This window comes from Aplidium turbinatum, chromosome 10 (genome assembly GCF_918807975.1).
Source record: "Aplidium turbinatum chromosome 10, kaAplTurb1.1, whole genome shotgun sequence".
Classification (NCBI taxonomy): Eukaryota; Metazoa; Chordata; class Ascidiacea; order Aplousobranchia; family Polyclinidae; genus Aplidium; species Aplidium turbinatum.
In genome coordinates this window covers 23628563-23916920 of record NC_137481.1, presented here as the reverse complement: position 1 = coordinate 23916920, position 288358 = coordinate 23628563, and the positions used below count along the sequence as shown (strand labels likewise).

At 38.2% G+C, this 288358-nt stretch overlaps 7 protein-coding genes across 17 annotated transcripts; 4 read left to right on the top strand and 3 right to left on the bottom strand.

Annotated features, from left to right (window-relative positions):
* Positions 1 to 32619: 32619 nt before the first annotated feature.
* On the bottom strand, positions 32620 to 54589 carry LOC145778166 (trafficking protein particle complex subunit 5-like). Of its 2 annotated transcripts, none has more exons than XM_082589597.1 (6): positions 54570 to 54589; positions 49001 to 49161; positions 37312 to 37428; positions 35662 to 35793; positions 35295 to 35369; positions 32620 to 34096 (listed from the first exon to the last, which is right to left on the bottom strand). In XM_082589597.1, exons 2-6 carry the CDS (start codon positions 49154 to 49156, stop codon positions 34013 to 34015), a joined length of 564 nt encoding a protein of 187 aa, XP_082445723.1. In that variant the 5' UTR covers positions 49157 to 49161; positions 54570 to 54589; the 3' UTR covers positions 32620 to 34012. The 2 variants fall into 2 exon arrangements, with proteins under 2 accessions (XP_082445723.1, XP_082445722.1); XM_082589596.1 differs by lacking the exon at positions 54570 to 54589 and adding an exon at positions 49652 to 49691.
* Positions 54590 to 84524: 29935 nt separating this feature from the next.
* On the top strand, positions 84525 to 106291 carry LOC145778618 (FAS-associated factor 1-like). Its single transcript, XM_082590145.1, has 13 exons — positions 84525 to 84660; positions 85403 to 85640; positions 85905 to 86142; positions 86983 to 87193; positions 92842 to 93103; positions 94827 to 94982; positions 95520 to 95661; positions 96087 to 96223; positions 97495 to 97583; positions 98040 to 98120; positions 98266 to 98406; positions 98815 to 98967; positions 103999 to 106291. Exons 1-13 carry the CDS (start codon positions 84628 to 84630, stop codon positions 104089 to 104091), a joined length of 1974 nt encoding a protein of 657 aa, XP_082446271.1. The 5' UTR covers positions 84525 to 84627; the 3' UTR covers positions 104092 to 106291.
* Positions 106292 to 108685: 2394 nt separating this feature from the next.
* On the top strand, positions 108686 to 148947 carry LOC145778712 (uncharacterized). Of its 3 annotated transcripts, XM_082590268.1 has the most exons (32): positions 108686 to 108803; positions 109133 to 109196; positions 110269 to 110437; positions 114213 to 114378; positions 115445 to 115632; positions 116296 to 116448; positions 116898 to 117044; positions 117798 to 117975; positions 118517 to 118640; positions 119667 to 119856; positions 122901 to 123137; positions 123268 to 123442; positions 124409 to 124550; positions 124762 to 124900; positions 125232 to 125437; positions 126063 to 126226; positions 127168 to 127291; positions 127665 to 127828; positions 129819 to 129952; positions 130209 to 130365; positions 130504 to 130701; positions 135172 to 135274; positions 137073 to 137186; positions 141286 to 141488; positions 142057 to 142214; positions 143266 to 143403; positions 143683 to 143745; positions 144485 to 144602; positions 146257 to 146379; positions 146572 to 146852; positions 147616 to 147825; positions 148329 to 148947. In XM_082590268.1, the coding sequence occupies exons 3-32, from the start codon at positions 110277 to 110279 to the stop codon at positions 148801 to 148803; spliced, it is 5133 nt and encodes a 1710-aa protein (XP_082446394.1). In that variant the 5' UTR covers positions 108686 to 108803; positions 109133 to 109196; positions 110269 to 110276; the 3' UTR covers positions 148804 to 148947. The 3 variants fall into 3 exon arrangements, with proteins under 3 accessions (XP_082446394.1, XP_082446395.1, XP_082446393.1); XM_082590269.1 differs by lacking the exon at positions 109133 to 109196 and having other exon boundaries at positions 108761 to 108803; XM_082590267.1 differs by lacking the exons at positions 108686 to 108803; positions 109133 to 109196 and adding an exon at positions 109285 to 109381.
* A 3170-nt stretch (positions 148948 to 152117) lies between these two features.
* LOC145778010 (uncharacterized) lies at positions 152118 to 185255 on the bottom strand. Of its 3 annotated transcripts, XM_082589394.1 has the most exons (8): positions 185092 to 185255; positions 174125 to 174310; positions 168781 to 168919; positions 163698 to 163820; positions 161416 to 161517; positions 160811 to 160908; positions 154258 to 154749; positions 153845 to 153971 (listed from the first exon to the last, which is right to left on the bottom strand). In XM_082589394.1, coding segments are annotated over exons 1-8 (1173 nt in total). In that variant the 5' UTR covers positions 185124 to 185255; the 3' UTR covers positions 153845 to 153970. The 3 variants fall into 3 exon arrangements, with proteins under 3 accessions (XP_082445518.1, XP_082445519.1, XP_082445520.1); XM_082589392.1 differs by having other exon boundaries at positions 152118 to 154749; XM_082589393.1 differs by lacking the exon at positions 185092 to 185255 and adding an exon at positions 173335 to 173690 and having other exon boundaries at positions 152118 to 154749; positions 174125 to 174222.
* Positions 185256 to 185283: 28 nt separating this feature from the next.
* Positions 185284 to 214980, bottom strand: LOC145778011 (uncharacterized). 4 transcript variants are annotated; one of them, XM_082589396.1, is made up of 6 exons: positions 213783 to 213981; positions 212574 to 212712; positions 199179 to 199301; positions 188963 to 189073; positions 187916 to 188013; positions 186834 to 186963 (listed from the first exon to the last, which is right to left on the bottom strand). In XM_082589396.1, the coding sequence occupies exons 1-5, from the start codon at positions 213878 to 213880 to the stop codon at positions 187921 to 187923; spliced, it is 564 nt and encodes a 187-aa protein (XP_082445522.1). In that variant the 5' UTR covers positions 213881 to 213981; the 3' UTR covers positions 186834 to 186963; positions 187916 to 187920. The 4 variants fall into 4 exon arrangements, 2 of the variants coding, with proteins under 2 accessions (XP_082445521.1, XP_082445522.1); XR_014290404.1 differs by lacking the exon at positions 186834 to 186963 and adding an exon at positions 188125 to 188342 and having other exon boundaries at positions 187933 to 188013; XM_082589395.1 differs by lacking the exons at positions 187916 to 188013; positions 188963 to 189073; positions 199179 to 199301; positions 212574 to 212712; positions 213783 to 213981 and adding an exon at positions 188125 to 188276 and having other exon boundaries at positions 185284 to 186963.
* LOC145778741 (uncharacterized) lies at positions 206477 to 211280 on the top strand. 3 transcript variants are annotated; one of them, XM_082590303.1, is made up of 10 exons: positions 206480 to 206635; positions 206891 to 207010; positions 207175 to 207303; positions 208198 to 208296; positions 208382 to 208435; positions 208957 to 209025; positions 209337 to 209440; positions 209994 to 210153; positions 210850 to 210941; positions 211069 to 211280. In XM_082590303.1, the coding sequence occupies exons 2-10, from the start codon at positions 206974 to 206976 to the stop codon at positions 211153 to 211155; spliced, it is 831 nt and encodes a 276-aa protein (XP_082446429.1). In that variant the 5' UTR covers positions 206480 to 206635; positions 206891 to 206973; the 3' UTR covers positions 211156 to 211280. The 3 variants fall into 3 exon arrangements, with proteins under 3 accessions (XP_082446430.1, XP_082446429.1, XP_082446428.1); XM_082590302.1 differs by having other exon boundaries at positions 209196 to 209440; XM_082590304.1 differs by lacking the exon at positions 210850 to 210941 and having other exon boundaries at positions 206477 to 206635; positions 209196 to 209440.
* A 314-nt stretch (positions 214981 to 215294) lies between the features above and the next one.
* Positions 215295 to 229255, top strand: LOC145778012 (uncharacterized). Its single transcript, XM_082589397.1, has 3 exons — positions 215295 to 223041; positions 227933 to 228142; positions 228591 to 229255. Exon 3 carries the CDS (start codon positions 228717 to 228719, stop codon positions 229125 to 229127), a length of 411 nt encoding a protein of 136 aa, XP_082445523.1. The 5' UTR covers positions 215295 to 223041; positions 227933 to 228142; positions 228591 to 228716; the 3' UTR covers positions 229128 to 229255.
* The last annotated feature ends 59103 nt before the right edge of the window (positions 229256 to 288358 follow it).

Below are 288358 nucleotides of genomic sequence, written 5' to 3'. Positions count from 1 at the left end.
TAATTAACCAAATCGATTAGTTTTCACATAAAATCTCAAAAACACACTAAATTATTTGGTCAAGTTTTTGTTAGGTTAATAAGGTCATTTTTACATTTTTAAAGTAAATTGTTTTGAGTTTTCAGGTTGATGAAAACTTGCTCGAGTTGTAAGGAATGGGCTACATCAAATTTTGACAATCTTTTTTTACTCCAAGCACAAGCATGGTCTGAAATTGAACAAACGATGGATTGCGTGTAAATTAAATGTGATTAAATCCAAAACGTCTATTACGAGATAATTTATTTTTTGTGGCCCGGCAGCAAATGCATCGCAAACTTGTGGTCGCTGACCTCTTCTGTACATCACTGTTAAGTTTAAGCGTTGAATGAACATGGACGTCGCCAGTGTTTTTTTTGAGGTGTTTTGGGGGACCGAAACGGTCCCCCAAATTTCTCCAGCGGTTTTCCAAAATTTGGACTTGCAACTACAGTAGAAAAGTAATGGTTGTTTCTCGCTATGTCTTAAGCAAATATGGCTATTTTTTGATATTTAAATGAAACACTTGCGGTCTCTTAAAACTACTTAGCGGTCGCCCAAACCAAACCTTAAAAAAAACCTGGACGTCGCTATTATAACATCACGGACAGGAAGCTAAAAGCTGCCGTGCAAGATGAGGCTCAACAAGATTGTCATATTGGAGTTTTTAATGCCAAGTTTGAGAAATTTGGCGTTTTTTTTAATGCATTTTTTCTTTTTCAGTTTGGCCTTTTGACATATTTTTGGCGTTTTTGGAATTTTTTTAGCATTCTAAATAGAAGTTTAAAAAACTTCGGTAGTAAAAATTGAAAAATGATAGAAATCATGCTGTTGACAAAATCAGCTAGCTCAAAATGTAATAGGATAATGAAAAGCATTATCAGGATGCGGGCTTTTCAAACCTGATGTTGTATAATTAATCACTGCGAATTGGTAAAACAGAGTTTTTTACACTTCTATTTCAAATGTTAAAACAATTCAAAAAACGCCAATATGGCAATCCTGTTCGAGCCTGATCTTGCACGGCAGCGTTTGGCTTTCTGTCCATGATGCCAGGCGCGGATCTAGGATTTTATTTTGGGGGGGGCCAGAAAATTAAAAAATGAATTAAAAAGTAAGAAAAAGATAAAACAGATATGAACAATCAGTGGCGTAGCCAGAAATTTGGGGGTTTTGACGGCCGGCGGGCGAAGCCTGACGGCGTGTTTTCCCCGAAGGCGACACCCAGCGGCGGGGGGTCTGGGGGGCCTCCGCCAGAAAATTTTGAAAAATTACTTTGAATTTGGTGCATTCTGAGAGCATTTTCAACAAAAATATGGGTATAAATATTCCTGTAAAATGGTGCTGTCCGGTGGCATAGCAAAAGGATAAGATCATGTTTTCTTCGGTATTTTTTCGGTAATAAAGCTAATTGATCTCTATGTTTTCTTGGGTGTCCGACAAATTGTTCGTAAGCAATTGTTCGTAAAATTAATTCTTCGTAAAACAATTCTTCCTAAAGCATTTTTTCGTGCATGCAGTTAAAATTTGATGTATACGAAGAAATGCTTTACGAAGAATTGTTTTACGGATTTCATTTTACGAAAAACAGTTTACGAACAATTGTTTTATGAACAATTGCTTACGAACAATTGCTTTACCAACAATTGCTTACGAACAATTTGCCTATAACCGTTTTCTTATTGTTAATTCCTGGCTGAGATGTTTGAATGTTTGGTATTGGCAAAACTCGCTCTTTTTATGCAGTTTCGCTTAAAATTAGGCAAACTTTGGTTTAGAGACATACAGTAGAGAGACTGAAAGCATCATTCTCAATATCGTGACGTCACACGCGTGCCAAAAGAGGGGTTGTAAGCCCGCTGTGGGACTAATATAAGCTGTTTAGAAGCATATCAAACCATTCAACAATTTTTCACAAAATTTCGGGGGGGGCCCGGGCCCCTTGGGCCCCCCCCCATAGATCCGCGCCTGCATGATGCTATTCAACCTTCGAATTTGGTGTCGGCAATTGTCGAGGTAAATGCTGAAGTAATCTGACAAAGTATGAATTGCGTCGGCAAAAATAGTGCGGACGCAAATTTTGAACTCGTGTTGCATACAGAAACCCAATCAGCAAATCAACCTTTTGCACACTGATTCAACGCCTGCAGACGTTGAATCAATGCAAAAAAGGGCTGATGTTCGCCAGCAATTGCTTAACTTGGTGAAAAAGCGTGTCCAGTAGAGCGAAGGGAAAACTATAACTCCTGCGTGAGCGGTGGCTAGTAAGATCAAAACCATTGAATTTAAACAAAACTAAGTCAGTAAAATATGCGATGAAGACTACCCATGACGTTCTTCAAGCAAAGATACTCGTAATGTGTGAGAATTGAATTGAAAAATGATACAAAATAAGAGGTTTCATGGCTTTGGTCGCAATTATAAATATTACCCCTTTGACGTTCTCAACATTTGCTTGTTCGATTTTCGTGCTGAAAACGTCACACAATTTGAAAATGGTAATGCAAGTTACTGTTTAACGATGAAGATTTAATATTGCCGTTGGTGGTGGGTGTCTCGCTTTCGACTTTTCGAGCATTTTTACTTAATTTTTCTGTGTTTTTATTCTGTTAAAGTTGTTTTTCTTGTGTAATCAGTTGCCTGCATTAGCGACGTCTATTACCATTATCATTACCTAGCCAACCTTACATCATTATTTTATGCGGTCGCTGAAGTTTGAGGTTGAATGCAACGATCATGGAATGTTACGTATTATTAAGAACCATTTTACACACAAAAGTCAAAAAATTGATCGCCTAAAACAGTTCTTTTTGCACTCTTGAGCAGGGAATACTATTTTCTAAAATGTAGTTATTTTGTCTCGTGAGCTGTGCTTATTGCTTGACAAGGGCATAAAGTTGTAGAATCGATAGGAAATCATTAACTTTAAAAATGCGGTTTAAATTATGGCAAATAAACGTATTCAAAGTTTTTACTTCAGCAATTGAGGACGCCATTTCGTAATTTTACGCCGGCAATGATTTTGCTGGAGTAAAAATAAGCTGATTTTGAACCTTGGCTATTATAACGACGCCCACGAATTGAGCAACCAATGAATTTGACATCTCTTCAATGTTGGTATGTCGAATTATTTTTCACGTGGCCGGTAACACTGATACCTGTTTTAAAAATAGGTTTTTGTTCGTATAGTTGTGTTTTTAAAAAAGTAAAATTTCATAATTAATGATGCCTAAAGAGAAACTACACAAACTATTGTCATCACGTACAATAAGCCTACGCCGCAATGCAATAATGCAAATGCGCCAGCATTTTGAAGATTTGTCGCAACAACGCTGTATCTGGCCCCAGTCATTCAAAACGAAGTAATGGAAAAAACTGATTTTTCCAGTAAATTTGGTGAGATTTCTAGCCGTAATAAATAAAAGCCAAGAGAGTCAGACTTCGAATATTTTTTCTCAAAAGTTAGTCAGTTATGTTTCAATCCATCGCAACATAGTCTTTCTATTATTCCTGTTTATAAGCTGTTTTCAAGAAATATAATTTATTTTATTGATGCATCTTACTATATTAAATGTTGAAGCTGTAAAAATTTTCAATTGTTTTTCAGGTCTCCAAACAGATGTTTTGCAAGATGTAAATGTCATTGATGAGGATATGTCTCTGTCAAGATTTGAAATTAAAGGTAAATCTAAAAATCTATTGCATTACTTTCTTTAGTGAGTTAAGCTGTCATATGTTGCTAGTTCCCTAAACTTATTTTGTAAAAAACCTTTATACCTAATGGCGGTGGGGTGGCGTAACGGATAAGGTGTGCGCTCTCCAATGATGCAATCCTTGTTCGATCTAGTTGTTGAAAAACACCGCTAACTTCCACCTTGGGTGCAATAAATTGGGTGGGCGTAGTTTCTGCATGGAAGGCGGCCGAAGTCTCGTCAGTGCCAAAGGTTTAACTGTCACGGGCTCTTTAAAGAGCCCAAGCCCTAAAAAATAATCACTTTTTGCAATCACCATTACTCTGGTGTTTGTTTTCCAAACTGCATGGGTCTTACTTTCTTAGAAAGAGGAACCTTGTATTGTTTAAAAGTTGAAAAAAATTACTTGGTTTGTATTTGAACTTTTTCTTCAATTTTCAATCAGTTACAGAGAATTTTTATTTTTTTGTGCAAAGTGAAGTTTATGCGGCTCTTTCTTCGCATAACACATAAACATTATCATGACAACGTCGCCTGCAAAGCTTGACACTTGCCTGACGTTTAGCGGTGACGTTTACCGCAGTTTAAATGTTTTTTTTTACATATCTAAACGGAAACAAAAAAGTCAAAAAACACAAAATTTTTGTAGTTTGTCAGAAATTTTAGTCATTTGAGGCATCTTTTTAAACGAAATACACAAAATTTGTAAACATATTGTAAAAAACTGTTGAAAATGCAACAACTGTAATGTTTTGATTTTTTTTTCTGGCAATTACCGTTCTCAAAATACGGCAGTACAAAATCAAAGCCTTGCTCGAGCTAAATTCTGAAAAATGCATCAACGAAAGGGTGGCAGTTAAAGGGTTAGCCTAATGTGAACCTTTTTTTCTCAATATTGCCCAAATCTTAGAATCGAGAATGGAACCACCTTTACTTTTACCCCTTTACCTAATGTTTCTTTTTCAACAAACTCTCAGTTTTTAGTGAATAAGCCTCTGTTTCGGCCTTTTGGGCCTCACCAGTGCCGTTATGACTCTTTATTGAGTGCTTTCAGTTTTATTTTAAAATTTAGCAAAAAAACACCATTCAGTTGCAGTAAAATGTATTTTAGGTTTGCGACAAAAGCATTGACTGGCATCGAGGTACAAAAAATGCAGCAAGCCAAGACCCACATGTTACTTGATTCTCTGGTGAAAGCACAAGATGATCATCAGCAGTGTCTAAGCGAGCCTCCTAGTGATCTTGTGCTTCCACTCAACAGCCAGGATGATGTGCTGTGCAGAACATAGAAACATTTCTAGAAGATAAAGATATAAGAAAACAGTTGGTGAGTTACTTCTAAAATATCAAGTTCCAGCTGCAGAAGGCCATTTTGTCTGTTTTTGTAGTTGTTAAGATCGTCTTGTTTAAAATAGGCAACATCTAAAATTATAATATTTTACAGGTTATGTTCTTTGGATGCATTGGAGGAAAAGATGTCTTCAGCACTGTTCAGAGGCTCATGAGCCATGTCATGACGAATACATTGGCAAGAGAGTTCAACATGACTGGAAGAAATTTTAAGCGTTCGTTTCGAAAATTAAGCCTTCTCGAAATGATCCAGGGTGAGGAGATTTAATGCAATATTGCATGAAAAAGGTTTTTATTACAGTGACGAAAAAAATCACAATTTTGTATTTGTAACAGAAGTAATTCGCAAAAACTTTGAAGAAATGATTTCAAAGTTTATTTGTAGCAGGATAATTCCCATTTTCTTTTCCAGATTGTTGTAATCAACGTAACTCTGAGTTTATCAAGCATGGAAGATGCTTTCAGAGCTTTCTTCAGTGCGATTAGTTTATTACTTTACGGGAAAAAGTTGCTTGTTACGTGGCTTTAGCAACCGACCTTTTCCACAAGACATATTGGTTTGGACCAGCTATTTGCAAATTATCCGAATGACATTATTATTTTTAGATGGAGTACGAAGAACCCACAACTTGTCCACAGCAACAAATTCAAATATCGATGCCGCTATTTCAGACTGGTTGAAATACGCAAGAGATTGGGATAGTGGGCGTTTGAGAAGAGGAAGACAGGAAATTTGATTTCAATTTGCCTCTTATGCCCTTTTCTGGACCGCTGTTATATTTAGCATGTTTTTTGTTTTTGCTGTGATGGTTAGAAATAAAAACAAACTTAACTGCCATCTGTCCTACTTTTTGCTTGTATGAATGCCTTTTCTAGCAATGTTGTACCGAGTGGAATGCTAGTATGCTAGTATGATAGGTGATAAGGTTTACTGCGAATTGAGGCCTCGATCCCACGTCTTCGTGGTCATCATTATCAGCACAGATGAACTCGAAAAAAGTGAGTTAACTACACGCCACCATGTGGTCAAAGTTTAGAAACTTTTTCGGTTTGGTAAGGTCGTTCTGTCTATCCTTTGTCAAAGTAGAATGTGAGCGTTTGATCGTAGATTAACAAATGGATGGCCAACGCTAGGCCCACGAGTAACCAAATCGTTTTCGCCACAGAGGAGATGATTGTAAATTGCGTCATTGATTCCACGTCGACCCAACGAAAGCGTTTGGTCATAGGTTGTGCAACAGTGCACCAACGTTGGTTCTACGATAAAACAACTCTTTTTTGCCACAGTGAGGATAGTTGTAAATTACGTCGTGGATCCCACGTCGACCCAACGAAAGCGTTTGGTCGTCAGGTTGGCCACCAGTGCACCAACGTTGGTTCTACGATTAAACAACTCTTTTTCGCCACAGTGAGTTAGTTGTAAATTGCGTCGTGGATCCCACGTTGAACCAACGGAAGTGTTTGGTCGTCAGGTTAGTCGCAGGTGGCAAATGGTTGTCCAACAATGCAACAACGTTGGGTCTACGATTAGGCAAGCCTTTTTTCGCCACAGTGAGGATAGTTGTAAATTGCGTCGTGGATCCCACGTCGAACCAACGAAAGCGTTTGGTCGTCAGGTTGGTCACAGGTGGCAAATGGTTGGGAAAGGGTTGGCCACCAGTGCGCCACCGTGGGATCGACGTTTAGCCAACCGATTTTTGTGACTGACAATTCGCCCACGTTGGACCGCTGGCCAAATATCTTACGCGCCAACGTCGGAAACCAACGGAGGGCCCACGGAACGTTTCCGATGGTCCAACGTTGGGCCAACGACACGTTGTTGTGCGGGGAAGGACACACGAGATGGCAGGATTTTGGCAACCAAGCATGCCCCAATTATAGTTCCAGTTCCAGTAAATCGACCTTCTCCTAGCACCGATCCCAATCAACCTTCCACAAGCATCAACACGAATCAACCCACCAACAATGCACAATCCAAGTCAGAATTCAACCGCTAATAGGCCTAGAAGAAGACGTAACTTAAATCAAGAAGAGCCACTGAAAAACCGTTGCCAGTTTTAGCCTATGATAAAGGCAAAGACGGAATAGATTTAGCACATCAGATGGCTTCTTATGTGACAACTATGAGAAAAATCGTAAAATGATACCGAAAACTTGGCATTGAGCTTTTGTTAGGTGTAGCTGTGGCAAACGCGTAGCCTATGTGGTAGCCTATACAAAAAGGTATCTCAAATAAAACTAAAAATACCGGCGTTCAAAGAGGAATTGGTTGCCATGCTTCTGCAAATGGATAGTCTTGGTCAACCTGCATCTCGTACGTCCATTAGACAAGTTCACCTTCTCGTCCAAATATACAAAGAAAATGCAACACATGTTATGCAAAGATCAGCAAGGAATGTGGTCGTGGTGAAGCGCGAAACGAGCGAAGATGACATTTACCTACTGTATAGGCCTAATAAATGTCCTGAAGAACCCCAAATCTGCCAGGAATGCTTTAATTTACATCAAAATTGATGACACAACAAATCATCGAACTCCAGTAGGCTAAATAGTTCATTGTTGATATTGTGTTGAAATAAACCCTGTAGCATATGTTCTTATTTCAGTAAAAAAGTGAATTTTTGCAATATTCTCACACCAAGCATACTAGCACTTTCAGCAGAGGCCACGCTTCCAGATGTTCATTAGGATAGCACGTAGTGGCCTGTAGGCCTATATGTGAATGACTCGGGTTCCACTGAAACACAAGTGTCATTCTTATATGAAAGCCATGGCAGTCAAAGTGTTTTAAAAGACCGCTGAATTCGTCGTTATAAGCTTAACTACTTTGGTTTTCTCTATCCATTAAATTTTTATCATTTTTCTGAAAATTTGCACCTATGCAGCTTTTAAACTTTTTTTTGTATTTTGTTGTTCATATTGCAGCATTCGAATCGGCAGGTTACAATTACTCCCCATAGCCTATGATTTTAAAACTTTAATGTTAGTTTTCATTGTCTTTTTTCAATTCTTAAAAACTGGGCTCTGTTTGAAAGTGTTTTTAGCTTACTATAACGACCTTCACCCAGTGCCATGCCCCCCAGGACTGGAACTGCTCCAACATACTTGACAGCTTCTTATGCCATTTAGAGTCTAATTTGAATGAAGTAAATCCGCCCCGATAGCTTAATTGGTTAGCGCGTCACTTCTGGAACGAAGAAACTTTAAGATCAAGCGGCGCTGGTTCGACTCTCGGGGTGTGCGCTTGAGCAACGCACGTTAAGGACTGCTCTCCATTCAGCGGCATCTAATGGATGGAATAGTTCCCCGGCAACAAGACTTCAACAATCGGAAACTTCACTCTGTCAATCTCGGTGACCGGGCCTGCGTCAGTGATCCGAAGCCTCTACAAGTATGCGAAACTGCCAGGATTAAGCTCTGCAAGAAGCTTTCCCAGTCCGAGGATAAAGATTTAATCAATCAATCAATCAAATACTGATTGTGATGATGCAGACAACTTGATGCACTCTTTTATTATGTGATTTCAAGTAACACTAGATAAACATGCACCTCTTAGAAACATGTCGAGAACTGAAATTAAGCTCTCTAACAAACCATGGATAACAAAAGGCATTCATAAATCTTTTAAAACAAAAAACAGACTATTTAGATATTGGATAAAAAATAAAAATGAATCAGCAAAGAGGAAATACAAAGCATATTGCAATAAGCTGAATCATTTGAAACAATCACTGAAAAATCAACATTATAAAAAAAGTTTGAAGAAACAAGAAGTGACTCCAAGAAAACATGGAAGATCATTCATGAGATGATAGAGGGGAAAAGAAATTCGAATAATAAAAAGCTTCCTTCAAATATGACTATAAATGATAAAAGCTATAAAACAGATTCTAATGAATTCATTAATTTATTAAATAATTACTTCACAAATATTGGAACTTCAATGGCAGCTAAAAATCCAAATTCAAATGTAAATTTTGAATCATTCATGTTAAACAGAAAATGTTCTTCTTTTGCCTTTCCTGATATAAATGAGATAGAAGTATCTGATGCTATAAGGAGCCTCAAAGCAAATAAAGCTTCAGGCATTTTTGAAATACCTTCTAAATTTATCAAAATGGTTAATGTAATTATATGCCTTTTTTTAACAAAAGTACTGAATAAATGTATCTTGCAAGAAATCTTTCCTGATGTACTCAAAAAGAGTCTGATAATACCTGTACCAAAAGTTAGTTCACCTTTACACTTTACAGATTTGCGACCAATTTCTTTATTGCCAACTTTTGCCAAAATTTTCGAAAAAATTCTATATAAACGGATGATGAATTTTATTGACAAATATAATATTTTAACCCCAGCTCAACATGGTTTTCGTGAAAATGATTCAACAAGCTTAGCATTGACAAAAATTTATGATGATTTACTTTCTAACTTGAATGGTCATAAATACACATGCTCGGTTTTTGTTGATTTAAGTAAAGCTTTCGATACAGTTGATCATGGCATACTTTTAAAAAAAACTTTACCATTATGGCTTTCGTGGCAAGTTTTTAAACGTTTTAACATCTTATCTAACAAATAGAATGCAAAGTACAAAAATTAACGGTAAGAATTCTAATTTCAATGTTGTTAAATGTGGTGTCCCACAGGGGTCAATCCTTGGTCCGTTGCTTTTTCTTCTTTATGTGAATGATCTTCCAAATGCATTTTCTTTTTCAACTACACTTTTTGCTGATGACTCAAACTTTCATATGTCAGATAAATGCCTGTCATCTCTCCAAAAAAATGTCAATAGAGAAATAGAAAAAATTGATGTGTGGATGAAATCCAATAAACTTTCATTAAATTATAGTAAAACTACTTATATGATCCTCTGCAACAAAAAAAGTGCAGCAGAAAATTTTAGTCTGTCCATCAGTGGCCGATCCATCGAAAGGAAGAAATGTATAAACTATCTAGGTGTAACTTTGGATGAGCGATTGACATGGGATAGTCATATTATTAATCTTAGAAAGCAGCTTGCAAAGGTCTGCGGCATAGCATTTAAGCTGAGATACATTGCCCCTTTAACAGTATTACGGGCTTTATATTATGCTTTGTTTCAATCCAAGATCCAATACTCGATTATAAATTGGGGACGAGCAAACTCTACATTGCTTGCTCCACTACAAGTGTTACAAAACAAGTTCATTCGATCCTGCTTATTTTTGCCGAGGTCAACAAATACAACTGTTCTTTATCACCAATTTAATGTGCTCAGAATTGACGATATTATTTAATTAGAAACTGCAAAATTTATGTACAAATATGTGCACAAAATGCTGCCCCGGGTCTTTGCTGGCTGCTTTATTTTTGTAAATGAAATTCACCATCATAAAACCCGTCAGAACCAAAAAAATGATTTATATTTGCCTTCTACAACGTCAAACTCTGGTAAGAAGATGCTATGTTTTAATGGAGTGAAACTATGGAATCAAGTACCAAAAGAAATAAAAGAAAAGTCTTACAATGTTTTTAAATTTAAATATAAATGTTTATTAAAGAGTTTGTACAATGATCACTCCTGAAACGTATCATCCGCTTATTTCTCTACACAATGTTTTTTTATGTTGCCCTGTGTTATTCCATTGTTAATTTTTACAAATTAAAGTGCTAGTATTGTGCTATATATTATATACCGTATGTGTTAATGTTCTTAATTTTAGGTCTTTTGTTTAAATGTTTGAGTGGCAGCTGAATTTGGTGACCTTTTGGTCTTTCGCTGCCATCCTTGTTGTGCGAAATATTTGTGTTTATTGTGTTTTTGCTTTTTGTGTCTTTCTTTTTCGCCAACAAAACAAAAATAAACTGAACTGAACTACTTGGGTCAAGCTTAATTTAGGTTTAAGCTTAATTTAAACAGTACCGTACGTGGCCGCTTCCATGTCCGCCCCGTTAGGTCAGTGGTTACGCGCCCGGCTCAAGATCACGCGGCGCTGGTTTGACTCTCGGGATGTGCGCTTGAGCAACGCATTTCAGGACTGCTCTCCATTCAGCAGCACCTAGTGAATGAAATAATTCTCCGACAACAATACTTCAACAATCGGAAACTTCACTCTGCCAATCTCGGTAACCGGCCCTGCGTCAAGAGCCACTACAAGTCTGCGAAACTACCAGAAATAACCAATCAAGGCTTTGTCAGTCCAAGGATAAAGATTCAAAACCAACCAATCCATTCCAGTAAATTATTGGCTATAGAAGAAAAACTTGAGTGTATAGGTCGTATGTAAATAAATAGACTAAGAAAGAAAAAAATCAACAAACTGCTGACCAATGAGTGATCATGTGCCATTCTTGAGTGTCCCTTCTACAAAATCTTGCTAATAATGTATGAAATAGTTGAACCAAGCACGTTGAGCGGTTAATTTGGGCTCGGTTCCAATGAAATTCACGACCCTCAAATCAAGACACTTCAGAGAAAAACGCTATATCTTAAGAATACAGGGTAACTTCTTCGTTTCCGTGTCCCTTGGAAAGTTTGCGGGCCCCTAAAGTCATCATGAGTTCAAAAGTAGGGGAGAGGCAGGTTAGTTGATACGTTTTTTGGTTGTGATGAACTAAAAATAAAAGTTATGTGTTTTGAGGAAAATTTTATTTTTTATACCCTGCATTATCATATTGAGGATCATTCTGTAGCAAATTATTTATGCTAAAGTTGATACATTATTATTGACTGCCTTTCAAAAAATCTTATTCAAACGTATCAACTAACCTGACCAAGCAGGTTAGTTGATACGGTCAGGTAGGTTAGTTGATACACTTTACATTCTTTTCAGTTTTACATGTAATTTTATTGAACATAATAACGAAATAAGTAGGTTATCCAACAGTAAGTGTCAAACAACCTAAATCAAATGAAAATTCACATAGACTACACAAAGTAGGTTAGAAGAGTCGTCTAGGGACACTTTTATAAACACACAAATAATTTAGAGTATCGGTTTTTGTCATGAAAATGAGTCAATGAAACAGGCAGAACAACATTTTGTATTCAATACTGCTACACAAAGCATTCAAATGGCAAAGAAAAATTAAGGTAGCCTATAGGTGATGATGTAGGCCTACAATGGTATCGTAATTAGAGTACATCCGCGATTTCAGCAAAGCAAATAACTGCCTCAATTGCAGCTCCACTACTTTCAAGAGGTTCAGCGAAAGTTGCTACAGTAAGCTACTACGGTACCTTAACAAATCAATAGAAGTGCCGTACGGCAGGCTACTGGTAAAAATGTAAACCGAAGTCATTCAATTCAGAATGATAAAGACAGAAAAATGACGTTTTAGTTTAAGTCCCATTGGGTTAAGTCGCAAGGAAACTTGAATTGGTTGGACCTACGAGCGGATCCTCCTACATTTGTTGGTTGAGGCAACTTGTGCACAACATCACTTGCTGAAAAAGAAGCATCATCAGCTGCATTCATAACAAACACTACGTCGCCAACGTGTTCAGTGCTCACTCGCCCACACACCTTTTGAAGAAAAATACCTTCGTATTCATCACCATCTATTACATCAATGCGGGCAACGTAGGGCAACAATCTTGCCTTGCCTGGAACATTTACAATGACGTAGTCTCCTTCTATGATTTGATCATCAATGGATTCATCAGAATCATCGTCATACGGGATGACGAAGTCTTCTTCATCTTCTGACATGCTAATCGTTTTTTGGAGAGCTGAGGCAGCTTTTCTAGTTTTCTTCTCAAAAAGAGTTTTTCTGGCGTTTTTTGATGGTTTAGTTTTCCTTTTCTTTTTTTCCTTTTCTTCTTTTTCTGCTATAATTTGATCTCTAGTAGGTGTTGATGTCAAAACCATAGACTTTCGTTTCCTTCTTGAATGTTTTGATTTTCTTGGAGCAGCTTTTGGCACACAGTGGATATCATTTGGAGAGATGTAAGTGTTTTGTGACGGTAACGTTGTTTTATTGAAGTTTGGTGTGTGTTCGTTTTGACTGTCTGATACATCTTTTCTACATGATAATCTGTTGTCGGCCACAGACGTATCACAGTGGTCTGTAGATGTATTAGAATTAGCGTTCTGCCTACCAACCTCTTGTGAATTGGCCAAAGATCCTACAGAACTGTTGACCTCCAACTGAATTGGAACAGTGCAGTCAGTTGACTGAGATGCATCAGCTGCAACGATTTCACGATCTGTTACAGTAGCCGGAACAAAATCTGCATCTCCAAAGATATCGGAGTTGTAGGGGCATATTCCTGCGCCATGAAATCCTGACAAAATATTCCGTGGTGTCATTGCGGATATTTGAGCTTCATTGACTACAGTGGGAATGTCGTAAATGCTTACTGTTTGTGCAGGATTGTTTCTTACCCAGTTGTCCAGTGCTCTGTTATAACAAGTCTTGAATGGACCAAACACTGACACATCAAGAGGTTGTAAACGATGGGAAGTGTGAGGTGGGATCGTCAACATGACGATTCCATTTAGTCTGGCTTTTTCGATGGCCTGCAGAGAAATATGAGCCTCGTGGTTATCAAAAATTAAAAGAATTTTTCGTTCCAAAGAACAGCGAGTATGTTGAACAAGGTGATCAAGGTAAGTTATAAACAATCCTTCGTTTATCCAACCAGATTTGTTGGCTTGGCCAATACATCCCTGTGGTCCTCCCTTAATAAAGTGGTTGCGATAATGCACTCGAGGAAATATAAACATCGGAGGTATCACAACACCGGAAGCGCTTATTGTATACACAAGGGTGACCAATTCACCTCGTTCTGCGGATGTGGTTGAACCGACTTGTTTTTTTCCTTTAGCAGTAACTACATCTCTTGGGTTCTGAACAGTGGTACATCCTGTTTCATCTAAATTGTAAATTTCATTGGGTCTAAAAGAATTTCCATCCATAACCTGAGCAAGATTTTTAAAGAACTCACCGACAGTGAATCGGTTAAACGCAGTCGCTCTTCCAAGTGACGTTGCTTCTGGAGAGCGTATGGCCAAGTTGTGACGTTTTTTAAACCCTAACCACCATGCTTTTCCGGCTTTTTTGTTTTCGGTCCAAGACTGTGGTATTTTCAGGTTGTTTTCTTGAGCAAAATTGTATGCAAGCTGACGGCATTTCTCAAGAGATAGCCCATGAAACATGTCCGCCAATACTTTCACGTGTTCTCCTAAATCGTTTTCCATTCTGGGTGGAAATATAAAGTGAGAACTAGAAACAGCAGCATATCCTGTGGGTGCTTGGGGATCTTTTCTTTGTTTTGCTATGAAGCGAGACAAAGTCATTTTGTCTATATTGAAGTCTTGTGCTACACTTCGAAGAGATTTGCCTTGACCTACATCATCAGCTGCTCTTTTCATCACATCTGGGGGGGGTTCTTCCGGCTCTTTCTGTTTTTCTGACATAAAACTGAGGCATTTTGTGAATTTTGGTTAACTGTGGGAACTACATAAATCTCTTTTGAACGTGAAAAGCAATTGTAATGTAATATAAACCTGCAATAACATGACATGATAATTTTTGTTTTAGTCAGTAACAGTAAGGTTAGTTGATACATGTGTATCAACTAACCTTTGGCCACTGTATCAACTAACCTTCCAACCACCATTTTTCTTCAAGTCCTATTTACTGTCCTAACTTCACTGGTTTAACATTCTAAACACTTTGAGCTGCAATTCATATTAACATACTATCATTTGAACTTTCAACCTCGTTAAAAATCCTCACAGTAAGAAAGTATAAAGACACTTTTGTCAGTCTACTACTTTTACTCAAAAGGGCAAAAAAACGACTTTAAAAAAAAAAAGTAACTGTTGCTTTTCCAACACGTGCAGTTTCTTTGCAAATACGAGAACACCAAACAGTGCAGTGCTAGAGAGCAGGACTTCTAAAAAATGTTTTAGGAAATCTCAAGGAGCGACGGTGTATCAACTAACCTTGCGTATCAACTAACCTGCCTCTCCCCTACCTCCTGAACCCTCGTTTTAACGCTATTGAGCAGAAATAAGCTACACTGACTCAGCTTTTCAACATACGTGCCCAGAAATTTAAACAATGTGTTTTCTACAAAATAAATAAGCAATGTAACCGCCAAAGACAGCTTATGTAGCCCAGCCGATAGCTTATGTACGCTACCTTGATTTGCTGCAACGGCCACACCTATAGCACAGTTGGTTCGTTGAGCCATCGGACTTTAAAGAAATAAACTGCAAGACCAAGAAACGCTGGTTCGACTCTTGGGGTGTGCGATTGAGCAACTGGTCTTCAAGAACCTCTTTCTATTTAGCGACACCTAATGGATAGAATAATTCAAAGACATCCAAATTGTGTGGTACGGAGCAGAAAACGTCATTCTGCCAATCGAAAATAGGCTACTAACATCATAATCTTATCAAAGTATAATCTCTGCCACATTCGTATTCCATTTGTTGTATCAGAACAGTTATAGTAGGCCTACCACATTTCTGGTACTTGCAGTCAACAAAGGACAATATTTATTTCATCGATGTATCCAGGAACGAAGTAACAAAGTTCCGGCAACAATAGCTATTTGTTTGTCGGCTAGGCGATTGTTACTACCATGAATAATTTTGGCCACTATTTATAACAGACGACTGAAGTGTCAAATCTAAACGATTTTGCAGTCAAAGCTTTGAATCACATTAGAGCAAAATATTACGCAATGCGAGTTAAACACGTTAGGCCTGGTTGGTACAGTTAATTTTGTGATGGAAGTTTAAATTTTCCTTTAAATTAGGCCTCAGCTTGTTTGAGCCCGCTGTTTAATTTGTTGGAGCAGACCATCTGTGTTGATATGTAGCCTAGCCTAAATGATTTGACATTTGCCGAAAAATACTCAAGTTGTTTCTTTTTACGGAAAAAAATTCAAGTATCTTTTATTTTGATTCCACATTGACGATAGACACGATACGTAGCCAATAACTTCCACATGACACAGGGACACATTTGAAACATTAAAACAATCGACGCAATACAAGAACTTTCTAAGATGTATCGCTAAAAGGTGTCTTGAGGGCCGTTGAGAAAATAATTTGACCTCGGTACCAATGAAATCTTAGGACCCCAAGTCAAGATACTTCTCAACGGCCTTTTGGAAATGCTACGTACCCCTAAAACTACCCAAGACCCGGGTCTAAAAGTGCGCCTTGGATTTTCGTTTCAACGCTACTGGCCATGCCCTTCCATTAAAATGGTTTTGACAATCAAATTTCAAACTATTGATTTGGCTGGCTTGAACTAACAAAGTCGCCAAGATTCTTTTCCCCATTTGCCATCCTATCATTCGTCTTCAGTCCACAATTGCACAGTCCAACTGAAGTAGGCCTATCCCAAGATTGAACTTGACCCAAATCAGTTGAGGCAGGTCAATTCCTGGGTACCACGGTAATGAGTGGTATGTCAAATCGTGAAGAGCAATTTCGGTGACACGCTTGCGACAGTGTCATATTTTCAAGTTTTATCAAACCGTGTTTCATACCAGAGACGTAGCTCAGGGGGGATGGGGGACCCTAAATTTGATCTTGGCCCCAAAATCATTTTTCCATGCTATTACAACGTTTTTAGCCATTCGAATTCATGTTGGATGACGTTTGCCCCTCCAACAGTTTCTTTTGCCCTCTCCTCTCAAAAAAAAAAAGATTTGTTACTGCTTCATACTATTGATGTCTTCATGCTATTTTCGTTGAAAATACAAATGTCATTGTAAGAATGGGTTTGGATTCCAGAATCGGCTTTTATGGATTGTGTCATTTCAATATTATTTCTTGTGCTTTCCCGAGGCTTGATACTCTTTAAGCTATTTGCCATCAATACATTGTCACTGGAACGCATCGAATTAGAAGAAGTGGATCTTTGTGCTTCATCAGAAATATAAAAGCTCTTTCCGAATTTTTCTTCAGAGTTTCCAGTCGTGTTATGGTAAAATGATGCATTATCTGTCAACTTTGTCACGCCTCTGAAACACAAACATCCATTCGTTAGTGTATGAGAAGTCTCAGGCTCACACATCCCTCTTTCACAGAAGAAGGAGAGTCACATCGAATCCAACTGGGAGGCGTTAACTTTTTTACAGACGTTAACACAAACTTTCCAAATTATCATTACAAGAAGGGGTTTAGGTAAAGAATTAATCTGAAAGAGGTGAGCTTTAGATTGAGTGCACGTTTCTCTGACGTTTGTAAATTTTGTCTTGTTAATAAAGTTTTTTCTCAATTATAAGCCAAGCGCCGCTTCCTTTAAGATCAGTTACTGATTAGGGATAGGCTACGTTTAATTATGTGAGCTGCAATTTGACAACAGACTCATTCCCTTGGCCGTTCTCCTCCACCTTACGTTCCATTCCAGCACCATTGCGTATTATTTTATATTGAAGCAAGTAAATTTAAGTGATAGCCTGTCATTAACATATGTGGCCTGCATTTCAGTACTATTAGAAATAACTTAGCCTATTCATTGTACAGTTTCCTTTTGGCAATTTGAGGCTGTCCCTTTAGTTATTTTTATAATTTAAGTTTTTTTTAAATTTATTCCACAAAAGCACTCTCTTTGGTCATGAAGGAAAAACAACAACATTGTTTTTGACGGCAATTTCAACAATTTTGTAATAAAGAAATCACATTGTTCAACTCAGTTGACAAGGCTTGTTTTCACGTTGATAAAACATTTATTTACTGATGAGTTGACGTAAAAAGAATAGTTTTTCGGAAGAGAAAGCGTACAGAGAATAACAAAGCATGAATTATTTAAATTCCAGAAGAAACAACAGAGGAGAGATTACATCACGTTTGACAAATATTAGTGTTGCAAGATTGCTGGCAAGACATTGCTTCGAATTTAAACAAATAAAATAATGGGAATGTTTTAACCAGCTAAAAACAAAGATGGTTGCTCCCAAATAATGTCAACTGCAATTAAGAATAGATAAAATCTTTCAAAAATTTAAAATCAGTTCTTTATTTTTTATTCCAGGCATCAGTTCCCCTTTCCTGTCATTGACTGTTCCCCTGTCATTGACAACTTAGCTAACATACCTTATCCCAGTGGTTCCCAACAGTGGCGTAGGCTGCATAAATATTTGAGAGGGGCCGAAAGTTTTAATTGAAAATTTTATCTATTTTAACGAAAAATGCTGAATTGGCAAAATAATGAATAAGATAGCTGAATAGGTAGGCCTAGCTAGATTTTATCAATAAAAAATTCACTTTTTCAAACTTTTTTTACTAAAACATATCAAATATTAGCAACATTATTAGCAAATACCACCACAATTAAAAGTCCATTCATCGCTTTTACTAACTAAGCCAGTTGCCTAACAACTATATTTATCTTCCTCATCAGGCGAGATTCACACCGAACATACAAAACTGTCTTCACTCTTCAGCCTACAAAACATCGCACGATAAATGGCGCATGTTTGTTTATTTTACCATTCACACCAAAATACAATTCCTGGTGTGAACTGAATTTCTGAGAAGCACACAAACACCCAGCTCGCGTGTCAAATTCCTAACCATGACACACTTGAATTAAAGCGAAACTACAGGGACTAAAGGCCTTCAGGTTTTCACGATATCAATAATACACAAGGGAACACAATAATGCCGCAAAGAAAAACCCGCAGGAGTTCCAACTTTAATCAATAGCAGTTTGAGTTACAAAAATTGGAGAAATTCATAACTTTTTATCGTTTAGGCTGCTTATTACAGTAAAATGTTGAGCAAGGGGCGTAGAAATTGAAGTTCGCCTAAGGTGGAAAATGATCATGCGCCGGCCCTGCTTGCACAGCATTGACTTATTGAACTACAATCGACATTCAGCACAACTTGTAGGCTGCAGACATGAACTGTGACGTCTCAAAGCCACCACAATAGAAGGGTGCCACACAAGAATTTGCGACTACGAGACAAAAATACGGTGTAACAAAAACAGGTCACATGCGGTGAAACAAAAACAATCGTACATGAAAATTTTTATCAACAACAAAAGTCTTAGCTAACCATTTGAAGACAGGTAAAAATGAGTATAAGAAAAATCGTGTGGCACTCCAGAGTAGGACAGTTTGATTGTAAAGTTCAGTAAAGTACGGTAAGTTCAATTGTAATATTGGCACCCCGAATCACTGCGTTAGCCTATCATTTTGATATTGCTTTGTGTTTCACACAAAAAGCAAGGGCATCATTTATATTTTAAGTAACATATTTTGCGGACTTTCCTTGTAATTTTGTTTTGCACTTAACATTATTGGCCCACGAAAAACTGTTTCTCTTTCTATCCGGTACTTTCTATACCTGTCTGCCTGATTACTGTATGCGATTAGGAGGCACAAAAATTGCAAATATTTTTTTGGTAAGTTTAAAAATCCCAAAATGTCACTGACTTTTTTATTGTTGTGTTGGTTGTGATAAAATATCTTCTGAGCACATTGCTTATGCAGATTCCAGTATCAGTGTATATCTTTCATCATTTTTTAATATGTGCCTTGTTCATGGGTATGTGCCAAATGCTTGTCTTAAAACTGAATTAGTTCCCATTGTTAAAAACAAATCTGGTGACGTAAGAGACATCGCAAACTACAGACCTATTGCTCTTGCTACTGTCATTTCTAAACTATTTGAGCATGTTGTACTTTTTTTCATTAATGACTATCTCACAACAAATGATAATCAATTTGGCTTTAAACCTAAGCATAGCACAGATATGTGCATTTTTGTACTTAAGCAAGCTGTGTCTTACTACAGAAAACGTGGAAGTCCAGTTTTCTCTGTATTTTTAGATGCTTCGAAAGCATTTGATAAGGTAAACCACAACCTCCTATTCAAGAAACTAATTCAACGAGGAGTACCGATATGTCTTGTTCGTCTAATAGTTTATTGGTATACCCATCAGCGGATGTACATACGCTGGGGTTGTCATTACTAACAGTCTTTTTCTGTCAGCAATGGTGTCAAACAGGGTGGTGTCTTCAGTCCTTATTTATTTGCCGTGTATATGGATCTATTATTATTAGGTTCATTAGGTAACAAAATCTCATGCACAAAATCTCATTAATGACGAATCTTTTGTGAGATCGTACCCGAACGCTATTGGTTTTAATTTGCAAGCACGGCATACAGGTAGCCTACCTTAATACCTTCCTAGTTAGCAAATCAAGCTCTCTTTATATTGATTTAATAAAGTTTGTAGAGGTTAAAAGTTGAAACAATGTAAAAAGAGCCGAAGTTGGGACTGACAAATAGACACAATGTAGGGGAAGGTCGAGACCTGCGAGCCACTTTTTTCTTTTAGATGCATATCTTCTACGCTTCTCAATATTTTTTTCTAAAAATTGGTTTTGCAATGCCTTGTAGTGCTACCTACTCTACAGCAAAAGCACAAGTTATTATTTCTGCGAATGTTTAATTTACGCTCAAAAACGTAAACACGCGCCAAGCGGCTTATCGCACCCCACATGTGGGGAGCGATAAGCCAAAAAATGTAGTAGTTTAGCAAAGAAATCACTTCGCCATATCAAAAATGCAATTCTAAAACATAGTTGTATTATTTATGTGTGAAATCAATCTTTTAGCCAGATTCCTAAGCTTTAAATTTTGAAATAAGCGATGAAGAATTTTCAAACGATTCCTTGGGATGAGTTGTCAGAATTTTCATGTGAAATAGCATAATTAACAGTTGCAAACGAAACAAAAGTCAAAATTGTGATATATCCTAATGGAAAGGTTTGAAAAGAAAAAAATGATGTCATATGACACTTTAACATCTACTATCACAGGCACTTGTCATGGCTTGTAGGTCCCAACACAAGGTGTCTCAAGGCTCCCTACCTGATCGTTCAGAAATGAAACAACAGCTGAAAAAAAACTAACATTGCTATCGAAAAAACTTTCAGCTTAATCTCATCATAAATACATCACCTACCACTACAAAAAAGTTCATGAACATTTCTTGCATAACAAATGAGTTATTTTAAAACACATTCAGCCATAAAAATTTACTTTTTTAACCCAAAACCTATAAATCCTCTTTGCACCTTCATTTTTAGTACAACTTTGACCAAAGGATTGTGGAAAAGTTATCCAAGCATAAAAAATATAATGACGTCAAAAAATGCAAAAAGAGTACTGTATATTAAAAAAAACGGGGGTGGATTATGGCTCCCACCATGATCATGGGTCCCGACCTTCCCCTACATAGGCCTACACCTCTACATAGATACTTTACCACATTACCAAGTGATCATACATAATTTTAAACATTTGCGATACCGGTAAGCGGTATGCTTGATTTATATAAGCTTGATTAACTCTGGTAAAATGCTAGCTATGTTAACCACAGGGGGCACCTTTCATTGAGACATCCTTCCACACTGGATGGGCGGATTTCTTTCATCAATCTTGGTCGTTTAAACCCTGGTCGTTTGACATAATCATTGTAATACTGTTGGTACCTTGCCTCCACATTTTCGCTCTGAAAGTGCATGCAATGTAGCATTGATAGCGTCAATTGTTTTAAAAACGCTTCGTTCTATTTCACTATTTCAACAACACTTAGGCTGATCAGTAGGGGAAGGCGGGGCAAGTTGTGCAACGGGGTAAGTTGTGCAAGTCCCCGTTTGAAAGGAAATAAAGAGCGTAATGAATCTTTAACGCCATTATTATATTTTACCTATAATGCCTTTGAAGCACGTGAATTGCAGTTATCAGTTTTTTGGGCAGGTTAGGCTTGATCAACGATATAAGGTGTTTAGGTCTTAGGATCTAAATTCGAATGCAAACGAAATTTTGATTTTTTGGATGCACAATAGAACTAGTCAAACTTTAGCAGTAGGGGTCAGTAGACATGTGATGTAGTTGTATTTTCGCAGGTAACATTTTTTTGTACATTTGTTAGTTTTCTTGAAATTTTTTGTTCTAAAAAGTGTGAATGGGGCAAGTTGTGCAATTAATGACGGGGCAAGTTATGTAACTGTAATATGGTCGTAAATATGTTGCTCAACTTGCCCCTGGCACTAGTGTTGCTCAATTTACCCGATGCTGCTACACACTACACAGCTTGCCCACCATGGTGTTGCACAACTTGCCTCGGAAAAATAATCCGGGGCAAGTTGCGCAATCGTTACTTAAACTTCAATACAGTGCAAAAGAATAAATAAAACCAACCAGTTTTTCTCTTAAAACTTGGCTTATTAGCATGTTTTTGAAATGCAATACTTGAGTCTTCAAAAAAGTTAGTAAAAAAAAAATAGATTTAAAAAAAAAAACTGCTCAACTTGCCCCGGTCTCCCCTACGGTAACTATTAACTGGAGAAATGGGTGCCGAAGTATTTTTTTTGGTAATTTTTAGTTTTACTCCATCTACTGTAAAATGCGATCGTCGGACCACTCGGCATGCGACGCCTAAGCAAGTGCTTCAACTCAGCAAGTACATTTCAGCTATTGCCTAAGTCAGCCAAATGAAATTTACGTCCTCACGTCGGACTTGCTTGGTCATCGCTTGTCAAACTCATTTTGCTGAATTAGGACATTCCAAGTTTTGGCTTGCTGAGTTGTTACTTGCTCAGTTTCATTTACCAACTTCAGCTATTTGCTCAAATGTTGCTACGTCTGTTGTCACTTGCAACTGCTGACTTGTAAGAGACTCGTAAAATACAATGCGACAGGTTTTCTGCTTTTACGCTGCGGTAGGTTACCACCACGTTTACAGTTGGCAGTATCGCACCTATAATTAATTCATTTCACAAACTGGTCAGTTCGAGTGTGACGATCAACTTTCAGCGCAGTCAACCTTTCACAGTCAGCTGCAACGTCTGGCGATGTTAAATCAATGCAACATTAAGAACGTCTGTCAATCGGAGTGTTGGGCTAAATGAGGTCAAAATGCTGTATTTCGTCCCTTGGCTTGGAGCATTTGGAACGCTGTGGACTCCGTGACATTGCGAGCTTGCGACGCGGTTGCAGTAATTGTGTCACTAAAAGTCTACATCAAGTAGGCTACATTGTATAAGGGTTGGCTGTAGCCTACAACAAAACCACGAAACTATAAAAAAGAAACTTTGTAACAGTTTTTATCGACAATGCTGAAAACTTGATTGTTTGTAGACTTGCTCAGGCTACAACAACCTAAGCGAAAAAAGTAGTCAACCAGTTTGAAACCGTATTTCGAAAAAGTCTCGCTTACCTGAATGTACTTTATAATGAGAACAGTCAGTCCTCCCATGTAAAACAGTAGGACAATGCATATGTAATGAATAGGCTGAAGGATTTGATCGTTTGAGTTTGTGCCTTGTGACGTCGGATTGTGAGCTGACGTCATGCCAATTGTAGAAGTCATGTTCACGGTCGCATTCCCTCGAGATAGAAATATTCAGATAATTCAGTACAATAGACTTCAGTCTTGGCACTCTTAGAAACAGATACTTCAATGTGCTATTAGACGTTAGACTAGCCTACACTCAAAACACGGTATAGGCGACAACTAAACTACGAATACAGTTTTTTTGTACCGTGAGTTAAAAGATTTTACTTGATTTCTGTGTTCATTCACAAGTCCTTCTTGCTAATCATAAACTGTAATACTGTATTAGATGCAGGCCTACAAGATTCTTCTTCGTTCCTTTATGGCTTGAATTAAAATCCAATATTGGCATTGACATACCTGGCCAGCAGACTCTTTAATACAAACAATTAACCCATTGTTAACCAGCATTGACCAAACAAAACAATCGATTAAATAGAATAAAAAATATAGGCTACAACGCCACTGCACTTTTTGCCACATTTCAACGTGAAAGTTTAAGCTGCAACTCAGACAAACAGAAAATACGTTTGTTCCATCGCAGCAGACTTTACTTCGACAATCTCATCTATGATAAGACGGACAACTCAAAGCCGTGTCTGTTCTGTGGTGACACTTCTGATCGATCAGGCGTGGATGCGAGCAAACAAGCTCGTTAGATATGTGGCCGGTGTTACAGACAATTTTTAAATCAAACGTCACATAGAACCGTTGTCTACTGAACCTGACGTCTTACGTCATGGACTGTTGCTAGAAATAAGCAAAGATTGCATCACCCTTGTCACACCTGTGAAACATTAGGCTACATCAGCGTGGTCCAACTACTTTTGACTTACGGGCCACTTTACAAAAACGTGACAACTTGCGGGCCATTTCCAATAAAATGATAGTGAGTGCGTAATCGAAATTGCTAAACAATACCAAATAGAAATTTATTGTAAATCTCTATCAGTGAGATGCCTAGGTCGAGGTTTCTCTGATACTATCGTTTCTACATCAATTTCAATGTTAGTGGTAGCAAGTCGGAGACTATCTTCCAGTGTTTCGTCTATCATTCGATTTCTGTTTTTAGACTTGATTCGCTTCATTCTAGAAAATGTAGGCTACTCTCACACATATACGTGTGGTCACAGCGGTAAACCATAATCTCTTCGTGGGAAAATTGTAACATAAGATTCCCGAATCCGTTCGTCTGCATGTAATGACCGAAAAAGAAACACTCCTTTGAAACGTCTATTCAAAATTGTATTTCTGTAAAATTAGCCACCTGGCTGTCGAAAATGGGATGCAACGCCGTACACCACTAAAACTTGTCACTACAGAACAGATTACTTGGATAAAAGACGGAAATTTTCGTCCAGCTGACAAGCACTAAGCAAAACAGTTAAACATGCGACCAACCTCTTCAAGCAACAATATTAAAATGACTAGAATAATATCAATATCTCAAACTCACGTACGCAGTACTGTGACGTAATAGTGAAAGACATTGTCACGCAATTCAAACAGGTGTTCAAAGGTGGTGATGCCATGTTTCATGTTTAAACAGGTTTGACACAAGTCTTACGAACGATGGTGCAATTTTGGCTCATTTTTAGGAAAAATTCCATGACGTAATACGCTAAGATTCAGTAGACCTGAACGGTTTCTATATGACGTTTGATTAGGTGAACAATTGTCTGGAACAACGTACTTCCAAACATTGAGTGCATTTTTAATGCAAAATTTTTCAGTTTGGGAAACCTATCCTTGCTGATTAATTTTCAGAAGCACTCTGAGGTTTCATTTTTCCTTGACAGCAAGAATTGGTTGCACTGAAGCTCGCAGAGTTCGAGCTGAAGTTCTGGTAGCTGTGTTTCCACATTAACATCCATAGGATTGTTATACAAATGGAGATTAGGTTTCAATCTGTCAAAATTTTTAAATCTATTCTCAAATTCACAAGATAAATCCTTAATATCTTTCACAAAACGGGAGCATTCCACTTCATAATCATCCACCACAAGTGCCTGCAAAGAATTAAAGTGTGAAAGATCGTTATTTTTCAAGCATAGGCCCTAGCAAAAAGGCGCAGTTTCTTCTGGAAAGCTTCAATGTGTCCAACTAAATGTGAAACAGTTTGCTTTCGCCCCTGCAAATTTAGGTTTAACACATTCAAGTGCATTGTCATGTATGTAAGGAAAGCAAAATTGCACAGGAAGTTTTTGTCGCATAACTGAGTTTGGTACATTTGTGTTTCGCCCAATTGTTCTGTTTGAAGAAATGATAGTAGGGGAAACTCGTGTAATTTGGACCCCTTAAGCAAAATCTGTGATAATAGCGAAAGTCCTTGATCGATTTCTTCCAAACTTCACTTGTTTATTTACATACATGAAAGGTACAACATAACGAAGCATCGGGCTTAAATCATTTAAACTGCAGGTAGCACTGCCACATTTAATTTTTTCATGCGAGGGTCCAATTTACACAACTGTTGGGTAAAATGGACCCCTTCCATACTTGGCCAAAACATACAGCTATATATACAATTTTATTCGGATAGCATCTAACATCACTCTATAAGTTTCTAATTCAATGGCACTGCAGGTAAATAGTCAATTTCATTTTTTTCAAATAAGGGGTCCAATTTACACAATGTGTGATTGTACAAACTGGACCCATCGATAATTCACAGAAATAGAACATCCCATGCACAAGTTTTTGTTGCAAAAACAGAAACACATTTATGAACAGTTGTCGCAGTAATAATGCTTGAAATCTTGAACATCAGCACACGCTTCATGGGCCCATTTTCCTTGCATTTTTTACACTGAATCCAGTCTTCATCTGTGGAATTTCCACACACCAGGCAGATGGAATTTTGTTTGTTCTTTGCTTTCCTTCCGCTCTTCTGCTTAGTTTTTTGCGCACCACCTCCTTTCCTTTTAGGTGTTGAAATTGTCATATGTCTCTTGTTTTCAAAGTGTTTTTATGAGGAGAACTTGTCAAAATTGTGGCTTTTGATGATTTTCGTCGTTTAGTACCAGGATTCATAGATCGGAATCACTTTGGTAGAGTGCTGATATCTGTTACAGTTACAACAACCTTTTTTTCCTTAGAATAAAAACTGGATGAGGGTAGCCTACAGGGCTTGCTCGCATGTCAGAAAGATTGTTGCTTTCTGCTGTTTTGTTGATGCAAGCAGGAGTGTCAGTTATAACTGAAGTTGGCTCTTCTACAGTAAATAAAAAATCATTTGTGCTGATTTTTGGGAGAGCGTAGGTCCAACCAAACTGGGGCTTGTGTTGGCAATTAGAATAGAGTTTGCAGTGATGACTGGAGTCAATATTGTTGTGGTGACAGGAGATGATATTGCGTTGGCAATTGGAGTCGTAATTGTGGTGTTAACTGCAGCTCCAGTCTGCGCTGAGTAGCCTACTGCACACCAGTCTGGTGTCGTAGTTCTCACACCCACCACATTGATACCGCCATCAATGACGCACTGCGTATGTGACTGGATGCCTGCGTCCCACTCCGACGGACTGCCTACCCATCCTAGCAGGCATCCAACCCGCTGAGCTACGCCGTAAAGGAGCCACAATTTGTCTCGCTCGCCGCGCTCTAGACCCCGACCATTCCCTCCATGCAACATTCAAGCGACCACACCCCTTATAAAGCAGCGGCTGAAATCAAGACACCCTTTTGTGCCTGCCACACAACAACTACTTAAGAACGCAGAAGAAATTGGTTTAAGTGCGGAACACTGGACAAACCACATGTGGAACACGGAGTTGCAAAACCACACCTCCACGCTCCGTGACTTCATACCCGACACCGATCCCCGTCCACCGGTAATGTCTCTCGCGTGGCTTGCGTGGGTCAGGCTTAACCGCCTGCAAACTGGCATCGGCCGCTTTCGTTCGGACATGCACAAGTAGGGCCTGGCTCCTTCATCAGAATGCAAGTGTGGTGCCACTGGACGACCGCAGACCATGTCATCCACCACTGCCTAACTCACCGGCCTCCACACGGTGCGAATGGTCTGAGCGGGTCCTGGACGACGAGACTGCTGAGTGGCTGATGATTTCCTGCCCTCCAATCTAGCCTGGAAAGTTCTGCTCACACGCCAATGAACTCCAGCTGAACTTGCATTTTCCACTAGAGCCGAGCTGGTGGTGGCGATTGGATCATCTGAATTCTCATATTTGCTAGTAGGCCTATATCTAAAGTTTAATACCCCAAGAAAACAGTTTATGTTATCTGCCTTCACGTATAATTTGGACCTCTGGGTCCAAATTACACGAATCAGCTCATAACACCAAAGCTTTAAAAAAGTAATTACAGCAACTTGGGCTGTTCTATAAACTCAAATCAGCTGGGGTCCATTTTACACGAGGGTCCAATTTACACCACTTTTCCCTATTTCCTTCCGAAGACCAAATAAATGTTGCAGTACCGGTACTTTTCCAGGACTAAGCCATCTGACATTTGTATAAAGTGGTAAATCACTGAATTCTACGTCCGGAACACTATAGGTACATATCAGCCTTTAAGAAGTCCAGTTGTACTGACGAGACCTAATAGGTTGAAACAGTATAGGCTCTGCTGTCTACAACTTTGAATTAAATTTTTGAGAATTTTTATCCACATGCTATACTTGTTCTAATTGAAATTACTTTCTGTAACATAAATTACAAATTAAATCAAAACTGTGAAAGCTCGCGGGCCGCAAAAATTCCATCCGCTGGCCGCATGCGTTCCGCGGGCCTGTAGTTGGACCACGCTGGGCTACATAATCGTTAAATCTTGAATTACGAGATATGGTGTAAGCCAATTTCAACAGGTGTTTGAATAGCTTCATAATGCTTATCATTATTACGTCACAGAAGCTGCTTACGTGTGTTTGAAATATTGCAATCTATTCTCGTCATTTTAAAATTGTTGCTTGAAAAGTTGGTCGCATATATTTAACTGTTTTGCTTAGTGCTTGCCAGCTGGACGAAATTTCCGTCTTTATCTCAGTAATTTTTGTATTGTAGTGACAAGTTTTAGTGGGTACGGTGTTGCCCCCATTCTTCGACAGCTTTGAGGCTATTTTTACAGAAATACAACTCTTGAATAGACGTTTTCAGAAGAGTGTTTCTTTCGGTCATTGCATACAGACGAACGGATCCGGCAATCTTATGTTACAATTTTCCCACAAAGAGATTATGGTTTACCGTTGTGACCAGCCGGCAACCTTGACTACGGCCGTGTAGCCTACGTGTAGAGCACCATCTTGATCCCCCTTTCCGAAATCCACTAGTGGGCTCCTATGTTTAGTGATTGCTCTTAAAAATAGGACCAAAAAGCGTTTAGGGCGGCAAACTTTTTCAATGTGAGGAAGAAATTTACATTCATCATTTTAGCAAAGAGTAAAAAATAACTTTTAAGATTTCATAGAAAAAAAAAGCTATGACGACAATGCAGAAGGGGATCTAGAAAAAAGTTGAGAAAAAAACAGAGTTTTACCAAAGTAAAAATTATAACAAACGAACAATGCAATGCAAAACTTACTGTTCACATAAAGCTTAACGAAACGGAAAAAAGGTGAAAGGGGCTTTTCCCCCAAGAAAATATTGACAATTATAATCACGTTTTGGCTACTTTTTGGGAATTTTTAGAAGCAAAATTTTTTTAACAAGATGCAACTTTGTATGTAAGCAAATTCATGAAATTCAAATTGAATTGGGTAGAAGTTTGTTTAAAATTTAAGTTAGCCTACCATTTCAAAATTTTATTAATCACAACCACAGAAGAATTTCAAAAATTTATTTCTTGAAAGTTTATATAGCCTAGTGTGTTGCAGCCTTTCAGCAGGTTAGAACTTCAAAAATTTTACCTGAGGTGCCTGGTGCGTGCTAAAATTTTACCACCTTCACAAAGAACATTTCACTTTATAACCTATCTCGATTCACATTAAACTCTATCAATTCAATTATTATTGATCAACTAGGCTATTTGGGTGAGCAATTTAGGCCTACCGTAAACCGGGGCTACATTGAACGCTTTTTGACTTCAAAATGAAGTGCATCAGCGGTTTCTTAACCTATCCGCACTAAATTGCAATATGTTAGGGGGACCAACTAGGTCTCTAAATAGCACAAACAACATTCAGTTTTAATCTCTATCTTAACCGCTTTTTTTAGAAAATTGTCGGTGTTCAAAGTAACCCCGATCACGGGGTTACTTTGAACAGACGTGAATTGTTTACGTTTGTTCAAATTTGGCTGTATATGAGGTTACTTTAAACACATTGAAAGTTTTTAAAAAGCCTTTTTGATATCGGTACCGTAGTATATTGACAATAAACAACATATTTCACTGAAGAGAACATATTTACACAAACTGGTACACGAATTGGCAATAGCAATTATTATGCTACAGGAAGACAAGGAATATGGCTCAAAACAGTTCATATTAACGTAGGTTTTGCAACTACTTTCCCCACATGTATTCGAAGTCAGGAAATCGAAGAATATTTCTGTTATTCAGAGGAATGGCTTTGGGCTGTACTTTGACAATATCATCCCACTCATAGAGCATCTCATCTTCGGTTTGGGGCCATCTCCATCCATTTCGATTGCACTTTGTCAATGTCGATACCACCGCTCCTTCGCTCTCAACACTTGTCACTTTACCGGGAAACTGTTGCTCTTCGTATTCAACAATTATGTACTCTCCAATTGCAATATATTTTTTGTTAGATTCTTCTGCTTCATTTTCTTCAATATCATCATCAGAAACCGTATCATCCTCTGAAGCACCATCTTCTATGCTTTCGTCCTCATACGACTCATCGCCTTCCGATTCATCTTCACCGTCCGTACCGGTAACTGCAGTTGCACTTTTAGATGTGCCTGCAAAAATATTTATCCAGAACAGCAGTGCAATGAAATCGAATGAAGTTAATGATGTGCTTTCATAGCAGAAATATATTAGACACCAATACCAGTACTGGTACATAAAATTAAGTTATTTAACCTTTGCAATAAAACTAACAAAACAGAGGATTCTAGAAATAAAAGAATGGTTACCGGTATGTGCTCTGGTGCTCACCTGCTTCTGCTATCTCATCACATGTGATGCTTTTCCCTGGAATGGTATTGATCTTCTTTCTTCTCTTCTTTGGTCTGTCCTCATCCACATCATTCTGAGCACTCCAAGAACTGCATCTGACACTCTGCGAGCTGTGTCGGTACCGGTACTGGCATCGCCATTTTCATTCAAATCATAGTCTGGAAGCCGTTCCAACACTTTTTGCGGATCGAAAGGATGAATACCGCATTTTCGAAATCCACTTTTGACGTTCAAAGTAACCCCAGAATACTGTTCAAAGTAACCCCATCTAGCATATGACTCAAGCTTTTCAAAACTACTACAAAAAAACTCGATGTGCATATTGATATAACTTGCTTATGACTTACCCTTCAATTGATAAAAAGGTCTTGGCCAAAAGCGTTAAAACCACTCAAACACACAGTGAAGTATTCTTACCTTGCCAAAACTGATTATTTCCCTCAAAATCGAGGTTGAAAGCAAACTAGTCTCAAAGCAGCAATCTTCTTTTTTTTCGAACAGAAAGGGTTTCCATAAATAGTTTACCATACACTATTTACAAATTGACTGCTAAACAGAAAAATAAAATAAGCGAAGATACGTTTTTAGGTAAACATACAATGAACAAACAAAATAAAAAAAAATGTTCAAAGTTACCCTGGCGTTCAAAGTAGCCCCGGTTTACGGTACTTCGAAATATTGCATCATTTTGTTATTTTTTTAAACACAAAAAACTTTTCACTTCCTTAGGCTAATCCCCAACTAGCCTATGCTTGCCCAATATCGCCAAGATGAACGACATGTAGTTAAGCGAATGAAGCGAGCGAATTTTCTTCTGTAGTATTTTTTTTATTTATTTAACAGTCAAAAAACTTTAGACGACTAAAATGAATGGGCCCCTAATCAGCCGTGGGCCCTTCCGGGAGGCGGTTAACACGGCCCTGGAGTCCAAGGGAACATTTGAAGGTTGGCTGGGCAGACGTTTGGAAAACAGAAACTTTTTTAATGGGCCCTGGCATTTGAACAAAACATTGCATGTTTTCTACTATCGTTTTTGCTATTCATTTTCATCTAATTTGTATTTTTTTTAAAACCAAGTTCTCGTCAAGCAGCGTGCGCTTTCCAGTATTAACGTTCAGCTTCCTCAGAACCGGGTCGCTTTAATGTAGGCTAACTGGGCCTAATTTGATCTTTATCCTCAGACTAAGAAAAGCTTCTTTTTGAGAGCTTAATCCTGGCAGTTTCGCATTCATATAGAGGTTTGAACCACTAACGCAGGCCCGGTCACCGAGATTGACAGAGTGAAGTTTCCGCTTGTGGTGATGTGTTGTTGTCAGGGACTTATTCCATGCACTAGGTGCCGCTGAAAGGAGGAGTCCTGAAATGCGTTACTCAAGCGCACATGAGCCGAACCAGCTCCGCTTGATTTTGAGTCGGGCTCGGAATCACTGAGCCAACAGGGCGGACTACCGGTACTAGTTTTATTGAGTTTGATCGATATTTTTTTCGTTTCTGACGCAGTGGCGTATGCTGGCTGATTACGTAAGTAGCCTAGCCTACTAAGTAACCTAAATGATTAATTAGTAGCTATCTTCAGAAACGAAGGTCAAACACCATCATCAGGTAGTCAACTTTTTTTAAATCCAGCCCCATGTGCAATGACTTTGCCTCGAAAACACAAAAATTTAGCGGCAGTGCTGATTAGAGTACCGTACACATTTAACCCTTTACATTGAAAGAAAACTGAAATTTAAGAACTAATTACGTTAACACTTTTTCTGCGTCTCTTTGAAGTGTCGATATAAGCGAATTCTAACTGTACAAAACAAGGATATCGAGTGTGAGAAAACTTCCCAAAAAGTAGGCTCCTTATATCCTGGCTGAATGAGATCGGCTAGGCTCACTGTGAAATTTCTGCAAGGACAAACCCTGCAAACATAGCCTATTATTAGCTCTCAGGCGAAAAAACAAACCATAGGCTACCGCAGATTTAGGGTAAAATTATTTAACTGTGACTGTGACTGTAATAAAATTATTTAACTCACTGTGAAATTTCTGCAAGGACAAACCCTGCAAACATAACATATTACTAGCTCTCAGACGAGAAAACAAACCATAGGCTACCGCAGATTTAGGGTAAAATTATTTAACACTGTCACTGGGCTGATTAAACAGAAGATAAGTTTATTGACAGTAAAAGTAGGCACAGGCTACTGTAGCCTACTTCAAATTCGATAAAATGCGACTGTAAAGATAAGTCACATAACCAAGAGTCAAAATGATTACGTGCTAATATGGAAATGTAATTTGTCGAAGAAACTATTTAACAATCACAAGAAGTCAAATTTTGTTTCTTTTAACGTCATCAAAACTTAGGGGAAGAGTTGGTCAGTTGATACACTTTTCACATTGCTAAGTACAAGTTTGCATTGTACCTTGCTTTGCTAAATTTCATAAAAAATAAACCAAGGTTGTGTGTTATTGAAATGAGTTCATGAACTTTTTGTTTTTCTTTGATTTAGCTTGTGTTTTCCTTGAAAACGAGCTAGCACAAACCGCAGACAGGGCAGTGAGAAAATATTCATATTAAGCTATAGGCAGTGGTAAGAATATTCCCGGGCGTTTTCTACATGAACCAACCTGAAAATGAAAAGTTTTGGCGCGGTTTTGATATTTTGGTATGTAACCAAGCTCAACAATATATACACATCTTTTCAAAAAAATATGTCATGTGATCACCGCCCATTAAAGCGGCCCACGACTACCACCCTCCATTCTGATAAGTTAAAACCTATCCCATTTTATCTGAAAAGCCTTCCGGTTTTTGCAAGACGATAAAAAATATTAAAACAATTTACTCACAGACTAAACATTTTGTTTTTATGAAATTACACCATAGTGTTTCAGGCAAAATCATTTATTTATGTTTTCACTGTGGTTATTTTAACATCAGCCGACCTTCCGTATCAACTCAACCGCCTTCCTCTATTTTCAAACTATGTGACGCAATCCAACCCACAAGGTTTGCTGGGGAGGTTTGAACAGCCCGTAAGTTTTAAAGTGAACACCAGTAACAGGGGACTGCTGGGGCGTTATCAGCCTCCTCCTGGTGAATCCAGTAACTGAGAAAACCAAGTTAATGACAACAAATAGAGACACATCAGGGTATCTCAGGGATGGTATAAGGATAAACCCTCGACTCCCAAGAACGAAGCGTTGCCAGGAAGGCTACACTGACTTGGCTTTGCATCACTTGAAGTGACATCTAAGCAATCATGTTTCATACCAAAGAAATGACAATATTTCTCGCATGGCGCCCAACATGTTGCTGAAGAAGTAAAACACTTTGCACTGTTCTGTTCAAAGGATACTTTTCCATATCATTAAATGAGTATCCTTAGAAGAGTAGTATAATCTTGAACAAGATAAATTACTCATCTACTCGAGTTCTTGACTCGCATGCAAAACATAAGTAGAAGCCACATTATTTGCTAAGTTATTACTGAGATTATAGCATCAAAATAATGTCAAAAAATAAATCAATTAAAATGGCGTCTTGTGGAATCTCAACTCAAAGATTTTTCTCTTAATATAACAGACTCATCGAATTTGATCATCAGGGTCGTTCCCTTGTGCCAGTGTGACGTCACCTGAGAACAGAACGTTGTTAAAATACAAAACTACCCGTTCATTGTCACAAGCGCGACAGGTTCTTCACAACCAGCAAGCCAATCATAGCAACACAAAACGTGGGACATTCAAGCTCTAACAGAGGAGCGTCTTGGGCAAGCCAACCCAGGCAATCCCAGGCACATTCTACCTTACTGATTTGATCTCATGAATGAAGCAACACGAGCTGTGGGATTTAAAGCTACGACTGACAGCACTTCTGTTGAGCTGTTGACAACACTTCTCATCGAATTTTTGTTTTTACAAATTCTAATAGTGAGTTTGTTTTTTAAATGGCAAGCCTCTGACTCTTTCCTAATATTCTAACAAAGAAGCTATTTATACTGTATTACATCAACAATGCAGCATTTATGGCACCACATGGCCAGGTGATCGGACCTCGTTTGGATTGATCGTGGAACATCATATGAATTTTTACTGATGACTATGTAGGTTATTTTCGCTCATTTTTACGATGTCTGATCCTCTAGTGCAGGGTTTTGGCTATCTAATTGTGGCATTATTTTTTATAAAAGGAAAATAAAAAGGATAATTTAAAGAATATTGAGAGACTCTAAGTCTCTAATTAAAAAGGATTACAAAAAGGATAATTTAGGCTTCTGGCTGTCTAGTCTAGGGGTATGACTTCCTACAAAAAAGAAAACGAATTAAATAGAATTAATCATTTTTTATTAAATCAAAGTTTCAAATTTGCTATTCGGGAATTGAAAAATATCTCTAATCAATATAATTTAGTGCGACCGGTGTCAGAAGAGCGACATTCCCCAGTCGTGAATTTTACCTTCTTGTTCTAAAATCCAGTCCGTTCGTTTTGCTAGTCAAATTTCGAATGCCTGTCTTTTTCAATTCCCCGCTTACTTCATAATATACCGGTAGAGCCTTTTCATCAATAACAGCTATCGTAAGAATCAAGGGAAAAGCTGTACCGGTTTCATAGTTATGTCGCATTAGAAATACAGATGTGTTGAGCTAGATTCTGTGTGAGTGCCTGAGTGGCGTTTGTTAACAGGAAGCTTGACTTATGTTCTATGAGAACGTTAGGTTTTGAATTTGCAGCATTGAAATGCATTTTGCAATACTGATAATTTTCGGTTAAATGTTAAAATATAAATTTGTTATTTAAAAACATGGTACATGTTACAACTAATATAATCTTACCTTGGCAGGAAAGTTAGAAAAGTTGAGCACAGCCTCTACAATCCCAGCAGCAAATGATGCACAGTTCAATGAACCCTGAAATAAATAATAATAGCGGCAACTACCGTATTATTTCGTTCAAGTTCAATCAAACCTGATCTCACTGCTGTGCAATCATAGAAAGTCACATAACTAAGGGGCTGTAACTGAAAGAAACGAAAAAAAGTGTCGGACCAAAAAAAATTCATAACTTGCGATAGATATAATTGCAAGAATTGACGATGTAGTATATTGTCCCTGAATTTGTATTGTTCTATTCCATTGCATGCAACTTGCACCCTACGGCTTACGTGCTAACAAAAAGGACATTAATAAGTGTAAAACAAACCTTGTCTTTAGGCACACATATAAACGTGCTGATGATCGGCTCCTTTTCAATGATGTAATAAGTCTTTTCGTCATCACTAGCTTGTTCCAATTTGTCGGCCTCCTTGCCAAACAAAGCTTTCCATAAATTGACCTGAAATAAAGAAGGCTCATACAAATTTTCATTACTGCTACTGACTGTAATATGGTTGAAAAAAAATCAGGATTTCCTTGATCGAAATAAGAATTTGAATTTCATTGTCGGATTAAGGGAGTTATTTTAACAACAAGTTTACTTTTGATCCATTAATTACTTAGGCTATATTTTTCAATAGTGTTGTTTTACATGTAATCATCGGGATTGAGACCAGAACTAATCTTAATTAAAGCTAAAGTCAAGACCTTCTCTTACCCCTTGCCACACCCCAATTTCTATTTTGTCATTAAATACATACAACCAGACCTTTTGTAACAAAAGTTTCATAGTACTGAGTGTAACGCGGTACCAACAAAAAAATGTTCAGATGCACAAAATTAGCAGTTTATTTTGCATTGAGAAATTTAGAGCTTCGGTAGAGAGTTTGTCTTGTTGAACCATACGCATACGAAGCCGAGCAACGTGATCAAGTTTAACATCTTCAAGTTTATTACATTTACATAAACATAAAACTACGCAACAAATTAAGTATCAAACGTTTTCGACATCACAAGATGTCCTCTTCAGGATGTATATTATTTTGTATGTATGTATATTATTCCTGAAGAGGGCATCTTGTGATGTCGAAAACGTTCGATACTTAATTTGTTGCGTAGTTTTATGTTTATGTAAATGTAATAAACTTGAAGATGTTAAACTTGATTGAGAAATTTGTGCATAAATACAAGCTTGTTATCTTTAGCAGTGCCCAGTCGATTTTAAACTTCAGATTGAATCAGGCCGAAAGTAGAAATCACACACTCAAAATCTGCACTGGAAGATTTCACCCCTAAAACCCTTAAAGTCACTTGTCATTGCTGATTCTATCCGACTGGGATTTCTACCATGTCAAAAGTGTTATTGTTACTGTAGTGTACAGTGCCATTTTGAGCACATTTTCTTGAAATAAACATGGTTTAAAATGTCCAATTTTAGCATGATAGTTAAAAACTTCTTACAAAACGTTAGGACTAAACGTCACCAACAAATGCTATTGCTGCATTCCAAATTCTCATTTATAGATAGCTTTTGCCACCATATCACGTCCATATGATTAAAAAATCTAAAAAAAAAATTACCATCTTGTTAGACTTTTATTGTTTGATTTAAATAAACAACCGTGACTGACATTGTTTTCATCGTTGGATGCACCGTATTGGTTGTAAAATAGATACAAACACTATAAACACATCGAAAACAGGTGACTATATAATAAAACTAAGCTCAACAGTAACTACTAACTATGATTTGGTGAGCACCAATCACTTAAAATCTCATTTGATATTTGGGTTAGCTGAATCCATAACTGACTCTGCCAGACACCATGGTATCACTAGTAGCTTTAGTTTTGTAATGACCCTACTGTAGCCTACCATGAAATTGTATCATGTTGCAATGTAAATCATGCATTGATAGCTAAATACTTAACATAAAATTGTAACAGCTTTCATAAGAAAAAAAACATTTAAATCGTACCTTCACAAACATGAGAATGCTCAAAATTTTAACTTCTCTCTTTCCATTTTTTTCTCGCAGACAAAGCAGGTCGACCAACCTTGAGCCAACACTATATCCGAAATCAGAAAGCTTTGTCTGAAAGGGATCATAATAAGCTATGGATATTTTTTGTTAGTTTTATTTAATTGAAGCACCCTGTGATGCACAATGAGATTGTTCACTTGGCATTTAGTTATAAAATAATTTTCTTTTTCTGTGGTGACTGCAGGCTAGGCTACCACAAAAAGTTGAAGATGATAAATTTTGACATGTTTTCTGTCTGCTTTATTTAATGACTTCAGGAAAGCCGCTCAACTTTTGCTCAATGAAGCTGACGAACAAGATATCTCTGCGGCTAATTGGGCAGACCATAAATGGAATTTTGAATGGAAGTCAAGCACCACCTTACTCCACTCATTCATTTCCGTTCACCCATGCACCAATGGGGTGGCCATGACCTCTTCCTCTTCTTGTGAGTGTGGTGCTGAGGAACAGACCACATCATCAACGACTGCAACATTTTCAGCCTGTCTAATAGAGCCGAAGATCTGCGTGTCTAATGATGAAATCAAAGACTGGCTGCCCTCAAGTAGCCTTTCAGTGTAGTGCGGGAACATAGTAAATCTGGGGTAGTGAAAGAATAAACTCTTGGCCCTAGATGCTCATAGAACGACGACGAAGGAAGGAAATAGAGCTGGTTCTCATCTTTAACACCTTGTGTTAAGGTGGCTTAACTTACAGTACAGGTTTTATATACGGTCACCACTGTACTACCATACCAAAGTAATTTGAATACCACAACTGTAGATAATTTTCTTTTGGAATTCTGACCACACATTATGTTTAAAAAATGTGGTACTGCCAGCCAGCATTATAATGAGATTGTTTTAGCTCAAGAATTTCCTCGTCAAAATGTAGCTACAGCTCATGAGTTATTTGATGCAATTGCTCCAGCTTGTATTTAGTGTTATCTCAATGGGTGTCCCCAAGCATTGGCGACGATTTTTTACTGACAAGGAGTTCCCGCTAATTCCGATTTTTAAAAGTTGCGGATTTTTAGCCTAAATGACTACGGTAGCACTATTTGTGGACCCACATGTCAATCTGTCATGATTGTCGTGCAACATTCTTGGCTGTAATTGCGTAACGTTGACCGAACACCCTGGAAGACGTAGCCTTTGAATTTGGCGTCGACCGGCAATTGCCGAGGTAAATGTTAAAGTAAAGTAATTGAATATATAAAATATGAATTGAATCGGCAAAAACGTGCCAATGCAAATTTCAAAGACGGTGTTAAGTTACAGAAACCCAGTCAGCAAATCAACTCTTTTTACATTGATTCAAAGCCTGTAAATGTTGAATCAATGCAAACAAAGGGCTAATGTCTGCCAGCAATTGTTTAACTGAGTCGGAAAAACGTGTCCAATAGCGGAAAGGAAAGTTGTAACTTGCGATGTGAGCGTCGATATCATTGAAAACAGCTAGAGATGAGCAATTGTGCATCCTTGAAAGATCAAAACAATTGAGTTCAAACAAAGCTAGGTCAGTGAAGTGTGCGATGAACACTCCGTATGACGTTATTGAAGCAAAAATACTTGTAATACAGTAGAATTCGCCTATAACGGCACCTCTAGGGGATTTGCAAAAACTGACATTATAGCCGAATTGACGTTATAGACGAACTACCACAAACTATTCCACAACTGTCTTTTGATTAAAGAAAGAGGTGTATAATCCAATCAGGGTTACTGTGTACCACCAAACTGACAAAAGGCACGCAGAAAATACAATAAACAAAGAAATTGTTTAAAAAAAAATAACCTACAGCAACAGGTACAGGAAATTTGCGCAATACAGCTCGTTACAATTACATACAGTAGTAGAAAAGTTCATTGTTTATTAGCAAAAAAGGCATTGATCTTGAGCTGTTTCGGTTTTGACACGTATTTGACACAGCTGTAGAGCTGCTTTTTACACGTGATAGTTTTTCACGCGGGAAAAAAAAGTTAATTAGTTTATACAGTACTGCACGTACATTGTACAACTGTTGCTTTGAGTTGTTTAAAGGTCAGCTGTAGAGCTGCTTTTTACACGTGATAGTTTTTCACGCGGGAAAAAACTTAGGCTAATTTAGTTAAAGTCCCTGCTGAGAACGACGTAGCGAAATAAAGGGAAGACATTTTGCAAGCTGCAGCGCTAACTGGATTAAAAGACTGACCGTTCGTGGTAAAGGTGATGGCTTAAAGTGACGTTATAAACAAACAAAAGACGTCTGGGGACCAATAAAGGGTGCTGTTACATGCGAATTGACGCTATAGGCGATGCTGTTGTAGCCGAACTACAATGTATGTAAAAGATAGGAATTCTGCCGGGACCGAGCGAAATGTGACGTAATAGGCGAATTGACGTTATAAACGAAGCCGTTATAGGCGAATTCTACTGTATGTGAAATTTCAATAGAAAAAAAGAAGATAAGATGTTGAATGGTTTTGAGTCGCAAATATAAATATTGTGGCTTTGACACTATCATCGTTTGCTTTCTCAATTACTGTACTGAAAAGTGAAAAGGCCACGCAATTTAAAAATAGTTATGCAATTTACTGTAAACGATGAAGATGGAATATTGCTGTTGGTGGTGGATGCGGTACTGCTTTCACCCAAGGTTTGGGTCCTCGTCTTTTAGGCGCAGACAGTTAGGCGCTGGTCAAATGGGCGCGCACTCTGTGGCATCTGGATATTTAGGTGCGGAACACTGTGACGCCCGTTTATTGTGTTTACTGTGACGCCCGTAATGGCCCGTTTCGGCGATTCCGATTCGGCTAGTCCAATTCGGCGAGTTCCCTATTCGGCGAGAGCCTTTTTCGGCGAGTGCCCTATTCGGCAAGCTTTTGAAATTTTTTAAATAAAATTATCGGGCACCGTAGCCTAATTATAATTGCCGTTTTTACATCGTTTTAACGTCGCTAAACCTTGAAATCGTGCAGAAAGGTATAAAAATAAAATGTTTGAACTATTAAATTAAAATTCGTCATGTCAGTTCAGTTGTTTTTATTTCTAACCATCATATCAAAAACAATACACGTCAACATAGCAAAGGTAGAAGCGACAAAACGCAAACATTAAAACGTGCTTGAATTCGTCATGTCAGTAGAGTTGTGTTTATTTCTGATCATGATATCAAAAACAACACACGTCAACATAGCAAAGGTGTAGAAAAAGATAGAAGCGACACAACGTGATGGGAAAATAAAAAAAAGAAAATACAACAAACAAAATAAATAAATCATGTATAATAATGATTGATTAGTTTGGATCAACAAATGTGTGGCCTACAGCTTGGATTGAAAGGAAATTATCGGGTACCGTAGCCTAGTTATCCCGACCAGCAAAAATTTGTTCCAAGAACCCAGTTAGCTTAACAGTTCATTTTTACATTGTAGTAACATTAGGCTAACTGGGTTCTTGGAACAAATCGAAGGGCTTCTGTGAATGTTTCTCAGTTTCAACGTATCCTAGTCAGCAAAAGCTCCCTTTTCTACACGATTTCAACGTTTAGCGACGTTAAAACGATAGGCCACACATTTGGTTAGCCTTTTCATTCTGTTACTAACTAGGCCTACAATGTAAAAATGAACTGTTAGGCTAACTGGGTTCTTGGAACAAATTTTTGCTGGTCGGGATAAGTAGGCTACGGTACCCGATAATTTCCTTTCAATCCAAGCTGTAGGCCACACATTTGTTGATCCAAACTAATCATTTTAACTATTCAAAAGTACTAACTTATAGACATAAACATGATTTATTTATTTTGTTTGTAACATTTTATTTTTTTTATTTTCCCTTCATATCTTAAATTTTTCTGAAGGTGTTGCGACCGTGCCAAATTTCTTTCAACTCAATAACTTACTTCGTTCACAAGCACGTTATAACGTTCGTGTTTTGTCGCTTCTACCTTTTTTTACACCTTTGCTATGTTGACGTGTATTGTTTTTGATATCATGAACAGAAATAAAAACAACTCTACTGACATGACGAATTCAAGCACGTTTTAACGTTCGCGTTTTGTCGCTTCTACCTTTGCTATGTTGACGTGTATTGTTTTTGATATGATGGTCAGAAATAAAAACAACTGAACTGACATGACGAATTTTAATTTAATAGTTCAAACATTTTATTATTCCTTTCTGCACGATTTCAAGGTTTAGAGACGTTAAAACGATGTAAAAACGGCAATTATAATTAGGCTACGGTGCCCGATAATTTTATTTAAAAAATTTCAAAAACTTGCCAAATAGGGAACTCGCCGAATCGGACTAGCCGAATCGGACTAGCCAAATCAAACTCGCCGAATAGAAGCAGACCCACATTTGCTAATGCTATGCATCCTGAACCAGTGGCGGATTTAGGGCAAAATTTTAGGGGGCGCCAAAGAAGTATGGAACAACCTCGCCGCAAATGGCTTGGGAAATTTTTTTTTGTATTTTTATCAATAAAATTGCCTATCTAAGTCAGGTAGGCTACCAGTCATTCCCACATCACAAATCAACACCACAAGTGACAATCAGCTGTAAAGTTGAGGTAATGTCATAATGCCGCTCGTGACACTTAAAAGCAATAACGAACGTGAAATGATAATTTGGGTATTTTCCACTAAAACTTTAGGCTATACAACATTACAACAGTGATTGCTCCTAGTGAATGAAAAGGGGTAACTACCAAACTCCATTTCAATAAATCACCAATCTAGAGTGCCTGAAGCTCACTGGTGCATAGCCCAAAAAATGCATTATGTATAAAAAACATTCAAGCGGTGAGGCCTAGGTGTACTTAGTACAAGTGAGTGGTACTCAGTTAAGATATTGCAAATAAAAAAAAAATTCAAAGATGAACAAAGCGCTTGCAGCAATAAGAGTCTACAGTACTATTTCAATTTTGTAGAGTAAGTGAAATCGGGCCTATGCCCTATCAGCAAAACAAAATATTGTGAACTGACAATGATGCAATTGAGCAAAAGAACAATACGATTAAACTACTCATGCTGATAATGTTGCAAAACGTCTCAATACGTAATTGTAAGTTGTAACAACGTATAAAAATGACATTAGATTTCCTCAAACAAGTAATTCGATCATAAACATGTTTTGAATAAAATACGTAATAAATTTAGCAGAGATGTGTTCAAGACCAGATCCAGCTTTACTGTCCAAAAGGTCGATGTATGGCATTCCATCCTATCTCTCTGCCTAAACTGTCATAAAATCTGGATTGCTACCATGCATTATATTATTTAAACTTAAGTTAAAAAGAGTTTCTTTTTATGTATATATACACAAGTTTCTCGAAAACAAAATGGGATTAGCCGATCTATCAACGTTAAATAAAAAAACACAGTTTTGTTCATAACAACAGTTTTCTGTCACTTTTGCAAATTCGTCTTAGATTTCGTCTGACGTAGCCTAACCGATACATCTTTGTTGCAGTATATATGTGATCAATAAACTGGGCAGTGGACATCCTTCACGCATGCAACTACGTATTTTTGTTTTTAGCAATTTTCGGGCGGAAAACGATCTTTCAGCTGAGCAAGACGAAATTGGAATGGTAGAAAAAATTTTAAGACATAAAAAAATAAAATTCCAAAACAAAACTTTGTTCTTAAACTTTTCATCAAATTTTCCTATATATAATTCAACTGATGATTCACTGGGATGCACGGTGTGACAAAACATTTTAAATAAAGTAAACAATGTCACACCAAATCAGAAGAATCGGTATATTTAAATACTGAGCTTTTGCACACTTGTGTGGCGAAAGCTCTGTATTTAAATAAAAAAATAAATTGGATTTTACCTATGGCGCCCCGGCGCCATAGGTAAATCCGCCCTTGTCCTGAACATAGGTTGCAGCCAGATGGAGCCTTGCTTAATCTGTTATCTTTCGCACTTACTTCTACTCGGGATGGATTGGTCGTGAGGCGAGTACATATGAGACAACGTTCTACTACATGAATATATTTCTATAGGGCATAGAACCCTGGCTACAAGTTGCAAGCATAATGGTGCGACTTTGCTCGTTATTAAACCTAGTCGGGTTTTTGACGAAAAACTAAGTTACTCTTCACTCAAGCTTACTTCCCGCTTGCTTGAATATAGGCTACGGTATATTTTTACTGATGTTTTGTGTAGTCATTATTTGACTCACTAAAAGTTAACTTAGTCATGTTTGGAAACTTGAATAATTTATTGATAAAGCTTTCGCCGACGCAAACCTGAACTAGCAACAAATAAATGCCGAACACGCGCATTAAAACACAATATATTTTTCTGTTCAATATAACATTTTGTGTGAAAAGCATTGCCGGCTTAAGCAGCTTCACTCACGGAAGCCGGGAGCAAGTCTTTTAGGCGCTGACAGTTAGGCGCTGGTCTAATAGGCGCGCACACTGTGGCGTCTGGATATTTAGGTGCGGAGCACTGTGGCGCCCGGTCATTTAGGTGCTATTCCTAGTAAAGTATGTAGATTGTATCAGCATGGCAGCTTGCCAGAAAATTATATCATGGCTTCCGTGAGTGAAGCTGCTTAAACCGGCAATGCTTTTCACACAAAATGTTTCTCGATCAAAAAGACTGTAGGCTAAATTACGTAAACTTTTTGCTTAAAATTTTCCAAATTTTCTCCATAATCATTCTGCTGTACCTCCTAAAGCATTGCGCGCAGAAATGAAGTAAAATTTTTCTCATGTGCAGAATTGTTTTGGCATTCGATTAAACTACATATATTTTCAAATTATTTTATCATGCTTGGGTAGTAAAGATTATAATGAAGTACACTTTTCTGCCAACTTTTAATTTTTTTAGAAATTAGAAAAAACACCGTATGGAAAGTTGCTAGTTGTACATTGAATGTTTTAAATTTTATTGCAAAGCTTTGCATCTTCGGATAGCTGAAGATGTATGCTTTCATTTGATGTCAAGATTGTGCGTCTACGTCGATCACATGAGATGTTTTTACGGCGTAAATACAACAGATTTGTGTGAAAAATGTCTGGTTATTTAGATTAAACGTCTTGACCTCGGTGGTTGCGAAAGAGTTAAGTCAAATAATAACGACACTAAACATCAGTAACAAAAATCATACCTTAGTCTATATTGAAGCGGGTGGTTAAAATTTTGGTGTGCAGTGCCTGACTTTGCAAGTAGCCTAGGCTACAGCAAAGAACCCACAGCAAGCTCTTTTGTTTGAGAAGGTAGGCTACACGAGGTGGAAGGATGAAGATTTTTATTAAACAATTAATAAATACGAAAAATGCGCAATCAAACACTGCAACGTATACATGAAGCCATCAGCAGCAATTTTTTCAAGCATAATGGTTGTACTTCGCTCGTTATTAAACCTAGTCGGGGTTTTGACGGAAAACTAAGTTAGTCTTCACTTAAGCCTACCGCCCGGTTGAATACAGGCTACGATACATTTTTTACTGATGTTTAGTGTAGTTATTATTTGACCTAACTAAAAGTGAACTCATACATGTTCGGAAACTTGAATAATTTATTGATAAAGCTTTCGCCGACGCAAACCTGGACTAACAAGAAATAAATGCTGAACACGCGCATTAAAAAAAAAACATATTTTTCTGTTCAATATAACATTTTATGTGAAAATCATTGCCGGTTTAAGCAGCTTCACTCACGGAAGCCATAACATAGTTTTCTGTTCAATATAACATTTTGTGTGAAAATCATTGCCGGTTTAAGCAGCTTCACTCACTGAAGCCATGACATATTTTTCTCTTCAATATAACAACTTGTGTGAAAATCATTCCCGGTTTAAGCAGCTTCACCCATATATTTTTTCTGTTGAATATAACATTTTGTGTGAAAAAGCATTGGCGGATTAAGCAACTTCACTCACTGAAGCCATGACCAACAACGCACACGCATTAACAAAACAATATATTTTCCTGTTCAATATAATATTTTGTGTGAAAAGCATTGTCCTACGCCTCTACCTGCTAAGCTGATACAATCTACAGACTTTACTAGGAATAGCACCTAAATGAACAGGCGCCACAGTGCTCCGCACCTAAATATCCAGACGCCACAGTGTGCGCGCCTATTAGACCAGCGCCTAACTGTCAGCGCCTAAAAGACGTGGACCCCGGAAGCCATGACATATTTTTTTGTTCAACATAATATAACATTTTGTGTGAAAAGCATTACCCTACCTGCCAAGCTGATACAATCTGCAGACTTTACTAGGAATAGCACCTAAATGAACGGGCGCCACAGTGCTCCGCACCTAAATATCCAGATACCACACTGTGGCAGCCACAGTGTGCGACTGTGCGCGCCTATTTGACTGGCGCCTAACTGTCTGCACCTCTAAAAGACTTGCTCCCCAAGGTTTCGAGCATGTTTACTTTATTTTCTCGTGCCTTCTTCTGTAAAATGGCCGTTGTGAAATCATTTGACTGCATTAACGACGTTTATTACCATTATTATTATTATTACCTAGCCCAGAGTTTTGGAGCCCAGGAACACTTTATACATCAGGCCTTAAAACTCGTGTTTTTTTTCGGCAGCCATCGTGGCCTACCGAGAACCCCTTCTCGGCCAAATCTACGTGCTTAGAGGCCAAAATACAAATAACGATAGCACAAGTAAATAGAATTAAACTTGCAACAAGGCCAAAATGATCACTTGATGTTATTGAAGACTGGGCGACGTCCTGCTATAGAATCGTTGTACCACGCAATAACTGCTTTATCGGGATTGTAATCCAGTATTGCGGGACCATCTAATGACACTAAATTGTTTCAACTGCATACCGCCTTTCATAAAACCTGACCATTTATACCGTTATGATGTCACCATTGAGGGTGTGAACTGTGAAGTAACTAACCCACAGCGGGAACATTTCTCAACTATGAACATACGTGTTTTCCCTTTGGATGTCAACTAACCTATAGTAGTTCTCTTTTTTAACAACGATTCAATGTCCGACAACAACATCGAATCGACATAAAAACGACAATATTGCCAGCCGATGTAAATTAGCACTTCGGATTAACACTTTGTTAAAATAAACGTCGGGAATTACAAACAAGACTTATAGCTGGTGATCGCAGCTGGATATTTTCCATACAATGGCAATGTTTCCGCACAATACAACAGTGGTGATAATGACGCGCTGACCTAATTCTGCATCACTCTTTGATACTAGATATTTTCGACAGTTAATCCACGATCATTCTATTGTGAAATTAAATAATTGGCTAGAAGAAACCGGCAGCCAAACTTGGAAAACTGAGGAGGTAGCACACTGGCGGTCATTCAAGCACTACTTAGCGCAGGGATTCTTAACCGGGGGTAAATTTTACCTACCGAGGGGGTAAATTTACTGAATCATAAATTAAAGCAAACTTCAGTTTTTCAAATTTATTATTGTTGCAGTTTATACTGATGAAGCCACACTTGTGTGGCGAAAGCTCTGTATTTAAATAAACTGATTCTTCTGATTTGGTGTGATATTGTTTACTTTATTCATTTTTTCAGTTAGTAAAAAACTGGTAAGGCACCCAGGGGCGCAGGAAGCGGGGGGGCAGGGGGGGCGGATTTAGCTTTAGCCTAATAATAATATTTACGGCAGAAAATTTTGCAACACAGTAGCCTATCAGACCTTAAAACTCGTTTTTTTTTTCTAGAGCTCCTTCTCGGCGGCCAAATCTGCGTGCTTGGAGGCCAAAATACAAAATAAAAATAACGATAGCACAAGTAAATAAAATTAAACTTGCAACAATGCTAAAATGATCACTTAGCGTTGTTGAAATCTGGGCCTGGGCGACAATAACTGCTTTATCGGGATTGTAATCCAGTACTGCGGGACCATCTAACGACACTTGCACGAGTGTCTCCAATGTGGCTGATTTTAAAGAAGTTTGCCACTCCCCTAGAATTCTTTTTAGCAACGAAAAACAACGCTCGACATGATTGTGTTGACGATGACGACAAGGTAATAAAATAAGTATTTCAATGATGTGAAGGACACTACTAAAAGAAGCATAATTTTTGCAAAATATGATCAAAAAATGTTTTCCCCTTGGATGTCAACTAATCTAGTTCTCCTTTTTAACAACGATTCAATGTCCGACAACATCGAATCGACATAAAAATGACAATATTGCCAGCCGATGTAAATTAGCACTTCGGATTAAGACTTTGTTAAAATAAACGCCGAGAATTACAAACAAGACTTACAGCGTTGGTGATCGCAGATGGATATATTCCATCAATAACAAATATCCCCGCACAATGCAACAGTGGCGATTATGACACGCTGACCTAATTTTGCGTCACTCTTTGATACTACATATTTTCGACAGTTAATCCACGATCATTCTATTGCGAAATTAAATATTTGGCTAGAAGAGACCGGCGGCCAAACTTGGCCGATTGTGGAGGTAGCACCGGTGGTCATTTAAGCACTACTTAGCGGCCATGGCCGCAGGCTGCTTTAAGGCTTGACAGTAGGTTACATCATTATAACATATAGCATGATGCCCTTCTTTGTATACTGGACACTTGTAGGCTATTATTACTCAATACATAGTGAGCTGATAGATTACAGTAGCATTATCGCTAAATCTTATCTTAAAATTTGAAAAAAAAATTGCCTTTTAGTAAAAAAAAGTGCCCTTTTTTCGTAATCTTGCCCCCCCAGTCAAAAATCGTTCCGGCGCCCCTGAAGACACCTGCAGCTAATAAAGGCCCGGCCAGTAATAAGGCCCACCCCCTGGATCTCCGTTGTTACAAATCTTTTAAACAAAATTGGAAGCTCTGATTGCTGCTATGGTGAATTGAGACTAACTGGTAAAGTTTCACAGCCTAAATTTGAGAACTTTTTGAGTTACAGAAAGTTGAAGTTTGGGGGGACTGAAATTGAGTGGTTATATTAATTTTCACATATTTTAGACTGTTCTGCAGTTAACAAACCGCTTTGACTTCCGTTTTTTTGCATTTTATGTGAAAGATATGTGCATGCTGATGCAGTAAAACTAATAAATTTGAACTTTTTTCTAATTAAAGCAAGACTGATAATGATGATCAGACTAGACTAATTTTGGTAATGAGGCCCATGGGCCCCTGGGATAACGTTGTGCACCCCTGGTTAAGAAAGTGAGGGTTAAAGATTTGAGTGACCTAAACAATTCTTGTTACACCATTAATCCAATTTGTTATTGCAATGGAAATATCATAATTTCAGAATCAAAATACTTTATCATCCCTACCATATCTAAAAACACCATGTTGCTTTTTAAAAAATGGAGCATGGGGCGGGGGAGGGAATAGTTGTCTCTGTGTATTTAATTACCCAATAATTTTCAAAAAAAAGAATTCAAAAAATCTCCGAATAGGGAACTCTCCGAAAAAGGCTGTCTCCGAATAGGGAACTGTCTGAATCGGACTCTCCGAATCGGACTCACCGAAACGGGCCATTCCGACACAGCTCTTGCCATTTAAAACCATTATTTGCAAATCAAGGCATCAAATGATCTTGCATATTGCACATGTACTGACAAGATGAGGTAAGCAATGCAGAAATTTAAATAAATCATTGTAGGCCTATAGAATATAGATGCAACTCAAAATGCTTTGAATAACAGCTGTACCTGTAGTTCTGCAACGGATTTAACTCGGTTTTGAGAATATTGAATCATTTCACTGAAAAGCAGTGCAAAAGCACTTAAAGACACTTCTTGTTTCCCACGACTCAATGGCTTGTCTAGAATACTAGCAGACATTCGTGATTTTTTAACAGAATCCATGATGTCTAAAAACAAAACATACATAATAATACGGTGCGGTACCATATCTAATCATATACAGTAGCCTCATAACCTAGTTTTCTTGTTGCTGACTTTGACTTTGGTCAGTTAAAAAAACATGGCTTCCGTAGATTGGTTGTTTTTACATTGATTAAATGTCTGCGTGCGCACTGCGCTGTGTCAGTGTGGAAGAAAACTAGTTTGCTGCGAATGGTCTCAACCTATGTTCCACCTTTTTTAATTGCACAAGTTGTCTTCCTCTTCACTATGTATTGACTAATGACCATTGCTGCAATTTCTATATTTGGACATTTTTGCTACAGAGGCATGGCTATTTTTTGATCTGGAGATACAGTATTATAATATAAATAACTCCAGACAAACAAGAGTTAGGCATTATAGCTACATTTGTAATTCAGCATTTAGACTTTCAATCATTCAGATCATCGTTTTGATCAGATACCGATTAGGCTATGTTCTGACATTCAGTCGCACCGTTAGTCAATTCGCATCAGGGTTTGTTTGTCAAACACAGTCTCGTTTGACTTCTGAATTCTATGTCAATGCATTCAAGTATCATATGTTCTTCTGTTCATTCATCATCTATCAACAATCCAAACTGCTCCCGTCGTCTAAGGAATGGAGTTCCACAAGGATCTTGCTTAGCACCAATGTTATTCAATATTTATATTAGCAACATTCTCCAGACAAAGTCCAATCAGTAGCCTACAGCTATGCAGACGATTGTATTACCTACCGTTACTGTATACAAACAAAAATGGCTGTCTCCTGGACAAGATAGAGGATATCCTCACGAAGGGTATGAAGCTGATCTCACAATACCTAAAGGACTGGACACTATACGGTAACTCAGCATAGCTAAAACCACCATCACACCATTCCATCTCAACAAGGAAGCTGGCCGGCAGTTAAGAGTCCCTCTATACAGTAGTCTAGATGGAACCCTTATCCGACATGACCCAGCTTGCCCTAGATACCTGGGAGTGACCTTGGATCGGCAGCTCACAAATAAAAAACACTGTCGACTCAGTTTGTGCCAAAGCATCAGCAATAACAACCTTTGCAGATGTCTAGCCGGGTTGACTTAGGGATCCAAAACCCCAACACTGTGCACTAGCTGGGTTTTTTTTTTTGGTCATTTATCGGTCATTGACCGATTTTTTAGCAAAATGACCGAAAAAAATATAGTCAATTTGGTCAAAATGTCCGAAAAAATATATAGTCAATTGACTATATATGACCAAAAATGACTAAAAATGACCAAAATAAATAAAAATGACCAAATTTTTTCAAGTCATTTCGGACAAATGACCAAAAAGTCTCAGCGAAAAAATAAACCCAGTGCACTAGTGCCATAGGGGTACCTCTAAATACCCATTGTCAGGCATTGTCGGGCATTGTCGGCTTTTTGGGGGGTTTTGGAGCATTTCTAGGGGTTGTCGAGCATTTTCAGGGGTTGTCAGGCATTGTAGAGTAGCTACTTTCAGGCATTGTTGGGAATTTCCAGGCATTGTCTAGGATTTCCAGGCATTGTTGATCATTATCAGTGGTTAACGATTTGTTAGGCATTATAGAACATTTTCAGGCATTGTCGAACATTTTCAGGGGTTGTCGAGCATTTTCAGGGGTTGTCAGGCATTGTAGAGTAGCTACTTTCAGGCATTGTTGGGAATTTCCAGGCATTGTCCAGGATTTCCAGGCATTGTCGATCATTATCAGTGGTTGACAGGTTTGTTAGTCATTATAGAACATTTTCAGGCATTGTCGAACATTTTCAGGGATTATCGATCATTTTCAGGGGTTGTCAGGCATTGTAGAGTAGCTACTATCAGGTATTGTCGATCATTATCAGTGGTTGACAGGCTTGTGAGGCATTGTAGAACATTTTCAGGCATTGTCGAACATTTTCAGGGGTTGTCGAGCATTTTCAGGGGTTGTCAGGCATTGTAGAGTAGCTACTTTCAGGCATTGTTGGGAATTTCCAGGCATTGTCGATCAATATCAGTGGTTGACAGGTTTGGTAGTCATTATGGAACATTTTCAGGCGTTGTCGAACATTTTCAGGGATTGTCGAGCATTTTCAGGGGTTGTCAGGCATTGTAGAGTAGCTACTTTCAGGCATTGTCGATAATTTCCAGGCATTGTCTAGGATTTCCAGGCATTGTCGATCAGTATCAGTGGTTGACAGGCTTGTGAGGCATTATAGAACATTTTCAGGCATTGTCGAACATTTTCAGGCATTGTCGAACATTTTCAGGGGTTGTCGAGCATTTTCAGGGGTTGTCAGGCATTGTAGAGTAGCTACTTTCAGGCATTGTTGGATATTTCCATGCATTGTCTAGGATTTCCAGGCATTGTTGATCATTATTAGTGGTTGATAGGTTTGTCAGGCATTGTCGAACATTTTCAGGGGTTGTCTAGCATTTTCAGGGGTAGTCAGGCATTCTAGATTAAGCTACTTTCAGGCATTGTAGGGAATTTCCTAGCATTGTCTAGGATTTCCTGGCATTGTCGATCATTGTTGGTTTTTGACACGTTTGTCAGGCATTGTCGATCATTATTGGTTTTTGACACGTTTGTCAGGCATTGTCAAACATTTTCATGCATTTTCATTCCCAGCTTTGCATGCGCAGCAGAATGATCCCTTTCTATTTTGCGTAGGTTGTAAACATATTTACGGTATACACAAACACAGCAGCGTTTAAATGACCTGGCTATCATAAGTACTTATTGAGATCATGTGGAAGCCCTCGATCTCATCGAAACCGTAGATGAGTTTGTTTCCAGATGTCAAACCCGTCGCAACAAGTTTGGAACGAGTTTGTAACCTCATTTCACAGATAGAACGCAAAAACAATGCCTGAAAATGTTGTATAATGACTAAAAAATCTGTCAACCACTGATAATGATCGACAATGCCTTTAAAATATAGACAATGCCTGAAAGTAGCTACTCTACAATGCCTGACAACCCCTGAAAATGCTCGACAACCCCTGAAAATGTTCAACACTGCCTGAAAATGTTCTATAATGACTAAAAAATCTGTCAACCACTGATAATGATCGACAATGCCTGGAAATCCTAGACAATGCCTTTAGATTATAGACAATGCCTGAAAGTATAGCTACTCTACAATGCCTGACAACCTCTGAAAATGCTCGACAACCCCTGAAAATGCTGACAATGCCTGAAAATGTTCAATAATGCCTAACAAACCCGTCAACCACTGATAATGATCGACAATGCCTGGAAATCCTAGACAATGCCTGGAAATTCCCAACAATGCCTGAAAGTAGCTACCGGTACTCTACAATACCTGACAACCCCTGAAAATGCTCGACAACTCCTGAAAATGTTCGACAATGCCTGAAAATGTTCTATAATGACTAACAAGGGTGCAACCTAGTTCGTACCTTGAATCATTCGTACAGTCAGTTCGTACCCTGAAAAGATCGAGAAAAAAAATTAAAAAAAGCCGAAGTCGTTGATCGGAGTTTCCCCAAACAATTTGAAACAAACTAGAGGTTAGGATTAGCGGAAACTGCGGTTAGCGGAGACGACAAAACTGCGGAAAAATGTTTGCAAAAACTGCAAACAGCGAAGGTTAGGGTAGGGACGGTAGATTACATTACTCTATAGTTAGAATAAGGGTAACGGAAACTGCAGAAAAAAATGTGCGGAAACTGCGATCAGCGATTGTTAGGGTTAGAGCATAGATTACTCTATGGTTAGAGTTAGCGGAAACTGCGGAAAAATGTTTGCGGAAACTGCGATCAGCGGACTTCGGTTTTGAGCTATTTTTTCTCTCGATCTTTTCAGGGAGAAAATTTCAAAATGATTGCGGAAACTGCGATCAGCGACGTCGGCTTTTTTTAATTTTTTTTCTTGATCTTTTCAAGGTACGAACTGACAGTCCGAACTGTTCATGGTACGAACTAGGTTGCATCCGACTAACAAACCTGTCAACCATTGATAATGATCAACAATGCCTGGAAATCCTAGACAATGCCTTGAAATCCTAGACAATGCCTGGTAATTCCCAACAATGCCTGACAACCCCTGAAAATGCTCAACAACCCCTGAAAATGTTCGACAATGCCTGAAAATGTTCTATAATGCCTAACAAACCCGTCAACCTCTGATAATGATCGACAATGCCTGGAAATCCTAGACAATGCCTGGAAATTCCCAACAATGCCTGAAAGTAGCTACGGTACCGTATGCCTGACAACCCCTGAAAATGCTCGACAACCTCTAGAAATGCTCGACATCTCTAGAAATGCTCGACATCTCCTAGAAATGCTCCACAAACCCCAAAAAGCCGACAATGCCCGACAATGCCTGACAATGTCCGACAATGCCTACAATGCCTGACAATGGGTATTTAGAGGTACCGTGCCATAGCGCTTGTGTACAGTGCTGTCGAATATGCTCCTCCAGTCTCCAGTTTGGTGCCGCAGCACACATGCAGGAAAAGTAGATACCAGCTTTAACAACACCATGACCATAATCACTGGATGCCTGCGTTCAACCCTCACAGGCTTATTACGGTACCTGTGCTTTCAAGCATCGCCTCACCAAAACTTTAGAGAGAGAATTCCTCCATACGGCTCACATTAAAGGCAGAGGTCAATGATCGCCATCTCCTCTACACTGTACCGTAGCCTAGTTCTTGACGCACGACAGCTCACACATCAACGCCTGCCTTCCAGGAGCCCTATTTCTAGACAAATTGTGGCGCTTCATGATTGATTAATTAAACCTTTATCCTCGGACTGGGAAAGCTTCTTGCAGAGCTTAATCCTGGCAGTTTCGCATACTTGTAGAGGCTTTGAATCACTGACGCAGGCCCGGTCATCGAGATTGACAGAGTGAAGTTTCCGATTGTTGAAGTCTTGTTGCCGGGGATCTATTCCATCCATTAGATGCCGCTGAATGGATAGCAGTCCTTAACGTGCGTTGCTCAAGCGCACGCTCCGAGAGTCGAACCAGCGCCGCTTGATCTTGAAGCTTCTCCGTTCCAGAAGTGACGCACCAACCAATTGAGCTATCGGGGCGAACACTTGTTTGTTTGTTTGTTATATCTTTATCCTGCATTGCGGGAAAGCAGACTTGAGCGCTATGCATCGGTGTACGCCTTCCGACGTACACCTGACCCATGCTGCAGTCGACGCAATGTCTGTTTCCGGTTGTCTACTCTACTTATGACTTAAATTTGGTACTCCCCATTACTCGAAATCGATCACTGGGTAGAGGCAATTATCGTAAAGTTTCTTGCCCAGAGAAACAACAGCAAGTGCGGGTGGCTGGACTGGAGTCGAACATGCAGGCTCTCGACTGCGAGCACAACGCTTTATGAAGCCATGGAAAAACTTCTGGGAAACCATCTTACCATCTTATGGCCCAAACAGTTCCAATCCAAGTCACACCAGACCCTAAATTAAGCTACCACCTGGCTCAGACCTGCCAAGAAAAGAATGGGTGACTTTGAATCGCTTTCTTAGCATAGGCTACTGGTGTTAGTCGCTTCAAACGCACTATTTCTTCACGCCTTCAAGCACTAGCCAACTTGACACATCGGAACAAAAGAGAGTAAAACCGGTCTGACGAAATTAAGCCAACAACGGAGTGCAAAACTGATTCAAATTAACCTTAAAACTGAAGAACATAATGAGAGTTGCTTGTTTCTACAGTTTGATCAATGATCATAGTCATACTGCCAGGGCCTAGGGTTGCCAGAGGTTAATATAAAGAAGAGCCCAAGCTTATGCAAAAAGTACGGTACGGTAGCCTAAAAGTAGCCCAGTTTTTGGGGGAGTTTTAAAATGGAGCCCAAGCCAAGAGATAGGCTATTATACAAAAATACTTCCACAGCGCCTGATCATCAGTCTCAAATTATAAGTGTTTTTCCAGTTCTTCACAACTTTCAGACAGATTGGCAACCATGCATTCACTCAACTGTTTGTTCAGAGGTTTGTTAAAATAACTACCGTACAAACAAGCACTGGTACTGGTCACAGCGGTAAACCATAATCTCTTCGTGGGAAAATTTTAACATAAAGTTCCCGAATCCGTTCGTCTGTATATAATGACCGAAGAAACACACACTTGAACTTCTTTTCAAACAGTGTATTTCTGTAAAAGTAGCCCGCGGCTATCGAAATGGGGTTGCAATGCCTACACCTCTAAAACTGTCACTACGATACAGATTACTTGGATAAAAGACGGAGAATTTGTCCAGCTGGCAAGCACCAAATAAACCAGTTAAATGTGCGACCGACTTCCAACAAACAACTTCGAGAATGAATCAGAAAAATTTGTGATAACTCAAAGGCACGAGAGCAGTTCGTGACGCAATATTTCATGTCCAAACAGGTCTCAAACTGAAACAGGTTTAAACCGGTCTGACACGAGTCTTACGGACGATGGTGCAATTTTGGCTCATGTTTTAGGAATTTCCATGACGTAATATTCAGTAGACCCGAACGGTTTCTACATGACGTTTGACCAGGCGAACAACCGTCTGGAACATAGCGGCCCCTAGTTATGACAGTCTGACATGGCATAACTAAAAAAGAATTGACGACAATTGTGAGCCAATGAATAAAAACACATGATACACAAATTGTTTAAAACAAACTCACGTTTAAGTTAATACGCAAATACAAAGGGCATGCAAAGAATGAACAGCAATAAGAATAAACACGACGATACATGAAATTGGTACCATAGGTAGTAGGTACACGCAAAAAATGACGCTATATACCATGGTTGCGATAATAACCGACTGTTCCGGGCTCAGACAAGTGTCGGCCACCGCAGACAAAACCAGGCTCAAACCCTAACACTTAGGTGTTCTTTACGGGGGCGAGGCACGAAATATCCCTCAACACATAGTCTACTTTCACTTTCCCCGTACTCTCATCATAGTTGCAGACGGCAACTTTAGCTCTACGAACCACAGGCTTCCCTTTCCTAATTTGTGGAACTACCTCATGCACCCTCCCAAGTTGATACTTCCCACGTTTACCAATGTCCTGGAGAGAACCTACCACTACAAGTTGACCAGGCTCCGAATTCTCGGCCATTTTTAGCCATTTTTTCCGGCCCTGAAGACCTGGCAAGTAAAAATCGATCCATTTACTCCAAAACTGATGAGAAAGTGACAAATTGAACCGATAATCCCTTCTTAATTGGTCACGATCATGTGGTTGCCCAACAGCACAGTATGGGTCTAAGTATGGGGTCAAAAGTGAGGCAGGGGTGATGACAGTAAAATCCCTAGGGTCGTCACTCAAAGGTACTAAAGGGCGTTCGTTCACGATCCGAACGGCACTGCCAGAGTTTGCAAAATACCATCTCGGTAACAAAAAATCCTTAAGCAGGTCCAAAGAGCGAAGCCACGACTCCCACTCTTTAACAAAGCTATCAGGGACCTCGGTGACCCAATCAAACTTGTCTATCGCCAATTGCTGAAGTATAAGGCGTGCTTTTAGAAAAAATGGCGCTCCAAAGCCTAGCGGATCAAAATTTTGTCCAAGCTGACTGAGCATACTTCGGCGCGTGTGTTTAGCTAAGGGCTTTAAGGAACATGCGATACGCATCTCGTCAGACTCGGTTTGCCACACACAACCCAATGTCTTCGCTGATGGCAAAGTCATATTTTCAGTCTGAAAGTCAATGTCACGAATCAAAGGTGAAAGCATCTCATTATCCAAATTTGACAAGACAGTCATAGCCTCCTTGTTAGCACTCCACTTACCAAGTTTAAACCCACGGCTATCAAACAAAGCAATTGATTCATGAGTGATTTGCTGAGCTTCCTCTAAGCTATCAGCCGAAAATATAAAATCATCCATGTACATATTATTTGCAATATTGCAGAGAGTCAATTCACCAGCACTGCTGGGATTCTGCTCGATCATTTTCTTTATAGCCAAGCAAGCGATATACGGGCTACTCTTTATTCCCCAAGGGTGTACACAAAAACGAAATGGTACCATCCTACCATTTTCAAGGTCATCATCTTCAAACCACAATATACGAAACAAATCCCTTTGCGACTCAGGTAACTTTATTTGAAAGAAGCATTTAGTCACATCAGCCATGAGACCAAATCTACCAAGCCGAAATCTAGCCAAGACATCTACCAGAGGGTTTAACAAGTCAGGACCCGAAAACATTACATCATTAACACAAGTTCCTCGGAATTCAGACTTGCCATCGTAAACAATGCGCTTTTTTAATTGTGACGTAACAAAGTATGGTAAATACCATTCAAATCCCTTGACATTTCCTGCTTCACCAGTACGCTCAATATAGCCATTTGATTTAAGATCTTTCATGGTGTCAGTAAGGAAATCACGAAGTTCAGGTTGTTTTAAAGCTTTCTTTCTTAAAGCAGCAGCTCTATCTGACGCCAACACAAAATTGTTAGGTAGATCAATATGTTCCTTCAACGGAACAGGTATCTCAAATCGACCATCTTTCAACTCAATATTCGGTTCAACAAGTTCTCTAGCCAACTTATCATTGCGAGACAATTCACAGGTTTCATTTTGCAACGTCAAATCCTGAATGACTTTATTCAGGTCTGCTATTTCCATATCACGAGACTCAATTTTACGCTGAAAGCCAGAGATGACATCCGACTCTGAAGACGTCTGCACTCTGCACACTTTAGCAACGCTTTCATCTAAGGGTGACTTACCACCACAAGCCAACCAGCCGAGAGGAGTGAGCAAAGCATGTGGTTCACTACGATTTTCACCAACACGCTCTTTTTTTGCACACATCAAACAAGCGTTGTCGTTGCCAATCAGTACATCTACAGTACTACAATCATTCAAATGAAACATATTCACGTCATGAAAATGACGGAAACCATTTAAATCTTGTTTATGCGGTAAAGTTTTAACATCATCAGCCCAAGCTGGGTTAACCACCGAGGTTATATCACAAAACAGTTCATCTGTCTCTAACGACTGGATGTTGAGTTTGACAAGGTCAGCACAAGTAGCTTTCTGACCAGCCAGGGTATCCATTTTAAACGACGCTTTATCGTACGGTTTAACCCTTTGTCCTGTGGGGGGGGGGGTCGGGTGGGACTTGGCGCTTTTCAAAGCAATATCACTAAAGAACTACGCAATCCACACCTTTGAAATTTTTTGACTTTTCCTAAAAATTATTCAAGTATTTATTCCGCTTTAAATGGCATTGCTTTTGTCTATAGTTTTAGAGATATAACATGATTTTCATAACATACTCGGATATTTTAGCCTGCTACTAGCTAGTCCTTTTGTTTTCTAATTATACGGATTAATAGGATTACTGAGCTCCGTCGTGCGTGGAACTGCGACGCAGATATCTCGTGAGTTGGCTTTGTTGTAAAGCATTCGACCATAATGATTCTGCCTTTTGTTTGCAAACTCGAGTTTTGAGTTGCTTTGATTAATCTTTTAATTACATCTGGGTTTCTTTGAAATTATATCAGAGAGTAAGTATACGATAAGCCATGCTGAAAAAGATGTAATTTTACATAGTTTTCTATGGCCAATACATTTTGTTTCTAACTTATAACAAGAAGCCGTACGAAAATTTCTTGACAAAACTCAGTCTATCTCACAAAACAAACAAACTGATGTGGGAAGTTTTTTGTTGATTTCTTGTCGGAAAGCAACAAGGAGTGAGTTTTTGACCCGCCAATAAACTTCTGCATGTACCGGTACACTTATATTCACATAAATATTTATGGATGTTGTTAAAACGTTTTTATAAAAACGAGAGATTGAAGGATACTGAAAAGAACTTGACATCGTCTATCTAAACTGCTCTGCTTTTGTGGAAAAACACGCGCAGCGAAATTGTTGTGCTTTGACAAACATTGCACATACTGTATTGTCAGCAATGAATCTTTACCTAAATGGTAATTTTGCAGTTGCTTGAGAGATTACAAAATTATTTTTTCTCTACGAGGATTGAAAAGTTTTGATATATCTCAGCAGAAACACTATTAGGACCAACTCAATAATTTCAAACTTTGTTTTCAAATGTTGATCTTCAAAAGCTTATTTTCACAAAAGCTTACCTCAAAAAGGTATAGCCATATATCATTTTCTCAATAAATTTGGATGTTTATGTCATTTGGAGCAAAGTTGTTTGCTTGGTTGAAAGAATCTGAAATCAATGCCTTGATTTTGTAACGTATCGCAACGTAACCTATCAGTCAGCCGCTTTTGAGCCTTTTTGTTTTCGAATACATTTCCGTGACAAAAGATTGACTTTTGTAATAACGCCATCAACCGCGAAGTTGCATTCTCTGACTGCATCTAAAACGCGATACCATACTCAGCAATTTTTCTAAAAAATTGTTGCACGAAATACATATCTGACAAAATAAGGGAAATATGTTGAATTGAATTATTTTTTATGCGGATTGTTTTTCTTGTCTCCTAAAAGTAACTAAAAAAAAAATAAAAACGATTTTTATCGTTTGGCATAAAAATATGATATTGAGGTTCACCTTGGTTTGCATGATGAAAAATGAAAATCATAACAAACAATTGCTTGAAGTGATTTTCACAGCTATTTGATCCTTCGCGATGATATCAATTGTAGTTTCTATTACATGAAACCTGTTCAAACTATTTTTTTTAAAACTGTGGTTGATTCAAGAATATATTACTTTGTAAATATAACTTACTTCATTTTTGTGTTTTTACTTCGACTTTTTCACAAGCAAGACTTTACACAAAACAACTTTAGTGTGAGCCTACCCAATAATGTCGATAAGTTATTTGCAACGTGAGTCGATTGACCAGAGTAGCCTCAGTGGACCAGAAAGCTGTGGCCAAAACTTGATTACTTTTATCAAAATGTTTGCGCATTGGGAACAGCAATCACTTTGTTTCAAATCAGCAGATCACTTTTTGTCATTGGTTCAACGTCTGAACTAATATACAACAAAATTGGTTTTCTGGGTCTTTGGTTCGGAAAAACATCATTATGATGTATTGTTACGTGGTCTATCAGCCAGCAGTAGTTTATGCGCCTTTTGTTTTTGGTTATGTATCAATTACAAAAGATGGCTTTTGCAGTAATGCCGTCAACCGCAAACTGCATCTAAAATGTTATTTCAAAATTTGAAAAGAAAGAAATCTTCTAATGCGTAAGAAATAGCTTGACACAAAATGCATGTCCAACAAGTTAGAAAAACATGTAGAAATCCTTATCTTGCAAATCTGGTTGACAACATAAAAAAGCCGTTTCAATCGCTTAGACACAAACGTGCATTTTCAAAATATCAAAAGCCTTCAATTTTGCCGAAGAAAAAAGTCAAAATTTTAGTGATTTTTTTGTATGATAATAACAATCAGCCTAAAAAAGATTTTTTTTTCCAAGATTTGATATCTTGCTAAATGTATTTATTTTTCCTATCGTTATGCCACGACTTTGACTTTGTCACGCAGAACGGGAGTTCCCTTTGGCAATGTACAAACGACCTCTTCTATAGCCTACCAATACGATTTGACTAAACGATTATTGTCACTTCACTTTATCAAAATTGTTTGCAAAATTATTTCATTCAAAGTGATCATTGTTGGTAGGTATGGAATCAGTTTTGAAAGCAAATCACTAGCTAGAAAGCAAATCAGATACTTTTTACATCGATTCAACGTCTCTAGACGTTGAAACAATGTTAAAAACAAATAAATAGCTCCCTGGGATGTGCTGTAAACTGCAAAGTGTTTCTTGATCATGTATAACCAAATTGGACAGTATGAGTGTGAAAAGAAAACTGAACTGTTACAAATCAGTTGTTACACAATTGTTACAAATAAAATGTTTACTAAAGCTCATTGCTTGATTTAGTTTTAATATCAAGCGATGACAGTACATTTGAAAATGTGTAGACTATATATAACATATGGCTCAAAAATGACTTGAAACAGTTTATTTTGCCGTGATTTTGTCTCATTCTCTGCAAATGTTGAGACAAAGCGAAAGATTTTTGCAATGCCTCGGGCAAAACAACAAGCAAACGCAAGTCAGACGCCAATTACGATTTCATTGAAGCGTGGACGACGTCCACGCGTAAGAGATTAAAATCCAACACAATGGAATTATCCCGTCACACTCAATTATAAAGTAATTAAGAAACGATTTCTCAAGTCAAATAAAAAAATATGACCAACCATCAAATTATTTGATTTTTCAAGTTACGCTGTTGAACAAATTGCAAAAGATTTTCGATGCTATGTTGTCAGATAAATTATCTGCATCATGTGAAAATTTGATTGATCTATTTTGCGTAGTTTTTGAGTTACACGAGCTGAAAGTGATAGTGTCGAACCGACCCCCCCCTCCGCAAGTCAATTGGCCAAAATACGTCACAGGAAATAGGGTTAAGATCAAGTTCACACACCAAATCACTCGAAACAAACGTCAACTGCGAACCAGGATCATGCTGACAATACACCAACTTCGATTTGCCAGTCATTGGATTCAAAACACGAGCAGCAGTAACGCGGTTAAAAGCTGCTTTAACATTTCCAATCTTAACATTACGCACAGGAACTCTGGCACGAGCATCATCTTTCCCAACCGAATCCAGAGAATCACGTGACGTCACATAAAAATCATGCAGAAGAAAATAGTGTTTCCTATCGTTGTTAGGCCCACACTTACGACAGTTATTTGCATGAACGCAATCCCTAACCATATGCTGGCGCAAACAATTCAAGCATTTGCCAGCTTTCACAATGACATCTCTCCGATCTTTAGGTGTCAAGCGCAAAAATTCTTTACAATTAGACAAAAAATGATATTCAACTTGACCACGTGACGAACAACAAATGCATGCCGGTAGGTTTTTACGTCTGGCTTCACCACCGCGCGGTGCGCCAACAACAGTCGAGTACTGCGAACTCCCTGACATCACATCATCATGGGGTTTTACGGACGTCTGCCTAACCGGACATGAAGGCAATTTTCCTTTGCCAAACTTTTTAAATTGCTGCGACTCACCAGAATCGCCCATTAGCATAATGCTAAAATCAGTCGACTTACGCGTTTCCTCCCGTACTACAAATTCAAACAAACTCTGAAAAGTAGGCTCATCAGTGCCACCATACTGATCACCTAAAAAGTCAAGATAACGCTGCTTAGCGTCAAACGGGAGTCGCTTAGCCAAATCCAAAACAAAACGTCCTTCCAATTTATCACGCTGACCATAAGCTTGCGCGTAAAGCAAACACTGCGATAATTCATCTTTAAACTCTTTCAGATCACTGGAAGAGGTCGAAGTCAATTTGCTACCATAGAGATACTTTCTAATTTCTGGTTCTGCGAAAAGACCTCCACGAACTCCAAAACGTTGGGACAAGCGAGCTAACGACATTTCTATCCTGTCTTCCTCTGACAAGCCAGGAGTGTCGGAAACCAAATTAGCAATCGTTTGCGCAGCTGTCCTAACACAAGCTGCTTGTAACAAAGTCAAACGAGTCCCCTTAAAGGGCGAAGCTGCCATTAAGGCCGTAACACGATTTTTAAAGAAGATAAATGGCATATTATTACCATCGTAACCAATCAAGGCCGCCTTATCGAAAAACGCCCTACTATTTTGGTATTCAAAAAAAGCAATCCTGCTGTTGAGAACTCGATTTAGCGGGAGAAGACAAGCTATATCCCTTAAGGGGCTGAGTGGGCTCAGTCACATGCACAGCCCGATCACGATCCTCACACACGTTAAAATCAGGAGACGCGATACGCCTCTCACAACCACCCAAATTACGTGTAGCTGGGCGATCAAAACCTAGCGGCGCAGAAAACTGTGAAGGGGGCAAAGCATTACTACTAATGGCGGCCCCGTGACCTGTACGCTCTGGGGGAGGAGTTCGGTTGTAATTCGCAGACCTTAGCTCTACAGCATTCGGAAGACCCTTAGCCGCGGCCCCGAGACCTCCTGAAACAGCTGGAAAACGTGTGGATTGCCCTGGTCCACTCACAGGTTGAACGGGCGTTTGGAAAAGGTTATGTAAATTAAACTGCGATTGATGTTCATTTCTGGAATGCCTAGAAGAGCCCTTCTTAGAGCTACGCCGAGAGCCCACCTCTGATCGATATTCAGCTAAAACTACCTCTTTACGTTGTTCAGCCCTCAACTGAGCGTCTTTGAGTGCGAACTCAGCAGCTCTCGCGGCGGCCTCAGCTGATCTCGCTTCGGCCTCAGCTCTCGCGGCAGCCTCAGCTCGAATGGCCTCAGCTCTCGCGGCAGCCTCAGTTCGTATGGCCTCAGCTCGCGCGGCAGCCTCAGCAGCTCTCGCTTCGGCCTCAGCTCTCGCGGCAGCCTCAGCTCGAATGGCCTCAGCTCTCGCGGCAGCCTCAGCAGCTCTCGCTTCGGCCTCAGCTCTCGCGGCAGCCTCAGCAGCTCTCGCTTCGGCCTCAGCTTGTATCTGGAGCTCCTCTCGTCTTAGCTGCAGGTTAATTTGTGCCACTATCCGAGACGAAGTCATAGACATCCTAGTGCTTACATTTGAGGCGCTATCCTCAGGATGTAGGCTATGTCAGCATCCAACATATCTGAGAACTCACTTTCTTTTTGTTCAAAGTTATTTTTTAACGAGTTAAATTCGGGGTCTACCCTATCACGAAGTTCTGCCAAAATTGCAGAGTTAAAGATTTTAGTCAAAAGAGCATGGAAATGCCGTAATTCCTCTTCTAAAGTAGATAACTTAGATCTAAAAATTAACAGTTCCTGCTTATCACTCAAAGAACCTAGGGCTACAGAAAGTTTCCCAATTTGAGTCAAAATATCCCGTCTAAGATGCCGGGCCTCTCGAACTGACTTAGCCTCATCGTTAATGGGTCCCTCCCCAGAATGGCCTGCCCGACCGCAAAGAACATCATCAGGCTTAAACTCAGTCGAGTCTACGGCGGTCGAGTCCTTGTCGCCACCGAGTGTAGACATATTAAATGTTGGGGCTAAATTTAACAATTAAAAAAATTAAGTTACACAAACACACAAAATTATTAGGCTACAGTAGTTATAAAAAACTTAACTGCAAAGACAGTAAAAATACAAAAAAGAATTTAAATGCACGATACCGTAGCTGTACGAGTATGAAGTCCTAAAGTCCACAAAACTTGCTTGGATTCTTCCACTTGAATCTACAAGCACAGATGGATTGTCTTTTAATCTTCTTTCTTGCCAATGAATGTCAAAGTTATTTTTCTTCTGTACCAAACTGAGAAGAATTGTCTTTACTTTTCTTTGCTTCTGTAAGAGTGTAGACTACCAACCAACAAATCTTCTTTTATTATTTCTTGTACTTCTAAGTAGTTCTTCTGCACTAGCTGACAACAAACACGTCGTTTATTTTTATGCCTTCAAGTGCTTCTTGGCCTACCAGCTAACAAATCGTTTTTTTATTTTTCTTGCTTTAATTTCTTCTTGACCTACCAACTGACAAAAATCGTCTTTTATTTTTTATGGTCACAGCGGTAAACCATAATCTCTTCGTGGGAAAATTTTAACATAAAGTTCCCGAATCCGTTCGTCTGTATATAATGACCGAAGAAACACACACTTGAACTTCTTTTTAAACAGTGTATTTCTGTAAAAGTAGCCCGCGGCTATCGAAATGGGGTTGCAATGCCTACACCTCTAAAACTGTCACTACGATACAGATTACTTGGATAAAAGACGGAGAATTTGTCCAGCTAGCAAACACCAAATAAACCAGTTAAATGTGCGACCGACTTCCAACAAACAACTTCGAGAATGAATCAGAAAAATTTGTGATAACTCAAAGGCACGAGAGCAGTTCGTGACGCAATATTTCATGTCCAAACAGGTCTCAAACTGAAACAGGTTTAAACCGGTCTGACACGAGTCTTACGGACGATGGTGCAATTTTGGCTCATGTTTTAGGAATTTCCATGACGTAATATTCAGTAGACCCGAACGGTTTCTACATGACGTTTGACCAGGCGAACAACCGTCTGGAACAGGTACCTAAACATAAAAAATGGTTTAACTGCTTTTCGTGATGAGCTAACGCATCAAGAGTGTTCCCTCAACACCATCAACAGTTTTGATAACCCACCAAGGTCGGTCAACGACCGTGCCAAATTTTTTTTTTCAACTCAATAACTTACTTCGGTCACAAGCACGTTTTTAACGTTCGCGTTTTGTCGCTTCTACCTTTTTCTCGACCTTTGCTATGTTGACGTGTATTGTTTTGATATGATGGTCAGAAATAAAAAACAACTGAACTGAAGCTATCTTTTTGTCTTGTTTTTTTTTTTTTTTACACATATAAATTGTTAAAAAAAAGCACTAGCCCTTTCTTTTCATCTTTCTACATTTTGTAAAAACTTTATTGAGATGTTGCGACCATGCCATAACTGGTTGTCCTGCTTTGGCATCATGCACGAATAGCGTCAGTGTTTTGTCGCTTCTACCTTTTTCTAGACCCCTGTTATGTTTGACATATATTGTTTGTTTGTTTTTCATATCTTTATCCTGCATTGCGGGAAAGCGGACTTGAGCGCTATGCATCGGTGTGCGCCTTCCGACGTACACCTGACCCACGCTGCAGCCGACGGCAATGTCTGTTTCCGGTTGTCTACTCTACTTATGACTTAAATTTGGTACTACCCATTACTCGAAATCGATCACTGGGTAGAGGCAATTATCGTAAAGTTTCTTGCCCAGAGAAACAACAGCAAGTGCGGGTGGCTGGAGTCGAACATGCAGGTTCTCGACTGCAAGCCAAACGCGCTAACCACTCGGCCACTGCTGCCGAGTGGTTTGTGATTGATATATTGTTTTTCGTTGTGATGGACAGAAATAAAAACAATCTGAACTGATGTCCACTGCATTTTCATGAAAAGTTGGATCACTTAAGTTGCCAAGCTTGCCAGGTATCAAAGCCTAAACATGAACATTTTTGTAAATGGACCTTTTGCATAACAAACCAACAGAGCGTGACGTTGGAGTCGTGAACGACTAGCCGCTGTTCACAATGCTGTGCGATAGGGTTAGTGGCGTAGTTTGCAGGCGAATAAATTGTTTAACGTTTGCTTGAGCTGTTGTTTTGTGGTCTTTACAGGCGTGTATCGGTGTTTCAGTATAATTTGCCAGAAAATAAAACTCTTTTAAGTTGTAAACTTAGGCTACAGAAGTGTAAACCTTCGACCAGTTCTTTGCTGTATTGGAAGCGATCTTGCCAGGCCAAGATAGGAAGAATTTCTTGTATTATACAACTTCAAAAGCTAAGCATGCAAATCAAAAAATTGATGCAGAACTTAATGACGAGGCTACTTTCGAAATACCTCAAAATGCTACAGGAGCACTGCATCTACATAGATTAGCGGTGGAAGATTGAATTTTTGCTGGTGTTGAAGCTTCGCCTGGGTTTGTTTTATACAGACTTAAAGCACAAGGTTTGGTATTAGTTCTGCATTCGTACTGTTCTGTACTGTACTGTTCTGTACTAGTTCTGTACTGTACACCGTATTTTTCATTCATGAATGCACCTCATGTATTTAAGGTTGATTAGTTTGAACATATTCCCTCATCGTGACGTTATCATAGCAACCATGAAGCCAGACTTCAAAAAGGACTACCCAAGCACCATGATCATCATCGACTGCACTGAAGTAGGCCTACGTCTCGAAACACTGTCCTCACTTCACCGTCAGTCGCAAACGTACTCGAACTATAAAAGTACAAATACTGCAAAGGCATTAGTCATTAGTGGGAGTTGATCCAAATGGGGGTAATATGTTTGTATTTTAGTTGTACACTGGTAATGTGAGTGACAAAGAAATATATCAGAGGAGTGGATTTTTTCACCTTTTGAAGCAAAAAATAGCTGCTAATGAACTGCACTTCATGATGCTGTTATGGCCGATAAAGGGTTTCTTATAGAAAAAGACTTAGCCTACATGGTATTGGTCTACATTTGAATATCTCACCGTTCCTAGGTAGAAGGCCTCAAATGAGTGAGGACGAAGTGTTGAATAAACGAAGTCATTCATTAGGCTGTCATTCAATACTGCATGTGTGCTTCTCTGTTTTTGTTTTATTTTTTGCTATTTGTTTTTTTGAGGTTTTGTGGCCGTGCTAACTACTGATATATAGCCTACTAAATAATTTTTCATTCAGGCACGTTTTAAACCTTTCAAGGTTTTGCCATCTTTTCCCGTTCGTTAACGTGCTGGTAGGTATATATCGATTTTTGTAGTTATAGTATCTTTTTCGTCCCGGACGCGTTAATGACGAAAAATAAAATGATTGATTGATTGATATTGCACGCCATCGCATTCATGTAGAGAGGACCAGTGGTGGATTTCCAGAAGATTAGCTTCCGGAGCGCTAGTTTTTTACTTTCCGAATGCACTAGGTGCCGTAGAAGAAATTCAGAAATATGTCTTTATAGGCTATAAGACTTTGAAACAACACACTTGATGTACCGTACCTAAAACGTTGCTAAAGTAATTATCATGGTCTATAGATGGTACAGCTTTGTACAATGCAAATATTCATATTTTAGTGAAACAATAATACAAAAAAATACAAGTTATAGCCTAAAAAAAACGAAAAAAATTGTTTTTAGTTTTTTCCACTTTTGATTCTTGATATTTCAAGTTAGGCTATAGCCTACAATTTTTAAGACACTTATCGTAATCAAAATGATAAAACCTCTGGCGACTTCGGGTCTCAATTGCCGAGTTAAGTCCATGGCATAATCAGGATCCAACATAGGCTACTTCGCTGGTTAAAAATTTCTCAGTGGAAGACGGATTATTCGTATAAAGAGTAGGCTAAACTTGAAACAGTTAGCCTACAGTGTGTAGAGAAGCACAGTCAGATGTCAGTATGAGGTTCATTTGTGAAAATCCGCGCTCACACTCGCTCGATGAAATTGGAAGGGATTATAGTGACGTTATCAAATATTGAAGACTCTGGGATCTTCTTTTCGTAGTTATATATTCACGAAGTCCTGTCACAGCAGCTTCGCGTTCATCTAAGCGCAATCTCTTTGCCACTTCAATGATTTCGTTTTCTCCGTGTGTCATTAGGCTACTGTGTCCTCTGGCCAAATAGTTGAATCAAGTAGGCCTATTTTTCAGCTGTTAATAAATGACAAGTCTGTTGAATTCAACAAGCGATCTTGGATGGAATTTCCTAAGTGATTATACACCCTTCTCTGTTGGGTGGAAAATATCACCCTTTAGTAGGGTGGAAATGACCATATTTCCCAATAGGCTATGGGGTGGGAATGAAAAAGTAGGGGTGGTTTTTAGACCACCCCTAGAAGTGGTTACAAGTACAACTACACTTTTTGATTTACAGTGAGAAGATGCGGGGATTGAACGGGATATTTTTGCAATTGTTTACATGTAATTCTACACCTTTGAACACTAAGTTTGCTTCAGCATCCTTAGCAATGCCATAATGTCGTCCGGGTTCGTTCCTTCATGTTTCAAATAATTTTGCAAGATTATTAATTTTGTTATCTGCATCCCAAATAGTAGCCTACATGCTCTGTTTTACAATTCAAGGCTTAGACTATTTCGGATAATTCTTGCGAGTATTCGTACATCAAAGCACAGTCCAACAAGAAATCCGTGGATGTTATCTTCGACAAGAGTCTTTGATATTTCGCACGTTTCCGAGAATCTCTTGTGTCGCTAATAGCCCCCTTTTTGAAAAATTCGACAAGTGCTGGGAAATCATTCCAGACGGCACTAACTGTGCAGAAATTCGAGGCTACCCAACGTGTGTCCAGTAGGCCTATCCTTCCGATTTTCAACAACTGCACTTCAACAGCGCTGCACATTCACCCAATTCCCTGCTATTGTTAGGAGAAGCGTGGTAAAGGCTATAGCGTTTGTCCATAAAAAATCGAAATCGATTTGACTGATTTTACAGCATGACGAACCGATAGTTCCAATCTATGGTTGCACAATACCACACCACAATGTCTGGAAATTCATCACGAAGCAATTTTGCTACACCATTTTGCGACATATCATCACAGCCGCGCCATCACATACAACACCAATCAAACAAGAAGATAAAAATGTTGTAGACATGCCATATGATTTCAGGCAGCTCTTCAGGGAATCATAGATGCCATTCGCTGTAAGAATAGCGAGCTCAACAAGACCTACAAAATTAATACATTCACAGGTTCGCTTCCGTCAAGACTGAAACGAAGATATATTATCAGAGTGAATACCCGATTTAACGTGTTCGACTCATCAAGAATTATGGATATAGCCTACTTTTAATGAACAGGGCAAAGCTTAATACGAGTATAAAATATTTGAGCTTCCGGAACGCCGTTCCGGAGAAGCCAATTTTTTGATCGAGCTTCCGGAGCGGCGCTCCGGACCGCTCCGGCTGAAATCCAGCCCTGGAGAGGACCATAAAAAAATTCGTCAATTTCACATCTTCGACAGGAAAATACCAGTGACTATGCTTGGTATCATCAATAAAATGTGGTTGGTTCGTTGCATATTATGTTATGCAGAATGAAAATAAAATGTTGCAAGACAAGGTGCCACTATCGTGCATAGCCGTACGAGACCAAACCATTTTGGGGGGGCAGAACGTAAATTTGCCCAAATGTGCACGCTTTTATAGAAATTGCCCAAATATAATGTATGCGGTGCGTGATAACAATGAAAAACTAACATAACAAGATCACCAGCAGTGGCGTAGCCAGTAATTTTGAAAGGGAGGGGGTTGACGGTGTGTTTTGCTTATGGCGACACCCAGCAGTGGGGGGTCTGGGGGGCTTCCCCCAGAAAATTTTGAAAAATTACTTTGAATGTGGTGCATTCTGAGAGTATTTTCAACAAAAATGTGGTTATGAATATTCCTGTAAAAGGGTGCTGTCCGGTGGCATAGCAAAAGAATAAGATCATGTTTTCTTCAGCATGTTTCGGAAATAAAGCTACAAGTCTCTATGTTTTCTTGTTGCTGATTCCTGGCTGAGATATTTGAATGTTTGGTAATGGCAAAACTCGCTCTTTGCAATAGCCTACCCACCCACCCCCCTCTGGCTACGCCACTGATCACCAGCTAGCTAGAATTTCTTACCAAAGTAGGGTAATCAAGATAGAACAACTGAATTCATCTCTGAAGATACCTTGCTTGTGCATTGCTCGATGCTTCTGCACTTTGGCATAGTAAGTAGGAGTAACAAATATTGTTTTACACACCACAAATAATAAACAACGCCACTTAAATATTCAGTTGTGATGTCACAAAAGACTCAGAAAAATAAACATTGCAGGATACCGGCTCAGGGTGACCATGCAGATTCAGAAAAAACTACATAACAATAGATAAATTATAATTAAATGTAATAAAACACAGACATACTACTTCTGTTCAAATAAACTTTGTTCAATCAATTAAAGTAGTTTTGATGATACGAATTTTAGTAGAAAAATAAAAAGGTCTGGCAGCACTACTTCTAAAAAAATGGTTAGGCTAGGTAATTTGATGACAAAAATAACTAAGTTTAATAATATATTCTAAGTTTGCATACAGACGATGACGTAGGATTCAAAGAACCCAATTAGCCTAACAGTACGTATTTACATTGATTCAACAATGTCTGAATATTGAATAATATTCAATCATCGGATTTGCAGAAGGCGTCGTTGGATTTTCAAAAAATCGCCGAATAGGCAACTCGCCGAAAAAGGCTCTTGCCGAATAGGGAACTCGCCGAATAGTAACAGAACCTTTTATAAAAGTAAATAAACAAAGCTAAGCAACACCTTAACATTACTTTTAACAGGTATAACATGTTTTTGTTAAATGTTGTGGTGTTGCTTAGCTATGTCCGTTTATGGTTGAAAAAGTACAGTGACCTCCCCACCCGAATTGTTTTATAAAAGTAGGCTATTCACCGGATTTATATAAATTCATATTTTGTAGTTGCCCAAATCAAGATGATGCAATTATTGATATTATGAAAAAAATTAAAGACTTTGTAAATTTTGATGCCGAGGCAACTGCATCATGCCAATTTGGGCAGTTTTATAAATAGACTATGATCAGATATTTTCATATTTTTTTGTTGCCCAAATCTAATCGATACAGTTATGTAAATGGGAAAAATTAATGAATTTGTTCATTTTGGGGAAACTGCCTCACGCTAATTTGGGCAGTTGCATAAACAGACTAATCAGTTTCATCAAATAGCCTAATTTCATGTTTTCAGCTGCCCAAATCAACACGATGCATGTGTGAAAATTAATAAAATTAGCTTTAAAGGTCAAATTTTGCCATTTGATTTGTTCAGTTTCACAAAACTATTAGAGACATATTTTGGTGGCTGCCCAAATTGGCATGATGCAGTTGGTTAAATGCATTTCGTACTACAATTTGATCACCATGGAATACAATACATCAATACGGGTGTGCCAAATGACAATTTTGCGGCACATTTCTTGTGCAAATAAGAGGCTGTACTTAGTTTGATAGGTAAAAGTTACTAATTTATAGTTTTTCTTAATTCATGCAACTTTGTAGCATTTTATATAGCAATTTTTGCCCGAATTCGCGACGTTTTGAAACAACAGGGGGGCGGCTGCCCCCCTGGCTCGTACGGCTATGCTATCGTGGTCCATAATTCCCGGTCAAAATGCACACGCTTCACAATGGCGTCCTAAATTGCCTTTCCTAATCTGTTAGCCAGATTGTTAAATTACACTATGATTAAAACGAACAAGAATTGAAGTGTGCCGATAATAATCTACAACAATTCATAAACACAAAAAATTTACTTTCACCTGCCACCGACCTCACGCTTGCTTGCAATAACAAGAAACGCCTTCATAAACCGTAGTACACCAGCGATTCTCAACCCTCAGACTCCGCGTAACTCAAACGTCACGCTCTGGTGATTTTGAATGTGCAAAAGGTCTATTGGCATCTTTATACTAAATTCGTAACCCTATACCTGACAGAGGTCTCCAAAAACGCTGCTCCTCCATGAAATAACTACAAATTAGATAAAAATTATAAACATGATACAATTTTTACATAAAAAGTTACATTATATTAAAAAAAAAAATGTAGCCCAATTCGGCGCCAGCCAAAAAATTATGCCCAACATGAATTTTGGCGCCCGGAAAAATCAAAAGTAGCTCAATTGGTCGTAAAAGCGCCCAATCTGGCAACCCTACAAAGGCCGTGAGAGCACCCTCTTGGCCCCCTCCCGAAACCTACTAGTACTAGTGGGTCCCAATGTTTAGTGATTGCTTTTAAAAATAGGACCAGAAATCGTTTAGAGCAGCAAGCTCTTTCAATGTGGGGAAAAAAATTTACATTCATCATTTTAGCTAAAATAAACCAAAGACTTTATATTTAAGACTTTGTAGAAAAAAAAAATAGTTAGTTGACTACGCCGACAATGCAGAAAGGCATGTAGAAAAGACTAGGATCTTTTGTTTGTGCAAATTCATGCGTTTACTCTATGGTTCTTTTGACTGTAGCGCCAGCAATGAAAAATAAAATTGATTTGAAATAAAATCTGGAGAGGATAGCCCAGTTAGCCCACAGTCTCTATAGCCTACCACCTAAATTTAATATTTTTTTAAATTCTGTGGTTCTGCCACCTTTAAAGGTTGGGTATTAATCTTCAGTGCAGTATTCAAACATAAAATATTTTTTTGGTAGTAGAAATCCGTAGATTTAATTTGGATATAATGCTGAAGAATTTACCTTATGATGACAGAGGTTATGTGAAGTTTCTAAGTTCTGAAACTTTCCTGATTGTGTTCACTTTACAAGAAATAATGTTGGCAACACCGTTGCCAAACAAAATTGAAAGAAAATACAAAGAGATAAAGAAACGATTTGGATGGCTATGGGTCTTTTCATTAGCCCACAAGACCACTGGCGCCGACTTACAGGGTTACGGGGTGGCAGCCACCCCGTTTAGGTTACATTACTTACTGCAAATAAATGTAATTTGAACGGACGTTTAAATCTTTTTTGATCATTGGTTTTCGCTTTAAGTCAACGTAAAGCAAGAGGTGAACCAATACAGTATTGCGAAGAAAATGATTGTTTTTGTCACAAGCATGAGGTACTCGCGTAACAAGCAAGCTACATGAAGATTACGCAACACGTGGCCACGAGTTTTTTCCTTGTTGTTGTTGCGATCGTTTTATTTGTTACTTGTCATAAGTCATTGTTACACTTGTTAGGTTTACAATGGAATTTATTAATCAATAAAATATGATCTTTCTATTGCCTTTCTCAAAAATCTTTTTTGAAAATTTTTAACCTACTTGCGATCTACCATGATGCAACAGCGATTGAACCAGGTCCTAATTTTAAATGTTTATCAAGCTGAAGCTTCACGGTTACAACTTGACCAGTTGATTAACAGTTGGATTGACAGAGCTGCTGTTCGCAAAAATACTTTTGCCAAATGTTACGTGTCAGAGCAGCAACATAACAATAAAATTCACGACATACCTCCTGTGCTTTGTTTTAAAGTTGCTTTGTAAATTATCGAGCTACAAATCAGGTGTGAAAAGACAATTGCATCTACGAAACACGCTTAGTAAAAATCAAACAAAAACATGCAGTTTGAAAGTGTTTAGGTTGCCATATTGTGCTATCCGCCATCCCGTGCAAAAATAAAAGTCGGCGCCTATGCACAAGACCACAAGGAATAAGGATGACAGTAGTTTGGTCCAATGCTGAACCATCGGTTCAAAACAATTTCTTTTAATTTCATTTTTCTGTTGCAAGATTTACATCGAAAACAAGGGGTCTGCTACTATTCGGTGAGTCCGATTCGGTGGGTGAGTTCCTAACTTCTAACCCCTAACCCTAAAACGGCAATGATAATTAGGCTACGGTACCCGATAATTTAAAAAAAAAATGGAAAAAATCCCCCGTTAAGGGATCGGACTCACCGAATCGGACTAACCGAATCGGACTCACCGAAACAAGCCGTTCCGAAAACAAGCATGTCACAGTAAAAGTCAAGAAAAAGGTAGATTACGGTAGGGTACTACCAGTAAATGTGCAAGGAGTAGGGGTGAAGGCTGATAAGTCTCTAATGCAACATGGACTGCTATAGCTTGTACAAAAGCATGCAGGCTTCGCATTGAACAAAGTTTTTCTACCTTTTCCGACTCTAGTACTCCTGTAACAGGTGTAGACATTCTAATTCTTCAAGCTATTCCTTGCATCTGACTAAGTTAGGTACCGTACTACTACACTGCATGTTATTTTGATAAAGTTGATTCATGGTGGCGTTTTGACTGGATTTCTTAATACATCCTCAGGGGCCAGGGCATAATCTTGCAGGCCTTAAAACTCGTGTTTTTTTCCGGCAGCCATCGTGGCCTACCGAGAGCTCCTTCTCGGCGGCCAAATCTGCGTGCTTGAAGGCCAAAATACAATAACGATAGCACAAGTAAATAGCATTAAACTTGCAACAATGTTAAAATGATCACTTAGCGTTGTTGAAGTCTGGGCGACGTCCTGCAATAGAATCGTTGTACCACGCATTAAATGCTTTATCGGGATTGTAATCCGGTATTGCAGGACCATCTAACGACCCTAAATTGTTTTAACTGCTCGCGGCTCAGTAAATTGTTTCAACTGCATACCGCCTTTCATAAAACCTGACCATTTATACCGTTATGATGTCACCTTTGAGGGTGTGAAGTTACTAACCCACAGCGTTCTCAACTATTAAGTGTTTTACCCACGGATGTCAACTAACCTAGTTCTCCTTTTTAACAACGATTCAATGTCCGACAACATTGAATCGATATAAAAACGACAATATTGCCAGCCGATGTAAATTAGCACTTTGGATTAACACTTCGTTAAAATAAACATCGGGAATTACAAACAAGACTTACAGCACTGGTGATCGCAGCTGGATATATTCAATACAACAGTCGTGACTATGATGCGCTGACCTAATTCTGCGTCACTCTTTGATGCTACATATTTTCGACATTTAATCCACGATCATTCTATTGCGAAATTAAATAATTGGCTAGAAGAAACTGGCGGCCAAACTTGGCCGACGGAGGAGGTAGCACCGGCGGTCATTCAAACACTACTTAGCGGCCATGGCCGATTGGCCACGATGGCCGTCGGCTGCTTTAAGGCTTGATCTTGAGTCGCGCACTGACCTAACGTAGTGGACGTCATAAGCTACCAGGGCTCCTGTTGAATATTGTTGGAAAAAAATATCATTCAAGTTAATTAAATAAGTTGAGGTTCGCAAAAGTTAGTCCTTTGTGATATTTAGGATAGTCATCACTAATGTTGTAACTTAAGCCAAAAATAGCTGCTGCTTCAAAGGCAAATCTAACTGGGTGCAACCTATTTTGTTCCCTGAACACTTCGTACCTCCATTCGTACTCTGAAAAGATCGAGAAAAAAATACAACAGAGCCAAAGTCGCTGATAGGAGTTGCCGCAAAAACTTCAAAATTTCTCTCGATCTTTTCAGTGACGAATTAGGTTGCAGGCCTTAAAATTCGATTTTGTTGACAGCGGACAAACGCTTCCGGTCTGAGCAGCTATCTCGGCGAACAAATTAAGTCTCATGGCGGACACACCAGTTTTAACGTCGATTGTCATGCTTTATTACTTTATCTTGAACTATATCTAGGTTTAGAAGACTTTAAAATTTTAGCAAAGTCACTCTAAAAGGCTTTCATCAGACCAACGACCTGCGCTTTAAGAGTCAAACGTTTTATTAGGCTTTTTTCTTTAGGTTTGTTTTTGCGTGTCATGCGAGCGAAAGTGATGAAGAGCAAGTAGGTTCATCGTATTCATTGTCACTTATAAAATTTTGACTGGGCCTTTTCTTTCTTACTGTAATACCAAAAGTTAGCCTACTGGGTCATTCCATTATATTTCAGGTCATGAAAAAACCAATACTCTTGGAAATGTTTCATACTTTGGCAGTAAGTTCACAATCATTAACTGAGCACACCAAAAAATTTTTTTTTGAAATTGACCAAGTGGTTTAGAAGTTGTGGGGGTTTGAAATTCACCACCTGACTGGGGCATCGTGCCCCCCCAAATTCAAATTTTGCTAATATCTCGTAATTTATAGCTAAAAAAACAACCAAAATATGTAGAATATCATTTTTGGGGGCAAGGAATCTGAATTTCCAGTCAAAATTGGTGAAAAGATATCATTTATAGATGAAAACAACATTTCAAAAATTTTGGGGGGGATAACTTTGGGGGGTGCTTTGGCCATGTAGCCATGACCAAATTCAAAAAATTTTTTTCTGAAATTATTTACCTGTTTATGTTATGTCTTTATGATGAGTTATTTTAGTTGTTCCATGTGTTTTTTGAGAGGGACTGCAGTTTAAAACTGATACTCAGTTTGGCAAAATTCCAATTATTTTGACATGAAGTTTTGGCATTTTTGAAACAGCAAATTGTAATGTCTGTCATCTGACAGTGATTTGTTTCAATCCATATGATCAAAAAAGTTAAAAGTATAATTAACTCCCATAGGTACAGCTTAGAAATTATTGAGTCTGAGCATCAAGGAATAAAAAATACACCAAATTGCACATCAGTCTAGTTAAAAAGTTTTTCAAGTTTGTTCAGTTCTTGCGAGCTAAAAGTGTAACTTCTACCATTGGATGTAGAAGGTGGAGTTAGTTTCAAAAGTGCAGAAGTGGGTGGCATCCAGCATATATCGTCTTTTCCAAACCAAACTGTTTAACTCCTTTCCTGCTGAATAATAAAAACATCATAGCCAGGCAGTTTTCTACTTCAATGAAAAGTTAGTTCAGAAATGATAAGGGTGCAGGCAGGTGCTGGTTTGATAAGAAACGGTAGTAAAATCTTGATCAGACTAGCTGTGTGATATCAGTTGAATAATAAAACATTGGTAGTTTTACACATAAAACAATTCTTAAAGAAATAGACCATAATATGGCTGAACCCTGCAAATATTATGACAAAGCATCAGTTATGTTTCAATTATTTTCATTTTTTTGATATGTATGGGTTGATATTTTCTAAGTTGAATATTTTGGTTTATGCAAAACTTACATCAATCAAATTTCGTGAAAATATTATTCTTCAATTGCTTTGTTTGAAAAAAAATTTTTTTTTTGGGATCTTTTTCTCAGCGCTTCGAAATATTCCCCCAAACTTAGCGTATCAAAAATAAATTAAGAAAAACTTTAAACCTAAATTACCATTTGAAATGTTCATCTTAGCCATACGCGCCGACTTCCAGGGGGGCCGGGGGGGCGGCGCCCCCCGTAAATTTATGGTTGAGGGGCAAAAGATAAAACACTTCGCGAAAGAGATTTTGATCATTTAAACAGACTTAAAAAATGCCGAAAGCGAAATATAGCCTACGTTGCTCTTGCCCGCAAAACAGCAGCTGATCGCATGGCTTTCTCATACGGTATGGAAATTTCAAAGTAGAAGGTGGAGTAACTTACGCTGCTGGAATAGTCACGTAACTATTCACTGCAATATTAAGTAAACCAGCTAAATTAGACGCGCAATTTTCAATGACGTCTTCCCGCTGTGAGATCAATTATGATTCAACAGAACGCATTGTTTTTTTCACGATGTGTGAGAATTAAATCGAAAACCGATAAAAGAAAAGGTGTTTAACTTGGTCGCAGATATTGCTTGCATTAACAACGTCTCTTACCGCTATTGTCACCTAACTAACCTGACATCATTGTTTTATGCAGCCGCTAAGGTTTAAGATCGACTTCCACGATCATGGAATGTTACGTAATTAGAACGATTATATCCTACACGCAAAAATAAAAAAATTGATTTCTTAAAGCAGCTCTTTCTGTTTTGTCTTTTGAGCTTTGCATATTGCTCAACAAGTGCATAAAGTTTAAAATTGATAGAAATCATTACATTTGAAAATTAAGTTTGAGTCACTGCAAATAATCGTATTCAAAACTTTTAATTCCACCGATGCCATTGCACACTTCGTAATCTACGTTGGCAATGATTTTGCCACAGCAAAAATGTGTTCATTTTGAAAACTGCTCAGCTTGTCCCGGGTATAAGTTGAACCTGTCTTTTTGAGATGAAAATCACTTGTGAACATCTTGACCTATACTCGAGTATATACGGGATTCGATAAAAGACTATAAAACTTTAGATAAAAAACATAAGAGAAAACATTTCTCCATTGTTAACGCTTTGAAGGTAAGTAATTAGCAAAACGAAGCTAATAAAACTCATAGCGGGTTTCCACTCTGCTTGAGATCATGATTTTTTTGAGTTTTATTTCGTAATATATAACTTCACTGTCTTGATTGTTGTTATTCACTCCCACGAAAAGGAAATAAATCGGCTTGTTTTCCAACTGTTCCAATTATGAGCTAACATAATCAAAATTTTTACTAGACGTAGGCTACTGCATGCGTAAAACTAGTCGTTTCAAGCAGCAGTTCTAATAAATTCGGCTTGCGACCTAGGTGTCAATATAAACAAGACAGTAAGCTTAATCAAAGACTATTTTAATTGAGCAAAATAGCGTTATGGTTATGACGTCATCACCTTTCTCGCCCCCCAAGGTTTTTTGAAAAGTCGGCGCCTATGATCTTAGCATATTTTTAATTGCAATTTAAATTAGGGGCGGATCTACCGGGTGGGCCTGATTGGTACAGGCCCACCCAGATTGACAATGGGCCCACCCAAAATCAGATATGAAAAAAAACATATCAATGTTTAATACTAGAACAACCAAGTGGCACTGAATTGTCTGCGGCATCACTATTTCACAGCATTTGTAAGAGATATTCGGTAACACTAAGTTTTTGTGTGCTGGGCCGCCGTGGCATTATTGGTGAAGGCCCACCAAGATATTTCTTAGGCCTATCCATAAATTACGTTCTGAATCCGCCACTGATTTAAATGAATTGCTTGGATCTTAAATTGGTAAAATGCATGTTTTCAGTGCGAAAATCGTTCAAGGTAAAGAGTTATTGTCAAAAAATGAAGGCGCAAAATGAAAAAATAGCTGTGCTCAGCTTCCAAAATCCTACTAGTGGCCGAAAATTTAAAGTGCTCTATCTCGGCCCCCAATGAAGATACTTCAAAAAATTTTTTTGCTCCTTTCATCATTTTTTAGTATGTACAAAATATGTCAAAATAAGCAAAATCTGTGACTAGTGGTTACAAAATTTGAAAAAATCTGATGACAATAAATGGAATGCCCCACTGTACAATGTTAAAAAACATTTAAAATTTGCAAAATTTTAGAAAGAATTTTGACCGCCAGTCCAGGCAAGGAACCATATGGAACAACAAAATTGGAGTGTGTTTATCAAAATATAAGTCCAACTTAACATCCCCCCCAAAAAAAATGTTTTTTTTTTCTTCAGCTGCATGGGCAAATTTCTCCCCAAAATATACACCTCAAAAAATATTTACAATCAAATTACTCCAAAACTACATGTTTTTCTTATATTCTGTTTGCAAATTTGAATTCCTCATCCCCCAAAATGGTATTCTACATATTTTCATCAACTTCCTAGCTTCAGTATAACAGATATTGGGGCATTTTTACTTTTTGGAGCTGAAATACTGCCACCGTGCGGTTAAAATTGAAAATGGTGTAACTTTAAAACCCCTCGACCAATTTCGAAAAAATTTTTTTTGTTGAGCTCAGTGGGTTGCCATCTCTCACATATGTCAAAATCAACCAAATCGGAAAGTATGGGTGGCATTTCCTCTAATTTTGACCTGAAATATAATGGAATGACCCTACTCGACAAGCGCTAAGTTGTGTTGGCTACTGACATTGTACTGTATATTATTTGTTTTGCTCCAGGAAGAGAACTGATTATAACTGCAAACTGAGGATCGAAAAAGAGAAAAGCCCTTCAGGTAACCGCTAGTGTAACCTACTGCGTGATAGAGATTTCTTCCTTTGGCATCTTTTTAGTCTCCCTTAGTATGTAAACATACGCGCCGACTTCCGGGAGGCGGTGCCCCCTGTAAATTTATGGTTAAGGGGCAACGAAAATGGCAATTACAAGTGGTGTTTTAAAGATAAAATACTTCGAGAGAGATTTAGATCATTTAAACAGACTTAAAGAATGCCAAAAGCGAAAAACAGCAGCTGATTGCATGGCTTTTTCTGGAACGTGAAGTACACACTGCTTATCTTCCCGCGCAGGAGGAGCAACTTTAAAGTCGAAACGCGTGGTACTGTAGCGAATGCGAGGTTGAATGTTTAATTCTCATTTCATGAGTAATCCAAACCTCCGTTAGATTTTTTGTGACTTCAAACATGAAATCGATTTTAGCAAACTTTATCGAGTTGAAACTATGACACAACAAACAATTACGTGAATACAGCTTGGAAATCATACGGAATGGAAATTTCAAAGTAGAGCGTAGAGTAACTTACGCTGCTGGAATAGTCACGTAGCTATATTCATGGCAATATTAAATAAACTAGCTAAATTAGACAACCTATTTGTAACAAGGTCTTCCCGCTGTAAGGTCAATTATGATTCAACAGAACGCATTGTTTTGTTTGCAATGTGTGAGAATTAAATAGAAAACCGATAAAAGAAAAGGTGTTTAATGGTCTTGGTTGCAGATATTGCCTGCATTAACCTACCGTCTCCTACCGCTATTATCACCTAGCCAAATTTACATCATTGTTTTATGCGCCGCTAAGGTTTGACATCGACTTCAACGATCATGGAATGTTACGTAATAAGAACGATTATATCCTACACGCAAAAATAAAAAAATTGATCTCTTAAAACAGCTCTTTTTGCTGTTTTGTCTCGTGAGCTTTGTATATTGCTCAACAAGTGAATAAAGTTTAGAATTGACAAGGAATCATTAAATTTGAAAATTAAGTTTGAATCTTTGCGAATAAACGTATTCAAAACTTTTACTTCGGCCGACGTCATTTCACAATCCGTAATTTATGTCGGCAATGATTTTGACGCAGCAAAAATGTGTTAATTTTGAAAACTGCCGAGCTGGAGACAACAGCTTTTCCCGTGTATAAGTCGAACCTGTCTTCTTGAGGTGAAAATCACTTACGAAATGCAAACATCTCGACCTATGCTCGAGTATATGGGGTATTCGATAGAAGACTATAAAGACTTTAAGGTATTCGATAGAAGACGATAAAAAACAGAAGAGAAAACACTTCGCCGTTGTTACCGCTTTGAAGGTAAGTAATTAGCACAACAAGGTAAACTGATAGCGGGTTTCCACTCTGCTTTAGATTATGATTTTTTGCGTTCTATTTTGATAACTTCACTGTCTTGATCATTGTTATTCACTCGCACGAAAAGGAAATGAATCGGCTTGTTTTCCAACTGTTCCAATTATGAACTATTAATATCAAAATTTTTACGACTAGCCGTACTGCATGCGTGAAACTAATCGTTTCAAGCAGCGGTTCTAATAAATTCGGTTTGCGACCTAGGTGTCAATACAGTATAAACAAGACAGTAAGCTTAATCAAAGGCTATTTTAATTGAGTAAAATAGCGTTATGGTTATGACGTCATCACTTTTCTCGCCCCCCAAGGTTTTATGAAAAGTCGGCGCCTATGTACGCAAATGCTTATGCACGACGCACGTACCCACACTCAAACACAGTTAAGAGCGAAATATGCAAGTTATCAAGAAACACAGCAAAGATGAAGTGAAAAATGAACTGCAGATAAAAGAAAATGGAACGATAATACGAAACAACGGCATAATGTTACAGCGCTTGTTGAGGTGTGCCGAGATGGCAAACAAGACTTTTCGTCCAACATTGCAACAAACTAAGTGCAATCACCTACAGTAGCACAAGAACAAACTAATTAATAACAGAGAAAAGAACGAACATTAGTAACAAGACAAACGTTAATGTCAAGGCATGCTTGCTGCTAGAAGCTAGATCTTGATTTTGCTGCTTCTGTATGACTTTAAACCGGAGATTTCTGGTACTTTATTTTGACCATTTGGAAACAGGCAGTCAAGTGCTCTTTGCAACAATGCTTTTGTCAGTGAAATTGGTGCACCGCACATGCCAATGAATAGTTTATCTTAAATAGCTTCGTTAGACAGCGGCCTTAATCACAAGTCGTGCAGTGCGTAGCTGGAGCAGAAAGACTCAACGATACATTCATTGCAACAGCGCACCAGGTACTTTAAGCAGAAGTACATGAGCTTACTTAAATCCTTGTAAAAATTTTCCTTTGTAAGGACGTTGTACCACAAACTTTCAATCGAAGGAAACGGTTCTACCGATGTTACGCGCTGATGAAGTGTGCAGTAGCCTACAATGAAATGAGGCGTTCTTGGTTAACATTAACATTCGTACCCGACTACCCGTGGACTCTAGAAGACAGCGAAAACCAGAGCTCATCACTTTGTAGAGCGTGCATACTGCTGTTGCAATAAGTGTCTCACAGAGTCAATTTTGTTAATTGACTCATACATAGTAGTACGGTAGCAGTGCAGTTGTGATCCGGTGATGTCCCTGTTACCGAGGATGGCCGGATTCACCTCCAAGTGCTACAATCGCCTTCACACCCTGCCTCCACATCGATCTGTCTAAAGCGTCTTCTCTGTCAAGCCCACCTTGCTGCTTTCCTCCTCAACTTGCCTTTTCCACTTTTTCTTGGGTCTTTCTTGTTTTCTACGACCCTCCACTTGCAACTCCAGGGCTCTTCTCAAAACATCATCTTCATCCCTTCTCAAAACATGCCCATACCACTTCACTCCATTTGCTTTCGCCAACTTATCAACATTCTTATTCAATCCAAGCAAGTTCATAAGTTCTTCAGTATATATTCCTTTTGTCCATCAGCTTCACACCACACATTGCTCTCAGTCTCACCATCGCTCTGTCAGTTCTTCTTAAAATCGCCAATTCAACGGCCAATCCATGGGTCTGCTACTATTCGGTGAGTCCGATTCGGTGAGTCCGATTCGGTGAGTCTGATTCGGTGAGTTCCTAACTTCTAACCCCTAACCTTAACTCCTAACCCCTAACCCTAAAACGGCAATGATAATTAGACTATGGTACCTCATAATTAAAAAAAAAATTGAAAAAATCCCCCGTTAAGGGATCGAACTCACCGAATCGGACTAACCGAATCGGACTCACCGAATCGGACTCACCGAAACGGGCCATTCCGCCAATCCATACGGCGAAATACAAAGTGGCATAAATATTAACAACTAAAAGTAGCCTACTTCGGTTATTTTATCTATAAAAGAAACCTATTGTGTCGAATGTAGCACAAAACGTGTGTGACGAAATGTTTGATGCCATGCGTTTGAACTTCGATCAAAGCATTTTCTGGCAGTGTTCAAAATGTTCTTCTGGAAGAGAACTCCTTTCCATAAAAATAGTATTTTTTTCATCTGTATTTCTGAACATCTGGTCGGAAACTAGACTGTTTTCTAGATGTGAAAAACTTTCGTAACTAGTATCCAACAGAGTCATTTGAACAGAGCAATACTGTTAATTGGCTCATACGGCGAAATACAAACTGGCATAGACATTGACTGCTAAAAGTAGCCTAGGTTATTTCATCTATAAAGAAACCCGTTGTGTCGAATAGCACGAAACATGTGTGGCAAAATGTTTGATGCCAGGCATTAGAACTTTGGTCAAAGCATTTTCCAGCCGCCTTACAAATGGCGGCTCAGGCGCTTTGGGAATTTCTCACGTGAAGCATTGCTTTTAGGCCTTGCCTTGAAGTTCCTATCACAAGGAAATTTACTTAAGTCGGCACTCTTATGATTGCATCACGTGATGCTCCCCCCGATTGTCCATCAACCTGACTTGACGTCCTCTCTCAGTTTTTTTTTTTCTGTAAGACATGGCGTTTGTTCAATAGTGACGGCGTGTGTCGAGCGACATTGCCGCCGAAAAAGGCAAAAATCGCAGCCCTGCACACCACTACCATAGAAAATTTTGGATTTCAGTACAGTTATCGTGTCAGGTCTTAAACTATAAATGACTGTCCGAATTAAGGGTGCTTTGATTAACTGAAGAAAATCAGAAGAAGCCATACTTTGTGACAATCTGCTTTTGCCAGTTGCCACGTTTTTATGAAAATGATTTTAGTTCAGAATAAAAGCAAAGTGAGCCACATGGAATTATTTTGTGATTTTTGTGTAGTACACAAAGCAACATTTGAACTATCCTATTTTACTTTATTTTTGTTAGTCTAAGCAATAAGCATAATAAGGATTTGATCAATTTATTTTGTGGCAGGGGATGCAATGTTCTCTTTGTATGGTTCGGTTATTGAACAGTGCACTTATTTTCTCAGATCATTTAACACTTATAATAGCTTTTTAAAATCACGACATTTCAAGAATATTTTGTAAATCAAAGATATTGAGACGCACATTGTCCATCTGGACACATCAACAATGGACAGAAATGAAATACTGGCAAACTTTCAGGTACAGTATTTAAGTTTTGTTGTTAATAATTTTGTGCACAATCAGGACTATAATATTGTCACTTGTGTTTTTATTTATATACAAGTTTCAGAAAAAAAAAAAACGATTCTTGCAGGATATTATGACTAGAGTACAACCAAGTCTTTTTTATATGATATTTGTTATCAGTTCATGAAACACCTGTCCATATAATTTAAGAGCTTGCTGGTAAAACATTTCAAATGGTATAATTTCAAATCTTACTAATTTTAACAGTTCCACTACTGCTGTGTTGCAGCCAATTACATTTTTTCGATCATTTTTCTTGTTAGAGAACATGTCTGTTTATTTTGGCACCAGAATCAATGCAACTGAAGGACAAGTTTAGGAAAACAATCTAAGTAAATCTTAGAGGCATTTTAAACATCTGAATATTAAAGCATAAATATCGGATAGGTGGAAGAAAGTCAAAAGATTTTCATACTTTTAGTTTCAATGTTGATTACTTGTAATGTTTCTGACCAAGTAGAATACTTCAATCAAGAAAGGTTTGGATCTGAGTGAGACTCCACCACCCAAATATTGTAGTTTGTCTTCTCTGTACTGTAATTTAGATTAGTGATTTTGTTGTTTCTGTGAACAATTACATAGTACAGTATTGGAAGAGTAGCAACTTTTAATGTTTAACAAACTGCAAGAAAATGGTCTCAGTGGCAAGCTATTCCAGTTAGATATTGTATTTACTGTAATGTATTATATTTAGGCTTGCACAGGAATAGATGACATTGGTCAATGCATGACGGTTTTAGAGCAGTTCAGTTGGGATTTGCAAAGTGCTGTCACGGCTAACTTATCGGAGCAACAGAATGGCTCATTTAACATTGCAAATGGCAGAGCATTCCAAGGGGCAACTAATGGAAGACCTACGACCATGCTTACATTCTCCTGTCATCTTGGTGATGTGGCCAAAGATGTAGCCCTGGACGATTCCAGTACAGTGGGTATGCAGAGTTGGCACATTAGTTAGTGATCCTTTTGACTGTTTGTTTTCATGTATTATGCCAAATTTCAATTTTAAAGTACGGTAATGCTGTATATTTTGCTCCTCCTTCGCTTTAAGGAGGTTTATTGACATGTGCCATGATGAACGAAAGACTTAAGACAGCTTGATTTATTTTGTGTGTTTCTTTTATATTTTGGCAACAAGGTTATCAACTTTGATCTTGATTGAACAAGCGATGGAATTTCACTCATTAACATTGCAGGTGACTTGAAAGAAATAGCTGCTATTGAACACGGGATTCAATTAAGTGAGACACAATTTGAAAGATGGCCGGCTGAATCCGCCATTGCTAACCCTTCTGATAGCACAGTTCTTGGTTCATTAGGATTGCCACATTTTGTCAATCTTAAGATTAAGTCACGTGACTCTCTGCCTGGTGTTTCCATCGGTTTAGATTCCCATGACTTATCACCTTTTGAGATGCCGTGTTCAGCTTTGAAGTAAGATATGTTAAAATACAGTGCGGTAGATGTTTCAAGATTTATTTTTATATCAGTATCTGTGTTGAACTTTACTGTGCTTTGCTAATTTTCATATATATAGTAAGCGGTGGCTCGTCCATGGTGGCTACAGCCCCTGCAGTCCTTATGGAGAGTTTTAGTCTTTATGAATTGTTTCATTAGAAGGAAACAGTTTCCAGCTAAACTAATTAATTGGCTTACTCCAAGTCCAACAAAGTTTTGATTCTTTTGCTATTTCTTTAATTCAAAAGCAGCATTGGGTGTCAGCTCCTGTGTGTAACATTTGTTTTGTTGTGACATAACTTGAAACAAAAATATATAATATAGGAAACTGCAACTTGATAATCTGAAATTCAAACTGCCCTTCTCCTGTAAATATTATGAGAAATGTCAAATGTTATTGCAGTACATCTTTACAATAGTTCTTCTTTGTTGGGCTGAATAGTAAAGTATAATTATCCAGACTCGGACAAAAGCTTTTTTTTTACATCCGTTTAAAATTAACTTCCAATAAACTATGAAGACAATGCAGAAAATAGTTGGATCAGAACTCTTTACTCAGGCTGTTTAAATTTACATTTTAGAACTCAGGCTGTTTAAACTAGCATTTTTATCGTTATAATAGTTAGTTTTTTGAGATGTGAATTGAAAAGAAAAGTTTTTCACATCAATTTTTCAATCGATTTAAACTATTTTTGGCCAAGTTTGTTTTTTGGATTGAATCTCCAAACTTAAATAATCTGCTTAAACATCGGTGTCTGTTCTATTGTTTGAATCGCCATTGTCACTTACAAAATGACGTCACTCTTTGTTTTTCAGAATTGTATCAGAAGCTGCCATGATAAACAATTTATCTCGATTTTATACTTTGGTAATTAAAAATGCGGACAACAATACAGAGTCTAAATTGCGGATGGAAGGGATTAAAACTTTTTCTGAATTGAAAGGAGACACTGTTCATTTAACGGGGATACCTTTCAATCAACAGGAATGGAGCGGGTTTCCAGGGAAAAGCGTACCTGATGAAACTGTACGTGTTAACTATTCGCTTATTGTTTTTTGTCGACGCCCACAGAATGCGCATTACGTGCACTGTCAAGTTTGTATGATACGTTTAGGATTTAAGAAACTTCGTTGAAAACGTTTATTCCATGCAATGGCTAGAGATATATCGTCTTATGTTGTTACAATAGTTAAAAACAGCCCATTTTTGTAACCTTTGCTGAACTGTAAATCTTCTAAACCGTTTTAGGTTTTGTTCAGATTGTCAAAGGTAAATTATGTGAGTGTTGCCAGACCCCGCCAAATGAATTTTGCCACAGCTGCTTTGCAAATTCTACCACAGATCCATTTCATCTGCATTTTTCTACCACAAATTCACTGGAAATGTATGATTACTAATTCCAAGATGATCTCTAAAAATGTCCATCTCATTTTAAAGCTATTTTTTGCCACTTTTTGCATGATCTCTGGAACAATAATAATAACATCTATATAGCTACATATCGACAATGCAAACTATGTTCTGGGGCGCTGTACATGAGGATGATGATAAAATAATATGGCAATACGGCACTTTCAGTCATAATGTTCAGTGAAATAGAATGTTTTCAATAGAGTTCTGAATTCATTTAAGTTTTCAGCTTTTATGCAAATAGGAAAACAATTCCAGCAACTGGCTGCAATAACTAGAAAGGTGCAATTTCCTTATTGCGTCTAACAACAAAAAAACTATTTCCGCCCCTTCAAACACCAGATATGGCAAGATTCCGGTAAAGGTTTCAACTTCTGCTCATTCCTGAATTTCGAATTTTATCCCAACAACCTTCAAAATTCCTTGCTTGGCACCACTGGTTTATTTCATGTTTTTTGTTTAAAACAGTGGTTCTTAACCTGTGTGTAATTACCCTCGAAGGGATAACTTGACAATTTAGGATGTAATTTAGGTTATCGTTTTTTGGTTACAGTCCAATAAAATACAAGCATGTTTTCAAATTTGACAATGCTTTTGCAGTCTGATCCAAATATGAAATTCAGCTTTACCCATGGTATGGTTAGCCACTTGAATTTGATAGTTACAGCTATCGAAAAATACTTTCCTAGAATTGTAGGACGATACACTCGATACACTGGCGCCGACTTACGGGGTGGCCCCGCCACCCCGTAACCCTTGTGGCGGGGTGGCAGCCACCCCGTTTAGGTTACATTACTTGCTGCAAATAAATGTAATTTGAACGGACGTTTAAATCTTTTTTTGATCATTGGTTTTCGCTTCAAGTCAACGTAAAGCAAGAGGTGAACCAATATAGTATTACAAAGAAAATGATTGTTTTTGTCACAAGCATGATACTCGCGTAACATCAAGCAAGCTACGTGAAGATTACGCAACACGTGGCTACGAGTTTTTTTTCCTTGTTGTTGCGATCGTTTTATTTGTTACTTGTCATAAGTCATTGTTACATTTGTTAGGTTTACAATGGGATTTATTAATCAATAAAATACCATCTTTCCATTGCGTCCTTCAAAAATATTTTTTGAAAATTTTTAAACTGCTCATAATATCGCTATAAATTATGCCAGCTATAAAATACTTGGAAATAAAATTATCTCGATGATTGATAGCTTCACCCCCTAAATGAATATCTATTTTCAAATTTTATTAAAAAAGTGCAATTTTCGAAACTTTTTAAGTTTTATTTAAAAATTGCACTTAGTAAAGTAGCAGTTTTAACGTTCTGCAAATTTACACGTTTATATGATTCTATTCGAGGAAAGCTACACCCCCTGCCAATTCCCAATAATAAAAGCAACCTTTTTCAATTGCTCAAGATTTTGCATTTTGAATAATTTTCCGATTTCAATTGGAGTGTACTGTCATCTACTTCATGCTTTAATTTCTACTTTGTTATCTATTTCATGCAGTAATATTACGTGTCAATGCGTGACAAACTGTGAGGTGGGAATTTATTGGTCTGACATAGGAGTTGCTTGTTACATCATAGAAAAAGTTACGAAAAGTCGTCCTGTAAAAGTCTGAGGCGGGAATTTATTGGTCTGACATAGGAGTTGCTTGTTACATCATAGAAAAAATTACGAAAAGTCGTCCAGTAAAAGTTTTCGCCGACATTCCAGTTTTATTCTGCTTAAAGATGCCACCGAAAAAGCGTTCAAAATTGCAGCCCTCCATTGAGTCATTTTTTGTTGCGTCTAGTCAGGATTTCAGCCAGCATGAAAGTGATCAAACGCCTGAACGAAACGAAAGTGTGCCACTGCCAAAAGGCGTTAGCACGAGCAGGATAATCGCTGTTGAAGGGAGAAGCTATCAAAAATCGTGGGGAGCGAATTCCGGTGGCTACATTAGGATAGATGCAAAGGTAGAGCATTCTGTCCGATTTGCAACTGCTTGATCTATTTGCAAGCAATGAAACAATTTCATTAATGCTTCCAAACGTGGTCTGCATTGTGAAAATATACTTATCGTTGCCTTCCACCACCTGCAAGGCGGAGCGATCGTTTAGTGCACTCAGGCGCATAAAAACCTACTTGCGATCTACCATGACAACTTGACCAGTTGATTAACAGTTAGATTGACAGAGCTGCTGTTCGCAAAAATACTTTTGCCAAATGTTAATTGTCAGAGCAGCAACGCAACAATAAAATTCACGACATACCTCCTGTGCTTTGTTTTAAAGTTGCTTGGAAATTATCGAGCTACAAATCAGGTGTGAAAAGACAATTGCATCTACGAAACACGCTTAGTAAAAATCAAACAAAAACATGCAGTTTGAAAGTTTTTAGGTTGCCATATTGTGCTATCCGCCACCCCGTGCAAAAATAAAAGTCGGCGCCTATGACTCGATACAAGGACTAGTAGATTAGCAAGCCATTTTCGATTGAAGAAAGCTGCATGAGTGATGACAATATGGCAGCAAAAATTGATTTTCTTGGACTGTGTGAAAATACAAATCTAAAAACTCAATTCGTAAGGGAAGATATTGAAAACTTTTGGGTTGGTTTTCAGAATGAATATCCAATCCTTTCCAGAAAAGCATTAACTTTTTTGACCAATTTCCTTTAACATATTGCTGTGAAGTAGGATTTTCAGCAATGGCATCTACGAAAACGAAGTATCGAAACAAGCTTGCCATTGACAATGATATGAGATTCTGTCTGTCCACCACTCTGCCCAAATTTGACAGCTTGATAACAAAAAAGTATCAGCCTTTCTGTTAATCATACTTTTGATGGATTTTGAATGTAAATTATGACATTATTTTTGTGTGTTTTGGTTATTAATTGATCGCAAGCTGTAATTTGTTATTTTTTGAAAAGGGGGTAATTGAAATCCATGATGTTCTTCTCTGGAGTAACGATGTTAAAAAGGTCAAGAACCACTGGTTTAATCTTTTAAAATAGATAGACAACTGCTAGTGAGTATAGTTTTGCAACAACTACCGGTATTTCAAAATGCCAATTGCAAAAATGCAGTGAAGCATTGACCGGGATTCCGGGATCCAATTTTTTCTTATATTTTTTATCAAACATGGGTAAGATGTAATCGACAACCTCATCGTCGTGACTCGTGCTGGAATTGGTGTTAGCATCTCAGTATTTCTGGGACGTCTGCTGCTTAGCCGAGTGGTGAGAGCCATAGTTCGACGTTTGTAAGGCCGTCGGTTCGTCACCGCTCAAGAGCATGTGGCTGTGTCTTTGGCAAGGCACTTAAAGGCATGCCGTCGATTGCGAAGTGGCGCCCCTTCGACTATAGCCCTTAATTTTTCCCATGTATGAACAGTACCGTACCCTGCTCTGGAGAGAAATGGCTATAGCCTGCTGAACTGAAGTAAGGTTGACTTTGCGTGACTGTGACATAATAAAAGGTATTGGTGACGCTACAATAGACATTATGACATCACAATCAATATTACGACTTGCGTGAAAGCATGTAGAAGTTGCTGTTGGTGTCAATTTCAAGAAAACAATATGTACATGGTGTAACTACGTTTGCTGCTACAAAATGAAGCCCCATGCAAGAAAAAGAGCTACTAACTTTAGTGGGAGTGTACCTCCAAGTGAAGGCACAGCTCAAAATGATAAAAGAGAATTAAAAAGTTTTTCTGAAGAACCAAGGCGACAAAGTATAAAGAAGCGTCATGCTTCACATAGTCCAAGCCGACAGAGTGTGAGACTCAAACTCCAAAAACTACGAGGATTTTGTAAGTTAGATTGACACAAAAAGATATTCAATTGTTTGTTGAAGTTGCTATCTGGATGCTTGTGTTCACTAGTTGGTTGTAAAATATCTGCTTGTGAATGTGCTCCAGGAGCGAAATGTTGGGAACCCTTTGAAAGTATGAACAAGAGAGTCTAATGGCACGGTAGATACAGAAACTAATCTTATATTCAGCAAACATTTCAAAAGTTAAACTTCAGTCTAGAAGAATCACTTTTTAATTAATGCACGGTTAAATACCCTTAAATTTTAGCAGTAATAATAATAATAATGCTTGTTTTTATATAGCGCTGTATCCATCGCAGAATGCGTTGCTCCTCAGCGCTTTACAAAGCAGACAGTGTCAGTGCAGCCGTATAGAGGCGCAACTGAGTACAATCTTAAGTTTCCAACATGATTGTTGAATCAAAAGTCCATTTTCTTTATTTTGAGCTCTGATTTCTATCCACAACGTATTTCAACCACCGCCGTCGATCCTGAACCCTTTTAACTTTGGCAGCCCAAAAAAACTGACAACTTTAATTTCCAGCTTCACATTAGAGCTTTAGATTAGGCATGCAAAGTTTAGTATGAATTTGCCTTTTCAAGACCCCATTTAGCCCCATTTGAAAAGCAGCCTCACTTAGACGCATAATCGCTTTTTTATTAAAAAAATAATTTGCTTTTGTGGTGTGACGAACAGCAGCTATTGTTGATACGGTATTCTTAACGAAAATTTTTGTTGTATTTCTACTCTAGGTATAAATAAAGGCATCGTACCTGTGGGTTTAAAGTTTGTTACATCCTAGGGGGACTGTTGTTTATGTGTTAGCTTGGTCTTTACTTTCTTAAATCGCTTATTAGTGATATTAAATAGCGTGAATATGTCGCTTATTACATCTTCATCATGTTATGTCACTTGCACTTGGGGTGGGTGAAAACTTATTTGAGGAAAACGATTGATTAAGACCCAATAGTGTTGGACTTTGAGCTGTTCTTGAATTTGTGGCTGACAGTTTCTTTGAACTGGTGTTTTTATTTTAATTTGCATGAATTATATTCTATCTAAGTGATTCCATGATCAAAATACTTGACAGTGCTCATGGACGCTTTTCTCACTTTTTTTTTGAGTAGTTTAGTTCTTTGTGGCTTAAACAACATGGTAAAGATAAGCAAATTGGTTAATAAGCATAGGACGGAGTTTAAGTGTGGTTAATCTTTCTGTTCATCTTTTTTAATGCTTTCAGTTTTCGGTAAGTGTCAATCTGACAATCTTCTGAAGACATGTGAAAGTTCTGGAAAATAAAATGAGCTTGATTGAAGTAATTTGTTTGAACTTGATCTGTCAGGAATCTTATTTAAATCAACCGCTCGGAATTAGATATCAACACACCATGTTTGATTTGACATATTTATCTCAATTTTAGTTTGTTGCTACAATATTTACTTTGTAAATTTTCTTACAGTCGACGCTGGGAAGTTTGAATTTAACCCTACCTGTTCACACGTTAAATGTCAAATTTAAATCCTCTTCTATGGCACCCCTAAGCACCTCCAGTGCTTCTGCAAGTTTTCATGTGTCTCCTAATCCCTTCTTGGCTCTTATTCCTCAATCAAAATCACCTCACTCATCAACCAGCAGTGAAGTAGAAGAAGAGGATGGAATGGATGATGATCTCTCCTTTTTTGCCAGTAATTCTACATCCACAAAATCTTCTAATGATCTTAGTGAGTCGAATGTCATCTTGACTATTTTTTGCTGCCAATTTGTTGTTTCTGTCAAGAAAGCTGGATTCACGTTAACATCTTCCAGAAGTTTCAATTTTTGCACCAGACATTTACCGAATTGCTACTGTTGTTTTCACATTTCACATTTTAACAACAAAATGTTTTCAGAAAGTTTATATACTCATCAATATAGAGTATTTTCAAAATGGAGCAGGCGTCTTTAATCTCGCTTCTAGCGGGATAACAATGAATATCAACAAACTAGTAAAAATAATATCTTTAAGATGTTTTCAAGATTTTACTAGGCTATTTCATTTTAATAATACCATACGGTACGTTTTCTTAGTGATAATACTGTGTGTTTATACTGTGTACACTGTACAGCGCTGTATCCATCGCAGATATGCGTTGCTCTCAGCACTTTACAAAACAGACAGTCGTATGGAGGCGCAGCCGAATGTATTATTATCCAAATCCATTGCAAAGCAGGAATAAAATCCTCATTAAGTCTTTAGTATGACCCATCAGGCTATTGAACCCACGTCTTCCGGTTTAGAACACTCGAACCACTAAGCTTCTGACTCGGTGTTTTTATCTTTAATCACGCTTACTAAACCAGTTGTGTCAAGTCTTTGGTGTTAAACTTGTTAGATCTTTTTGACTTTACGACATGCATAAAAAGTAAAAACTTTCCATGATACTTTTAGCGCAGTAGGAAGTCTATTTTAAAAATATTCCATCACTGTGTTCGTTTTACAACAAAGTAACTTTTCCCTGGGGCATCCCCTTTCGGTGATAACTCATCAAAATATTCCAACTGAGCGTGTAGTTATAAACTTACTTCCGATTGAACTGACCGGCTTTGGAGTAGGCGATACAGCTTAAAACCAATGCAGATTTTTGTACAGTTGTTTTGTTGTCATAGATTGACACTTCTGTTTGTGGATGTTCCATACTGAGTGTGACGTTCTATTTGTTGTGAACGTTGTGGTATTTTAATTAGACAGACTTGTTGATGCTTTAATTTGTAAATGTAAAACGATTATAATTAAAGTAATTGTTAATTATTATGTTCATGATAGTTGGCTATTTGCTTAATCATACCCCAACATAATTGACTTGGACGTTTTTGCTTTTTTTTTCTATGTGTCTGTCCTGTTGGCAACTCTGCAGTTTTAATCTTTTTGCCCCCGCCCATATGTGCTGACAGTTTTGCATTTGCATTGGTTTCAAAAAGGACAATGGATTCATAGAACAAACGATATCATCAATCCCCTGATCAAGATTACGTATGCGACGTCGTGGGATGTATTATAGAGACGTGAGGATTTGTAGAAGTCATTAAGGACTCGACCGAACGAAAATGGAAGACGCCATACCCGAGTTTCATCCTTGTTTGGGACGTGGCGAGTGGTGGAGAACGACATGCTGGACACCGTTGTACCAACATGATGGAGGTTCGATTCCCAGTCAAGGACGTCCACAATTTCTATCAAGCCGGAAGTTTGATTCCCGTTCAAGACAACATGGATAAGCACCACTATGCCTCAGAGGCCAAAACGACGAAAGATTTATTTACATTTCAGTTGATGAAAGGTTTTTGAACTTTATGGTTCCAGCATGTGAATTGTTTGGTTCTTTCCACTAGGCTATCATTTGTAATACACGAAAACAATAATGTTCTGCTGTCGAATCTATCATCATGGTTCTGCTTTCTTTACAGTGCCAGAAAATGTCGAGGATGTGAAAGGTGCTTTGCTTCAGTTCCATCACGAGTTCTACACGAGGTACGGTGAGGGGCCGCAGTTTGTCGCCGATGAACTACAGGTGGCTGTACAAATGGCCTTTGGTGCTGAAGCAAGAAAAAGAAAGTTACTTGGTATGTGTTGACAGTTTCAACTGTTATTAGCACTCATTGGCATTGTACGAGTAGTGCTTGCACACCAAATATCAGTTCTGATATCACGAGATGTGCAACTATTGCTTAGCAAGGGGTGTAATGTGAATCCACCGAATCATAGACGCTTCCTTGAATTTGATGAGCTGATGTGTTGGTTTGGTATATTCGTTGCATCTGACAATACTCCCGTTATGATAGTGATATGATAGTCTTAGATTCAAGATCCACACCTTTTTATCAACAATAAAACAACCTCTCAGTATTTCAATTTCGTGTGAATGATGATGCTGCCGCATGTGGTACCGTAGCTATTGTTAGCCACTAGTGGAAACTATATTTTGCAATTACTTCTAGACTAACGACGTTCTCTTATTTCAAACTAAGTCGTTTTATTCCGAAAAGATTCAGTTGCACATTATGATTTTTGCTAGTAGGTATTGTACCATAGTATCATTGCAAGTCAAACAAGGATTGCCGTGTCATACTAATAGCTCTGTGTTTTTATTCCCTGAACAGCTGTGTACGTTCACCACGACAGAAGCATACAAAGCAACGTGTTTTGCAGCCAACTCCTCTGCAAGGAATCGATATCTTCCTATCTCAACCACAACTACGTATGCTGGGCCTGGGACGTCACGTCAGATTCGAACAGAACTAGGTCTGTCAATTAATTGTGCTGCTATATTATTTACTTCGTCATAATTGTTGTTTTCCTAAAAAGAACATAATTTGTTTACATTTACATTAACATCATTGTACTATTGCTACTATTGCTTGGATCAAGTATGGGACTCACCTTTTTTTACTATTGCTACAGAGACACCTTGTCCAGTTGTCCACCATGCTTCGCTTGTTCCAGATGTACCCAAATGTATATTTTATTGTATTTACCGTGTGTGACGATTAATCAATGTTTATGCTCATCAGTCACTTTTACATCCTTTCGATTTCAAGAATCTTTAGCCTACGTAAAAGTACGGAACATCAAGTTGGAAACAATTATTTGGAGTAGGTTTCATGTGATCGACTTGCAAGCACCACTGTTTGTCCACGGTCTCATTTTGCTGCATTTTAACGCTGTAGGTTCCTGAAACACTGCACCGAGTACATGGGTTCCGGGGTGACTGACACCATCAGAAGGTTGAAGAAAGACGAATTTCCAATCCTGATACTCGCCCAGGGCAAGGGAAGGTCGTGTGACGTCACTGCCATCATTCAAGGTAATTCGGTTAAGAAGATTTACGATACGCCCATCGCATTCCATGTCTGAACAAATGTGAAGTATTTGAGTGGCTAGAAAGCTGCAATTTCAAACTATTTAAAGCTTTGAAATAGCGTGTAAGTGTTGTAATGATTATCGTCCCGAAGTGTTGTAGGCAGACAGAAAGATTGAAGGGCGTGGTCTATGTTTTTAAACCCTCACCCTTCTGTATAGTGAAAGTCCCCAACTATCAAAAGATCATCCGATACCTACCCAATCAAGATGTATGCAGATGTTGAATCGATGAAAACCCACGTGCTTGCTGCGATCGTGGATTGCGAAAATCTTCCTTTATAGATCGATCAATGAATGCCCGACTTTGCAAGCAAAAAAGGCAAACAACGATGGCACCGTTCTCAGGGGTGTGCATTGAGCGGAAGGAAGCTTCAAGGGCTGCTCTTCACCCAATATCACCTATTGGATGAAGTACAATAGTTTACAGACAGCAACGAGAAATGAAAGCTGTCATTTTCCACCCTCACTGACGGAACATGCGTCACTGCCTCAAATACTCTGCGAGCATGGTAACTGTCTGGAAGCATTTGAAACTGATATCAAAAGGACGTTCTCAATCCGACATTAAGTTTGCTCTCATCATCGTTAGGTTCCTCGTGGAAGGTTGGAAGCAATGAAACGCCAAGTTTTTCTGTTTTGCGACATGTTAGTTGCAGTTTTGCAGTCGAACCCTGTCCAGTCTTTAATATCTTTAGCCTAAATTCTTAGTAACTTCCCCTATTTTGTTTTCCATTCATTTTTCCTTCTAATAGTTGTATTTGAAATAGAATTATTGCGAACCATGTAAGCAAAATTTTTTAGTTTTTTTTTGTTTTAATTGTTCATAGAATTTCCATGTTGGCTACATTCTACTGTAAATAGCAAACTTTTCTTTGTGATTTTTTCCATGCATGAAATTTTAAACCTTCTTTTATAAATCCACATTTCAAATGCTTTCAGTCGTTTTACCATTTGTGATAACAATGTCCACGTTTCGGCATTGTAAAGTGGCGTAGTCCACATATAGCATTTCATAATTCGTTTTCAAGTGTTTTCTTTATTGAATAAACTAAAAGATATCACAAACACAGAATCACGACGGCTAAACTGCCACTTTTATTCGTGACTTCAATAGTTGATTGGTGTATGGAGAGAATGCTTTAAATCCTTTTATGTTTATCGAAGTATCTGATTCTGTCAGTTTCCTTATTCAAATAGAATTTGCTGATTGTTTAGGAAACTCAGAACTGAACGAGTTGATGGCGAAACTGATAAAGGCTGTGGATGATTCCGAAGAGCAAAGACTGCAAGATATTAGAGAGGAGGTAAGCTTACCGCCATCTGGTCATCCACAGTTTCAGTTATACCTTAAATATTTGCCTGTCACTCAAAAGAATGGAGGAATAGTATGATGCGTTCGTATTTGAGATTGCAAACATGCAACCTATTTGAATTTTGCTTAATGTCAAGTTTAGTTTGACTTCAATGATCTGTTTTAATCCGCGAGGACAATGGTCTGGTCTTCAATCCATGCCTGACTCGAATGAATCATGCATCCTGCAACAAACATGTCTTTTCTCCTAACAATCGTAATCAATTTTTCGCCAACAAAACAAAAAAATAAACTAAATAGATTCGAATGCTTCCGCCTTTAGTAACCTTTGATTGTTTTCAGACTTTGTCCGTCAACCTGCCAAAAATTCACCGTTAATCTTTACCATTAATTTTTCGCTGTCAGAAGTATTACTTAACTTGTTTTAAGTAATTTCATTCTTACTCAGGATGCTCGTACAGCCCGGGAACAAATAAAATTGGAGCAGGAAGAAGCTTACATGGAGTCGCTTGCTCTGGATCGAGCTAAAGTGAGTTTGGGTCTTAAGGAGGCGGAAGATGTCTCTTTGCGTAGTTTGCCGTCGTGCGGTTTGGGCACTGAGTGCAGACTAAGGTTTGTACTCGTAGGTTAGAGTTGCAGTTGATGCTTGCTAATTAGGTTTGTTTCTCTTCTAGCTGTTAGCGGAGCAAGAAGAAATTTTGAAACAGGAGAACGAAGCTCGCCGGAAAAAGGAAGAGGAGAACAGAGAGCAAGAAAAGGCCGAACGACTACGTAGCTCCCTTCCTCCTGAGCCATCCGCTGACTGCGGATTGCCTGTAAGTCACTGATGTTATGAGGGAGCAAGCGCAGTCACCTTTACATTGATGCAATGTCGACAGAACGCTGTTTCAAATTGTAAACTAACTAATTTTTCCTCCTGAAAAGGAATGGTTTTGGATAGATATATCAAGTATATAGATGTATTAGGTATGTTTTGTGAAAGAGTTTATAGCGTTTTTGATAGATCAAGAAATGAAAAGTTTCTCTGTGGTGACTTGCGCATTCCTTTTATAATTTTGTCAGCACAATCACCACAACGAAACATTTTGTATCCTCTCGAAATGTTGCCGATTTAAATCTAGTGACTTCTTGAGAATTCGGTTTGGATACTTTGAGTTTTTATTGGTTAATTTTCAAACTACTTTGCATATTTTTCTCAATTAAGCTCTAGCTCCCTCTTACAGATCAGCCAAGTTCGGTTTCGTGCACCAGATGGCGCCACCATCAAGCGTTCTTTCCTGGCGTCTGAACCGTTGCAGACCCTCGTTAATTTCGTCGGTTCAAAAGGCTTCCCAACGGCCCAGTATCGTATATTGAAGCCATGGCCGAAGACTAACGTAAGCGAAGAGTTTAATACAGGGATTCATACTATAGGGATCGCCAACTCGGTTGAATATCCGACAACCGGAGTGTAAAAGTGTTGCCAGATAGTTTTTATATTTTTAGAAAAAATATTATTTTGGCATTGTGAAGTAGTAGTTGCCCAAAACTTGCCCGTAAATAAATATTTTAAAACTAATCTAGAGCAATTTTGTTGTTCACTTATCAAACTATCATATTTTTGGCAAATTTACCCTCTCTTGTACATAAAACATATTAAGCCTACTTGAAAAATAATTACCGGCTTCAACACTTAAAACATGAAGCTCTTTATTCCTGAGGTGTATTTTAATATAGCTTGGTAGAGAGGTACTTTTTAAAAACCATAGACAGACAATCGATAACAACTTAATAACATTGAATTTTTTTGTTCTTAACAGGTTTCTATTAATTTTTTTTACACCTGCAAGTTTTATGTTTGGTGCATAAATTTAGAACATTCTTATTGCAAAGTTACACAACTACAAACTACTTTAACTCAATCTTGTGCAACTTTAAACTTCAGGTTAGTTTTAAACGGACAAGCTTTGGGCGACCACTACTCTTTAAAAATGCCAAAATAATATTTTGTTCTAAAAATATAATAATATTTGGCAACACTTTTACACTCCGATTGTCGGATTTTCAGCCGAGTTGGCGATCCCTATACTATGAATCCCTGGTTTAATAGTTTGCCTACAGCAGAATTCGTTTAATTCGTTGGTTTGTCTTATTTGTCACCATTTTGTTAGTCCCAGCAGAAGTCGTTAGTTTTGACCTGGCTAGTAAAATTTATATGTTTTTGTGATCTAACCCAGCAAACTGTCCACTTAAAGCAGTTGACTATCTCGTATCATTAGTGTAAGCCTTGTTACTCACGCAACAAACAGTTTACCAGCCTTATTTTTTAATCATAAATCGATTTCGCTATTACAGCATCGTCAGTATGATCATTGATCATGTCAAAAGCAAAAATAATAATAAAATTCTTCAAAGATTTCAAGTTTAGGTATTGTGGGGTAACAATGCATGTTGCGCCACCATGGAAACAAACGAATTAAATAATCGATTACTTCGTAATTACTAATGAAGAAACGTGACATGTAACATTGAATAGAATGAAGAACAAAATACAGGGGTCCCACTCGGCATAAAATCATAAAAAATCATAAAATTTTGCTTGATTTGGTAAAAATCATAAAATAGCATAAAATTTAGACACAATCATAAAAAATCATAAAATTTAGTTGTGATGGAGAACTGAGCATGTAAAAATCAAAAAATTGATATAGTGTAATGTGTAACAGTTCCAACCATGATAACAGAATAATTATTCGTGCAACAATTGTGACGCCGTCTGTTGAATGCACTGATTTAGGATAACATGTGGTTGCGTAATCAAGTCCAGCGTTGCCTGTGGAGCTGGAATTAGAAAAGGATGGTAGCTAGATACTTTCATTGCATGTTTTAAACGTCATTAGACATAGGCTAGACAAGTAGACGCTGACAAGATTTCAAGACATTGCAGTTATTGTGGGAGAATGGTGAAAGGATAATTTGACAGCAATGTTTTGGGAAAAAGCGTAGGGTTAGGCAAAGAAACTATTGAGGCCATTTGCAAGCAATGTGTTACTCAGGCCTCGAAATTCATGGCGGACATGTCCTTAAATCTTGAATGGGACTTCTGACATTATTTCCTGCAGTTTTTGCCTAAGCAAAAAAACTTCAAGTCAAACATTGCATCCACCCAGAGATACAAAAGGATTTCAGAAGCATTAAAAGATCCTTTGATTGAATATATTTCATTTGTATCATTTGCTTCTGGTGACTTTGAACGGTTTTTAGTCCTATTCCAATGTGAAGAGCCACTTGATGTCACAAATGTCACAAAGAACTTCAGAAGCCGTTGAACTTGATTGATGCTGGAACACGAGCAAAAATTTTAGTCAGTGATATTGCAGTCCTTACTGAAGCTGACAAGAAATTTAAATCTGACTGTCTGAACTTTTTTGTGGTTGCTACAAGTTACCTTTTACATCATTTGTCATTCCATTCATCTGTTCTTAAGCAGGCACAATTTTTGGGATGCAATCTCGATCTTTTCAGGAGGAAAATTTTAAAATTGCTGATACTGCGATCAGCCACTTCGGCTTTTTTTAAATTTTTTCTCTTGATCTTTTCAGGGTACGAAATGAGGGTACGAAGTGTTTAGAGTACGAATTAGGTTGCACCCAATTTTTGTGCCCAGAAAAATGAAATAATGTTGGAGCTACAACTTCTATCGTCAATCTAACTTGGACAGTCTCCAATTGCCTTAAAAAGTGTCCTGCAAATGCTTTTGCAATTGATGTACATCTGTTTTAAGAGAAGAGCTTTATGATAAGGCAAGACTGCAGTGGTTATGGTATCAATCTAAGGATATTCTAGATGAGTTTTACAAAAAGACTGATCTTGAAAGTAACAAATAGCTACACCAATTCCCAATCTTCTTACTGGACTCAAGCACTAATCAAATATGGTTTAACAGTAACACCCCTACCAAAAGTGTCTTCCTACAAGAGAATTGACTATTATTGGACAAAAATTGGAGGCCTGTTAGATGATGCTGGGATAAAAAAAATATCCGCAACTATTTTGTCTTGCAAAATATGTTCTAACATTAAGTCATGGTAATGCCAGTCCTAAAAGAAGTTTCTCCATTAATAAACATTTGATTGATTCACATAGAAGTTCTCTTAAAGAAATCACAATTGTTGCACTGAGAATGGTGAAAGGTGAACTAAATCGGTATGATGATGAGGTAAACTTTCCCATTAACAGAACACTAGTTTCAGAACTAAAAGGGTGCTCATACAAAGTATATGGCTGACCTTGAGCAGGAAAGAGGTCTTGAAGAAAAATTGAGAAATGAGAAAGAAAGTGCTCAGGCTACTGTTGAAGCCAACAATATGGCAGAAAAAACAAAAGGAAATCGAAAAAATTGAAGATGAAATTAAAAAAAACTGAAGCAAGCATTAAAGCTGCTGATGAAATTATTGGAGATGGGCATGCAAAGCTTCAGGAGGCATTGTCAAACAAAGCGTTGGATCGAAAAGTTTTTCAAGCAGCTGAAGCAAGAATTGACATCGCCGTAATCGTAAAAGAAAATGTGAGAAAGTGCTTGCTAATGCTATAGGCTCCAAACTGAAATTAAAAAGAAAAGATCGTAAAAGGGAATTCTTTACCAATTAACTTTGTCTCAACAAGTTAAGTTGACTTTGAAATTGAACGAACGCCATTTTCAGTCTTATTTCTTTTATTTCTATTTTGTTCGTGTTTCAACTGCCTTGCTGTGAGTGTGAAGTAGCCTAAATTATGCTGACTTGCAATCGGTATCTCTCTTAGTTTTTGTTTGCATTTTCTTGATCTAGTATGGCTTAGGTTTTTTGTACTTCAGAATCAGAAATTTTATCATCATCATCCTATCAGAAATTTTATCATCATTATCCTATCATTTTTCAATTCAGTGTTGTGAAGAGGCTGCGCTATACTATGAATGGCCGCTATAGTTTTTCATAGGGTCACTTTGGCCACTAGTCGAGTAAGGATCATTGGTAATGATACCTATGGAGGTTTATTTTAAGTTTAGAGTTAAGCCTGAACTTATTTAAAGTAAGGTCATGACTCGGTTCGAGATCTGAAATAGGGCTAGATCAGCTTTGGGTTGCATTAACCATATATAGTGGCCACTCGTATTTTAGAAAAGCCCCTATTAGTGTTAAAATATAGGTCTGTAGCTATTTGAAACTAGGTATTCTACTGTTCTTGCATTTAATTAAGTGACATAGTAGCCAACTAGCCATGTTCTACACTATGGTATTGCAGCTTCCTGAACAGTTGTTTCGTTTATTGTAAAGCACTATTGCATCACATCTTTCACTTTCTTCACACATTACATATTCATTTTCTTTATTTTTTAGGCTGGTTGTAGTAAGAGTATAATAATATAATAACTGATTTACGGCACTCAGCAAAGCAGGGTGATCTAGACATTCAGTTTGACCATTTGAGTACCGGTAATGTTACTAAAAAGTTGGTTTACATGAGCCATGCTAGAAAGATCAAGCCACAGCAAATACTGATTAACAGGTCTGTTCCAAAGGAATTATGATAAGTTAGATTTCTGCAGAACCTAGAAGTAGCCTACTGGTTATTCCCAATGTCTTCGCAAGTCTGTTGTTGCGTTGATTTGATTTTTAAAGTGCAGCTTGCTCTGAACTGAGCTAAACAATTTAACCATATTGAAATAATGTAAAGAATAACAAGCTTACAGTATATTATTATATGTTTTGTACTTCCACTCAAAAGCTGTAGCCTTTGTTGGGTTTGACGTGATGACTTGCATTGATTGCTTTTCCGTAATCGCTTTTTATCCTTAAATTGTAAAAAGAAATACTTTAAAAAATTGAATATAACAAAACATCGAGCTCTGATGTATAATCATAAAAAAAGCATAAAATTTTGATGAAAAATCATAAAAAAATCATAAAATAACCAAAAAAATTCATAAAAAATCATAAAATTTTTGACTTTTGTGGCATAAAATCATAAAAAAATAGGAAACTTTTGAGTGGGACCCCTGAAAATAGTTTATAATTTTAATCAAGTGAAGTAAAATTTTGATTTAGTTGATAAACGTTATAGACTCTCTTGTTTTTTTACTCTATTTAATTTTAAAATAAATGAGGCTGGTAAACTGTTTGTCGCGTTGAGTAACAAGGCTTATAGTTTTGATCTGTTTGCGTAATTCGTCACTTTTGTAATCCCCTTGAGTTGCCGAATTAAGCGAATTCTTCTGTACCAGCTTCTAGTGTTTGCCTGAGTCACGTAGGTTACAGCTGCTCTTTGTATCAGGGTTGTTTGTCTGAAGGTTTGACAATGTCACGGCAACAACATTATAAACGCCACCAGGCATTGCCCTTTTTTCAATTTGCTTTGCTGATTGTTTACATTTTTTCATTTATTTTTAGCTCCTTGACTTGGACATGACAGTATCGCTGAAAGATCACAAGATTTTCCCTCAAGAGAGTTTAATTATTGAAGAAAGACCTGAGTTTGAGTAGTAATTTCTTATTTTTTGTTTTCGTGTTTAAATTACCACATTTACATCTCAAACCACATATTCTGTGTCGTGTCGCATCACTATGCAGTGGATGCATATTCTTTGCTCCAATTTTATGGAACACTAAAAAGTTTTGGCAGTCAGAATGAGAATTGCGCTTGTATGTGAGCTATAATTGCTTATACGTTCCCGGCCACAACATCTGCTCTGCAGATATTGAATCAATGTGGAAAAGACTGATTTGCTGGCTGGAAATTTTGCGCATCCTTGGTAAAATACTTTAAGGGTATGTGATGTCACGTGACGTGTGACGTGTTTGTATAAAGATGAAATTTGATCATTCACTTATTGCGCGTGTCGTTGTCTTTCGTTCCAATCTTTAACTGCTGGGATTTTAAGACTGATTGCCAGGAATACCAAACAAGACCGTCACTTTATATGTTTACCATTTTGTATTACCGCCTGTTACACAAGACCTCCATAACGTGAAAGGAAAGTCCATTTTTCTCCAAAGAAAATGGTTGAATTTACTAACGTAGAACTTCATTTCAAGTTTCAGGTCGTTATTTTTTCATCCTAGGTTGTTTATTGATGTTACATTATTCCGATATTGCATAGTTGTATTTTGTTATTTCAAACCAGCGATTTTTTAAATGCGGTACTGGATCTTGTTCCTGCTTGGCATTCAACAAAAGATCCAGGGTAACAATGTACTTGGCAACCCTTCTATACGGCTGCACTGACATTTGTAAGCTCTGAAAGCAACGCATACACCTGCAATGTATAAAAACACATTACTATTTTGCCAATAAGCATCACATAATTTTATGCTTTCCGTAAGCCTAACATCAGTCCTGGCAACACGCCATCGCCGATGCTGTGACGGACTGGAAGGGATGCTCAACTTCCGGCTACTTCCGACTCCTCTTGCGCACTCTCCCGCTTGAAACTGGATAAGTCGACGTGTATCAAGTTCATTTGTGAAAGTTGGTTTACAAAATCAATGGTAATAAGATACAGTATGCAATACCAACTTGATGGAAGATGATATTGAGTTTTGAATATTTTCTGGAGATAGGTTTAATTTTGCTTTATCACCATCGCTAAAAAATATTTTGTTTTATTTGTGTAATTTTATGTCTTCATACAGTTTGAGATTGAGTATGTTCATTGTTCAAGGCAATGATAGAGGCCTGCCATGCATGCGTTTGTATGGATTGCCCTTGCTTGTTGCTTCGCGAAAGTATAATAAACAGTTGGTGAGAATATTTAATTGTAGGCGCCAATCCAAGTTTCAGCTTTTATTACGTATAAGCTTTGTATACGACATTATCTGTGAACCAATATTGTATTGTTTCTTATCTTTCAGGACAAACTGTTCACACAGCAACCGTGGCTTACAAATTGCCATTGGCTGATACCATTTTATTGTATATTGGTTTATCATCTCGTTCTGACCGCGTGGTTGATTTGATTTTATGAACCTTTATCCTTGGGTTGACGAATCTTTGGAAGCAGTTTTGCATACTTGCAAAAACTTATAATCTGGTGGGACCGGTGAAAACTTTTAATCCCGAGATTAAACACGAGAAGTTTTTTGGTTGTTGATTGAGCGTTGTTGACAACAAATCGTTCCATCCACCATGTTCCACTGAATGTTGTCTCACCTTCGTTTACCCTTAGCAATGGAATTGGCCTCGTATTACAACATGAAGCCATCAAACAAGTATTTGGATGAACTTTTGATCTATTCACCGATCTTTCCTTTCTCTTTGTTCGTAATCGTTCTGTGCTCATTGTTTTGACGATCCTGATGCGTGTCGTTTATTTCTGGATGATCTGCTATGACGTCATCAAGCCTTTGATGTGAAAAACAATGAATAGTGCTGCTAGCCTCCTCCCCCGTGGCTCTGTTCAGCAAGTAGCCAAGAGCATGTTTTTTGAGAGGAGATTCGAAAAATCTCAAACTTTAAGTTACAATTTGTGTTGTATCTGATCTCTTAAGTGAAATGTCCTGCAACGCTTTCCCTTCTGCAAACGGAATGGAAGATTGGAATTCTTTCGCCCGAGCGGCTTTTTCATTTTCTTGTGGTCTTGTTCATACAGGTTACTTGTCGTAAACGTTGGTTTTGTTATTTTAGGCAATAAAAGCACATTGTTTCCATGTCGTGGTATGAATAAATACATTTCTCCTCGGACAATGTTTTGAAAAGATTTGCATGGTAAAACACATAGACCACTATTTACGTCGTGAATTTAGCTCGGGGTGGCTGCCCCCCGAAAATTACTTTTTAAAAATCTTAAATCTAATGTTTCTAAGTTCAGATTTGCATTAGTTTGACCTTCATTGCGGATCGATCTCAATTAAAAGATTTACTTGTTGCAACAAGAGCGCTGCTCCTAAGATGACAAAAGAAACAGAAGTACGGTAGCTGATAAACGCCAGCATGGTGCCGTTGAAGCATAGTAACAATGATTGAAAAACGTTTTTCTTGATTTCTTCCGCTTTGTTTTTTCTTGGCAGTGTCAATAACGAGGTGCAGGTTGCTCAGTTTACTATCTACGCGTATTAAGAGCTAAAGTGAACAGCATATAATTCGAAGTAGCCTACTGGCCTAGAAATTCGTTTTTGTTGACGGCGGACAAACGTGTCCGGTCGGAGCAGCTATCTCGGCGGACAAATTAAGTCTCACGGCAGACACACCAGTTTTAGCCGTCGATCGTCATGCTTAATCACTTTATCTTCATAATAATTCTTTGCCATTTCAGAACTATAACTAAAGGCTTTTTAAAAATTCAGTAAAGTCACTCTGAAAGGCTTTCATCAGACCAACGACTTGCGCTTGAAGAGTCAAAGCGCGGTGTAGCTAATCAATACGTCACATAACTGATTAACTTCCACCGAACGAGGTCGTGTGGCTTATTGCGTCACAATGCTCTGGGCAGGAGTCGGAAAAGTTCTACACCACACCAACGCTACTACTATTTTCTGCTGTGCAAAGTTTCTCAGGCTTTTTTCTTTACGTTTATTTTTGCGTGTCATGTGAGCAAAAGTGAATTTTCCTTGGGTCTTTTCTTTCTTACTGTAATACCCAAACTTTTTTATAATGCATTTTTTTGGGCTATGCACCAATGAGCTTCAGGCACTCTAGGTTGGTGATTTATTGAAATGGATTTTGGTAGTTAGGCCCTTTTTTATTCACTTGGAGCAATCACTGTTGTATAGCCTAAAGTTTTAGTGGAAAATACCCAAATTATCATTTCACGTTCGTTATTGCTTTTAGTTATCACGAGCGGCATTATGACATTGCCTCAACTTTACAACTGATTGTCACTTGTGGTGTTGATTTGTGATGTGGAAATGACTGGTAGCCTACCTGACTTAGATAAGCAATTTTATTGATAAAAACGCAAAAAAAATTCCCAAACCATTTGCGGCGAGGTTGTTCCATACTTCTTTGGCGCCCCCTAAAATGTTGCCCTAAATCCGCCACTGGCCCTCAGGCGGAGGTTTGGGAAACAGTAAATGCGGCTTCTGAATGATTTAAGTTATATCGAACTTCTGAAGCGGCTTTTTTTCTATTTTAAACAGTCAAAAAACATTTAGCAGACAAAAATAAGTGGAATCCTAACAGTAGGCTAGCCTATACCTCTCAGCCGGGAGGCACTGGAGATGGTTACACGGCTCTGGGTAAGACCAGAGATCAGGTAGGCCTATAGGCTATGACTAATCCTCAGATGCTTGTAATTGCATCATGGTGGTTCACCATGTGATTACTTAGTCTATATTACTGGAGCTTTTTTTGTAAAAAATATTTTTGTTGCGCATAGCCTATAGGCTACGCAGCGTCTCAAGTGATGTTTTGATCAAGTGATTTCATAAGAGCAATCACTTTTGCATGAGAGCAAAAGAGCAAAATCACTTTTGCATGAGAGCAAGTGATTTCATAAGAGCAATCATGCAAAAGTGATTGCTCTTATGAGATATATTTCCCTGGGGATTGTAGATCATAGGGATGCGAAACTTCATCCGCTTTTGGCTTATCCACAACACTAGAAGGGTTAGGCTACATTTTTTTCTTATTTACAAAGATAATGTAGCCTACTTTTTATGGATGAAGTTGGTTTTGAAGTAATTTAAGGTTTTTAGTTGGAAGCAAGCCAGCAGCAAAGCGTAAAAAATATCAGATTGGCAATGTAACACTAATGTAATCATAGGGATGCGAAACTTCATCCGCTTTTGGCTTATCCACAACCCTAGAAGGGTTACATTTTTTTCTTATTTACAAAGATAATGTACTTTTTATGGATTTATAAGAAGAGTGAAGTTGGTTTTGAAGTAATTTAAGGTTTTTAGTTGGAAGCAAGCCAGCAGCAAAGCGTAAAAAATATCAAATTGGCAATTGACCGTTCTAATGTTGGCGGAACAACGGAGTTACGCGTCTCGTAATGTACTGTCCCTAATTTTTCCTTACCTTTATTTTTACCAACAAGTGGCGCTAATACGCCGTAACTAAGCTACAAGTGAAGCCAAACCATGCGTGCAAAATATATAGAAGTGAAACAAAATCTAATTTGGCCGCTAAAATCAAATATGCTGAAATAAGCTTAGGCTACGCTTTTTGTAAGTTTTGTTGTTTTCCAAAGTGATAAAATTTTCAAGTTCAAAGATTTGGACACAATGCAGCTTTAAATTTCAGAGTTTGTCATTATGTCAGTGTCATACTCATTAGCCTAAACCTTTATATAACAGAGTGTGCACCAGTCTGCTGAGTGCGGAAAGTCGAGTTAGGCATAGACTACATACGTCTAACTGCATGATCACTGTTGGTGTACTTTATTTGTCAAACGGATCGCATAGGTCCCATAGATTGCTAATTTATCGCAATGAAAAATTACAAAGATTATTGTGTAGTCTATAAAAACAGTTTGTTAAAATCGGTAGCCTAGTTCGACAATATAGCCTACCGGTAGCCTACTTAACGTTTGGCCTACGATGATATTGGTAGCCTAATTATAAAAACAGTAATTTGTTTTCACAGATTTGTAGGCTACTTGTCTACTGGGTCGATCGAGCCTTAAATAAACCTTGAAAGAAACGATAAGGTTAAACTTATTTAATAATATTCTCAAATAGTTTTGTTTCAGTTTAGCGGTTTAGCCCATTCTGGCTTGTAGCCTAGGTAGGCCTATCACTGTCACATAGGCTATTATGGGTTAACCAAAAGCAACATTGACCAACTATATGTGGGAACTGGTCTCCTTTAGGTCTATCCTGCTAATTCCTGCAAGTATGTTTTAGTAGGTTATAGGTGGTCATCTCGTGAAACTGCAAACAGATACCTGATATGTGGCCTAGTCTGTTTTTTATTGACTTTGCATGTCTTAGCTGTAGGCCTAAGCTGTGTTAGGCCTAGACTAACCTATAGGCTTAAGTTGTGGCATAGAATTGACGTGACACTTTGACCTGAATAGCCTACAAGTCTGTATTCCAGTGACGAAACTAAAATGAAAATCTTTGGGGGCAAACATCATCCAACATGAGTCAAAATGGTCTTAAAACGTCCTAGGCCTAATAGTAGGCTATTGTTAAAATATGATTTTTTCGGGAGGGAGGCGATTGCCCTCTCCCATCACCACGTGGCTACGTTCCTGTTGTGCGCCAGTGAAATCTCAGAATGTGGCCTACCAGAAGCTTTCAAGCTTTTGGAAATGTTGCTTTGTTTAAAACGTGAAGGCCCAGTTAGCAGCTGCAATTTAAATCTTCAAGAAGGACTTCGTTTTAAATGTTAGCCTACTCTAGTAGGCTTAACAGAAAACTGTTAAAAACAAAATTTTCGATGTAGCCTAACTTTATAAACGAATAACTGAACATTCAAAAACACAAATAAGTTAGTAACGTAGGCTATGAAGTTACAAGATATTTTTACTTTCGTTTATTTATTACGACAAAAGAACGTCAAAACAAAGTAGGCTACAGAGGAAGATAGCCTTTTGGCTACAGCTCTTTTAGCTGAACCGAGTTGATAATCATAGGCCCATTCAACATTGAGTAAGATAACAGGCCAGTATTATCATCCATATTCTTGTGTTGTAGCAGAGAAATACAAAACCTTTCATGCTCTGCTGGGTTGGTTGGTTGCTATTAGGTTTTTGATACCACTAATTTATTTGTTAGTGATAACAATGCCAGGATTGGACGCTGAAAACGTAGCGAGTGAAGACAATGAAGAGAACGTGTCTGGTTACGATAACCTTTCATTTGGATTCCAGTTTAACAATCAATACAACCATTCCAAAAGGTTCACTAATATTCTCGACATCACGTACAACCCACGATTGAGCAAGTAAGCAGCCTGTAGCCTACAAACAAAAAAAGCTTGATTTTTTAAACTCTTTTGTCTTTCTGTCATTGCTGGGTGTTTCTACCAGGCTATGGGCACTAGGCTGAGCACTTTCAGACTACTGGTACAAAGTGGATTTTGCGAGTCACGTTGGAATAGCTCAGTGATGTTCGGTGGCTTAAATCGTTGGGAAAGCAATTTGGAAATATGCTGCAGCAAGGTAGTAGGCACGAAGGGCGTAACCGTCGGGCGAAACCCGAAGGCGTGTTGCCGAAGGCAACACTTCCAGCGGGGGGTCTGGGGGGCCTCCCCCAGAAATTTTTGAAAAACACTTCCAATTTGGTGCGCTCTAAGAGCATTTCCAAAACAAATCAAAAATAAAAATCTGTCAAATTGTGCTTCGCCTATGTCGTGATCATAGCCTACATCCATTTAATGTTTAGAAGTCATGAACAATCTTAATTTTAACGTTGCAGGACCAAAATCCAGTGTTAGACATTGTTCTATATGTAGCCGACCCCTGCAACACTGCTTTATTATTTTATTACGGTTGAATGCCTTCCACGTGTAGGCTATTCATTGAACTTGAGGTCACCTGACCAGCAGTTTGTCGGATGTAAGTGAATGACTACAAAAACTAACACTTATGCTTAAACATTACAACCGCAAGCAATTTGTACAAAAAGCTGGATAAGTTTGCCTCCTGCGTATACTATAGAAGCTTAACGAACTAAATATTGCATCCGCACCTGAACGTTCATTGGCGAAGTAACGTTATATCAATGCTGTAAAAAGGGCAAAGGCATGACTATGAAAGCTAGTAGGCTAAAGTACATGGCGAGGAGACATCAAAAAACAGCAATAATCTTTTCGCCTTTATGATGCTGTGCTGTGTACCGTGACGAGAGACCATTCTGACGAGTTAGTCTAGCCGCTCTAGCGAATGTACGCATTGACGTCACTGGGAAAGCAACTCTAACCATAACACATCTGATTGGCTAAGCAGCTGGTGACGTTTTGCAAAACGAGTGAGAATTGGATAAAACGAAGACGTTTTTTGACGTTTTTGAACGTGGGGAAATCAACTGTTAAAGTTGATTTCCCTGGAGAATCAGTGGTTGTTTCTGACAGGAGCGTTTGCGTTAGTTGGCATTTATAGGCAAGACATGCGGTTTGGTTGGGACTTAGACTACTCACAAGCGTTACCAGTAATTCTAGTCACGAACACAGTAGTTCTCAAGTTAAAATAGATGTGATAAAAATAATAAGAAGTTAAACCTAGAATTCAGTCATTATATTTTGCATAGTTTTCGCTCAGGTAAGCACTGCTTTCCTTGCTTTCTCTCACCGATCGTCACTGGAATAGCTCCATGCTATCCGTAAGACCTCCAATGGACAATTTTAACATTTGGTAGAGAGCAGTGACTAAGGCTGTGAAGCATGTAGTCTAGCCCTAAACAAATGAGGATGGGAATTCCTTTAACAATAGGATTTAAGTTTTTATTTGTTTTAATTGAAGTTGAAGTCTTAATTTGCATTGCCCCTTTTTTCCTAATGGTATCTCTCAAATCTCCTTCTGTTGTCTCATTTCACCCCGGAAAACTCGACCTGCAGAACATGTGGATCTCATAGACCCTGATATGAAGACATTACTCTGGTTACAACAATTGGGAGATATTGCCTGAATTGCTGCCTCATAAGCAAGAAGAAGATCCCGGCAAAGATACCTTTTTTGAAACTTGTTTAATTTTTTCGGTGATTTATATTCGAACATGATCTTGCATCATCCATCAATGACGATCATCTTCCAGCCACCTAACGGAGTGGAAGGTCTGCGCGTAATGGATAATGGAACCAAATACTGACTGGCTGACTGCTCTCCAGTAGCCTTCCAGTGTCGTCCGGGAACATCGGGAATCTGGAGTGGTAAATTGATAACCCTCGGCCCCAGAGACTCACACGACGACGATGATCTTGCAATGATCCAGTACCAAAGCACTCATACAAAACTAACAACAAGTTCTATGAAGAACAAAATGACTTTTACTGATTTTTTAAAAAAAGTTATGTCCCATTATTCTAGACTCCCTCAGGGTAATTTAACTCGATCGGACTTCCCGTTCATAAAACCGAATGTTTTTATTCTCAAAAGTTATAGGTAGGTATAATGCATATAGACGATAGGTTGTTGGTGGGACCACTATTGGGAGTAGACCTGATCACCTGACAAAACGTCTGGGCGTGGAATAAATTTTTTGTTCGACACAGGTTTGGACCTAAAATGCAAGACCCTTTTAACCTACAACACTGGGTTAAGGGTAATGTTTGTTTTTTTATACAAAGGTTTGCAATATGTGTTGAAAAAGCAGCAGGCCTACTTCAGCAAGGTGGTATGGCGGTGGCCTACAAAAATAATAGCTGGGCTAGACCATGCCATTGCCACATTAGTTGATATTTTATGCTCGGACTTGGAAAACTTCTTTGAGAGCTTATTTCTAGCAGTTTAGCATACTTGTAGAGGCTTTGAACCACTAACGCAGGCCCGGTCACCGAGATTGACAAAGTGAAGTTTCCGCTTGTAGTGATGTGTTGTTGTCGAGGAATTATTCCATGCACTAGGTGCCGCTGAACGGAGAGCAGTCTTGGAATGCGTTGCTCAAGCGCACTTGTAGACAAAAATGAAGATATTCTAAATCAAACGCGATACAGCACAGACCCATAATGAAGCAATCAAAGCACCAATTGAGCTACATATTGAGGACTAGGTAGCTGCACTTTGTTTAGCCTATTTATATTTGTCTAGCCCGTGGCTACCTAGACTCGACCTACAGGGGCGCCGGAACGATTTTTGACTAGGGGTCAAGATTATGAAAAAAGGGCACTTTTGTTGCTGAAAGGCCTTTTTTTAAGTTTTAAGATATACCGGTAGCGATAATGCTCAACTATCAGCTCATTATCGAGTAATGATATAATAAGTGTAGGCCTATACAAAGAACTAATGCACGAAAGGGCATCATGCTATGTTGTAGGCTACTACTGTGATACAGACTTTTGTGTCTTGAATATTATTTTGAGGTAATAATGAAAGATTGCAATTAGGCTAAAAGCAAATAGCAGAAATTTTTATATTGCAAAATGTGCAGTAGCTTACATAATTGGGCACCATTGCTCCCTCTGCCCCCCCCCCATCGACAGAAAATTGAGGGCATGGGGCATCCGTCCCCGCTTCCGGCGCCCCTGTCGACCTACAACTTAATTTATCACAGTGTAGACTTCAGATTTTTCTGATTGTTTCCAATTGTCTGATTCTCCTAAAAGCCATATTTCTACACCGTGCCTATTTTCTCTTCTTTCCCTCCATCCTCCTACAATACATGAAATGACATATTTGTGAAATTACCAAGCAATTCTGAAATTACCTGAAGAACAGATCGCAAATTACATCCTCAACGATTGTACCATTTTCAACCCACTTGACGGAGTGAAAAGTCTACGCGTCTTGGATAATGAATCCAAAGACTGCTTTCCAGTGTATTCCTGGAACATCGTGAGTCTGTGGTGGTAAAATGATAGACCTTCGGCCCCAGAGGCTCATACGCCGACGAAAAAGAAGATCAAACAGTTAAAAACAAGGAAATGTACCGCTTCATTGTTACAAAATTCAGTAAAACTGTTAGCAAATAGTAAAAAAGTATCAAAAGTGCCGTAAACAAGACCGTATCTCCAGGTGACCGATGTTGGACGTCTTCAAATATTTCATAATTTGCATTTCTCGCAGATTTGTGATACTGGACACACGAGGAGTGACGTCATGGTTGCACGAGGCCGACAGTCTGTCACGTGATCTGACGTACCCAAAGTACCAGACCAGGCTTCTGCGTTCCATTATATTTTGTGAGAAACATCATGTTTACTTTGCGATTTGCAGTGACTTTACTCTGCAGGTGAGCAACAAACTGAAATGTTTTGGGTTATTAGTTCCCAATGTTCTCGGATCGAACAAGACTTTCACAGTTTTTTTGTCAATTAAACAAAATATATTTGAATATCTTGCTTTTGTGTGAGCATATAAGTTTGTAAGTTGTAATATACGGTTGTAAGGCTTTTATATAGGAAATACAAAAATGTAAAAATTGTGGACTTTTTTTACGCAAGATTCTTGCTTCTTGTGTTGAGGCTAACTGCAGTTATTACAACATTCGTTTTAATTCCCAGATGCTTTGAACAGTCAAAATAGACTATGAAAAAATATCTCTTTAAATAAAACCAAGGTTTAAACGTACAACTTTTGTGCATCACGCGATTTGTTACTGAGGACTTTATGGACAGCTGGTCAATCAGCGGCACCTAGTGGATGATTGTTTATTATATCTTTATTCTGCATTGCGAGAAAGCGGACTTGAGCGCTATGCATCGGTGTACGCCTTTCGACGTACACCTGACCCACGCTGCAGCCGACGGCAATGTCTGTTTCTGGTTGTCTACTCTACTTATGACTTAAATTTGGTACCACCCATTACTCGAAATCGATCACTGGGTAGAGGCAGTTATCGTAAAGTTTCTTGCCCAGAGAAACAACAGCAAGTGCGGGTGGCTGGAGTCGAACATGCAGGCTCTCGACTGTAAGCCCAACGCTGTAACCACTCGGCCACTGCTGCCGGCTACTGCTGCCGATGAAATAATTTACAGACAATTAGACTCAAACGAAAACTTGACTCTGTCAATTTCAACGATCCGTCTTGCACAAGTTGTTTAAAGCCTCTTAATGTGTTGGAAATGGCCGGGGTTAAGTTCCAAAAAGGATTTCTCAACCCGAGGATAAAGATTGTCACAATCAATCAATAATTAACCTATTAATTTAAATCCAGCTAGCCAACGCTTACTTTTGAATCTTATAAAAAATATTTGTTTCACTTAAACATCTGTAAATCATTATTTAAAGTCTAAAACTTCTAGTCTAAATAGAGATGCAATGACTTTTAAAAGTTTCCATACTTTCTGTTGTATCAGGTGTTCAATAAAGAATTCCATCCCACTTGCAAGACAGAGAACCCAAACATGAGATCGATTCTTCACATGGTGTACAACACCAAGACTGATGAGTTAATCACAGCAGGAATAGGAGGGACAATTGTTTGGACTTACAGACAAACAACTCAAAACAAGTTTGATCAAATCAAATCCATGGCTAATTACAGGTGAACTGAATATGTGCATTCATTGATGTGTTAAGAAATTTGTTCTCAGCGTAAGCTGTTAAGGATGCAACAAAAGTACCAGGTGCTATGGTGCTATGTTGGGTCAATGGAAATCACTCATTTTCAATACGAATTAATATGTTTTTGTTGGCAGGAAACACTCACACTGTGTATTGTATTCCTAATGATATTAAAGATAGCGTTCCCTCAGTTTTTTTCTTGATCCGTCAAATCAGTGATCTACAGAATTATGAATGCCTTTGCCTAAACACACAAAAAAAATTAAAATTGTACGCCTACAGGTTAAATAGATCTGCGTTGCGTGGTGGTCGTGGGGTAGGGGTAAGCGTTGTGAAAGGGTTAATCAAGATTTCCATAGTTTTGATACCAATGCTGTGATTTTAACAGAAGATGTAAAGAAAACAAGAGCCAAATTTTAATACTTAGCAGGCTTGTCTCCGTTTAAGTTGCTCTTTTGTGCTCAAAACCGTGGTAAGAAGCTGACAAGAAACGTTTGTCATGGTTGCAACATCTTGCATTACCACACAAAAGACACTATCTAATATCTAATTAACCAACGTCACCAAAACTCTAAATGACGTTGATTAGTCGTTTTGATGGATATTAATTTACCTTTTCCCTTAATTTGTTTTTTTCACACAGATTAACAGAGAGTTCTCGTCATAAAGACGTAGGGGGCTCTTGGTGCACCAAGATAGTGCTGATATCCGATCTTCAACAAGTGTTCTTCTGCTCAGAAAACGATTTATATGTTTATTCTTTGAACGGATTGAAGCCGCTTTTTACCATCACTGAGTAAGTAAATGAGTCCATTATTTTTGGAAGAGATTTTTGTGGGTATTGTTTTCACGGCAAGAAAACAATGAGAATAGACGGTCTAAGGGACTAAGGGAGGATGTCTAGTTGTCCACCCCACAGGATATATTCTATATTTATATGCCAATGCATTTTATTTGTGAATAAGAACCATATGAAGATCTCACTTTTATGAGAAACAGACCGAAGGTTTCTTCGCCAGTGTATTTTTTATTTGCTTGAGTTGGCTCTGCTTGGCTCTTTTCTTAGCATTGATCTTCGTTTTTTCGATATGTTATTGCATATTGCTGGAGGTTGACAATGACAATGTCAAGCAATTAAGTTACGACAAGTCTCAAACGTGTGACTTGTGATTGAAGTTTTTTCGTAGTTTCGTTCATCTTTCTAACTTAGAAATCCCAAGAATCCAACTTTCTTATTTTCCACAGTGCTCACTCTGCATCTCTGACATGCGCCGGATGCTGCAAGACAACCAGAATGCTCATAACAGGGAGTATGGACTCGGAAGTGAAAGTATGGGGTTCCGGAGGCGGTCATATCGGTACATTTCGGGGTCATTCTCAACCAGTCACTAGGTGTGTATAGTAATGTTAATAGTGGGCCATGCTTAATTTCTATTTATTGTTTTGTAAAAAGTAGTGGAAAGGCTGCTGTTTGCTGCTGTTCAAAGCAACTCAAATGGCATATCCACATTTTCTTGTCAAAGTGCCAATCAAAAACTGCTTGCAAGCTGTCACCGGATACCTTCCGCCAACTCTAACCGACTGCTTGCTCCTCCTACAAGCATTGAGCCAGTACACTGCAGCGCCGATGTGCAGCAGTCCTCTCGCCAAATCCTAAAACTAAAACCTCTACCTGTTACCTGCATTCACCTCGATAAAACTTCCAAATTAACGATTAATACCAAGGTAGTCATATGTACACACTGCACAGAACCTTCTAGCAATCTCTCGTTGATGTTAGCAAACAGTGATATCATATGGGGTGGTGTGAAGTAGTGGCTTACTGACAACCTAATATTTAGCGACAGTACAAAAGAAGAAGCATTAACGAAGAAACTTCATGTTCAAGCGATGTTGTTCGACTATGGGGGTATACGCTTGAGCAAGGCAGTTTAAGGGCAGCTCTCCATTCAGCGACACTTACTGGATGGAATAATTCACAGACAACACTTCAACAGCCAGAAACTTCACGTTGTCCATCTCGGTGACCGAGCCTGCGTCAGTGGTTTAAAGTTTTTCACTTTTATGAACTCATCAGATTTGAGGTGATGAAATAAGTTGCGTGGTTTGAAAAGCGAAATTGATTAAGGCCTTTTTTTCATCCAGCTTGGTCGTTCACTCGCGTCCCTCCGCTTTGGTCATCACTTCTTCATTGGATGGCACTGTCAAAGTGTGGTCACTGAACGTGATGGAATTGTTATGCAGTATAAACGTCTTCCCATCGGGAATCGATTGGATGGATGTCACTCATAGTGGGAAACTATGGTGCGCAACTGACCGAGAGGTAATTTATTCATAACTTGTATTTTGGCTCTGGCAGGCTATTTTGCTTGCTCTGATTATGTACTACTGTAGTACAATTCAAGGTGTAGGCGGAATCGGTAAATATTATTGGGAGTGAAATGCAAACGGTGGTCGCAGCAATTTTTCAAAGTTTTAGCAGGACCTTTTTTTAAATCAACAGAGAACCTGCTATCATGATATCGGAGCATTTTGTTGTTGAGATTATTCAACAGTTTAGCAATGTGCAGTTGGTACTTTTGTTAGTTTACAACTTGAACGAGTTTGTTTCAAACTCGGTTGCTACAAATAGAATATTTACCATGGCAGAAAGATTAAATCTATGTAACTTGCTTGTGGAATATCAGACATGTGCACATTATAAATGTATTTGTAAACACTAGATGACTAGAACATACCAAAATGTAATGATACAATGCCAGTAGATATCAACTACTATTATATTTGGTTTTACTTTCACTTCAAAATAGTAGTGTTTTTAACATTCTTTGGCTCAAAGGGAGATTATTGGTCGCTTTGCGCAGATTCTGATTTACAAGTTTAATTCGGTTGGTGAGTTTTGGGGGCACGCCAGATGCAAGATTACATCTTTGCGGCTCATCAGCGACACCGGAAAGTCGCACCGGGTGGTCGCTGTTGGAGAAGATGGTAAGCTAACGTTTTATTTCGATTGTAGCATAAATTTCAAGTTGTTGTGTGAAGTTGTTATGAAATCTGCTTTACCCACGAGATAGAACCAGCGGGGCAGTAGATTAATGATCGCTGCCAAATAGGAGCAAGCCCTTGGGTTCGGTCTTGATTAACGATGCCTCTTCTTCTATGTTGTGTTTGCGGAAAGTGGTAATTTTAGCAAGAGTTGCCTACTCGACTGCCAAAGTATTGAACTGCCTTCGAATGAAGGTTCATCGCTTTGTATTGTCCATATGAACGTTTGGCTGTTTCGCCTGGGAACCCAGCTTATCCTCTGTATCGGCTAACCATTTCCTCAAAGTTAAAATGACATGAGATCCACGTCAGCTAGAACGTTTTTGTTGAATGGTATCGGCGATGATTGATTGGGTGGAGAGGATTGAATGGTCCGAAGTAATTGGATTGCTTACAGTTTTCACCAGCGACTTGCAGTCGCAAGAGATAACTGCTGTTTATCATTCTTTCCTGTACTTTAACCAGTTTAAGGTATTTGCGAAGGCGACTTGTACTGCCTGGAACGAGCTGCTGTGGCTTTCGATGCATTAGTCAATTGATCTTTCTTTACCAATTAGAGTGGATGTGGTATCATTTTGACAGCCGGTGTATTTACGACTGGGGCTGATTGTTGGCAATTCCAGGGTGAAGGTTGTGATTTGAACGTTGATATGGGTAGGCAGCACGTCCATCTATACTGTAGTATGACACCGTCGTGGTTCATCTGATTATTTTAACATTATTATTATTATTCATTAGTGATTATTAGTGATTAGTGATTATTGTTTATTTTAACAGCTATTATTTTAATTAATTCTATTTCTTTGTCTTCCAGAACTCCTGCAGTTAAAAATTGCTAAATCATATACGCCACAAAGTAACCTCAAGCTTTTCGTTTTGTAAACACGTTTCCGACTGAACCTGTGTCATTATCCTCCTTTCCATTTTTGATTCGTTTTGCTGAAAAATGCACAACTGATTTATTTGCAGGAAGTGTTCGCATGTTTAATCCTAACGGGAAGAACTCGATAGCGATGTGCACCGCGCTCCCTCCACCAGTGGTGTCGCTAACAAGCACGGTTTTGAGCGTTGGTTACGGAAGACATAGTAATCTTATTTTCATGCTGATTGAGCCAGAAAAAATCTGGGTTTATACAGGAAAGACAGATCCCGCTTGCAGGTACGAGTGATTCATATTACACCGTGCAACAAATTTCCAACTTTGAAAAAATTCAAGAGCTAAAGTGACGTTGCACTTTATAAATTCAGGGGCGCTGATTACAAAAGGGGTTTGTTTTTTCCGATCAGGTCAAGATCTTTTGAAAAAATATTTTCAAGTTTTCCAGTGTTATGCTTAAAAGTCCAAAGCTAATCAACCAAATTTAAAACCAAACTAATGAAATCACTTGGTTATCGTTGCAAACCGGCATGATTTGCTTCAAAGAGAAGCATTGAGTACTGAGTAGTTTGCACTGAAAAGTGTGGATGTGATACAAGTAAAAATACCCTGGTACGCAGTAGCAGATCCAAGGGGGGCCCTTGGTCACGTGCCCCCCCCCACCAAAAAAACGAAAAAAATGTATTTTTTGTGAGTTTCTGCAAAACACTTTTTCGCTCGTTGCGATCGCTCAATTACGTTTCATCGACGTAATTAGCGGAATAGAAATCGCGTGTTTTAGCAATAGATACTGTATAAGAGGTGTGCATTTTTGTACCTCTCAAAACTGAGAAAAGAAAACAGTAGCCTATTTCATACTAAAGCACATTGCTCACTCAGCTAGTCAACAAATAAATTAATCTATTCCAGTGTTAATAAAAGTATGAGGTGAAATGTGCCTTGTGTATTTCCAGTGTGGTAAGGCCGGGCCACCGCGGATAGATATTTGAAATTTCTTTGAAATACTGTGTGATAGCCTATATACCTACTAGGCCTATAGCCTACAAGACAAGGCAAAACTTCTTTATAAAGTAAGTTATTGAAATTCTTCTGTAGCCATTAATAAAAAGATTAGCTACTTAACTTCGACTTTTAGGATTAGCTACTTAACTTCGACTTTTCAATCAAATCTTAATTGTGACTCAAACTCAGGGGTGTCCAACCTTTTTGGCCAAAGGGCCACATCTAGTTTACGAATGGTTGCGCGGGCCACTTGAGTATTTACTGCTAATTTGTAATCTTAAAAATGACTGTCTGATAATTTCTAATTAAAACCCTCAGGGTTGCACGCCCCTGCTCTAACTTCTACAGAAATCTACTTTTTGGTTGGATGGATTTAACCAAGTAGGCTACGAAGTGTGACTTTTAGGCAAAACAAAATAGCGTTGAAGCACGACGTTCGCAAAAGCAGGCCAAGACAATACGAAAAATTACCAATTGTTCTAGGAGCTTGCTCCTAGACCCCCTATCAGTCTTTTTGTTAATTTTTAACTACAACATTTACATTGCTCAATTCGCTAGAAATTTTTACATTGTTGAAATTCTAATGCCCCCCCCCACCCCTTTCCTAATTTTTTTTTCTTCTAGATCCGCTACTGCAGTGGTACGAGCAATAGCGGATTGTAAACATACAAAAAAACACGAAGTGGATATAGATTATAATGTAACACTACTACAGGAAAGCATGGTTGACAAAACTCTGTGTTATGCACAGTAACTTGTACTTCAAATGGTACATGATAGAGCCTGCAATAAGACAAATACACATTTTTGCAAATATTTAAAATCAAAATTATAAAAAAAATGGAGTTTGATGGAGAAAAACGAAGTTCACATTCCTGTTTAACGCACCGGAAATATCCAGATACAACTCTTTGATCTTTTAAATTTTTTTTGTGTTCTACCGTGTTATGTAACAGTGCACAACTAATTGATTGGCCAGGGATACATAGTTTGGTTAATCATGGCTCTCTCTAGCGTATCTTTCCCCCTTCTAGTGAGTCTGTTGTTTGACCATGGGCTAACTATATTTACATAAGTCAGGGGATTCCAACTTTTCAGTGCTGTAGCCTAGCCCTTCCCCTTCATGTCAAACTAACTATTATCAGTAATCACCGAGTACTGTAGGCTATGTAGCCCCACGGTCGCGAAATAAAACATAATTTATCATTTTGCCACAAATCTTGGTTTTCAACGATCAGTTTCCAAAAAGTTATATTAACCTTCTGTCTACCGAAAAAAAAAATTACAAGTTTTACCGTTGGGGTCCATTGGACCCCAAACTTCAAAGGACTTGTTTTGGACAAAAAAAAATCAGCTCCAATGATGAAATTAAAGCTCAATAGGAAAGGACGGAACAGACTACAAAATCATAACTTATAAACACTGTAGAAAAGCGAAAAATACTCGAAATTTTACAAATAAGTTATACAGTAGCCCATGCACAAACCAAATTGTTACGGAATTGGTCTATTCTTGAGCAATGGTGAAACTACTGAGAGAATTAGCATATTAGGCCTACATATTAGTTCACAAGAAATATTGTGAGTTTATATATTATCGCATTCATTATGATCAAATGATTTGCGAATGTTCTTGGCAAACGTTGAGTTTGCAAATAGTACAGAATTGTCTGCATTTTTGGTGTTTGTGTCTTTCGCAAAGATAGCATCTAGCCTTCTTTGATTTTGGCGCCTGATCTTCAACACTCAACAGCTGTTTCCTTTATTCTGTTACGGATTTAGATGTCTTGTTGGATTACCAGTCGAAGCTGGTAATCCAACAAGCTCTTTTCCTAGTTGGATCTAAAATGTTCTTCTTTTTCATGCTAAATGTTGTGCTGCTATTTTCGCCTTGCAATTGATGCCATATTACAAAAGCATTGACAGCAGTGACATCAATCATATTGTAAATTAGAGCTATCGGCAATCTTCTCGTGATTCTTTTGGAAGTGTATTTTCTAACTATTGTGACAACAGTGTCGACTCCCCTTTAGTGCTGTTGTAATACAAGATTACTTCGAATGCAGCAGGCATGTGGTCCATTGGACCCCACGGTACAAGATGCTATTATTTTTTTTATGCTACTAACGTTGGTTTGAGATAAATAATTATTATATTGTCCTAAAGATCAAGAAAAGCTGTGAAAAGTCAAGGTATATCAATATCGCATTTGCTATATCTCCTGAGAAATCGCAGAGCGAAATTTGTTTTGGGGTCCATTGGACCCCACGGTAGACAGAGGGTTAAATATTTTGTGCCAGTAAAGTAGGCCATGTTTGGTTACAGAGTAGCAGAATGGAACACTTCACGACTCTCTGACATAAAGACTGATGAAAAACAAGATGGCGCAAGAGGATCGTCAGCGCGATCGCGTACGTTACTCGTCAGAACAACAATGCACAAACCTATGGAGAGATTAGCCGGATTCGGAACACGCTATTTCTGCTGCTGTCTTGCGGTGTTGCATTCAAAGTCTGGTTTCCTATACCATGGAGAGTTTGGCATATGCAGTGCAAGACCTAGGTAAGTATCTAAAGTAGGAACAAGAGAATATGTCATGTCGGTTCCTTCCAGCTCCTTTATAGCCAAACAGTTCTTTCGTCAATGAAATATGTAACTTAACCATATGAAGCTTACATAACGCCATTCGCAGAGACTTGCTTCTTCTTGGCCTACAAGACGGTAGGATCATCTTCATGGATCAAGTTGTCAGAGGCAAGAAATACTTTGAAGTTGCCGTATCCAAGGACCCAGTTCGCGACATAAAGCAGGACACCCGTAAAGACAGAGTCTACACAGTTTCTGGAGTCGACGTTTTGGTCATTCAGGTGTTCGCTTGATGATATATCATACCTCGTAGTTCGTACATGTGAAAAGTTGGTCATCAACATCTGTTGGTGTTATTATCAGACTATATGCTTACTTATGTATCCGAAAAAAAACTACGTTTTTTTACTTGCCTCATACTAGATAAGATATCGTACTTTCATGATTTCTTTGTGTTCTAGCGTCATAGAAAGTTTTTTTTTTTTGTCATCAGCCTAAATTACATAAGCAGTACACCCCTGGCTCACTTGGCTCACTACCGGGTCGCTCCAACTACAAGGCCTCAACCTAAACCACCGAGTGGTACTGGTAGCCTAACATTAATTTCCTTCAACATTTCTCAATTCTTTTGTTGCTTATTTGAAGTTCGATGCATTAGAACCCAACAATGTGAGTTTCTTCATCGCTTGAATGTTTCAGTTGCTGCAGATCCACATCCGCCAGACAATGTTTTGCTCTGTTAACAAAGTTTTGTCATTGTCTGTCTATGACGTAATCCGCTTTCGCTAACAGTTCTTCGTAAAATAATTCTTCGTAAACAATTCTTCGTAAAATTAATTCTTTGTAAAACAATTTTTCCCAAAGCATTTCTTCGTGCATGCAATTGAGATTTGATGTATACGAAGATATGCTTTATGAAGAATTGTTTTACGGATTTCATTTCACCAACAACTGTTTACGAACAATTTTTTTACGAACAACTGTTTACGAAGAATTGTTTTACGAACAACTGTTTACGAACAATTGTTTTACGGACAACTGTTTACGAACAATTGTTTTACGAACAACTGTTTACGAACAATTTGCCTATAACCGTTTTACACACATTCATCCAAAGTTTATTTTTTCTGGAAAAGTAGCCACTAAGTTATGGCATGAATGTAAACCAGTAATAGGCTAACTTCTAGTAGTTTCAACTTTATATGTAGGTTGCATGTATTTGGATTACAAATCATTCTTTCTTACAGATTTGGAAGTTACCGGAGTTTTGTCTCCTCATGAAGCTGGAAGAGCTCACAGATCTTTCAGCCTATTCCTTGTTCAAGAACATCCTGATGACTGGCCACTCAGATGGGTCACTCATTGTTACGGATGCGCCCGAGGAAAGTGGTAAAAGCAAAGTTCTTGATTGTTCCAATGCGATCGCCAGAAAGTTGCGCCTGTGTCTTCACGTCATGTTGAAATGCATGCATCAAAACGGGCATAAAAAGAGTCTTGTGTTGTTGTCGTTACATTATTGCATAGATAATAGATATGGTTGTTTTGCCTTCTTCAGTTAAGATTATACTCAATGTGTCTTAAGAACAAACCTTTGTTTTAGATCAACCTTTCATGGGTGAATATGTTTCCAAAAGTCTAAGAGATTGCATCGCCGACCCCCACCACGTCCAGATGAGCCACAAGTCTGCTGTCATAGACATACAGCCCTGTGTTTCTCAATCTATATTTGCATCTTGCAGGTACGTTTTCTTATCAACAAAGCAATTGTGGCAAAGCAAGCTAAAAAATTCACCCGCCTTGGTTCTGAACGTAATACCTGAATAATATACACTTTGATGTCACTTTGCCACATTCTTCATGATTTCTTTCTTACTTAAATGTCATCATATCTCATCACAAGTAATTGTTTTGATTGGTTTTGCGTTTCATGATTGATGCATGTGTCATGCAAGTTATTACTTTTCACAACGCTTCAGTCATTAGCATGATTTTAATGTAAGTGATGCTTTTGATCCGAATTAATTTACTGGTCATTAATCAAGCATGCTCGAACAATTCATTTTTGATCAGCTCGGACGGGACAGTGAAGATATGGAATTTCGATAAAATTCTTCTCACTGAGATTATCTTGGACAAAACCCTGTCCAGTTGCTGCTTTCTGGGCCCCAAGGGAAACCTTCTGGTGGGGTGGATGAACCACATTTATGTCATTGACCAAAGAAACGTCTCTACCCATCTCTCCAAAGCAAATACAGAAGTGGAAGGCTCCGAGTGTGGTAGGAACCCCTTAGCTAGAAATTAACCACTTTTCTTACACAACGTGTAGCATATTTGTGTTAGCCTATGGCAGTAGCAGATCAAACAGAATTGGAGGTATCATAATCTGGTGAAAGTAAACAGTTTAAGAAAGGTTAGGCGATTCATAGGCAAGCCTCAAATGGGTGAAAACTTACACTGGGATCAGGAGGCAAGCCCGTTAGAAAACTTTGAAAAGTTTCATTTTGCTTTGGCCCCTTTTTGAACGTATTTTAGTTATTTTGTTGCTTCTTGATATCATTTTGTCACAATGTTGTTTACGATTTTTTCATTTTTTGTATACTACAGTTTTTCATCACAAGCAATTGTTTTGATTACTTGTTGCGTTTTTTAATTGTTGCATGCCTGATGCAAGTCTCATCGCTTTGCACACTGCTTCAATCATTAACATTGTTGTTTTGTAAATTATAATTTTAGTCCGAATTAATTAACTAGTTACTAACCAAGCATGCTCGAGCAATTAATTTATGATCAGCTCCAGCAGGACAATGGAGATCTGGAACTTCGATAAAATACTTCTCACTGAAGGTTAGCCTGGACAAACCCTGTCAAAAAGAATTACATTTTAAGCATATCTTTTTCTAGATTCAGTGATTTACGAAGATCCTGCCATGAGATACGATCATGATCATACCCACGAAGAGAAGGACATCACACTCGACAACTATCTTGTGCCGTATAGTTTCATTCTTGACGAGAATCCGGAATGGGAGCATGTACCACAGCAAGATGTGAAAGAAAGTTGTGTTGTAAGTTATAAGAAGTAAGGTGCCGTACTATAAACTATGAGGTAACTATTGAGACGACCATTTATTAGGTTTTAATGAACTAAGAAACGAAGTACATCTACAAGACACAAGCCATAAATACAATACGAACAAAGTAAGTCAGTCTCTCTTCTGAACATAGCAGGCATTTAACGATGAGGACTTCTAAAAACAAATGCATATAATTTGTTAATTGCGATGTCTTCTTTTTCATTTTTGCGGCTATGCATTGGCCAACACATACGCAAATAGTTCCTGCCTATCGCGTGGCTTACTTTGTATCGTAAACTTTTCTTTAGCCCTGTGCTCAAATAGTAAAAAATTTGAAACGAGCCATTTTGCGATTTCGTTTTTCAAAAACCTAGTTTATTTTGATCTTTCTACAAAACACATTAGCCTACTGGAAAAAATAATTTATAAACCTGAAAAAGGGTTAAACTATAAGTTTGTATATCTTGTTAGGCCTATAGGAAGTGGGTGGCCATGTGGGTGGTCAAAGGAAACATTTTAAAGACACTTTAAAAGCTTCCAAATTCGTTATCGACGTAGATTTGTGGAAAGACTTAGCCGCAGAACGACCAACACAACACAGTCTTATTTATAAAGGCGCGGAATCAGCTGAGAAAAAACGCACGTTATCTGCTGTCAAAAAACGAGAACAGCGCAAGGCCCGAGCCTCAAACAACCCTGGCCCTAGCCAACCATCCTTCCAATGTCCATCCTGCAGTAGAAGCTTCACTGCACAGATAGGCCTCATCAACCATCTCCGCCCTCATGTAGCCTACACTGACCATAGCCCACACTAAAAAAGCTTGATCTCAGTCTCATTGGTCATCTTCGAAAACGAAGGGCGAACATCATAGGAAGTACTCTTTGACTCTTTCGTACTTAAAATCTTTAGTCTTTAAATCTGTTTGCTTTAGGAACAGGAATCTACATCGAGCGAGGAGTCTGTCCATGCTCCTTCATCCTTGTATGAGTCGTCGGCGGAATCCGTCCGTTCTCAAATGGAATTTGACACCAACAATAGACTCGTTGAATACAACAGTAAGTTAGCTTAGGTTGAAAGCCAATATTGTGTTGTTACACAAAAAACGGTATTTAAGATACCGCTGTTTTATGACTACTGGCGTAGGTCACAGCTCAATAGAGTTGTGTTCTATTTATTCATGAAATCTGCATGAAATTGCTTAATTTCATTTCCAATGGAGGAAAGTAAGAGGTGTATTAGTGCTGACTTCTTGGTCAAATATTATAGTTTCAAAAATTTGAGATACAGTATTGTCGAAGAACTATTTATCTCTCTCTGGCCCGGTTAACCCAGCAACCCTTTCTCAATTGTTTGAAGTAGAACATTAATATGTTAATGCTCGCTTGATATGCAAATTCATGTCAACCCGATTATTGTTTACCATTTCAGGTTGGCTTTTTCCTCATTTCGGGACATCCCCCGGACCAACCCCATCATCTAGCGTTGAAAGCATTGTCGAGATTGTTGAAATGGAAGGACAAGATAAAGAAGAAGAAATAAATGATGAAGAAGAACCTTCTCCTGTCGTGGCCTTTCAAGAACCTCATCTCCAAGTTAGTTTTTCATCTGCACCTGCCTGAGATTTAATTGCACGCATGGAGCAGAACCAGCATCTACTTCTTAAAGACGCCCGCCGGTCGTTATTATGACGAGCATAATTGACCAACTACAGTTCGTAGCCTACTGTATTTTGATAGTTTCATAGCGAAGAAGTAACGGCAAAACAAACAACTCAGCAATTAGTCCCTATCTATCAACACAGTTTAACTGCCATACTTCAAATATTTCACCACGAGAGATCAAACTGTACTTGGCCCATTGTTGCGCACTTGCGCCACCGGCGGCATGTGTAGTGGAGGCATAGATCATATTCAACTGTACAGTCTTAGACATATAAACAAACGTCAATGGTTTTTTTTTTTATTTGTCACGCAAAAAATGCAAGTAAGTTGCATAACACAAATAAACAAGTGAAATATTTTCGAACGTTTGAATGTAAATTGCACAGACAAGAGTTGGTTGGTAATTCTCTGCGTAGTCAGATATGCTGAAAGTCAATCGTTTAGGATTCATTCAGACGTTTTAATTCCGTACCGTTACTGAGATTCAGAGAGTTGACAAACGCAGCCTATGGCGGCTCCTACAACCGCTCGGCCTATTGCATCACGTGAATCAGGGGTGGGCAACGTGCGACCCGCGGGCCGCATGGGGCCTTTTCCATTTTTTGTGCGGCCCTTCATCTTTCAGCTATTTTCATGTTGGAACTTTTGCTCTTTCGGTTTCCTGTTTGAAGTGCGATGTAACCCACGGGCTTCACCGTTACACAAATGCATTTGAACTCGAAAGGGAAGCATCTATTACAAAACAATCTTCATTCATAAAATTTTACTTGTGTCACGTTGTTAAGGTAAAGAATTGTTTTGCAACAATACACTTGTCTGGTACGATAAAGGTGCAGCAGACTTTTGCCACGCAGATTGACAGATGTTATATTTAACAGCTGGTTTTAGCTGTTAAATAAAATTTAGCTGTTGAAAGCTGAAAATATGAATTAGTGTTTATTTGATGTGCAACCATAGGTGTAGGAGCTGGGAGTGCAGGGGGTGCAATCGCACCCCCAAAGCTTTTGATTTGTCCAGAATTTGGGCAGAATTGCAGAAAATTCGGGCATAAAATTTTTGGATATTTTGTCGATTCATCAAAATTACATTTCGTTTTAGCTTCTTGCTTTAAAGAGCTGATTAAAACTGCATTTTGGTTTTAAAAAATGCGTTAATTGGCAAGTAATTCAACAATTTAGATGAAATATTTGCATGTCTAATGTCTAATCCAAAGCATTCTAGTAAACAAGATGTAAGTGTGACTGTGAGTTCAAGTAAAGAAGTGAATTTTAACGTAGGCTCCATCAATGAATGTATCTCAGAATCAACTTCTGAATGTCAGTGAGTGTGAGGCTGAGGAATGTATACTCGAGACTGTGGTAGAAGATTTAGGGTTAATGTTGTACCTACGTACAAAAAAGTGACATGTTTTGAGGTGAAGCCTATTTCATCGCAAAAATTTTTCGGGCACAATTTATCATATTTGGGCAGAATTTCTTTCGCACCCCCTAAAAATACGCTTCTCCTACACCTATGTGTGCAACACTCCTGTAAGCATTACATTTTCCTAACTGGCCCGAACTAACCGTGACGAACCTTGAAAGCTAGAATCATAGAAACAATTGTTGGTTGCTCTTGTCTTTGGTTCTTGTCTGTGGTAACGAAGATCAAAATAAAATATTTTGAATTAAATATAAGTTTGCTGTTGCTGTTCTTTAAATTAGGTGAAGATGTTTGTTTCTCCAAGATGTCTTTTGCGTGTTGCTGAGATACGTACTTGCTGGAGAGTAACTTAATATGTCTCTTTCATATATTAAAGAGCATTGTAAAACTAAAAGCGAGTTTTTCAAATTTTGCTTTTTCATTATTCCACTATTTTCAGTTAACAACAACAATCCACTATTTTCATTTGAAACAACAATAAACTTATGTAACATTTCAGGAACCTGAGACCAAGGATTCCTCCAAGCAACTGACAGCGGTGTTAAGTGTAACCAAGGCAATCTCACGAATGAAGCATCCTCTTCCGGAACCAATTTCTGTAACCATGCTGGATGAGACTCAGGAATCCAGCAGGTGAAAAAATAAAATAAAAATATATAGGCTATACCAATTAGGTGTCAAGAGAGGAAATGAAACCTAGAAAGATATCAGCAAGTAAGCAGAAACAAATACTGGAGTTAGATAAAGAAATGATATTTTATGAGTCCAGTTTGGAAATGTTCGATTAGGTAAGGGGAAAAAACCTGTGAGATCATAGCTCTTTTGTTGGTCCTAACACGTTCACAATGAAAACCGACAAAAACGTTGTGATTTGTTGTTTACTTTGCAGCGTTCAAGTCGACCTTAATGTCAAGACGCAATCGGTGCCGAAGAAAATGTTCCGTAAGGCCGCTACTGTTGTGGTGGCCGCTTCAAAATTGAAGAAAAATATTTCAATGAACAAAAAAGAGGAAGTTGAAGAGCGGCCAAAGCCGTCTTTTGCTAAGGTCGAGCATTTCTTATTTACAAAATTTTTGTGACAGTTTTTGCAGTGAATTTACAAGCGAAAGAGACTTTTGTGTGGTTACTTGAAAAGTTCCGAAGCTATTTGAAGAGTTTGGCCAATGTTTTATGTTATGATGCAGGTCATAAGACCTAAAAAGGTCCGAAAGAGTTCCAATGAAGTCCGACTCCGGGCTCAGCAAAGACGTGATTCACTTTCATTCTTGCGGCGTGATGATGACAACCATTCCGATTCTACAATATCATCTTCTCCAAGAGAAACATTGGAAGAAAGCAACTCGACGCATGTTAAAGCGAAGACTCTGGCATTCAGATCAACGGTACGTTGAATGAAATCTGTACAATATTGTTGAGTTTGTAGCGACGTAATTAAATTATTGTTACTGTACATTGTACAATAGGTTACAGATTGTACAGACTTTAACACTACACTATGTATGTTTGCGCTAAAAAAACTTTTTTCTTAAACAGTTGATAAGGCAGTATCCTAAACAATAAACATGCTTGCTTCATGAATTTGGAGGTTTTGAAATTTTTCTGATCTTACACTAAGGTATGACATATAGCTGCTCTAAGTATATTGTATATGGAAATGCTGGATGTTGCTTAAAGATTTAATTTTTCAAGAGTTGATTGGTGGTACAAAAGTTGAAAATTGCAAATAGAATATTCTAAATAAAGTGACTTGCGCTATTCTGGTGACTATAGACTATCAAGTTATCTCTTGCTGTTATGGATGAAACCTAGCTTTTATTACCGACGTTTCGTCAGTCAGTCAGCACGACTGACTTTATCAAGGGGGATGAAACAGGTAAACACAGCCTGTTCAGCAACAAATGGCACAATACAAAAACATACTGACGAAATGAAGAAAGTAGCAAGAATCAGAGTTAAAAAACGCAACAAGATTACCGCTCAGTTTAATTGATAACGCAGTGATGCCTAAAAGCAGTAGGCTACTATCTGGCAGCGTAAATTCATCTATCTCTATGGCCAACGTCAAGAAACGTTGAAATAAAATATGAGACAAAACAGAAATGGAATTAGCAATTACATCTATAGTGAAAAAGCTCTGAGCAAAGCAAAATGTGAATGTAAAGTTAAATTTTTTTTCCACAAAGGGAAAGCTCGTCTGACCATCATTCTGTTTAAGAACACGTCGTGCCTTTTGGCTTATGTACCCACTTTCTGTAAACAATCTTTTAGTATAATCCTTTTCAGTTCTAAGAATAGTAGCTTTGGTCCAAATAATTTTATGGTCTGAAGTTATAGAGTGTTTGCAAAGAGTGGGTTTCTCTGGACGTTGAAATTTAAAAGCGTTTTAGTGCTGATTGTTTCTTGATCTTGGCTAAAGACCCACTGAAAGTAGGTGAAGTTTATGGGTTGATCTACCAAGTTCCGTGTCATGACTGTGATTTAATCTACATAGGACAAGCTAAACGTGATCGGTAATAAAAGCTAGTTATCATCCCCAACATCAGGAGGTAATCTAGTAGCCTATGGTCACCAGAAGAACACACGTCATTCCCTGGTGAACAGTTTCACTCTGTTTTTAGAATATTCTAGGCCTACTCGCAAATTAATTTTTCCAAGAGACTTTTACTTGATTTAGTTTTTTGTCCCTCTGAGACTTTTGGAAGTACAATATGAGACATTTAGCATGTATGGCTGCCATTATGTCGTTTTATGACGAAATGTTCAAAAACTATATTTTCAATTACTTATCTACAACCTCATTCCTAAGACGTGCTATGAAATGGATTCCAGCAGGTGCTAGCTACAATTTAATGTTTTGGGTGAATAGCATTTGTTTGAGCCGTCAGTTTGTTTTTTCTTCGTATGATAGATAATATACAATCCAAAGCAAACAAAAGAAAAATATAAATGAATCCACTTTCTCTAACCTTTGCCACAATAGTAACAAGCCCACTTCCCTGTGCTTGAGCAAACACCGCAAGCTTTTTCAGCTGGTGTTGTCTGTTGTGTTGTTGTACGAAGAACACTGACGTTTTTTCACATTAATTTTACGTCTCCAACGGTTGAATCAATGTAATGAATGTCTAAAGTTATTGTTTGTGTACTGGGGCTGAAGTGCCAACTTGGAGAGTTCAATAAACGAAACTCCAGTAGCTTAGTTTCTTCCTTTGTAAACTCGTCTATCTTCTACAAATTGAAGAAGCAACACGAGTTTACAATTGCAGAGAGAATACGATTTGCTTTCAGTCTAAATATCTGATTGACACAATTGAATGTTTATTGAACCTATGCCTTCAGGGAGAGAAATGAAGAAGAGAAAGCTTTTAGAAAAATTTAGGAAAGATGTAATTTGTTGATACATATCCTAAAATGTTTTAATGAACTGAGAACGCGAGCTTAGCTAAACTGAGAACGCGACCTCTCTCTCCATTTTGCTTCAAAGCGATTTTGCTTGCAGGGCTCCATACAATCTTTTCGGATTTTCTTATCTTGATAATAGGCTTCCCTGGACTTGTAGAAAAAATAAATCTATGAAAAATCTCGAGAGATCTAGCCAGTCCAATTACATCATCCAATGGATTGATCTTCTTTGTAAGAAGAAAGTTCTCACTGAAGATCTAGCTTTGTGTTTTGTCAAACTCATAAAAAAATCAATCGAGCTAATGCCAGTGGTTCAACTGGTTCTACTTTGTAACTTGGACGTAATGAAATGGAGAGTCAAAGTTTTTAAAACGTTTGCCCAAAGTTGCATTAGAAAAAAGTAAAGTTTTAAATCCGTTGAGAGTAAGTGGCAGACTTACAATTAATTTGTGAACTGTAGGAAATAATCCTTGCTTGGACGTTTAAGCTAAATTTAATTAAAAATGGTGAACTGACACTTGTGCGTTGAGCAGAAGTGAAATGGATTCTTCCTTTCAGGGTGTGATGATGCTACAAATATGGCGCGAACGCCCGCCAAACTATTGATGATGTAGGAAATAAACAAAGCTTTTCAATTCTGGATTCCAAACGTTTTAGAAAATCACCATCTACAAACAGAACTAGAAGTCTTTCATTTTCGGAAAACAGAACAATGATTAGTTATGTTTTTCTAAAGTTAATTAGAACTAGGTAAAGTACCTGGTAAAGTAAAGCGAAGAACTTTTAAGATCTAAGGCAGATCATGAATTACAAACCGCCAATTTTCATATGTTTAAGAAAAAAACACTGGAATTGGACAGTTATCCTTGTTTTTCTGTTATTTCCCATTCTGCATGTTGGTTTCACATAAGAAGTTACAATTTTGGCTGAAGCAATGAGGATTGTGTGTTGACAAACTGTTTGCGAAGATTAGCGAAAAAATTAACTGCAATTCTCACAAAAAGTGGAGTTGTTAATTCAAATTTATTTGCAAAAGTTCTTGGTAGCCTACATTATGCAGTCAGTGGCAAGCGAAGGCTAATAACACCAATCCCTTCGGGCAGTGAAGGACTTGGAGCAGATGAGGTGGCTTCAGTCATGGACTTCTAAATAGTAGCACCTGGACTGGAAACTAACTGGACAACATGAGGCCAAACAGTTGGTACAACAGTTGGCCAACAGTGGGCCAACAGGGTTAGTTACTTGGCTGTTGGCCCACTGTTGGCCAACTGTTGTACCAACTGTTTGGCCTCATGTTGTCCAGTTAGTTTCCAGTCCAGATGCTACTATTTAGAAGTCCATGCTTCAGTGATAGCCATAATTATTAGCTTTTACTAGAGTTTCTTTTAATGAAACATAAACAATTCTTGTCAAACAGTGGTAAGCTTCTGTTGTTTAATTTTAAGGCAATAGTGAAAGCAACTTTAGCTTTCATCAATTGAATATTGGATTGTCTTTCATTGAAAGTGATAAATAGCCTTAATTTTGCGATATTGCTGATATGTCTATGGACAAATAAGCGGTTGTGGCAAAAGTTACATGAAGTTGACTGCAAATGGTGTTAAGGTTATTAGTATTCCATCCTGCTGTACTTTAGTTGGATACGAATCTACAACCGATAATTTTATCAGTTGGGCTTGTCCCTGTTTCAGAACACAGAACTCAATTTTACCTCTACTCCTGTTGACAGAGTTGATTTAGCAACGTGGTAATCGATTGCTTCGCAAACGTAATTTGTTCACTTTTTTTTCAACAGTATTAGGCTGTGGTTTAAGTTTTTAGTATAATTAAGGTTAGTGGAAAATATTGAACCGAGGCCATAGGTAACCACAGATATGAAGTCAGGCAGCTACAAACAAGTCAAATATTGTAAACTCTATAAATTGTTTGGAAAATCGAATTTAAAACTTCTTTCTCATCGTGTCATTCACTGCCCTGTACCTGACGATCTTCCAGAGGTTCAGGTGATGTCTACTTGGTGTTTCAACGTTTCATCTTAAGTTGTAATAAAAGTAATCTTGGCAAACACGTCATGTGAGCTACATCACTTGTCTAAGGAATTTTCAATACGCAAACTAAGCTTTTCCAATCTCTAAACATTTGAATAGACAATGAAGTGTGCGCAGGCTCCTTGTGCTATTTGCTAGAAACTAAAAATATTTATTAAAAAACCTGATGAATTATTTCGATCTAAAAATTCTGAGACTGTTGTGAAGCTTTTATGCGTGATATGCAATATATTGATGAGTTTAAGTTCTTCAAATTATGTTAAACAGTGATCGGTAGCGATTCTTATGTTTCCTCAGTTACACCACTGATGTCTTCATCGACCCAGGTCGTCCAGAAAATAAACACACAAACATGTTTTTGTAGTGAACAACTAAAACAAAAATGGTTCAATTGTGTTTCACCAGGGCGTTGAACTACCTTTAGGGAGAAGTGTCTCCATCCCGAGCAGATCCCCAAAGCAGAAGTACCAGCCTCCATCCATCAATCGTCCGTTCGAAACCCCTCAAGGTTAGTAAATTGCTGCGTGTTAATGAAGTTCATTGACGGATCGTAGAGTATAGCCTTCTGTGTCAGAACTTGTGAGTGTAATTGTCAGAACAATGTGTCAGAACTTATTGAAATGTGAGTGTCATCGAAGTCTGCTTGACCTTGAAAGGTCGAACGTAAAAGAAATATTAAAATAAAGTTTATATCAGTAGTTTTAAAAAAACAACGTTTGCAAAAGTGGAATTAATGCAGCACTGATGAGACCAGACTAAAGGATGAGGATCAGTGTCTAACGCTGTCAACTCTTGCGACAGTCTGTTTCCAAATCTAACGTTCTAGAAACTTAATTTGATATACGGTAGCCTCTGCAGAAGTCATCTCGTGTTTGTATCAAAGTCTTTGCTATCAAGTTTATTATTGATTCGAAGCCGGTTGCGTTCTGTTCGTTTCAATCAACTTGAGTTGAGGGTGCTTACGTCTGCTTCGAGTGGAGTCTTTAATTCTTCAAACGATACTTAACCGCTTGTTGTTCGACCAGTTTTTTCTGTTCGACTTCATTGTTTTGTAGCAGACAATAGGCGGCATTCGATGTCTTGGCTTCAAAATGGATACATTAGCTCCATTCATGAGACGAGATTTTCTATTCTCTGACAATGAAATGGCCTTGTTCGCTCAATCATAGTGTTGTTTGATTTGTAAAGATGTTGATTCAACAACAACAGCGCGTAATTTTGTGCTTGAAAAGCGTTTGTAGAATCGATGTAGCCTACTCCGGCTTTGTTAGTGACAGTGTAGCTGTTGTGTTATCAGATTGTTGTCCTATATAGTTTGTATTGTTGAATTAACTGATATTTAAACTTTAAAGTAGCTTTTGTATATCCTTGATATGTAAACACAACCCTAGCCTTTCGTATTGTTGAAACGAGGGCGAAAGGCTTCCAAAATATAGACAAGATTCTTTAAAGATAAATAAGTAGCATTTGTAACAGCAACGATTCAGATTTAAATGCGCCAAAAGGCCTGTATGTTGATCAGCTGAGAAAGTTCAACCTATGGAAGTGGCAGTACAGTAATATCATATGATATTATGGTAACTATGTGTTTTCATGGCGCCACATCTAGTAGAATTATACAGACAGCTAAAAGACAATAACGGAAGAGTGGAAGCTTTGCTTTTTTACGAAAGCGTTTTTAAATGTTAGCTAACACATCAGGAGAATGAGCTTCTAGCTGAGTCTGCGAGATCGTTGAATCGAAAGTTGAGATCTTTTTGAAACTAAGCCCTGTTATGAGGTGTTGTCAATTTTTAGTGTGTGTTTTGTCAACAAAAGATTGCCAATGGGATGCATCCCATATCTTTTATGCAATTTGCAATTCAAGAAAGTGGAAATGACTTAAACAGTTAAAACTCTTTTTTAGCTTTGACCAAAAAATAAACCATACCGAACCAACATTGGCTGTGTTAAACCGGGCATACTGTTTTAATTTGTTTGGTATTTCTTGACTAACGAATTAATCGGTGCATCATGGTCGATCTGTTTCTTTTCACTTTAGTTTTCTTATTTATTAGCTTGGGACAAAGCGAAATTTCAGTAGTCGATAGTTAAACTTTGACTTGTCTCGTTTTTTCTTGGATGATTCGTTGCATCGAAAAGCCAGTGAAAGGCATTAAATTAACCCTTTGTTAAAGTGAGTTTTTATGTACTTGTATTTTATAATTGTGTTCACATTTTTGTTGATAAAACGTGATATGGTAAATTTTTATTGTCGCGATAGTAGCAGTCTGCCTTGATTCAAGTAACGGTTTCTTTGACCTCAGCAACTGAAAAAGGTTTTTCCAAGAGCAGACTCAGGAGTAGAGCTGGTGGGAGGCAACGCCCAACACCAACGAGAAAGAGCAACCATTGCTTCTCAAGAAAAGTTTCTCTTGGCGGTGAGTAACTAACCAATAAAATCTCAATCAGATCCTGAAACATAACGTCTTCCCACGATCAAATTCAACCGTAATGACTGAACAATGTTATTGTTCATAAAATATTGACTAATGATTTTAGAGAAATAAGTAGCTCACATTGTAAATTAGTGCTTTGCTAGTCAAGGAACTACAGTTACTGCAATACCAAGGCCACGCATGCGATTTGTAAAGAACTCCACACTAGGCACAAGGAGTTTATGACAAGAAATTTGATCCTTTGTAGGTGGAAGGGAATACGTTTTCCTTTCACTTGTCAACGAGGTTGACAAAGTGAAGTTTCTGCTGTCATTGTAATCGTTCATTAGAAGCCACTTCTTTTTATTTTGTATGAGATGTTGTTTTTAGGCTACATTTCATTGGGGTCAGAGTGTTTGAAGCGGATAAATTTAGAGCTATGTTTGAAGCGTACTGATCACAGACGCTTTTCTATCTAAGTCAGTTCTCTTCAACCTTTTTGTTATGGTTGCACCCATGACCAAGTGGAGATGCACCCATGGCCACCTGGATATCTTTAGGCAGCGATGGTGCAGCCTTAAAAATGTTGTGAAGGACTCGTACACCCTTTTACAGTAGGTAAAGGATAAACAGAGGTAAAATAATCTTGCAAAGTGACCATTACACTATAGTATTATCAGAGGTGGGCAGTAACTAGTTACAAAAGTAACTAGTTACTGTAACTAGTTACTTTTTGAGTAACTGTAACGGTAACTTCGTTACTATTTTCCAAATGTAACGAAACGCGGTAACTAGTTCCTATTTTAGCACTTTTTCAACAGTTACAGTTACAAGTTACTTTTGTATTGAAATTTCTGTTTCTAATTGCCGTCCATTTTTCTGCACATGTTTGTGTCATGCTTTATGCGTGTTTGCTGCGCGTTGCGCAATAATGCATTCTTCTCGCAGCTGTATCGGAGCAGCACTGCCCATGCGCGGCGCTCTTGTTTTGTGATCTTCTGGAGCAGGATTGCCATATTGGCGAATTCATCGCCAAAATCCAGAAATCTAGCGATTTTTTAAGACGTTTGGCTTCATATTTATGGTTTGGCGATTTGGCTCTTTTTTGGCGCTTTTTGAGAACTGATTTGGCTAAATTAATTGCTTTTGGTGATTGATCAATATGTGACTTTCTATGCAATGTTTAGCAAAAGTGTTTGGCAACACTTGATAGCTCAGTTCATGCTTGTCCTATAGCTGCCAGAGGTGTACAGGAGCCGTATAGTTTTGGAGTATTTAGGACCCGGAGTCTTGGTGTTACGTTCACTGTTGACAACCTTATAACATCATTGTTTTCTCGATTCAAAATCAGAAGTCGATGTCTAAGTAACTTCGGGTCATAGCAGGGAAAACAAATTATTTCCTTTGTTTCGAGCATTTAAAGAGAATATAGTTTCGGGATAGAGTTTGTTTTTTTTGTACCAAAGACAGGCAAAACACAACAATACTACAGGGTTGAGCATTACTACAATATATTTTAAATGTTTACAAATAGTTTAACACTCAAACGTTTTCGGCTTAACTTAAGCCCTCATCAGGAATCTGAAAATATGTATAAACTGCAATAAATTTAAACTTTTTGAAAGTAACTAACTAACGGACTATAAGCATCAAGAAACACGCAACGATTATAAGCAATAGTGTGGAAAACAGACAGACGGAAAACAAATTACATTAGGAAAAGGCAACTGCGTAACTAGAAAAGAATTTGCACCAGTGGGTGCGTGATACATCTAATAAATGTTGAGGAGAATGGACGCGCCTCCCGCAAATAATTGTTTGTTTAAATTTGGATTGCAGCGTTTATGTTGAGATTTATGAGTAACTGAAAGTAACTAGTAACTGTAACTAGTAACTGTACCTAGTAACTGTAAATAGTAACTGTAACTAGTTACATTTTTGAAATCGGTAACTGTAACGGTAACTCAGTTACTATTTTGGCCAAGTAACTGTAACTGTAACTCAGTTACTTTTGAAAGTAACTTTGCCCACCTCTGAGTATTATATAAAACAAACAAAATCGAGAAAATAGCTTAGTAGGCTATTTAACGACTTTTTTGTTGTTGTACATTATGAGCCGACTGCTATCGAAGAACGATCTTTTTTTCAATTGCTTTCCTTGTCAATGCGTGAATGTGTGTAAATTTCTACTTCGAGATTTGATTTCACACTAGCAAGAATACTCCTTTCAGTAAAAATCCGTTGTTGGCATTTAAATAAGTATGGAAATTGCGTTTTTCTCTTGTGCTTTTGTATTTTGGCACATTCAACAAGTGCACGGAAAAGTCAGTGTACGGCGTTTTTAAATAAAGCTTTTGTGCTGAAATCCAATTGGAGATCAATTAAATCTTCGAGTTAGGCTATGTGGAAAGCCTTTCGTAAATGTAAAACTGTAATATCCAAGAATTGGCACTTAGTGTGGCATTCTGTTAACACAGAGCTATTTCTCAATTTTTTTGCAGCAAGTTAAGTTGGGCATCAATAAATGGACTTTAAAATTACTTCCATGTTTTTTTGTGAAATCAGCAAAAAGCGGAAAATCAGAAAAAATTATTTGATGCAACTCTTTTTTGTCTATTTTGACATCAGTGATAAATTAATTAGTCAATCAATTAAACTGAGACATTTTCGAAATTTTGAAGACAGTTCATGTAGGCTTACAGATTCTGTGAATTTGAGACCGACAGTAGCCTACATCCTTTGTCAGATACTTTAACGCCACATACCTTTATTTGTAACTTGCAGCCTAGGGTATATGAGATAACTGTGAAGCAACTATCATAATGCAATCACCTAGCTACACAAACAATTGGTCTGTTGCTTATGATCTAATTCGTACGCACCATGCTTCAAAATGTACAAAATCTTGGGCAAACCCTGAAAAAACTGATTGGTTGAAAATTCAATTTTGCTAACAGGAAATTTTTGTAAAAAGAATCTATTTGGTGTGACGAGTTTTTGATGCACCCTCATAAATACCTTTTCGTACTGGTGCAGGTGCACCCTATGCAAATTTTGATGCACCCTAGGTTGCACTGTGCACACCGGTTGAAGAGCATTGAGTATGCTACAAAATGTAAGAGATGTGTCAAATACCAGTTATGACATACAGTCAAAGTTCGATAACTCGAAGATCTTTAATACGAAACTCTCCGTACTTCGAGAGAGGTTGACTAGTCCCTGCAAAATGCCTATCAAATACATGCAAAAACTGTCCCTACCTCGAAGCTCTATAACTCGAAACTTTGGTTAACTCGAGGCATTTGTGGTGGCCCAAAAGTATATGCAGCGCTCTCTATCTTGACATTACTGATAACGTCAATGTTTTAGGAGGGTTGCACATGCTTGATAGAGCTTGGATATCAGTTGAAGCAAGAAGGAATTGTTCCAGACATACAAATTTCATTGCTATGACTCCTGACATTGAAGTTACAAAGGACACATCTGCTGACGAAGATGACAATCTAATTACTGAACTCATCAGACGTGCTGCAAATGCCGATGTAGTTTTTGACGAGAGGTACGAAGACTATGCAACAGCTGATAGTAGTGTTGCAACCACTACCCCTCTGAATGACAGTGCTATTCTTGAGGCAGTAACAGACAACACAAGACAGCTGACACTGCTGCAAGTGATGACGACGAGCCGGAAGCCAGACACATACCTTCAGTAAAAAGAACGTTTAATCAGTGCATGGGGATACGAGGCTTCTGCAAATGCTAGAAGATTCTGCTACTTTTGTCCATCTGAAGAAACGTGAACAATGCATTGCTCTGAAGAAAGTGAAGGCACTGAGACAAACTGCTGTTGACGACTAATTGTGCGTGTGTTCCTATAATACTGTATGGTACTTGTTGTTGCGTCATTGCAACGTGTTTTTTGCGAACTACGGATTCCAACTATGGATAACTCGAAGCAATTGGATCGCTCCTTTCAACTTCGATTTAACGAACTTAACGAACGAACTGTACAGTAACAATCATATTTGTACGCGAAGGAGACCCTGTAGTTAGTTATCGATTTTTTAATTATCGTTTAATTATATTTTTTCGAACTCTTTAGATCTTGTTCCATCAGAAGAAGAAAAAAAGCGTCGTTCTCAAACTATAGAACGCTCCTCCAGTGGACCTCCTCAAACCACAGAACGCTCTTCCAGTCGTCCTCCTCCTCAGATCACAGTACACTCTTCCAGTGCGCTCGAACGTCAGGAGCACTACATCCCCCGTACACATTCCTTTGTTTCTTCTCGAACCACTTCAAAAGAAGTAAGATTGAATTGACGTTGAATAAACATCAGTGGAGAGATATTATGGTTGATATCGCATTGAATGAAGATCAGTGGAAAGATATCAAATATTGAAATGATGTATATTACTGGCGTAATGCTTTAATTAACAAGCTGTGTAGGCCTACAATAGAACAGTCTTTGCTTTCTAGAGATACAATAGTTAGATACAACTTGTAGGCTACACATATATTGCAAGAGCGTAAAATTAACAGTAACCTATCCTTAACAAACATAGTGTTGTTATTTCGTTTGCCATTTGTGTAAGAGTCTCTTGCTACTCAGCAGTTGTGAACTCGGCACATTGCAGTTCAGCAAGTGGCTGAAATTGGTAAATGATGAACCTAAGTAAGCAAAAACTGACCAAGCCGATACTTGGCATGTCACAAGTCAACAAAGTACGATGCTAGGTGAAAATTTCCTTTGCTGACTTGGGCAGTAGCTGAAATGTACTTGCTGAGTTGAAGCACTTTCTGAGTTGTGGCATGCCGAGTGTTCCGACTACCTTTGTGTAAACAAGTTTGAGATATCTTAATATGTCACTCTAGAGCTTGGCAAGAGACGACAATAAGCCAGTAACTGAAGTGCATTTGGTGCACAAAAACCCTGAGCCCTACAAAAGCAAATATTGGAAGCCAGAGCAATCCGTTTGTGGCAATTCCAGCGAGTCTGCTGAGACGTTTCCAGACAATTCTGCTGAAAAAAGGTGAGTTTGTTTGTTTGTTTATCTTTATCCTGCATTGCGGGAAAGCGGACTTGAGCGCTATGCATCGGTGTACGCCTTCCGACGTACACCTGACCCACGCTGCAGCCGACTGCAATGTCTGATTTTCCGGTTGTCTACTCTATTTATGACTTAAATTTGGTACTACCCATTACTCGAAATCGATCACTGGGTAGAGGCAATTATCGTAAAGTTTCTTGCCCAGAGAAACAACAGCAAGTGCGGGTGGCTGGAGTCGAACACGCAGGCTCTCGACTGCGAGCCCAACGCACTAACCACTCGGCCATTGCTGCGGACTCACATGCAGACACCCTTTGCTATTGTTTTTAAGGGATAGGGCTAAATATGTTTTAACGAATAAATTTGGAGAATTGTCAGCGCATTTATCATAGAGTTCTTTAAGCATCTGTAAAATAACTTTGTAATTTCCAATTATTTTTCAATATTTTTTGAATTTTATTTCTGCTTGGCATTAACAAGGGAATTTAAGTTTCTTGTTGATCGTTAACATTTAAGTCCCGCTTTTTTTAAATTATTTCAAACTTTGCGGGCGATAATTTTTTATCTAGAAGTTGAATTTTCATTTTGCATGTTTAGTTGATTTCAGCAACGTGGTGCTGTGTTTTGCCATGCTAGACAGGTAGTCACTACCTGGTCTAGCCCCCTGAAGAAGTCAGTCGCGTCTGATTGACGAAACGACGGAATAAAAGCAGATTGTCACTGTATACATCTGGTGATAGTTTAGCTTAATTTGCACCAGTAAAACTCCTCATATGATTTAAACTTTAAAGGAATGGATCCATGGTAATAATATACTTGGCAACCCTTCTATGCGTCTGCATTGATAATAATAAATGTATGCTTTGTATAGTGTTGAGAGCAACACGTATCTGCGATGAACACAGTGGTATCTGAAAGCACACATTCTCATTTTCTGAATCGACAGCGTATCGCGGAATAACTGTATGGCATTATACCTTTTTTATTTACAGTTTTATGTGTCAGTGTTTGCAACTGAATTTTACTTCTGCAGACCCACGGCTGAAGAAGTGTTGAAGCAAATCCAACCTTCTCTTTTTTCCGTTAGAAGGTCATTGGATTCCACCAGAGACAGGATGGCCCAGCGTCCTGAAGATATCCAGTCAGCCACAAGGCCTGTGTCATGCATGGGGTAAGTCCTAGCACGACACGAAACGGGGATCCCCAGCCATAAACCAAAGCCTGAAAGATCAACATGAACCAACGTCAGAAAACGTTGTGCTACCTTTTTATTGTTGCTCGAAAAACATTTATTTTCGTTTAATTTGACTTTGATATTGATTTAAGCAATAATGTATTTTACCTAATTTCAATAAGACATTTCAAATTAATTTTTTTTTAATTAAGCGGACACTTTAACAGTGCTTGAACGAAGATTGTGTATTATATTCTGGACTTTTCATACTTTCAGTGAAGTTAGTCCCCACGACTGGCTGGCTATGAAGAAACGTCCAGTTACACATTGCGGAGAGAGGTATCATTTGTCGAATAGATATGAAGTATGTGACTTCCTTTTATGTTTTCAAACACAAATGCATTGTGTACCTGCGTTGTATCGAATGGAATATTTCACCCGAAACAGTTAAAAAGATTATTTATGTTCGATAAGTACCAACCAGATCCCTGAGTCCTCAAAACAAGACAATTGGTTAAAAAAAAACTAAGAAAGGGAAAACTATGAAAGCACTAGTAAAATTATCGATGCAAAGAGTAATTTTTCCCCAGAGGAACGAACTGAAATTGTTGACTTAAAAAAAGGTGTGATAGAAACGCACTTTTGCTAAAGTAGGCTACCACATCATGTGTTCTTCAAGTTTCCAGAAAAAAAGTAAAAAAAACCTTGTGTTCCTTTGGAAATATATCCGGTTGTTCCCGGCCCATCTCGTTTCGTTGTACGGCCCATCTCGTTCCGTTGTTCGGGCTATCTCATTCCGTTGTACGGCCCAGATTATGGACCCTCCCTATAAAAATCACTTCCCTATTCTACCTGGAGACCACACGGTGTATTGCAAGGCTTCAACACCAACATAATTGTTCAGTATAGTCAGAAACGTACGGCTTGTGCTATACTCGGGTTCTTTTGTAAATTTGTCTCTTTTGTGCTAAAATATACAAAGTAGGCTACTATCGTAACTTATTTCTTGTTGCTTCGAGTACTGTCTGTTTTGTTTGAGCTTTGGTAAACACAATTTTTACGTTGCTTTCACATTCAGATCCATTCAGTCTGATGATGGGTATGATGACGACATGAAAGTGCCAACTTTGGTCGACTATCGTCAGTTCCAGCCAATCTACAAAAACGACGGGTTGCAATTTGATGAGTCATGGCAGGTGAGACTTTGACTTATAAGGCAGAATACTGTCTTGGAACTTGCTGTGAAAACTCCTGAGAAGGTGCTATTGGTCAAAAGTTTTACGAGTGATCATTCATGAAGAACAACTATCAATAAGCCAAGTTTACTTTCAATTTACTTCGAAGTATTTTCGTGGACTAAAACTACAAACAGAAAATTGTTTTATAGTTCTGTTGCAAATACACTGTATATATCAACATGGTTCATCAGGGCTTGTTGCTCTACTAGAAATAACATAAGTATCGGTGTTTTAGAAGTTTACAATGTTGCCTGATCCGCAAAAAGTCAAGTGGCTAAAGCCTGGGTACTCAACGCAACAAACAGTGTACCAGCCTCATTTTTTAATCATAAATCGATTTCGCTATCACAGCATCCTCAGTATGATCATGTCAAGAGCCATGTCCATATAATTATATACTGTATATTCCAATTGAAGGTGGACGTCGATTTCTTATTTTTTAAATTTTGCTTTTCATTGCTATGAACTGACATTTGCAATGAATTTAATATATTTTTCTTGAGAAAGTTCTCATCTTGTCACGTGTCATGTTCGTAACTAAGCAGGCAGTGTTGCTGCGTGCACGAATGTAGTAGTTGTAATTTATCAATTATTGTCTTTTTATTTTAACCTTAGTTTCGGTAATGAGTAGGCTTAGGCTACTTTGGAGGAAAGAATTTGGAATTAGTCCATTTTTTTGTTCTATCGGATAAATTCTAAGAGGTGGTTGAAATGTAATTAAGCATTAAGGAGTAGGCTAATTAAGCAGTAAAGTTAAAATTAGTAAAACATAAAAATGTTATGTGCAATGTTAATAAAGTCATTGCCAGTGTAGGCCTAATTGTTTTACATTCGCCCTTTGAGTGTCAGTGTAAACTAGACTTCCATTGGACAAGTACAAGGGAAGCAACTGACTCGACGATTGATGAAGTCTTTCGCTGCTTGCCGTTGGTGGTGGAATTTGTTTTTTCATGGTGCTAGTTTTTTTCGTATTGTACACGGTATATTTGTACCTTAGTATTCTCACAACAGAGTGAAGCTTTTTCTCTCTCTTTCTCACATTGTCCCATAAAACCACCTAATTGGATGTCGGTTAAAATTAATAATAGTTAAATATTGATAAATCGATTTTTATGATTTGGTGTGATATTGTTTACTTCGTTTCAAATGTTTTGTCACACTGCGCATCCTGTTAGGTCATCAGTTGAATCATAAGAAAGTTTGATGAAAAATTCAGTAACGAAGTTTTGTTTTGGGATGTCGGTTACTTTGAAATTAAACAATTTTTGATATGAAATCTTTTTTATTGTTTGGGAGTTATTTGCAATATGTGAAGTCTTGGCATGCTGTTCAAGAGCATAAGTTTAAAACTCTGAACTTCTGATGGTCGGGCTACATGGGAGATGTTCTACCATAAAATTCGATGCGTTTGTATTTTTTATAGTGGGCTTGGGCTTTGAATTAAAAACTTAACTGGGATGCTATGTTTTGATTATACAAAAGATTGTTAAAAATTGAACAACAAAATCTGAATAGGTTGGCTCGTTTTTAAAGTTCCCAGGTGAATGAATTAACGATGTAACGATATGCCTCGTAGTGAGTTTGGGATCATAATTGCTGCATCTTCCTACAGGACAGAATGCTCGACCGATACCTCCAGTTGAAGAAACAGCGCGAGGAAAGACATGCTTCGTGTTTCCAAAGGCGGACCGAAATCGAACAAGACCGGAAGTACAAAATTCTCGCCAACAGACCGGTAGGAGACCAACGTTTAGATTTAGCTTACCTGAGATGTTGTATTAGCCCTCAGCCCACAGAAGAGGGGGGTTGTTAATAACCTGCAAATTCAAAAACCTGGCCTTTGAAGTGGTTCTTCAGTCATTTTTCTTAAATATTTAGCGTATTAATTTTGTCCCAAACAGCGTCTGTTACAGTGACTTTTCTACAGGAGTTGACCTACGGTGATGTATACGCCTGGTATCAAGACCACGCCAGACTGGCCGACTATATCCTCAGCTCCCCCTTGTTAAGTGGAAATCGCGACCGCACCGCCTTTGACGTCACACCTAGGCGGCCCCTCGCAACTCCTCGTGTTGCATTTCCAAAAAAAGACTCCCAACCCCCTGCTGGCAGACCCCCAAGCGCTATAGACCCGTCACTGGACTCCAGAGACAAGCAGCCAAGCATGGAGAATGACGCATCACATTTTGACCAGCCTAGGTCATACAGGTCAGCAGTATGACGTGTGGCAACAAACACAACTTTATGTTCTTTGTGTAGCACAATAGCTTTTGTCTTAGTTTAGTTTCTGCACTTTTGAAGGATTTGAAAAGCAACAAAATTAATGGTCCTACTTCAAAATGCGCTGATGTGCGGTGACGTAACTCTATCACCTAAATGGGACTTACATGAAATAGACCAAAGTAACCTAATCATCTTGTATGACTCAGAATAACCGATTTTTTGTACGTTCTGCTCACGATCCCTGACGCTGCAACATGAAGAGTTGATTTGATTATAAATTGCTTGTTGTTTACGCAGCAGTAGCCTACATTAGTTAAATACATAACTTATACAAACTATAGCTGCATCGCCAATAACATGTTTTTGACTTGTTTAGGAGTAGGGTACTTATGTGGCCACGTCTTAACCTATATTGATAAAAAAAAGTAGCTTACAATTCACATCGAAAAGCATGTTTTACTTGAGGCTGATACACTGATTGTGTTTTTATTAGCAATGCTCTTTTCCTGATGTAAGCCAGTTCACCGTTTCAACCAGGCAGTTAGTGTAGGTTAGAATTTCAAAAATAGAAAGGTTTTGTGAGATCATATTCAAATTACGTTGTTAAAATAGTATCACATATATTGGAAAAGCAGACGCTACTTACGGTTTTTTATTTAAAGAATCTTCAGGTGCTAAGTATCTATTATAGCTCAGAATAAACACACTTTTAAATCGTGAGATGTGATAATAATTCAATATTCCACAGACTTTCATTACGTCATGATGATCACGGCGACGGGAGAACACCGCGTCGTTTGTCGGCCAAACACACTGCAACAAAATCCCCCCTTTCCTCCCGCACGCGTATGAGGAACGATGACGCCTCCATGCGGCACAGACCTTTCTCTTCGAGGTCTCAACAGCTCCTCTTGCTCCAACGGCCAAGATCAAGTGCTTCCATTCCTGGAAAAACAAGGTGAAAAGAAGCAGAACTATTTTGGTCAACTTGTGATTGATGTCTATCTAGGAACTTTCAAAAGTGTACCGTGCGTTGTTGAGCTTGCTCCATCATACCGCTACCCTTTAAGCAATATCCCTTACCCTCCGTCCATTTCGTCCGTTACGATTTGTTACAGGAAGAGAAGAGGACTGTGGGAAAAAAAACGGTAATATAGTTCTAATTTTACCTCGACCTGGTATCGAACACAGGTATACTGCTACAAAACCTAAAGTTTTACCCATTATTCCGCTGACCAGACTATAGGAACCTCTTTGTAACATTTCTTAAGTTTTAAATTATTTTGTAGTCATGCAGAAGGCAGATGTTTACCGCTATTTATTGGACCACTGATGTATACAATATTCTACCTTATCTTACCCAAAAATGTATAGAGCGTAACTTGTATTTCCCAATCAGGTTCTTGAACAGTGTTTGGATTTGTTTGTTTGGTGATAATTCACAAAGTTGAAACGCTTTAGGTACATCCTGGTCAAAGATGAAGACTCGTTTAGTCATAAGCTGCATCCTCCCACTCCTAGCAAGATGGAGGAAAGTTTGTTAAGGAAGAGATTTCCCGCTCAACATCAGTCTGTGGTGAAAGCGATGAAAAAATTGAAAGTCAACGATTCGGAAGCGGATATTTTAGAGTTTGATGACTGGAATATCGTCGACTTTAATTATCCTTCAGATGATGAAGACCTTCCTCCAGAAGAAAAATCAAAGAGCTTGCAACCTCAAAAAAGTTTCACTGAACAGTCATCTCGATCTTCAACAGCTCTTCCACCTCATCGGACTTCATCAAGCAACAGCAGAATGAAAATTTCCACAAAGAAAACAAATCAATCAAGAGAGATATCTTCTCCTAAAACTAAGCCTACTCCTTATGGGTACTCCCCTATATCTGTGCTTCACCGCAAAACTTCCAACTACATTCCAACGTCTTTCAAAGTGTAATGCTTATTCCATCCCTCGTTTACAAAATTTTTAAATTGTAGGTTTTTGTGAAAATTAATACGTGAAATGCAGTTTGTCGTAGCTTAGTTTATGATATCAACCAATGTGTTATTGTCCCATTCTGGTTGAATAAAAAAAAATATTAAGACCGTTGTTGTTTCATTGATGTCCATCAATAACAATGTTCTATTGCTACAGTCTTGCTAACATACTCCAATGTTACATGCCAACTCTAGATGTATTTAAAGGTTGAATTGAAAGTTAATATTGATTTAAAAGCTTCTTGCAAATCGTTCAAACAAGCACAATGGGAGTCCAGAGGTACTTTTGGACCCGGTCCGGAATCATTTTAAAGGCCCGAATTCTTTGCAGGGGGCCTTGGAACGAAGAACACACCGCGTATTCTTTGGAGTTGCATTGGTTGGTTTAGATTAGAACACAGGTTTACAGCCTGGCGTGCCCGGACGCAACTTTACAAAAGGTACCATTAAAAAATCCCCTTTGAGCAACAAAAGAAAAAGGCATATAATAGCGAAATTAACTCATCGGTTTGCCACTGCCTGACTTGGCGCAGAGGGTTAGGGCGGTGGTAGGCCTAGTCATTGCATTGACGTGGGTTTGATTCTCACCGCTGCTATGCTTTTTTGTTTCTTCCGTAATTACCAAACAAAGTTCGAAGGGGATTTTTTAATGGTACCTTTTGAAAACTTGCTTCTCGGACGTGAAATGTTTTTCCCACGAACTTTCTGTCTCATTTGCATATTTTTACAAGTGTAGCCATTTACTGGTTACCGCGTGGCGCGCGTAACTGTTATTACCGATTCATTTTTTTCGCGCGGTTTTCAAAGTCAGTAGCCAATTTTCGCCCTCCAGGTCCAAATTTAAACATTAAACTTGAAAAGAAAAACCTTGAGACACACCTAGTTTAGTCAAGTTTAAAAAAGTTGTTCAAAGAAGTAAAAAATTGACTTCGATGGGCGTGGAACCGTTGTCCTCACTAACATAAGGCACAAGATGAAACCACTGAACTACACATGCCAACGCATTCACATAGCATTAGTACAAACTCTGTGCGAAGTAACAGAAAGTTTGTGGAAAAAAATCGCTGCTTGGACCCCATGGAGTCCGTATAGGATAATATAAAGGGGTCCGTGATTGTATTTGTATTGACTGCAGGAAGGTTTACAACCAGGCATGATGCAGGAACCACGTAGGCCTGGGCCCACCTACTTTACGTTCTGGGTGGGCCTGGCCCACCCATTTGAAAGCCAAATTTTATTTTTTGAAAGCCAAAAGGTAGCGAAAACGGCAAATCAGAGAGGGAGTTCCAAAAAAAGGTCTTCACTCATTTGATACACACTAGTTTGATTATCTTTGATAGCTCAATGATGAAATCTCAATCAAATCCAATCATTGAGCCCACTATTGATGGGCAGCACGTGTGAGTGTGGTTGCATGGATTGACTTTGACTGCTGCCCCTCTGGGCCCACCTACTTTTAAAATGGATCCTCCATGCATGTTTGCAACCTGGGATTCGCGGACTCCATGGGGTCTGTAATATAACTTAGTATATAGGCTTGAGGTCGTGAGCGTCTTGGTATTGACTGCAGGAAGGCTACTTTATTTCAATTATTTGCGCAACGACAGAAGGGAATTATAAAAAAAATATTTTCGAACATGAATCACGCAAACTACCATCATAATAGTGTTTATAATGAGCAAACAATTGGGATCACTGCATAGTCAAATGATCTTACTGATTCAAGATCGACTGAAGTATTGCGACTGGAATTTCATGCCAAATCTGTGGAGGAGTTTTAATACTCACAGCACCAAACCTACCTGGTCAGAATAAAAACAACTGAACCGAACGGATGCCATCAGACAGGTTGGTGGTACGAAGCGTAAATCGTTTGTTGTATTTTTGTCGCCCATTCATTCAATTGTTTTGTCGCGAAGAAACCACTTTGCTCCTCGGTCGACGAGCACTGGAGCCAACCTATCTTTTTGCGCTGTAAGGTCTATGTTCCTTCAAACAAACATTCTTGTGAACTGAAATGAAGAAATCAACTCGTGCCAGCCACTCAACAACTCTTCAATAAAGTATACAAACAAAACATCTCTGGCTGGTAGCTGGGCGAAAAACAAATATAAATTAGAATGCAAGCTCATTACTGTACGCTTCCCATCAGACTCCGTTCATTTATCCCCTACGACGCCGACTATTCAGTGCCGGTCTTTAGGGTGTGCAAACCGTGCGATCGCACAGACCTCGCAAATTAGGGGGCCCGCAATTTATTCAGAAAATGCAGTAATTTTGTCATTTCCAGTGGAAAAATTCAACAAAGGAATTAACAACAAGAAACATTGAGACTCAACGGGTGCAACCTATTTCGTCCCCTGAACATTTTGTACCCTGAAAAGATCGAGAAAAAAACAACAGAGTCGAAGTCGCTGATCGGAGTTGTCGTAAACATTTCAAAATTTCTTTCGATCTTTTCAGGGGACAAAATTGGTCGAAGTTTGATTTTGTTACTCCGATTTCAGCGTACGAAATCGGGGTACGAAATAGGTTGCATCCAGACTCAACATAGAGACAGCTTTATTTCCGAAAAATGCCAAAGAAAGCATGATCTTATCCTTTTGCTATGCCACCGGACAGCACCATTTTACAGTAATATTCATACCCAAATTTTTGTTGAACATGTTCTCAGAATGCCCCCAAATTCAAAGTAATTTTTCAAAAAATTTTCTGGAGTAGGCCCCCAGACCCCCGCCGCTGGGTGTCGCCTTCGGTGATCACGCCGTCAGGTGTTGGCCACCGACCGTCAAACCATCCCCCTCCCCTTTCAAAATAAGGTAGCCTACCTAGCTACGCTACTGAATTGGATCATTGTCATTGGTGCCGCAAAGCATATTCCGCACAGTGCCCGAAATACCCTAAGACTGGCACTGGACTCATGCACCACTTCATTGTTCCTACCAAGGTAGGCTTAGTTGCGTTTCAACCTTATTTCCACAGAGTTCAGACTTTTCTCTCAACGTTATACCAATTTTCGTACAAACAACGCTGAGGAACAAACCACCAGCTCTTTGTAACTGCTGTGCTACAGTCTGCATGGATGGAGTTACTTTGACTTAGCCCAGGGATTTTCAACCTTTCTTGCACAGAGAACCCCCTCAGAGTAACAACGTAGCCTCGAGAACCCCTCCCCCATAAAAACGTTCAACAAAAGCATATTTAATGCAAAATTTAATCAAATTTGGTTCACGACGACATCCAGTTATGTCTCCTTCACACTCAATTTTTTCAATGCCGTTGGTAACGAAAATGACAAATCTATATTTTACATAGAATTCCAAATAGCCTTGCGTTTTTGCCATAGTATGGCTACTGGTTAACGCTAGTCCGCACAGAGCAACCTTTCCTGTTGTTAAAGCCTTTTCCACGTCTGCAGGCTAAGACCAGTGGTTCTCAATCGCAGGTACGCGAACCCAGAGGGGTGCGAGAAGCGATTTCAGGGATCCGTGAAAGTTTTTGAGTTTGCAGCATGATGGATAAATTACAAAATTAAAAATTGGTTGGTTGTGCTTTATTTTTGCACAAGCTATAGTGATTCTTAAACTGTAGCCTACGGTACGTCGTAATGCACTGGGGCAACAACACTTCAACAAATGAAAACTCCATTCTGTCAATCTCGGTTACCGGGTCTGCGTCGGTGGTTCAAAGTATGATTAAGCTATATAGTATAGGCTTACAAAGTCCGCCAAGACAAAAAAGGTGGAGAACCACTAGTTTAAACAATAGAGTAACCTCAGACCGAGAAATGGTCGATTGCAAAAAAACACTATTTTTAACCATTTCTAGAAAAAAAAGAATTGAAAACGATACATTGGATTTTCTGACGTCTCACGACCCCTTGAAAAACGGCTCGCGACCCCCAGGTTGAAAACCACGGACTTAGAATCGATGTGTGTATTGTATATACTATAACAAACTCATAATGTTCAAAATTGTGAATAGCCTATGTGGCAATGCGAAGCAACCAAGTAACATTTTGCAAAGCTAATACTTGTTTCAAACTAATGTTCCTCTGCAACTTGAATACAATGTTTAAACTAGCATACCAAAGGCACGACTTTACAGCAACATGGCTTTGGCCATGTTGGACAGGTCTTCTGTATTGGATGTCAATAGTGTCTGAATGAGGAAAAATTCGAATAAATGTGTTAAGATTATCATTTGCGACACCTTGTGAAAATAACACAAATCACAATTATCCTACACAGTATAAGACTCGGTTTGACAGGGGCTTGCGGGGAGACCAAGCTGTTTAATTGGATGATTGCCATTTCGAGACTATAGCGGTAAATAATGACACACGTTTATTTACGACACACAGCCTCGGCACAAAGGGCATGAATTGTTTGTTCTCAGCCATCTGATGCATTCCTTGTCGTGAAAGCGGTGTCCACATGGCAACTCTATAAGCCAGTCCCCAGTTTTAAAGTTTTCTTGACAAAAACTACATTGTAGTTGTTCATTTTCAATTTGAGGATCAACATCTACTGGTGGCCTATCTTGAGTTGGTGGCTCACCTTGAGTTGGTGGCTCACCTTGAGTTGGTGGCTCACCTTGAGTTGGTGGCCCATCTTGATTTGGTGGCTCACCTTGAGTTGGTGGTTCATCTTGAGTTGATGGCCCATCTTGGGTTGGTGGCTCACCTTGAGTTGGTAGCTCACCTTGAGTTTGTGGCTCACCTTGAGTTGGTGGCCCATCTTGAGTTGGTGGCTCACCTTGAGTTGGTGGTTCATCTTGAGTTAGTGGCTCACCTTGAGTTTGTGGCTTATCTTGAGTTGGTGGTTCATCTTGGTTTGGTGGCATTGGTGGAGAAAAAAAAGGAAAACGCCTTAACTTTCTAATTACTTCTTCTGATGCTCTACGACTTTCATTAAATCGAGCATTTTGAACTACCAAGTTGTATTCAAGCAAAATTCTCACGATTCTCTCATATTCAAATTGATTGTATGCTTGAAGAGCTTCATTATCGTAATCCAGAGCTTGTGGATGGTTTCGCGTTGCTAGAATATTCTCATGAAGATTTCCTTCATGCCTTCGTGTGAGTGTGATCGTCTGATTGCTTTGTGGAATGGGATGGTTTATTATCTGGAGAGGACTCAATTTTGTAGAATACCATATCACAATAAATATAAAGACACCAACACATAAAGTATGAATCACATCGATGAAAACCACAATGTCTACAATCAACACACAAGGTGATAAATAAACGACCGCAATTTCATACTTCAGAAAATCAAGATACAGTGCAGCAAATAGCATCACCATACATGTCGCAAAAATAGGCCAATAAAACTTTCTTAAGGAATGAGCAAACCTATCATAAGTTGGAGGCCAGAATTGTTGAAGAAAATCAAAGACATCTACTGACCAGTGATCAAACATGAGATCCCAATTGACGCCATCAAGATAAAAGACGTTCTCGTTTATGCAAGTCGGGAAATTGCCGGTAGTTCCACTGATACATTCTGTCAATGCATTCAAGTCATGCTGTATCTTTTCAAAGTACAAAACTGGTATATGTTGTAATCGTTTCTCGCGGAACAATATCAAGGATTCAAAGGGGACGATGAATATTACTGGACGTTCTAATGTAATCTCAGACATCTTTGAAATCTCCTGGAGCAAATGGTCGTCGTTATCAAATTTCATTGCTCCGATCCGTATCGTGTTCTTGTACCGCACAGACAAAGTTGTCAGAAACAATGGGAGAGGCTGCCGTCTAGAGATGTAGATCAATTGAAGCTTGTAATCTTTCCTGCTTTTTTTGTACCACGAAACGTTTTCTAATTTTTCAAAGTTGGATATTGCTTCTACTTGTTCCATCAAAAATTGATTCATCCACTGATACGCTTTATGAATGCTAAAAATACAAATATTTGACATTGGTTTTTAACGGAATGTTTCTCGGCAGTCGAGTGTAGCGAGAATTGACTGCGATGGGCACGTGATTCGCCCATGAGACTGGGCTCTTTTTTCGCGCAACGCTCAGAGTTCAAGATGGATACTATTACACCTCGCAAGTTTACACTTTTTTTCATATAAAATGGATTTGTTACCTGATTCATCATTAATGCGTCCGCTTCGAAAACCTTCCACACACCTATAAGCACTCAGCAGGCACACCATACTTACATGGAAAATACTTACCAGGGAGGCGAGGGACTTACTCTGACTGAAGGAACCCATCGCGGTAGATGGTAACCTGTAGGTTATATATAAAAAAAGGTTATTGGCTGCTTCAAGCTTATCTACTTGTCTCAACTTTTCCTCTTGCTGATGTTGGAGCAGACTAGGAGATGGCAGGTCAAGCTAGCACGTTTTGGTAAAGTTTTTATTTTTTGATGAAATGTATGTGTGTGTGGGTTTATTCTTGGTGCTCGTTCGAAGATGGGAACCGGCGAATGGAAAAGAGCTACTTGTACAGTTTAACATCTCATTTGGCGAAGATGTCAGAGAGGAGCGGCCAGAGGGAGGGTAGTTATCGCTGACCCCAGAGTCTTCTTTTCTACGACCGTACTAAGCTAGTGAGACCCACTGCTGCAATCAGTCATCCCTACCATCAAGGATGGCTAAAAGGGGCGGTTGAGGAGAGAGTTTTTACTGGTTCTTTTTTCTTCTGAACGTAAGAGGAGGTTTAGAAGGAAGGGAAATGTCAGATGACAAAGGAATGTTATGTTTTTGCATTTTGTCTTTTGTTTTTGTCATGATCAGCCATATGGCTTGGATAGTAGACGGTTTTATACTTCATATGTATGTGTTGCTAACATCCAGAGATATCTTCTTTTGAATGCTTGTATGTTTAGCGACTATCATCATTATCAAAAATGTTGGATTCTTCTTTTGTCAGCATTGAAACTGATTGTAGAGGATCATGTCCTTTGTTATTTTGAAGTCTTGCTTAAGTCAGAGTATTGCTGTTTCGGGCGCTCTTATATTCCTAGTGCAAAAGAGCACCCTGTGAGGACGCAGGTCACACTGTCATCAAGTTTTCAGCACAGTTTGCAGTTTGTGATTCTACTGGATTGTATTGATCTTTTAAAGTCACCCCATTTGTATCTTCCATGTGCTATCCAAAATGAAAAAATGGATATATGAGGTGGAAGATGTTTAATTTACTTTCCTTTGAGATGCAAGGGCGCCCAAGATGACCAGAAAAGGGGCGCCGGTGAGGAGATCAAAACGCTCTCTAGATAGGAGCAATGAACGCTTCTGTCAAAAAGCTGAGGCTCAGGTCCATGAAAAAAAAACAAAAAAACACACAAGCCAACCCACAACCACGCGTTTCCCACTTAAAAAGTACAGGATAAAGTACGATTCAAGCGAGTCTTCGGCTACCAGACAAGCAATTACCTGTTCTGCATGTCAGGAATCAGGCATTCACAAGCCTGGTTGCGAAGCTGTAATATTCAAGCTCCAAAACAAGAAGAGGGCAAAGAAGCATAAAAAAACACCACAAACGATAATGGCTTTACCATAGTGGGCCGCAGTGGCAAGCACAACCCAAAATCTCTCGAGCGAGGCAGCTCGACTTCAACTGCCAAATTGTTGGAAAGACACCTATCCAACAAACAAGAGACTAACCTCGTCTCCAAATAGCCTTCATCGAGCAAGAAGAGATCGGTTTCACAACCAACATCTCAAAAGGTGACGACCACGAGGTATCCCGCGCCAGCTCCAAGGATACGTCGGTCTCAGTTGACAGACCACCAGTAAACTGACTCGGAGTCCGCTTCTTCGAGAGAGTCTCTGCGAGCTGGACTGCCGGTACCTTTCCTCATCACCGAATTTTTTTCAGTTTGGTCGATGAGTTCACGGACACAAACGACAACCTAGCCATCCATACGGCCTAGTCCATACTCTAGCCTTTAATCTTTCTATTTTCTTTGTGTTACCATGTTCACAGGTACGGAGAGTAACGATTCGAACGCCCGACTGGGAAGCTTCAAGGTTAGCTCAATGAACATCAACAGAATATTCACAAAATTGCAAGATGTCACAAAGTTCTATACATCACACAGACGCTCTTTGGCAACACATAGGATCCTAACCGATCGACTCGAGACGTGAGAACAACAAAACAATTACATAGTACGGAACCAGATGGAAAGCAGATTTGGACATGGCATAAAAAGTTACAACAAGAAGGTTGCTTGTGCAGAGTAAAAAGATCTGGCACTTTTCTTCCAAATCGTTGCGCAATTGCACGCTGCACAGTCTTATTCGACTGCGTTCTAGCTCAGGGTTTCCCAAACTTTTTTCGGCCACGGACCACTATTTGTGAATCTGTTTATTCGCGGACCCCCAATTCCAATACAAAGGTAAAAATGAATAAAACGGAATTTTTTTTTATTTAAAAAACTGACACATGAATGGGACGGATGGGATTGCTTCTTATTGTATAAGTCATCAATTCTTGGAGTTATTTGTGAAAAGCAAACTCGTAAGTCAGGGCCCACGGAAAGTCTGGACCTGTATTTTGTCTTCATGTTGGTAAGAGCTGAAAATGATGTCTCACACATGTAGGTCGTGGCAAAAGGCAATAAAATTGTAGTTGTCTTTTGCGATAGCAATGGTTATTCCTCCACAACACTCAACCAGAAAGTCGCAATAGCTATTTGATTGAAACTGAGCATTAAACTTCGATCAGATGATAATTCGGCTAATTCTTCTTCTTCGCGTCCTGAGATCAGTCTTTGTAACAACAAAAGAGTTTAAAATCCAGTCAAAATTCTCATATGTCTCTTTAAAAAAGTACTTCTTGAAATGTGCAGAAAGCAATTCCAAATGTTGTGTAACGTCAGAGAAAACAAACTCTGTATTAATTAAGAACTGCGCAATTATCTTTGACAGGGTATGTACTGTACAACGCATATGTGTGACTTTTTAATTTCTTGTCATATCGCCACGGACCACTTGTGCAGTCGTCGCGGACCACCAATGGTCCGCGGACCACAGTTTGGGAAACCCTGTTCTAGCATAATCCAGAAGCCTACACAAAACGCTTTTTCTACGCCATTGTATGGCATTTCTACATCTAAAAAGAAAAACGCTTAAAAATTAAAAGGTAAAATTTTATGTTGTATCTGTACATACTGTTAAAATTTGAGATCGTATAAATGATAATTGGCAACGTTACGAGGCTGTACAATGATGTCAAATCTTTTGAAACACCCTGTATATACTAACATCGAACCTGACAGAACCCCGTGCTATGCAGGAACGATGTTCATAGTGACGAAAGACCTTCATGGCAGTTCCGAAATCACTCACCACACTAGTGATGCAAACCGCGCCGCGTCGCATGGAAGGTTGAAATGACAACGCCACGCCGCTAGCCGTGTAAACTTTCAAGAAATATCAGTTATGAAACTTCAAATTTAAATTGGAAACACGGATCACTTTTTTTTCCTTTGACGGAAACTCTCAGCTGGAAAGCTATGCAAATGACTTGCATTTGACAGGGTTTTGGGGGCTGGCGTGTGAGGAAAGCTGTACGAGTGTTTTTGGTTAATAGCCTAGCATAGCTGATAAGATAAGCTCAGCTCTCAGTTACCAGGCTACAGGCCTAGCGCAACTACGGCATTAGTTACTATAACAGTTAGCCCAGTGAGTTCAGGCTATAAGTTTTACTCTTGACGTCTTGTCTGTCTGTGTAGTTCATACAACCACTGACATTAAAATTGCATTATTGCTTACAAAAAGTGTTCAAAAGTCCTGATACTGGATCCAGGAACATTCTATTTGAAAAAGCATGGTGTCTTAGAACTTACAGTAGATGCATTGCTGATAAGACAATATGATCTGGTTAGCCTAGCCTAGTCAATTAGTGCACAACTGTACCGGTAGGTTACCTGTTATATGCCATGGGTGTTTTTTTGCCACAATTGATTTTCTAAAAAATAACGCGTTAAAATATTTTTTAAAAATTTTGTAATTTGCGGTGTGCGGTGCAGTGCAATGTCAAAGTTCCAGATAAATTGCGGTGCGGTGTGCGGATAAAAATTTTGGGTTTGCTGCATCTCTACACCACACCATATTACAAAATCGCATGTATCATCTCAACATCAAAAGTGGCAACACTGACACAAACATATTCAACTCGTATCTTCCACAAAGTGTAAATGAGAGAACGTCCTATAGAACTGCTCTCTGAAGCTATGCTGGAACACAAACGTCAACATGTGGTGATGCTTGGGGACAGGACCTGGGATGACAGGATTACAGCGGCCCATCAAAAGAAGAGTCTGGGGTCAGCGAAAGCTACCCTCCTTCCCCCCTCTCTGGCATCTCTGCCAAATGAGATTTCAAACTGCGGTGGCCTTTTTCCACACGCCGGTGCCCTTCTTCAAACGGGCATCGTGAATAAACCCAGACACACATAAACAAACTCAAATTAAACTAAAATAAATTCTCTACCAAAACACGCTAGTTCTAGAGCTTGACCTGCCATCTCCTAGTCTGCTCCAACATTAGCAACTGGAAAGTTGAGACAAGTAGATAAGCTTGAGGCAGCCAATTTGTATTTTATATATCCACAGATTATCATCTACCGCGGTGGGTCCCTTCGGTCAGAGTAAGTCCCTCGCCTCCTTGGTACGTATTTTATTTTCCATGTAAGTGTGGTGTGCCTGCTAAGTGTTTGGGTGCGTGGACGGCTCCCGGAGCGGACTTAATGATGAGTGATTGTAACCTGACTTAATGATGAGTCAGGTTACAAATCAATTTTATATGAAAAGTTGTAAACCTGCAAGGTGTAGTAGTATCCATCTTAAACTCTGAGCATTGAGAGAAAAAAAAAGCTTGGTGGTTTTAATGTAATTGTTGATCCGTTAGACATCGCTAACCCACAACGTTTCACCAATAGCCAAGATAAAAAAGCACTTGGGACACTCGTACTTCATAACCAACTGATAGTCATATTCAGACAAGAACACCCATTCAATAAACTATTTACCTATAAAAAACACAACCGTAAGACCAGAATAGACAGAAACGAACATGCACTAGATAATTATCATAACATAAAGTACAAATTCTTCACTGTATCAGAACATTATACACTACCAGTATTACACCTCAAATAGCAACATCATCTTAAATGGTATAAATATACCTACAAAATCAATAACAGCATATTAGAATATCTACACGTCATATCAGAGCTGGAAAGTGCATGGGAAAATTGGAAACTTTGCGGACTATAAACGGAACCTCTCGACATGCTCTTTTATAATGGGACCAAGAAAAAGAAATGCTCAAAAATCGACTAACAGAACCTTCGCAGGACATCGCTTGCAAGCGACGAATAGAATACCACCAAACAAAAAACATGCTTTTGATTCTCGACGCTCATTCAAATCACATTAAAACGAAATCAAAACATTGATTGATCGAATCTTTATCCTCGGAGTGAGAAAGCTTCTTTGGTAGCTTAATCTTGGTAGCTTCGCATACTTGTGGAGGCTTTTTACGCTGGGCCGGTTACCGAGATTGACAGAGTGAAGTTTCCGATTGTTGAAGTCTTGTTGCCTGGAAATTATTTCATCCATTAGATGCCGCTGAAAGGAGAGCAGTCCTTAGAATGCGTTGCACAAGAGCACACCCAAGAGTCGAACCAGCGCTTGATCTTGAAGCTTCTTCGTTTGTGAGTCACGCGCTAACCAACTGAGCTATTGGACCATTAAACGAAATGTTTGGAATATTCATATTTCCAACAACACTAATAAAAGATTAAATTCAATTTAAATCACATAGGATCAGAGTAGATTACTAAGCTCCTGCACTTCAATGATATTGAGCAACCAAAGTGATGCCTAAATTACTTTTAAGATCCAAACTTCATGCGTAGAAAAGCCGTAATTTTTGAGTGACAACCTAGTACAGTTGTTAGAGCCGATGTTGTATTTTGATTACCACAATACCTGATCTGTTTGGAGTTGCTAATGATTTTTCTTTTTGAATGGAAAAAATTTTCACAAGTCAACATTAAATATGGTTCCGTTTCAGTGTTTTTGCCTTTCTGAAATAAGTTTAAAGTTGAAAAACGCTACAACGTTACATTGTAGCCTACTACTGTATCTAATGCTTTTGAATAATGAAGCACATCATATAGCCTGGAATAGATGGTGGCCATGCTAGCTGTAGACATATACCGGTACTGCATGAAAAACACGTCTTAATATCTTCACGGTTTTGCCACCTTTTCCAGTTTATTGACGTGCTGGTATATCAATCAATTGTTGCAGCAAGTAGGCTAGCTACTATCTTTTTTGTTCCAGATACGTTAATGACGAAACATAAAATGGTGTGAAGTGGTATAGATGCCTTCTTGATATTTTCAGTTGAAGCAAAACTATGACCGAATAAACCATAAGAGCTTGGTTTGATTTAACATCAATGTAATACTAATAGAGACATTACAAATGACATTTTTTTATAAAGTGACTAATTTTAAGATAAATTAGAATACTGTATACCAGATAAAAACAACAAAATATGTTGTTTCTAAGGTATAATCATCACCTACAGGGGCATCGTATTTCGCGGTGTGTATTCCAGACGCGTGAGCATTCTCGACAAGACGATTCCATGTTTTGTTCGAGACAATTGACCTTCCTTTTAAAGATACCTGTGATTTTTAACAAAAACAGATTGTTTTGTATTTGTCTTGCAAACTAACTTGGTTAAGTGTTGAAATGGGTTGATGGCAGTGGCGTAGCCAAGAGGGGGGTTTTGGGGTTACAACCCCCCTTTGGCACGCGTGTGACGTCACGATATTGAAAATGATGCTTTCAGTCTAAAAAAAATTGCCTAATTTTAAACGAATCTGCATTAAAAGAGCGAGTTTTTCCAATAACAAACATTCAAACATCTCAGCCAGGAATTAGCAACCAGAAAGCATAGAGACTTAGCTTTATTTCCGAAAAATGCCGAAGAAAACATGATCTTATCCTTTTGCTATGCCACCGGACAGCACCATTTTACAGGAATATTCATACCCACATTTTTGTTGAAGAGAGCACCAAATTCAATGTAATTTTTCAAAATTTTTTGGGGGAGCCACCCAGATCCCCGTCGCTGGGAGTCGTCTTAGGTAAAAAAAAAAACTAAGTTATCAAAATTCTTGGCTACGCTACTGGTTGATGGATAGATACAGACAATCACTTTGTCTGGTTCAGATGTTTACCAAATCGAGTAAGGATCTGACCAGATCTTTACCAGATCTAGACCAGATAAAAAGTGGCTGTCTGGGATCGAGGTTCTTCCTTACTAAATTTTTCTTGTTTTCTTATTTCAGCCCATATAAAAATAAAATGGCGAGGTGGCGGGAATTCTTCATAATTTTTTTCCTGAACACTTCGAAACAATCTAGTTCTAGACTGTATTGGCTAGCGAGCGGGATTTGCAAGCAAAATTGTCACAACCGGAGCAAGACCATACATTAAGAAAGCATCACTTTTGACTTAGAAAAGTAGGCAAAAAAATTAGCACTAACCACTCGCGTGCATGATTTACTTTTCTTAGTTTTTGTATGTGTGCATAAATTTTAGCCCAGGAACTATTGAACATGTTAGGGCTGTTCAAAACTATTGTTTTGGAGGAAACCTTATTTTGGTTGTTTTTGTGCATTTTCATGCACAATAATGGGTTATTGAAAAGACGCACACTCCGTATTCGACTAAATTCATGACAAAAATCTGGATTTCCGTAAAAGTTTACGTGACAGGTTTTGATTATAAATTAAACTTACGTTTTAAATAATTTTTGTTTTAAGACGATAAAAGGAGTTCATACTTGTTGAAAGGTTTGTAGTATTTTAGTAATATTTTGAAATTCGCTACAGTATACAAATCATAATGTCATCTCATAGCCTACCTCTGCAAACATTGAAATAAGCGTGTAATTCATAAGAGCTTCGGTAGAGAGTTGCTGGTATAATAGTAGGTAATAAACTTGAATATGTTAAACTTGACAATGTTGCTCGGCTTCGTATGCCTATGGTTCAGCTAGTGTAATTGTTAACTATAGCTGAATCATCAATGCGTTAATTTAGAATATTGCATCATTTTTGTAATTTTTGATTGATTGAATCTTTATCCTCGGTCTGGGAAAGCTTCTTTGAGAGTTTGTACCTGGCAGTTTTGCATATTTGTAGAGGCTTTGAACCACTAACGCAGGCCCGGTCACCGAGATTGACAGTGCGAAATTTCCAATGGTTGAAGTCTTGTTGTCGGGAAATTATTCCATTCATTAGGTGCTGCAGGAAGGAGAACAGTCCTTAGGTCTACAAAGCGTTGCTCAAACGCGAGTCTCATACAAGTCAGCAGTTGTGAACTGAACAAATAACAGTTGAGCGAGCGACAACTCAGCTAGCAACGTTTCAGCAAGTGGTTGAAGTTGGCAAATGATGAAACTGAGCAAGCCGAAACTTGGCATGTCACAAGTCAACAAAATGAGTTTGACGAGCGATAACCAAGCAAGCCCGAACTGAGCAAGTAAATCTCATTTGCTAACTTGGCAGTAGTTGAAATGTACTTGTTGAGTTGAAACATTTGCTGTTTTGTCGCTTGCCGAGTAATCAGACGACCCTCAAGCGCACACTTCGAGAGCCGAACCAGCGTCGCTTGATCTTGAAGTTTCTTCATTCACAAAGTCAATTGGTAACCAACTGAGCTATCGGGTCACGTGATCAAGTGCTCCCTGGATCCATTGTCGAGTTCTAATAAAACTTGTCTGCAGTAATTCTGGAAATTTTACCTTTAAAAAATTAACCACTGATCTAGACTAGTAGGCCTAACTGAGAGTTACCTGAACGAGTTTTATTCGTGATGGATGATTTGACAAATAAGAGTCAAGGGAACTTGCTTTTTCAAGTATTTTTGTCTTTGAATTAGCAACTCTGCTAACATCTTCAGCAATTTCAAGTTCTTTCTGAAGAAAGTTAAAAAATAATAGAATAGTTTTGCTAGATCTTTGTATACTGTAACTGAGTGTTTCCCAACTATTTTCGATGCATCCTTTTCTTGGTGAAAGTGGTGTTTTTTTTTGCTGGTTTATTTCACAAAAGGTAGCATGGCTGAACAGTGAAGTAGAACCACCATCTTGCACCCTTTCATGTTTGCACAAAAGGCCACCACCTTTACACCACTGCTCCATCAAAAGCAACCCACAACAATAATTTTTTACCAAGTAGCCTGCAAACAATTAGGCCTATGCAATAGTTTGGCCTACTATACATGTAATAACCTATTTTGTTTGCGAAGTAAATTAGCACAGTCGCTAAAAAGCAAGCCTATTGACGTAGGCCTACCATAAGTAATGGTATATTTATGTACTCCCATTACACTTTAATAGGCTGCACATATTTCTAATCCTAGTTAAAAATTAAAGTTAGACTTTTAGATTTATGAACAGTTTAGTTTTTTAAACAAAATCGCTTTCAATGAACAAGATCGACGACACAAACAAGCTAATTTCTCCCAGAGAAGACATTAAATTCAATTTCATCAAATTAGGTTTAGAAAAACTTTCTTTGTAAACTTGCCCATAGAAACCAACTATTGATTGATTGAATTGGCCTATTCATCCTAAGACTGGAAAAGCTTCTTGTAAAGTAGCTTAATCCTGGCAGTTTCGCATACTTGTAGAGGCTTTGAATCACTGACACAGGCCCTGTTATCGAGATTGACAGAGTGAAGTGTTCGATTGTTGAGGTCTTGTTGCCGGGAATTATTCCATCCATTAGATGGCGCTGAATGGAGAGCAGTCCTTAACGTGCGTTGCTCAATGCTCAAGCGCATACCCCAAGAGTCGAACCAGCGCCGCTTGATCTTGAAGCTTCTACGTTCCAGAAGTGACGCGCTAACCAACTGAGCTATCGGATATTACAACTATGCTGTAAACCTTTAACTCAAAAACAGCTTCGTTGAGTTACATAAACCAGTCTGTGGTTCCCAACCGCCAGTCCGCGGACCGGTGCCGATTCGCGTAATTTTATTGTCGGTCGATTGAATTCGAAGATCTTACTTTCGGCCAAGCTAATTTAAATATGGAATCATAAACATTAAGCCTACTGCTATTTTGCATTCATCAAATGCTGGCGTTTGCACAACAATCTATCCTCTTAGTGTAATTAGGAATTGATTTCGTGAAAGTAATGGCATCTTCAGCTTATTCAAAACTTGTTATCTCACTGTAAAACTAATTTTACGCTCGACCAAGTCACAGCTCTCGTTCTATATCGTTCTGTATTGTTTTGTCCCCAACAACCCTGAATTCCTATATTATAGACAAAATTACCTATTTAATACCAACACTGCATTCCAAAACGTTTTAAAAGCTACACTCAGTTTATGACGAAACAATTAAAAACCGCAAAAAATTTAAATTATTAAAAGTAAACCTGATGATCGAACTCTGATTTGGTTCCCACTCAAAAAAGTTTGGGGACTACTGATCTAAGCCACATATAGGCTGTAATAATAATTAGTGTAAGCTGTACACATGGCGCCATCATTGTTACTTTAAAGTCTCATCAATTCTAGCAATAGTTATAACGTTCATTTGATAAATGCAAAAGTACAGTATAGCAAAAAACAAGTTGTCTTTACTGACGTTTCGTGCAATATGACAAAGCACATCCTCAGAGTGAATATCGTACAAAATAAAATTTTGGATTTCTATCTACAAAGCGGTTGAAGGCATAAGAAAAAACAGTTAAAAATACATTCTTTAATATATTGAACAAAAGATTCGGGGTCGGTTACTTTACATATAACGCAAAATTTTCACACAATTTAGTACAAACTAGAGCAGCTGAGACCATAGGCGTAGCCAGGGGGGGGGGCGAAAGGGGCCATGGCCCCCCCCAAATTTTCAAAGTTTGGATTCCGAAGTTGAAACCTTTGTTGAAAATATAATATAATTTTTATAAATTTATATCGTTTTCCAAGACATCTGGCTATTAACACCCCCCAGGACTTGTTTTAGACACACAGAAAGACACCAATAAATTTTGCAAATCGTAAATCGCGCAAAGTTTACGCGATTTACGCTTCTTTTAACTAATCTGTGAAAGCAATTTCAGAATCGCTTACTCTGTTGGGTTTTTGTGTAGCTGAGTTTTTTTGTGTTCTCTAATTTTAGCCGCAGTTTTTGCCCGTTCGTGTGTAAGAGCTACCTTTAATAAGTTAATAGCTGTTTATCTGCTAATGAATTTCATACAAATATTACCCTGAAAGTGTTTCCAGAAAGCGCTATAATCCATTATTTGAGTGTAATTTTGCAAAAATTTTCCAGGGGAGCATGCCCCCGGACCCAGGGATGGAGGAACCACGTGGGCCTCGTGGGCCTGGGCCCCACCTACTTTATTTTCTGCGTGAGCCTGGCCCACCCACTTTTGAAAGCCAAATTTCTTTGAAAAAGTAGTGAAAACGGTAATTTAGAGAAGGATTTCCAAAAAAAAGCTCTTCACTCATTTGATACACACTAGTTTGATTACACAGGCCAACAAGACAATTTTGACACAAAAGGTGAGAGTCATTTCAGAGTAGGCCTATTTCAGGGCCCTGATTCCAAAAATGCACTTAGTTTCTTCGAATTTTCGAAACTACCAGGAATTGAATTTCGAACCAAGATTACATTCTTCCGTAACAAGGATAAAATTTTAAGCAGCTACTTTATTCATACGGTATAAATGGCCTTCGTACCTTGATGGGTATTGCTCAGTAGGCCTATAGTAAGTCTACCATAATAAAGAATTGCGTTTGTTTATCGATGGCTTTGTTTTGCTTATTCGTCTAGTTTGTTAAGCAAAACAACCTATGTATTTTATTTGTAGGGCAAAGTGGGGCGTGTTGTCACAATTTTTGCAAATCAGCATATATCTCGTTCTGTACCAATGGTATCGAGATGCTAGATAGTGCAATTGAAAGAGATATCATTCGACTTCTTTTTGCTACAACTAAAGTTTTTCTGGATTATTTCGTCTTTACATAAATGCATGTTTAATGCAAGTGAATGGGCTGTGACAACACGCCCCACCCCGGGGCGTGTTGTCACAAAATTTCTGCACATGCTTTATGACTAAAATATGACAGAAACCAACAAAAAATGGTTTTAATACAGGCTGAACGAATAAAAAAATATGCAAAATGCAAAAAAATTTAATTTCAACATATTGGTAAAAATTTTATGCCCATTGTCAAAAACAATAGAAATGTCATCTTGAGAATTATGTGTCACTATCGAATATATGTGTGTATCATTATCTAATATTAATTTTTATTACCTAAAAAAGGGTTGTATTTTAACAAATACGCATATTACCTCGTTGTATAAGCATAAATAATTTTTTTATGTTTCTTAATATTAAAAATGCACACCACGGGGCGTGTAGTCACAGCTGTGACAACACGCCCCATGGTATGAAATCACGTGGTTTCAACAACCATGTGTACATCTCTACTTGCATGTCTTATCTGTTTGGTATGCTGAAAAGAACAGGCTTAAAGCTAACGAATGGTACCTTTCCTGATCAGTTATGATCATACCTTAGTTTGCCAGACCATTTTTTAGTTTAGTTATAAAACCTGATTTTGCCCAAAATTCAATGGCACTCCTCATAATTTCTGCTGTGGTGACAAATTTATTAACCTTCACTGCTTGTACAAAAGAGAACTGAAAACTATGCGTTCCATTGAAAACTCGTGGTTATACGCTTGGGTTATCACATGGAAATCGTGCTGTGACAACACGCCCCTGTGACAACACGCCCCACTTAGTAGCTTAGTAAGTCTGATATTGTTGAAGTCAACAAATATACAGTATTAAGGTGATTGATTTTAAATGGCGTTTATACAACTCAGAAATGTGCCTAGGATTACTTTCAGTTTTGTCTATGTAATAAACGACACGATGTTAAATCTATAGAGGCTCAAAATTGCAAAAAAAAATGTATTTGCTGAAGGCAATCTTAAAAACTAGAGCCAATTCGAAAAAAAAGTGCATTTGCGGAATCAGGGGCCTCGAAATACCCTAAAATGACTCTCGCATGCCGTGCCTTTAAAAAAAAATTTTTGTTTGCCTGTGTTATCTTTGATAGCTCAATGATGAAATCTAATCTTCAAACTTTTCTGTTGAGCCCACTGTTGATGGGAAGCACGTGTGGGTGTGGTTGCGTGTGGTAATCTATAAATCAATCTAATTGTTCTCCAAAGTTAAAACAATGATATCATTACATACTATGCAGTGCATGCACGTCGGCCTACTGTGTAATGCTGCAGATTATTTCTCCCAGGTTGGTATTATAACTGTATGTGTATATTGCCTTTTTATTTGTGTGTACATCGCCATATTTTGTAGGCTACAGCGCTATAGAGCAATTTTGTAATTTATTTGGCCAAATCGGACCCAAAAATGGAAATTTTTCGCTGGTTGGCATAAAAGGCAATCATGAAAACACAATGCATAAGCGATTTGAAGTATTAGGAATGCAGCAATGTCATGGGGGGTCTGGGAGGCTTCGCCCCCCAGAAGTTTGATTAACTTTAACTGCTACGCCTTTGGGCCCACCTACTTTTAAAATGGTTCCTCCATCCCTGCCCGGACCCCCTAGAATACGCGTGCCTTCGGCACGCTCTAACCCCCCACCAGCTTAATTGCTTCCCTTGTTTAACCACCAGAATACGTCACTGTACATCAGCTAGCGATGTCTTAAATCAAACACTTTGTCGTTCTCTTCAATTCATCAAACATTTGGCCCCCCCCAAATTTTTTTTCTGGCTACGCCACTGGCTGAGACAAATGGCCTACAGAAGCTTGCTCGAGATAAAAAATTGAAGCGTTTCATCAAGTTTTTGAAAAAACTTTCATAAGGAACATCATTGCTCACCTTAGTTAAGGGCCCACTATCTTTGATTAGTTTTTCCAGCTCCTGTTTGTCAAATACAGTCATGTGGTCAATTCCTCGACCATTCAAAACAAGCTGCAGTTGGCGGTTTTTCAGCTTGTGTGAACTCAACAGATCGCTCCTAAGCATACGTTTATAAGTAAATGGAATCTTTATTATCAAAATAACTTTAACACTCTGGTTTACTGTTAGTGGAGTGGTCAAAAGGGAATTATAAATGTTTATTTAATACAATTTCGTAAAAGGGTCTCATAATTAATAACTTAGCTCTTTTCGAGATAAAAAATTTCTTTCAATGACTATTTTTTTGGCTTGAATGTGTGTGATCAAACCTCATTGAAGACTTACTCAAGGATTTCTTTCAAAGAACTTATTTCCTCCGAGCCAAAAACGTGAGGTGCAACAAAGAAAATTATGCAGAAAAGCATAGATTTGTATGTTATCATTTTGAAAGGTAAATGTCTGATATGCCAATAAAAGTTGGTCTCAGCCTGAAACGATGTAAATCTAAAGACTAGTTTAAACTTAGATCTGTTACAGCTTGTGATTGCCACTGTCAATGCTTAAAAAAAAAAACACAAAATTAGACAGGAATTAAAAAATGCCTAAAACTTTCTCTGACATCTTTCTATTTTTTAAACCACAGAGAAATAAAACAAAGTAACTTCAGCGGGTTTAACATGATGTATTACATACACAAATATAACATAATTAAAAATACACTCTAACGTTTTCGACACGTACGTGTGTCCTCATCAGGAATTACATATCTGTTCACCATCATCGTTCCTCTTGTCTTGTGTGTGTTCTAATTGTTTGTCAAATGCCTGTAATTTACACCTCATGTGATCTGCTTTCCACCGTATAATTTACTTGTAATCATTCCTGTGTCACTCGTTCAGTTTGTGCTTTTCAGTCTGGAGTGTCGTTAGTATACAGTTATGGTGCAAAGTCAAATTTACCTGTGTGTGTATGTAGGCTAATACATCATGTTAAACCCGCTGAAGTTACTTTGTTTTATTTCTCTATGGTTCAACAAAGCAAACTCTCTAACAAAGCTTTATCAACTTTCTATATCAATAACAACGCATACTGTGTAGGTGCTTTCTAATTGTGGGATTCAAACATTGGCCTATGAATACACGTCTTACTAAGACAAGCAATTTCCAGACAAAAGCAGATAGCCTACTAAGGGAATGTTTATGTAAGATCGTCCTTATGGTATCGCATTGTATTAAAAATGATTCCACAATATGGACGACCTGTCTCAAATTACTGTACGTCAAGTGAATTCGATACCAACTTACACAAAATTGGGCAACTTTCTATTTTTAGATGCTCTTGGGCATTCAAATGCTAATGCAAGGTAGTTACTCCTAACAGACAAAGTCAAAGATTTTTTTTTTCGAATTCAATTTTTATTGAAGAATTTTGTCTTGTTTCATTTCGAAATCGAAGCGATTTTGTTGCTGCGTTTTTGAAGCAAAAACGGCATGTTTTTAATTACCGTTTATATATACTTTTTTTAAGTGATTAATTTAACTTGTGAAAGTGTGGAAGAATCTAAACTGGTTTTAACTTTCAACGTCTTGTTGCTATGGCTTCATTAATTAATTATTTGTTATTAATAATTTGCTCAAACTGTTTGTTCAAAGATAGCATCTCCTCAAAGCTTAAGATAATTTTTGTTAGCAGTGATCTGACAATTCAAAAGAAATGGAGGCTAGTTGGCTTCTATATGTTTCTGGTTGTAGGCTACCTGTAAATAGAAGATTTGTCGACCATCAATCAACATCGTAATAACTTTTTTCTAGATAAAAGCAGCTACGTAAGCAGTTGCCTCATGCAAACACCTGGGTGTTTCTCCAATCCTCATTATCTAACTGGGTCGCTAGCCACCTTATGTTGGTTTCTGTGCCAAAATAGTAGGCTACCAAAACTATATCAATTATTTAAACAAAGAAGGAAATTGGTAACATGTATCTTTTAATTAACGAAACATTTGTTAAAACTAAAAATTGACAAAAGGCAATTCTAAAAAGCAAATAACAAAGTGTTAGCAATAAATTAATCCTTAAACGCCTAAGTGGTTCGCTAGCGACCCGAAGGAAAATTTGCAGGCACGTACCTCCCATAGGCTACTAGACACCGCACAACCGCCATACTCCGTGTACTTCTCCAGCTACCATTCACCTTGACTTTCGTCAACGCCATTGTTTTGATTTGTGACCCCGTAAAGAATAATTAACTTTTTTGTCACATTATTAGCCAACCTGACTGGATCGCTAGCAACCCCATAGGTTTTTGCAACGAATCTTTTTACTCAATTCTAGCAAAAAGCACTTACCATCCACAAGCTAAAAATATAATATTTGGTCTATTGTTCGAACAGATTATGTGTCGGTTCGTATCTGAAGCTTCTCTTGCGGCCTATCATTACTCTACAAGTTCTTCTGTTTCTAAGTTCTTTAAACTATAATCTGAAAGTGTCTAGCCTACTTCACCAACGAAAAGGACGTTTTATTGAGCAGTTTTTATGTCCTGTTCTTAAGAATTGCTCATCAGCCGTAAAACTGCTATAAAATACATTTGAATGGCTGCTTCTCAATTCTGCCTCACATAAAAAGCATTCCATTCAGTTTGAATCAGGCGAATAAACATACCAGTTATAGAAAGCAAATTCAGTTTAACAATTTGTTTGTGTAGCCAAGTTCCGTTAAATGTATGTAAATGTGCTCAAAAAGAGCTTGGATTCTCTGGTCTTTCTTGTAATGAGCTTTTTGCAATTGCGGATTACGGGGAGAACTTGGACACGTCCCCCCAAAACCGTAAAATTGAGGAATTTTGTCAAATAAAAATATACATCTTAAACAATATTGGACCACAAAAAAACGACCAAAATAAGGCAACATTTATGAAATAGTAACTTACAGCTAATAACCTCTCATAATCATAAAATAAATTATATTATTAAATTATAATTAAAATATAAAATTGAAGTAAGCTTATAGAATTAAAATTTGCTAAAACTTTATAGGGACAAGCTCCCTATTCAAGTTCAACTCTTTGCTTTTTTGGGTTTGATATGTTACATTATCTATTTTTGCTAAGAATTTTTAGTTATTAGCAATTCCGGTACTTCCTCCCATTTTTTGTCGATCCTGCTATTGGTTGTCTGACCTCATCAATTAGCTTCGATTTCAGCAAACATTTCCTTTTTCTTTTCCATTTGCTCAACATTCCTGTAGGCCTACAACATTTGTCGCAAAAGTTTGTTGAACGGTCAAAATATCATTATTGTTTTTATCGTTTGCACGCGTTTACAACTCTTCTTGAACAATCTTGTTGTTTATAACCTTCAGACAAATTAATTTAAAGGTGATGCAATAGATTGAATTTCGCTTTTAGCCAGTGGTGCCACGGCTTGTGTTTTAGCACAAGATCTTGTGTTTTTACTTTTGATCTTGTGTTCTTGTGCTTTCTGATCGATTTTTGGCTAAATCTTGTGTTTTTTTAATCAAAGTCAAATTTACCGTTGTTAGCATGGATTTGAGTTTGGTAGAGAATTAAGGACTGGCACTGAAAGGTTTTAGTAACTAGGTTTCTAGTACCGTACTTAGGCATATTGACCAATTTTACACATTGAGTTATCAAGCCTGACAAGATGAGCTAAAAGTTGTCGTCGCCAGACTCAGAGGTTGTGTTGCTAGATAACAAGAGCAGCAAAAAGAGTACATCAGCATGAAAAAATGACAATCATTCACCAAGTCCCAAAACAAAAAAGTGGTATAAACGTCCTTTTAATCGTCAATGGTTGAATGATCCTGATTTTAAAAGTTCGATACAAGAAGATAAAACTGATTGACATGTACGGTTTTATAGCCTTTTATAGGCTTTTATAGGTAGCCTTTTGTAAGATTTGTGATATTAAATTAAAGACCACAAATTGAAATCTTGAGACAGTGATTTTGTACCGGTGAGCATATATCTTCTCTAAACTGTTGATTTCAGAGTCATGTTAGTCTTCAAATTGGCACAAAATGGGTCGCAAAGGTTCAATTTTGCAATCTTGTGCTTTTGTATCCAAATCTTGTGCTTTTTTTTTCTTAAATCTTGTGTTTTCTCCAAATTTGCTGTGGCAGCATTGCTTTTAGCAGCATGATCGTTGCTTACATCAGGCTAAAATAGGTCGTTTCTATCTTCATTTGTAAAGTTGTCTTCAGAGCTTGTCTAAAACATTACGCCCAACTAAATGTATATATGGCAGTAGCCTACTTCGAAACGAAAATTGTAGTTTAGAGTCACGTCATTTGCAGGCTGTCGTTTGGCTACTAGAACAACTTCGTAGCGTAGCCATCTGTTAAATGTTAAGCTCTACTTATACTAAATACCTTTTTTTTGTTGAACAGAAGTGACGACATGAACTCAGCATCAACGCGCTACAAGGATACACGATCACTAATAAGTAGGCTACATTAATAAACAATGATAGTGGGTTACAAGCCTGACTTGCACCAACACCTCGCACATACCAACCTTGGGTTTGTCAAATAAATTGCTTCGCAGTGCCCATGTCGGTATATTCCACCCACAAAAAGATTCCTGGAAATTACCCTTCTGGTAAATATTTCCGTATCTGTTCAATATTGTGCAATGGCGATATTTGACAAAGGAATAACATCACGTGCAGGTTAAATGTCATAAAGTTCATAAATGGACCTCAGAAGTGATCGAGTACATCCGAATTTGCGTTGAAAAGCAAACAAATGGAACCAGTTTGGTTGTAGCCTACAATCTTCTTCTGGCTTTATTCCCACTTCAAGTGCAATCGACAGTGCAGATTGCAGTCCTCCACATCGCTCTGTTAGCAGCATATTCTTCCTTCACTCCAACTATTTCAATGTAATCAATGTAAAATGAGAGATTTTGCTGTCTGAGCATGTTAATTTTTGTGCACCAACAAAATATCAAACTTTCTGATTCTGATTAAGCCTTCTATGAAACTGTTTAAATCAACTCAAACTCAAATTGTTCTGAGGGCCAAATGATGACTTGTATAAATTAACCCGAAGGCCGCAATACACAGTAAGAATTCAATAAACAAAATAACAGTAAAACGCAATAAAAAAGGTAGTAAGAAGGTCATGTATATAATATATATGTGTGATCATATTCAAATTACGTTGTTAAAATAGTATCACATATATTGGAAAAGCAGACGCTACTTACGGTTTCTTATTTAAAGAATCTTCAGGTGCTAAGTATCTATTAGCTCAAAATAAAGCACATTTAAATAATAATTCAATATTCTATAGACTTTCATTACGTCATGATGATCACAGCGACGGGAGAACACCGCGTCGTTTGTCGGCCAAACACAGTGCAACAAAATCCCCCCTTTCCTCCCGCACGCGTATGAGGAACGATGGCGCCTCCATGCGGCACAGACCTTTCTCTTCGAGGTCTCAACAGCTCCTCTTGCTCCAACGGCCAAGAACAAGTGCTTCCATTCCTGGAAAAACAAGGTAAAAAGAAGTAGAACTATTTTGGTCAACTTGAGATTGATGTCTATCTAGGAACTTTCTAAGGTTATTGAGCTTGCTCTGTCATACTGCTACCCTCTAAGCAATATCCCTTGCAGTGGGGACTCTCCGTCCATTTTCGTCCGTTACCATTTGTTATGAACAGGAAGAGGACTGTGGGGAGAAAACGGTAATATAGTTCTATACTGTTACCTCGACATGGTATCGAACACAGGTATACTGCTACAAAACCTAAAATTTAACCATTATACCGTTGACCAGACTATAGGAACTTGTTTGTAACCTTTCCAAAGTTTTACATTTGCAGCCATGCAGAAGGAGGATGCTTACCGCTATATTGGAACACTGATATATACAATATTCTACTTTATCTTACTCAAGAATGTATATTTTTTTAGCAAATTGAGCGTAGCTTGTATTTCCCAATCAGGTTCTTGAACAGTGTTTGGATTTGTTTGTTTGGTGATAATTTACAAAGTTGAAACGCTTTAGGTACATCCTGATCAAAGATGAAGAATCGTTTAGTCAGAACCTGCATCCTCCCACTCCTAGCAAGATAGCAAGATGGAGGAAAGTTTGTTAAGGAAGAGATTTCCTGCTCAACATCAGTCTGTGGTGAAAGCGATGAAAAAATTGAAAGTCAACGATTCGGAAGCGGATATTTCAGAGTTTGATGACTGGAATATCGACGACTTTAATTATTCTTCGGATGATGAAGATCTTCCTTCAGAAAAAAAATTCAAAGAACTTGCAACCTCAAAAAAGTTTCACTGAACAGTCATCTCGATCTTCAACAGCTCCTCTACCTCATCGGACTTCATCAAGCAACAGCAGAATGAAAATTTCCCCAAAGAAAACAAACCAATCAAGAGAGATATCCTCTTCTAAAACTAAGCCTACTTCTTACGGGTACTCCCCTATATCTGTGCTTCACCGCAAAACTTCTAACTACATTCCAACGTCTTTCAAAGTACAGTATAATGCCTATTCCATCCCTTGTTTTCAAAATTTTTAAATTGTAGGTTTTTGTGAAAATTAATACGTGAAATGCAGTTTGTCGTAGCTTAGTTTATGATATCAACCAATGAGCTATTGTCTCATTGCGGTTGAATAAAAAAAAATAAATCAAGACCGTTATTGATGCCCATCAATGCCAATGTTCTGTTGCTACAGTCTTGCTAACATACTCCAATGTCAGATATCAACTCTAAGTATTTAAAACTTGAATTGAAAGTTAATATTGATTTAAAAGCTTCTTAAAAACTATTCAAAAAAGCACAATGGGAGTCCAGAGGTACTTTTGGACCCGGTCTGGGATCATTTTAAAGGCCCGAATTCTTTTCAGTGGGCCTTGGAACGAAGAAAACACCGCGTATTCTTTGGAGTTGTATTGGTTGGTTTAGATTATAGCACAGGTTTACAGCCTGGGGTGCGCGGCCCCCATGGGGTCCGTAGGATAGTATAAAAGGGTACGTGAGTGTCTTGGTATTGACTGCAGGAAGGCTACTTTATTTCAATTGTTTGCGCAACGACAGAAGAAAATCATAAAAAAATTATTTTCGAACATGAATCACAGCAGACTACCATCATAATAGTGTTTATAATAAGCAAACAATTGGGATCACTGCATAGTCAAATGATCTTATTGATTTAAGATCGACTGAAGTATTGCGACTGGAATTTCATGCCAATCTGTGGAGGAGTTTTAATACTCACAGCACCAAACCTACCTGGTCAGAAATAAAAACAACTACACCGAACGACCATGTTGTTGATGCCATCAGACAGGTTGGTGCTAGGAATTAAGCTTAAATCTTTTGTATTTTTGTCGCCCATTCATTCAATTGTTTTGTCGCGAGTAAGCCACTTTGCTCCTTGGTCGACGAGCACTGGAGCCAACCTATCTTTTTGCCCTACAAGGTCTATGTTCCTTCAAACAAGCATTCTTGTGAACTAAAATGAAGAAATCAACTCGTGCCAGCCACTCAACGACTCTTCAATAAAGTATACAAACAAAACATCTCCGGCTGGTAGCTGGGCGAAAAACAAATATAAATTAGAATGCAAACTCATTACTGTACGCTTCCCATCTCCCACCAGACTCCGTCCCTTTATCCCCTACGACGCCGACTATTCAGTGTCGGTTTTTGCGGTGTGCAAACCGTGCGATCGCACAGGGCCCGCAATTTACTCAGAAAATGCAGTAATTTTGTCATTTCCAATGGAAAAACTCAACAAGTGAATTCAACAAAGGAATTAACAAGAAAACATAGAGACTCAATGGGTGCAACCTATTTCGTCCCCTGAACTTTTCGTACCCTGAAAAGATCGAGAAAAAAAACAACAGAGCCGAAGTCGCTGATCGAAGTTGTCGCAAACATTTCAAAATTTCTCTCGATCTTTTCAGAGGACAAAATAGGTCGAAATTTGATTTTGTTACTCCGATTTCAGGGTACGAAATCGGGGTACGAAATAAGTTGCATCCAGACTCCACATAGAGACATAGCTTTATTTCCGAAAAATGCCAAAGAAAGCATGATCTTATCCTTTTGCTATGCCACCGGACAGCACTATTTTACAGTAATATTCATACCTAAATTTTTGTTGAACATGCTCTCAGAATGCCCCGTTGGGTGTCGCCTTCGGCGATTACGCCGTCAGGCTTTGGCCGCCGACCGTCAAATCATCCCCCCTCCCCTTTCAAAATACGATAGCCTACCTAGCTACGCTACTGAATTGGATCATATTGTCATTGGAACCCGCAAAGCATATTCCGCACAGGGCCCGAAATACCCTAAGACCTGCACTGGACTATTGCACCACTGCATTGCTCCTACCGAGATAGGCCTAGTTGCGTTTCAACCTTATTTCCACAAGGGTCAGACTTTTCTCTCAACGTTATTCCAATTTTCGTGCTAACAACGCTGAGGAACAAACCACCAGCTCTTTGTAACTGCTGTGCTACCGCCTGCATGGATAGAGTTACTTTGACTTAGGCCAGGGATTTTCAACTTTTTTGCACCGCAAACTCTCTTAAACCAATCAACATAGCCTCGAGAACCCTCGCCCCCATAAAAATGTTCAACAAAAGCATATTTAATGCAAAATTTAATCAAATTTGATTCACGATGACATCCAGTTATGTCTCGTTTCGCTGGTCTAATGCAAATTTCTGAAACCAACAAAAAACGCTTTTTCACGATGTTAATAGGCTATTGCTTTTATTGGGCTACGTTTCCTCCAATGTTAATAATTCCATTTCCTATCAAGCTTGGTTAGAGTAGGCTATAGGAAAAAAAGTAATGAATAAAAGCTAGATGTTCATATTTTCACAGGTTGAACCTATTGCGTTTTTTTGTGGGTTGATTGAAATCCATTTCAGTGAGATGGTTAGTGCTGCATTTTTTAACAAGCTTGTAAATGCGTGGAACTGTTGCTGAAAGAACTTCAAAACAAAATAGCCTACAGCACACTAAATTTTTTCAATGCCGTTGGTAACGACAATGACAAATCTATATTTGACATAGGATTCCAAATGACCTTGCGTTTTTGCCATAGTATGATGGTTACTGGTTAGCGCTAGTCCGTAGCCTACAAAGCAACGTTCAAGAAATAGGTGAAAAATATTGAAAGTTTGGACCCAGAGTGTTATAGTCGTCATTTTATTTACGTTGAATATATGTAACTCGTGACCAGCGTCACTACATAATCACCGTTCAGCGTTTTCTGGTACAGACGTTGGAATTGATTACCACCGCACTGCGCGTGTAATCAATTGAGCGTTCTGTACCACGTTCCTCAGTTGATTGTTTTGCGTTTCTTTCTTACTATATATTGCGTTGATTTTATACACTGAATAAACCAGCTTAGTGGCCGAGTGGTTTCGCCTTCGGCTCTGGTGCTGGTAGATCTGAGATCGATTCCAGGTCGGGTCAAACCGAAGACTTGAAAAACGGTACCGATTGTGTTCTATCCTGCATAGCGCAGTGAGAATGAATCGGGTAATAATGTGATAACATCGTAAACCTGATACAAATTAAAAATGAGCCCTGTCGCTAAAAGACCTTAGCTGTTGTAGAGCGACAATAAATAAAACCATAACATTATTATTATTATTACACTGAATGAGTAAGTAACAAGAGGTACATGGTTTTCTCACTTGGTTGGCTATCGCTACAATTATTATTGTTTATTTTATATTAAACGTCTGGAAATACAACAGACATTTAACTGGCGTCGTCGGCAGGATCTTTACAGAATTTCTACAGGATTTTAGAAACATAGAGAAACTGATCGAAGTCCTGCAACAACAAATTGCCAACCAAGAACGCCAGACGAAGGAGCAAATTGCCAGACAAGAAGAACGTCACCAAGAACAAGTACAACGTCACCAAGAACAAGAACAACGTCATCAAGATCAAATTGCCAACCAAGAAAAGCGCCACCTTGAACAACTACGAGAAATACGAGCCCAAACTTCAAGACCACAACCAACAACAATACAACAACAGGTATCTTTACCTAAGTTCGTAACGTTCGATGCCACCACTGAACTGTGGGCAGACTATTGGAAGAGGTTTAACACCTTTGTAGCAGCACATTCAGTCGCACAAGACAAAATGCCGCAGGTTTTTCTCACCAATCAATCACCTACAATCTATAAAATGTTAACAATTTGGCTGCGCAGGAAACAAACCCAAAAGAAGTCAACGATCTCACCATGACGAAAATTACAAATTACACGGCTCAACAATTCGACCCAAAACGCTTCATCGTGAGGGAGCGATTCCGTTTCTGGAGCGAAATGAAGCGCAAGCCCGGTGAAACAGCTCAAGAACTAGCCATCCGCATACGGCAGGCAGCTGCCACCTGTGACTTCTCGTCCATTTCAAATCCATTGGACGAAGCTTTACGTACTCGTTTTATTTGTTCAATAGGTAACGAGGCGGTGCTTAAGGCGTTATTCAAAATCAGAGCTGATGAACTTACTTTCAAACGTGCGGTGGAGGTTGCATCAGAAACCGAAGAGGCAGCCAAGGTGGCCAAAGAAACTGTTTACGGCACTCCACCAGCACCAGTTGCGAAAGTAAGGACCATCAGCAAACCTCCAAAAACTAGGCAACTTACAGGTAGGCTACTTTCTTTACTTCTAAAAATAAAGAATGCTATCGTTGTGGTAATTCCAACCATAACGCCAATGACTGTAGGTTTAAGAAAGCCACTTGCCATTTCTGCAATATTACGGGACACTTACAGAGTGTTTGTCGAAAGAAAGCTAGACAGTTCAAACCTTCTAAGGTAAATTGTATCGAGGAAATTAACATGCTTTCTAGTTCTTGCAGAAAAGCTCGAAATTCAAAGTTGGAAGTACCGATCTCCATTAATTCGGTAACCACACACTTAGAACTGGACACTGCTACAAATGGAAATTTCCTTTCCAGCGACGTCTGGACTCGGGTAGGCGCACCTCAATTGCAAGCACCAGTGTCGCAGTTCCAATCTGCTACCAAGCATCTAGTACCAATCACGGGTTCTTTCACGGCCCAGGTAACTTGTCCTTCCACGGGAAGGTCAGATAATATTCCTTTTGTAGTCACGACAGTCAAAAGACTGAACTTGCTAGGTCGTGATGCAATTTCGTCTTTAGGAATTTCTATCGATAAATTCCTTCTGTCTAACTATTCTACTTTACAGAGTATCCAGTCATACGACAAGCCTGATAAGAGTCTGGAGAAAGCATGCTCCCTCTTATGAGACGAGTTCAAAGATGTTTTTAAGCCTGAACTCGGGTGCTTACGAGATTATAAACTAGACATAGATTTTAAGTCTGATGCTAAACCTGTTTTTCTAAAACCTAGGCCTGTACCTTTCGCGCTAAAGGAGGACTTAGCACAAGCCTATGATTCGGGCATTGCACGTGGTGTATGGACACCAGTTCAGTTTTGCGATTGGGGCACACCGGTTGTTCCAGTTCGTAAGCGTTCAAATTCTTCAGAAGCGAAGGCCAAGTTACGCATTTGTGGCGATTATTCAGTCACGGTGAACCCTTCCCTGGAGACCCATCGTCACCCGTTACCCTTACCAGAAGACTTAATGCAAAAGTTGGGTGGTTTGTATGGTTTCAGCAAGATAGACTTGGCTGATGCCTACAATCAGATTCGACTTGGTCCTGACAGTCGAAAACGACTTGCATTAAGCACTCATCGTGGCGTACTTTTACAAAATGTTTTACCTTTTGGCATATCTTCTGCTCCAGGTTATTTTCAGAAGATCATGGACGACCTTACAGCCGACCTTCCAGGGTTGCAGTCTACCTAGACGACATTCTTGTCAGTGGCAATACTGCTGAGGAGCATCTCCAGAATCTTAGACGGCTCCTCGATCGACTTCACTCAAAAGGCCTGAGGTGTAGGAAAGATAAGTGTAAGTTTGCACAACCTCAGGTAGAGTATCTCGGACACATTTTGTCCAAGCAGGGCATCTCCAAAGGTCCCAAGGTAAACGCCATACTGGAGATGTCTGCCCCCACTGACGTATCTTCTCTTCGTTCGTTTTTAGGTTCCTTACAATTTTACTCGAAGTTTCTACCGTTGAACGCTTCTACTGTAGCAGAACCACTATACCATCTCACGAAAAAGGACATTCCTTGGAGATGGGGAAAACAAGAGGAAAACTCTTTTATTCAGCTGAAGCATTATCTTTCTACTAATGAGGTTCTTACACATTTCAATGCTTCACTTCCGGTAGGTATCGCATGTGATGCTTCTAGTGTGGGCATCGGTGCTATTTTGTTTCACCGTTACCCAGATGGCACAGAACGGCCTATAGCAAACGTTTCAAAAGTATTAACAGCCTCTCAGAGAAACTATAGTCAAATTCAGAAAGAGGCTTTGTCGATAATTTTTGGGCTAAAGAAATTCTATCAATATCTTTTTGGTAGATCATTCATTTTGGTCACAGATCATAAACCATTGCTTAGTCTTTTTGGCCCGACCAAATCGACACCTTTTTTGGCAGCAAATCGTTTGGCTCGTTGGGCACTCTTTTTGTCGCAATTTACATACACTATTGAGTACAGGAAGACAAAGGATCATCAAAACGCTGATGCTTTGAGTCGCTTACCAGCAGGAGGGGATAAAGTTTTCGATGAAGAGGAAAGTGCGGATGACATTGATATCGTCTGCGCTATCGATGCTTTGGATTTGCAGGTCCAGACCCCAAATGCCGCCTCACTGCGTAAAGAATCTTCTAAAGATCCTATCATTTCCACGGTAATGCGTTTCATTCATGAAGGATGGCCGGCCAAGTCTTCTCCACAAGACCCGGTCGAACCGTTTCGTAAGTACGCAGACTCTCTTTCTACTTGTTACGGATGTCTACTTTACGGTTCCAGAGTGGTCATCCCTTCCAAACTTCGTCCTTCCGTCCTTCAGTTGCTTCATGAAGGACATTTCGGCATTGAGAGAATGAAGCAGTTGGCAAGGACGTCCGTCTACTGGCCAAACATCGATCGAGACATCGCGGAACTTTGTCACAAGTGCAGTACCTCTGGCAAATATCAACCGCAATCTAAATCCCAGGTCCAATCATGGACGGTTCCAGAAGCACCGTGGAGTCGCTTACACATAGATCATGCGGTAGAATTCATGGGTTACCATTGGTTACTCAGCATTGATGCTTTTTCTAAATACCCATGTATTCATGCTACTACTTCCTTATCGTCAACAGCTACTATCAACCTGCTAGAAGAAGATTTTGCTCATTTCGGCTATCCCCATACTGTAGTTACCGATAATGCTACTACTTTTAAATCCACAGAATTCCAAACTTTCTGTAAGGAGAGGGGTATGGTACACATCACGGGTGCACCTTACCATCCGGAAACCAATGGAGCGGCGGAGCGCCTCGTACGTACGTTCAAGCAAGCACTTCGCAAATCTTCCCTGCCCCCGAAACAAGCAGTCTTGGAATTCCTACAGCAGTATCGACGCACGCTAACTCCGAGTGGCTACTCTCCAAGCCAATTACTCAACAATCGTCAGATTCGAACCAAGATCGACACGTTTCTCCCCACACCGTCTCAAGTGGTACCCCGACAAAACCCTCACAACACGAACGCCTCTGAAGTTACAAAACGACATTTCAAACCGGGAGATCCCTGTTACGCGCTATCATTCACTCCACGACGGAGCCAGGATCCTCGTTGGGTTCCAGCCGAGGTGATTAAGCGACAGGGTAGCCGAATCTTCCTGGTACGTCTGCTGCCACATGGTCCGACGTGGAGGCGCCATATGGACCAACTGCAACCTCACTATGCATCATCGGAGGACCAGGAGCCGGGAGAAACTCCTGCACCAACAGTCGACTCCTCCGCTGTCTCCACCTCAGCTCGAACGGATTCGGACGACACACCGACTGTACCGGAATTCGGGCCACACAACCCACGAAGGTCGAGCCGTCGCCGCAGACCTCCGGCCCGTTTCGGACTTTAAGAATTATTGTTTAATTCGGTGTCTTGTTCATATTTTTCTTTGTGTATAAAAATTATCGGGGAGGTGTTATAGTCGTCATTTTATTTACGTTGAATATATGTAACTCGTGACCAGCGTCACTACATAATCACCGTTCAGCGTTTTCTGGTACAGACGTTGGAATTGATTACCACCGCACTGCGCGTGTAATCAATTGAGCGTTCTGTACCACGTTCCTTAGTTGATTGTTTTGCGTTTCTTTCTTACTATATATTGCGTTGATTTTATACACTGAATGAGTAAGTAACAAGAGGTAAATGGTTTTCTCACTTGGTTGGCTATCGCTACAATTATTATTGTTTATTTTATATTAAACGTCTGGAAATACAACACAGAGGAGTGCGAGAAGCGATTTCAAGGGGTCCGTGAAAGTTTTCGAGTTTGCAGCATGATTGATAAATCGCGAAATTAAAAATTGGTTGAGCTTTATTTGTGTGCAAGCTACAGTGATTCTTAAAACTGTAGCCTACGTCGTAATGCACTGGGGTGTTGTTTGAAATTTCAAAGGATACGTACAAAAATTTGGTTTCCTAACTGAAACAAAATTAACATCATCTTATGGATAGAACAATTCCCCGGCAACAACACTTCAACAAATGAAAACTTCACTCTGTCAGTCTTGGTGACAGGGCCTGTGTCGGTGATTCAAAGTATGATTAAGCTATACATAGGCTAATTATATAAAATATGCAACAGTGAACCATTATTTTGCAAGATCTCCACCATGAGATGGAACATGTTTGGACATCTTCTGAGACTTCACCAGGACTCACCTCCCCAGAAAGCCCTTGAATTTGCGATAATTGGCAGCAAAAAGTACCAAGGCCGAACCGGACGTCACCGTACCAACTTATTACAACTGCTGAGATCTGACATCAGAAAAGCTGGCCTGGGATCCCTGCTCAGCAAATCACATCTCCATCGAATGCAAAACATCGCAAAGGACAAAACAGAATGGACATCCTTTCAACCTTGTTGAAAGACTGATCGAAGCCAGCGGCTGTCAAACGATTTGGCTACACTGGCGGGGAAGACAGTTACAATAATTTAATAGTATATGTCACAATCAATGTGCAAGGCCTCGCGATGGACTGCTTTGTGTCTTCAACGAGCGTGTTGTTTTGATTGTAAAATTCTGGTGCGATGTGTTATTATCGGTTATGACCTGAAGTAACCTTTGATCAATCCTAAAAAAAAAATTGAAAACGATACATTGGATTTTCTAGCGTCTCACGACCCCTTGAAACACGACTCGCGACTCCCAGGTTGAAAACCACGGACTTAGGAGCTATGTGTGTGTACAGTGGCGTACGCAGGGGGGGGGGCATTGGGCCATGCCCCCCCCCCCCTTAAACATGTTTTAGTAGTTAACGACGTAGATTAAGGCATTTAATATGTTTTGCATTGCTCTGTCAAAGCAATTACTGTAACAATGTTGTTTTATGGACTAAGCCAATACGAAATACATGGCCCAATCCACCTACCCCACCCCAGGTATGCCAATGTAGCATAGTGTTCTGTAAGCCTATTATAGTGATCAGTGAGAAAGAAATGGATAAAGTCTAAACTAAATCCATTACTGGGATATCATGAAGACGTCTGGGATATCAATGGCCAGTGGCATAGCCAAGGGGGGGGGGGCGGGCCTTGGGGGTTACCGCGTGTGACGTCACGATATTGAGAATGATGCTTTCAGTCTTTATGCTTGGGAATGATGCTTTCAGTCTAAAAAAACTAGCCTAATTTTAAACAAAACTGCATTAAAAGAGCGAGTTTTGCCAATACCAAACATTCAAACATCTCAGCCAGGAATTACCAACAAGAAAACATAGAGACTTAGCTTTATTTCTGAAAAATGCCGAAGAAAACATGATCTTATCCTTTTGCCATGCCACCTGACAGCACCATTTTACAGGAATATTCATACCCACATTTTTGTTGAAAATGCTCTCAGAATGCACCAAAATCAAAGTAATTTTTCAAAATTTTTTGGGGGAGGCCCCCAGACCCCCGCCGCTGGGTGTCGTCTTAAGCGAAAACGCCGTCGGGCTTCGCCTGCCGGGCGTCAAAAACCCCCCTTTCAAAATTCCTGGCTACGCTACTCTCAATGCCCCCCCCCCCCCCCCCCTTGAGAAAATCCTGCGTACGCCACTGTGTGTGTATGTTTTATATTGTAACAAACTCATTATGTTTTATGTTCAAAATTGTGAATAGCTTACCTATGTGGCAATTCGAAGCTGCCAAGTAACATTTTGCAAAGCTAACACTTGTTTCAAACTAATGTTCCTCTGCAACTTGAATACAATGTTTAAACTGGCATAGCAAAGGCACGACTTTACAGCAACATGGCTTTGGCCATGTTGGACAGGTCTTCTGTATTGGGTGTCAGTGGTGTCTGAATGAGGAATAATTTGAATAAATGTGTTAAGATTATCATTTGCGACACCTTATGAAAATAACACAAATCACAATTATTCTACACAGTATAAGACTCAATTTGACCGAGGCTTGCTGGGAGAACATGTTGTTTAATTTGGTGATTGCCATTCCGAGATTATAGCGGTAAATAATGACACACGATTATTTACGACACGCGGCCTCGGCACAAAGGGCATGAATTGTCTATTCTCAGCTATCTGATGCATTCCTTGTCGTGAAAGCGGTGTCCACATGGCAACTCTATAAGCCAGTCCCCAGTTTTAAAGTTTTCTTGACAAAAAGTGCATTGTAGTTGTTCATTTTCAATTTGAGGATCAACATCTACTGGTGGCTCACCTTGAGTTGGTAGCTCACCTGGATTTGGTGACTCATCTTGATGTGATGGCTCATCTTGATTTGGTAGCTCATCTTGATTTAGTGGCTCATCTTGATTTGGTGGCTCACCTTGATTTAGTGGCTCATCTTGATTTGGTAGCTCATCTTGATTTAGTGGCTCATCTTGATTTGGTGGCTCACCTTTAGTTGGTAGCTCAACTTGAGTTTGTGGCTCATCTTGAGTTAGTGGCTCATCTTGAGTTTGAGGCTTATCTTGAGTTGGTGGTTCATCTTGATTTGGTGGCATTAGTTGAGAAAGAAAAGGAAAACGCCTTAAGTTTCTGATTACATCTTCTCTACGAATTTCATCTAATCGAGTGGGAGCATCTTGAACGGCCGAGTTGAACATTTGCATGAATCTCTCATCTTCAGGTTGATTGAATCCTCGAAGAGCTTCATTATCGTAATTCAGAGCTTGTGGATGGTTTCGTGTTGCTGGAATATTCTGATGATGATTTCCTTCACGCCTTCGTGTGAGTGTGATCGACTGATTGCTTTGTGGAATGAGTTGGTTTCTTCTCTGGTGAGGACTCAATTTTGCAGAGTACCATATGACAATAATTGAAAGGCCACCAGCACATAGAGTATGTATTAAATCTTTGAAATAGCTTAAGCTTACACTAAACACTAAAATTGGTACACAGACGACCGTCTCTTCATATGGCAGGAAATCAAAATACAATACCGGAAACAGCATCACCATACATAACGCAAAACGAGGCCAAAAATACTTTTCCATCGGATAATCCAACATTTGTTGAAGAAAATCAAATAAATCTAGTGACCAGTGATCAAACATGCGGTTCCAATTGACGTTATCAGGATAAAAAACGTTCTTGTTTAAGCAAGTCGGGAAGTTGCCGGTAAATCCATTGATACATTCCGTCAATTCCTTCAAGTCAACCTGTATTTGATCAAAGTACAAAACTGGTATATGTTGTACTCGTTTCTCGCAGAACAACATCAAGGTTTCAAATGGGACAATGAATATTACTGGACGTTCAAATGAAATCTCAGACATTTTTGCAATCTCCTGGAGCAAATGGTCGTCGGTGTCAAATTTCATTGCTCCAACCCTTATCATGTTCTTGTACCGCACAGACAAAGTTGTCAGGAACAATGGGAGAGGCTGCCGTCTAGAGACGTAGATCAATTGAAGTTTGTAATTTTTTCTGGTTTTCTTGTACCGCGAAACGGCTTTCAATTTTTTTAAGTTGGATATTACTTCTATTTCTTCCGTCAAAGCTTGATTCATCCACTGATATGCTCTATGAAGGCTATGAATACAATACGAATGTTTGATATTAGATTGAAACTAAAAATAATTCCTTATCTAATATTAATAATAATAATTTCAACTAATTCCACGGCAACAACACTTCTATAAGAGGAAACTTCACCCTGTCAATCTCGATGACCGGCCTTGAGTCAGCGGTTCAAAGCCTCTACAAGTATGCGAACCTACCAGGAATAACTTATTAGACAAATGAATATCTTTTGAATAAGAACCTTCTGATGATCCTCACCAAGGATGAAACAGCTTGTAAAGGGTTGTAGAGACTAATAACTGCTTTGATGTATATATTAGAATTGGATGAAACAATGAAAACTATTAATACTACAAAAAGTGCTCAATGCCAAGCAAAAAGCGAAGCAGAGCGAATTAAATCAAATATAGTTATTACTATCTAAACCCTTGACAGCCTGTTTCACCTAAAAGGAGGATCATCAGAAGGTCCTTATTCAAATCGAATCTATTTCTGATGATCTGCGTGACTATTTCTGATGATCCTCCTTTTAGGTGAAACAGGCTGTCAAGGGTTTAGATAGTAATAACTATATTTGATTTAGAATTGGATGATATATAAATATGATTTCTTTTTCAAATTTTCTGTAGCAATTTACAATTCTTTTCAAACTTACAACGAACTTGGTGCTTTTTCAAAACGAAACAAAATTGAAACATTAAATATTTCGTCGAAAAACGATTTAAAATATTCATAATTTTCTCAACACTAGTAAAAGGTTAAATTTCATTTAAATAACACAGAATCAGCGTAGGCTACTATAGACTACTACTGTATTTCAATGACATTGAGCGATTTAAAGTGATAGCCTACACCACTTTTAAGATCCAAAATTCCTGCTGGAAAAAGCGCAATCTTTAAATGACAATCTAGTACATTGGTTAGAGCCTATGTTGCATTTCGATAGCAACAAACACCAGACCTGATCTATTTAGTGTCGTAAAAGTTTTTTCTTTTTGAAAGGAGAAAACCGTCAAAAGCCAACATTAAATATGGTTCCGTTTCTGTGATTTTGCTTGTCTGGAATAAGTTTAAGGTTAAAAAACACCGCATTGTTACATAGTAGGGCCTACTCTAGCCTAATGCTTTTGAATGATGAAGCACATCATATATGTGGATTGCAGATGTCACCTTGATATTTTCAGCTTTACATGCAGCTTGCGAAATCATTTCAAGTAGCCCGCTATTAAATTTTGTTATCATAGATATGAAACTAAACCATCCACTCATCCAGATGTTGACATTGAAACTGCCAAATATTTATTGGCTTCTTCTTCACAAACTTTATATCAATAAACTTTCTCAACTGTTTTCCAAGCTTCAAGAATTGTGATGATGGTGCAGCCATTCTGTTTACAATACAAATGATTTGACTTGAAAGTTAAGCATAGACTTGTGTAATTTGTAACATATTTAAATGGGATCTAAAAAATAAATGATGATGAAAGTACAATGACGGAGGGATAAGCTTTTATTTCTTAGTAGTAGGTGATAAATGCACGTGATAAACAGCAATGAAAAATTTGATAAACTTGATGCCTCATTAGTGGTCTATTTCTTTTAAGAGGGCTTTGGCGGCAGTTAAGATTAAAGCTCGTAAAGTAGTAACAACCAAAGATTTTTGCACGGAGTAAGGTGGCCTAACTAAAAGTGTTACCAACAGATGTTCTTTAAATTTACTGGAAAATACTGTTCTTGACTGGCTCAGAAGTAGACCACTGCTGGTGTGTTAATTATACTCAGAAATATGTAAAACACAACAATTTATTTTAAAACGACCGTGTGTCAACTCACCTCGCTTATTGGATCATTCTAGTAATATAAAATTATTAGTGTAGGCCTAAGTCTAGTGCAAATAGACGATTTTTTATCATGTTTGTTACATGATATTTAAAATCAAACTTTTTGTGGCCCGCCGAAAATATTTCAAAATGCATGCGGCTTTTGATAATAAATAGGTTTCCCACACCTGATCTACAGAGTAACTGAATATCTTGGTGAGTATTCCAGATGCTTGAGCAATCTCGACAAGACGATGCCATGTTTTGTTCGACACAATGGATCTTCTTTTCCCAGCTATCTGTAATTTTTAACCAAAAACAAATTACTTTGCAGGCTAACTGTTGAATTAGATTTGATGGATGAAGGTAGAGAGATGTGTAGTAACGTGGACCCAACATTTTTTACGACCACTTTATCATTTTTTATATCGGGGGATCTTAAACTTTTTGGGCTGCGCCCCTCTTGACATCACTTGTAAAACTTTGTGCCACCTTTTTCAAGTTTAAGTTATAAATTAAAGTAAAGCAACATAAGTTTACGTACGGCGCATGGCGTTCTGTGACTGGATGCCTGCTCCTTACTCCAACAGAGTACCTACCAATCCTTGCAGGTACGCCGTTGAGAGAAATAATTTTTGCTCGGTACCAATGAGGTGTTCGGGGTACACATTTAGACATTATTAAGAAAAACGCACTACACCTAAAGAATACGGGGTACTTTTTTCAAGATTCCGAACCCCTTGAAAAGGTTACGGCCCCCTAAAATCATCCCTGGTCCGGGTCCAAAAGTACCCTTTGGACTCCCTTGTCATTGCTACTGCTTGCAGGCATGTAACCTGCTGAGCTTCGCCAAAAAGGAGCCATACACCTGGCTTGCCGAGCAGAAGATCGTGAAGATCCACTTGCTCTACGCAAAACTCAGCGTCCAACCTCAGGAATCTTTCCCGCGATTAAAGTCAAAACACTCCTTTGTACCAGCTGCCCTTGAGTTATTACAACCATTCAATGATCATACCACCAGAGCAGCATATTACATGGTAGACACTTGGAACACAGCATGGTGTGCTACCGGTATCAAAAACTCCACGGTTTTATGCCACACCCGGTGGCGCGCCCCTCTAGTATGGACCTGCTCCGGCTGACTTGGGTCAAACTCAATATGATTCGAACAGGAGTCGGCCGCTTTCATTCCAATATGTACAAGTGAGGTATGGCTCCCTCATCGCCCTGCGAGTGCGGCGCAGAAGAACAAACTGCTGACCATGTCGTTCTTGAATGCCCTATTTGCAAGGCACTAAATGGTGTGCATGGCATGGCGGAACTGGACGAAGCTTCACTCACGTGGCTGTCAACCACCTGCCCTGAATCTGAACAACCAGTCTCACACGAAAGAAAAAGAAGCAGAAAAAGTTTTACATGTTTTAGTTTTAAAACAAACAAGTGTATTTTCAAATTTCCATCATACAAAAATTAAAAAGATTAAGTGGGTCAGCTTAGTTTGTCACTTAGTTGAAAATATTGCACATTGCAAGGTTCACCCTTAAATTTGCTTCGAGCTTTTGTCTTTACACTTGCAAATGCAGAAACGCCACTTTCACTACAAATAACATCACCAACAACCATCGTTGCCAAACAATGGATTAAACAACAACCGAAGAAACCAGACAACAAAATCCGTCATTTTTACATTGATTCAACGTCCAGACGTTGAAATATTTAATTATTATTAATTATTATTAATTTTTAATTTTCAATCGAAATTTTTAAGGCCATTTTTACTATCTAAACGTTGAAGTCCGAAAAAACTCAGCTAGACAGGGGTTTGGGGGGCTTGCCTTCCAAAAAAAGTCACAAATTTATTCAACCTTGTTTTGGCCGCTTTTTGTGCATTTTTAACATTTTGTGGAACACGTACCTGAGAAAGTACTGAGCTTAAATAAATTTGTACCGTCGCGAGTAGTAAGTAGTACCTCATCTCGGACCCCCACACACCATGCTGTGACGTCACAAAAGAAACAAACCAAAAACCACTCATGCATGACAATGAATTGTTGTTTGTTTCTATGATGATGCTAAGGTGTTGACGTCACAAAAGGTGTTGAAGCGGAACAGTCCCACTTTTAGTGTAAATTCACCTGCCAAAATTCAAATGTATAAAGAATAAACAAAGAAATTAAAATTCAAATGTATAAAGAATAAACAAAGAAATGCGAGTATGATTCAAGCTCCAGGGTTGCCAGATCACTTTTTGTGCAAATTTACCCGCCAAAAAAAATTTAAATGTATAAAGAATAAACAAAGAAATGTGAGTTCTGCAGGGTTGCCAGATGTATAGTAAATAAATCTCCAGGGTTGCCAGATGTATGGTAAACACGTTCCACATGAGTGTTCAAGTGTGACAAGAACCACTCATGTGTGACAATGAATTGTTGTTTGTTTCCTGCAGGGTTGCCAGATGTATGGTAAATAAATCTCCAGGGTTGCCAGATCACTTTTTGTATAAATTTACCCGCCAAAAAAAATTCAAATGTATAAAGAATAAACAAAGAAATGTGAGTTCTGCAGGGTTGCCAGATGTATAGTAAATAAATCTCCAGGGTTGCCAGATCACTTTTTGTATAAATTTACCCGCCAAAAAAAAATTCAAATGTATAAAGAATAAACAAAGAAATGTGAGTTCTGCAGGGTTGCCAGATGTATAGTAAATAAATCTACAGAGTTGCCAGAAGTATGGTAAACATATTCCATATGGGTGTTCAAGTGTGACAAGAATCACTCATGTATGACAATGAATTGTTGTTTGTTTTTATGATGACGCTCCAGGGTTGCCAGATGTATGGTAAACATGTTCCACATGAGTGTTCAAGTGTGACAAGAACCACTCATGTGTGACAATGAACTGTTGTTTGTTTCTATGATGACATCAAGTTGTTCAAGCTCCAGGGTTGCCAGAAGTCCCACTTTTTGTGTAAATTCACCTGTCAAAATTCATATGTATAAAGAATAAACAAAGAAATTAAAATTCAAATGTACAAAGAATAAACAAAGAAATTAGAGTAGAACACCGGACGATCAGTCTCAACGCACACTATTTGGTGGTGTTTAAAAACCCTAGAGACAACTCTCAGATACTTCATTTGGCAAAGCTAGCTTATCCGAGGCAAACGGGTGTTCTTCAAGAAGCTTTTGCAGACGCAACATCTAAGCCTTTCGTTGATTAACTGTTGGATTTTAAACAAAGCACCCCGGAAAAATTTCGATTGCGAACTGATATCTTTCCAGGAGAAAGCAATTTTGTATACGTCCCCAATCCTCGATGATGACCGCTCGTTTACAACGACACATCGACACACTCAAACTTCTTTCCAAAGCGAATCCTAATGTTGCCAAAGGGGTTATAAAGTCAGCAGATAACGAATTGATTAAGTGTGTTTGTGATTGCTGCTACAACGTGTTGAAGGGCAACGTCTCCATCTCTTTAAAGCAAAAGGCAAATTTGCTTAAATACCGGTACAAGAAACCTTTGCGTGAACTGGCCAAAAAGAAGACCAGTCTTACTAAAAAGCGACAGATTATTCAACACGGAGGCTTTCTGGGAGCTCTCCTATCCGCCGTTGTTCCTGCGATCGCTGGGTTGATCGGCACTTTGGCTTCAAAATAACAAGATGAAGAGTATCAAAAAGATGAACCTTGTGGAACCACGCCTTCTAGAGTCGATGCGAGAAAAGAACATGCAAAAACCTCCTTTGCTGAACGCGATGAGTGAGTTGGACTCCAAAATGAATGACATTCTTTCGCGTTCTGATCTGACCACGAGTGAAAAAGTGAAACTCTACGATCAAATCTTGCAACAGTACATTGTTTATCGTGAAAAATATGTCAACACTCCAACCAAGATTGTTCTTGAAGAGAAACGACATTTTACTGAGGATGACATATTGGCAGGAGTTGCAAAAACCTACCTCGGAAAAAGTCGTGGTCTTGTGGACGTTATCAAAAACAATTCTTCTCTCGGTTGGAACAAATCAGGCGACCTCACGATTCACGAACAGACGATTCCTAACTCCAATATAAAACATTTGATTTCGGCTGTCGTTCATAAATCCAAAAATTCTCAACCGATCGGTTTGAAAGAGTTTCAAGAAGAGTTGGGTGAAACTCACCCTTTTCCTGGTCTCAAAAAGAAGATAACATGGCGTCAGCACGATTGATTTACTATGACGCCGGGAATCCTGGAAGCTTCGGTGGAGAGGAAAGACTACGTAGGGTGATCAACAAACCTGTAAAACCCTGGCTCAGCTCTCAAGACGCTTACACACTCCATAAACCGATTCGCATACGCTTTCCACGTCGTCGTGTGGTGGTCGGTGGCATCGCAGAACAATTTCAAACAGATTTGATCACGACATCTACAAGGTAGAAGCGATTCTAGGGAGGAGAAAAAAGAATCGAAAGAAACAGATCCTTGTAAAGTGGCTCGGTTACCCGGACAAGTTCAATTGCTGGATTGACGAAGCGAGTGTTGTGCGTCATGACTGAGTGGAAAATGTGTGGAAAAAACGTTCCCAGAAGTGAAATAGTCTATTTTTTTCAAATGGTTGTCATTTTGATTGTGATATCGTTCAGTCTCTACAATCTGAGTTTAGAAGAAGACCCGCACAAACTTTGGATCGTGTTGCTTTCCAATTGTTTAGGTTTGGTTATGCCCCAACCCAAAATAAAATATCCAAAGAAAAATGTTTTACCTAACCCTGCCGAGTAACAGCTCCATGAAATTTTTCCCTTCCAACACCTTGACGGATTATGTGGTCAGACTACCGAATGAGATCAACTTGGAAGGAGATTGGGAGGTTGGTATCGCCGAAATCCAATATCCACACTCCTGGAAGAACATCACCAATTCGGTAAATCATTGGTTGCGCTATGTAGACGGTGTAATTGACACTGTCGTGGCCTTGGATTCTGGTCACTACCCTAAACCTCAAGCCATCCTTCAATACTTGGAAATGAAATTAAAGCGTACAATTGGAACGCAGCTGTCATTACACTTGTATTACAATCCTTACACAAGGCTTATCAATATGTTGGTCAAAAGCGGCGCCCACATCACGGTGGGTGAAGGACTTGCTGAATTGTTGGGGTTTCATAGAAAGCGTTTTAAAAGCGCTGAATATGAAGCACGACGTCGCGTAGACATACACCAAGGTTTTTATGCCATGTACTTGTATTGCGATGTGGTAGAACCCAAGGTGGTTGGCGACACCTTAGCTCCTTTGCTGGCTATAGTTCCTGTGGAAGGAAAAGATGGCGATTACATTTACCAAAGAAGTGAGAAAGTGCATTATCACGCTGTTCAACTCAAAAACTTCGACACGGTACATATATATCGCTGCGAGACGATCAGGGCAAGCCAGTTCGATTTGAGACGAGAAAAGTAGTGGTCACGCTTCACTTTCGGAAAAGACGTCTTCATCAACTATAATGCCTCACAAGCCCGCGTTCTGTTGCAACGCAAGAGCCTATGAAAACTACTACGTCTCCCAGGTTGGTCACGGTACACCAAGGTTTTTTTCTGGCGCCCAATATCAAAACGGTTATGGTTTGGGGAGTATATTTTCCAGCCTCGGAAAAGCGATCTTGCCTTTGATCAAGTCAGGAGCAAAGACGGTTGGAAAAGAAGTTCTCAGGTCAGGTGCACATTTTGCTTCGGATGTGTTATCTGGAAAAAGTGCGAAAGAAGCGGCTTTACAAAGATCGAAGCAGGCTGGTGTCAATTTATTGAAACGCGTCGCGGCCCCGGTCCATCGAACCCCACCACGCGAGACCTTTTTCTCATCTCCGCCTGTCAAAAGGCGAAAGAAAATCAACAAATCCAACAGTTTGAAAAAACGTAGACGGAAAGCAGTCGTATCAAAAGACATTTTCGATGGCTAGCTTGATTCATGAAAAGTCTTGTGAAGGGTTGAAAACCGAGCTGGATTTGTTCGCTGTTCCGCCTACCCAAACCAGTTTGGAAAGTGGACATTATGTGGAACATCGCCCGCAATCTACTCTCACCGACAGCGGTCCTGTCGAGGTTTTGATTGTCGAGGAAGGTGACTACTACATCGATTTGGCCAACACCTTACTCTACGTTCGTGCTAAAGTGGTCAAAAACGACGGCACAAATTTAGCAGCAGACGATGCCGTTGCTCCGGTTTGCAATTGGTTGCACAGTCTGTGGTCACAGATCAACTTAAGCCTAAACAACACCCAGATTTCCCAATCGAATCACACGTATCCCTACAGAGCTTACTTGGAGACTCTCCTCAGTTTCGGAGGACCTGCAAAATCTTCACAGCTCTCTGCAAACTTATGGTACAAGGACTCCAAGGATAAGTTTGATACGCTCGCTGATGCAAATGCAGGCTTCAATCGACGCAAGGCGTTGACCCGAGAAAGTCGATCGGTGGACATGATCGGGAAATTGCATCTGGATATGACCTTTCAGAATCGATATTTACTCAACGGAGTCGAGATGAAGCTCAAATTGACTAGAGCCTCCGACGCGTTTTGTCTCATGGGGGCAGGAAAGGTCAAGCTGCAAGAAGTGGTTTTATTCTGTAGAAAGGTCAAACCCAGTGACCCTGTAAGAATCGCCCACATCAAAGCGCTCCAGTCTGGAACAGCCAAGTATCCAATCCGCCGAGTAGAAACAAAAGCTTTTACCGTGCCAAGAGGCAATCTCACCGTCACCAAAGAAAATCTTTTTCTCGGTCAGTTACCAAGAAGGGTGGTGATCGGCATGGTGGACAATGCTTCTTTCAACGGTCTGTCGGCCAGAAACCCGTTTGATTTCAAACACAACTCTGTAAATTTTTTGGCTTTGTATCGTGACGGAAAGCAGATTCCTTCCAAACCATACCAACCTGACTTTGGAAATGGAAAATATATACGCAGCTACCTCTCCCTATTTACAGGAACAAATCAATATTACGCAGATGAAGGCAATGATATCTCCAGAGCGGAATATCCAGGCGGATATACCCTGTTTGCATTTGATTTGACACCGGACCTTGGTTCGGGGGCGAGTCATTTCGAATTAATAAAGCACGGGAACTTGCGATTGGAAATTCACTTTGCAACAGCCTTACAGCAAACTATCAACGTCATCGTCTATGCAGAGCACGACAATCTTCTAGAAATTGATCGCAACAAAAGTGTCATATTCGACTATTCGGCATGAACTCGGACCAGATTTCAAGGATTTTATTCAATGACTCTTGTCTAAAGCGTGTTTTCAAGGGTGTGTACGTGAGAGACATGTTGCCCCAAGACGTATCTCCCCCCTGCTGCCTTTGTCATCAACACCAACGAAAGCGATCAACCGGGTGAACACTAGGCTGCTGTTTATTTGAATGGTCACGAGCAAGGCGAATTTTTCGATTCTTTTGGTATCCGACCCTACCAACGTGAATTTATCGATTTCATGCATCTCCACTCGATCGATTCGATTTAGAACCACACCACAATTCAAGGACCTTTGTCGCTTGTCTGTGGTCACTATTGCATGTATTTTCTATTAAAACGCTGTTGTGGTGTATCCATGAAGGCGATTGTCTCAAATTTTCATTCTGATCTCAATGCAAACGATCGTGCTATTGAAGACTTTGTACGCCGGCGTTGTAGAATAAAAATTTAATTTGTAGATTTGTTTAGTTTTTTGTTTTTTATTATGTATTTGTGTCTATTACACAGTTGTTGCATTTTTACCTCAATTTCATGTTTTTGTTTTTTTCAACATAAAGTTAGAAAAAAAATCTTCCTGCTTCACCTTTCAATGCATTTTTTATTTTTTTATTTTAATTCTACCTTTGCACTTAAAATTATATTGCTGTTGTTGCCTAATAAAAAAAAAAAAAAATACAAGTAGTCAATTTTATTTTATCGCAAAGCACAAAAAGCTAAAATGATGCAGGTGAAAAGAAGAAACTTGTTTCTTTTCAAAAAACAAAAAAAAATACAAGTAGTCAATTTTATTTTATCGCAAAGCACAAAAAGCTAAAATGATGCAGGTGAAAAGAAACAAGTTTCTTTTCGAAATTTGTTCAATAAAAAAGAAAAAAAACTACAAGTTAGCAATTTTATTTTATCGCAAAGCACAAAAAACTAAAATGATGCAGGTGAAAAGAAACAAGTTTCTTTAAGGAAAAAAAAATACAAGTTAGCAATTTTATTTTATCGCAAAGCACAAAAAGCTAAATTGATGCAGGTGAAAAGAAACAAGTTTCTTTTCGAAATTTGTTCAATAAAAAAGAAAAAAAACTACAAGTTAGCAATTTTATTTTATCGCAAAGCACAAAAAACTAAAATGATGCAGGTGAAAAGAAACAAGTTTCTTTAAGGAAAAAAAAAATACAAGTTAGCAATTTTATTTTATCGCAAAGCACAAAAAGCTAAATTGATGCAGGTGAAAAGAAACAAGTTTCTTTTTGAAATTTGTTCAATGAAAAAGATAAAAAAAAATACAAGTTAGCAATTTTATTTCATCGCAAAGTGCAAAAAGCTAAAATGATGCAGCTGAAAAGAAATAAGTTTCTTGAAGGAAAAAAATAATACAAGTTAGCAATTTCATTTTATCGCAAAGCGCAAAAAGCTAAAATGATGCAGGTGAAAAGAAACAAGTTTCTTTTCGAAATTTCATTTCGAAGAAATGAAATTTCGAAAAAAAAAAAAAGAAAAAAGAAGAAACATCTCAATGTTGCGGCGACGTTGTTACACAAACTCATTTTCATCGATTTCTGCCCGTACCAAGTTGGCGCGTTGCTGATGACAGCAGTCATGGTCAATTTCTGCTGTGTCCAGTATATGACAGTCATGTTAGGGCGACTCTAAACTCATCTTCATCAATTTCTGCCCGTACCAAGTTGACGCGTTGCTTATGAGAGCAATCATGGTCTATTTTATAGCAATGATGAGAGCAATCATGGTCTACACCAAATAGTGTGCGTTGAGACTGATCGTCCGGTGTTCTACTCTAATTTCTTTGTTTATTCTTTATACATTTGAATTTTAATTTCTTTGTTTATTCTTTATACATATGAATTTTGACAGGTGAATTTACACAAAAAGTGGGACTTCTGGCAACCCTGGAGCTTGAACAACTTGACGTCATCATAGAAACAAACAACAGTTCATTGTCACACATGAGTGGTTCTTGTCACACTTGAACACTCATGTGGAACATGTTTACCATACATCTGGCAACCCTGGAGCGTCATCATAAAAACAAACAACAATTCATTGTCACACATGAGTGATTCTTGTCACACTTGAACACCCATATGGAATATGTTTACCATACATCTGGCAACCCTGGAGATTTATTTACTATACATCTGGCAACACTGCAGAACTCACATTTCTTTGTTTATTGTTTATACATTTGAATCTTTTTTTGGCGGGTAAATTTATACAAAAAGTGATCTGGCAACCCTGGAGATTTATTTACTATACATCTGGCAACCCTGCAGGAAACAAACAACAATTCATTGTCACACATGAGTGGTTCTTGTCACACTTGAACACTCATGTGGAACATGTTTACCATACATCTGGCAACCCTGGATATTTATTAACTATACATCTGGCAACCCTGCAGAACTCACATTTCTTTGTTTATTCTTTATACATTTAAATTTTTTTTGGCGGGTAAATTTGCACAAAAAGTGATCTGGCAACCCTGGAGCTTGAATCATACTCGCATTTCTTTGTTTATTCTTTATACATTTGAATTTTAATTTCTTTGTTTATTCTTTATACATTTGAATTTTGGCGGGTGAATTTACACTAAAAGTGGGACTGTTCCGCTTCAACACCTTTTGTGATGTCAACACCTTAGCATCATCATAGAAACAAACAACAATTCATTGTCATGCATGAGTGGTTGTGACGTCAACACCTTAGCATCATCATAGAAACAAACAACAATTCATTGTCATGCATGAGTGGTTTTTGGTTTGTTTCTTTTGTGACGTCACAGCATGGTGTATGGGGGTCCGAGATGGGGTACTACTTACTACTGTCGCGCAATCAGTACAGAAATATTTCATAATCATGCTTCTTTTATGTTCTTCTAAAGTTGAGGGTGGCCGCTTGACTCGAAGACCTTCCAGGTCACTTCGCAGCCCCCGTTGCAGTATCCACACGTTCTACGCGTTTTATTTGATTTTGCTTTATGTGCTTTTTCTTTTGAATCTGTACTTTTTTTCTTCTTCCTTTTAAACTTTGTGTTATTATAAGCTACTGGCAACATAATAAACTAAATAAACTAATCAATCTATTCGCACAATAATACGGGTCTTAAAGTTTCACTTTGAACTAGTTAACCACTGGACCAGACTGGTAGGCCTAGCTAAGCGTTACCTGGACGAGTTTTATTTGTGATGGGTGGTTTGACAAATAAGAGTCAAGAGAACTTGCTTTTTTGAGTAGTTTCGCCTCTAAATTAGCAACAGTGCTAACGTCTCCAGCAATTTCCAGTTCTTTCTGGTAAAAGTTTAAAAAAAAGGATAATAGAATAGTTTGCCAAGCCTTTTTATACTGTAGCTCAATGCTTTGCAGCTATCTTCGATGCATTTTTTTCTTGACCAAAGTGATATTTCTCTATGCAGGCTTATTCCACAAAATAGGTGGCATGGCTGAACAGTGGAGTAGCAGCACTATTTGCCACCTTTTCATGTTTGCACAAATAGACGCCATCTTTACACCATACTCCTCCAGCAACAGTAACCTACTTTCATAATGTTTTGAGAGACTGGGCAAAGCGTGTAATGGAGTAAGTTGAGTAAACCCTGTTGAGTAACCCACCCCTGTTTTGGGACAAGCGAGTCTGCGGAATTAATTTTTTCTGATTCCTGAATATATCACCCATAATGCCACATCAGTCAATTTATTTGTTATGTCTGGTGAGAATCGCATTTTGCAATAACATCCCAGCTAGAAAGCTACGTATATTACACGTTGATTTTTGGTTGATTTTAGGTAGTATGGTATCTTAGGTAGAATTCAGGTGTTATTAAGGAGTTTGTGTACACCAACAAAAATTCACTTGTTTAAAAAACATTTTTTTAGAGACATATTTTAGCTATCATTTAGTATGATTAGTGTGTAAATATGATTCTAGAAGTTTTATCAGGGATTATTTTGTGAATGTAACTCTTGCAAAAATAACACGTGTTTTCCACGTATATTACACGTGTTCAAAATCCTATGATTATTTGACTAATTTTTAAGGTATATAAGGTACAATCACACCAAGAAGAGGGCATACAAAAGAGAAAAAATGTTCACCCGAGCAGAAGGATGTTTTACCGGAATTTTTTGGTATGTTGATTATATGTTGTTTCCACGTGTATTGCACGTTTCCATCTGTTGAAAAGTAACACGTGTTTTCCACGTATATTAAACGTGTTGAAGCTCTTTCGTTCATTTGGGCAATTTTTAATCTATGTTAGGTAAAACTACCTCCCAAGGACGGTATAAACAAAAAGAATTCTCCACTCAAGTAGATTGGTATCAACCACGCTCCTCCGCATTGTTTAGGATATAAGTTAGATTATGTGTTTTTGTAGGTGTCTTTACACGTTTTTATTACGTTATGTGAAAAAGGAAACTTCATGACATTTTATAGTCGCAAATTAATGTGATGTTTTAACGATAGTTCTTACTGTAAATTTCAGTGGTCTCGCTTACTGATATTAAACAATTACGTTCAAACAGTAAAAATAGCATAAAATAAAGTTCCTGACAATATACAGTAACTTGTTGAGGATTACTTGTATTTGTAGAAGTTATAAATTAAACCATAAAAATGCAAAAATCTAATCTGGGTCTGTGCAACTCATTGGGATAGGCTATGGTACAACAGCACAGCATAGAAATCTTGAGAATTGTAACATGCCCCCTGACTCCCCTCCAAAATAATGTCTTTCACTACAGCCAGTTTACCAGATATAAGGTTTGAATAAAAATAAAGTTGAAAGGTTGCCATGTTGAAAATTTATCGCCAAAATCCAAAAATCTTGCGATTTTTGAAGACGTTTGGCTTCAAATTTATGGTTCGGCAATTTGGCTCTTTTTTGGCAAATTTTGAAAACTGATTGGGCTTTAAGTTCTTTTGGCGATTAGTCAATATGTTAAAATGTGCTTAAATGTCCGGGGAAAATTGACACTAGAACTGCCTAGCCACCAGGCTAGATTAAAAGTATGACGTTGACTCATCTGCTGACCCTTTTTTTAGTCACCCTTGTCACCCAGTGATTGACTAGACCTGATTTTTCCGCAGAATTTCTGTAGTTTTGTATCAAAGTCGCGAATTTTTTTTTCATCTGATGACGGACTGAGTTAAACATTTAACCAAAAGACTTGAAATCCTTGTAATGTCTAAAGTTGGCGAGTTTTCACTGCGTTCGGCGATTTTGCGACAACAGTTTTGCTACAGAATTATTGTGGGTCTGGCAACCCAATTTGTTGATTTAACTAATCAACTTGCTTCAGTAATCAGTTCTCAGTTGCTTACTTGCTTGTACAGATTGCGTTGCTGCCCTGCGGGTTGCAGCACTGGTAGGCGGTGCGGTACCGTGTTGAAAGGTAAGAATGTTTGGTATAAATCTTGATTGAAATAAGGATTATTATCGTAGATTCAAAAATCTTTCTGGTTTACAGCGCGTGGTTAGTAATGTAATTCACCTTATCAGTACGTGTAAAGCTCCATCTTAACTAAAATGGCGAATCTACATCGCCAGTGATTTGGAGTTGTACTTTAGCCTACCGTAGATATTTCCGAGTAATAATATGTTTTATGTAAATTGACAGTTCAAAGTGGTGCTTGGCTAGTGTCTGCTCCGGTTGTACAGGTACTAAAATGTGTAGGCAGGGCATGACAGGACATACGGTACCGTAGGACATGTCATGGTAGGGCATAACAAGGAATGGTGTGCACTGCCTGCACATTTTAGTACAATTGGTCTGCTCTGCCGTATGATTATATAAACCGTATGATGTCGATAGAGTCGATAGTGAAAAAGTAAAGAATATTCCGATATTCAATAGTGCCAAAAAAAGTAAAGAATTAACCAGTCTTCGAAATTAGCCTCAGCAATCGGCAATTGCCGAGGTGATTGCCGAGGCAGATGCATGAATGGCACATTAGCCTCGGCAGTAAAAATGCCGAGGCCACACGAGCGCGTGTAAGGACCACAAGATTACAAAAATAACCCTAATTTTCTCAGACCAAACCAGACTAGGAGATTGATTCAATCTTACTATTGCTTAATGTTTTTATTTGGGTTACTTTCTACTTCGCCGGCGCTTATAGAAATATCACCCTATTTGCATTGATTCAACGCCAGTAGACGTCAAATTATTGTAAGCATTTACTCCTTATTGCGCTTCGCCTTCCGTTATCTCGTCCAGCTGTATCAGAAATGATCGCACCGCTTTCACAATGAACCACACAACATCAACAGACGTAGAATACATGTAAGTAATAGGTTAACGCGTTAACCTTTAGAGTGAGCTTGGTTACTAATTGCGGTTTGTGATAGATGTCTGGTTGCGTAACATTTTTAACAACAACAGGTGCAATTTTATACGCTGACAATGCTCATGTGAACCATAAAAAAAGTTTGCAACCTTATAAATACTGGCTTAATTATTACGGTACGCAATAAGTTATTCTTTCATCGAATGCTTGTTCTTGTCCAGTGTCATTGCCAATATAAATCATGATAAAGGAAGAGTAGATACAGTTAAAATATGGAATTTACCTGCTATAGGTTATGAAACAGGGATGCAACCTAGTTCGTACCCTGAACAGTTCGGACCCTCAGTTCGTACCCTAAAAAGATCGAAAGAAAAAATTAAAAAAAGCGGAAGTCGCTGATCGCAGTTTCCGCAAACATTTTAAAATTTTCCCCCTGAAAAGATCGAGAGAAAGATAGCACAAAGCCGAAGTCGCTGATCGCAGTTTCCGCTAACCTTAACCATAGGCTAATCTATGCTCTAACCCTCGCTGATCGCAGTTTCCGCAAACATTTTCCGTAGATTCCGCTAACCGCAGTTTCCGCTAACCTTTACCCTAACTCTAACCATAGATTAATTTATGCTCTAACCCTAACCCTCGCTGATTGCAGTTTCCGAAAACATTTTTCCGCAGTTTCCGCTAACCTTTACCCTAACCCTAACTATAGAGCAATCTATGCTCTAACCCTAACCCTCGCTGATTGCAGTTTCCGCAAACATTTTTCCACAGTTTTCGCTAACCTTTACCCTAACTATAGAGCAATCTATGCTCTAACCCTAACCCTCGCTGATCGCAGTTTCCGCAAACATTTTTCAGCAGTTTTGCTAACCGCAGTTTCGGCTAACCTTAACTCTAATCATCGAGTAATCTATGCTCTGCTCTAACCCTCGCTGATCGCAGTTTCCGCAAATATTTTTCCGCAGTTCCGCGGTTTCCGCTAACCCTAGCCCTCGAGTTTGTTTGCGGAAACTCCGATCAGCGACTTCGGCTTTGTGCTATTAAACTGCGATCAGCGACTTCGGCTTTTTTTAATTTTTTCTCTCGATCTTTTCAGGGTACGAACTGAGGGTCCGAACTGTTCAGGGTACGAACTAGGTTGCACCCATGAAACAGAGGGGACAGAAGGAAAAGTTAGTGTAGTATTTTGCAAAATTTGTAAAGAATTTTATGACGGAAACAAATCGGAATTAGAAAAGCTACGGGGCCCAGATAAAAAAGTAGTATGGAATTGGATAAATGGTACTTCGGCAGTAAAGAAAAGTAATGCTTCCGATCATATGACATCGCGCGTTCATGAACGTGGCAGTTTTGCGTGAACGGGCAGCGACTTCGGCTTAAGCTTCAAGCGTCTTAAGAAATGACGTCGTCGTCGTCATTTCTTATTGGGCGTTGTTGTTACGCAATACAACCGGTCGGGAAAATTAAATCGATTTGTGCTGACTCGAACGTTGAATCAACCCAAAATTAACATACTTCCCCCCCATGAGTTATTTAACATGAATTATCGTAACAGCGTGGGTATCGCGTTGCTCGTTTTATCGCTACTTTTGGTATTATTACATCACAACAAATCAAACAATGCGGTCTTGATAGACTACTCTATTATATTTTTCGCTTCTCGTTTTACATGTTGTGGTAGCCTACAATTTTTTCGTGATAAACGTTCACAGCAATTGCCGAGGCAATTTCAACTTTCGCCGTTTGGCCTCGGCAACGTTTTTGCCGAAGTAAAAATATGCTAATTTCGAAGACTGATTAACCGATTTCAATACTAGAAAAAAAAGTAAAGAGTAAAGAATGTAGTAATCAATATTAAAAAAAAAATTATTCCACCACTCTTTCTGAATGCTCAAGGCAAATTGTAATAAATTGAAAAAAATTCAAAGAAGTGAATCGGCATGCTTTAACAATTACGACCCTTTCTAACAAACTGCATGAGCGCCTGGACCTAGCCTAAAAAAAAGAATGCAGGGTTCGAGTTGAATGCGATCAACCAGGGTTTCCCCGCAAATCGCTCCTCTCAATAGAATTTCAAAGTTTGCCTAACAAAATTGTGGAATTCGGTTAATATTTTACATTGTTTATTTGTAAACTTTACAGAAAAGTACCGAATATCGGATTCAACGCACAAAAAAGTAAGGCAGTGGCTATTCGACCGGCGCCGGTCTTTGAATCTGAAACACTATTTGACCGTCATTATACAGTCACTTTTTTCTTTTTCTCTTTCAAAGCAAAAGACGAGAAGCGCGTAGCCTATAGAAGTTCTAATCCAACCATTTTATCCAACTCTATTTGTGGCGCGTGGGATACGTCGTCGGCTCCTATTCTAGAGGAACTGAGTTCGATACTACCCGGAAGCGTTCTTTTTTTAACTAAATTTTGACTCGAAGTGCATTTTTGTAGTCAATTTTTAATTTGAGTTGCATTACATTTACATACCATTACCATTTTTTTAAAAGAAGCATTGTAACTAACTTGTTGTTAACTAACTTTGTTGAGAGCAAAAATGTAATGATTCGTTTGGCAAACACGGTCACAGCAATCATTTTATTTTTCGTCATTAACGCATCCGGAACGAAAAAGATACTAACTACAAAAATCGATATAGACCTACCAGCACGTTAATGAACGGGAAAAGGTGGCAAAACCTTGAAAGGTAACGTGCCTGAATGAAAAATTATGTAGTAGGCTAATAAAGTCTGCAGATTGTATCAGCTTGGCAAGTAGCGCAATGCTTTTCACATTAAATGTTATATTGAACAGAAAAATATGTTGTTTTGTTAATGTGTGTGCATTTATTTGTTGTTAGTCCAGGTTTGTGTCGGCGAATACTGTATCAATAAATTATTCAAGTTTCCGAACATGACTGAGTTCACTTTTAGCTAAGTCCTACACTACACATCAGTAAAAAATATATCGTAGCCTATATTCAAGCGGGTGGTAGGCTTGAGTGAAGAGTAATTTGGTTTTCCATCACAACCTCGAAAAAATAAAAAAATGCATCAAAAAAAAAAATGTAAAAAAATAAAAAAATAAAAAAATGTAAAAAAATGAAGAAGTAAAAAATGTATCGTAGCCTATATTCAAGCGGGTGGTAGGCTTGAGTGAAGAGTAATTTGGTTTTCCATCACAACCTCGACTAGGTTTTGCCAAAGTTGAGCTGATACAATCTGCAGACTTTATTAGGAATAGCACCTAAATGAACAGGCGCCACAGTGCTCTGCACCTAAATATCTTGACGCAACAGTGTGCGTGCCTTAATTTGACCGGTGCCTAACTGCCTGCACCTAAAAGACGTGGACCCCAGTGTGAAGTATGACTCAAATTATCAGCTTAGTACTGTCTGTGTCATGCGTTTGCCTTGTATTATAAATATTATAAAAGAATTGACCAAAGTGCTTGCATAAAAATATGTTACTATGCTTCGTATATTTTTCGTATATATATAAGTTTAAGGCGGTTTTTTTTTGTAACGTAAAAACTCAAAATAGTGACTTTGAATTTGGGAAAAAGTAACCAAAATGTAACTTTACTCAACATAAACAAGAAAGCGAAAGAAATGGCAGCAATTCAACATAAAAAAGCATGTAAATTTATTTCAATTTGTACTAAAATCATAATTATATATAATACAAATTCAAATTATACATATTATATATATGTAATGTTTTACTTTCTCTGGCAGAAAGTTTCTGTCAATCAAGTTAACACAATTTGTTTCACCCCAAAAAATTACTTCACATTTACGAGTTTTTGGGAATACAGTACTAGCAATACGAACATGCATGGGCTCGTGCAAACCTAAACTCCGTATCATAGTAGAAGATATATTAAAAGTCTTGGCATTACATAGAATGTATTATAAATTCATCTCTCCAGTAGCAATGCAAGATAAATAAAAAGGGGAATTAGGCAAAAAAGTATGCAAAATAAAGTGACTAAACAAATAAAAAGTAACCTAAAAACACAAAAGTTAACTTTTGGTAACTTTATAACTTACCCCACAACCATGAAATTTTGGTTCTACATTTCTTTTGTTAATTGGTACAACTAAAATAAGTACCTTTAGTGACAAAAAATCGCCCTAAATGACACAAATGTCGTACCATGCCTGCAAAACTTGAGAGAAGGGTAAGCTCTTGCCTTCCTAATAATTGTCAATCTGTTTTGAATTTTCATTTCAGGAAAGTAATCACTTAGTGTCAAGAAATGGCAAAATATGCAATTGTTGAGTTTACAGGGGAAAATGCTGTTCAGGTTGTACCAAGTCCATGGACACTGGACAGTTATAAATGAGGTGAGCACCATTATTAAGTTGATGGACGACATTGGCTTAGTGGTTAATTTGGCTGCAAAGCAAACATTGGTAAATTGTTTGAAAATTTATTTTATCCAGTTTTGTGTCTTTGTTCAACAACATAGTAAAACCAATTCCACTTTTTGACAGGTGTTGATCTTGTGTATTTTTAAGCTAGTACAGTATACCAAATTCACTTAACTGGTTTATAAATGGCGTACTGACTGCTGGTATTAATTGCTATTTACTTTGCAGACTACCAATTTAGGTCATTGTTATTGGCCACCATTTAGAGCAAGCTACCACGTTAAAAAATGCTCAATTGTGGATAAGGAGAAATGGACATTGTATGCAATAAGAGTCCTGGGTGTAATGGTAAGAAATAATATATTTTTATATTGCTACAAATTTTGTGTTTATGGCAAGAAGAACGTTTTGTAGTCAATTTCTTTATGACAAGTATTGATAACTTTTGCATGAAGTAAATTATTGATAACCTGATAACTATATTTAGTTTAGTCTAGCTGTTTATTTTTCAGATGACTATAAAATTGCTTTGGCGATGTCAGAGCAAGCAGAATACACTTCGAACTTGGAAGAAGAAGATCTGACCATCAGAAAGCGTAGGAAGAGAAGAGTAGAAGTCCTAAGTTCTTCTGACTCTGAAGGTTGATGATAAACAATTGATAAAATAGTTAAGAAAAATTTATTGAATGTAGTTCTATATTTAATTTTAAATTTAATGTAGATATCAACACTCAACAGTCTGTTCCCCCTACGAGAGTTCGTCAGTAAGTACCTCCCGACGAACCCTCATAGAGGGAAACAGACTCTTGCGATCTTACTTTAGTGATTGTACATGTATAAATATGGCGCAAAGCTGTTTTGTGTTATTACCCGAAAACTTTAAGCTACACAGTTCCATATATACAGAGAGTGGTCAACGTACTTAGCACAGTAAGTTGATACTGGCTGAGGGAGAGACGCTGAAAACAATTCCGTGACAGTACATGTATGTACAATCTTACAGTACACCCTTTGTTTGACCATATACCTGTGCTTAAACAAGTAGATATTATTAATGGAAGAGGGTAATTGGTTTTAGCGGCCCTCCCTCAGTCAGTCTTAACTGTGCTACCTAGTACCTACGTTGATTACTGAAATATCATAGACTGGCACAGTGGCACTGCTGTCTTATCTATATAGAACACTGCGTTGCAGTCAGTGTTGGATCTGTTTCTGCCCAGATTGCTTTTTTTCGCTGAGACTTATTTTATTAACCTCTGTTGTTAATCATGAAACGTCGTTTGACAACTGTTTTTTTTTGTTTCTGGCTGAGACTTTTTGGTAAATAACCTCTATTATAAACTAATTCCTTTCAATATACATATGCCGCTGTGGGATTTTAGAAATCTTCAAAAATGGCTGTCGATTTCACCGAGTCGAATTCTCCGAAATAGATTGTCCCAATAGTGGCAGACGGATTTTTTAATGCTAGGTACTACACAGAAAACATGTTCGTTGTAATTTGAAGTTTACGGTAAACTTCATTTTTTGTTTAGATAGCGATGATGATGAAGGACATCAGACAAAGAGGCTTACATTGAACTCTTCATTTTCTTTACCGATACCGCCACAATATGAAGACTGTACTCCATCAAGTACAGTAATTTTTCATAATTTCCTACCAATCTCTGCAAAGTTGAAACATGTCAATTAAATAAGTTTTTTTCTTATTTACACCAGGCAAGCCAGGATCGAGTACTGGAAAGAAACGTCACGCTCCATCTGAATTGCCATGTATGTATTTGCATGTATGTGTATTGTGGTTGAGATGACAATATTTTCTACATGGTTATAGCCAAGCCTATTCTAATCTGTATAGCAGTATGGTATTAACATGAGCTGACAACTTTGGTGTAGCGTTAACGTGCTGGCTTTGGAATCGAGAGGTGTCGAGTTCAAAACCTTCCAACACCAGATTGTTTCCTTGGGCAACGAACTTTACAACGATAACCTCTACCCAGTAATCCATCAGGAGTGATGGGTAGCATTAAATTCCAGTCACATTAGTTATAAATCCATTTGGAAACAGTTATACAGTCGACTCCATGGTGGGTGCAGACTGCAGAAGTTGTTCTACGCAGTGTCCTCTATTATTAGTGTGCAAGACGCTTTCCCACTCAGAAGGATAAAATGCAATCAATCGTATCTGGGAATGTTGCAAGAGATTTGTAACATAATTTTTATTCAAAATATTGAAGAATTAATTAGCAACTGTAGCCGGTTACACCACTGTATTCTACTAATAACTTTTTTAGTGCGAAGTCTTGTGTCGTCACATAATAGACGGAATTTGATCACCGACGAACCATCTCTTGCACTAACTGGTGAGTGGTATGCTATTCTTGAGCGTGATTAGAATACAGTGCTACTTGATACCTTTTTCTTGTACAATGTACCCAGCACAGTTGTAGGCTACTCAATACAAGTACTTGATTGTAATTGATTTCAAACTGTTAAAGTTTTGACCGCATAGCTCATCGCAAAAATTTTACAGCATTTGAAGCCACAACGACGAGAAGGCTTGACAAAATTGAAATAGACCTAAAATTTTTAAGTGCAAAGCTGATCAACATATTGGAGAACCAGCAAACGCAGATGGTATATTTGCACAAGCTGAGTACTTCGGCTGTTGCAGACCCTGAACCTGTAGATGTAAACCTGGCGCCATTTCGTGATGTCCTAAACTTTGAAGAGTTTTGTGGCAAGTTGGACAATAGTCAAGATTTCAAAAAGAACTTGGTATGCAGACATTATATTTTGAAGTACTTTACTTCGGCTATGTTTTTTCTTCGACATCATCTGCTTTAATTATCACTAATTTTTATTTAAACCATGGAGAAATAAAACAGAGTAGCCTTAGCGGGTTTAACGTAATGTATTACACACAAAAATATAACATAATTAAAATAAACTCTAACGTTTTCGACACGTACGTGTGTCCTCACCAGACAGTAGACCATGTCGTCCATGACTGCCCAATCCATCAACCACCACATGGAACGCTTGGACTGAAGACCCTGGATGACGAGACTGTCGAATGGCTGATGACATCATGCCCAAACATATAGTCCGGAAGAGGACAGCTCATACGACGAAGAAGATCAGAACATTGCAGATTTTAGTAATTCCTGATGAGGACACACGTACGTGTCGAAAACGTTTGAGTTTATTTTAATTATGTTATATTTTTGTGTGTAATACATTATGTTAAACCCGCTAAGATTACTCTGTTTTATTTCTCTGGTTTAACAAAGCAAACTCTGTACCAAAGCTTTATAACTTTTATTTGTAGACTACTTTTCTCTGTGCGCTCGGAGGAAGAAATCCAGCAAGTTGTCTACGCTTGATGTTGAGGAAGATTGGGACAAGCGAACTTTGGTCCCAATATAGTTTGAAGGGGAAGAAAGGGAAAAAAGCCCTACAACCCCTTTCTATTTACTCCGTTATCACAAGTAAGCCATCACGTTAGCAATTTCGTTACCTTTTCCTGTTATGGGAGTGTTCACAATTGACATCAACCACATTATTTTCCCAACAATTTCAATTCTGTAGAGCAGGGTTACTCAACTAATGTTAACAATGTTCCAGGTTGACAAGTTGAACATTTTTAGCAGTCCGGTAAATAAGTTCTTTTCCACGCAACCACGAAAGTTAAATTATCTGTACCAAACCACTTTTTGAGGTAAAATGTAACTCGCATTGGATTTCTGAGAAAGTGTTGGGGAGTCTGGATGTCGCAGCCCCTCAGCAACTAGGATAATCTCAGTAAAAATTGCTTCCTCCCAGTAGAAATCTGTTTAAAAAAGCCCTGAAACTTGGCAATGAGGTTATTCTTCCAAAAGCTTAAGGTTCACCATCAACACCCAGAAGGTCCGAATTCGGACCGCGATCCGCCAGTAGAGTAGCCCTGCTGTAAAGTGTCAACCATTAGCTGTTGACAATAATTGTGAGCGCTCCTTAATTATTTTATATTATATTGTTTGATTGAAATACAACTTCTAAATAGCTAAAGAGATATACTGTGATATACTAAAGTATGTCAAATTCATTCATTTTTTTATTTTTACGGCGCAGTACGTCATAAACATACTTTACCTAATGGTTTTAAAGATAAAAAGAAAGATTAATGAATACCTTTTCTTTTTCAGAATGTTGGCTTACACTAAACAAAGATGGAAAACTACACCAACTTGATGGTGCAATCACGGATTTTTTAAAAAATGCTCCAAAGGGTCTACAGGTAAATATAAGAACGTTTATCAGCGATTAAGGAATTTTCATTTAAGCCTAAGTTTTTATTTATTTGCCTAACGCATTTTTATCCTCCCGAGTACGCTGCTAGTGTTTACACTGTTCTTGTTTTTCAGAAACACAAGGAAAATGAAAACAAGATCATGTTGGAACAGGACCAACTCTGCGAGCCGGACGGGGAAGCGAGCCAATTTGAATGCTGACCTGACATTCCAACCTCGTGTAGGCTGGCTCGTCTACACCGAACATTACCATCACGGCCTCACGTACAAACACTAATACAACCGTTGAGTTTTTCGCATTTTAAATACATGTTCTTTGATGTGTAGTTTTTGAAGTTGAATACATAGATAGCTGCAGTTAACAAGGACGATTTATACTGCAATTGATAAAAGTAATGGCACACAATACGCATAAGTTTTGTAGATTACAAATACAAATGTATTAAATTGTTGATTTCAGATACGCGGAAATTAAGTAGAATGTGGGTGTAAAACCACATAAAATCCACCACCAAATCTACGTGTAATACACGTGAAATAGTGTCGACACTTATACGTGTATTATACGTGAAAATTAACCTAAAATACACGATCCAAGGAACGTAGAATCTACGTGTCAGATACGAGGAAATTAGGTGTAATGCGAGTGTAAAACACGTAAGATCCACCACCAAATATACGTGGAAAACACGTGTATTAGTGTTGTCAGATACGCGGAAATTAAGTAGAATGCGGGTGTAAAACACGTAAAATCCACCACCAAATATACGTGGAAAACACGTGTATTAGTGTTGTCAGATACGAGGAAATTAGGTGGAATGCGGGTGTAAAACACGTGAAATCCACCACCAAATATACGAGTAATACACGTGAAATAGTGTCGACACATATGCGTGTATTATACGTGAAAATTAACGTATAATACACGACCTAAGGTACGTAGAATCTACGTGTAATACACGTGAAATTTCTAGCTGGGATGTAATTATTCTATTTATGTTGAAAATTTTTTAAAACCTTCATTTGCCTTCAATAAAGTGCAGATATTGTTTGACTTTATAAGCTTTAAACTCTAGGATTAGGTCATTTACACCAGGGGTGCCCAGACGATTTCCCAGGAGGGCCAGGTTTGATAATGCGGAAGTGCTGGGAGTCAACAATCTCTGATGACCTTAGTTTGCACATTGAAAGAAGCATGTTAGTGCAGTGTTTGTTAACGTTATGATTCCCATGCGACAAAACAACGTGAAAGTTTGAGCATTTTGTTGTTTACATATCAATGGACAATTGGACATAAGTCATCTGCAATCTGCATATCTAGCAGAAATCAAAACATTAGAAAATCTTTTTAAAACTTTGTAAAACACAGCTGCGTTAATGGAAAAGATGAAACTGACGTCTTGATTGCATTACACAGTTTAAGTCTAGATCGAGGTTAAAGGTAGGCAAGGGTAAAATATCACGTAGGGGGGAGTAGCTCAGTTTTGACCCCAAGCGTTTCGTTCGAGTTCATAACCGAGAACCTCTGCTCACTCACATACAATATGATATAATTATCGAACAAGATCAACGACTTTTCTGCAAACGTCCTCGCATTGTTTTGGGAAACCTTTTCTCACCTCAGTTAACGGCCCACTGTCTTTGATTAGTTTTTCCAGCTCTTGTTTATCAAATACAGTCGTGTGGTCAATTCCTCGACCATTCAAAACAAGCTGCAGTTGGCGGTTTTTCAGCTTGTGTGGACTCAACAGATCACTCCTAAACATACGTTTATCAGTAACTGGAATCTTTATTATCAAAATAACTTTAACACTCTGGTTTCTACTATATTAATAGACTGTCCAAAAAAAATTAAATCAATAAAATTTTGTAAAACAAAAAATGCATGCCATTTACTGATCTAAGGAACAATATAGCAAAAATAAAAATGGGTGGTCTAATTTACAACCGTTAAATATCTACTAATATATTATTACATTATAATGACGGCCTTCAGCTTGATGTCTAGCACCAGCAGAATATTTTTGTACAGTCAAAGAAGAACTATTTTTACGATAGAAACTTGCTTTTCATGAATATCCGTCCGCCCCGATAGCTCAGATGGTTAGTGCGTGACTTCTGGATCGAAGAAGTTTTATCAAACGGCGCTAGTTCGACTCTCCGGGTATGCGCTTGAGCAACGCATTATAAGGACCGCTCTCCATTCTGCGGCATCTAATGGATGGAATAGTTTCCCGGCAACATGACTTCAACAATCGGAAACTTCACTCTGTCAATCTCGGTGACCGGGCCGCGAATTTTTTTTCCCACGAGATTTCTTTCTCATTGATTCTAGTCCCTCTAAAAGTAAGATTTCCCGAAAGTGTTTTGAGAGATTGGTTGATTCAGATTGCGAAATAACTATTTGCCAATGAAATTCTGCAATGATAATAAAATATAAGCTTTTCCTAACCCTACTTTTTTTGAAAAGCTCTTGTGCACCGCAAAAATTAATTTAAAGAAAAAATGTTTGACTTCGACGGGCGTCGAACCCTTGTTCTCTCGATCACTAAGCAAAGGATGAAACCACTGAACCAACCGTGCCAACGAGAAAATGTTGCATTTACACGGTTTTAATACAAACTTTTACCAAAATATGTAATAGAGACAGAAATCTCGTGGGAAAAAATTTTCGCGACCGGGCCTGCGCCAGTGATTCAAAACCTCTGCAAGTATGCGAAACTACCAGGATTGAGCTCTGCAAGAAGTTTTCCTAGTCCGAGAATAAAGATTATATCAATCAATATCTGTTGGCTTGAATGTGTGATCAAACCTCATTGAAGACTTACTCAAGGATTTCTTTCAAAGAACTTATTTCCTCCGAGCCAAAAACGTGAGGTGCAACAAAGAAAATTATGCAGAAAAGCATAAATGTGTATGTTGTCATTTTGAAAGGTAAATGTCTGATATGCCAATAAAAGTTGGTCCCAGCCTGAAGCGATGTAAATCTAACGGCTAGGTTAAACTTAGATCTGTTACAGCTTGTGATTGCCACTGCCAAAGCTTCAAAAGAAAACACACAAAATTAGACACGAATAAAAAACACCTAAAACTTTCTCTGACAATTACCCTTAAGGACCAATGGTACACATATGTACCACAGCGTAACTTCTATTTGAAATAAAAAAAATTAATTGTTTTTCAAATACCTCTTTAAAGTGATAAAGTTGTAGTAAAAATCATCAATATTTCAATAAAACATGTCTCAAAAGTTTATGGTCCTCAAAGGGTTAAAAAAAACACAAAATTAGACAGGAATTAAAAAATGCCTAAACTTTCTCTGACATCTTTCTATTTTTTAAACCACAGAGAAATAAAACAAAGTAACTTCAGCGGGTTTAACATGATGTATTACATACACAAATATAACATAATTAAAAATACACTCTAACGTTTTTGACACGTACGTGTGTCCTCATCAGGAATTACATATCTGTTCAAAGAAAACAAATCAATAGCTTTTTTTCCCTAAAGTCTGAACCTTAATTCATTTGTCCAGGCAAACACTCACAATAGTATTTCAATAAAATTTAAAATTTAATTTATGTCGTGGAACCGGTTTTCGTTCATTAGAACTCTTCAGCACAACTGGATCGAAACAAAATTACTTGAAACAAAAATTAGCCTACAAAATTAATAGATGTCACTGTCAGCATAACTGTACCAAAACGAACGAAAATTTACATACGGTATTAATTAGATAAAATGTTCATGTCTTCCATGTTCTTTTCTTTTTTTCTTTTCCTTTTCTTCATTTTTTAGCAAAAACGCAACTTTCGAATACTATAATTTGACCTAGCTTGATTAAGTAAAGGCAAACAGTTGAAAATTCAAATAAAATTTACTAATCAGGAGGATAACAGAAATGCTTTGTCGGTGAAAGCTAGAACAAACGCTTCTATTACATCATCATGCAAAACTAGCATACGCAAAAGGTTAAGCATTCAATGCGGCAGAAATAGGTGACAAGGGAATGGAAAAACTAAAAAAACCGTATCTATGATCAAAAGTGATATGATCTATGATAATAGATATGATCTATGATCTATGATCTATGATATGATCTATGATCTATGATCTATGATAATATCTATGATCGAAAGTTGCGTTTTTGCTAAAAAATGAAGAAAAGGAAAAGAAAAAAAGAAAAGAACATGGAAGACATGAACATTTTATCTAATTAATACCGTATGTAAATTTTCGTTCGTTTTGGTACAGTTATGCTGACAGTGACATCTATTAATTTTGTAGGCTAATTTTTGTTTCAAGTAATTTTGTTTCGATCCAGTTGTGCTGAAGAGTTCTAATGAACGAAAACCGGTTCCACGACATAAATTAAATTTTAAATTTTATTGAAATACTATTGTGAGTGTTTGCCTGGACAAATGAATTAAGGTTCAGACTTTAGGGAAAAAAAGCTATTGATTTGTTTTCTTAGTGATATGCTTTCTGTATTAGGTAGATCGCCCATTTGAGGAAGTGTCATAGTACCAGATCACCTTTTCCAGTTAGTTCTTCCCACTTTTGATCATAGATACGGTTTTTTTAGTTTTTCCATTCCCTTGTCACCTATTTCTGCCGCATTGAATGCTTAACCTTTTGCGTATGCTAGTTTTGCATGATGATGTAATAGAAGCGTTTGTTCTAGCTTTCACCGACAAAGCATTTCTGTTATCCTCCTGATTAGTAAATTTTATTTGAATTTTCAACTGTTTGCCTTTACTTAATCAAGCTAGGTCAAATTATAGTATTCGAAAGTTGCGTTTTTGCTAAAAAATGAAGAAAAGGAAAAGAAAAAAAGAAAAGAACATGGAAGACATGAACATTTTATCTAATTAATACCGTATGTAAATTTTCGTTCGTTTTGGTACAGTTATGCTGACAGTGACATCTATTAATTTTGTAGGCTAATTTTTGTTTCAAGTAATTTTGTTTCGATCCAGTTGTGCTGAAGAGTTCTAATGAACGAAAACCGGTTCCACGACATAAATTAAATTTTAAATTTTATTGAAATACTATTGTGAGTGTTTGCCTGGACAAATGAATTAAGGTTCAGACTTTAGGGAAAAAAAGCTATTGATTTGTTTTCTTAGTGATATGCTTTCTGTATTAGGTAGATCGCCCATTTGAGGAAGTGTCATAGTACCAGATCACCTTTTCCAGTTAGTTCTTCCCACTTTTGATCATAGATACGGTTTTTTTAGTTTTTCCATTCCCTTGTCACCTATTTCTGCCGCATTGAATGCTTAACCTTTTGCGTATGCTAGTTTTGCATGATGATGTAATAGAAGCGTTTGTTCTAGCTTTCACCGACAAAGCATTTCTGTTATCCTCCTGATTAGTAAATTTTATTTGAATTTTCAACTGTTTGCCTTTACTTAATCAAGCTAGGTCAAATTATAGTATTCGAAAGTTGCGTTTTTGCTAAAAAATGAAGAAAAGGAAAAGAAAAAAAGAAAAGAACATGGAAGACATGAACATTTTATCTAATTAATACCGTATGTAAATTTTCGTTCGTTTTGGTACAGTTATGCTGACAGTGACATCTATTAATTTTGTAGGCTAATTTTTGTTTCAAGTAATTTTGTTTCGATCCAGTTGTGCTGAAGAGTTCTAATGAACGAAAACCGGTTCCACGACATAAATTAAATTTTAAATTTTATTGAAATACTATTGTGAGTGTTTGCCTGGACAAATGAATTAAGGTTCAGACTTTAGGGAAAAAAAGCTATTGATTTGTTTTCTTAGTGATATGCTTTCTGTATTAGGTAGATCGCCCATTTGAGGAAGTGTCATAGTACCAGATCACCTTTTCCAGTTAGTTCTTCCCACTTTTGATCATAGATACGGTTTTTTTAGTTTTTCCATTCCCTTGTCACCTATTTCTGCCGCATTGAATGCTTAACCTTTTGCGTATGCTAGTTTTGCATGATGATGTAATAGAAGCGTTTGTTCTAGCTTTCACCGACAAAGCATTTCTGTTATCCTCCTGATTAGTAAATTTTATTTGAATTTTCAACTGTTTGCCTTTACTTAATCAAGCTAGGTCAAATTATAGTATTCGAAAGTTGCGTTTTTGCTAAAAAATGAAGAAAAGGAAAAGAAAAAAAGAAAAGAACATGGAAGACATGAACATTTTATCTAATTAATACCGTATGTAAATTTTCGTTCGTTTTGGTACAGTTATGCTGACAGTGACATCTATTAATTTTGTAGGCTAATTTTTGTTTCAAGTAATTTTGTTTCGATCCAGTTGTGCTGAAGAGTTCTAATGAACGAAAACCGGTTCCACGACATAAATTAAATTTTAAATTTTATTGAAATACTATTGTGAGTGTTTGCCTGGACAAATGAATTAAGGTTCAGACTTTAGGGAAAAAAAGCTATTGATTTGTTTTCTTAGTGATATGCTTTCTGTATTAGGTAGATCGCCCATTTGAGGAAGTGTCATAGTACCAGATCACCTTTTCCAGTTAGTTCTTCCCACTTTTGATCATAGATACGGTTTTTTTAGTTTTTCCATTCCCTTGTCACCTATTTCTGCCGCATTGAATGCTTAACCTTTTGCGTATGCTAGTTTTGCATGATGATGTAATAGAAGCGTTTGTTCTAGCTTTCACCGACAAAGCATTTCTGTTATCCTCCTGATTAGTAAATTTTATTTGAATTTTCAACTGTTTGCCTTTACTTAATCAAGCTAGGTCAAATTATAGTATTCGAAAGTTGCGTTTTTGCTAAAAAATGAAGAAAAGGAAAAGAAAAAAAGAAAAGAACATGGAAGACATGAACATTTTATCTAATTAATACCGTATGTAAATTTTCGTTCGTTTTGGTACAGTTATGCTGACAGTGACATCTATTAATTTTGTAGGCTAATTTTTGTTTCAAGTAATTTTGTTTCGATCCAGTTGTGCTGAAGAGTTCTAATGAACGAAAACCGGTTCCACGACATAAATTAAATTTTAAATTTTATTGAAATACTATTGTGAGTGTTTGCCTGGACAAATGAATTAAGGTTCAGACTTTAGGGAAAAAAAGCTATTGATTTGTTTTCTTAGTGATATGCTTTCTGTATTAGGTAGATCGCCCATTTGAGGAAGTGTCATAGTACCAGATCACCTTTTCCAGTTAGTTCTTCCCACTTTTGATCATAGATACGGTTTTTTTAGTTTTTCCATTCCCTTGTCACCTATTTCTGCCGCATTGAATGCTTAACCTTTTGCGTATGCTAGTTTTGCATGATGATGTAATAGAAGCGTTTGTTCTAGCTTTCACCGACAAAGCATTTCTGTTATCCTCCTGATTAGTAAATTTTATTTGAATTTTCAACTGTTTGCCTTTACTTAATCAAGCTAGGTCAAATTATAGTATTCGAAAGTTGCGTTTTTGCTAAAAAATGAAGAAAAGGAAAAGAAAAAAAGAAAAGAACATGGAAGACATGAACATTTTATCTAATTAATACCGTATGTAAATTTTCGTTCGTTTTGGTACAGTTATGCTGACAGTGACATCTATTAATTTTGTAGGCTAATTTTTGTTTCAAGTAATTTTGTTTCGATCCAGTTGTGCTGAAGAGTTCTAATGAACGAAAACCGGTTCCACGACATAAATTAAATTTTAAATTTTATTGAAATACTATTGTGAGTGTTTGCCTGGACAAATGAATTAAGGTTCAGACTTTAGGGAAAAAAAGCTATTGATTTGTTTTCTTAGTGATATGCTTTCTGTATTAGGTAGATCGCCCATTTGAGGAAGTGTCATAGTACCAGATCACCTTTTCCAGTTAGTTCTTCCCACTTTTGATCATAGATACGGTTTTTTTAGTTTTTCCATTCCCTTGTCACCTATTTCTGCCGCATTGAATGCTTAACCTTTTGCGTATGCTAGTTTTGCATGATGATGTAATAGAAGCGTTTGTTCTAGCTTTCACCGACAAAGCATTTCTGTTATCCTCCTGATTAGTAAATTTTATTTGAATTTTCAACTGTTTGCCTTTACTTAATCAAGCTAGGTCAAATTATAGTATTCGAAAGTTGCGTTTTTGCTAAAAAATGAAGAAAAGGAAAAGAAAAAAAGAAAAGAACATGGAAGACATGAACATTTTATCTAATTAATACCGTATGTAAATTTTCGTTCGTTTTGGTACAGTTATGCTGACAGTGACATCTATTAATTTTGTAGGCTAATTTTTGTTTCAAGTAATTTTGTTTCGATCCAGTTGTGCTGAAGAGTTCTAATGAACGAAAACCGGTTCCACGACATAAATTAAATTTTAAATTTTATTGAAATACTATTGTGAGTGTTTGCCTGGACAAATGAATTAAGGTTCAGACTTTAGGGAAAAAAAGCTATTGATTTGTTTTCTTAGTGATATGCTTTCTGTATTAGGTAGATCGCCCATTTGAGGAAGTGTCATAGTACCAGATCACCTTTTCCAGTTAGTTCTTCCCACTTTTGATCATAGATACGGTTTTTTTAGTTTTTCCATTCCCTTGTCACCTATTTCTGCCGCATTGAATGCTTAACCTTTTGCGTATGCTAGTTTTGCATGATGATGTAATAGAAGCGTTTGTTCTAGCTTTCACCGACAAAGCATTTCTGTTATCCTCCTGATTAGTAAATTTTATTTGAATTTTCAACTGTTTGCCTTTACTTAATCAAGCTAGGTCAAATTATAGTATTCGAAAGTTGCGTTTTTGCTAAAAAATGAAGAAAAGGAAAAGAAAAAAAGAAAAGAACATGGAAGACATGAACATTTTATCTAATTAATACCGTATGTAAATTTTCGTTCGTTTTGGTACAGTTATGCTGACAGTGACATCTATTAATTTTGTAGGCTAATTTTTGTTTCAAGTAATTTTGTTTCGATCCAGTTGTGCTGAAGAGTTCTAATGAACGAAAACCGGTTCCACGACATAAATTAAATTTTAAATTTTATTGAAATACTATTGTGAGTGTTTGCCTGGACAAATGAATTAAGGTTCAGACTTTAGGGAAAAAAAGCTATTGATTTGTTTTCTTAGTGATATGCTTTCTGTATTAGGTAGATCGCCCATTTGAGGAAGTGTCATAGTACCAGATCACCTTTTCCAGTTAGTTCTTCCCACTTTTGATCATAGATACGGTTTTTTTAGTTTTTCCATTCCCTTGTCACCTATTTCTGCCGCATTGAATGCTTAACCTTTTGCGTATGCTAGTTTTGCATGATGATGTAATAGAAGCGTTTGTTCTAGCTTTCACCGACAAAGCATTTCTGTTATCCTCCTGATTAGTAAATTTTATTTGAATTTTCAACTGTTTGCCTTTACTTAATCAAGCTAGGTCAAATTATAGTATTCGAAAGTTGTGTTTTTGCTAAAAAATGAAGAAAAGGAAAAGAAAAAAAGAAAAGAACATGGAAGACATGAACATTTTATCTAATTAATACCGTATGTAAATTTTCGTTCGTTTTGGTACAGTTATGCTGACAGTGACATCTATTAATTTTGTAGGCTAATTTTTGTTTCAAGTAATTTTGTTTCGATCCAGTTGTGCTGAAGAGTTCTAATGAACGAAAACCGGTTCCACGACATAAATTAAATTTTAAATTTTATTGAAATACTATTGTGAGTGTTTGCCTGGACAAATGAATTAAGGTTCAGACTTTAGGGAAAAAAAGCTATTGATTTGTTTTCTTAGTGATATGCTTTCTGTATTAGGTAGATCGCCCATTTGAGGAAGTGTCATAGTACCAGATCACCTTTTCCAGTTAGTTCTTCCCACTTTTGATCATAGATACGGTTTTTTTAGTTTTTCCATTCCCTTGTCACCTATTTCTGCCGCATTGAATGCTTAACCTTTTGCGTATGCTAGTTTTGCATGATGATGTAATAGAAGCGTTTGTTCTAGCTTTCACCGACAAAGCATTTCTGTTATCCTCCTGATTAGTAAATTTTATTTGAATTTTCAACTGTTTGCCTTTACTTAATCAAGCTAGGTCAAATTATAGTATTCGAAAGTTGCGTTTTTGCTAAAAAATGAAGAAAAGGAAAAGAAAAAAAGAAAAGAACATGGAAGACATGAACATTTTATCTAATTAATACCGTATGTAAATTTTCGTTCGTTTTGGTACAGTTATGCTGACAGTGACATCTATTAATTTTGTAGGCTAATTTTTGTTTCAAGTAATTTTGTTTCGATCCAGTTGTGCTGAAGAGTTCTAATGAACGAAAACCGGTTCCACGACATAAATTAAATTTTAAATTTTATTGAAATACTATTGTGAGTGTTTGCCTGGACAAATGAATTAAGGTTCAGACTTTAGGGAAAAAAAGCTATTGATTTGTTTTCTTAGTGATATGCTTTCTGTATTAGGTAGATCGCCCATTTGAGGAAGTGTCATAGTACCAGATCACCTTTTCCAGTTAGTTCTTCCCACTTTTGATCATAGATACGGTTTTTTTAGTTTTTCCATTCCCTTGTCACCTATTTCTGCCGCATTGAATGCTTAACCTTTTGCGTATGCTAGTTTTGCATGATGATGTAATAGAAGCGTTTGTTCTAGCTTTCACCGACAAAGCATTTCTGTTATCCTCCTGATTAGTAAATTTTATTTGAATTTTCAACTGTTTGCCTTTACTTAATCAAGCTAGGTCAAATTATAGTATTCGAAAGTTGCGTTTTTGCTAAAAAATGAAGAAAAGGAAAAGAAAAAAAGAAAAGAACATGGAAGACATGAACATTTTATCTAATTAATACCGTATGTAAATTTTCGTTCGTTTTGGTACAGTTATGCTGACAGTGACATCTATTAATTTTGTAGGCTAATTTTTGTTTCAAGTAATTTTGTTTCGATCCAGTTGTGCTGAAGAGTTCTAATGAACGAAAACCGGTTCCACGACATAAATTAAATTTTAAATTTTATTGAAATACTATTGTGAGTGTTTGCCTGGACAAATGAATTAAGGTTCAGACTTTAGGGAAAAAAAGCTATTGATTTGTTTTCTTAGTGATATGCTTTCTGTATTAGGTAGATCGCCCATTTGAGGAAGTGTCATAGTACCAGATCACCTTTTCCAGTTAGTTCTTCCCACTTTTGATCATAGATACGGTTTTTTTAGTTTTTCCATTCCCTTGTCACCTATTTCTGCCGCATTGAATGCTTAACCTTTTGCGTATGCTAGTTTTGCATGATGATGTAATAGAAGCGTTTGTTCTAGCTTTCACCGACAAAGCATTTCTGTTATCCTCCTGATTAGTAAATTTTATTTGAATTTTCAACTGTTTGCCTTTACTTAATCAAGCTAGGTCAAATTATAGTATTCGAAAGTTGCGTTTTTGCTAAAAAATGAAGAAAAGGAAAAGAAAAAAAGAAAAGAACATGGAAGACATGAACATTTTATCTAATTAATACCGTATGTAAATTTTCGTTCGTTTTGGTACAGTTATGCTGACAGTGACATCTATTAATTTTGTAGGCTAATTTTTGTTTCAAGTAATTTTGTTTCGATCCAGTTGTGCTGAAGAGTTCTAATGAACGAAAACCGGTTCCACGACATAAATTAAATTTTAAATTTTATTGAAATACTATTGTGAGTGTTTGCCTGGACAAATGAATTAAGGTTCAGACTTTAGGGAAAAAAAGCTATTGATTTGTTTTCTTAGTGATATGCTTTCTGTATTAGGTAGATCGCCCATTTGAGGAAGTGTCATAGTACCAGATCACCTTTTCCAGTTAGTTCTTCCCACTTTTGATCATAGATACGGTTTTTTTAGTTTTTCCATTCCCTTGTCACCTATTTCTGCCGCATTGAATGCTTAACCTTTTGCGTATGCTAGTTTTGCATGATGATGTAATAGAAGCGTTTGTTCTAGCTTTCACCGACAAAGCATTTCTGTTATCCTCCTGATTAGTAAATTTTATTTGAATTTTCAACTGTTTGCCTTTACTTAATCAAGCTAGGTCAAATTATAGTATTCGAAAGTTGCGTTTTTGCTAAAAAATGAAGAAAAGGAAAAGAAAAAAAGAAAAGAACATGGAAGACATGAACATTTTATCTAATTAATACCGTATGTAAATTTTCGTTCGTTTTGGTACAGTTATGCTGACAGTGACATCTATTAATTTTGTAGGCTAATTTTTGTTTCAAGTAATTTTGTTTCGATCCAGTTGTGCTGAAGAGTTCTAATGAACGAAAACCGGTTCCACGACATAAATTAAATTTTAAATTTTATTGAAATACTATTGTGAGTGTTTGCCTGGACAAATGAATTAAGGTTCAGACTTTAGGGAAAAAAAGCTATTGATTTGTTTTCTTAGTGATATGCTTTCTGTATTAGGTAGATCGCCCATTTGAGGAAGTGTCATAGTACCAGATCACCTTTTCCAGTTAGTTCTTCCCACTTTTGATCATATCTGTTCACTATCACATCGTTCCTCTTGTCTTGTGTGTGTTCTAATTGTTTGTCAAATGCCTGTAATTTACACCTCATGTGATCTGTTTTCCGCCGTATAATTTACTTGTAATCATTCCTGTGTCACTCGTTCAGTTTGTGCTTTTCAGTCTGGAGTGTCGTTAGTATACAGTTATAGTGCAAAGTCAAATTTACCTGTGTGTGTATGTAGGCTAATACATCATGTTAAACCCGCTGAAGTTACTTTGTTTTATTTCTCTATTGTGCAACAAAGCAAACTCTCTACCAAAGCTTTATCAACTTTCTATATCAATAACAACGCATACTGTGTAGGTGCTTTCTAATTGTGGGATTCAAACATTGGCCTATGAATACACGTCTTACTAAAACAAGCAATTTCCAGACAAAAGCAGATAGCCTACTAAGGGAATGTTTATGTAAGATCGTCCTTATGGTATTGTATTGTATTAAAAATGATTCCACAATATGGACGACCTGTCTCAAATTACTGTACGTCAAGTGAATTCGATACCAACTTACACAAAATTGGGCAACTTTCTATTTTTAGATGCTCTTGGGCATTCAAGTGCTAATGCAAGGTAGTTACTCCTAACAGACAAAGTCAAAGATTTTTTTTTTTCGAATTCAATTTTTATTGAAGAATTTCGTCTTGTTTCATTTCGAAATCGAAGCGATTTTGTTGCTGCGTTTTTGAAGCAAAAACGGCATGTTTTTAATTGCCGTTTATATACTTTTTCTTAGTGATTAATTTAACTTGTGAAAGTGTGGAAGAATCTAAACTGGTTTTAACTTTCGACGTCTTGTTGCTATGGCTTCATTAATTAATTATTTGTTATTAATAATTTGCTCAAACTGTTTGTTCAAAGATAGCATCTCCTCAAAGCTTAAGATAATTTTTGTTAGCAGTGATCTGACAATTCAAAAGAAATGGAGGCTAGTTGGCTTCTATATGTTTCTGGTTGTAGGCTACCTGTAAATAGAAGATTTGTCGACCATCAATCAACATCGTAATAACTTTTTTCTAGATATAAGCAGCTACGTAAGCAGTTGCCTCATGCAAACACCTGGGTGTTTCTCCAATCCTCATTATCTAACTGGGTCGCTAGCCACCTTATGTTGGTTTCTGTGCCAAAATAGTAGGCTACCAAAACTATATCAATTATTTAAACAAACAAGGAAATTGGCAACATGTATCTTTTAATCAACGAAACATTTAATAAAACTAAAAATTGACAAAAGACAATTCTAAAAAGCAAATAAAAAAGTGTTAGCAATAAATAAATCCTTAAACGCCTAAGTGGTTCGCTAGCGACCCGAAGGAAAATTTGCAGGCACGTACCTCTCATAGGCTACTAGACACCGCACAACCGCCATACTCCGTGTACTTCTCCAGCTACCATTCACCTTGACTTTCGTCAACGCCATTGTTTTGATTTGTGACTCCGTAAAGAATAATTAACCTTTTTGTCACATTATTAGCCAACCTGACTGGATCGCTAGCAACCCCATAGGTTTTTGCAAAGAATCTTTTTACTTAATTCTAGCAAAAAGCACTTACCATTCACAAGCTAAAAATATAATATTTGGTCTATCGTTCGAACAGATTATGTGTCGGTTCGTATCTGAAGCTTCTCTTGCGGCCTATCATTACTCTACAAGTTCTTCTGTTTCTAAGTTCTTTAAACTATAATCTGAAAGTGTCTAGCCTACTTCACCAACAAAAAGGACGTTTTACTGAGCAGTTTTTATGTCCTGTTCTTAACAATTGCTCATCAGCCGTAAAACTGCTATAAAATACATTTGAATGGCTGCTTCTCTATTCTGCCTCACATAAAAAGCATTCCATTCAGTTTGAATCAGGCGAATAAACATACCAGTTATAGAAAGCAAATTCAGTTTAACAATTTGTTTGTGTAGCCAAGTTCCGTTAAATGTATGTAAATGTGCTCAAAAAGAACTTGGGTTCTCTGGTCTTTCTTGTAATGAGCTTTTTGCAATCGCGGATTACGGGGAGAACTTGGACACGTCCCCCCAAAACCGTAAAATTGAGGAATTTTGTCAAATAAAAATATACATCTTAAACAATATTGGACCACAAAAAAACGACCAAAATAAGGTAACATTTGTGAAATAGTAACTTACAGCTAATAACCTCTCATAATCATAAAATAAATTATATTATTAAATTATAATTAAAATATAAAATTGAAGTAAGCTTATAGAATTAAAATTTGCTAAAACTTTATAGGGACAAGCTCCCTATCCAAGTTCAACTCTTTGCTTTTTTGGGTTTGATATTTTACATTATCTATTTTTGCTAAGAATTTTTGGTTATTAGCAATTCCGGTACTTCCTCCCATTTTTTGTCGATCCTGCTATTGGTTGTCTGACCTCATCAATTAGCTTCGATTTCAGCAAACATTTCCTTTTTCTTTTCCATTTGCTCAACATTCCTGTAGGCCTACAACATTTGTCGCAAAAGTTTGTTGAACGGTCAAAATATCATTATTATTTTTATCGTTTGCACGCGTTTACAACTCTTCTTGAACAATCTTGTTGTTTATAACCTTCAGACAAATTAATTTAAAGGTGATGCAATAGATTGAATTTCGCTTTTAGCCAGTGGTGCCACGGCTTGTGTTTTAGCACAAGATCTTGTGTTTTTACTTTTGATCTTGTGTTCTTGTGCTTTCTGATCGATTTTTGGCTAAATCTTGTTTTTTTTTAATCAAAGTCAAATTTACCGTTGTTACCATGGATTTGAGTTTGGTAGAGAATTAAGGACTGGCACTGAAAGGTTTTAGTAACTAGGTTTCTAGTACCGTACTTAGGCGTATTGACCAATTTTACACATTGAGTTATCAAGCCTGACAAGATGAGCTAAAAGTTGTCGTTGCCAGACTCAGAGGTTGTGTTGCTAGATAACAAGAGCAGCAAAAAGAGTACATCAGCATGAAAAAATGACAATCATTCACCAAGTCCCAAAACAAAAAAGTGGTATAAACGTCCTTTTAATCGTCAATGGTTGAATGATCCTGATTTTAAAAGTTCGATACAAGAAGATAAAACTGATTGACATGTACGGTTTTATAGCCTTTTATAGGTAGCCTTTTGTAAGATTTGTGATATTAAATTAAAGACCACAAATTGAAATCTTGAGACAGTGATTTTGTACCGGTGAGCATATATCTTCTCTAAACTGTTGATTTCAGAGTCATGTTACTCTTCAAATTGGCACAAAATGGGTCGCAAAGGTTCAATTTTGCAATCTTGTGCTTATGTATCCAAATCTTGTGCTTTTTTTTTCTTAAATCTTGTGTTTTCTCCAAATTTGCTGTGGCAGCATTGCTTTTAGCAGCATGATCGTTGCTTACATAGGTCGTTTCTATCTTCATTTGTAAAGTTGTCTTCAGAGCTTGTCTAAAACATTACGCCCAACTAAATGTATATATGGCAGTAGCCTACTTCGAAACGAAAATTGTAGTTTAGAGTTACGTCATTTGCAGGCTTTCGTTTGGCTACTAGAACAACTTCGTAGCGTAGCCATCTGTTAAATGTTAAGCTCTACTTATACTAAATACCTTTTTTTTGTTGAACAGAAGTGACGACATGAACTCAGCATCAACGCGCTACAAGGATACACGATCGCTAATAAGTAGGCTAGGCTACATTAATAAACAATGATAGTGGGTTACAAGTCTGACTTGCACCAACACCTCGCACATACCCCCTTGGGTTTGTCAAATAAATTGCCGATGCACAGGTCTGGTTTCGCAGTGCCCATGTCGGTATATTCCACCCACAAAAAGATTCCTGGAAATTACCCTTCTGGTAAATATTTCCGTATCTGTTCAATATTGTGCAATGGCGATATTTGACAAAGGAATAACATCACGTGCAGGTTAAATGTCATAAAGTTCATAAATGGACCTCAGAAGGGATCGAGTACATCCGAATTTGCGTTGAAAAGCAAACAAATGGAACCAGTTTGGTTGTAGCCTACAATCTTCTTCTGGCTTTATTCCCACTTCAAGTGCAATCGACAGTGCAGATTGCAGTCCTCCACATCGCTCTGTTAGCAGCATATTCTTCCTTCACTCCAACTATTTCAATGTAATCAATGTAAAATGAGAGATTTTGCTGTCTGAGCATGTTAATTTTTGTGCACCAACAAAATATCAAACTTTCTGATTCTGATTAAGCCTTCTATAAAACTGTTTAAATCAACTCAAACTCAAATTGTTCTGAGGGCCAAATGATGACTTGTATAAATTAACCCGAAGGCCGCAATACACAGTAAGAATTCAATAAAAAAATAACAGTAAAACGCAATAAAAAAGATAGTAAGAAGGTCATGTATATAATATATATGTGTGATCATATTCAAATTACGTTGTTAAAATAGTATCACATATATTGGAAAAGCAGACGCTACTTACGGTTTCTTATTTAAAGAATCTTCAGGTGCTAAGTATCTATTAGCTCAAAATAAAACACATTTAAATAATAATTCAATATTCTATAGACTTTCATTACGTCATGAAGATCACGACGACGGGAGAACACCGCGTCGTTTGTCGGCCAAACACAGTGCAACAAAATCCCCCCTTTCCTCTCGCACGCGTATGAGGAACGATGGCGCCTCCATGCGGCACAGACCTTTCTCTTCGAGGTCTCAACAGCTCCTCTTGCTCCAACGGCCAAGATCAAGTGCTTCCATTCCTGGAAAAACAAGGTGAAAAGAAGCAGAACTATTTTGGTCAACTTGAGATTGATGTCTGTCTAGGAACTTTCTAAGGTTATTGAGCTTGCTCCGTCATACTGCTACCCTCTAAGCAATATCCCTTGCAGTGGGGACTCTCCGTCCATTTTCGTCCGTTACTATTTGTTTTGAACAGGAAGAGGACTGTGGGGAGAAAACGGTAATATAGTTCTATACTGTTACCTCGACCTGGTATCGAACACAGGTATACTGCTACAAAACCTAAAATTTTAACCATTATACCGCTGACCACACTATAGGAACTTGTTTGTAACCTTTCCAAAGTTTTACATTTGCAGCCATGCAGAAGGAGGATGCTTACCGCTATATTGGAACACTGATATATACAATATTCTACTTTATCTTACTCAAAAATGCATATTTTTTACCAAATTGAGCGTAGCTTGTATTTCCCAATCAGGTTCTTGAACAGTGTTTGGATTTGTTTGTTTGGTGATAATTTACAAAGTTGAAACGCTTTGGGTACATCCTGATCAAAGATGAAGACTCGTTTAGTCAGAAGCTGCATCCTCCCACTCCTAGCAAGATGGAGGAAAGTTTGTTAAGGAAGATATTTCCTGCTCAACATCAGTCTGTGATGAAAGCGATGAAAAAATTGAAATTCAACGATTCGGAAGCGGATATTTCAGAGTTTGATGACTGGAATATAGACGACTTTAATTATTCTTCAGATGATGAAGACCTTCCTCCCGAAGAAAATTCAAAAAGCTTGCAACCTCAAAAAAGTTTCACTGAACAGTCATCTCGATCTTCAACAGCTCTTCCACCTCATCGGACTTCATCAAGCAACAGCAGAATGAAAATTTCCCCAAAGAAAACAAATCAATCAAGAGAGATATCCTCTCCTAAAACTAAGCCTACTCCTTATGGGTACTCCCCTATATCTGTGCTTCACCGCAAAACTTCTAACTACATTCCAACGTCTTTCAAAGTGTAATGCTTATTCCATCCCTTGTTTTCAAGATTTTTAAATTGTAGGTTTTTGTGAAAATTAATACGTGAAATGCAGTTTGTCGTAGCTTAGTTTATGATATCAACCAATGTGTTATTGTCTCATTGCGGTTGAATAAAAACAAATAAATTAAGACCGTTGTTGTTTTATTGATGCCCATCAATTTCAATGTTCAATTGCTACAGTCTTGCTAACATACTCCAATGTCAGATGCCAACTCTAACTATTTAAAGCTTGAATTGAAAGTTAGTATTGATTTAAAAGCTTCTTAAAAATCGTTCAAACAAGAACATTGGGGTTCCAGAGGTACTTTTGGACTCGGTCTGGGATCGTTTTAGAGGCCCAGATTATTTTCAGGGGGCCTTGGAACGAAGAAAACACCGCGTATTCTTTGGAGTTGTATTGGTTGGTTTAGATTAAAGCACAGGTTTACAGCCTGGGTGCGCGGCCCCCGTGGGGTCCGTAGGATAGTATAAAGGGGTACGTGAGTGTCTTGGTATTGACTGCAGGAAGGCTACTTTATTTCAATTGTTTGCGCAATGACAGAAGGGAATCATAAAAAAAATATTTTCGAACATGAATCACAGCAGACTACCATCATAATAGTGTTTATAATGAGCAAACAATTGCGATCATTGCATAGCCAAATGATCTTATTGATTTAAGATCGACTGAAGTATTGCGACTGGAATTTCATGCCAAATCTGTGGAAGAGTTTTAATGCTTACAGCACCAAACCTATCTGGTCAGAAATAAAAACAACTGAACCGAACGACCATGTTGTTGATGCCATCAGACAGGTTGGTGCTAGGAAGCTTAAATTGTTTGTTGTATTTTTGTCGCCCATTTATTCAATTGTTTTGTCGCGAGGAAGCCACTTTGCTCCTCGGTCGACGAGCACTGGAGCCAACCTATCTTTTTGCGCTCTAAGGTCTATGTTCCTTCAAACAAACATTCTTGTGAACTACTGTAAAATGAAGAAATCAATTCGTGCCAGCCACTCAACGACACTTCAATAAAGCAGACAAACAAAACATCTCTGGTTGGTAGCTGGTCGAACAACAAATAGAAATTAGAATGCAAACTCATTACTGTACCATCACCATCAGACTTCGTTCCTTTATCCCCTACGACGCCGACTCATGCACCACTGCATTGTTGGTTGGTTTTGAATCTTTATCCTCGGACTGACAAAGACTGGATAGGTTATTCCTGGTAGTTTCGCATACTTGCAGGGGCTCTTGACGCAAGGCCGGTTACCAAGATTGGCAGAGTGAAGTTTTCCGATTGTTGAAGTGTTGTTGCCGGGGAATTATTCCATTCATTAGGTGCCGCTGAATGGAGAGCAGTCCTGAAATGTGTTGCTCAAGCGCAGACCCCGAGAGTCGAACCAGTGCCGCGTGATCTTGAGCCATGCGCGTAACCACTGACCTAACGGGGTGGACCGTTAGCTCAGTGGTTAGATTGTTCCTACGGAGATAGGCTTAGTTACGTCTCAACCTTATTTCCACAGAGGTCAGACTTTTCTCTCAACGTTATACCAATTTTCGTGCAAACAACGCTGAGGAACAAACCACCAGCTCTTTGTAACTGCTGTGCTACCGTCTGCATGGATGGATGGAGTTACTTTGCCTTAGGCCAGGGATTTTCAACCATTTTTGCACCGCGAACCCCCTCAGAGCAACAATGTAGCCTCGAGAATCCTGCCCCTATAAAAACGTTCAACAAAAGCACATTTAATGCAAAATTTAATCAAATTTGAAACACGACGACATTCAGTTATGTCTCGTTTCGCTGTTCTAATGCAAATTTCTGAAACCAAAAACAAAACCGCTTTTTCGCGATGTTAGTAGGCTACTGTTTTTATTAGGCTACGTTTCCTCCGATGTTAATAATTTTATTTCCTATCAAGCTTGGCTAGATGTTCGTATTTTCACTGGTTGAACATATTGCGATCTTTTATGGGTTGATTGAAATCAATTTCAGTGAGATGGTTAGTGCTGCATTTTTTAACAAGCTTGCAATGCGTGGAACTGTTGCTGAAAGAACTTCAAAACAAAATAGCCTACGCACTAAATTTTTTCAATGCCGTTGGTAACGACAGGGGATGCGAAGGCTCACAGCGATTGCCTTATTCTTGTGACACTACCAGGGCGGTAGTTTGTAGCCAGTGAAACATGAGGTTCTTTTCAAAATTACAGAAGGTTTTGTAGTGCAGCTGGTACAGTCAGCTTCCAAAGACAGGTAGAAAACGTTATATAGAGCATATTTAAAGAATACTTGTTTGGAAAGACAGTTAAAAAGTTGCCTGTAAGCTGTTTTTTTTAACAAAGCCGTTGCAGTAGGCCAGATGTAAAGCAACTATACGGGTAGTTGAATTAACAAGTAACCATCAGCATGCCGTGAGCATCCAGGCCTGATGCTAATAGCGCAATGCAGGTTATCATAACAAGATTTATTGAACTACTATCGGTGCCAACTGTCATTTTACAGTAAACAGATATTATTTACGATAAACAGAATCTCTTCTACTGTCAGACGTATTAAAAGCCTTCATATCCCCTTCTTTAGATATCCCTGAGTAACGATAATGACAAATCTATATTTGACATAGGATTCCAAATAACCTTGCATTTTTGCCATAGTGTGGTTACTGGTTAACGCTAGTCTGCACAGAGCAACGTACAAGACTTAGGTGAAAAACATCGAAAGCTTTCTTGTTAAAGCCTTTGCCACATCTGCAGGCTAAGACCAGTGGTTCTCCATCGCAGGTACGCTGACCCTGAGGGGTGCGCGAAGCGATTTCAGGGATCCGTGAAAGTTTTCGAGTTTGCAGCATGATTGATAAATTACGAAATTAAAAATTGGTTGTTCTTTATTTGTGTACAAGTTACAGTGATTCTTGAACTGTAGGCTACGTCGTAATGCACAGGGTGTTGTTTGAAATTTCAAAGGACATCGCACAAAGATTTGGTTTCCTAACTAAAACAAAATCATCCAATGGATGGAATAATTCCCTGGCAACAACACTTCAACAAATGAAAACTTCATTCTGTCAATCTCGGTGACCGGGCCTGCGTCGGTGATTTAAAGTATGATTAATCTAGCCTATAGCCTACATAGTATACAAAGTCCGCCAAGACAAAAAGGTGGAGAACCACTAGTTTAAACAATAGAGTACGTAACCTCAGGCCGAGAAATGGTCGATTGCGAAAAAACACTATTTTTAATCATTTCCAGAAAAAAAAAGAATTGAAAACGATACATTGAATTTTCTGACTTCTCAAGACCCCTTGAAAAACGACTCGCGACCCCCAGGTTGAAAACCACGGACTTAGGAGCGATGTCTGTATTGTGTATACTGCAACAATAATGTTCAAAATTGTGAATAGCTTATGTGGCAATTCGAAGCTGCCAAGTAACATTTTGCAAAGCTAATACTTGTTTCAAACGAATGTTCCTCTGCATCTTGAATACAATGTTTAAACTGGCATAGCGAAGGCACAACTTTACAGCAACATGGCTTTGACCACGTTAGACAAGTCTTCTGTATTGGATGTCAGTATAGTGTCTGAATGAGAAAAAATTCGAATAAATGCGTTAAGATTATCATTTGCGACACCTTGTGAAAATAACACAAATCACAATTATCCTACACAGTATAAGACTCGGTTTGACAGGGGCTTACTTGTGGGGAGAACAACCTGTTTAATTGGCTGATTGCCATTCCGAGATTATAGCGGTAAATAATAACACAACCCGTACAGCAAACAATGTTGGCTGATCGTTGGCCAACGGTCGCGAACGTCGCGGTCGGCTTTTCGTCGCAAAACAACCATTTGCCAACTAACACTATTTCTTTAGCTGAACAAAGAATCACTAAAAAAGGGTAAAACATGTTATAATTTGGTGATATAAACCACATAAAACAATATTTTTACCAAATATAATATTGTGTAAAACTTGATTGTTGACACAACGTTAAGGCAATGGTGGACCAACGTCGCATTTGTCGTCGTGGGCATTCGGTTGAAAGCCAACCTCCAGCCACCGATTGTTTATTTTTATATTCCCGGTGAAATATTCTTATATAATGAAAAGTACCCATTACAATTCTGTAAATTGAAGCTTTTATAAATTTATATTTCAACAAACGTCAATATAATAAATAGGTTGTTAACACAACGTTGAACCAACGAAGAGCCAACGTAGCGTATGCCACCGTGGGCTTTCGGTTGTCAGCCAACCTTTTGAGAATAAATTTTAATTTTGGTGTTTCTGGCAAACGAATCAAGAATTATGGCAAGTATGCATTATAAATCTGTGAAATGAAGAATTTTTAAAGCTTTATTTCAACAAAAAATTTAATATGAATAATAGTTGTTAAAGCAACGTTGCGCCAATGGTGGGCCCCACAGCGCGTTCGTCGCCGTGGGAAGTGCTGTGTTAAGGGGAGAGCCGATGGGGGCCCGGCCCCCGGCTTACCATCTCAGGGGGCCCACAGATAACAGACATTTGCGTTTCAGTGAAGTTTTTTTGATTTTCTAAAGTTTACTGCATGTACTTGTCCATTATAAAGATGATTTAGGTCTTGATATACTAAAACATCTCAAATTTGGGCCCTTACTACACTGAAACATCTCTAAAAACACTATTACTATCTTAAAAGAAAGTTAAAATGCGATAACGTTAGTTCCGGTAACATCTGCCGAAATATATTCAACAAATATATAACAGGTGGGATGCAATTGAATATTGAATTCAAGAAGGGCCCAGTTGCCACAAAGTGTTTTTGCACAACCGTTTTAATTATGTTGGTCATTTACTTTTGTGGTGAAACTTCGATAGTGATTTTATGCTTATTGGTAAGAAGCATCATACCTAATAAGTTCACTCGGTGAAGATTCTGTGGAGAAACTATTCAGAAGTTGAAGTGTAATTGATGTAGTTGGGCCCATTTCAAAATCAATAAAAATATTGATAGGGTATTTTTTATGTGTTTACCGATATGTTTGAAAAATTTGGCTGTTTTTTTAGTATAATTTACAAGACATTGAAAGAAATTGGAAAGCACAAATATTGAAATGAAAAAAATACTAGAGGGCCATTTTTGAATTCACATACCGGTATTCAATTTATTTTGATTGAAAGAAATCGGAAAGCACAAAAAGTGAAATAAAAAAAAAAAATGGAGTTGGGCCCTTTGTGAATTCACATACCTATATATTCAATTTATTTTATAATTTATCATTTCATTTTTAACATTTACAATACCGTAATTATAAATATCCTTGACTAGTGATGTCACGAGCAGAAAAAACCTTTCCGCTGCCGCACTGCACATGTCTTCCCGTACATTACAACGCAAAACATCTCGAAATGTCATACTGCCTCTGCAGTCTGCACCATGAAGAATAAGAGTGCACTTGTGCAAGTGCACATCAAATGCAAGGGAATCTATTAAACAAAAGCAAATTTTGAAAAAAATCTAGGGCCTATTTAGGCAATTGAGGAACTTGCACCACTTGTTATCCTCCTTTTATAGCTCATCTGAGTTGCTTTTTATTGAATGCTGGATACTTTTAGCAGAAACTTTCTTCTGTATTTACGTTTTTCTGAATATATGCACATGAAATTTCTCTTATCTTCAAATACCTTATAAGCCTGGCATATCACATGTTGTATTGTAGTCCACTGAAATTGCTTTGATCCAAAATAAAAATCATTCTTTCACAAGTGACCTGTTTAAGTGTTTATTCTTGCCACTAACCAAGGCTACCATACCCTAAAAACTTTAATTAAGTTGAATGCCTGCATAAAATAATGAAAGCTTTGCCTTGGAATGAAATAATGTTAAATAAAAATAATTAAACACCTGATTCTCAAAACTCTTGACACTGTTTTTGTTTACAAATTAAAATTTACAATCACAATCATAATGTTTTTACCTTGGTTGACTGAACAAGTAGTGTTGCCAGATAAACCATAAAAATGGTGAAAAACAATAATGTTACCAGACTAGATGACCAAATCTGAATGAAAATTAATAATTTCTTCAGTTTTGGTTTTATCCCCAGATTTTATCCCGGTGCCGCGACGCAAAATTCAAACAGTCAAAATTCTGCGTGGTACGGTGGAATTACCGCGTCGTGACTATACTCCATTGCCAGTATTTTTTTTATTAGAAATTGTTAACACTTTTGGCTTTCATTCCGAGCAAAGGTGTAGCTAAGAAATGATAGACCTGTGTTTGCGGTTACTCACACTTGTGTTGTTTTCTAAACTGGTGAGAAAGTCTATTGAAGTGAACCACATTTCCATATCAGTGCAGTGAAAATATACACAATACTATAGGTCTGCTTGACGATAGAGGGCCCAAAATTATTCTGGTCCCGGGGCCCACAAAGGTTTTAACACAGCACTGGCCGTGGGCATTCGGTTGTGAACTAACCTTTTTACAACAAATATCATTTTTCGTATTCACACAAAATAATTCTAAGTATTGGCCAGTATGTGTTGCAATTTGACGAAATTAAAGTGATCAAAGGTTTATTCTAACAAAAACGCTATATAAAAAATAGTTTGTTGACGCGATGTTGAGCCAATGGTGGGCCCCACAGCGCGTTCCTCGCCGTGGGCATTCGGTTGTGAGCCAACCTTTAGAGAATAAATCTTAATTTTGGTGTTTCTGGCAAACGAATCAAGAATTATGGCAAGTATGTATTATAATTCTGTGAAATGAAGAATTTTTAAAGCTTTATTTCAACAAAACGCTATATAAAAAATAGTTTGTTGACGCGACGTTCAGCCAATGGTGGGCCCCACAGCGCGTTCGTCGCCGTGGGTATTCGGTTGTGAGCCAACAAATCTTAATGCCTATGCAATTGAGTCAAATAGTTTTCAACTAGAGAAAGCACAAGCCTCACGAAACAAAGTGTTACAAATACAATCACTCATACAAATAGCCTATATTAAATACTTTATTTCATTGAGAAGTAGCATCATTCACGTGGCATGCTTTATTTTTGCGACTGGTCGTAGTGCTACAGTACGTAGCCTATAAAGTAAACGATTGATCATAATGGGAAAGTTTTTTTGGAAGCGCAATCTTAATAGTTTTGCGCATGGTACCCGGGGAAGCTTTAATCGAAACTGACAAAGTGAAGTTTCGGCTTGTTGTTAAGTGTTGTTTCTCCAAAATTTTGGTATCCACTAGGTGTCACTAAGTAGAGAGTTTGCTTTGGTAGAGAAGTTGCGTTTTTAGCCACAAGCGAATGTATGATCTATTTTTTGCATTTCTTTTCTGAGCAAAACTAAATAGTTTTTTTGTTTTTAAAATGTTTAGTTCGTTTTGTTTTGCTGCGTAATCTAACTTAGTGTCTGTACCAGCTCAGTGGCCAAGTGGTTATCGCTTTTGACTCTGGCGTTGGTAGATCTGAGATCGATTCCAGGTCGGTTCAAACCGAAGGCTTTAAAAACGGTATCGATTGTGTTCTTTCTTGCATAACGCAGTGAGGATGAGTTCGGTAATAATGTGATGACATCGTAAACCTGATATAAAATTAAAAATGAGCCCTGTCGCTAAAAGAGTGTAGAAGTTGTATTTCGTATTTGAGCAACAGATGTACAACCGAAAATATTTGCAATATTTGTTTTATTTCATATCACGCTGAACGTCGTGTTGTTGTTTGGTGTTGTTTGTCAAATGGAGAGTTGTCGTTGAAGCACATTGATCACGTCCACTCGATTGCACAAAGTTGAACAATCGTTGATTAATCTTTTCTTCACTCGCAACGCAAGCGTTTGTCCACTCGTCGTCGTCGTCGTCTGAGCTTCTGGGGCCGAGGGTCTATCCTTTTACCACCCCAGATTCACGATGTTCTCGGACTACACTGGAAGGCTGCTAGAGAGCAGCCAGTCTTTAGTTTCATCATCCATGACGCGCAGACCTTCCACTCCGTTAGGTGGTTTGAAGATGGTACAGTCATTGATGATGTGGTCTGCGGTCTGTTCCTCGGCACCACATTCACAGGAGGAGGAAGAAGCCATTCCCCATTGGTGCATGGTTAAGCGGAAAAGCCCGACGCCCGTACGGAGACGGTTGAGGCGCACCCATGCCTGTCTCTGTAGTGTCAGGCCGATAGAGCTGTTAATAGTAAATAGAGCTGTTAATAGAGCTGTTAATAGTAAATGACTGTTACTGGCCCTTCCTAATAATCATCCTGTGGCACTTGCTCCTCCAAAAATGGAATGCAATAATAATGTTATGGTTTTATTTATTATTGCTCTACAACAGCTAACATCTTTTAACGACAGGGCTCATTTTTAATTTTATATCAGGTTTACGATGTTATCACATTATTACCGAACTCATCCTCACTGCGTTATGCAAGAAAGAACACAACCGGTACCGTTTTAAGGTCTTCGGTGCGGTTTGAACACTGTGAAAAATTAACACAGATTTTGCAGTTCCTTTTTCAAATCTCGTATAAAGATAAAAAATGTTAAAACTTCATTTTTCTTCTTTTTCCATTGCTGGTCTGCGAAGCTATTGTCATTATAAAACCGATTAGTGGTAGAGATAGGGTTGGAGACCACAAGCTCACGTTTGACAAATCGAAAACCAATAACGCCAATAAAATTCAATCATGTGCTGCGAATATCTTAACATATTACAATTGTTGTGTCAATTGAGTAGTTAGCAATATTTTTGCAAAAAAAAGCACTACATAAAGACGGTTTCGTAATGGCAATCCGACAAACAAACTTTATCACCAAAAAAGATTGAGCTAATTAAACTTGAGTCACCATTTTCAAACTAAAGTCCTACATCTTTGTAGTTAAAAATGTCTATCATAGCGAAAAAAAAATACATGTCAACAGAGGCAGAGGCTCAGAAAAAGTAAGGTTTATTTACGACACACAGCCTCGGCACAAAGGGCATGAATTGTTTGTTCTCAGCCATCTGATGCATTCCTTGTCGTGAAAGCGGTGTCCACATGGCAACTCTATAAGCCAGTCCCCAGTTTTAAAGTTTTCTTGACAAAAACTACATTGTAGTTGTTCATTTTCAATTTGAGGATCAACATCTACTGGTGGCCTATCTTGAGTTGGTGGCTCACCTTGAGTTGGTGGCTCACCTTGAGTTGATGGCATTGGTTGAGAAAGAAAAGGAAAACGCCTTAAGTTTCTAATTACTTCTTCTGGTGCTCTACGACTTTCATGAAATCGAGTCCGAGCATCTTCAACGGCCGAGTTTAACATTTGCATGATTCTCTCATATTCAAGTTGATTGAATCCTCGAAGAGCTTCATTATCGTAATCCAGAGCTTGTGGATGGTTTCGCGGCGCAGGAATATTCTGATGATGGTTGCCTTCACGCCTTCGTGTGAATGTGATCGACAGATTGCTTTGTGGAATGGGTTGGTTTCTTCTCTGGGGAGAACTCAATTTTGCAGTATACCATATGACAATAATGGAAAAAACACCAGCACATAGAGCATGTATTACATCTTTAAAATAATTAAAGGTCACAGCCAACACTAAAAGCGGTACATAGACCACCGTCTCTTCATATGACAGGAAATCAATATACACTGCCGTAAATAGCATCACCATACATAACGCAAAACGAGGCCAAAAATATTTTTCCATCGGATAATCCAACATCGGATAATCCAACATATCGTAAGTTGAAGACCAGAATCGTTGAAGTAAATCAAAGACATCTACTGACCAGTGATCAAACATGAGATCCCAATTGACGCCATCAAGATAAAAGACGTTCTCGTTCACGCAAGTCGGGAAATTGCCAGTCATTCCATTGATACATTCTGTCAATGCATTTAAGTCATCCTGTATCTTCTCAAAGTACAAAACTGGTATATGTTGTAATCGTTTCTCGCGGAACAACATCAAGGTTTCAAATGGGACAATGAATATTATTGGAAGTTCAAATGAAATCTCAGACATTTTTGCAATCTCCTGGAGCAAATGGTCGTCGGTGTCAAATTTCATTGCTCCGACCCTTATCATGTTCTTGTACCGCACAGATAAAGTTGTCAGGAACAATGGGAGAGGCTGCCGTCTAGAGACGTAGATCAATTGAAGCTTGTAAATTTTTCTGGTTTTCTTGCACCACGAAACGGCTTCCAACTTTTTAAAGTTGGATATTACTTCTATTTCTTTCGTCAAAGCTTGATTCATCCACTGATATGCTCTATGAAGGCTATGAACACAATACAAATGTTTGATATTGGATTTTAACTCATAATAATTCCCTAATAATAATTTTAACTAATATTCCACGGCAACAACACTTCAACATGAGGAAACTTTACTTTGGCAATCTCGATGACCGGTCTTGGGTCAGCTGTTCAAAGCCTCTACTAGTATGCGAACCTACCAGGAATAACTTATTAGACAAATAAATATCTTTTGAATAAGAACCTTCTGATGATCCTCACCAAGGATGAAACAGCTTGTAAAGGGTTGTAGAGACTAATAACTGCTTTGATGTATATATTAGAATTGGATGAAACAATGAAAACTATTAATACTACAAAAAGTGCTCAATGCCAAGCAAAAAGCAAAGCAGAGTGAATTAAATCAAATATAGTTATTACTATCTAAACCCTTGACAGCCTGTTTCACCTAAAAGGAGGATCATCAAAAGGTCTTCATTCAAATCGAATTTATTTCTGATGATCTATGTGACTATTTGTGATGATCTTCCTTTTAGGTGATACAGGCTGTCAAGAGTTTAGATAGCAATAACTATATTTGATTTAGAATTGGATGATATATAAATATAATTTCTTATTCAAATTTTCTGTAGCAATTTACAATTCCTTTCAAACTTACAACGAACTTGGTGCTTTTTCAAAACGAAACAAAATTGAAGCATTAAATATTTCGTCAAAAAACGATTTAAAATATTCATAATTTTCTCAACACTAGTAAAAGGTTAAATTTCATTAATGATTTAAATAACATAGAATCAGCGTAGGCTACTATAGACTACTACTGTATTTCAATGACATTGAGCGATTTAAAGTGATACACCACTTTTAAGATCCAAAATTCCTGCTGGGAAAAGCGCAATCTTTGAATGACAATCTAGTACAGTGGTTAGAGCCTATGTTGCATTTTGATAGCAACAAAATACCATACCTGATCTGTTTAGTGTCGTAAAAGGTTTTTCTTTTTGAATGGAGAAAACCGTCACAAGCCAACATTAAATATGGTTCCGTTTCTGTGATTTTGCTTGTCTGGAATAAGTTTAAGGTTAAAAAACACCGCATTGTTACATTGTAGGGCCTACTCTAGCCTAATGCTTTTGAATGATGAAGCACATCATATCTATGTGGATTGCAGATGTCACCTTGATATTTTCAGTTTTACATGCAGCTTGCGAAATCATTTCAAGTGGCCGCTATTAAATTTTGTTATCATAGATATGTATTAAAACTAAACCATCCGGCATCCAGATGTTGACGTTGAAACTGCCAAATATTTATTGCCTTCTTGTTCACAAACTTTATATCAATAAACTTTCTCAACTGTTTTCCAAGCTTCAAGAATTGTGATAATGGTGCAGCCATTCTGTTTACAATACAAATGATTTGACTTGAAATTTAAGCGTAGACTATTGTAATTTGCAACATATTCAAATAGCATCTAAAAAATAAATGATGATGAAAGCACAGTGACAGAGGGATAAGCTTTCATTTCTTAGTAGTAGGTGACAAATGAAGAGCCCATTTTCAAAACCACTTACATCCACTTTCGGTGATTTCGAGAAAACCACAAAAAACGTTTATGACAGTTACGCTTGGTAAATGTAATGCGCTTTTGATTTCTGACAATGTATAACTACCTACTGAATTGAGACATGACATTTGCCCAGATCTAAAGAATTACTTAGAATCGCCTTTTTATAAAATTAGAAATGTGGAAATAAGTGGTTTTGGAAATAAACTGGAGAATACAAATTACCAGAATGAAAGAAACCAATTCTTTTATTCACCAATCCAACGAAAGTAATCACAAAACAAACGAAATCAAAAAACAAAGAGTTTTTCGTAATAAAAATGTCACATTTGTGTGACCTTCTACCACCTATCTTCATTGAAATTCAATGGCATCATCACAGTCACTCCCATTTGCTTCACTTCGAGTTGTTTCACATAGGCGAGGGTGGGGTAAGATGAGCACCTTTTTGCTTAAGTCGCTTTTACAAAAGAACGGTTTGTTTTGGAAAATTTTAAAAGGGTGAACTTAAAGCACTAGTGAATCAGTTACATTTTAGATTGAGTTTTATAACCTTGCGGTACTTATTTGCGTGTTGCTCAACTTACCCCGGCATAAATTGTATGGGGTAAATTGAGCAATGACCTGGGGTAAGTTAAACAATTCGATTAAGTTGAAGCATTCCCCTGTCACTTTGTTTGTATAATTGCGAGGCATTATGCTTTACAACATAACACTGTTTTTTTTTTATTCAATACGAACTTAAAAAGACACAAATTCAACAGTTCAAACATTAAACAAGCTAAGGCTATTTTTTTGGGGTAAGTTGAGCAACTGCTCCAAGATACTTCAACTAGCATTGCTCATTTTACCCCATCCTGATTTTTGTGACAAAATTACAAATATTTAAAAAACTACAAGACTAACCAACCTGAACATTTTATTGGATATCCTTACACTTTATACTTACCAATACAAAAAAACAGATTTGATTTACGTAGTGTAACAATAAAGTTATTCAGTTTTTAGCAAAAAAATTTTTTTTTCGAATTTTCGATATGAACAATATAATTGCGTGCCATTGTAAAATGCAATTCGCAGTGGACATAACAAATACATTGAATGAAGTGACATTATGAGTGATATATCCAGATTAAAAATAAAAAAATTCCGCCGACTCGTTTTTCCAAAAACAGGGGTTGCTCATCTTACCCCATTGCACACTTTACCCCAGTCTGGTAAAAATCCATTACTGGAGTATTCTCATTCTGCCCATTGCCTGCAAAAGCTAAAGAACATCTCGCTTTTTCACCGCTTTGACGTTGTTTGTTGGAGGAAGTTCTTCCACTCAGCCTCATTTCTTTTTTTGGGGGGGGTTTCCAAGTTGACCACCATAAACTCATCACAGCAATCCAAATCCATTTTAAATAAAGCAATACACAGCTATAAACCTTAAGTAGGCTACTAAGCACCGTTCGTAAATCGTAACTGCAATAGTAGGCTACAAGCCTACAACACTGTTTATCAGTGTTGCCAGCTAGTGGATGCTTCAAACTGCCAAACACATTTCAAATTCTACCAAATTGACTGACAACTCAGTGAACTCACCAAAAAAAATTGCCAAAATTCTGGCAACTCAAAACTTTACTGTCAGACAACGTGAAATTCTGTCAAATTTTTCAAAATGGGCGTGGAATTTGCCAAATGGTAACACTGCTGCTTATCACGAAATTATGAGAAAAAAGGTTTAACGATCAGCGATATGTCACATGACACAATGGCTTAATTAATATGATTGCTTTAATGTGGATACAAATGGTTTTGGAAACAAAGTGTGATGGCGCGTAGCCTAAGTGCTTTTGGAAACAAACGCAATTTTTAGAGTCGAATTTGAAGCACAAAGAAAAGATTTTGGAAAGAAAGGAATGGATGGTAGGTAGGCTACCTATAGTAATCAGGGCCTGATTAAGGCTCACGGGGGCCCGAGGCACAGCTAAGTTTAGGGCCCCCGTTGGCAATCGCTTTCAATGCAATACCATGTAGTCTCTGCGAATGATGAAATATGGGCTAACAAATAGTTCAAGCAAAACTATAACTTCATAATTTAGCCAATTTACCTACAACTTTCTAACAGTATGCCTGAGCAGCAGTGGCCGAGTGGTTAGCGCGTTGGGCTCGCAGTCGAGAGCCTGCCTGTTCGACTCCAGCCACCCGCACTTGCTGTTGTTTCTCTGGGCAAGAAACTTTACGATAATTGTCTCTACCCAGTGATCGATTTCGAGTAATGGGTAGTACCAAATTTAAGTCATAAGTAGCCTAGAGTAGACAACCGGAAACAGACATTGTAGTCGGCTGCAGCGTGGGTCAGGTGTATGTCGGAAGGCGTACACCGATGCATAGCGCTCAAGTCCGCTTTTCCGAATTGTAGGATAAAGATAATAAAACAAAACAAAAGTATGAACACTCTTATACTTGTTACAAAAATTATTGGATGAAAAATCTCTCTAACAGATTGGAAATTGAGCTCATTTCAATTTCATACTGGAAACACTAGCAAAATATATGCTACATTTGAGTTTGAACTAGCAGATTTTATTAATTGATCCTTGAAACCAGTGCTGTGTTAAACCCATTGTGGGCCCCGGGGCCAGAATAATTTTGGGCCCTCTGTCGTCAAGCAGACCTATAATATTGTGTATGTTTTCACTGCACCGACATGGAAATGTGGTTCATTTCAATAGACTTTCTCACCAGTTTAGAAAACAACACAAGTGTAAGTAACCGCAAACACAGGTCTATCATTTCTTAGCTACACCTTTGCTTGGAATGAAAGCCAAAAGTGTTAACAATTTCTAATAAAAAAAATACTGGCAATGGAACATATCAAACATATCGGTCACGACGCGGTAATACCATCGTACAAAATTTTGACTGTTTGAACTTTGCCGCCCGGTACCGCGCAGATAAAACAAAAACTGTAGAAATTATTAATTTTCATTCAGATTTGGTCATCTAGTCTGGTAACATTATTGTTTTTCCCCATTTTTATTTTTTATCTGGCAACATTACTTGTTCAGTCAACCAAGGTAAAAACATTGTAATTGTAAACAAAAGCAGTGTAAAGCGTTTTGAGGATCAGGTGTTCAATCATTTTTATTCAACATTATTTCATTCCAAGGCAAAGCTTTCATAATTTTATGCAGGCATTCAAGTCTAATTAAAGTTTTTAGGGTATGGTAGCCTAGGTTAGTGACAAGAATAAACAGGTCCTTGTGTTAAGAATGATTTTTGTTTTGCACCGTACAACATGTGATATGCCAGGCTTATAAGGTATTTGAAGATAATAGCAATTTCATGTGCATATATTCAGAAAAAGTAAATACAGAAGAAAGTTTCTGCTAAAAGTACAGGACAGGTTTTTCCTGCTCGCAACGTCACTAGTCAAGGATATTTATGCATGTAAATGTTAAAAATGAAATGATAATTAAACTATCTGAAATGCTATTTTGCTTACACCTAACAATTTTTTAAAACAAAACACTTTTATTGGTAAAAATAAATTGAATCTGTGAATTCACAAAGGGCCTAACCCAAGACGGACTATATAGAGGCCATGACAACGTACAATGGGATTGTTAAAACTGGGGGCAGATAGTGACGTCATAGTGCCATTGTCTTCAATTGAACCGACATTGAACCGTACGTTAGGCTAATATTTATAACACTGAAACGAAAGCTGTGGCAGCTTTAAAAAATTAATATGTTGTTACAGAACGGTAGCCTACTGAAAGTTGAAATAAATCACCAAGTACGCTACTCGTCTTGTAAACAATTTATATATATTTTTAATCTCGTATGAAACGGGCCCACCACAAACTTGTAAAAGGAAAATACAATTAAATCGTTCGTTATACTGATATTGTACCACACTAACCTTGAAAATTGCGATGGATCAGCCATGATAACACTGAGATATTTAAAAAAGTGGTAACTTCACTAGCAAAAAGTATCTAAAAAAACAACTCGCTTAGTTAAAAGATTAATTGTTAACGTGCAAAAAGTAAGGCATCATTCACTAAGCCTTATAAATAAGTCGATATCGAGACAAGGCTGATACGCACCATCTTTAGTATATAATTTGACTAGTATGCTAACCCGACTTATAGTAGTATTAACGAGAACACTAAAGAAAAAAAATTGGTAAATATCCAGAAAAGCTCATAGACTAACGTTAACATAGTCTTTGATAATTAATTCCCAAGCTTGAGAATTGTAAGTGTTCTAGTACTGTGCAACTTGAAATCCCGTCTCAGTCGGTTGTATGAGCTTCTGGACAAAGACAAATATTCGAAGGACCTAACGATTGTTTACACGGTGTATTTCTTTTCTACAGCCGGCATAAAATTCATAGATTTCACCTGTTGCAAAAGATGGCGTTCACAAAGATGGCGTTCCAAAGTTCACAATTCTGGCCAATGGCGTTCACAAACGAAGGTGTCCTTTGAATCGGGAATATTATCCCTTGGGATACTGGCAAGCCATCTATCACGTTCCGGTTGGCATTTAGGCAGTTTAAACACTGCAACTTTATTTTCTTCACTATAATTTCCATTGTAGTTAAAGATACAGCACTTCTTAACCATATTTACAAGAGTACTAATATATCACAAACAATGCTTCACAACCTAAAACAAATCAAATATAAGATTGAATCAAATATAGACGTATAAGGACGTTAAATAGCCTATCCACCAAGGCTGTTCGAAACAAACATATTTCTAAATACGGGTACTTAGGGTGCATCCTGACTCATTACTAGTAAGATAACTGGGTTGCTCAAGGGTAGACCCTCCGCCCTAATAGCTCAAATGACGACCAGCAATTCAATTAGGCTATGCTGTTTCGAATCAAATCATCCATGAACATAAAAACAATCATTGTATTACTATCGGAAAAGCAGCTTATCATGCAATAGCACTGGGGTTGGAACACTTTTTGACTGATGATTTCAATCTGTTTATTGCAAAAAGTTCCGAAATATGGATTAAGGGGAAGCCAAGAAAATGTAATTTGCTTTAAATCAAAATGAAACGATAAAAAAAAACTCCGGAAAAGACAAAAGTAAATTATTCGTTTTATGCCTCACAGAAACTGACAGGCCTATTTGAGATTCTCAAACTAGTAGCCTAGTCTAGTAGTTTTGTATGGTAGTTTCATACACTCAGCTGGTGACCTCAAGAACTGCTGACTTGTAGGAGACTCTCTCATTCATATAGGCGTCAGACGTGTTGGGTCAAATTTAGTCCGGCAGCTTATTAGGCCTACGTTCTGAGATTCTCCAGTTTTTCACTATCGTTTCAAACGCACAACCAAATGAAATTGCTTGGATTTTGAAACGATTAAAAAAACATATTTTGAAATACCAAAACAAATCAAAGTAGGCTATTTCTATTTCAAATATCGATCTATCTCATCCTTATGCTGATATAGGACACCGATAAATCACATTCCTACCAAGTTTAGAGTTGTAACTTAAGTAGGCTACTGTACCGGTAGTCATTAAACTAAAATAATTCCTGACTACCCTGAACTAAACGTACTGCAAAATGGAAGCATCTGTAGAGAATTTTAATTGAAGACAATGGCACTATGACGTCACTATCTGCCCCCAGTTTTAACAATCCCATTGTACGTTGTCATGGCCTCTATATAGTCCGTCTTGGCCTAACCCCATTTTTTTTATTTTACTTTTTGTGCTTTCCGATTTCTTTCAATGAAAAGAAATTGAATATGTGAATTCAAAAAGGGCCTTCTAGTTTGTTTTTTTTTTATTTCACTATTTGTGGTTTCCGATTTCTTTCAATGTCTTCTAAACTAAATGATACTTAAAAAAACAGCCAAATTTTTCAAACGTATCGGTAAACACATAAAAAATACCCTATCATTTTTACATTGATTTTGAAATGGGCCTAACTACAGCAATTGCACTTCAACTTCTTTATAGTTTCTCCACAGAATCCTCACTGAGTGAACTTTTTAGGTATGATGCTTCTTACCAGTATGTTTAAGCATATAATCATTATCGAAGTTTCACCACAAATGTAAATGACCAAAATAATCAAAACAGTTGTGCCAAAAACACTTTGTGGCAATTGGGCCCTTTTTGAATTCATATATTCAATTGCATCAAACCTGTTAAATACAATTCTGCAGATCATGTTACTAACGTTATCGCATTTTAACTTTGTTTTTAGAGATGTTTTATTGTAGTTAGGGCCCAAATTTGTATAATAGGGCCCAAATTTGAGATGTTTTAGTATAATAAGGGCCTAAATCATCTTCTTAATGGACAAGCACATGCAGTGAACTTTAGCAACTCAAAAAACAAACACTTTACTGAAACGCAAAAATCTATTATTTGTGGGCCCCTGAGATGGTGGGCCCGAGGTCCGGGCCCCCTTTACACGGCACTGCTTGAAACCTATAAAAGTATTGACGCCTACGGTACTAAGGTAAAAAAATTGGGGGCCCCCAAAGCCAGGGGGCCTGAGGCCTGTGCCTCGTGTGCCTCATGGTTAATCGGGCCCTGATAGTAATACTCTACCTAATGACACTCTAAACTCAATTTTGGAAAAATTGGCGCCTACGTGGTTTTGGAATTGGGTTCTTCAAATGCACGTGATAAACAGCAAAAAAAAATGATAAACTTGATGCCTCATTATATTAGTGGTCTATTTCTTTTAAGAGGGCTTTGGCGGCAGTTTAGGATTAAAGCTCGTGAAATAGTAACAACCAAAGATTTTTGCACGGAGTAAGGTGGCCTAACTAAAAGTGTTACCAACAGATGCTCTTTAAATTTACTGGGAAATACTATTCTTGACTGGCTCAGAAGTAGACCACTGCTGGTGTGTTAATTATACTCAGAAATATGTAAAACCCAACAACTTATTTTAAAAAGACCTTGTGTCAACTCACCTCGCTTGTTGGATCCTTCTAGTAATAGAAATTTATTAGTGTAGACTTAAGTCTAGTGCAAATAGACCACTTTTTATCATGTTTGTTAGGCCTACATGATATTTAAAATCAAACTTTTTGTGGCCCGCCGAAAATATTTCAAAATGCATGCGGCTCTTGATAGTAAATAGGTTCCCCTCACCTGATCTACAGAGTAACTGGATATCTTGGTGAGTATTCCAGATGCTTGAGCAATCTCGACAAGACGATGCCATGTTTTGTTCGACACAATGGATCTTCTTTTCCCAGCTATCTGTAATTTTTAACCAAAAACAAATTACTTTGCAGGCTAACTGTTGAATCAGTAGCGCACCCAGAAAAAAAATTAGGAGGGGGCTAATTCAGAATTGTCGGCCGAGTAATTAGCGACAATAGGCCTATGCCAATGGCGTATCCTGGTGAGTTGAGCAAGAGAGGCAATAAAACTCGTGAGATTAAGAGTGTGCCGAAGGCACGCGTATTCTAGGGGGTCCGGGGCATGCCCCACCAAAAAATTTTTTGCAAAATTACACTCAAGTAATGGATTATAGTGGCTTCTGGAAACACCTTTAGGATAATATTTGCATTAAATTTATTAGCATATAAACAGCTATTAACTTATTAAAGGTAGCTCTTACACGAGAACGGGCAAAAACAGACGCTCAAATTAGAGAACACCAAAAATTCAGCTTAACTGCTCAGTTACTGCTGTAGTAGCCAGAATAACAGTGTAAATGTAACATTTGGCTCAAACTGTTCCTTACGACGTTACGCACCGGTACAATACCCAACAGACTACAGTAAGCGATTCTGAAATTGCTTCCACAGATTAGATAAAAGAAATAGATGAGGTCTACGAACCTCTGCATGCGTCCGTAAGCTTCCAGCTTTTTGAAAATTAAAACCTAGCTGAAATCACACGGGGACGTGAGTTAGAAACTGTTCTAATTCGTATTCAGGAAAGAAATTACGAAATCGTTTTACTGAAAAATATGATCTTCTCTTTTTTCAATTTTAACAGTGAAGCAATGCTTCCCTTGCTTTGCTTCCATTAAGAATACGCACCTGGCCTATGCCTATCTCTTTGATTCATATCTAAAGGTAGGATACTCAGTACTCAAGGCCCACAACGCACCGGTTACCGATACCTGTGCCAGGGGTCCAGCGAGCGTTCAAGCTCCCTTGGAAAAATATTTGATTTAAATATTTGACTACGAGGCAGAAAGAAGCATCACTTATGATCGCACAGAGTCTATATCTTATCTATGATGTCACAATTGTTCTTACTCCTCCGGTACTTATTCGTATCTAACCTGTAAGCAAAAGGCATAAATGGAAAATATACAAAAACTTTTGGGGGGACTTGAGCCCCCTTAGCTCCATGCTGGGTGCGCTACAGTGTTGAATTAGATTTGATGGATGAAGGTAGAGAGATGTAGTATAACGTGGACCCAAAATTTGTTACGACCACTTTATCATTTTTTATATCGGTGGATCTTAAACTTTTTTGGCTGCGCCCCTCTTGACATTACTTGTAAACTTTTGTAGCATCTTTTTCCAGTTTAAGTTATAAATTAAAGTGAAGCTACATAAGTTTACGTACGGCGCATGTCGTTATGTGACTGGATGCCTGCTCTTCACTCCAACAGAGTAGGCTACCTATCAATCCTTGCAGGTAGGGCCGTTGAGAGAAATAAATTTTGCTCGGTACCAATGAGGTTTTCGGGGTACACATCAAGACATTATTAAGAAAAATGTACTCCACCTAAAGAATACGGGGTACTTTTTTCAAGATTCCGAACCCCTTGAAAAGGTTACGCCCCCTAAAATCATCCCTGGCCGAGTCCAAAAGTACCCTTTGGACTCCCTTGTCAACGCTACTACTTGCAGGCATCTAACCTGCTGAGCTTCGCCAAAAAGGAGCCATACACCTGGCTCGCCGAGCAGAAGATCCACTTGCTCTACGCAAAACTCAGCGTCCAACCTCAGGAATCTTTCCCGCGATTAAAGTCAAAACACTCCTTTGTACCAGTTTCCCTTGAGTTATCACAACCATTCAATGATCATACCACCAGAGCAGCATATTACATGGAAGACACTTGGAACACAGCATGGTGTGCTACCGGTATCAAAAACTCCACGGTTTTATGCCACACCCGGTGGTGCGCCCCTCTAGTATGGACTTGCTCCGGCTGACTTGGGTCAAACTCAATATGATTCGAACAGGAGTCGGCCGCTTTCATTCCAATATGTCATCGCCCTGCGAGTGCGGCGCGGAAGAACAAACTGCTGACCATGTCGTTCTTGAATGCCCCATTTACAAGGCACTAAATGGTATGCATGGCATGGCGGAACTGGACGAAGCTTCACTCACGTGGCTGTCAATCATCTGCCCTGAAATCTGAACAATCCTGTCTCACACGACAGAAGAAAAAGCAGAAAAAGTTTTACATGTTTTAGTTTTAAAACAAACAAGTGTATTTTCAAATTTCCATCATACAAAAATTAAAAAGATTAAGTGGACAGCTTAGTTTGTCACTTAGTTGAAAATAATGCACATCGCAAGGTTCACAGTTAATTTGCTTTGAGCTTCTGTCTTTACACTGTCTTGGAAATGCAGAAACGCCACTTTCACTAAAAATAACATCACCTACACAAGCTACAACCATTGTTGCCAAACAGTGGATTAAACAACAACCGAAGAAACCAGACAACAAAATCCGTCATTTTTACATTGACTCAACGTCCAGACGTTGAAATTTTTAATTATTATTAATTTTAAATAATTTTTTAATTTAAATTTAATAATTATTAATTTTTAATATTTTAATTTTAATTAATTTTTAATCGAAAATTTTAAGGCCATTTTTACTATCTAAACGTTGAAGTCCGAAAAAAACTCAGCTAGACAGGGGTTTGGGGGGTTTGCCTCCCAAAAAAAGTTACAAATTTATTCAACCTTGTTTTGGCCGCTTTTTGTGCATTTTTAACAGTTTGTGGAACACGTACGTGAGAAACTGCCCCCTGGCATCCACTACTGAGTTTAAATAAATCTGTATCGTCGCGCAATCAGCGCGGAAATATTTCATAATCATGCTTCTTTTATATTCTCCTAAAGTTGAGGGTGGCTGCTTGACTCGACGACCTTCCAGGTCACTTCGCAGTCCCCGTTGCAGTATTCACAGGTTCTACGTGTTTTATTTGATTTTGCTTTATGTATGTGCTTTTACTTTTGAATCTGTACCTTTTTTTTCTTTTTTTTTAAATTTTGTGTTATAGGCTACTCGCAAAATAAACTAATCAATCTATACATACAATAATACGGATCTTAAAGTTTCACTTTGAACTAGTTAACCACTGAACCAGACTGATAGGCCTACCTAAGCGTTACCTGGACGAGTTTTATTTGTGATGGGTGGTTTGACAAATAAGAGTCAAGAGAACTTGCTTTTTTGAGTAGTTTCGCCTCTAAATTAGCAACAGTGCTAACGTCTCCAGCAATTCCCAGTTCTTCCTGAGAAAAGTAAGAAAAAAGATAATAGAATAGTTTTGCCAAGCCTTTTTATACTGTAGCTCAATGCTTTGCAGCTATTTTCGATGCATTTTTTTCTTGACCAAAATGATATTTCTTTATGCAGGCTTATTCCACAAAATAGGTGGCATGGCTGAACAGTGGAGTAGCAGCACTATTCGCCACCTTTTCATAGTTGCGCAAATAGTCGCGATCAAATCATTAATCGTTTCATCAATCATTTCATTTTTCATCATTAACGCGTCCGGGAGGAAAAAGATACTAACTATAAAAATCGATATAGACCTACAAGCACGTTAATGAACGGGAAAAGGTGGCAAAACCTTGAAAGGTTTAAAACGTGCCTGAATGGAAAATCATGGAGTAGGCTATATGTCAGTAGTTAGCACGGCCACAAAACCCAATCCTTACACCACTGCTCCAGCAACAGTAACCTACTGTACTTTCATAATGTTTTGAGAGACTGCTGGGGCAAAGCGTGCAATCGAGTAAGATGAGTAACCCCTGTTTTGGGGCAAACGAGTCTGCGGAATTAATTTTTTCTGATTCCTGAATATAGCACCCATAACGCCACATCAGTCAATCTATTTGTTATGTCTGGTGGGAACCGCATTTTGCAATGACATGTAATTATTCTATTTATGTTGAAAATTTTTCGTTTAATTCTCTCGATTTTGGGTCTATTCATCTGTAATTTACAAATTCGCACACCACAGAGAGAAAACTTTTATTTTGTCTGTTGCATAGCACGGCACAATTATAAACAATACAAATAAAATAACACCATAGCAATCTAGATACCACAACAGACTAGAATAAAATTAAATATAAATAAAAAATTAAATGAAATTTAAGTAAATATAAGGTTAAAAATAAGCCCTGTCGCTAAAAGACCTTAGTAGTTGTAGAGCGACAATAAATAAAACCATAACATTACAGTATTTTGTAGAAGTGTAGGCCGCAGTTCCCAGTCGGATGCTTTATTTTATTCTCAGTTGTGTGCTTTGTTTTATTCTCAGTTGTGTGCTTTGTTTTCATTACCGGTAGCTTCTATGTTTTTAGATGCTTCATTTTTAAGTGAATTAAAACCTTCAATTGCCTTCAATAAAGTGCAGATATTGTTTAACTTTATAAGCGTTAAACTCTAGGATTAGGACTCAGGGGTGCACAACCTTTTGGCTATTTCCGGCCGCATTCAGATTAATTCTATAAAGGACGGCCGCTAGTGAGATTTAAATGAATTCTTTTTTAGTTTGCGTTATTTAAGAGAATTTACTCGTTAATATCAACTAAACTTATCATACTTATACACATACGCGTCGACTTCCGGGGGACTGCGCCCCCGGTAAACTCACGGTTGAAGGGCAACAAAAATGGCTGTTTCAAGCTGTTTCAAAAATAAAATATTTCGCGAAAGAGAGTTAGATCATTTGAACGGACTTGAAGAATGCTGAAAGCGAAAAACAGCCTACGTTACTCTTGCCCGCAAAACAGAAGCTTTCTCTGGAATGTGAATTCTACTGAGATGCGCACGGCACGCACGCTCACAGTCACACACTGCTTATCTTCCCGCGCGTGAGGAGCAACTTCAAAGTAAAAACGCGTGGTAGCGAAAAAGCGAATGTGAGGTTGATAGTTTATTCTCATTTCAGGATATATCCAAACGTCCCTTAGATTTTCTGCGACATGAAATCGATTTCAGCAAACTAGTTGAAACTACGACACAACGAACAATTACGCGAATACAACTTAAAAGAAAAAATGGGTAGGCTATTCCTCCACAACACTCAACCAGAAAGATGCAATAGCTGTTTGATTGAAGCTAAGCATTAAAGTTCGATCAGATGATAATTCGGCTAATTCTTCTTCTTCGCGTCCTGACAGATCAGTCTTTGTAACAACAAAAGGGTTTAAAATACAGTCAAAATTCTCATATGTCTCTTAAAAAGTACTTCTTAAAGTGTGCAGAAAGCAAATTACAGATGTTGTATAACGTCAGAGAAAATCAACTCTGTATTAATTGAGGGTTTGTTGGTAATGTAGTCACACAGAACAGGAAACATAATATGCACAACATTATCATTTATCTTTGTTTTCCATATGCTGAGTTTAATGCTTTATGAATAGGCTACTGTTATTTTGTTTTGAGGAATACGAGAATTTTTCGTAAACAACTTTTTAACTGCAACGAAGATGCAACAAGTAAGATGTACGATACTGAATAGCAAAAGCTTTCGAAATCATTTAAGTTGTAAAGAACTGCGGCAATTGTCTTTGACAGGGTACGTACTGTACAACGTATATGTGGGACTTTAATTTCTTGTCATATCGCCACGGACCACCTGTGCAGTCGTCGCGGACCACCAATGGTCCGCGGACCACAGTTTGGGAAACCCTGAGCTAGCCAACCTGACATCATTGTTTTATGCGGCCGCTAAGGTTTGACATCGACTTCAACGATCATGGAATGTTACGTACCGTAATAAGAACGATTATATCCTACACGCAAAAACAAAAAAAATTGATCTCTAACAGCTGTTTCTGCTGTTTTCTCTCGTGAGCTTTGCATATTGCTCAACAAGTGCATAAAGTTTAGAATTGAAAAGAAATCATTAAATTTGAAAATTAAGTTTGAATCACTGCAAATAAACGTATGCGAACATCTCGACCTATACTCGAGTATATACGGTATTCGATAAAAGACTTTCGATAAAAACAGAAGAGGAAACACAGGTTATGACGTCACCACCTTTCTCGCCCCCCAAGGTTTTTTGAAAAGTCGGCGCCTATGCTTATACATACCTACAGTAATAGTGCCATGAAATATCAAACACTTTTTGAAATGAATTTATTCCGTCTGCGACATTGCAACTAATGACTCCCTTGAGTTTGCATAAGAGCAGATAAACTTGCAAAGTTGGGAACCTCGCGAGATACCATCAGTCTTAGTTGAGACTCCAGGTTTCCGTCCAACAATCGTGTTCGGTACTCATGTTTCAGGTACTTCATTTGTGAAAAGGCACACTCGCACACGTAAGTGCTTCCGAAAAAGAGCAAGAGTTTTCTCTTGAAAACAAGAGTCAGTTTCCTGACCAGGATGAATGCACTTAAAAACGTCTATGAGACATCGCTTAACGAGTTCTCCATCCAAATAAGGCTTTCCCGCTACGGTACACCAAGATGATATGCGACTCTATAAGAAGCTTCGCCGCGATTATTGTTCAATTGAATGAAAGTGGACATGCAAGATGTCTCCTGTCGCACACTTTTCTTCAAATTTTCGACACAGATTTTCCTCGACCCGTCTTCCAATTTTGCGTAATTGTGTGACTTATGACGACAAAAATGCTGCTTTGCATTATCTCTTTTAAAAGTTTTAACTACTTGGCTGCATATTAGACACATCGTAGTACTAGTAGCCTATGCGCTGCCGTCTCGATCATGAAATAATCCAACTCCCATTTGGAATTGAATACCCTTTTCTCCTCAACTACTGTTCTTTTTCTTTTTAATGCAATGTAGTCTACCGTTACAATGAAATTGGGTTGAGGAAAAAGTTTTGCCTCAAAACGATTTTAACAATATATCCTAGCCTACAAAAATTTAAGATGAAAATGTTTTTCAAGCTCTAAAATTTGAAATATTATATATAATTACAAGGGTATCGAGTGGTTCTATCCCTATATAATATTTAAAATACATTTCATTTTTTTAATGAAATAACTTTTTCTTTCAACAACAGGGCACGGCCGCCAACACATGCTTATTAAATTACGTTTTAACGGCCGTATAATTATTCATCGACGGCCACATGCGGCCGTACGACCGCATGTTGAACACCGTTGGTAGGTGATTTGTACCAGGGGTGTCCAGACGATTTCCCAGGAGGGCCAGATTTGATAATGCGGAAGTGCTTGGGAGTCAACAATCTCTGATGACCTTAGTTTACACAGTGAAAGAAGCATATTAGTGTTTGTTAACGTTATGATTTCCAAGCAAAAAAAACAACGTGAAAATTTGAGCATTTTGTTGTTTACATATCACAGGACATAAGTCATCTGCATATACAGCAGAAATCAACACATTAGAAAATAATCTTTGTAAAACTTTGTAAAACACAGATGTGTTAATGTAAAAGATGAAACTGACGTATTGATTGCAATACACAGTTTAAGTCTAGATAGAGGTTAAAGGTAGACAAGGGTAAAATATCACGTAGGGGGAGAGTCGCTCAGTTTTGACCCCAAGTGTTTCCTTCAAGTTCATAACCGAGAACCTCTGCTCACTCACATACAATATGATATAATTGATTGATTGATTGAATCTTTATCCTCGGACTGGGAAAGCTTCTTGCAGAGCTTAATCCTGGCAGTTTCGCATACTTGTAGAGGCTTTGAATCACTGACGCAGGCCCGGTCACCGAGATTGACAGAGTGAAGTTTCCGATTGTTGAAGTCTTGTTGCCGGGGAACTATTCCATCCAATAGATGCCGCTGAATGGAGAGCAGTCCTTGACGTGCGTTGCTCAAGCGCACACCCCGAGAGTCGAACCAGCGCCGCTTGATCTTGAAGCTTCTTCGTTCCAGAAGTGACGCGCTAACCAATTGAGCTATCGGGGCTATTGAGCTATAATTATATCGAACAAGATCAACATCTTTTCTGCAAACGTCCTCGCATTGTTTTGGGAAACCTTTTCTCACCTTACTTAAGGGTCCACTGTCTTTGATTAGTTTTTCCAGCTCTTGTTTATCAAATACAGTTGTGTGGTCAATTCCTCGACCATTCAAAACAAGCTGCAGTTGGCAGTTTTTCAGCTTGTGTGGACTCACCAGATCACTCCTAAGGATACGTTTTTAAGTAAATAAAATTTGTATTATCAAAGTAACTTTAACACTCTGGTTTAATGTTAGTAGACTGTTCAAAAAAGAACTATAAATATTTATTTAATACAATTTTGTAAAACAAAAAATGCATGCCATTTACTGATGTAAGAAACAATATAGCAAAAATAAAAATGAGTGGTCTAATTCAGTGATTCTCAACTTGGTCCAGGTGGACCACTGGTGGTCCACCAGGAATTTCTGTTGGTCCACAGAGAGTTCTATAAATCCTTGAAAAAACGTTCTTCAAAATTGTATCATTTGCTACAGTAAATTATGTAAGGATTGCATAGAGGTGTAAGAAAATTATGTAGCATGTATGATTGTATGTCAGCGTGACGTAATAATCATGTTTATTTCGTGAATTTTTGATCGATTTTTCTGGAAATTTTAGATACCGGTAAGCATAAGCTCAGCAATTTTTGAACTTAGTTTACTAGTTGACGAGTAGGCCATTAAACTGTTCAAGGCATAAGTGAAGTGCTGGCAGGCCTAATCAATAAATCATATATTGTTGTTGTGGTGTTGTCGGTGCACGAAGATTGCGCTTCTTCATGGTATAAATTTTCTTTAGGGAGAGCAAAGCTATTTGCTGTTTTACTGATTGTTAATTAAATTATTTTATGAATGTCACATGTTATATTTTTTCAGACGCTAAATTGAGTACTGTATTCTGCAGTGTTTTCAAATTAACAAAATGTCAGAAGCTCCTGTTGCTACGAAGGCAAAACTGGGACATTACCTGACATTACTACTATTTGTAGAAATCCTCCTGTTGCAAAATCGTTCTCTCTCACCTTAAACGGCCAAAGCATTAACAAAACTGATCAAGTAAAATATCTTGGAGTAACGATGGACCACAGATTGAACTGGAATGCCCATATATCTGACCTTTGCACAAAATTGAGTAAAGTATGTGGCATTGCTTACAAAATCAGATACTATGTCCCAATATCCACATTACGGTTAATTTACTTTTCATTATTTCAATCAAATCTTCAATATTCAATAATTAATTGGGGTAGGGCCAACAAAACGTTAATACACAAGGTAGAAGTGATTCAGAACAAATTTATTAGAGCCTGTTTGTTTGGTGACAGGAAAACCTCGACGACCTACATGTACAGCAAATTTCAGGTATTAAAAGTGTGTGACCTTGCAAAGCTGGCATATGCACAGTTCATGTTCAAGTACGAAAATAATTTTTTGCCAGCATGTTTCTCTGGCTACTTTGTTAAACTAGACGACATACATCAACATGATACAAGACATAAGGCTAAAACCAGATTTTTTCTTCCCAGGTTTGAAACAAACTTTGGCAAAAAAACACTCCATTTCTTGTGTGTGCAAGTGTGGAGTGAAATTTCACACGATATAAAAGATTTACCGTTCCAATGCTTTAAAAAAAATGTCAAAAACCAACTGTTACATGAATATACATGCGTACCTTAAGTGCTCAATACAAAGGATAACTTACCTTTACAGTATATCATCATATCGTACTTATTAATCTTTGTTCTCTATAGTTAGTATCAAATTGCCCTGTTTTTGTATGCTTTACATAAAAATTGTTGCAATTCGGTGGTGGTATTCACGTTTTTCCCCGTTATTTCAAGAAAACTTTCGCAAGTGCTGTAGCCTATTATAGCACACAATCACTTATTGGTCGTTGGTTAATTCTTGGTCGCTGGTTTGAATCTTCATCCTCGGCTTACTCAGTTTGAGGATGCAGATTCAAACCAACAGCAGTTGTTTTTCAATCTCAGTGGCGAACCTTTTTATTCAATGAAGTAGTGTGCCTGCCTCTGCACACTATTGTGTATGAATGTGTAGTTAGATTTACTGTGACGGGGTGGTGGCTGACTAGATGACTGCTTATGGTCTTTCGCTACCATCCTGATTGCGCCATAATCTAACCAACAGTTGTACAATGCATTGTTTTGACAACTACATTTTACTCTGATTGTTTGTTAATATATGGCGCTGTTAAAACAAAATAAATTGACTTGACTTGACTTACTATTCTATTGAAACAATATGTGAATGATGCTTTGTTAGAATAAAATTTGAAATTAAAATTATGTGTATTCAAGAAGTTAAGGTTGAGTGTGCAAATTAAGAGGGTTTGCTTAATTAGTTAATTACGTATTATTTTTATTTAGGACTAAGATTAAACACCCAAGAGTTTTCTGGCCTATACAATTTCGACTAGTGGCGTTCATGAGGCGTCAACATAGCAAAGTGGTCCATTAGATATTTTTTTAAAATGTGGTCCATGGGTCAACAAAGGTTGAGAATCACTGGTCTAATTTACAACCATAAATCATCTACTATTTGTAAGTTTGTCGTATCCAGGCTTAGGCTACACCCAGTGGTTGAAGATTTAGATTAAGTGGACGGGAAGGTAAGGAAGCCAATCTTCGTGTCCACTTTCAGGCATGCCTTAAGTGTCCTGCCAAAGACACAGCTGCATGCCCTTGAGCGGTGTCGAACCGGCGCCCTTTCGATTGCCGTTCCAGGGCTCTCACCACTCGGCTATGCAGCTGACGAGCTTGATGTCTAGCACCAGCAGAATACTTTTGTACAGTCAAAGAAGAACCTTTTTTACAATAGAAACTTGTTTTTCGTGAATATCTGTTAAGTGTGTGCGATCAAACCTCATTGAAAACTTACTCATAAATTTCTTTCAAATAACTTATTTCCTCCAAGCCAAAAACGTGAGGTGTAGCAAAGGAAATTATACAGAAAAGCATAGATTTGTACGTTGTCATTTTGAAAGATAAATGTCTGATATGCCAATAAAAGTTGATCGCAGCCTGTTAACGATGTAAATCTAAAGGCTGCGTGAGAACTTAGATAGGGATAAACTTAGATATGTTAGGCTACAGCTTGTGATTGCCACTATACCAATGCTTCAAAAAAAAAAATTAGACACGAACTAAAAAATGCTTGAAACTTTTTCTGATATGTTTCTATTTCAATAACAACATACTCTGTAGGTGCTTTTTAATTGTGGGATTCAAACATTGGTCTATGAATACACGTCTTACTAAGATAAACAATTTCCAGACAAAAGCAGATAGCCTACTAAGGGAATGTTTATGTAATATCGTTCTTACGGTATTATATTAAAAATGATTCCACAACGACCTGTCTCGAATTACTGTACGTCAAGTGAATTTGATACCTACTTACACAAAATTGGGCAACTTTCTGCGGCTTGCATGACCTCATTAGATGCTCTTTGGCATTCAAATGATGATGCAAGGTATTCACTTCTAACAGACAGCGTCAAAAAATTTTTTTAAATTTATTTTTTATTGAAGAACTTCGTCTTATTTCATTTCGAAATCAAAGTGATTTCGTTGCTGCGCTTTCAAAAAAAAAAAACGGCCTGTTTTTACTTACCATTTATATACTCTTTCTCAGTGACTATATTTAACTTGTGAAAGTGTGAAAGAATCTAAACTGGTTTTAACTTTCAACGTCTTGTTGCTATGGCTTCATTTATTAGCTATTTATTATTATTTACTTAAACTATTTGTTCAAAGACCACATTTCCTCAAAGCTGAAGATAATTTTGTTTGCAATTTGTTGTTGAATAATTCTGTTAATTTGTTGTTGAATAATTCTCTAACAGACAAAATAAAAGGTTTCTCTCTCTCTCTCTCTGATAAGAGACCTTTCCCGCAGCTTAGTGCAATGAAGCGTGACGTGGAAAACAATCACGCTGGCTGCTTCATTAGAAAGCGCCAAATTGCTTGTGAATGCTTGATAACTTGTTTAGCAGTTAGTAGAATCTTCGTAAAAACGCGGAATCAACGTTAAAAGAAGAAGAAGAAGAAGAAGAAGAAGAAGAAGAACGTTAAAAAATCAAGAAACTAACTATTATATTTTATTCAAGTTACGGTACTTTTAAAGAAAAACAGGCCAAGTGATACAATGATAAGCCACTTATTAGTGGGCTCTCGTAACTGCGCATAAGCTATTATGGCACTTGAAAGAACTGCTGGTGGTGTGTTACTATGTTGGTGTGAAAGCAAAATGCTGTTGGTCTACAATTCTGATAGATTTGAAATTTCTTCCTGCGTTACTGTGTCTTTATAATAATAAGTGAGAATTAGCCTAACAGCACAGCACGTAAAAATAAATCATACCTCTAGCCTAATTCTTGGTCTCAAATTTCATATAACCATGCTTATAGGCTCAATAATACTTTAATGCCAATTTCTTCCTAGAACAGACTGAGTGTTCTGATCAGGCCAAAATGAAGTCATACAACAGTTTAAATTTATAAATTCTTATAAAAATGAATAAGTAAGTTCTGATGCTACTTCTAAGCTTCAACTAATCGCTGTTTAGCGACTTTACTAAACTTCCAATTGTTGCTGACTGAACGCAAAATGAGCCAGGAGAGGCACAATGTTGCTTTTGCAACGTCACAATTCCATTGTTTAACAGTGGCTACAGCAAAAGAGGAGAACTCCTTTTTGATTTTTGTACTGTATTGGTCACAAATTAAATTTTGAAGAAAGTGTAAGTCACAAATTTTAAATTTTACCAACCGATTTTTGCGCCCCCATCAATGTGGCGCCCATGGCTCGAGCCATGCCTGCCATAGGTAGGCTACGCCACTGGGCTAATAATTTAATAAAATTGTAGTAGCCTAACCAAAAAGGATGGTATTGAGTAGTTCCACTTGCGCTGTAGACCAATTCAAAATGAAAGCGTGTGTTCTGCAAACTTGTGATGTGACTGTTTCTATTTTTAAAGAAAGTAATAATTGCAAAAAATGCAAATGTTGTGTGGTTCTGTGTCAATACATTAGTTCCATATGAGCAAAAGAAGCCGAACCAAACACAAACATTAAGTGGCTAGAAACTGGAGTGACCCTGAGCATAGGCCAAGATAGGACAAAACATAAAGTAATAAACAAAAATGCTGCACGAAAAAATCGCAAGTGTAGATTCTAAATAAAATAATAACAAGTAAGCTAAAAGTTTAGTTGTTAACTGAAATATTTTAAAATAAAATTGATAAATGCGAGGTCCTTTCGTTCAGTGGCCCCGTGCAGGAGGCTATAGCTCTGTGCCGGCGGTAGTTAGGCCCATGGGCTACGGCCAGGGCCGGATTAACCATTAGGCTAATAAGGCTATAGCCTTAGGTCCTGGAAAAATTCGGCGCTCAATTTTTGTAAGGCTGATAGTGATACAGATTCAGTACCAGTAGTTTTTGCTTAGAAACGAATGACTGAGTTGAGTCAATACATATGAAGAGCCCATTTCCAAAACAACGTAGGCGCCACCAGGGCCGGATTAAGGCGGGGACTGATGGGGCTGCAGCCCCAGGCCCACCAAAAAAAAATAGGCCCACCGATAACAGCTTACTAAGAGCAACTGACATAGTACTTATTAGCAGGATTGAAAGAATAAAGGATGAAAATCATGGAACGAATGCTAACTGTGTAAACCAGTGGTTCTTAACCAGAGGGCACGCCTCCCCAGGGGGGCGTCAGCTAATTTCCAAGGGGGCACGAGACCTAGCGTGCTCTACAACTTTATCTCTGGTTTTAACTCACGCAAACATCTCACTTACAAATTAATGTAGCCTACTTATAAGCAGAATTTATGATGTCATAGTTTTTCATAAAACTAGTCGGGCGCTGCAGGATAGCAAAATTACTTTGAATAAGGCAACAAATTTGCTTCAGGGTCTACATGACTTTTGTTCAAACATTAAGATCCCAATTTCAAGAATTCGAAGAAAAGGGTAGAGTATTAGTGGCTATCGTCATTATATTGAAGAAATTTCAAGAAAGAAGAAAAGAAAAGTATGCTTGGATACTGGATAGCGAAGGCGGATCTGAAGACACATCACTTGATCCATCAAGCAGATTCAAAGTAGACTCATATTTGCCAATCATTCACCAAATTATTTTGTGTATGAAATCCCGAATTGCAGCATACGATCGTCTTCAAATAAGATTTTCATTTCGGGCGGAATTAAACTGTAAAATTGAAGAGAGTGCTAAAACATTGCTTCACTAATATCCAGATGATCTAGATTCTAGAAGAATCACTGCCTGAAGACATGATTCATTTTTCTGCACTGCTAAAACAACACTATTTTAACAGCGAATGCAGCAAAGAAACTCAAATGTTTAGATTCATCAATGGAAATGAGTTTATGTATGCATTTCTTAACGTATCTGTTGTAATAAGAATGTATCTTTGTCTGATGACTTCTCATTGTTCGAGCAAGCGCTCATTTTTAGTGCTTAAAAGAGAAAAGAATCAACTGCGTTCATTCATGGACCAGAAAAGGTTGCATTCCTTAGCTCTTCTCTGCATTGAAAACAAAATTTTGAAGCAAATAGCCTACACCGATAATGTTATTAACAGCTTAGCTTTGTCTAAATCCAAAAAACATGCATTTGAATGTGTTTAATAAGTAGGCTAAATAGGCTACTGCACTTCGGGTATAAATTTTGTTATTTCATTTTAATTGTGATTGGTACCGTAGCCTACAATGAGGGGAATGAAATTATTATTATTATTATTTATTTGCGTCAGACAAAGTTGTCCATATCCACAACAAAGACAACAAAATAATACACAAACTGCAAATGCACAAAGGTCACAGAGAGCCACTTTGGATGCCGTCGGTTTAAAAGCTCACTAAATGGGCTATATCTACTGTTACAAATTTACATACAATGAGCGTTGGAAGAATTGAAAGTATTCAGAACGATAAAAACAATCAGATGACATCAGGTCTGATATAAAGCGATTTGAGGAGTGAATGCAACGGTTGATAAACGAAAACATGTTTTTCCTCAATAAAGCATCAAACGCTTATATTATACATGACTTGATATTCACGGGCACTGACATAACAAGGCAATTTTGGTATTGGTGATAAGGGCTAACGTGTGTATGGCCGAAAACGTTTGTAGCTTATAGTTTATGTTCAATTTTAATCCATTATGTTAAATGCCGTGTGGTTGCTTGGTTGTATATAACAAGGCAAGTTGTGCAATATTCTAAAAGAATCATTGTAAGCAACACGTAGCCTAATCGTTTTATACTAGAAGATCTAAACTTGTTCCACAACTGGGATGCGTAAAAGGACATGCATGTTCGACATGTTCGACTCCAGCCACCTGCACTTGCTGTTGTTTCTCTAGGCAAGAAACTTTACGATAATTGCCTCTACCCAGTGATCGATTTCGAGTAATGGGTAGTACCAAATTTAAGTCATAAGTAAAGTAGACAACCGGAAACAGACATTGCAGTCGGCTGCAGCGTGGGTCAGGTGTACGTCGGAAGGCGTACACCGATGCATAGCGCTCAAGTCCGCTTTCCCGCAATGCAGGATAAAGATAAACAAACAAACAAACAAACAATAAGAGCGAAATACAATGTTTTTTACAGCGAGTGAGCATTTAGCGAAATGAGATTTTGCATTGTTTGCAGCACAGTACTGAGAGCGCACCTGCCTTGAAATATCTTTTTCATCTGAGAGAGAACTCTCAATAAATACTCCCAGGTATTTTATAGAGTCTGTGAGCACAATTTCAGATTTCCCTAGATGTAGTAGAGGAGCACGTGAAAGATAAAAGTTTTTTGGCGAAAATAACATACCAAATGACTTTCTAGAATTGAAAGTAATTTCATGTTCAACAGCATACTTCTGGCAAACATCTAACAAATTTTGTAAGCCACACAAACTAGGCGAGATGCAGCAAATGTCATCAGCAAACATAATATGGTTTAGACAAGAGTTGCCAACATAGCAACCAACTTTTGTTTTATTGAGCTCATAAGAAAGCTGATCAATATATACTGCAAATAGATAGGGGCTTAACACCCCATCTTGTCTGACTCCATTGGACACATTAAATGATTGGGACAGATGACCTCCCCACCTCACTTGCATGGTTTGTTTACTATACCAGTATTCCAATAAGCGAACAAAATACATAGGCACGTTGCGTGTGATAAGTGTTTTAAACAATAAACTATGATTGACTTTGTCGAAGGCTTTTGAAGCATCCAAATATATATCCAAATATAGGCCTCAGATTTCCATACAGCCCCAGGTCCATCAAAACCTTAATCCGGCCCTGGGCGCCACTTTTACCGAAATTGAGTTTAGAGCAGCCAGGGCTTTTCAACCTAGAGGTCGCGAGCCATTTTTCGGAGGTGCAAGGCGCTTGAAATTCCAGTGTATCGTTTTCAATTCTTTTTTGCCAGAAAAGATTAACAACTGTGTTTTTTTCGCAATCGCCCATTCCTCTACTTGAGGTAATTATATCGTTTAAGCTTTCAGACATTGCAAAGGCTTTAACTATAGGAAAGCATTCGATATTTTTCACCAAGTTTTTGTACGTTGTTTTGTGCAGACTAAAGTTAACCAGTAACAACGCTATGTTAACCTTATAAGGCCCATTGTATCATATATGCAACATGACGTTAGGGCTCTTCCAGAGCCCCCTTGGATATCGCGAAACTTACTTTTTTTATAAAAGGCTGGTGTCGCTATTGAGCTACAGTTTTTTGTTGCAAACCGATTGGCAGATGTAAGTCACGTGACTTTAACCAGATTTGTTTTTGGCGCGATTTTGTCTGCTGAAAGGGGTTGAGAAGTACACAAAAGTTGAAGAAGATATCTTGTTTTATAGGGTAAGTTATTTTGTTGTTTTTGTGCGAAACATGTTCCATTAGAGCTAATAATTCATTGTAAGTTCATTTTGAATAAACATTTTTGATTTTTCTTTTTATAAATGTTTGAAATTTGATGTTGCACGGGTGCAACATTGGGCTTTGCATGCCACTGATTCCTGATAATGATGAAGGGCAAGTCATTGTTGACATACTGTGTTTATCCAAATTGTTTGATCTGCTGAGCTTATGCATTGCTTATTCCACACTAAACTTTGTAAAAATAAGCACACAGTTCAAATTTAATCACACCTTACTAGTTGTATGTCTTTGATCAGTTTATAATACGGCTACCGCTATATAGGCGAGTCAATATACGGAAAAAAGGCACCTAACCCCAAAAAAATTGATACAAAAGGTTTTTCAACGGATTCTGTTACCAATGGGCATACTAAATAACATACTAAAAGTCTACCAAAATCGGACCCCCAGAAAGGGGTCATTTTCAAGGAAATATACGGCATATTTCTAAATAATTTTGTGTATTGGGTAGATGGTGGTATTCAAGTTGTTATTGTTCTTGTGCTTGTGACATCATAATCACATGAATGCGTGCATAGTCGCATCACAATGCAAGCGAAGTTATCGTTGTTAAAGTCAAAAAGATTTATTCAGGCAAAGTCACTCAGGGCTGCCAGAGCTTGTTTTTTTAATGCACTTCTGCGGTTTTATTTTTGAGTCTGGGGTTTTTGGACCATAATTTATAGGCTTTCATTTTGCTATTTTTAGGATATCTTAAGTGTTAAAACGCTAATAGTGTTAAGAAAGTTAGTTATGAAAAAAGCAACATTTTTTCGCGCCATCGACGCGATATTTGCTGCATAGTTTTATTTTGACCCTCCTGGAGCAACATGCTAGTTGCAAGAGTTTTGCCAGGCGTGCTATTTTTCCGGCGACTTTAGATAGTTTGGCGTTTTTTGTACACAATCAAGCGGTATTTTCGGTGCTTTTAAAAGCTGGGGCTTTTTGTTTGCATCTGGAGTTTTTGTGGGGCCATGATCGGGAGTTCTTCAGAAAATCTCACTGGCAGCCTTGAACTCACTATGAAAAGTTTCAGAGGATAATATGAGGATGTAGAGGATAATATCAGGATGTGGATCATAACATTAGATTGTTTGGATAAACGGGAGTTATCAGAGAATCGTTTTTAGAAACAATAAAGATTGTTACCGTACGGAATTGTAGACGGAATACAACTAACAACGTATGTGAAAACCTGAGTTATTGTTATGTTTGAATATTGTTATATCCAACAGATGGGACAGCTATACATTAACCACCCAGACGTATTCAGGAAGTTTGAAAAGGGTTTTCATGTTATCCGTCGCAGCAGCCAGTTCTGAGCAGGCCTCAGCTCAGATCTCGTCATCGAGACGACATTGATGAGGTCGTTGAAAACCACTGGGGGTATGACGCACGGAAGTTGAATGGATGAAAAGCAGAGCCCTTTGGACCATGTCCAGGTCCATAACATCAGAGTACAACATCGCTATGCAGGAGTTTACAAACTTGTCATTCACGACATCTGAACAGCACAAGGATTCAACAAAGGCAAGGATGAAAAGGGACGCTGCTGACCTGGAGAAGATCAGTTCAAAACTTGTCGTATGTTCACCTTTCTTGCAAGATGCTTCGTTAAGGAACGTTGTCACTGGTGTTGTAGCCGATGATAGTGTGAACGTGCACGAATATGGGACTGTTGGACAAAAAATCCTACAAAAATGACAGGACAACCTGCATTCGTATACTCATTCAGTAGAAAGGATAAAGCCAGGACCCTTGGGCAAAAATCTGCTATCAAGGTTGCTCCTGATCGAACCATTGATACTGCACTTCTTTTTCAACGCTTCATGGTTGTTTCCCAAGCTGGACATCTATCACTGGAGGAAGTTATGTGTTACGAGCTTAGTTCTTTTCCTCCTGCTCTCTTTGAATCGAGACATGTATTCCGAAAAGCTGATAAGCCACAATTAGTACACGCGATCTGTGATCACGCAAGTAATGCAATCCTACATTCTGTGCCAAAAACGGAGTGCCACGTACTTAAAGATGCATCAAAGAAGAGGACGTAATCTTCATCCCGTTGTCAACTTTACAGCTGAGACTATGTTCACAGGCAAGAAGGAGGAGTTCCTTTCACAAGATGCCAATAAACAAAATTTGATTTGGATGATAAGTGGTAAACTTCGGAAACAAAATTGCAACCGTGGTAAATGCATCTGGGGATGCTGATGTAGAAATTGTGAAGGCCGCAGTGGAGACATCTCTTCTCCAGACAACAACGCTGATTGGAGAAGATACCGATCTCCTTGTGTTAATTGTTTACTATGCACAAGAAGACAGTAAGGGCCTTTATTTCAGGTCAGACAAGTCCAAAGCTGATGGCAGTACCAAAGTATACAACATCAACCGTTTGAAACAATCTTTGGACATGACATGTGTTCTGAGTTGATATTTATCCATGTCATGACTGGTTGTGACACTACGTCTCGGATATTCGGTGTTGGCAAGAAGACTGCTTTTCGGAAACTTGTGCATGGAGATCCTGTTCTTCGGTCTTGTGCTAAAGCATTTACTGCCCCAAACCAGATCACAAAGATAATCGATGACCTTGGGTGCCAAGTAAGGGCTGTCTACTTTGATGGCCAGAGCACAGATTCCCTTGCGACAATGCGATACAACACCTTCAGCAAGAAAATTGTCTCTGCTTCATCATTTGTAACGCCCAAGCGTCTGCCACCAACTGAATCTGCTACCCAATTTCACTGTCGTCGAGTTTACTACCAGATAATGGTCTGGATGGGAAAAGCAGAGAGTATGGATGTCATGAATTGGGGAAGGAACCTGCAAAAGAATCGGCTCATCCCACTTATGTCAAAAATGAAGGCTGCTCCAGACAGTCTCTTGAAGGTCATTCATAGCAACTCCTCCACTGCCTGTAAGACACTCCGCTGCTCCTGCAGAGGATACGGACTGCCATGTACCGCTGCACGTGGACCATGCCAAGTGCAAGAATGTGACAATCCACATAACAAGTTTCTTCTAGACGAGTCGGAAGATGATGAATAGAGACAGCCGTAGGCAATAAGACAACAAACGGGCTGATCACCCTGGTTTACGATTTACCTTTGTAGCCTACTGTTGTAATTCCGATGATTTTCTGAATGTGTCTGTGTCCAGACTTTAATGGTACGCCATTCTTTAGAACAGATTAATCCCCTGTATTCATCTATTGTAGGAGGCCAAGTATGAGCCTCCTGTTGGTTGCAGTTTTTTTTTAGATGCCTGTATTGATAGTACCTGTTATGCCGCATGTAATATGCTGTTATGATAATTCCATCTTATTAGGGGAGATTGGGGATACTACGGACGGATTTTCGAGTGTTTTGTTTTCGAAAAAATGTTTTATTTAAAGTGTACTGGAAACGGTTTTGCACCAATACATATGGAATTTATTTAGATAAAAAGTGAAGAGTTGTCTCTAAAAATTTTACCACTATTCGGCTTATCAAGCTGCCAATAGTATAGAAACTGAAATGTTGGAAAACCACTTTTCTCAAGCTCGTGTTACATAATGGAAATCAAGATGATTTTTTTGCGGTTTATCTCAAGCCTCAAGTGAATTTGCTAATATCGTGCTCTGCTCTGTCTGATGTTGGCCTATCGCTGCGTCCGAAATGTCCCCGGGCTCCCCCAGGTCGTATATTATATACAAATCATACGTATCTCAGTAGATAATCAGCCTATCGTAATTTAACCTATTTAATTCGATTCATTGACCCCGAAAACCTAGGGATAGACACCTAAACCGCCTTTCTAACTTGAATAGCAATTGAGATATAGGCAATATAACATCTCGGCGGCCATCTTGGACGCCATCTCGAAAATGACCCCTTTCTGGAGGTCCGATTTTGGTAGACTTTTAGTATGTTATTTAGTAGGCCCATAGGTAACAGAATCCGTTAAAAAACCTTTTGTATCAATTTTTTGGGGTTCAACCTTATATTGACTCGTCTAATATAGGCTATTGTATTTACACTAATGTTGGAAACCATATCAAATTATTGTAGCGTACTGTGAAACTGAATGAACTGATGCCTTGAAAAAAGTGACAAACGCTGGAGCATGAAAACTAGCTACAGAATACCAAGTTAGTCCAACCCTACTGCTAACCACTTTTGTATTATTTTTTTGATTAGTCTTGAATCTTGATCAATAATTACACCATGGTCCTTAGTCACAAATTTCAATTGTTTGAGATTTTTTCTTTTAGTTCAACTGTTAAATTTTTTGTACAAAATGGCTTTGCGTGGTTATACCACAGAAGATTTGATCAATATGATCAACTGTGATGAGAGTGATGACGATGATCCTAATTTTGTTGAATCTGATGACGACGATGATAATGATGAGCATATGTTACAACACACTAATCAGGTACAGTCAATAGCCTACTTGGCTTACATTGCCTCTGGATTTTTTGAATTTTGGTTGTTCATATGCTAATATTTTGCTTTAGGTTGCGAATGTTCCATGCATTGAAGAAGACAATGGTGATGATGTTCCACTTGTTAATGTTACCACTACAAGCAAAAGAGCTACCAATGGTATCCGGAACCGAAGTAATTCTGCTTACAAATGTAGGAAAAAGAACTTTTTAGAACCTGCTGCATCATTCACAGGACCTTTGATCGAACCACCTGCTAATGAACATATGGAAACGTCATTGCAGTATTTTTTTAGGTTTGTCAGCGAGGACGTGATAGAAAATCTAGTTCAGAATACGAATCTCTATAGTGTGCAAAAAACTGGAAAAAGTGTGGATACCAACACTAAAGAAATAGAGAAAGTAATCGGCATGTTTTTCAACATGGGTCTGGTACAAATGAATGGAGTCCGACATTACTGGGAGCTTAGTAGCCTACTTGGCATGGGCCTGTTTCTGGTGTAATGAGTAGGAATCGTTTCCGAACACTTCTGACAATGCTTCATTTTGTAGACAATTTGAGTGTGTCAGATGAAGGAAAACTCGATAAACTTTGGAAACTTCGACCTTTTCTTGATGGAATGAGAGAAAACTGCCTAAAGCTTATTCCAGAGGAGTCCTGCTGTATCGATGAAATGATGTGCCGATATAGGGGAAAAGCTAGTCCTATACGGCAGTACATTAAAGGGAAGCCAAATCCTTGGGGATTCAAAATCTGGGCTCGGGCAGGTAGAAATGGAATTTTATACGATTTTAACGTTTATCAGGATGGTGATGGCACTAGAAGTGAACTCGGACAAGAAGCAGATGTGGTGCTGAAGCTAACGTCAACTCTGTCATGCAACGTAAATCAAAAAATCTACGCTGACAATCTGTTTAGTAGCATTCCACTGATCGAAAAGATGACTGAACGTGGTATGTTCTATTCTGGGACTATTCGAAAAAACAGGCTTCGTGGTTTGACTCTTATGAATGAAGGGGAACTGAAAAAGAAAAGTCGTGGCAGCTACGATCACAGAGTAGAGATATCTAACAACATTTCTGTTGTCAGGTGGTTTGACAGTAAGCCTGTCACACTTATCTCCTCATTATATGGTGTTGAGCCGATCTTTGAAGCTAGCCGCTGGGATAAAAAAGTCAAATTGCACAATCTTTTACCTCTACCAAATGTTGTTGCTGCCTATAACAAATATATGGGTGGGGTTGACTTGCTGAACGCTTTCCTTGCACGTTTCCGCTTCAGAATGGTATCACGTCGGTGGTACATGTATCTTTTTTGGCACTTTTTGATGGTGGGACTAATCAATAGCTGGAATGTCTACCGAAGAAGCCATAGATTGCTTGGCTTGCCAAAAAAAGACATGCTCAGTCGACGAAAGTTTCAGGTAAAATACAACAAAGCTATAAATATGTTTTGGATTTGTCAAAGAACTTGCTAGTATTCCACTTTGCTGGGTGTTCATAGGTTACCATGTACAAGTATATGAAGTATGATAACAATAAGTAGGCTACCTTTCACATTTGCAAGAAATAAGAGCAAAGTTTTTGTTGTTTTTAGAGTCATGTTGCTTCAGCCCTTACACTCGCAAATACCACTCCCAGAAAAGTTGGTCGGCCTACGAGGTCTGATAATGCAAGCTATGCACCATACACCACCGCAAGAGCACGAAACAGAAGATCAGCACCAGTTGACGACGTCAGAAAAGACGGTTTTGCTCACTGGTCGATGGCCTCACTTGCTCACTGGCCGAAAAGCGGGGAAGATGCAAGTATTGTCAAAACATTACGAACACTTTTTGTTCAAAATGCGAGATCCGCTTATGCTTTGTGGAAACCCGAAATTGCTTTTATGATTTTCACAATTGAAAAGTAAAATTTTTGCTATTGCGTTTTGTGGTTTGCATCATTTAGTTCCGATAGCACACTATTTTTGCTTTTCGGATGAAGCTTCATAATCTATCACTAAAGATCATTGGGGAATTTTGGCCCAAATACTGATCATCGGAAAAGTTAACAGTCTTTGACAGGGTTTTTCCAAACAAAGAATTTCTATCTACATTCATCTTTGCCACTCCACCATAGCAACAATGCTGTCTGCTAATTACCACTCAAGGCCCAATGTATCATATATGCAACATGGCCCAAAACTTGGCCGAAAGGGGTAGCATACCAAAAAAATATGTTTTTGGTTTAAATGAGTCACAAACAAAGTGTTGAACAGCAAAAAAAAATTTTTGAACGTGTTTTTTTAGAGTGGGCCCAACAGGGGCCCAACAGGAAAGAATGTATAGTTTCTACCATAAAAATTCAATCGCAAAACAGTAGTAGCTAACAGTAGGCCTAAGTGCCAGCAACGGAGTGTTTGCAGCTGAAATTTACAAGTTTACAAAACAACAATCAAAACATTACAGTCGAGCAGTGATGTATGCGCATACAAAAAATATTGACGCCGTCAGCGCAAACGTTCGAAAAACGACACACCATATGCGTCAAAGTAACTTGTAAAAAAAGTTGGCGGCGTCAGCGTCAGCGCATACACTAGTGTAAACTCATTTTGTTTGCTAGGTGCCAAACATTCACACGGTATAAACCATTCGAAACAAACAAGTTTTATTTTGAATTTCCATGAAGAAACACAAGCATATGAAAGTGTTCATCTGACATTTTGCTGCGTTTCGGTTTTAATATGTCTTTGCCCATTGAAAACATTCTTTCAACTGCAGCGTTGGAAGGTATTGGCGTGTTGCAGCGAAAAAAACATTTCGCAGTTTGATAAAAAAAAAATGCAACCAACAGCTAAGACATTCAAAAGTATGCGTTGACGCTATACGCTAAAAACCTTCGAAAACTTTACGGCGTAGCCTCAAGCGACAACTATCCAAAAAAATGTGGCCGTAAGCGTTAGCGTAAACAAAAAGTCTACGGCGTAGAGTTTGCGGCGTATACGTACATCTCTGCAGTCGAGGAGCTGACTGGGCCGCCCTAATGACCGACGAGTAGGATTAAAATAATTTTTATGTTTGTAATGTGTTCTAGATATAGTTTACTACTAAACATTTAAATGTTTAAGTTAGTAGTAAACACATTACAAACATTAAACACGATTTTGATCTTACTTGTCAGTAATTTTTAGTAGTTCAATAATTAATTAATTGTTGTAGTTTAATGGTCCTTGACTTTACTTGTTGGTCATTAAGATCACCCAACTGAATATCATGAAGAAAAAAGACAACTATAAAATTAAAAAACGAAACACCTTCAAACAGGGTTGCCAGATTCTGGTTGAAAAAATATGCAAAACCGACTCTAAAAAAATAGGGATGCAAACTATAAACTATAGTGGAATAGTTTAAGTTAGCCTACTGCTATCTGTTATAGTGTTTAATGTAAATTTTATTTGTGCATATTTTGGATAAACGCCGGCCCCATACATTTGCGGCCCTGGGCGGTCGCCCAGCTTGCCCACCCCAAAGGCCACCACTGATCATAAGAATAACTGAATAGTACAAATTATGACTAAAGCATGAAATTTTCACCAGTGTTAGTAGTTAGTACATACCATAAGGGTCATTTTAAGATCGAGAGGTAAGTCAGATTTAACCTCTGATGACCTTGAGAGGTCAATGACCTCAAAGTATCAGAATATTGACATTTGGCGTCATTGGTTAATTTTAAAGGTGTGTATGATGTACAAACCATGCATATGTGTTATAATAAAAGTGTCTATACATTCTACAGAGTGTTGACTGTGTTAGTGTGTTGGTCATTATTATCAGGGTTGCCAGGTTGGCCTTTTTACGACTAAATTTCACAAATTTGGCCCTTTTTGATGTCGATTGGCCAAAATTGGGTTTGGCCTTTTGGCCTTATTTTGACTTTTTTCAGATTGGTTTGGCTCCAAATTTTCTGTTTGTTTTTTTGCATTTAGCTTACTGTATTTTGTAAGATTGAAACAACAATGACTTTTATTCACATGTCTTTTATTCTTTCAGTAGTCGTGATTGTTATTTGTTAACGCGCATGCGCAGAGTGGACACTGTGGCTGTGCAGCAGCAAGGATGGAAGTCTTGCACTCTTGCTCTTCTAGCGATGGTTATTAGTTTGCGGTGCCCACTAAGATCTACCATGAAACCGAGGTGTTGGCTATGCATCATTGAAATCTGGGACTCCCTCCTGCTTGTGTTCAAATGTCGTGTACAAGTTCACTTGTTCGCACGACGCGAACTGTACATACATTGGTATGTCCACGCGGCATTTGGCCACGAGAGGGAGGGAGCACTTAAATTTAACTAATTTGAACAGAAGAAGTGCCAGACCATATATTCGATTACCAATCATGTTTAAACAACAAACCATCCTTGAAATCTTTTAGAGTTTTGCGTAAATGTTTCACCGAATTTGACACTAAAATCCACGAGGCTTTGCTAATAAAATCATGCAATCCTAGCCTCAATACGCAGTTGTTTGCCGCAGGTGCTCCTTATTTTTGCTTAACGTCTTTTCTTAATTCATCATATGATGCGTGTTTGCCTCGCGGAATTAATCGCCATGTGATGTGCCTTTCTCCTCTGCTTTGCCGTTTCATTCTTATGCATTTCGTTTTCAATTTAGTGTGTAGATCAGTTATTTAAGATAGGCTATGACATTGAAAATACTTCAAAACATAACCAACATATTTTTAGTAATTCACAAAGCAACTTTTTAATCTGAAATTAAAGTTAACAAAGTCATTCTTGATTTATCATCATAATGCTGTTTAAATTTTACAACTATAAACATACAGCTGGGGACCACTGCCGTAAAGTTTATAGATCGGTTAACTTGCGGAGTTTAATTAAGTTAATTTTATAAAAGTTTTGTTAATTTTTTTGTCGGTTTGGGTGTAGCCATGTTTTTTCGCATAGGTGCTTTGCTTGCAGGAATAGAGTTTTCAGTATTGATTCTGGTAGGTAGGTCTATCGGCTCGATTCCAGATCTTTCCAAATGCTGGGTTTTGTTCTTGCTGAGTATGTTATATCGGTAAATCAATAAGGTTTCACTGCTTTTTGGTTTGTATAGGTTAGTGAATTTCGTTACATTTTGGTTCTTTTAATCAGTGGCTTGCTTTTAGTTTGAACAGCATTATGATGATAAATCAAGAATGACTTTGTTATCTTTAATTTCGGGTTAAAAAGTTGCTTTGTGAATTACTAAAAATATGTTGGTTATGTTTTAAAGTATTTTCAGTGTCATATTTTAAAGTTATTGCAACCACCTTATCTCTAACAAAATTATGATGCATTTGGATTGCATAAACCACAGCTTCGACGTCATCTTTCGTTGTTGTTGCGTCCATAAATTGCTTGTTTGTTTGTATTATAAATGAAGTCAAATATTTGAAGTCATTACGGACTATGTCCCGCTCACAAATGTGCAGGAAGTTCAAATGTCCAATGTGTGAAGACTTGAAAAATACGCTCACAGTATTGTCCCAGAAAAATATGCTCACAATATTGTCCCAGAAAAATATGCTCACAGTCACTACATTTGGGAGGGGGTTAACCGTCACCACTTAGCGTCACTACATTTGGTATAGCGTCACTACTTTTTTGATGCTTGGATGACGTATGCCTGTTGATTGCATCATATGTTTTTGCTAGGGAAGATTCATTTTTCACCACGCAACTCTATATAAAATCTCTGTTTTATATATATTATGAGCATTTTTCAATTCCCCGCTTATTTTATTTTTATCAGCCTTTTTATCAGAAATACTAATGTGGTGAGCTAATTCCCGTGAGAACATAATTTAGGTTTTAAATTCTGATATAAAATCAAATGTGCTTGTGGTATAAAATCAAATGTGCTTGTGGCAGGTTATTACTTTGAGTTATTACATTTACAACTTGTATCTTACATATTATACTACTGAGGCAAAATACCATCGCAACTGTCTCGACGTGCATTATACAACAAAATCAGACCAGCATCACTCAAAGACGAGGACGATGATCGATTGCATGGCATAGCCTTTGCTGAGCTGGTGGTGTTCATGGTGGACATCATGAAGATGAGGACAATGCCCCTGTATTCAAACTCTACCACGTGGCTAACCTCTACAACAGTGCTTCCCAACCTTTTTCAGTTCGCGACCCACTTTTAATGCAAGTTTTATTGTGCGACCCACAATGAGATATGAAATCTTTATTACGGCATCTTTACTACTGGCTTACGTACTGAAATAGTTAATGCGACACAACACATCTAATTGTTACATTGCTACATAATTGTTATGTAATGATGATGCATTAATTTCTCGATCTAATAGAAAACAGGACGTACAATTCATGAAAATAAGAAGTCAACAAATGAAGTGAAGGTAAGAGTAGCGATGGTGAAAGCGCAATACTGTTCAAGACCAAACTGCGGCTTGTGAGATCCATAGCAATGTTGGTATTTTTTAGAAAATTTTAACATTCAGTAACATTTAGAAATGCTTCGCGACCCACCTGAAATAGCTTCACGACCCACCAATGGGTCGCGACCCACCGGTTGGGAATCACTGCTCTACAAGACCAGATTAGAGCAGCTGGGTGCCAAGGTAACCAACAGGGTACACACAACCAGACTGAAAGATAGGCTAAGCTTTTTTCTGCACTTCCTGATCAGAGCGCATTCGCAGGGCCGAGACACACTTATCTTGTTTGAAAAATACATAGGTCCGCTCCCGTCCTGACGAAGGCCTTTGATCATGACAGTGATGTGATGTACCTAGTGAGAGCAGCACAGATAGTCCGTAGAAAAATGTTTGAGACAAGATTCACCTTTGACGGTGCGTTCTGAGCTAATTCTCAGATAAATTCTGTGACATCATCCCTCCTTGCTCTGGTTAACATGATCCTCGATGGGTCGAACATCAAGCACCAGACTCAGTTGGCCAACACAGCCAACACAACTGCTGCGCTTACACTATCGCAGCTACTGGTGTTCAACAGTGTGAAGCATGCATGCTGCATGGAGTCGACCTCAGTGCGCCACAACCGCGGGAAAGAAACGCCATTTCCACTCTATCTGACCCTCAAGATTCACGCTGTGACCAGGAGCAGAGGACTGATCGACACACTCTTCAGCCTAGGGATGTGTGTTTCGTATGATAGATTACTACAGCTCACAGCAAACATTACCAATGGCGTCTGCCAGCGCTTCAACATGGAAGAAGTTGTTTGCCCATCGAAGCTGCGCCAGGGGCTGTCCAATACTTGGGATGTTGATAATATTGATCATAACCCTAGCTCTGCTACGGCCAAAGATTCTTTCCATGGCACTGGTATATCCTTAATGCAACATCCATCACACATAAATGGTGGACACGACCTTGGTGTATTGGTGCTTGGTATTTCCGATTGTTGAAGTCTTATTGCCGAGAAAATATTCCATCCATTAGAAGCCTCTGAATGGAGAGCAGTCCTTAACGTGTGTTGCTCAAGCGTAAACCCCGAGAGTCGAACCAGCGCCGCTTGATCTTGAAGCTTCTTCGATCACGAAGTCATGGGCTAACCAACTGAGCGATCGTGTCAACGTGATATCATTGGCTACAGGCCCCATCAATTTATGGATCAAGTCAGTGGTGTTGCCAAAGGGGGGTTGGGGGTTTCGACCCCCCTTTGGCACGCGTGTGACGTCACGATATTGAGAATGATGCTTTCAGTCTCTTTATGTCTTTAAAACAAAGTCTGCCTAATTTTAAACAAAACTGCATGAAAAGAGCGAGTTTTGCCAATACCAAACATTCAAACATCTCAGCCAGGAATTAGCAACCAGAAAACATAGAGACTTAGCTTTATTTCCGAAAAATGCCGAAGAAAACATGATCTTATCCTTTTGCTATGCCACCAGACAGCACCATTTTACAGGAGTATTCATACCCATATTTTTGTTGAAAATGCTCTCAGAATGCACTAAATTCAAAGTAATTTTTCAAAAATTTCTGGGGGAGCCCCCCTAGAGCCCCATCACCGCTAGGTGTCGTCTTAGGCAAACACGCGGTCGGGCTTCGCCCGCCGGCCGTCAAAACACCCCTTTCAAAATTTCTGGCTGCACCACTGGATCAAATATCACTTATTTCTATGGAGCTCTACAGACAGTCTGATGCTAAATATCTTTTCTGTTGTTGAACAGAACTGACGACATGGACAGCTGAGCATCAACGCGCTACAAGGATACATGATCACTAACAAGTAGGCTACATTAACAAGCAATGATAGTGGGTTACAAGTCTGACTTGCACAAACACCTTGCACACACCAACCTCAGCTTTGTCAATTTGATTGGCAATGCACTGGTCTGGTTTCGCAGTGCCCACTGCCCATCCATGTTGGTATATTTCACCCATAAAATATTCCTGGAAATTACCCTTCTGGTAAATATTTTCTTATCTATTGAGTATTGTGCAATGGCGATATTTGACAAAGGAGTAACATCACGTGCAGATTGAACGTCATAAAGCTCATAAATTGACCTCAGTAATAGCCTACGTCGGAATCTGCGTTGAAAAGCAAACAAATGGAACCAGTTTGGTTACTGTTGCGAAAAGACACAATAAGACAGTGGTTCCCAACATTTTTGTTGTCACGGACCCCTTTAGACAAATTATTAATTCTACGGACTCCTACCTAAATTTCGCCTGAAACTCAATTAACATAGGATTGTAATAATTATGCTACTCAACTACGGTACTGTAGTGTGTCATATTGCACTGCCGCTATGACTCCTGCAGCAAATATCTCTGCCTTATTCCTCATATCTATTTAACTTCATCCTGGTGTTTTCATTCAAATATGGACTATGACTGTCTATGCATACCACTCACCTATATGCTTACCGGTAGCCTACATATCTGCTGGCCAACCAGTACAGCATTGTCTCCAACTGCAAGCAGTGGTGTCGTTCCCGCCACTATGAGGTAAACTTTGGTTGCACCGCATGCGTATTACGTAATAGACGAGCCAATCCTGATTTGACTGTAATCGACATGTGTTGTGGTAGATGTAGTTTATGGTCAATGTACACACTATAGGCAGCAGCATAGATTTATTTTAATGCATACCAGCAGTAGCGTACGCACTCCCCCCCCCCCCTTAAAAATGTTTCAGTAGTGAACGACGTAGATTGTGTGGTTGATTTTGTATTTAGTTGATTGTGTACGTTGCGTTTATCACCTTGGTGCAAACGCAATAGCCTAGATTCCAGGTTTTCGTTTCTAATCAGGTGAATTTAGTCCTTGCACTCCGGCTTATCATTATTTTGCTCTCACCATTATTGCTGGACGATAATTAAAAACACTATTGTATTTTTTGTCATTTTATCGCCCTAGGTAAGATCTCATGCAAACCGTTTTGCGTCTATTGTAATTCAAGTTTGTTTATTGTCTGGTAGGTCTATGGGCCACCAATTCAGAGCCTCCGAGAGAATTCAGCACTGGTCGGGAAACAATACAAAAAATGGGCCTCATAATACTTTTTAGCAAATATTGCGTTGCATGTTCGTGTAAAATTAGGCTGAAATTAGCCTACTTTCCTCAGCATGAAAAGAACTTCGTTCAATGTAAAAATCATAATAATCACTGGATTATACTTGCAGCAAAAATGCCATTGAGGCTAATTATTTTGTCTAGAAAGCTTTGTAAACACACAATAGGCCTACAGGCAACGAAAATAGTTCAACCAAGCATTTAATTCAGGAGTGTCCAAACTTTTTCCCACGCGAGCCAGATTTGATAATAAGTGTTCGCGGGCGAGAACAGCCACAATAATTTTTCTTAAAACTGCAAGTTGAATTTATATGATTTTTGTGTGTCTGCAGGGCAAAAATAACACATTGTAGGCTACAACAACAGGCGCGGGCCATGCAAAAATGTCTCGTGGGCCGGAGTTGGCCCGCGGGCCAGACTTTGGACATCCCTGATTTAATTCAACCCTTTCTGGACTTTTTGCAATGAAAAGTTACGGATCACAGCATCAAAGGATAAAATTTTGCGACGTCTGAATTGATGCACAACATGTAGCCTATAGTTAGGCTTTTCAATCGGCTTTGAGTCATAGCCCTACTGGAGCGCAAACAATTCTTTACAAATTTCAGTAATTGCTAAAACCACGTTCTTGAAGCGCAACCGTTGGAGGTAGCTACCGGAACAAAAAAAAAATCATAACAAGACTATTTGGAAAAGCCTTTTGAAAGTTGCAATCAATGATTCCATGTGTAGAGATTATGGGGTGGTTCGTTCTGGTTTGCAGCTGAAGTTTGCTGTGTGGCTTTCTGTCAAAAGTACCAACTCATCCAAAATGTCTTGTAAAATGTCATTGTTGTAGCCTACAAATGGTTTAAATTTGTCCCACATGCCCGCAACTGCACAACAGACATACGATGAAATTTTCATGGAACTTCAAACTCATCGACGATATGTTTGAGTTTGTTGATACATTTGTCAATTTCAACAACTATCGAATCCTTTGCAATGTACGGTAGAATACATTTCCTTCGAATGATTCAGCTAGTTAAGTGGAGTTATAAAAGCGTTCTGTCCTCAGAAAAAGAAAATCATTTTCTTTTAAATTTATAATTGCCACTGCAACTTTAGCTTGCGAGTAGTAGCCTACTCTTCTCAGCTTTCTCTTATCTTACTTAGATTACATCTTCCTTTAATTTCATTAAATTCATCAGTGAATCTTGTTTAGGACCGTAATCCACATAGGCTAATGCAAAGCAGTCACAAATTTAAAACTGCTAGTTGTAAGCTACTTTAGCATTGACTCAGCTTCCGATCAAGCTCTTGTTGATTCCAACTTGATGCATTTAAGAAACGTCTTTAGAGCTTCAATTGCAAAAGGGTAATGTAAAGCATTGGGTTTGACTGCACCACGCCTTGATTACCCTCTCGAAGTCAATTTTCTTTGCAAGATGATAGGACAGCTTTCTTTAGATTTTTCAGAATTTTTCCTCTTCTGGGCTATAACTTTAAAGATGCCACTAGCTTACAGATAATAATCAATTACTCCAAAAATGATAAGACATTTGAACAACACTGTCTGTAGGCAACATTATGAATTCCAACTAGATTTAAGCAACAACATCCATAAACAAAAACTCAAATAAAGAAAAAGCTCACTACCTTCCAAAATCACATCATGAGAAGCATGACCAACAAAAGGCTACTTGACCACACGAAAACAGAAGATCTTTTAACTATGACAAAATTACATCCAATTGCAGCAATAAGTTAATAAAATCAAAAGTTTTAAAACTGTTCGGCCACACTGAAAGATCACAATTCGGAGTCAGCAAAGTTTGCACAGAAGGCAAAGTAGAAGGAAAAAGAAAACGTGGCAGACAACCAAAACGATGGCAAGACAACATCCAATCATGGACCGGACTCAACTTGGCGACACTGGGCGAGCTGGCTCAAAATCGCCACTCTTGGAAGCAAATAACTCATGTTGATGCGCAATCTGCTGCAGGCGGAGATGATGACTGATGATGATGATGATCTATAAACAAAAAATATACAGGATTTACGTTCTTTAATCGTGCTTGGACTGATACCTTTAACTTTCCCAGATAACTTATATTGGATACAACATCCTATGCCTGGCCAACGCAGATTTTGAAGTTAAGGTTCAGTTGTCAAACAAAAATAGTTCCCGCTTAGCTAAAACAGCACCAGTTTTCAAGTTGACACTATCAATACAATCGAAACCGTTCAGTGATACAGAAATCATTTCAACTTCAGATTTTACGTCTTGAATCTGTTCAACATCGCCTACCTCACGAAAATGATTTGTTCTTGATGAGAAGCATCGAGAGTGACATTTACAATGATTGAGAAATACTTGGAACTACGCACTTCATTTAAGAATTTGTTGATTATTTAGTTGGTACATTTTTAATTTAGTACTAAAAATGGGCCCCCATCAAAAGTGCAAAAACAAAAAACTACTCGTTTTTCCTTTACAATGTTTTGCTAGGGGGGAAACTGGCCCGACTTCCGCCCCCTCTCGGAGCCACTGGCCACCATACTTATCCAAAATAACTTTTATAGGTAATCTAATCAATATAATCTCGCATGCCAAAAAAGTATTACATTTATCGAAATTTAGGTGTATCAAAGCTTGAAATAGGCTAATACAGTAATATGATATGAAATTTCATGGGTACCGGACTACCGGTAGGCTACGCTTGGAGAGAAACCAGAGTTGAAAGCAACATTTCTTGCAAAGTTTTCAATTGTCCGTTGAATGATTTATTAGCTTTACATAACCTACTCTTAACTCTTAGTCTCTTAGTGAGCGTGTTTTTTCAGCGTTATTGTTATTGTGTGGTGTAGCCTAAATATGTTATTGCTTGAGGGTGGTTTAGGGTAGGCCTTCTTTTTTTGTTCTGTGGTTCAGAGTGCGGTAATTTTTGATTAAAGTTAAAATTGCATTCGATATTTCAACTTTCACAGAGTAGTTCGATTTATGCTTTAATTAAGGTAATGACGTTGCCTATCATGATCGAACTATTATGGTTTTTACTTCTCCGTTTAGGCCTACTATCATGCTTTTCATATTCAGAATCGGTATCTGTACAGTGACATACGCAAAGACCGTGAGAGTCTGTATTTCACCAACAGATAAGCTACGGTACCTTAAACCTTGGTCAGATTATAGGGTAGCATAAGGCAACTCTTGATAAAAAAAAGTCAAATTATATCGAATGCCCCCTCCCCACGGAACAAAACCCTGCGTACGCCACTGAACGTACCAGGGTTGAGAAAAACCCGAGTTTTTTAAAAAAGCCCAATCCGCACGTTTTTTTTTAAAAAAAACGTGTTTTTTGGATTTTATTTAAAAAAGATGCAAAAAAGGTAGATTCATGCTTATTTCACCTCAAATATTACTTTTTACCAATGAAGTGCCTCTCAGTCACAGTAGCTACATGCTGGCATAATTCAATAAAATAATGCACTAGGGCTGTTTAACTATGAGGCCTTCTTGCATAAATGAGTTTTAGTGTAGTACAAAGTGGCATTTTTGAATTTTGTGTACAGAAATATCCACTGTGTTTTCAATTTATCCTTGGAAATTTCCTTCACAATCACATCCTTAAGTCCTAATTTGAAATTTGTTTTAAGTAGGCTACCTTGTAGTACTTTGGTTCATTTTTTCAATTTTCTGATAAAAATTGGACAAATATGATGCTCTGGGTTTTTTTATGGGTTTTTTAAGTGGGTTTTTAAAAAAAAAAACACTCGGGTTTTTTTGGGTTGGGTAAAATACTGACAACCCTGGAACGTACCCTCAATATGCGTAGTTCATTGGGTTTAGTAAGCCAACTACGTCGTCTACGTAAGGCATTAACTGCCACGATAAGAATGTTATATCGTATCGTTTGTTTTCAATACAACATCTATCCAAATAAGTAAACTAGCCGTTGCAAATTAAAACATTATCGTCAATGCAAGCTGATCGAGTATCTATGCCAGTAACCTATCGGCTAGTATTAGCAAACAGGCGTTTTTTTTTATTTTTTTCGTTTCGATTCAAAAGCATTTTCAATGCCTCCCCCTTGAGAAAATCTTGCGTACGCCACTGCATGCCGGTACAGTTTATTCTCGCGGGCTAGAGCTTGACACATTTGCATTTAAAGAGAAAAATAGGAGTAAAAAGATCGCTTTTCGTTCTTTTTTTTTCACCAAAATTCATCAAGGTAATCACGGACACCTAAATGCTTTCTCACGGGCCCCTAAGGGGTCCGCGCACCTCAGGTTGGGAACCACTGCAATAACTGAATGGACAATGTGATTTTGAAGTAACAATGTCAATACGAGTTTCTCGCACGCAATAAAATGGCGCGACAGTAGTGCTAAAAAGTAGTGTGAAGTTTGATGAGCATTTCAGGTTTTTTGAGCAATTTTGGTGCGTTTTATCTTTCTAAATCTGTAGAAGATACATGTAGCGTAAGTCTGATGTAATTGTTATTTATTTCAAAGTTTAAAAATGCATCGCGGGCCGCACCAAAAGTCCTCGCGGCCGCATACTTTTATTGTGTCTTTTCGCAATAGTAACCTTGGTATTTGCTGGTCAGCTCTTCTATAGGGTTTAATTTTATTCGCGTTTTCTAAAATTTGATTGCAAGATTTTTGCTCTCCAGGCAGGGCCGGATTTAGCTGATGGGGGGCCCGGGGCATTTTTAGATCGGGGGGCCCCCCTGCAAATTTTTTTTTTCAAGCCTACGGCGCTAAAAACCACCTCTGCGTCTACAGTAGCATCAATCCAGCACTGCACAGCATTTTGCAGAAACTTCAAAGGCTGAAAGGAAGAAAAAATAACACAAAATCTTATTTTTTCCATGTAGGGGGGCCCTTCAAATGTCGGGGGGGCCGGGGCACCTGCCCCCTCTGCAGGGGCGCCGGAAGCGGGGGGGCAGGGGGGGCGGATGCCCCCCCTGCCCTCAATTTTTCTGCAGATGGAGGGGCAGGGGGGGCAATGGTGTCCTTTCAAAGTCATGTAAGCTACTGTACATTTTGCAATATAACAATTTCTGCTATTCGCTTTTAATCTAGTTATTATCTTTCATTTTTGCCTCAAAATAATATTTACGGCACAAAATTTTGCAACACAGTACAGGCCTTAAAACTCGTTTTTTTTTTCGGCAGCCATCGTGGCCTACCGGGTACTCCTCCTCGGCGGCCAAATCTGCGTGCTTGGAGGCCAAAATACAAAATAAAAAAAATAACGATAGCACAAGTAAATAGAATTAAACTTGCAACAATGCTAAAATGATCACTAAGCGTCGTTGAAGTCTGGGCGTGGGCGATGTCCTACAATAGAATCGTTGCACCACGCAATAACTGCTTTATCGGGATTGCAATCCAGTACCGCGGGACCATCTAACGACACTCGCACGAGTGTCTCCAATGTGGCTGATTTTAAAGAAGTTCGCTACTCCCTTAGAATTCTTTTTAGCAACGAAAAACAACGTTCGACATGTGTTGACGATGACGGCAAGGTAATAAAATAAGTATTTCAATGATGTGAAGGACATTACCGGTACTAAAAGAAGCATAATTTTTGCAAAATATGATCAAAAAATGTTTTCCCCTCGGATGTCAACTAACCTAGTTCTCCTTTTTAACAACGATTCAATGTCCGACAACATCGAATCGACATAAAAAACGACAATACTGCCAGCCAATGTAAATTAGCACTTCGGATTAAGACTTTGTTAAAATAAACTTCGGGAATTACAAACAAGACTTACAGCGCTGGTGATCGCAGATTGATATATTCCATCAACAACAAATATTCCGCACAATGCAACAGTGGCGATTATGACGCGCTGACCTAATTTTGCGTCACTCATTGATACTACATATTTTCGACAGTTAATCCACGATCATTCTATTGCAAAATTAAATATAATTGGCTAGAAGAGACCGGCGGCCAAACTTGGCCTATTGAGGAGGTAGCACCGGCGGTCATTCAAGCACTACTTAGCGGCCATGGCCGCAGGCTGCTTTAAGGCTTGACAGTAGGTTACATCATTATAACATAGCATGATGCCCTTCTTTGCATACCGAACGCTTGCAGGCTATCATTACTCAATAAATATTGAGCTGATAGATTAGCATTATCGCTATATCTTATCTTAAAACTTGAAAAAAAAATTGGCCTTTTAGTAAACAAAAGTGCCCTTTTTTCGTAATCTTGCCCCCCCAGTCAAAAATCGTTCCGGCGCCCCTGCCCCTCTGCCCCCCCCCTAAATCCGGATCTGTCTCCAGGTCCGTCGATTCGTTGGCGTTCTTTTTTGTTTTTCTTTTTTGTTTGCGTTTTTGCGTTGGTACAGTGTTTTTTTTCTGTCTGTTTATTCTTACTACTTTTTCTTGCCATCTAACGTTCTTAATGCGTTCTCACTACCCTTTTTATTGCGTGTTAACTCACTTAACTGTTATTTTGTTTATTCTTCTTCTTCATCGTGTGTCACACGGCCGTAGCCCATAGCATCACGCAAGCTCTTGCTCTATCGTTGAACTCGGCCAAATCCTGTGCAGAGCACCTTGCTTTATGGTCAGGGCATTCGAGTAGATGTTGCATCGTTTGCTCCTGTCCGCATTTGCAACTTTGTGCTCCCCATGGAATACCCCCAGTATCTCATCAAGGTTTTACATCTGCCAATACCAGTTCTTAAGCGGTTGAGGCATCGCCAATACTTCCACGGTTCACGTTTTCCGGGAGGAAGGCTCTCCATGGGTGTGAGCTCCATATTGGCCAATGTCGGTCCGGCTGCCAGTCCCTCCTGCCATAGTTGAGCCCGTGCATTGGTGGCGACATCGTTTTGACCTAATGGGACAACTGAAGCAAGGAAACTTTTTCTTGACTTCAGATGCCTATGTGCTGGAGTTTGGCCATATAGTGGGTGTCTTAAATCTATGTCCTGACAAGATCTTTCCTTTCTGCTGATCACGCTTTTTCTGATGTTGGGGAGAGCAATTCCAGACAGAATGTGCACTGTGCAGCGACGTGATGTTGGTTGGTTTGAGACAACCTGTAATCAGACGGCAGCTTTGGTTCAATATAGGGTCAATTTTTTTGGCATGTGCTGAGCGTTCCCACACTGGGCAAGCATATTCTGCAACCGAATAGCATAAGGTTAAAGCAGTTGACCGTATTGTATCAGAGAGGGCACCCCAATCAGAGTTTCCGAGTTTCTGCAAAATATTATTTCTAGAAGCCACCTTAGCTCTTACTTTTTCGATATGGGATTTGTATGTGAGGGACCTATCTAATTTGACACCGAGGTATGTGCGATTGATACCGTGTGCCAGTTTGGTTCCATTCCAGGAAATGTTTAGTGGGCGTGATGCATCCCGGGATCTAAGGTGGAATGCGCAGACTTGGGTTTTATTGGGGTTGGCACGCAGGTGGTTGTCCGTGTAGTAAGTTGTCAGCCCATCCAGAGCATCGCTGAGTAGGCTACTCTCTCCGTGGAAGTGAAGTGTTTGTGTTGTGTTGTTATGCACAAAACGTCAGCGTATATGAAGCTTTTTGTACCAGGATGGATTGGTTAGTCGTTTGTATAAATGTTGTACAAGATGGGGGCTAAAACACTTCCTTGTGGTAGACCATTTTTCTGCTGTCTCCATCGGCTATTTTTGCCACAAAAATAAACATAGAAACGGCGATTGCTAAGCAATGATTGTATCAGCTTAGTGAATCGAAAGTTCTCGGTGATATTGAGGATCTTTGATATAAGGAGACGATGGTTGACAGTGTCATACGCTGCAGATAGATCTACAAAGACAGCTCCAGTGACGGAACCCTCTTCAAACCCATTCTCTATGTGCTGTGTTAGATTCAAGAGTTGTCCTGTGCAGGATTTACCAGATCGGAAACCTGCTTGTTCATTAATGAGTTGGTCTTCTATGAGAGGTTGCTATCGGTTTAATATCAGCCTTTCAAACAACTTGAACAAATGACACAGCAAAGATATAGGACGAAAGCTTTTAGGGTCAGTTGGGTCTTTTCCTGGTTTCAACAATGCAATAATTTTGGCTTTTCTCCATAGCTTAGGAATTTGGTAAGAGCTGAGGCAGTTGTTGTAAAACTTTAGCAGCCATCCGAGAGCGATTGAACCGAAATGACTTTGTTTATTGACTTTCTTATGGTGGATTGCGAGTCGATCCTTCACTGCATTTCTGGAGCTAACTAGTAGGCCTACTAACTACATCCATCTCCCGGATCCATCTAAAGGTTGACCAAGCATATATGTTATTTATAAAGGGTGTTTCATTAAGACGGATCGATAAAAACAGTAAATAAAACAATGTTAATGGGTAAATTTTATTGATTTTTTTATGGAATTATGTTATTTGGCACATGGCAATTATGTGTGAAAAATAATATCGCTCAAATGTTCGCCAAGGCTTCGGCGGCATACCCAGTGGTGCCGAAGTTAGTTGAGGATTGGGGGGGATAAATCTACATTTTATCAAATTTTTGACAATTTTGAACATTGAGGGGGATGCATATTTTTATACACAATTTTAGTGCTACCGGTAGGCTATTAAGTTCATTAAACAATCACCGGACCTCGGTAAATTAGCTGCTAACAGCATAATTTACAGATAAGAAATCATGGAGATAAAAGTGCTACCAGTGCTCTTGTGAATGACTGCTGCAAGATTAACAACTAACCGTCGGCTGCATAGCCGAGTGGTGAGAGCCCTGGAATGGCAATCGAAAGGGCGCCGGTTCGACACCGCTCATGAGCATACAGCTGTGTCTTTGGCAGGACACTTAAAGGCATGCCTGAAGGTGGACACGAAGATTGGCTTCCTTGCCTTCCCGTCCACTTAAACTAAATCTTCAACCACTGGGTGTAAGCCTGGATACGACAAACAAAACAAAACAACTAACCAAAAAAATTGGTACCTCATGCGGAATTGGAACTTATGACCTTCCAATGAATACTTAGTTTTTCCAAAAAAAAAGACAGCAGTTATACTTTTCTTCTTGGCCTCTCCTTCACTAGAATCCCTACACTTAGTGCACTACAGGACAAAGCCACTAGTCAGGAGCCTGAAAACAATCGAAGCTACAGAAGAACATCTGCAAATTTATGACAAAAATAATAACTTTCAAACACATCACAAGAACTTGTTACAACCGAACATATTGCGTGTTACGGTAGTGCGCATTGAAAACTCATTAGCAATGTCATTTATGCTGATGTCATTAAGAATATTTTGGAGAATGTTGCAAACAATGCTAGCATTCAACTTTTCTTGTCCCAAAGTATTTCTCAGCCAGGTTTTCAATCTACGAAGATTAGAAAAT

Excerpts from the sequence above, each read along its gene's own strand:
- LOC145778712 (XM_082590267.1), top strand. The coding sequence starts at position 109,336 with ATGTGGGAACTGGTCTCCTTTAGGTCTATCCTGCTAATTCCTGCAA. Across the intron at positions 143,746-144,484 it reads GTTACACATTGCGGAGAGAG|ATCCATTCAGTCTGATGATG; the intron begins GTATCATTTGTC and ends TTTCACATTCAG. Across the intron at positions 146,853-147,615 it reads GACCAGCCTAGGTCATACAG|ACTTTCATTACGTCATGATG; the intron begins GTCAGCAGTATG and ends AATATTCCACAG.
- LOC145778012 (XM_082589397.1), top strand. The coding sequence starts at position 228,717 with ATGGAGGAAAGTTTGTTAAGGAAGATATTTCCTGCTCAACATCAGTCT.
- LOC145778010 (XM_082589392.1), bottom strand. The coding sequence starts at position 185,123 with ATGTTACTTGGCAGCTTCGAATTGCCACATAG. Across the intron at positions 168,920-174,124 it reads GTCGCTGTGATCATCATGAC|GAGCGATCTGTTGAGTTCAC; the intron begins GTAATGAAAGTC and ends ACGTATGCTTAG. Across the intron at positions 163,821-168,780 it reads ATAGTGGGCCCTTAACTAAG|AAAGAACTTGAAATTGCTGA; the intron begins GTGAGCAATGAT and ends AACTTTCTTCAG.
- LOC145778618 (XM_082590145.1), top strand. The coding sequence starts at position 84,628 with ATGGACAGAAATGAAATACTGGCAAACTTTCAG. Across the intron at positions 86,143-86,982 it reads ATGCCGTGTTCAGCTTTGAA|AATTGTATCAGAAGCTGCCA; the intron begins GTAAGATATGTT and ends TTTGTTTTTCAG. Across the intron at positions 98,968-103,998 it reads AGCCATGGCCGAAGACTAAC|CTCCTTGACTTGGACATGAC; the intron begins GTAAGCGAAGAG and ends ATTTATTTTTAG.
- LOC145778011 (XM_082589395.1), bottom strand. The coding sequence starts at position 186,941 with ATGAATCAAGCTTTGACGGAAGAAATAGAAGTAATATCCAACTTAAAA.
- LOC145778741 (XM_082590302.1), top strand. The coding sequence starts at position 206,974 with ATGGACATTGTATGCAATAAGAGTCCTGGGTGTAATG. Across the intron at positions 207,011-207,174 it reads TAAGAGTCCTGGGTGTAATG|ATGACTATAAAATTGCTTTG; the intron begins GTAAGAAATAAT and ends TTTATTTTTCAG. Across the intron at positions 210,154-210,849 it reads TATTTACTCCGTTATCACAA|AATGTTGGCTTACACTAAAC; the intron begins GTAAGCCATCAC and ends TTTCTTTTTCAG.
- LOC145778166 (XM_082589597.1), bottom strand. The coding sequence starts at position 49,156 with ATGGATTCTGTTAAAAAATCACGAATGTCTGCTAGTATTCTAGACAAG. Across the intron at positions 37,429-49,000 it reads AATCCGTTGCAGAACTACAG|ACAAAGCTTTCTGATTTCGG; the intron begins GTACAGCTGTTA and ends GATCCCTTTCAG. Across the intron at positions 34,097-35,294 it reads TTTCTAACTTTCCTGCCAAG|GTGACGTCACACTGGCACAA; the intron begins GTAAGATTATAT and ends TTCTGTTCTCAG.